The sequence below is a fragment of the Musca autumnalis genome, unplaced genomic scaffold (assembly GCF_047663935.1).
Source record: "Musca autumnalis isolate F117 unplaced genomic scaffold, ASM4766393v1 scaffold_1, whole genome shotgun sequence".
Lineage (NCBI taxonomy): Eukaryota > Metazoa > Arthropoda > Insecta > Diptera > Muscidae > Musca > Musca autumnalis.
The window spans coordinates 201,355,242-201,596,544 of NW_027411644.1; the positions used below are offsets into that span (position 1 = coordinate 201,355,242).

Sequence of the window (241,303 nt, forward strand, 5' to 3'; positions counted from 1 at the left end):
AATTCTCCAGCATGTTTTTGCGGTTTAGAAATATATTTGTACAAATATATAAAATAAGTAAGAACGGAATTGAGTTACGGTCGAAATTGTTATACCCTCCACCACGAATAGTTCTGATGTAAATAGGAATAATTAGTTTCCTTTCTTTTATGAAAGTACTAAGCTCTTTCTCTTCGTTAAGGCTTATTTCTTGGAGGAGCAGAATACCATAACTGATGATAATCAATTTATATCGATAAATTTCTGCGTTGAGGTTTTCTATTCCATTGAGATTCCAAAATATGAACCCAGTTACGTCCTCTTCAGAAAGAATATGTAGCAATACCCTTTAAAAGAGCTCACATGGTGCGTCATAGTTGTTCTTTCGAACTAAGGGACCAATATTTACAATTTCCGAATTGAGCTTTTGTATCATCTGACAACACAATTTCCAAATTAAAATCTCGGTTACAAGTTTTGACAAAAAAAGCCTGAAATCGGGAGGTACCGTTCTATGGGGCCATATGTGAAGACGTGGACCTTAGACAAAATTTCTATTCCCCCAAAGAAGACTAAATACCAAATTTTAGTCATTCGGTGCAATATTGAGGCCACAACCTTAAAAATACCGGAATTTGGGAGGTAGCATTGGGGCTATATAAAGATGTAGACATATTCCGACAAATTTAAAGTGGAAAGTTGTATACCTACAACGATGACTAAATACTAAATTTCAGCCATTTCGGTTGGATATTGAGGCCACAACCTTCAAAATATCGAAAAATCCGAGGTACCATTTTATGGGTGCTATATAAAGACGTGGACATATACAGACAAATTTAATGTGGAAAGTTGTGTACGCCCAACGAAGACTAAATAGTTAATTTCAACCATTTATAGTTTTTATTGAGGCAATAACATTCAAATTACCAAAAATCGGGAAGTGCCGTTTATGGGGGCCATATAATAACGTGGTCCTATACCGACAAATTTCAGGTGGTAAGTTTTATACCCTTAACGAAGACTAAATGCCAAATTTCCACCATTTCAGTGAGATATTGAGGCCACAACCTTCAAAATACCGAAAATCGGAAGGTACTCTTCTATGGGGGGCTATATGGAAACGTGGACCTATAACGACATATTTCTGGTGTAAAGTTGAAAACCCCCAACGAAATGTAAATACCAAATTTCAGCCATTTCGGTGAGATATTGAGGCCACTGCCTTAAAAATAACGAAAATCGAGAGGTACCGTTCTATTAGTGCTATATAACAAGTAAAAAAGTATCAGTCGGCTTTGTAGACAGCGATATACCCTCAGCCTGTGAGGATTGAAATACATTTTGTTCCCAAAAAAAAAATATGGATTTAGGGGGGTTTTCAAAAATAATTTGCTGGGATATCGATAGATAGAGCATTTTTTATCATACTAGCCTACGAAAAACATAATATCGCTGTAAACAGGGCCACTAGGAAAACCTTTGGTAAAAATGCCCTCGAACAGACCCTAACCACACAAAAATGTTGAACATTTGTGTGGGTGGCACCACAAGGATTGGACAGATAGGGCCCTAATTTGAACATAAATTAAGTTTCGACAATTTTTAAAGATCCAAAGTTTGGACCATATCGGTTGCTACGTCTATGAGAAATCGGGCGTACCATTTTAGCGAATATTTTCGAACTTTTGTGGGGGAGGTACCGGAAGGAGTGGACCTATAAGCACCATCTTCGAATTTCATCTAATATTCGAAGAAATGTTATGATATCCAAAGTGTGGACGAACGCAGTATTCGGTTCGAGCCTTCCAGCCACTACATATGGTGCCATAGGGGTTTTTTTTACAACTTTCAGGCTGTTTTCTCAAGAAGTATGGACTTGCCCCTGAAAAACGTCTACTGTCGTAATTGAGGCAGCGAAAGCAAGTTGCTTTAGCAAAAATCAAAGTGATTCGAGTGAATTTATCCGAAATTTTGTGTGGGAGGTACCCGAAGCAGTGGACAAATATGGTCCATATTCGAACCTGATCTATATCTGGTAGATATATTAGGATGTGTAAAGTATGGGCCAAATCGGTCACTCCCATCAAGAGTTATCGTGCGCACACTTTTTCCGAACATTTTTGAACTTTTGTGGGGGAGGTACCGGAAGGAGTGGGCCGATATGGCTTATCTTCGAACTTCAACTAAGCTTGCACAAAATATTACGTAGGCCATTTTTTGGACCGAATCTTGCGCTCCAACCACTACACACGGTGTCATAGGGTTTTTTTTTGTACATTTCAGGCTATTTTCTCAGGAAGTATGGGGCAGTGAATACAAGTTGCTACAACAAAAATCAAAGTGATTCGAGAGCAGGTCCTAAACTGAACTTTTCCGAAAATTTGTGTGGGAGGTACCCTAAGGATTGGACCGATTGAGTCCATATTGGAACCACATCTAGGTCTGGTAGAAATTTCACGATGTGCAAAGTATGAACCAAATCGGTTACTTCCTCCAAGAGTTATCGTGCGCACAAATGTTCCGAACATTTCCAAACTATTGTGGGGGAGGTACCGGAAGGAGTGGACCGACATAACCCATCTTCGAACTTAAACTAAGTTTGGACTAAATATTACGAAAGCCAAATTTTGGACCGAATCAGTTGATCCTTTCGAGAGTTATTACGAAGGCCATTTTTGGACCGAATCGGCAGATCCGTTCGAGAGTTATCTTGCGCTCCAACCACTACACACGGTGTCATAGGGGTTTTTTGTACCTTTTAGGATATTTTCTCAGGAAGTATGGACTTGCGCCTGATGAAAGTTATAACGTCGTATGGGGGCAGTGAATACAAGTTGCTACAACAAAAATCAAAGTGATTCGAGAGCAGGTCCTAAACTGAACTTTTCCGAAAATTTGTGTGGGAGGTACCCGAAGGATTGGACCGATTGAGTCCATATTGGAACCACATCTAGGTCTGGTAGAAATTTCACGATGTGCAATGTATGAGCCAAATCGGTTACTTCCTCCAAGAGTTATCGTGCGCACAAATTTTCCGAACATTTTCAAACTATTGTGGGGGAGGTACCGGAAGGAGTGGACCGACATAACCCATCTTCGAACTTAAACTAAGTTTGGACAAAATATTACGAAAGCCAAATTTTGGACCGAATCAGTTGATCCTTTCGAGAGTTATCGTGCGCTCCAGCCAGCCAGACAGACAGACGGGCGGACATGGCTAAATCAACTCCAAATTGTCTGAAACACATTTCGTCCAAACATACTTGGGGTCTAAAACCATTATTTCGATGAGGCACATTTTGCCCCTATGAAAGTGTATATACCCTCGTTAGCATAAATGCTGAGGGTATAAAAATGGACCAATATTTACAATTTCCGAATTGAGCTTTTATATCCTCTGACAACACACAATACCAAATTATAATCTCGGTAACAAATTTTGACAAAAAAGGCTAAAAATAACAAATTACCTAAAATCGGTATGTATCGTTCTATGAGGTCGCATATTAAGTAGGTCCACGTCTTCAGAAATTTCTGGTGATGATTTTTATTCCCCCAAAGAAGACTAAATATCACATTTTAGGCATTTCGGTGGAATATTTAGGCCACAGCCTTCAAAATACCGAAAATTGGGAGGTAACTTTTATGGGGGCCATATAATAACGTGGTCCTATACCGAAACATTGCAGGTAGAAAGTTTTATACCCTCAACGAAAACTAAATGCCAAATTTCAGCCATGTCGGTGAGATATTGAGGCCACTGCCCTAAAAATAACGAACATCGAGAGGTACCGTTCTATTAGTGCTATATAAGAACGTTGACATATACCGAAAAATTCCGGTGGACAGTTGTTTAATCCTGCGAAGACTAAATGGTTAATTTTAGCCATTTCCAGTTCATACTGAGGCCACAACCTTAAAAGCAATGACAATCTGGAAAGACACATTTCTATTGGGGGCTATATAAAGACCTACACAGACAAATTGATAAATTCCAAATTTCAACCATTTCGGTGGGATGTTGAGGCCACAAACTTCAAAACACCGAAAATCGGAAGGTACTCTTCTATGGTGGCTATATGGAAACGTGAACATATACCGTCAAATTTCTAATGGAACGTTTTATACCACTAACGAAGTTTTAAAGCCGAATTTCAGCCATTTTCCGTGGGATATTTCAAAATACTGAAAATCGGAAGGGGGCTACATGAAGAAGAAGAACCGACGAATTTCAGTTGAAAAGTTGTATTGGGGTATATGAAGACTAAATGCTAAATTTCGCCCAATCCATTTTAGATTGAGGCCACAACCTGGAATCTATGGGCGCTATATGAAGACGTGGACCTATAACGATACATTTTTGTTGATAAGTTGTATACCCCCAACAAAGACTAAATGGGCTATATCGGTCCACTTTTTAAATGGTTTTATTTAGCTCACCCCGTTTGTTTTATTTATTATTTATTATTTATTCTTGGGTCAAATTTAGTAATTCAAATTTCACCCTCTTCCTGTCAACCGATTAATCTGAAATTTTGTATACACTTTGGATTTTGGTGACAATACAATTATATTTATTCATTATCATTATAAATTCAAGATGGCGGCCGCTACAAAATGGCGGATAACGTAGGTTTTATCAATCCCATCAATATGGGTATCAAATGAAAGGGCTCAACAAGCAGAATACAATATACTATAAAAAATTGAAATCCAAGATGGCGGATATCGTAGGTTTTATCAATCCCATCAATATGGGTATCAAATGAAAGGGCTCAACAAGCAGAACACAATATACTATAAAACATTGAAATCCAAGATGGCGGATAACGTAGGTTTTATCAATCCCATCAATATGGGTATCAAATGAAAGGGCTCAACAAGCAGAATACAATATACTATAAAAAATTGAAATCCAAGATGGCGGATAACGTAGGTTTTATCAATCCCATCAATATGGGTATCAAATGAAAGGGCTCAACAAGCACAATACAATATACTATATAAAATTGAAATCCAAGATGGCGGATAACGTAGGTTTTATCAATCCCATCAATATGGGTATCAAATGAAAGGGCTCAACAAGCAGAATACAATATACTATAAAAAATTGAAATCCAAGATGGCGGATATCGTAGGTTTTATCAATCCCATCAATATGGGTATCAAATGAAAGGGCTCAACAAGCAGAACACAATATACTATAAAAAATTGAAATCCAAGATGGCGGATATCGTAGGTTTTATCAATCCCATCAATATGGGTATCAAATGAAAGGGCTCAACAAGCAGAACACAATATACTATAAAAAATTGAAATCCAAGATGGCGGATATCGTAGGTTTTATCAATCCCATCAATATGGGTATCAAATGAAAGGGCTCAACAAGCAGAACACAATATACTATAAAACATTGAAATCCAAGATGGCGGATAACGTAGGTTTTATCAATCCCATCAATATGGGTATCAAATGAAAGGGCTCAACAAGCAGAATACAATATACTATAAAAAATTGAAATCCAAGATGGCGGATAACGTAGGTTTTATCAATCCCATCAATATGGGTATCAAATGAAAGGGCTCAACAAGCAGAATACAATATACTATAAAAAATTGAAATCCAAGATGGCGGATAACGTATGTTTTATCAATCCCATCAATATGGGTATCAAATGAAAGGGCTCAACAAGCAGAATACAATATACTATAAAAAATTGAAATCCAAGATGGCGGATATCGTAGGTTTTATCAATCCCATCAATATGGGTATCAAATGAAAGGGCTCAACAAGCAGAACACAATATACTATAAAACATTGAAATCCAAGATGGCGGATAACGTAGGTTTTATCAATCCCATCAATATGGGTATCAAATGAAAGGGCTCAACAAGCAGAATACAATATACTATAAAAAATTGAAATCCAAGATGGCGGCCGCTACAAAATGGCGGATAACGTAGGTTTTATCAATCCCATCAATATGGGTATCAAATGAAAGGGCTCAACAAGCAGAATACAATATACTATAAAAAATTTAAATCCAAGATGGCGGCCGCTACAAAATGGCGGATAACGTAGGTCTTATCAATGCCATCAATATGGGTATCAAATGAAAGGGCTCAACAAGCAGAATACAATATACTATAAAAAATTTAAATCTAAGATGGCGGCCTCTACAAAATGGCGTATAACTTAGGTTTTATCAATCCCCTCAAAATGGGTACCAAATGAAAGGTCTCAACAAGTAGAATACAATTTACTATGCAAAATTGAAATCTAAGATGGCCGCCGCTACCAAATGGCTGATAAAAATTTTTTATCAATCCCACCAATATGGGTATCAAATAAAAGGGCTTGACAAGAAGAATACAGTGCAATATACAGTACATCTTATACACCTGAAAGCCATACAGTTTCCAGCTAAGTACAATTACGGGACGGCTGAAAGAAGAATGTTGCCTTTAATACTATCATGGGCTTCTACTATACATAAAATGCAGGGCAGCACTGTGGATCACGCAGTCGTATACTTAGGTGCGAAACTGTTTGAAGAAGGTCAAGCCTACGTGGCTCTTAGTAGAGTAAGATCTTTGCAGGGACTACGTATAGAGGAGTTGGACTGCAATAAACTAACGGGCAAGAAACCTTGCAATAATGAAGCACTAAACGAATTAAACAGAATGCGAAATAAAAACTAAAAACTAGAAAATAAAACAAGTAAGAACAGACTATAGTCGGACGGGGCCGACCATGTGATACCCTATACCACTAAACGCGTCTTCTTGGGATAAAGTTATAAGATGTGGAATATAAATTTTACCAATTTTCACACAAAAGTTTTGATCAATTTAACCCGCTAAATATTATCCGATCATACCGTTGACTTGCACGCTACTTCTTCATCTCAAACCAAAACTACGTTTAAAATTTCGCGCCGATCGGACTATTATTGCGACCTACAGAGCGGCTACAAAATCGAGCAAAAATTTTGTTTTTGGTCCATTTCATCCCTTTAACATTTCACGATCATCGCCAAAAACTAATCAGTTCTATTCTGGTCCAAACCCGACCTCCATACTAAATTTCGTGACAATCGGTCCATAATTGCGGCCTCTAGCTTGATTACAATTTTTAAAGGACGGACAGACGGACGGACGGACGGACGGACACACATCGCTAAATCGCTTTATCTCGTCGAGATATGAAGTTTGGTATACCACATGAGGGGTCTACGACGAATATTTCGCGGCGTTACATGAATTTTTGGGAAAACAAACTTATTATACCCTTTTCCACATTGTGGTATAGGGTATAAATAGGTAAAAAAAACTTTTTAAGTTAAACGGTTTTATGTTAAACATACATTGCAATGTTTAAGATAAATGTACTAAAAACCAAAAAATAATAAAATAGATACAGTCGTGAGAATTATAAACATATGCATAGACTAGACTAAAATAAAACCGTGGGGCACGTCAATTGTCTACAAATTATCGACTTAATGTGCGATAGAAGAATCGTTTAATTCGTCGTTAGGCAGTTGGCCCGCAGACGGTAAGGAAATTACTTACTATTTCTTGCTCATGGAAATTCCAATAGTTATACACTCCATGTAAATAAAAGAGATGTTTCAACTAGGTTATCGTTGGACATTCACACTGCTGTCTGGCGAGGAAGCGTTTCACTGCTCGTAGTTTGTCTTTAATCGACAAAGTACTACTCGCTCACCACTATGAAACCCTAAAACTCGCTTATAATCGAGCTTGCTAGCTTGTTTCCACATTCTAGCCCTACTTATCACACGTCCATCGTTGTCGGTTGAACAACTGCCTAATTATAGTGTAACATTACAAAACAAACATTTTAATCAACGATTGTAGACAATTGACGTGCCCCACGGTTTTATTTTAGTCTAGTCTATGCATATGTTTATAATTCCCACGACTGTATCTATTTTATTATTTTTTGGTTTTTAGTACATTTATCTTAAACATTGCAATGTATGTTTAACATAAAACCGTTTAACTTAAAAAGTTTTTTTACTATCATGTTAATATAGTCCCAATATAACGGTACATCGTGGTCACAAAACTTCTCCACCAAAAATTGTGAAGGTTAATGTTTTGGCATAGCGGTAGCTCCCGATTTTAGGTATGTTGAGGATTAGAGATAGATTTTTAAACCGAACCAGCTGCAATTTTATATTTGAGGTTCTTAGTGGTCACAACACTTCTCCACCAAAAATTGTTAACATCCTCCCGATTTTAGTTATTTTGAGGATTTTTGCTAAATTTGTTGATTGACCTATCTGTAATATGATATTTAAGGTTCGCAGTAGTCACAAAATCGCTCCATCAAATCAACATAGGTCCATGTGTTGGTTGCTACAGCCCTCATATAACGCTACCTTCCGATTTTCGTTATTTTGAGAATTTTAGCTACATTTTTTAGACAAACTACCTGTAATTTGGCATTTGAGGTTCCCTGAATTCACTTCTCCATCCAAAAATTGCCAACAAATTACCATGTTTTGGTATAGAACGGTACCTCCCGATTTTCGGTATTTTGAGAATTGTTGTTACTATACCTTACACCACTATGTGGGGAGGGTATTATAAGTTGGTTTTGGCCAAAAAGTTTGTAACGCATCGAAATAATGGTCGTAGACCCATACTTATATATACCAAAATGAATGTCTCGACGTGCTGAGTCGATCTGGCTATGTGTGTCCGTCCGTCAGTCCGTCCGTCTGTCCGTCTGTCCATCTAAACCTTGTAATCACGCTACAGGTCGCAATTTTGATCGGATCGTCACCAAATTTTGGGTGTTGATGAGGGTCCCGGAGGGGAAGAAGCCTATTGATTTTGGTGATGGTCGGATAATATTCAGGGGTCGGAATGGGCAAAAAACTTATTTGGGGAAAAAGTCAACGTTTTATTTCAAAGCGAATATCTCCCCATCTATAATAGATATATCAAAAGCAAAACCTAATTAAAGTGGAAAATATCACCTTTGCATGTATAGAAGGTTGTAGTAGGTGGTCAAACAAAGAAGAAATCGCAATAGTCGCTAATATAACCCATCTTTTTATTTTTGCGATTTGAGTTATAATGACGAATATCACAGCTTTGGTTGCGGATCTTCCAAAAGCAAAGCCTGACTATGAAAGAAGAATATCCCACCTTTACAATGATTCAAAGCGGGTTGGCGTTGGTGGCCAAATAACGGAGATATAGCAATAGTCGGTAATACATCCCATTTTTCAATTATTTTCAAAATCGCGTTACAGGTCGCAATTTCGATCGGATCGTCACGAAATGTTGGGAGTTAATGGAGGTCCCACAGAGGAAGATTCCTATTGATTTTGATGATGGTCGGATAATATTCAGGGGTCGCAATGGGCAATAACTTATTTGGAGAAAAGGTCAACATTTTATTTCAGAGCCAATTGCTCTGTTTCTTTAAGAGGTATATCAAAAGCAAAACCTGGCAAGGAAAGTAGAAAATATCACCTTTACAACGATGTAAGTAGGCTGTCTTAGGTGGTCAAACAACAGAGATATCGCAATGGTCGGTAATGGTTCCCATTTTCCGATTTTTTTGTAATCTCGCTACAGGTCGCAATTTTGATCGGATGGTCACGAATTTTTTGGGAGTTGATGCGAGTACCACAGAGGAAGAAGCCTATTAAGTTTGGTGATGGTCGGATAATATTCAGGAGTCGAAATAAGCAAAAAGCTTATGTGAAAAAAGTCAAAGTTTTTTTCTTATGCGAATATCTCCGCTTCTGGTAGGAGCACTTCAAAAAGAAAACCCACCAATGGTAAAAGAGAAGATCTCCTTTATATTGGTGCAAAGTGTGTTGGCGTAAATGAGCAAACAACTGATATATCGAAAAATCAGTAATATATCCATTTTTTTGTTCGTAATCACGCTACCGGTTTTCTAGATTTTGGGGGTAGATGCGGGCCCCACAGAGGAAGAATGGGGGGTCGGAATGGGGAAAAGCTCATGTGGAGACAAATTCAAAGTTTTATTCTTTGTGAATATATCGGCTTCTAGTAGGGGTATTCCAACGGCAAAGCCTGTCAATAGAAGAAGAAAATATTACCTTTAAATTGGTGTAAAGTAGGTTGGCGAAGGTGGCCAAACAAGGGAGATACCACAATGCATCCAATTCTTCCATTTTTTGCAATCACGCTGCAGGTCGCAATTTTGATCGGATGGTTGCTTATGGGTGTCCCGAGAGAAAGAGGCATATTATGTTTGATGGTATTCGGATTATATTCCCTAAAAGAAATGTTTACCAGTAAAAAGCTTATGCGCAGGGGTAGTGGTGTAGGGTAACACATGGTCGGCCCGTCCCGACAAAAGCCTTTGCTCACTTGTTTTTTTTTTACAGAAATATCGGTAACACTATGCAACACGAAAATTATTAACCATATTCTGACATGCAACGTGACACGTGGCTCGCAGTTTGTTCCTCTCTCATAAACTTTCGCGGTTATAGGCCTCCAAAAGTTTGAGGCTTTGATATCAAAAGGGGTCATTTTGTCAGGACTATATCTTCCAAACCATTTTTTGGGAGTTGATGCGAGTACCACAGAGGAAGAAGCCTATTAAGTTTGGTGATGGTCGGATAATATTCAGGAGTCGAAATAAGCAAAAAGCTTATGTGAAAAAAGTCAAAGTTTTTTTCTTATGCGAATATCTCCGCTTCTGGTAGGAGCATTTCAAAAAGAAAACCCGCCAATGGTAAAAGAGAAGATCTCCTTTATATTGGTGCAAAGTGTGTTGGCGTAAGTGAGCAAACAACTGATATATCGAAAAATCAGTAATATATCCATTTTTTTGTTCGTAATCACGCTACCGGTTTTCTAGATTTTGGGGGTAGATGCGGGCCCCACAGAGGAAGAATGGGGGGGTCGGAATGGGGAAAAGCTCATGTGGAGACAAATTCAAAGTTTTATTCTTTGTGAATATATCGGCTTCTAGTAGGGGTATTCCAACGGCAAAGCCTGTCAATAGAAGAAGAAAATATTACCTTTAAATTGGTGTAAAGTAGGTTGGCGAAGGTGGCCAAACAAGGGAGATACCACAATGCATCCAATTCTTCCATTTTTTGCAATCACGCTGCAGGTCGCAATTTTGATCGGATGGTTGCTTATGGGTGTCCCGAGAGAAAGAGGCATATTATGTTTGATGGTATTCGGATTATATTCCCTAAAAGAAATGTTTACCAGTAAAAAGCTTATGCGCAGGGGTAGTGGTGTAGGGTAACACATGGTCGGCCCGTCCCGACAAAAGCCTTTGCTCACTTGTTTTTTTTTTACAGAAATATCGGTAACACTATGCAACACGAAAATTATTAACCATATTCTGACATGCAACGTGACACGTGGCTCGCAGTTTGTTCCTCTCTCATAAACTTTCGCGGTTATAGGCCTCCAAAAGTTTGAGGCTTTGATATCAAAAGGGGTCATTTTGTCAGGACTATATCTTCCAAACCGTTAGGAAATTTGAATTCAGCTCAGAGGCAAAGTTGTAGCAGATCTCAAAAAAAAGAAAAAAAAACAAAAATTGTGGACACATAAACTCCATCAAAATTTATCTTCTAGGTCATAATGTAAGATGTAATATTTTTTTACATTTTTGTCGGGTTTTGGGCTACAGATGTCAAACCGATCAAATTTGAAGCAAACAACCAACGTCAAAAATATACTTAGAACTCAATAAATATATTTCTAGAACATACAAACTCTGTATAAACGGTTCTTAATGGTGAAAATAGCAAAGCAAATTGGATTTTATCTAGTTTTCTCTGGTTCTGGTCTGTTCAATATTCAAGACAACATTCAACTACAATAATGTAGCAAAGATATCTGTAAACAACTTTCTGGAACATACGAACTCTCTCCGAAAGGTTCTTAAAGGTCAAAATTGCAACACACTTTAGAAATTATTCGATTTTTATACTTTTTCTCCGATTCTGGTCCATAAATACCATATACTCCAAAATTTAAGAATACAGTCAACTACAAAAATGTACCTAAGATTTCAATAAACAACTTCCCATAATATATGAAAATTCTCGGGATGACGCTTTAAGCTGAAATTCACAAACAAATAATTATTGACATTTTCCCCTACTCAGGTCTGTGAAGAAGAAGCGGACTTTGAGCTTAAATAACCGTTCCTAGAAAGTTCCTATCGCTAATTTAATCAAAGAAATTTAACACTGATATCTGGCTAGCTGTTTACAAAATATGGTACATGTTGTTAGCTTAGTTTTTGTGTAATAATCTTTTTAAGTTGGGAAGTCAAATTTCAAACGCCAACCTTAAACGCGTTTTTCTCGAAACTAGATTTTTTTTGAGAAGTGTCACTCTTTGAGTAAATGAGCGATATGTTCTACAAAGTAGTTTACTGAGATCTTAGGTACATTTTGGAGTTGGCTCTCTATCGGAGAAAAGAGTATAAAAATCGAATATTTTCTTAAGTGTTTTGCTATTTTGACCTCTAAGAACCTTTCACTGATAGTTCGTATATTCCAGAAAGTTGTTTACTAATATCTTTGCAACAATATTGTAGTTGGATGTTTTCTTGAATATTGAACGGCAGAGCCAACTAGATAAAAGTCACATTTGTTTTGCTATTTTGACCTTTGAGAATAGTTTCTATTGAAATAGTTGAAATCTAAGCTACATTTTTGTAGTTGGTTGTTTGCTTCAATTTTGATCGATTTGATACCCGTAGATCACATCCCGAGAAAAAATTTCAAAAGAAATTTGACCTTAAGACAAGGGTTACAACTTTGCCTCTGAGAGTAAGTCAAATTTCTTAACGGTTTGGAAGATACCATCCTGACAAAATGATGTCTTTGACTTCAAAGCCTCAAACGATTGGAGGCCTATAGCCGCGTTATATCTTATTTGACTTATGCTTCTTTTCTCTGAGACGTCCGAAGACGAACTGCAAACTTTAATATTTCGATTTCACTCTGAATCAGAAGTTTTCCTACTAAAAAATGTTGGTATACGTCAATGATTTGGTATAGACCCACATTACCATATATACAGATTTCACGTATTTTGAAGCAAACTCGTGATACAAAATTAATATATAACAGTTTGCTAATTGCTTTCAGACCATGTGGAGTGTTTGACAGTATCAAAGGCTATTGATAAGTCGGGCGCCATGAACAGTGTCCTATAGCACGGCTTGTTCTGGTTGAGTCTTCGATTAATACAAACATATGTGTGGAGATGGCATGCAACGCTGTTGTCGTGCTTTGCTGCTTACAGAACCTATGCTAATGATCGGAAAATAGATACTGATGAGGACTAAAGCCTCAAGAGTCTTTGGAACTGGCGACAAAAGCGAAATCAGTCTGTACGATGGCTGGTACCCTTGCCCGGCTTCAGTAGCCCGGCCACCCTTTCCATTTTCCAGCACAATTTAGTGCACAATGGGGGGTGGCTAGCGACAGATTGAGAACTTTTATGAGATACTCAACTCCCTGATCAGTGGCCAAAGTTTTGGCTGATTAAGCGTTCCTGATGGCATTCGCATCATCATCCATTGTAAATTGTGCTGGTTGTTTCTCAACAGGAAGAAATCTCTTGGCCCTGTCACTCCCGAGGTGCTCGACAAACTGTCGATTAAAACAATTTGAGCAGCTCTTTGGATCAATCAGTGTAACGTCGCCAAATGTGATTGATGTCTTATCTTCCTTCTTTTCACGCATCGAGAGTGACTTAACCGTTGCCCACAATTCCCTTATTCGGGCTCCAATGTTGCAACTGTTCAGATGATTTAGACACATGTTCCGCTTATGCTCACCGACCAGCCTGATCAGTTTCAGTGTCAGCTCCATGACTCGGGTTTCATCACACTCATTTCATAATTCCGTCGCCTCAACTGGGTCTCATCTCTGGTATTCGACCAGCAGGTATAGAGAGAGCGGCTTCAGCAGCGATGATGTTTCGGATAGTCCTGTCAGATATCCGAATGGGTAGACCTCTCTGAAACTAGGCCAATTAGCTTTTCCATGATTGTTGAAAGTGCGGCGATCAGAGACAGATGATCTGACCCAAGAGAAACGACGGGTTACCAGCTAACGTCATTTCTCAGACCAGGGGACACGTGGTTTATGTCTGGCGATCTGTGACACTTTTCGTTAATTCTGGCAGGGGCATCCGCATTGACAGTGCAAAACATAGAGCTGTCAATCTGCTCAGTGAGCACTATACCCCTCTGGTCATTTCCTAGGATCGAATGCCACAACTCATGATGAGCATTGAAGAACCCAAAGACCAGACGGTTCTGACCATCCAAAAGTGGACTAATGTTGGGCCTATAACCTGGAGTACGGCTATTTATCGGCGGGATGTGTACCGTAAGCAACTCTACCTCGGCAGTTGCACAGGCAGTTGCCAGGCTAGCCAGGCTCAAGCGCGATAGGTCTACATTTAACAGACTGGTACAATAGGAAAGCTAACCCCCCACTTCTGTGGCGACCCTTCCTCAGTTCGTTGCAACAATGACAACGCTGTAAGCTGCAGTTTTTGCACCTTCCTTTCCTCGGAGTCCATAGTAATTTTTTTGCAAAAAGGTTGTATTTTCTGGGATTGGAACAGTAAATGCGTGTGCGGGGCTATGTTCACGCAGCATGTAACAACATAGTTCCACTCGTAGTCCCTCACATGGAGGCGTATAGAGCAGCCCTTGAGATGTACCCACTCCCGGCATTTTTAACATTTCACCGAACTGTTGCACCCACTCCCGGCACCAATTGCATCTCACTGAAGCTTGAGTGTGGTGGGTGCGGATGTGACAAACGGAGCACATCCATATTGGTTCTGCGGTTTCCTCAGTCCCGGCACGGACCAAAACAATTAGGAGCAGGTATTCCGGGTGACGTAGATGATGGAAGATACCAACAAGAAACGGTCCTGACCGGCTTTAACATGGCAAATCCCCGGATTTATCTTGGTCCCTTTTTCATCTCAAGTGGACACTGACCTCCCCGTGGTGTCACCTGGGGAACTGCCTTTAACACCCGTTAAAGGTAGTGAGCTAGCATGTGCCCCGCGTTCACCCATAAGAAAGTTAAAAACATGGGTTTGGGCGTCGGGTTAGTAACCCTCCCCTAGAAAAAAAAACAGCATACTATGAAAAAACGAAAGAAAAGAAAAACAAATCCCTCTAAAGTTGACGAACCCCGCAAACGTTTTAAGGACCATGATCTGCGAATCTGCACCTGGAATGTTCACAATCTTTATAGAGAAGGTGCAGTTTACGCATTGGCAAATGTACTGGAACGGGAAAGGCGTCACAACAACACCTAAAGGTGACGCACTGCATTTTAGCTGCCATGACACAAAGCATGAGTTTGTTTGCGGATTTATAGTTGGTCGGAGGTTAAAAGATCTGGTGCAATTCGATTATAAGCAAAATTCTTCAACATCAGCTTTATTTGCGCTCGGGCAGGGCCATGACAATAAAATTATACTAGGCGATTTTAATGTCAAAATTGGAAAGGAGAATATCTTTGGCCCAACAGTCGGGAAATTCAGTCTCCACAGTGAAACATCTGACAATGGTATGAGGCTGATAGAGTTTGCAGCTGCAAGAAACATGGTAGTTAGCAGTAGCAGATTTAAACGTAGCAAACAAACTGAGAAAAGACACAACAGGTAAGCTGCAATCACAACAGATAGCCACAGCATATTCCACTCAAATTGCCCAATTGCTTAATGAAAGCACTCCTCATCCCGATAACATATCATCACAATGGCAAAATATTGCCCACTCCATGCAAACAGCCGCAAAATCCATACTTGGATTCCAGAGACCTCCACCAAGTAATCCATGGTATGACCAGAAGTGTCGTGCTGCTACCGAAGAGAAAAATGCGGCATATAGGGCTACTTTACAATCAGTAGCAACGCGTAGCGCACGAGAGGTATCGGGAGAAAGGAGAGTGGAGAAACGTCTTTTCCGCAGAAAAAAGAGAGAGATGGAAAAGCGGGAGTGTGAACAAATCGAGATGTACAGGAGACAGAATGAAGTCCGAAAATTCTACCAAAGAGTGAAACATCAAACGGATGGCTTTGGAACTGCCACATCCTCCTGTAGAGACCAGCAAGGTAATCTGTTAACTGATACAGATAGTGTGCTAAGGATAGGGAAAGATCATTTTTCCAAACTGTTGGTATCCAATAGTAGTGAAGTCTTCGAAGATACCACAGATCCAATCCCAGAAGATGGTATTGAATGTATACCACCCGGCCAAGATGAGGTAAAGACAGCAATAAACCGGCTGAAGAATAATAAGGCAGCAGGAGCTGATGGCCTACCAGCCGAGCTGTTTAAAACCGGAGGCGACACGCTGATAAGGTGTATGCATCAGCTAGAGTTGTGTCGTTCATGAACGAACCGGTTCCAAGGAACGATTCCGTGAAAATAACGAACGGATCCGTATCCAGCACAATCCTTTATGTCGTTCATTTAGATCCCTGATGGCCAAGACATTGCTGCTTACAAAATTAGCAGCACATTATCACACAAAATCTACTTACACAAGCTGCGTTAGCGCAAGCATCACAAATTTGCACACACAAAACAATTAATGATTCAGTTAGCTCATACCGTTCAGTAAATCATATCGTTCATCTCGTTCTTTTAGCTTTTTTCGTTCATATTAAAAACCACCACCACGTTCAGAAAACCAACTGCATTTTTATGCACACAAACAAACTCACACACGCTGCGTTAGCGCAAGCATCACAAATTATCACACACAACACAATCAATGGTTCAGTTAGCTGATATCGTTCAATAGGTCATATCATTCAGTAGCTCATGTCGTTCAGTAGATCATATCGTTCATCTCGTTATTTTAGCTTCTCTGGTTCTTTTTGCTTCTTTCGTTCATATTCAAAATCACCACCACCTCGTTCAGAAAACCACCACAATTTTTTGCACACAAACAAACTCACACACTGACACACACAAAACAATCAATGTAGAAAAGAAGAACCATGGACGATTTTTAAAAGAGAATGATGAACTAAACTGTTTTATTGAATGAAAAAGAGCCAACGAACGAAGTGAAAGACTAGGATCTTTTTGGTGAACGGAATGAAAAAGATCGATCCGCTCAATGAACGAGATTGCCCAACATTAGCATCAGCTAGTTAGCTCCATCTGGCAGGAAGAACGCGTACCCGACGATTGGAACCTGAGCATCCTGTGTCCCGTCCATAAGAAAGGAGATAAGACTTTATGCTCCAACTATGCTCTTCTCCCTATCGCCTACAATATAGTGTCAGGGATATTGTGCGAACGACTAAAGCCAATGGTCAACGAAAAAATTGGACCATACCAATGCGGCTTTAGACCTGGCAAGTCCACCATTGACCAGATATTTACCCTGCGGCAAATCCTAGAAAGACCCTAGAGATGAGGTTGACATCTACCACATTTTTGTCGATTATAAGGCAGCCTTCGACAGACCGCTACGTTCAAAGGTTCAAGCCATGTCTGAATTTGGTATCCCCGCAAAGCTCATTCGGCTTTGTAAAATTACTCTTACTGGCGCAAGATCTTCAGTTAAAATAGGAAAGAACCTCTCCCAAGAGTTTTGTACAAAAAGAGGTTTCAGGCAAGGTGACAGTCTTTCGTGTGATCTTTTCAACATCCTGCTAGAAAAGGTTATACGAGAGGCAAACGTCAAAAGAAGTGGCACAATCTACACCAATAGCCACATGTTACTTGCGTATGCTGATGATATAGACATCATGGGACGATCAGTAAAAAAAAGTAACTGATACCTCTATGAAGGTCGAAGGAGAATCTGCTAAAGTGGGTCTGGCGGTAAACGGCGAGAAGACCAAGTTGATGGTGTCGACGAGCAATGCGTCCATAGAGATCGTACCAACTGTTGAAGTTGGTTCCTATAATTTTGAGGTAGTAAAAGACTTCGTATACCTCGGCACCACCGTAAACACAACAAACGATATCAGTTGTGAAATAAAAAGAAGAATTGTATTGGCCAACAGATGGAACTTTGGCTTAAGTAAGCACTTCAAAAACAAAGCCACAACTTGTCAAACAAAAATAACGCTTTACAAAACATTCATACTACCCGTGCTGATGTATGGTTCCGAAGCCTGGGTACTTGCGCAAGCAGATAAGGCGGTGCTTGGCGTGTTTGAGAGAAAAATTCTTCGAAAGATCTACGGACCAATCTGCTTTGACGGTGAATATCGACGTCATATGAACCACGAGCTGTATCTGCTATACAACGACATCAATATAGTTAAACGTATCGAGATGCAGCGATTGCGTTGGCTAGGCCATGATGAGCGATGATGAACCCGCTAAAAAGGCGTATAAATTCGAGCCACATGGCGGTGCACGCAGAATTGGCAGGCCAAAGAATAGATGGCGCAAACAAGTAGATGAAGAGATGACAAGGTGCGGTGTTTCAGAAAGCGAGGCACTAAACAGAGAGAGGGGTTAGTTCAGTCAATTTTATCAGAGCAGGAGTAGCTGCAATCATTAGAGTATTTAGAACCATGCTAAAACCATGGATATTAGGACTCGTATGTCAGATATACATATATTCACTGGACAATAGACTATCTGGACCGTAGACTATCCCCGCATTTTCACGTACAATATCAGGAATCTATGGCTTATCCTGATGACGTTATTTTATTTTATAGTACTAAAATACGTAATTTTTCAAAGTTCGATGTTGGTTATCAATATTTTCCCTATATATTCACCATAGATATTTAAAAAACATTTTGGATCGAGCACACTTAATCTTTTGAATGAATTTATTATCAAAAAACTTCAATAAAATATATTTTGTGACCGCAGATAAACAAAATGTGAATAAAAACGGTAGAATATGGTCCTAAATCATATGTAAAAAGCGAAAGCTTTTGGAGATGTTAAATAATATAGCTACAAATTTATTTTGTTCAGAGAAATTTGATTTGGAACATTTCTTCTTTTGACACAGTCCCCAAAAAGTGAAATATTTTAGGAGATTTTGAGTCAGTATAAAATAAATTTTAATTAAGAGTCTAAAAGTTTAACAAATAATTTCTATATATCTAGTTTGTTCTCGGACTTATAGTGAAATTTTGTATAGAACAATACAAATTTATTCAAAAAATATTAGGGTACTTTGTTGTCAAATTTGATGTATATATTTTCTTGATATATATTGCAAATACATATTTCATTTATTCGGCGCCTCATATAGAAATTTGATGGAGAATATTTTTGTCTTTGACGTCTTCTATCTAGAATGAAGTTTTGTGGGACAAAACTTAATAAACTCAGATAAAGTACAACATTAACCCTAAAACGTGATTTTACTTTTGGCAGATTCCTGGCGTTTAGGTACGATTTAGAATTTTGGTGTATTTGGGGACCTATAGTAAAATTTTATGACAAATAATTTTGTACAATATTTTGATCTGATACGATCACATTTTAAAGGAGTTTTTCATCGTTTTTGAAAAAAGGGACCAAAAAGACCCGTTTAGTGATTCGCATGAGGGTTAATTTTTTCATAAAAAGATACCCCGCATTGTTGTCAGTAATATTGCCAAAGAAACTTTATACCTAAAATGCAAGGATTCCATGGATGTCGAATATTTCACAACCTGTAGAAATGGGCGGAATTTGCCACGCCTATTTAGGCTATTTCCCGACGTAAACATCCAAAACGCCGATACACGTGTCTTCTTTTTTTCGGTCCTCTTTTATAATCTGGCCGATTTATCTTGTAATAATTTTTTGTTTTGTACAGTGTTATTTATGACGCTTGGGGAGAAGTAAAGCCTCAAGAGTCTTTGTTATGGGTGACAAAAGCGAAATAGGTTTATGCGATTCACCTTTGCTGGTATCCTTGTCTGTCTGGCCAGGTGGTCCCTGCTCATTTTCCAGACTTCGGGCACGATGTGGGTGACTAGCGACAGCTTGAGAACTTTGCTGAGATACTTCTAGCTGTTTCAGCATGTCAGCTCATCCAGCTGTTTTACATTCATGTTTCCATTCCCGAATACTAACATAAAATGAGAACTGATTTTTAGGTTTTTTGTACTTATGTATTTATAATTATTGTATACAAAAAATAAGTATATACATACATACATACATATCAGGAAAAATGTCTAAAATTGTCTTTTTCATTTCAAAAAAAACAAAAAAAAATTTTGATACTACATCAATGATTTTTGGCACATAGATTAAGAAAAAAATCAGCATTCCAAATCTGTTTTCGTTACTAACTTTGATCGTTGCGCGCAAAAGATATGACTGTTTTAATTATGATAATTAGAAAAAAATCTAAAAAAATCGCGGCTTAATATTGTTAGCTGTTATATCCTATTATCGTGAACTGAATTCGTAACCCTTGCGATGATGCAAAAAAATAATCGCAAAGTCTCAATGGATTCGCGAAAAATCAAATTTGTTAAATAATTTCACGTATTTACAAACATATTTTTGAAACAATAGCGCTCATACTTACGAAAAATATATAAAAAAATTATAACAGCATCCAGACATTTTGAGGGGTAAAATGAAACCTAAGTTGTGAAGGTTGGAGCTATAGTATTCAATTTATTTGCAAAAATACGAAGAAAATATTACGAAAAAAATTAAAATCATATTATTCTAATTTTATTTTTTTATGGTTTTCTAGGAAAAGTTGGAGAAAAAATGTTTGAGTTCTTCGGCATTTTCGTCAAAATTTCACGCAATAATGATGATATTTCGTTGTAACAAATTTTTCGCTTATAGTTTTCCTATTGGATAATATTATTAGAACCTTATATCAAATCACAAGGAATTCCAATGGTGGCATAACGTTAAAATAATGTTATATTGAATATTACAACATTTGAGATGCATATAAACCGCGCAATTGTAAAAATGACATGATGCGCATCCGATTTTCCAACACAGCGAATCAATCCCTCTTATTTGATGTACAGTTTGTCAAATTCTATTTGGCGACCACGATGTAGCATCTGCTGCATATTAGGGTGCAAAACACAGTAAAATTGTCATAATTTCCGCGAAGTTCATTTACATTTTATGCGCATCCGATTTCAATAATCACCATTAAAAAATACATCATTCTATGCCGTTTCAATGCGATCCATCAAGAACCGTGGATGTAGCATCGCACTCAATTTTTAGAAAAAATCTATTATATCTCTGGATTTACGAGAGTTTTTAAATATCTGTTTTCGCGCAGTTTAAACACGCGTATCCATCTATTTATTTGAGTAGAACTGACACATCCAAAACGCGTTTTAATATGCGATACTTTCAAAATAATTTTTTGCAAATTTTCAAAATTTGAGGGGTATCATATCCCCCGATCTAGTGGGTGGATTTTTACGCGTCGTGGCTTGTTAGATTCAGAACGCAAAAAAACTAAATTTACGCGGGTTTCCACGGAAATCGATTGACGTTTGTAAATTTTAAACCAAAAAAATAGGTTTTTGAGAAAAATTTACGCACAAAAATTTCGTGTTTGGGCGCAGATTACTGTGATCCTGTGAGGGCTACACCCTCATGTTATACATTAAAAATGCGAAATCGTGAGTACTATAATCAAATAATAAGCTTTTAGTGAAATCCAGCTGCGCGTCCCGATTAGAACAAAAATTCAAAAAACCCCATTTTTCTGGTTTCAAAATGTCAGCATCCGTTTGAGGTAGATACAGTGGATATATTAAAAAATCATACTTTAGAAACTTCAACTCTGAAGTGTACTCTTTAACTTCTCCTTTGAGCTTTAAGCTCTACATTGTGTTGTAAAACCACTAATTGGAAAATAACATAATGAAACTCGTTTTTTTCAACGATTTTTTCAGATTTTTTTACATTAGTACGACCACAGCTTCCGCTCAAAATATTATTTTAAGAAACCCCTCGGTGAATCGGGCTAAAACAGTTTATTTTACCGAAATGCGGTCAAAAGTTATGGTCTAGTAAAACTGATCGCGAGTTACAATACCCCATACCTCAGTTTCAACATAAGTTAATTTTCTACAAAAAGCTTGATATGTATACAAAGGCGGCATATATTCCCCACTCACATGACGATTCACAATCAAGTTTTTTAAAATGTAAACATTTTTTGTCTTAACTTTCAATACACAAAAAAAAACTTTTGAGAACAATTCATATCTTTCCAGGCATTGACAGTGGCTTAAAGCATTACCGGAGATAATTGCCGACTCTATTTGCAATTTTAATTCAGAATCAAATTTGGTTGTAATGTTTTTTTTTTTTCTTCTTGGTATTTGAATTAATTGTCAAAAAATGTTTGTTTGAATTGAATATTAGCTGCTAGTTGTTGTGTATTTTCCCTGCCTTAGTTTAGCTAAGTTGTGTGTGAATGACTTTCATACTTGCGAAATGGAAGAGAGTGTACTTATGGATTTCCCTTAGTTTGCAAACTTGTATCAGAACTTCTGATTCAGAGGTAATTATCGTCTCAGTTTCTCGGTTTTATACGACTATGAATCTCTCTTTCTCTCATGTTTGGCTTGGTAATTCAATGCAGCAGGGCCAGAGACATTCAAAACAGCTGGCTGACTACCTACCCGGTTAGCATCTTTTATATTCGATTTTATATTAAAGATCACATCATTGATGAGTCTCAGCTTAGTGTGATTTTAAAACCCGTCTGTTGAGGATCGTCGTCTTGTCTTGTCGCATGGTCAGTCTGTTGCAGAGCAAATAAGAAGTGATTTTTTTTTCTTCCAATATGAAATATTCTACCGCACTGCCTTTAATAGCTGGCATTCTAGCAGCGTTTTGTATACAGGGCTCAGTGGCCGCAGCAAGTGAGTGTCTTTGTTGTTTTTTTGTGTCTTTTCAAACAGAGTTTCGTGCGTTTATCTCTTCAAAATGGCCAGCAATGACCCATCGGGTTACGGGGCTACCGAAAATATTCTGATTAGAATAGAAACTGAAATAAGAACTGATAATGAATAATTTTGAATAACAAAAGAAGAAGAAAAAAAGCAAAACAAATGTTTCAAAGTGATTATTAATTCGAGATTTAAATGTGTGGTTTTAGACAGTGGATCAAAACAAAAAATTGAAAATATTTTGTGAAATATAATTTACCTAAACTATGACTAAAATTAATAACTTTTTAATTTAACTTGAAAATATACAGTATCTCATAAATACAATCATTCCAAATACATATGTGTTGTGTGAAGTTTTATTTTAATTTGAAATTGTTGTTTGTTTAATTTTTTTAATTATTATTTTTAATTTTGAAGAAATTGAAAATTATTGTCTGTCTATTAACATAATAAACAATCAGCTTTTATTATAATTTACATTACATGTTGTTACCACCTAAAAACGATTGTGAATAGAGTTCATGGTAACACATACATACATAAATATACACATAAATCCGCCTTATACACACATTAAAATAAGGAAGTAATAAGGCGAATAATGAAAAATAGATATGTAAGCAATGTCATAGTACTAAAATAGTAAATAATATTATTCATTAAAATCCTGATTGAAGAAACCTGATTAATATATGTTCGTTGAACTTTAGAACAGCTATTCACGCTCCTTTACGCTAGAGTTTTATACAATATACCTACACAAGCATACGGTAATATTCTTACTATGTGCATCTTTGCTTTAGAAACTTATGTACCAAGGATTAATACGTATGTATGTACAGTGTCGGCCAAAACTAAAGCACCCCTCAGTACATCTTTTTAAATGGAAATTTTTTTAAGAAAAGTTGTAAATTTGTTTTGTTTTGTATTTTTCTTTTTATTTATTTATATCTTTGTTATTGGAAAATACAATCATAAGGAATTAAGAATGTAATAAACAAAAGTTACAATTCAAAAAAGATTTTAGGTCGCAAATATAAGCGGACAAAACTAAAGCATCCCCCAAATATGAGGTACAACAAAAACTATTGAAATCAATATTTCGTTACGTATTCTTTATTCTGGATGACACAAGCACATATTTTAGGCTTAGAGTATATCAAATTCCACTGTGCGAAAAAAAAAAAAAAAAAAAAATAACAAGTAAGAACGGCATTAAGTTCGGCCGGGCCGAACTTGTATACCCTCCACCACGAAATGTATTGAAGTAAAATGGAAAAATTAGTTTCAATTCAATTTTAGACGCAAAGAAAATTCAATACCAAATTTAAGCCATTTTGGTGGAATATTGAAGCCACAATATTCAAAATACTGAAAATCGGGAGGTACCTTTCCATGGGGGCTATATGAAGGCGTGGCCTATACCGACAAATCTTGAGTATCCCCAACCAAGTCTAAATACCAAATTTCAGCCATGTCGGAGGAAAATTGAGGCCACAATCTTCAAAATACCGAAAATCGGGAGGTACCGTTCTATGGGGGCTATATGAAGGCGTGGACCGATATCGAGAGAAAGTTTTATACCCTTAAAGAAGACTAATTGCAAAATTTCAGCCATATCGGTGTGATAATGAAGCTAAAACTTTCAAAATACCGAAAATCGGGAGGTACCGTTCTATGGGGGCTATATGAAGGCTTGGACCGATACCGACAAAATTTTGGGAGAAAGTTATATACCCTCAACGAAGACTAAGTACCACATTTCAGCCATATCGGTGTGATAATGAAGCTAAAACCATCAAAATACCGAAAATCGGGAGGTACCGTTCTATGGGGGCTATATGAAGGCGTGGACCGATACTGACAAAATTCTGGGGGAAAGTTTTATACTCTAAAAGAAGACTAAGTGCCAAATTTCAGTCATTTCGGTGTGATAATAAAGCTAATACCTTCAAAATACCGAAAATCGGGTGGTACCGTTCTATGGGGGCTATATCAAAACGTGGACCGATATAGCCCATTTTCAATACCAACCATCCTACAAGTAATAAAAACTTCTGTACCAAATATTGACTCTCTATCTTTAAAATTGCGAGCTGTATCTTGATTTCAATAGACAGACGGACGGACAGACGGACTCGTTAAATCGACATAGAATTTTATGCTGATCAATAATATATGACAAATTTAATTATACCCTCCATATGGTGGAGGGTATAAAAATGACAAGCAAACTGAGTAGATTATGAAAGTAGAGATAAGTATATGAGACACGTGGGCACGGCGTTTTTAACGTTTACATCGAAAAGTAACCAAAGTAGGCTGGGCAAATTCCGTCCATTTCTATTTTTTTTTCGAACTATTCGAGTTAAGATATCTCGGAATCCTTGCATTTAAGGTATATAGTGTAACTCTTGTCTAATCGCCAGGAATCTCTAAAAATGAAAAACACGTTTTAGGGTTAAAGTCGTACTTCATCTGAGTTTATTCAAAATTGTCCCACAAAACATAGTTTTAGAGAGATGACGTCAAAGACAAAAATATTCTTCGTCAAATTTCACTATGGATCACCAAAGAAATGAAATGTCTATTTAAATTGTATATCATGAAAATAGCAGTATCAAATTTGCTGAAAAACAGGAAAATATTTCCCAATTTTTTTGATGAAATTTGTTTCCTTCTTTTTTCGACTTGATACATGAAAGTAATAGGAAACTTGGTTCTAGGTAAAAAGTAAGTCAAAAGAAGAAAAATTCTACACAAAATTTCACTATCAGTTTTAAAATAAACCATAAATGTAGGTATACTATACTTATAAGAAAACAAGTAAGAGCAGGCTATAGTCGGACAGGGCCGACCATGTGATACCCTATACCACTATAGATTTGCAATATCTTTCCTCCATGGATAAATATAACCTGTACATTACAAATTTTACCAATTTTCACACAAAAGTTTTGGTCCATTTAACCCGCTAAATATTATCCGATATTCATGTTGCTTTTCACACGCCTTCTCCATCATAAACTTAACTTTTGTGTAAAATTTCGCGGCGATCGAACTATTATTGCGACCTACAGAGCGGCTACAAAATCGACCAAAAATTTTGTTTTTGGTCCATTTCATCCCTTTAATATTTCACGATCATCGCCAAAAACTAATCAGTCCTATTCTGGTACAACCCCGACCTTCATACTAAATTTCGTGACAATCGGTCCATAATTGCGGCCTGTAGCTTGATTACAATTTTTAATGGACGGACAGACGGACGGACGGACGGACACACATAGCTAAATCGCTTTATCTCGTCGAGATATGAAGTTTGGTATACCACATGAGGGGTCTACGACGAATATTTCGCGGCGTTACATGAATTTTTGGGAAAACAAACTTATTATACCCTTTTCCACATTGTGGTATAGGGTATAATTAGATCACAAATTTATATATTTTGGGATGAAATTATTCGTTTTAATTTTGGACTGTTAATTTTACATAATTCCATACTGGATCAAAATCTAGCAAAAATTCTTCACTTTTTGGGGATATTGTTAAAGAAAGAAATGTTCCTAATGAAATTTCATTATGAGTCTCTGAAAAAAATCTATAACCATAACATATAACATTCTAAGGCGGCCATCAGACCATCTGCTTTTTCATATGTATGTTGTCACTTTGGGTATACTAATACACAGAACAGCTGATTCATACATGTGAAAAAGCAGATGGTCTGATGGCGGCCTTAGCAGCACTTGTTTTTGATATACATATGTTTTAGGGCCATATTTTACAATTTTTATCCAGATTGTCGTTGTGATTGGACACTATAAATATCATATTGATGGTTTTTCGTTATGGATTCATGCAGAAGATGTTGTGCGCTTCATTTAAACAGCTTTTGAAATATGTGTGGTGATTATATATTTGGAAAATATAGAAAACCCAGATCGGACCTGCCAAATTGCGTATTTTTTGTATTTTATGTAACTTAAATTAATAATTTAATAATTATTAATTATTGCAGACTATATTGCTTCACAGACCATTTTAATGGCTTCAAAAAAAGTTTCTTTGGTTTTGCAAATTTTTTTTCGGTTGATTTTTGAGTTAACGATCTCCCACAAGTCCCAATGGAGAGTTAAGATAAGGAGATTGGGCGGTACAATGAATAACTTCTGTTGAATTGTTTTGGAATCACTCCTTAACCTCTTTCGATACATGTTTGGGCTAATTACACTGTGCAACATTTTTAAGGTAGCCTCGTGCAAACAATTTGAACTTAGGATTTTTTGAAAGTACATACCCAAACGACAAACAGCTTAGTTGGGTTTTGTTTTGTCAGATCCAGCTTGGATTTTATGGTCCCATTTAAACATGGTTAAATATTGACTTTTTAAAGCAATTCTGGGCTATATCTCTGAAACCTATGTTAGTTTTCATCTGACTTTTGAAGCAAATTTGTAAATAAGGGCAAGAATAAAATATTTGTAGAAGTAATGAATTCGAAAAACTAAATTTATTACCTCAAATTTTATAAAATATGGAACATTTTCATAATTTGTATACACTTCGCAACATATATCCAAAACCGTAAATTTTTTCTTATTGTTTTCTTTCGGAAAAATATTCGCTGGAATGTAATATACAATTCTTCAGAATATCCCTCTATCACGTTGTTTTCAGTATATTTGTCAACGACATCAATAATGTGTTGAAATCCGAAATGCGAGAATAAATTGTTGGTGTGAACTGTGTTGTAAAAGATGTGATGCAAAATACCGCTGAAACAACATGAAGTAAGCATTTTAGAGTTTCAGAATGTTCTAAAGAATTGCTGATAACTTTATTTGGAAGATTTTTGCAAGAAGTTACTTGGTTCAACACCCAAAAGTTTAGCTAAAACTGACCAGACTTTCAGCAATTCTATAAAATGTTCTATATTTTATCGATTTTGATGACCTAGATGGAAGTGTTCTTACAGGGTTTGCTCGAAAAATAAGTTCTACTAGTTTAGGGCTACAATATTGCCAAAGACAGCAAGGCCAAATTCCTATTCGTTTCTGAGATATAGGCCCGATAAAGGCACAAAAACTGTAGTTTTAGCCCAGTTTAGATGAGGCCATAAAATACGAACTTGATCTGACAGAACAAAACCCTACTAGCCCTTTTGTACTCTCAATATGTATTTCAAAAAATGCATACTAGATGTTGTTTGCATTATGAGTGTTGCATAGTGTTATCCTGGAATGTCCATCTAAGTTGCATATCTTCTTCTGCATAAGGCAACATCACGTCTTTTAATAGATAACGATGCTTGAAAATAATCCTTTAAAATCATCTTAGATTCATCAGAAAACAGCACAGTCCTTCATTTTTGGATATCTCAGTTCAGATGGGTCTCGGCGAATTTAAGCCTGGCTTTCTCATTTTTTGACGATATGAAAGGTTTTTTTGTTTTCTTAAAAAATTACCATTTTAAATAAATGTACTGAGGGGGTGCTTTAGTTTTGTCCGACACTGTATGTGTTATTCAACTGCAACAACATCTCCCAAAGAAAACAGGAAGATTCCAGTTTCGGACAAAATACACACTGGCAAACAAACATACATACATACATACCCAGCAAAAAGTTTGCCTCCAAAGATTGGAATGACATTAAATTGTGCATTTTCACTGATGAGCGTGACTACTGAGAGATGCACTGCATTTTAACTAACCCTTTGGCATTGCTTTTTGGCTAATCCTTTAGAGTAGAATAGTATTTAGTCTAATTTGCATCCTAAGCACGTGTTTTGATGCAGTGCTTTGGATCAGTTCAAAGATGCAATAAAAATGCAAGGCATTGCAAAATGTGCCAGCATAAATATTATTTATTTTATTATATAAACAAAAATTAGGACAATTCTTCACTAAATTCAATCGCAACTGAGTTTGTTTCCTCCTCTCTCCATTTAATCCAAGCTGAAATGTTCTTGGTTCATCTGCTAGAGGGGTTCTTATATTATCACCAGTTGAGATTTCTACACGGACTCCAATAGCACTCCATTAGGAAATTTTCTTCTTGTTAGTTACCGTAAAAATGTTCCAAACTTTGGTTTGTATTTTTTTATTTTAAATCAAAATTTTGTCTTTGGAAGATCAATGTCGCTGCTTGTTGGTATCTAAAAACTGGCTTGCTTGTAGGGATATCTAAGCAACTGCTTGTAAAATGTATCGAACGGAGCGCCTTTTGTACGACTCCCTTGAACTGCATCCGGATGTAATTGAAATGTGACAAAAGGATGTCATATTCCTTGGATTGCATCACAATGCGTTTAAAATGTAGGGAATGGAGGGCTTTATTCACGACTCCGTTTGAACTGTCTACATTCCACTACTTCCAATTAAGTTTGCTGGGTATGAATATAAGTAATGCAATTCCCATACCCAGTCTATGGCATGCATATGCAGTATTAATTACTATTGACCAGTTTTTTTAAGACGATTCGAATTCAAATTCGTTCGAATTAGTACCAAACTCCTGTTATTATAGACAAATGTTGTTTGATTGAAAACAAAAATGAATCAAATATATTTTCAAAAAAAAAAAAAAAGAAAACAGTAGTTTGGTTCGAAAAAATTTGAATTGGAATGGTCTTAGTTAAAAAGGCCATATAAGTAGCAGTACATACACAGTTAAGGAAATTTTTATTACCCCAAGTAGCAAGTAAAAACGGCGTTCAGTTCGGCTTAACTGAAGTCTTATTCTTAGGAGACTTGGAATATGTTTACTGAAGAATATCGCTTTCTTGAGGACAAGGTTTTATACCAATGAGACATCGATGTTTCCTTTTCATTCAGAATCCGAAATATCATGTTACACTCATTCCCCTCGGACCTTCAAAATGCGTAAAATGTGGAGGTACCAAATATGTACCAAAATATGAACCTATACTGATCATTTCTACAGGATTTCTGTCCGTTGATAATTCGAAATAACAAGTAAGATTCTGTAAAGTAGAAAAATCCTTTGAAAGACTTTACGTCGAGCGGTATCTCTGTACTTTCCAAGCTGGCAGAAAATTTGGCCGGTAGAAACCGTTCTATGGGAGTTATACCAAAATGTGCATCTATGTATGTTTACAATTTGTGGATACGTTTTTTACCACTGGGGCTGTAACAAAATGTGGACTTATGTAAAACATTTATCGTGGAGTTTTCCGGCTGCTGCACAGTGGTCACTGCCATTGGCCAAAGTTAAAAAAAGTGAAAGTCTAATTTTTGATACCAAAAATATTCAAATGTGCTCCTAGTGGGTACTTCTCACGATATGTTATTTTACATATGTGATGTAAGAACAATGCAAAAGCCAAGTGAAAGTAAAATACACGCTGCTCTTAAATCAAATTTAAATGGAAGGTGTTTACACCTGGGAAGTTTTTGCGGATTCTGAAAGTACAATGTTCATAGATGAGAAAAATCAAAAAACTAAAAAAATCGCCGGAGCTCTTTTTAAATAAATCGCGATTCAAGTTGACATTTTTAGGGGTTGTTTAGGTTTTCACGATTTTGCTTAGCATAAATGCGGAGGGTATAAAAATAAAAGATAGGTTTCATGTCATTGAGCATAGAAAATTTAATACAGTCGGACCTCGATTATCCGTGATGGTCGGGACCGGAGGCATTACGGATAATCGATTTTCCCGGATAATGGAGGTAATGCTTTTACGCAGTTTTTGAACATATTTTTTAAGTAAAAATGACATCATATTGTACTATAATGTGCAAATCTGCAATTTTTATTAAATTCGTATCGGTAATCCACCAAATTTTAGAATCACTAATGTTTTAATATTTTTATTTCTGTATTCTAACTCATGAAGAGCGAACATAATAAAATTTTCTATCTCATTCTCTATTTATTTATATGTATGTACATAATTTAAAACACATATGTACCGTTTTCAAAATTAGAATTAGCAAAATCTTTTTTAACATTTTGTAATTTAGTCAGTTAAGTTTGAACAATAAGAGGAGTTGGTCAAGGAGACCCAACCTCCAATAAATAATAAAAACTTCAACTCAGGTCTTTTATTTGGGAAAAGACTTTAACCCCCCTTGGGCCTCCACTATAAGGCTTTGGAGTCCAACAAATATCATCATCATCAGATTCATCTGAATGGACTTTGTCCCATGGTTTTTGTGATACCATAAATACACAAATTGTGTAATACTGGAGAATTTCCAGCTTTCGTTTATTTACCTTTTGTTTGCTTAATCAATTTAATTTACTCCCGGGCAATGAAGTTTATAACGAAAAATAGAAGAAATGGAAAAAATCCAACGTTTCTTTTCTATCACGGATAATGGAGGTTCCCGGATAATCGATTCACGGATAATCGAGGTTCAACTGTAATTTGTTATCATTGGTATGAACGAAATTTCCACATATGGTTTCGAGATGTTCGCAAGCTATATGTTTTCAGTATTTCAACCTTATTGTAATTTGGAATTGTGGTCTCTAATTGCGTAGAAACATCCTTCCAAAAACGGTCAATATATGCATGTTTAATGTGTTAAAAAATTTTATTAAGAACATATTTTATTGATTGGAATCCCAAAAAATTAATTCGAAAATATATTACAGATGAGCAATGCATGACTCCTGATCGAGCATACGGGCAATGCCGTAGTCTCGTAGAATGTCCCTCATTGTTACAATTATTGAAAAATACCAATCGAACACCCCAAGAAACTCAATATTTGCAACAGAGCATGTGTGATCAAGTCGGTACACAAATCTATGTAAGTTTTAAATTAGACGGGACATATTCATTACCTTTCGCTACATTATTGTTTAGGCCAAAAATTCAAAATTCCCCGAAGGTTATGAAAATGAGTCGTAATCTTATGTAGTCCTCTGCCAAAATTGTAAATCATATTTGTTCACAGGTATGTTGTAAGTCTCAAACTGCTGTAAGAGCTGCGACATTTTCCTCCTCCTCCTCCGCAAATCTCTTACCCTCCACACGTGATTGTGGCAAATCTTTTGATGATCGCATCCATGGTGGGAATGTAACGCGTATCGATGAATATCCATGGTTGGCTTTGATTGAATATACAAAACGTATGTTGTCAGAATCAGAATAGAAAAAAAAGATGACCTACGTCTGGATGGAATGTTTGTCGTATTTACTTTACTCTGAATGTTGCATGAATGTTTTGTTTATTTAAATAATTGTATAACATACTTGTCTCTACATTTATACCTGTCCAATGTCATTGTCAATGTATGTCCTTTGTTTGTCCTTTAAATGACATATATCCATTAACTTGAATGTCACATATTTGTCACGGTAAACAGAACCGATCGCATAGAGTCGACGTTTTTCATGGAATGGATTTTTGTCGGGTACTGCTTAAATTTTTATGGTATTTAAATAATAATGCATGTGCTAATTTCTTCTGTAAAACGGTAAGATTTAATGACTGCAAATGAGCTGAGAGATCCGAAGTCATATGCTTACTCACGGAATTCGTATCTCATTTATTTTGTTATTTGTCACTATGACGCTGCATCTCAAAATACGAGGGGCACTACAAAACCATGTAGCCTAGGCAGCACGCAGTGTCGCCAGGCGTCATTTGACATTTTTTTTGGAACGTTTGACAGTTTTTACCCTAAACGTACTAAGGACAGATTGAATGATTTTACGGCATCTTCTGGCGACGAAGGTAGTTGACCACGCCTTTTTTCATGATGTGCTGGAATCAAATGAAGTCATTGGATCCCCAGTCAGGGCTGTACGGCGCAAGACCCATCAATTCCACGGTTTGTCCGGTCAAAAAGGCGATGGATTGAATCGATGTGTGAGAGCTCGCATGGTCGTGCAGAACGATTCGTCTTCTCATGTTCGTTTTTCAAATAAACCAGGAGACTTCAGGCAAAAAATGGTAGTGTAACGCGCAGAATTAATCACCCTACATTTCTCAATCCATATAGTCGCCACACAGTCAGTTTTGCCGAAAAAACAGGCGACAATTTGCTTCGAAGTGCTTCTTAGGTGAACAACTTTCGTTGGATTTGGCTCGATTTCGAAGACTTAAATGGTCGATTCCTGTTTTGTTTCGGGCTCCTCAGCATAGATCCATGATTTGTCGTGTGTGACGATGTTATACACGTCGTTTGAAGCGCAACGGTTTTTTTTATTCACAATTTTTTTGCACCAATCCACAAGAGCCTTTTTTGAGCGATTGAACAATTTTGCTGGATCTAGCGAAAAAAATCCATTTTTGCGGCCAGGTGTTCATGCAATATCAAATGCTAGTTTTTGGAACGAATGCCCAAGGATGCCTCTATCTCACGGTATATACCATGGCGATATTACATTATCCGTTCACGCAAGGCTTAATTTTTTTTCCGGCACAACGGCCGACTTTGGGCGATCCTCACGACCTTCGTTTTTTTGCGAGTGTCGGCCACGATTGAATTCATTAAACCAGTTTTTCGTAGTGATATAGGATGGCCCTTTATCGATATACAAAGATTTAATTTGATCGATCCACTCTTGCCGTGATTAAAAATAAAAATTTAATGATGCGTTTCTAGATCAAGTTCCATAGTAGAGACAAATCGTAAATTTGATGTAGTGTGGAATTCGATATAAGAACACCTAATTTCATGAAATTCACGCTAGTGTGGATAGGGACTAAACAACCCTACACATGGTCGGATGTCAAACTGTCCTGAGTAAGGTTAAGCGGGGTATACACGATCAATTTTGACTATCGATTTTTCGGAAATATCGATAAATGGCAAACTGTCCAGCAACCACAAAATATTTTGTGATTGCCTGATGACTGATAAAAATGAACGGCCACACTGGCAAGCAACCGATTCTTTGAGCAAAAATGACAGTCAAAACTGATCGTGTGTACCCCATTTTAGGCTAAAAACGGTCAAACTTTCCAAAAATTTTAATTTCGTTAATGAACGAAATTAGTCGGTGAGTTAGCAACCAAAATAAAGTTGTCGCTAAGTACTACCGATAGCAACAGTGTTGCCAATTTTTATTTTCACATTTCATTCATAATTTTGGATTTTAATTCTACCGATTTTTGTAGGTAACCAAAAATGCGTTAGAGAATCCCACTACAGAAGGTTTTGTAGTGCCCCTCGTATTAGAGCCCTATATGAGCCGTACGGTTATCACCAGCATCATAATTCACTTTCTAATTCTCAACTGCGACATACAACTGCTTTGCATGATATCTTCAATAAATTAAGGCATTCAAGTTCCCCTTCCTATTCCAGACAAAGGTCCATATTGAGCATGCTTTGCCCTTAAAATTATCCAAAAAATCCAAATCCATGTTGTTTTCATTTGAAAAAATTTCAGCGGGAAATATTAAAAACTTCTTTTGTGGTGGATCCCTGATCAATAAACGTTATGTTCTAACGGCTGCCCACTGTGTTACGGGTAGAGCTTTACAATCGAATGTTCCCACAGGTGTGCGTTTGGGAGAATGGGATCGTTCGACATCACCCGATTGTGAACGTTTAATAAATAATAAGCTCGATTGTGCTGATCCACATTTCGATGTTGGTATTGAAGAAATCATATCCCATCCAAGTTACAATGAAAATGCAGCGAATCGTCTTTATGACATAGCTTTGATACGTTTAGATCGTGAAGTGGCCTATACCCATTTTATTAGTCCCGTTTGCTTACCAATGCAAGAAGAGATGCGTTCGCGAAAATTTGATGCAATGAAATTGGATGTGTCGGGATTTGGTGCCACCGAAACTGGTACAAGCAGTAACATGAAATTAAAGGCAGCCATTGATGCTTGGTCGCACACTGCTTGTCGTCAGAAATATGCAACAAAGCGAATTTATTTACAAAATTCTCAAATGTGTGCTGGTGGTGAAGCTGGTATTGATTCGTGTACTGGCGATTCGGGTGGTCCTTTGGTGGTGAGACAAAAATTAGATAATCGTGATGTTTACATTTTGGCCGGTATTGTATCATTTGGACCTAAGCAGTGTGCCACAGCGGGTTGGCCTGGTGTTTATACACGTGTTGGTGCCTATGCTGATTGGATTTTGGAAAATATTAAACCTTAAATGTGTTTAAATGATATATAACAGATTGTTTGAAGATGAATAAAAGTTGAAGAATACTAAATAAATATTTCGTTTTTATATATGTATATAAAATGTAATGTGTATCCGCAATCTCTACAGAATTGATTTACTCGCCAGGGTTTTAATAGGGTCTCGTTGTGATTTAAAATTAAAATATTAATTTAAGCTAATCAGAAATCAAAAAAAAAAAAAAAATATTCAGGTCTTCTCATAAAAGAAGAACAGGTTTTCCCACACATTTTCATAGGAAACCAATAGATCTTCCCATAGAAGTCTAATAGAATTTCACATAAAGGTTCACACAATAAACCAATACTGTTTCCACCGAAGACCAAAAAGTTTTCTCGCAGAAGACCAATATGAATTCTCAAAGATTACTTACTTACTTACTTAGCTGGCTTCATCCACTTGTTTGCGCCATCTATTCCTTGGCCTGCCAATTCTACGCGCACCGCCAAGCGCCCCGTATTTATACGCCTTTTTAGCGGGTTCATCATCGCTCATTCTTATGATATGGCCTAGCCAACGCAATCGTTGCATCTCGATACGTTTAACTATATTGATGTCGTTGTATAGCAGATACAGCCCGTGATTCATGCGACATCGATATTCACCGTCAACGCAGATTGGTCCGTAGATCATTCGAAGAATTTTTCTACCAAACACACCAAGCACTGCCATGTCTGCTTGCGCAAGTACCCAGGCTTCGGAGCCATACATCAGCACGGGTAGTATCAGTGTTTTGTAGAGCGTTATTTTTGTTTGGCGAGATGTGGCTTTGTTTTTAAACTGCTTACTTAAACCAAAGTAGCATCTGTTGGCCAATACAGTTCTTCTTTTTATTTCACAACTGATATCGTTTTTATACCCTATACCACAATGTGGAAAAGGGTATAATAAGTTTGTTTTCCCAAAAATTCATGTAACGCCGCGAAATATTCGTCGTAGACCCCTCATGTGGTATACCAAACTTCATATCTCGACGAGATAAAGCGATTTAGCGATGTGTGTCCGTCCGTCCGTCCGTCTGTCCGTCCATTAAAAATTGTAATCAAGCTAGAGGCCGCAATTATGGACCGATTGTCACGAAATTTAGTATGGAGGTCGGGTTTGGACCAGAATAGAACTGATTAGTTTTTGGCGATGATCGTGAAATGTTAAAGGGATGAAATGGACCAAAAACAAAATTTTTGCTCGATTTTGTAGCCGCTCTGTAGGTCGCAATAATAGTCCGATCGGCGCGAAATTTTAAACGTAGTTTTGGTTTGAGATGAAGAAGTAGCGTGCAAGTCAACGGTATGATCGGATAATATTTAGCGGGTTAAATTGATCAAAACTTTTGTGTGAAAATTGGTAAAATTTCTAATGCACATCTTATAACAGCTAGCCCGGAAAGCTAGTGCACAGGGATAGTGGTATAGGGTATCACATGGTCGGCCCCGTCCGACTATAGTCTGTTCTTACTTGTTTTGTGTTTACGGAGGTGCCGAGGTACAACGAAAGTTGTAGGAACCAACTTCCACAGTTGGTGCGAGCTCAATGGAGGCATTGCGCGTCGACACCATCAACTTGGTCGTCTCACCGTTTACCGCCAGACCCACTTTAGCAGATTCTCCTTCGACCTTCATAAAGGTATCAGCTACTTATTTTACTGATCGTTCCATGATGTCTGTCTGTGATGTCTATCATCAGCATAAGCAAGTAACATGTGGCTATTGGCTATTGTATATTGTGTCACTTCTTTTGACGTTTGTCTGTCGTATAATCTTTTCCAGCAGGATGTTGAAGAGATCACACGAAAGGCTGTCTCCTTGTCTGAAACCTCTTTTGGTACAAAACTCTTCGCAGAGGTTCTTTCATATGTTAACTGAGGATCTCATGTCAGTTAAAGTCATTTTACAGAGCCGAATGAGCTTTGCAGCTCTTGGGTCTTCTCCAGGATTTGCCGCAGGGTAAATATCTGGTCAATGGTGGACTTGCCAGGTCGAAAGGCGCATTGGTATGGTCCAGTTATCTCATTGACCATAGGCTTTAGTCGTTTGGGAGTAGACTGATGCCCCTATAGTTAGAGCATACAGTCTTATCTTCCTTATCACTTTATCAGCGTGTCGCCTCCGGTTTTGAACAGCTCGGCTAGTAAGCCATCGGCTCCTGCTGCCTTATTATTCTTCAGCCGATTTATTGCTGTCTTTACCTCATCTTGGCTGGGCGGTAGACATTCAATTCCATCTTCTGGGATTGGGTCTGTGGTATCTTCGTAGTCTTCGCTGCTATTGGATACCAACAGTGTTGAAAAATGTTATTTCCATATCCTGAGCACACTTTCTGTATCAGTTACCAAATTACCTAGCTCGTCTTTACAGGAGAATGTGTCTGTACCAAAGCCATCAGTTTGATGCTTGACTCTTTGGTAGAATTTTTGGACTTCATTCTGTCTTCTGTACATCTCGATTTTTTCACACACCCGCTTTTCCATCTCTGTCTTTTTCCTGCGGAAAAGACGTTTCTCCTCTCTCCTTTTCTCCCGATACCTCTCTCGTGCGCTACACGTTGCTGCTGATTGTAAAGTAGTCCTATATGCCGTATTTTTTTTCTTCGGTAGCAGCACGACACTCCTGATCATACCATGGATTCCTTGGTGGAGGTCTCTGGTATCCAGGTATGGATTTTGCGACTGTTTGCATGGAGTGGACAATATTTTGCCATTGTGCTGATATGTTATCGGGACTAGGAGAGCTTTCATTGAGCAATTGGGCTAGTTGAGTGGAATATGCTGTGGCTATCTGTTGTGATTGCAGCTTTCCGATGTCTAACTCTCGTGTTGTGTCTGTTCGTATTTTCTTTGCTACGTTTAACCTCAAAGAATACCAATATGAATATTAACAGAAGAAGAACAAGTCTTCTATTGGAAGACTAATATGGTTTCTTGCAGAAGACGGTCACCTTGAGCTTTTGCTTCAAATTTCATGGAGATTGGTTCAGTAGTATTGGAGATATAACATATTTAAAAAAGCAGGCGTGGTCGGGTCTTTAGGTCCCAAAGAAGTAGCTGGATTTCGTAAATTTTTCAAACGATACATTCGTAATATTCTGGAATTCAATAAAATACATTCCATGACAATTTCAATAAAATCGGTTGTGCTGTTTTGTAGATGTAAAATATTTTAAGCAGTGGACGTGGTCAAGTTTTTGGGTCCCAACTAAGTAGGTAAGGTCGGACGTAGACACCACCGGTGGCCATCCCTGTACATTCCATGACAATTTCAGGAAAATTAGTTCAGTAGTTTTTGTAGAAAAGATTAAAATTGAAAACTGAAAAAAGTGGGCGTGGTCAAATTTTCTTTGCATTAAAACCTAAGATGAGTTATATCCAAATCGGTCCGGACGTGCTCAACGAACTACATTTTTATACCCTCCACCATAGTATGGAGGGTATATTAAGTTTGTCATTCTGTTTGTAACACATCGAACTAATCATTTGCGACCCTATAAAGTATATATATTCTTGATCAGGATAAAATTCTAAGACGATCTAGCCATGTCCGTCTGTCCGTCTGTCTGTCCGTCTGTTGTAATCACTCTAGCGTCCGCAATAATTGAGATAGAGTGCTGAAATTTTGCACCCGAGGGTCTTTTTTCCATAGGCAGGTCAAGTTCGAAGATGGGCTATATCGGTCCACTCTTTGGTATAGCCCCCATATAACGGTACCTCCGGATTTGAGGTATTTTGACGTTCTTCGCCACATTTGCAAACCGAATTAGCTATAATTTGGCACTTAGGGTTCCTAGTGATCAACAAACCTATATCCCAAAAGATATGGGCATAGGCCCATGTTTTGGTATAGCCCCCATACATCGGTACCTCCCGATTTTCGGTATTTTGAGAATTTTAGCTACAATTTTTAACCGAACTAGCTGTAATTTGCCATTTTAGGTTCTCAGTGGTCGCATAATATCTCCACCAAACATCGTCAACATAGGTCCATGTTTTGGTATAGCCCCCATATAACGGTACCTCCCGATTTTCGGTATTTTGAGAATTTTAGCCACAATTTGTGACCGAACTATCTGCAATTTGACATTTAAGGTTCTCAGTGGTCACGAAACATCTCCACCCAACATCGTCAACATAGGTCCATGTTTTGGTATGGCCCCCTTATAACCGTACCTCCCGATTTTTGGTATTTTGAGCATTTTAGTTACAATTTTTAACCGAATTAGCTGTAATTTGACATTTGAGGTTCTCAGTGGTCATGAAACATCTCCACGAAACATCGTCAACATAGGTCCATGTTTTGGTATAGCCCCCATATATCGGTACCTCCCGATTTTCGGTATTTTGAGAATTTTAGCTACAATTTTTAACCGAACTAGCTGCAATTTGCCATTTAAGGTTCTCAGTGGTCATGAAACATCTCCACCAAACATCGTCAACATAGGTCCATGTTTTGGTATGGCCCCCTTATAACCGTACCCCCCGATTTTTGGTATTTTGAGCATTTTAGTTAAAATTTTTAACCGAATTAGCTGTAATTTGACATTTGAGGTTCTCAGTGGTCATGAAACATCTCCACGAAACATCGTCAACATAGGTCCATGTTTTGGTATAGCCCCCATATATCTGTACCTCCCGATTTTCGGTATTTTGAGAATTTTAGCTACAATTTTTAACCGAACTAGCTGTAATTTGCCATTTAAGGTTCTCAGTGGTCATGAAACATCTCCACCAATCATCGTCAACATAGGTCCATGTTTTGGTATGGCCCCCTAATAACCGTACCTCCCGATTTTTGGTATTTTGAGCATTTTAGTTACAATTTTTAACCAAATTAGCTGTAATTTGACATTTGAGGTTCTCAGTGGTCATGAAACATCTCCACGAAACATCGTCAACATAGGTCCATGATTTGGTATAGCCCCCATATATCGGTACCTCCCGATTTTCGGTATTTTGAGAATTTTAGCTACAATTTTTTACCGAACTAGCTGTAATTTGCCATTTACGGTTCTCAGTGGTCATGAAACATCTCCACCAAACATCGTCAACATAGGTCCATGTTTTGGTATAGCCCCCATATATATGTACCTCCCGATTTTCGGTATTTTGAGAATTTTAGCTACAATTTTTAACTGAACTAGATGTAATGATCGGTATTTTGTAAATTTTAGCTACAATTTTGTCTATTCAAAAATAATTGTCAATATAGATCCATGTTTTGGAATATCCCCCATATAACAGTACCTCCCGATTTTCGGTATTTTGAGAATTTTAGCTGCAATTTTTAACCGAACTAGCAGTAATTAAAGTTCTCAGTGGTCATAAAACATCTCAAAAGGAACATCGTCCACATAGGTCCATGTTTTGGTATAGCCCCCATATAACGGTATCTCCCGATTTTCGGTATTTTGAGAATTTTAGCTGCAATTTTTAACCGAACTAGCAGTAATTAAAGTTCTCAGTGGTCATAAAACATCTCAAAAGGAACATCGTCCACATAGGTCCATGTTTTGGTATAGCCCCATATAACGGTATCTCCCGATTTTCGGTATTTTGAGAATTTTTGCTGCAATTTTTAACCGTACTAGCTGTAATGATCGGTATTTTGAGAATTTTAGCTTCAATTTTGTCTATTCAAAAATAATCGTCAATATAGAGCCATGTTTTGGTATATCCCCCATATAACAGTACCTCCCGATTTTCGGGAATTTTCAGTGGTCACGAAATTTCTTCACTAAAATTCGTCAACATGGGTCCATTTTTAAGGGTCTACATTGTTTTGATGAAACTACCCTCAATTTGACTCTTGAAGATCCCTGCAGCTATAAAACTTTTCCGCCAAAAATTTTAAAGATAGGTTGACTCTTTGGTGGTACCTTTCACCTACCTGAACACATTTCTTTAGATTTGATTAGATCAGATAACACTGTGCAACAAAATGGAGGTGAAAGTCTGGGTCACGGAAAATTCCTCTTGGGGAAAAAGACCTTGGTGAGTATATTATGTACCCCGAAGGACAGATCCGCCGTGAGTCGAACTTCCGCGTTATGGCGTGATAACATTTTTGTTAGAGACCCTGTGGGCCATCAGGAATTAGCGTTATATCTTTGTTCACTGTTGCTTAAGTGCTCTACAAAAACAACAAACAAAGATATAATGCTAATTCATGATGGCTTACAGGGTCTCTTGCAAAAACTTTATCACGCCATAACGCGGAAGTTCGACTCACGGCGCATCTGTCCTTCGGGGTTTTTCTGTCACCAAGGGCTTTCATCTCCAAAGGAATTATCTCTGCCCCAACATTTGTGTTCACAGTGTAATTTAAGCAACAGTGGGAGGCAGTAGGATTCTATCCATTGTCGAAATGTTGTTCCACCTTAAATTGTGGAAGGACCCTAATTATTCCATTTTATTTAAGACTATTTTATGGTGGAGGGTATAAAAAGTTCGGCCCGGCCGAACTTAACGACTTTTTACTTGTTATTTATATAGGCAAGTAAAAAAGTGTCGACAGAGTTATGTATATCCTCAGCCTGTGTGAATTGACAAAGATATGGTGGATAAGGTTAAAATCTCAAAAGTTTTGCAGGAGAGGTGCCTAAAGGAATGCAGTGTGTCTTATTTTGGGAGTCATTCCTCTCGATAGCACAATTATGTCAAGAAACATGGACTTCATAAAACATCATATCGCTGTAAGCAGGGATACTAGGAGAACCTTCGGTAAAAAATTTCAAAGGATTTTCGCACATACCTCTAACCACACTTAAACAAATACAGCCATACCTTAAATCTTAAACAAAATGTTGCTCATTTGTGTAGGTGGTACCCTAAGGAATGGACCGATAGGGCCCACTTTTGAACGTCATCTTAGTTGGTTGTTCCCTTTATGAGATACTGCGCTTACCATTTTACCAAATATTTTCGAACTTGTGTGGGGGGAGGTAGCGGAAGAAGTGGACCTATAAGCACCATCTTCGAATTTCATCTAATATTCGAAGAAATATTACCATATATAAAGAGTGGACCAATGATGTATTCGGTTCGGGAGTTGTCGTGTGCACCAGCTACTACACACGCTGGTCATTGGGTTATTGTTTTAGGGTCATTTTCTCAAGAAATATGGACTTGACACTGCAAAAAACTTGTACCATAGTAACAGGGCCTTGAGGGCAACCTGTTGCAAGAAAAATTAAAAACTAACCTGCACTTTTCCGAAATTTGAGGTGGGAGGTATACAAAAGAAGTTGATATATATAATCCATATTCTAACCTTATCTATGTCTCGTAGAAATATTACGATGCCCAAAAGATGGACCAAATCGGTTACTGGCTGCAAGAGTTATCGTGCGCACCATTTTAGCGAAAAGTTTTGAACTTTGGTGGGGGAGGTACCCAAAGGGGTGGACCGATTAGGTCCACTTAGAACTTTGGGAAAAACATTACGATTGTAATCGATCGAATCGGTTTATCCTTACGAGAGTTACCGCGCGCTCCATCCACAACACATTACGCCATAGCGGGTTTTTCCAGCTTTCAGAGCATTTTCTCAGGAAGTATGGACCCTGAAAAAACTTGCACCGTCGTAATGGGAGCAGCGAATATAAGTTCCTGCAACAAAAATCAAAAGAATTTGAGAGGAGGTCTTAAACTGTACTTTTCCGAAATTTTGTGGGGGTGGTACCCGAAGGAGTGTACCGATATAGTTCATATTCGAATTTTATCTATGTCTGGTAGAAATATTACGATGTGGAAAATATGGGCCAAATCGGATAGTCCCTTCGAGAGTTATCGTGCGCATAATTTTTGCGAAAAAAAATGTTAACTTTTGTGGGGGAGGTACTCGAGTGAGTGGGCCGATATGACCCATCTTCGAACTTAAATTAAGCTTGGACAAAATATTACGAAACTCAATTTTGAACCAAATCGGTTACTCCGTTCGAGAGTTATCGTTCGCACCAGTCAGCCAGGCAGTCAGACAGACGGACGAACATGGCTAAATCGACTCTAAATTGTCTGAAACGGATTTCGTCCAAACATACTTGGGGTCTAAAACCATTATTTCGATGAGGCACATTTTGCCCGTATGAAAGTGTATATACCCTCGTTAGCTTAAATGCGAGGGTATAATTAGATAAAATCTGACATGAAAGGGAATTCGTTAAAAATCTTACCCAGAAAATGATTTCAAAATTGTTATTTATATTTTTTGGGAACTTTTTTTGAAGTCACTGTAAGCAGATATACAATTGAAGATAAGCTTTCGGCTGTATAAATCTTGATTCATCTTTTTTCCAGTTGGTGTTCAATAATTTGAGAGCTTTTGTGAGGTCAAAGCTACAGTTAGTTTTAACATTCTGTTAAACGAAAACTGTTATTCATTGGAATATTGACAAGAAAAACATTAAAACTCAAGTTTGACGGCATTCACTTTTGATTTTTTTATTAAATAAACAATAAAAAAAAAGTAAAGAAATAAATTTCAGCCACAAAACACAACGTTAATGTTTTCTGCCGCGAGAAATGGGAATCAAAAACGATTGGCATTGCTGTTATCAATTCCAGTGAGTTGTGTAGCCATCCAAAGACATAAATACAACTAAGACTAGACAAAATGCATGCAACAAAAAAATGTTTACGAAACTTTGTATAGAAACATTACCCTTTAACAGGTTGCAGTTAATTCAAAATCGCAACCAAGGAGGAACATTTCATGTAATGGTATCAGAAACGAAATTTATGAATTCAAGGATCTATTCAAGAATAATTCTATGTCAATTGGATCGGTAAATTCGGTTAAATACGTAAAAATGTATAAAAGAAAAAAATGTTATATCACCATATCGTGATATAACATTATGTTAAATTCAAAAGCCATTCACTGAAGAATGATAGCAAACAAAATGTCTTATCTTGTTGTATTTATGTCTTTGGATGGCTACACAACTCACTGGAATTGATAACAGCAATGCCAATCGTTTTTGATTCCCATTTCTCGCGGCAGAAAACATTAACGTTGTGTTTTGTGGCTGAAATTTATTTCTTTACTTTTTTTTTTATTTTTTATTTAATAAAAAAATCAAAAGTGAATGCCGTCAAACTTGAGTTTTAATGTTTTTCTTGTCAATATTCCAATGAATAACAGTTTTCGTTTAACAGAATGTTGCTATGATATCGTAGCAACAGAGGTTAACTCCCTCTACAGTAAATTTTTCACAATTGACTTTTCCTATCTTATAATATTGACATCTTTGACCCGGCTTGCTTTAGGGATCTCTAAGAACAAAATGTAACGAACGGGGAGGAGAGACTTTTTCTGGAAAATACCATTTATGCTTAATTAATTTATTTTTAATTGTTTCTTTCCAAAAGTCGTTTCTTCTTTATTTTCAGATTTATGTTCCTTTTCGTTTCCGATTTTTTTTTTCAAATTTCAAGAAGCGAGATTTGATTGATTTCGTTCTATGTCAGATTTAGAACAGACAAGAGAACTTTTATTTTTAGCTCGATGATTGGGACTTCATTTTCATTGTAGACATTTCAAGCTTCATAAAATACCAATTGTTTAGAAGTTTTAGTTGTCTGATATGCAGGAAATGTAAGACAACATCACGACGACAGTTCTAACAACTTTGGCCTGTTCCAGAACCTGCAAGCATCTACTAATTTTGACTACGATAACAATTTTTCCTTTATGTTATTGGAAAAAATTTTAAAAATTAGTAGATTTTTATACCTTCATCCTTTAGGCTAAAGAGGGTATTTACACTTTGATACGACCAAAAATGTGCCTCATCGAAATAATGGTTTTAGACCCCAAGTATGTTTGTACGATATCCGTTTCAGACAATTTTGAGTTGATCTAGCAATGTCCGTCCGTCTGTCTGGCAGGCTGGTGCGCACGATAACTCTCGAACGGATCAATCGATTCGGTTCAAATTTTGGGTATCGAAATATTTTGTCTAGATTCGATTTAAGTTCGAAGATGGGCCATATAGGTCCACTCCTTCAGGTACCTCCCCCACAAATTTTCAAAAATTATCGCAAAACTTGTGCGCACGATAACTCTTGAAGGGAGTAACCGATTTGGTCCATACTTTGCACATTATGAAATTTCTATCAGACTTAGATCAGGTTCCAATATGGACTTAATGGGTCCACTCCTTCGGGTACCTCCCACACAAAATTTCGGAAAAGTTCAGTTTAGGACCTGGTCTCGAATCTCTTTGATTTTTGTTTACGCAAGTTGTATTCGCTGTCCTCTATACGACGCTGTAAGTTTCATTAGGGGCAAGTCCATACTTCCTGAGAAAATAGCCTGAAAGTTACAAAAAACCCTATGACAGCGTGTGTAGTGGTTGGAGCGCAAGATAACTCTCGAACGGATCTGCCGATTCGGTCCAAAATTTGGCTTTCGTAATATTTTGTCCAAACTTAGTTGAAGTCCAAAGATAGATTATATAGGTCCACTCTTTCCGGTACCTCCCCCACAAAAGTTCGAAAATGTTCGGAAAATTTGTGCGTACGATAACTCTTGAAGGGATTTGGTCCATACTTTGCACATTATGAAATTTCTATCAGACTTAGATCAGGTTCCAATATGGACTCAATCGGTAAACTTCTTCGAGTACCTCCCACACAAAATTTCGGAAAAGTTCAGTTTGGGACCTGCTCTCAAATCGCCTTGGTTTTTGTTGTAACATCTTGTATTCACTGTCCCCTATACGAAGGTACACGTTTCCTCAGGGGCAAGTCCATATTTCCTGAAAAAATAGCCTGAAAGTTGAAAAACAAACCCTATGACACCATGTTTTTGGGTGGAAGCGCCAGATAATACTCGAACGGAAATGCCGATTCCGGCCAAAATTTGGTCTTCGTAATATTGTTTCCAAACTTACTTTAAGTTTGTAGATAAGCCATATCGGTCCACTCCTTCAGGTACCTACCCCACAAAAGTTCGAAAATATTCGGAAAAATTGTGCGCACGATGACTCTTGATGGGAGTGACCGATTTGGTCCACATTCTCATAATATCTACCAGATATAGATCAGGTTCGAATATGGACTATATTTGTCCACTCCATCCCGTACCTCCCACACAAAATTTTGAATAAGTTCACTTTAAGACCTGCTATTGAATCACTTTGATTTTTGTTGAAGCAACTTACATTCGCTGCCTCAATTATGATGGTAAAAGTTGTTTCAGGGGCAAGTCCATACTTATTGAGAAAACAGCCCGATGGGTGTAAACACCCCCTATGGCACCCCCATGGTCTATGTCGGTCCATTCCTTAAAGTACCTTTTCCGCAAAATTTTTGAACTTTAATCTTAATCAATTTTTTTGTCGGTTCATACGACCAAAATTTTGAAACCCCCTAAATACATAAGTTTTTTGTGAAAAAAGTGTTTCAATTTGCACAGGCTGAGGGTATATCTCTGTCGGCAAAGCCGACTGATACTTTTTTACTTGTTGCTGTACTGGAACATACCAAAATGAAAATAAACAGGTGTGTAAATAAAAACACAAACATCATCTCTATTGGATCGATGGAATGGGTACAAATGCTGATGAAAAGATCGGATCTTTCACGACTTCCTTTGCATTGTTTCAAATCCTAATGAAAAGATCGGATCTTTCACGACTTCCTTTGAACCAACGCAAAAGATGACATGAAATCACGTCATCGCAAAGAACCCCTTCAAATTTTGCTGGGTCTTAACAATTGATCCCCACTCATCGCCTTCTGCGATTGGCTTAACAAGTACTCCTTCCTTGTTGATTGTCTTGTGGATTCCTGACTGATATGTGGTTGAGATTTCAATGCCCACAGCGGAACGTTGGTGTTGGTGTTCACCGACGTAGCCATGGGGGGACCCGAAATGGTTTGGTTTCCATAGGATATTAGCTTATGCTACACTTTCTTTCATTTCTTCGTAAAATTTTTAACTGATTTAAATTTCTCGAGAAATATGTAATATATTGGAGGACGTATTAGAGAGGATAATTTAACTAAATCTGTATACTTATTGACCAAAATATATGACTAATTTTCTGCATAGTTGATGTTAAGCGTAAAGTTGTTTTGAAGGGTCTAATCGTAATTTTGGACTGACTGTAGTGTTACTGAATTTAGAACAATGTAATATTTGTTGAACGTTTGTGGCATAAAACGTCCAACACTTTGGATTATGAGTACAACATCATGAAACAACATCTAGAAATAAAATTCTTGTGATTTTCTGTTTTTTAAATTTTCGATAGGATAAATAAATGAATTCGTGTTTTTAACACGTTTTTGTAATGAGCTATTTTGATTGTCATAACAAGTACAAACTCTTTGCAAAAAAACTATATCATCCATTTTTCATGATATAATTTCTGTTCTACTACAATGATTTATCTCGAATAAGTTTCAGAGACACAGCCGTTAGAAAATAAGCTGTATTTTGCACTATATCTGCTAAAATGTCTATTGAATAGAGCCAAAGAAGAAGAATTGATTTAAACAGACGTCATCTATATACCCATAGCCTGCATCGCTCTAAACAGGACCACAAGGAGTACCTTCTGTAAAAATGTCCAAGGATCCCCGAATAGACTGCACTTAAGCAAAGATGTTGAAATTTTGTGGGGTAGTTACCCTAAGGACCGCATCGATATGACTAAATCCAAAGCTTGGACCAAATCGATTGTTACATTCAAGAAATATCGTGTGTACTATTTTAGCGAAAAGGTTTGAACTTTTGTGGGAAGGTGTCGGATGGAGTGGACCATCTTCGAACATCAGAGCAGAAATATTACAAAGTTTGACTAACGCCTTACTCTGCTCGACATTTGTCGTGCGCAACAGCCACTCCATATGGTGGCAGAAGAGGTTTTTTATAGCTTTTAGGCATTTTACTCACGAAGTATGGACTAGTCCCTGAAAAAATTGTACTGTCGTAATAGAAGCCACGAGAGCAACCTGTTGTTAAAAAATTAAAATGTTTCAAGAGCAAGTATTAAACGGCACTTGAGGCCTAAAAGCATTATTTCGTTGAGGGACATTTTGGTCGTATGAAAGTGTGTATATAACCTCATTAGCCTAAAGACGGAGGGTATAAAAAATGTAGATTTGTCATAACTGTGTTCATGGATTTTTTGTTAAAGAAGGATTCTTTAAACGACCTAAGAGTTTTTTGTTTTTGCACATGTAGATCTTGGATAGTGCGCCAGAATTTAATTTTTAAAGAATTCAAGACTGGTTGCCAGAGTTTTGCTTGTTTCTGAACAATTCAGGAGAATATTCACAATAAGAAACCAGAATTTTCCTAAGTGAAGACCTACGATTAGACGCCAAAATTGGTCTACGGACAGATGCACTATTGGGAGACGGAATTTGTCATTCACAAACCCATTATTGTTTTATGATGAATAGACTCACAATTGCTCAGCATTAGTTCTCTATGAACAAACCACTATAAATTCTTTATGATAATATCCAGGATTGTGGTTTTAGGAAAAAACTACAATTGGTTTCTGTATGAAAAGTCCAATCTTTGTTCGCCAACATTTGTGCCAAAGTTTGTCAGTTGAAATAAACACGATTAGGTGGTATTATTTTTCTTTTAATAGATTCAGATTTGGTCGCCATAATATGTATATTTAAAAGACACGGTTTGGAAGCCAGAATATTAATACAAACAGAACCGTCATTGGCAGTCAGAAGTTGACCATTAACGGTGCCGTGACATAACTCCCACGGACATTAAGCCCAAAATCATTCTGGGAGTTATGTCCCGGCATCCCCATTAACATACCACGATTGAGCTCCTGAAATGGTCAATTAACAAACCCACGTTTTGGTAATAGGATTTGTATATTAACAGACCCTCGTGTGGAAACTATAATAACACTGTGCGCAATTTTTGGGTCATGGACAGTTTAGCGTATTCTGACACAACAGAGTGATAGAAGACCAAAAAAAACGACATGTGTTCCGGCGTTTTTTTCCCCATCACTTTCACAACTCCTGAATTCTACCTATCAATACAAAAAATACAAGTGGAGGACACCATGATGTCCCAACGTTCCCTCTGCGTGGAGCAATTCTCATCTAATCCCATCTTCTAATAAATTATTCAATAAAATTAAAGTTAACAAATTAAAGCCGTAATTTTGAACTTCTGTTTAACACAACTTTGGTCGTGGGGTTTAAGTAAACTATTTCAGGAAGTGAAATTTTATAGTTTTAATGTCCAACGCGCTTTGGCTATATTCTCTGTAAAGAAATAAATATATATATGAAAACAGAAAACATTGTTTTTAAAATTTTAAGATACTCGTATTTCTAAGGTTTTCCCATTGTATTCTCTTTTTTGGCCTTAAACTACTTTGGTCTTACCAGAGTGATATCACTGAATTGAATGATGCTTTTAGCCTACTTCTGAAGTATTTTGACGAGGGTCTCCAATTTGAAAATGATACCAATATATGTGATTATTAATAGACCCATTGTTTTGAACATATATAATCTCCTGTTTATTGTGCAAAAACTGGAAAAATGCCATTTCAATGAAAACAAGTAAAAAGTCGTTAAGTTCGGCCGGGCCGAAATTTTTATACCCTCCACCACAAAATAGTATTAATTAAAATGGAATAATTAGGGTCATTTCACAATTTTAGGTGGAACAACTTTTCGACAATGGATACAGTGAACTTCCGAACTTCCGGGTTATGGTGTGATTAAGTTTTTGCAAGAGACCCTGTAAGCCATCATGAATTAGCATTATATCTTTGTTTGTTGTTTTTGTAGAGCATTTAAGCAACAGTGAACAAAGATATAACGCTAATTCCTGATGGCCCACAGGGTCTCTAACAAAAATTTCATCACGCCATAACGCGGAAGTTCGACTCACGGCGGAGCTGTCCTTCGGGGTTCATAATATACTCACCAAGGCCTTTCTTCCCCAAGAGGAATTTTCCGTGCCCCAGACATTCACCTCCATTTTGATGCACAGTGTTATCTAATCTAATCTAAAAAAATGTGTTCAGCTAAAATTCTCAAAATACCGAAAATCGGGAGATACCGTTATATGGGGGCTATACCAAAACATGGACCTATGTTGACGGTGTTTCGTTGGAGATGTTTCATGACCACTGAGAACCTCAAATAGCAAATTACAGCTAGTTCGGTTAAAAATTGGAGATAAAATTCTCAAAATACCGAAAATCGGGAGGTACCGATATATGTTGACGATGTTTAGTGGAGATGTTTCATGACCACTGAGAACCTCAAATGACAAACTACAGCTAGTTCGGTTAAAAATTTTAACTAAAATGTTCAAAATACCGAAAATCGGGAGGTACGGTTATAAGGGGGCCATACCAAAATATGGACCTATGTTGATGATGTTTGGTGGAGATGTTTCATGATCACTGAGAACCTCAAATGTCAAATTGCAGATAGTTCCGTTACAAATTGTGGCTAAAATTCTCAAAATACCAAAAATCGGGAGGTACCGTTATATGGGAACTATACCAGAACATGGACCTATGTTAACGATGTTTTTGGAGATATTTCATGACCACTGAGCACCTCAAATGTCAAATTACAGCTATTTCGGTTAAAAACTGTAGCCAAAATTTTCAAAATACCGAAAATCTGGAGGTACCGTTATAGGGGGGCTATACCAAAACATGGACCTATGTTGACGATGTTTGGTGGAGATGTTTCGTGACCACTGAGAACCTCAAATAGCAAATTACAGCTAGTTCGGTTAAAAATTGTAGCTAAAATTCTCAAAATACCGAAAATCGGGAGGTACCGATATATGGGGGCTATACCAAAACATGGACCTATGTTGACGATGTTTCGTGGAGATGTTTCATAACCACTGAGAACCTCAAATGTCAAATTGCAGATAGTTCGGTAAGAAATTGTGGCTAAAATTCTCAAAATACCGAAAATCGGGAGGTACCGTTATATGGGGACTATACCAAAACATGGACCTATGCCCATATCCTTTGGGATATAAGTTTGTTGATCACTAGGAACCCTAAGTGCCAAATTTTAGCTAATTCGGTCTGCAAATTTGGCGAAGAACGTCAAAATACCTCAAATCCGGAGGTACCGTTATATGGGGGCTATACCAAATAGTGGACCGATATAGCCCATCTTCGAACTTGACCTGCCTATGGCAAAAAGACCCTCGGGTGCAAAATTTCAGCACTCTATCTCAATTATTGCGGACGCTAGAGTGATTACAACAGACGGACATGGCTAGATCGTCTTAGAATTTTATCCTGATCAAGAATATATATACTTTATAGGGTCGCAAATGATTAGTTCGATGTGTTACCAAAGGAATGACAAACTTAATATACCCTCCATACTATGGTGGAGGGTAAAAAATAGTAGTGCAAATTATTTCATCAGTAATAAGTCTGTCTGGTTACTTTCCCAGCAAGAATTGTCCAGCAAGAACTTTCTCAGAGAGTAAGGGGTTTTTATTCTCTTTTGCTAGAAAATTGTAAAAAGTAAACAGACACTTCCCAGCAAAAACCAGCAAGCAATCAGCTGGCTTGCCAAAATAGAACAATTTGTCCGCCAATAAAGAAGCAAACACGTTGTATTTTATTAAAAATAGAAAAGAAACTGAAACAAGTATTTTTCCACAAATTTGTCCCAATTTACATTGGGCGAGTTTACTTGCGGCAATTGTCAGTTTGTGGGTGAGAGAGGGTGTTGAGAGGCAAAGGGTTACCATATACCTCACCTCTCTTTCCATTAAACTGACAATTGCCGCAAGTAAACTCGCCTAATGTAAATTGGGACTACGTTCTCCATAAAACAATACAATTAGACTATGTTATTTCCACAAACAAATTGTTTTTAATTTTCACAAACATACATCAACCACAAATTAGAAACAGATGATTGATTGTTTTCAGGAAGAAGAAGTGCTTTGCCAGTTGCTGCTAGAAGAAATTTGTCCAGCAAGAATTTGCAAGCTCTCAGTGAAAGAACTGTCAAAATGTCTCTCTCGAATCGCTCTCTTTTGCTGGTTTTTTGTGTTAACAGACGACTTCCAGCAACAATTGGTACAAATTGTTGCAAATTTTAGGGTAACCAGACAGAGCTAATATAAGTCTCAAACAGGGTTTACATCATTGTTAAATAAGAATTGTTCGCTAGTATGAACTTTCAAAATTTTGGGCCAAAATTGAAAAATTACGATTTGACGATTTTATGGTCCAAAAGAACGATTTTTCACGTAATCCAGAATTGCATGAAATAAAAGAAGATAATTATATTTTGATTTTGATATATTTGCAATGTTCCAAACTCGATTTTATGAGATATTTTAATGTTTTATAGCAATTTCCAGACAGATTTGCAATATTTAGGCATATATCTGGAATACAGGTTTTTGCCTCATCTTCGATTTACATCAGCTGAAAATTTTCATTTAGGATTGTTAATGGATGAAAATCTTCCTTGAAAAGTTTTCGAGATAAAATACTTCTTACCGATGTCCTCTTTAATGACAGGTTTTGTCGATTTCCGAGTGCCCAACAAACAAAATGTACGTGTACCGACAAACATGAACGATCACCCTGTTAAGCAAGCAAATTTTTGATTTTTGAGATAATCTGTCATTCAAAACTGGCAATGTGTACCCAGCTTTACCTTGCTGCATTATTGCAAACTCGATAACCACAGGGAAAACTGTCATATTTTGAAAGCTGTTTTTATAGCGGTATTTAAATGAGATTATGTTAGATTTATTGCTGTGGGTTGTATGTTTTATGTTGTCAGTCTCATTGACAAAACTATCTGCGAAAAAATGGAACTAAACGGTAACCAAAGCTAGGTTTTGACCATGTTGAAGATTTTTCAAATTTTGTTGACGATTTGACGATTTCCGACCAAAAACTGTCCCACTTTCTTAAATGTATTACAAATGAATTGAAATACCAGATGTTATGAATAACGATGGAATAACGAATAATGGAAAGCAAGTGTTTAAATTGGAAGGCAGCATATCGATAACTATAGCTTCATCAGGTATAAAAGATACATTATAAGAAGGTGGAAGGACGACACAGTCGGCCCTTACTAGGCGTTTACACACAGACAGTATTGGCAAGACAATAGCAAAGTTACAAACCATTTTCACCAACACATTCATACTTTTCTCTACACATATTTAAAAATTTATAAATGTATTTGTAAATAATAATAGGTAAAAAAACGTTTTAAGTTAAACGGTTTTATGTTAAACATACATTGCAATGTTTAAGATAAATGTACTAAAAACCAAAAAATAATAAAATATATACGGTCGCGGGAATTATAAACATATGCATAGACTAGACTAAAATAAAACCGGGGGCAAGTCAATTGTCTACAATCGTTGATTTAAATGTTTGTTTTGTAATGTTACACTATAATTAGGCAGTTGTTCAACCGACAACGATGGACGTGTGATAAGTAGGGCTAGAATGTGGAAACAAGCTAGCAAGCTCGATTATAAGCGAGTTTTAGGGTTTCATAGTGGAGAGCGAGTAGTACTTTGTCGATTAAAGACAAACTACGAGCAGTGAAACGATTCCTCGCCAGCCAGCAGTGTGAATGTCCAACGATGAACTAGGTGAAACATCTCTTTTATTTACATAGAGTGTATAACGATTGGAATTTCCATGAGCAAGAAAATAGTAAGTAATTTCCTCACCGTCTGCGGGCCAACTGCCTAACGACGAATTAAACGATTCTTCTATCGCACATTAAGTCGATAATTTGTAGACAATTGACGTGCCCCACGGTTTTATTTTAGTCTAGTCTATGCATATGTTTATAATTCCCACGACTGTATCTATTTTATTATTTTTTGGTTTTTAGTACATTTATCTTAAACATTGCAATGTATGTTTAACATAAAACCGTTTAACTTAAAAAGTTTTTTTTACCTATTTTTATTTTCTAGTTTTTATTTTGCATTCTGTTTAATTCATTTAGTGCTTCATTATTGCAAGGTTTCTTGCCCGTTAGTTTATTGCAGTCCAACTCCTCTATACCTAGTCCCTGCAAAGATCTTACTCTACTAAGAGCCACGTAGGCTTGACCTTCTTCAAACAGTTGCGCACCTAAGTATACGACTGCGTGATCCACAGTGCTGCCCTGCATTTTATGTATTGTAGAAGCTAATGATAGTATTAAAGGCAACAAACATCTGTGTGTATCGCTCCCGTTGCTTTGTTAACCTGGCTTCATATTCTTCAGGCGTTTCTGACGCCGCCATTTGTGTATATCGCTGACGTTGCTTTTTTAACCTGGCCTCATATTATAAAAATTAGTTTGGGGTCTGGAGGTACTTAGTTATATAGCAATAAATTTTCAAAAAATTCAATTTTTTTTTGTGTTTTTATGGGTTGTACGCGCTTGTTCCATAGAGTGCATCTTGTAAACTTAGCCGAACTTAGGTTCGATTATTTTTTGGGGAAAGATATTGGACTCTCTGGATACGGAATAACCACATTTGGGCTGCAAATATTTGGAAAACTTTTGATGACTGCACTTTTAAAAAAACGGATTTTGCATGAAATTCATACAAATTTAGCTGTGCATTTGTATGGGAGCTAAATCAAAATATGGACCTATCTTGATAAATGTTTGCAAGGAGGATTTCTACCCCCGGAGACACTATAATACCATATTATAGCTAAATATGTGATTAAATATGGGATAACAAGTAAAAATTCAACGAATCGGGGGTACCATAAAAGGGGCTACATCGAAACATAAAACCGTGTTGAAAATGTTTTGTAAGAAGATTTTATACGCAGTGAGAACACGGAATGCAAAATTACAGCCAAGTTGGTTTAAAAATGTGGTCATGATATTCAAAATACCTTAAATTGGGAGGTATGGTTACATGGGGGATATATCAAAACGTGCACCTATGTGCATAATTTTTGGTGAAATTTTTTTTGACCACTAGGAACCCTAAGTACCAACCCTAACGCCACACAGTCCTCAACACGATAAAAAAATCTTGACTTGGGTGGTGGATTCAGGCTGGATTAATCAGATACCTAAATTACAGATTCAATTTCTAAATTTAAATCTTAATTATAAGCCATTTAGTGGCTGCGCCCATCTTAAATATTGAGTGCACTGTATTCTTCTTGTCAAGCCCTTTTATTTGATACCCATATTGGTGGGATTGATGAAAAATTGTTATCAGCCATTTGGTATCGGCGGCCATCTTAGATTTCAATTTTGCATAGTAAATTGTAGTCTACTTGTTGAGACCTTTCATTTGATACCCATGTTGATGGGATTGATAAAACCTAAGTTATCCGCCATTTTGTAGAGGCAGCCATCTTGAATTTTAATTTTATATAGTACATTGTATTCTACTGGTTGAGCACTTTCATTTGATACCCATATTGATGGGATTGATAAAACCTACGTTATCCGCCATTTTGTAGCGGCCGCCATCTTGGATTTCAATTTTTTATAGTATATTGTATTCTGCTTGTTGAGCCCTTTCATTTGATACCCATATTGATGGGATTGATAAAACCTACGTTATCCGCCATTTTGTAGCGGCCGCCATCTTGGATTTCAATTTTTTATAGTATATTGTATTCTGCTTGTTGAGCCCTTTCATTTGATACCCATATTGATGGGATTGATAAAACCTACGTTATCCTCCATTTTGTAGCGGCGGCCATCTTGAATTTATAATGATAATGAATAAACATAATTGTATTGTCACCAAAATCCAAAGTGTATACAAAATTCCAGATTAATCGGTTGACAGGAAGAGGGTGAAATTTGAATTACTAAATTTGACCCAAGAATAAATAAAACAAACGGGGTGAGCTAAATAAAACCATTTAAAAAAGGTTTGTATTTTTGCTATTGTCTTGCCAATAGTGGCATTTGTAAACGCAGGGTTAAATTGCCACTGGACATTCATTTGAATGAAGGGCAAATATGCAATATTAAATACATATTATGTTATCATCTGGAACGAATGTACGATAGCACATAAAAACTTCCTAGAAGCTTTAGATACGAGTATGGTGCCATATGGGGTTTTTACAACTTTCGGGCTGTTTTCTCAAGAAGTATGGACTTGCCTCTGAAAAAACTTTTACTGTCATAATTGAGGCAGCCAATGCAAGTTGCTTCAATAAAAATCAAAATGATTCGAGAGCAGGCCTTAAAGTGAATTTATCCAACATTTCACAAATTAAATTTTAAAAATATTTTTTCTTACAAATTTTCTAAATTTGCTCAACATATGTGTTTGTTTTTACTATAATATACAAACCGCTAATATACAAACCGCTACAAATCTTCGCGATGTTTAGAATAAGTGCATATTTTCAAAATATTTGTAAAATGCATATACAACTTGAATTTTATAAAACAAGTTTCAAACTACAGTAGAACTTCGGTAATTCGTAATGCAAGGGACCGGTCATTTTCTACGAATTACAGTAGAACTTCGATAAATCGTAATACAACGGACCGGTCATTTTCTAAGAATTATCGAGGATTTCGAATTAGCCGGGTTAAAATGCGAAGGAAATGGCTTCAAGGGACCGGCAGCTTGTTACGAATTATCGAAGATTACGAATTATCGAGGTACGAATTATCGCGGTTTGTTACGAATTATCGAAGATTACGAATTATCGAGGTACGAATTATCGCGGTTCTACTGTACTTAATTTATGAATTCTTTCTTAATTTTAGCGAAAATTTACAACTGAGGCTACAAGTATACTTCGTTCATGATAAGGGAGAATTTGAAGTGAAGCACAAAAATGAATGTTTCTTAATTATTTTCTATCACTGTTTAGCAGCAAATTTGTCTAAAATAGAATAACAAAATTTTGGTGAAAGATGTGATAAAAATGAATAAAATCAGTTTTAATTCATTATAAAAAGGTGACCAAATAGCCCAAAAATACAAATAAATTATAAACAAAAACTACCATTGGTCAAAAACAACAAACAAGAAAATAATTTCTAATTGGCCTTCAAGATGTAGTCCACGAATGACCCTTCATACATCCCAGAATACTGAGCTCGTTATTTTTGTTGTTACAAGATGAGTATAAAGCCTCGAGACCTCTATACAGTCCAAATGTGACTTAACAAGCATGAAGTATATTCATTACGGAATTCGTATTTGATAGTGGAATAATGTGAGATGAAGAACTAATTGAGATTTCATTGGAATTTTTTAAAAAAGTATCAGTCGGCTTTGCCGACAGAGATATACCCTCAGCCTGTGCAAATTAAAACACTTTTTTCACAAAGAACTTATGTATTTAGGCGGTTTCAAAATTTTGGTCGTATGAACCGACAAAAATGTTGATAAGGATTAAAGTTCAAAAATGTTGCGGAAAAGGTACTTAAAGGAATGGACCGACATAGACCATGGGTGTGCCATAGGCGGTTTTTACACTCTTCGGGCTGTTTTCTCAAGATGTATGGACTTGCCCCTGAAACAACTTTTACCATCGTAATTGAGGCAGCAAATGTAAGTTGCTTCAACAAAAATCAAAGTGATTCAATAGCAGGTCTTAAAGTGAACTTATCCGAAATTGTGTGTGTGATGTACGGGATGGAGTGGACAAATATAGTCCATATTCGAACCTGATCTATATCTGGTAGATATTATGAGAATGTGTAAAGTATGGACCAAATCGGTCACTCCCATCAAGAGTTATCGTGCGCACAATTTTTCCGAATATTTTTGAAATTTTGTGGGGTAGGTACCTGAAGGAGTGGACCGATATGGCTTATCTACGAACTTAAACTAAGTTTGGAAACAATATTAAGAAGGCCAAATTTTGGAATTTTGGAATCGGCATTTCCGTTCAAGAATTATCTTGCGCTTCCACCCATAAACATGGTGTCATAGGGTTTGTTTTTCAACTTTCAGGCTATTTTTTCAGGAAGTATGGACTTGCCCCTGAGGAAACTTGTACCTTCGTATAGGGGACAGTGAATGCAAGATGTTACAACAAAAACCAAGGCGATTCGAGAGCAGGTCCTAAACTGAACTTTTCCGAAATTTTGTGTGGGAGGTACTCGAAGGAGTTTACCGATTGAGTCCATATTGGAACCTCATTTAAGTCTGGTAGAAATTTCATAATTTGCAAAGTATGGACCAAGTCGGTTACTTCCTTCAAGAGTTATCGTACGCACAAATTTTCCGAACATTTTCGAATTTTTGTGGGGGAGGTACCGGAATGAGTGGACCGATATAATCCATCGTTGAACTTGAACTAAGTTTGGACAAAATATTACGAAAGCCAAATTTTGGACCGAATCGGTTGATCCGTTCGAGAGTTATCTTGCGCTCCAACCACTACACACGGTGTCAGAGGGTTTTTTGTAACTTTCACGCTATTTTCTCAGGAAGTATGGACTTGCCCCTAATGAAGCTTACAGCGTCGTATAGAGGACAGCGAATACAACTTGCGTAAATAAAAATCAAAGCGATTCAAGACCAGGTCCTAAACTGAACTTTTCCGAAATTTTGTGTGGGAGGTACCCGAAGGAGTGGACCGATTGAGTCCATATTGGAACCTCATCTAAGTTTGGTAGAAATTACACGATGTGCATAGTATGGACCAAATCGGTTATTCTCTAAAACAGTTATCGTGCGCACAAGTTTTGCGACAATTTTTGAACATTTGTGGGGAAGGTACCTGAAGGAGTGGACCTATATGGCCCATCTTCGAACTGAAATCGAATCTGGACAAAATACCCAGAATTCGAACCGAATCGATTGATCCGTTCGAGAGTTATCGTGCGCACCAGCCAGACAGACCGACAGACGGACAGACAGACAGACAGACGGACGGACATTGCTAGATCTACTCAAAATTGTCTGAAACGGATATCGTACAAACATACTTGGGGTCTAAAACCATTATTTCTATGAGCCACATTTTTGATCGTATCAAAGTGTAAATACCCTCTTTAGCCTAAAGGCTGAGGGTATAATGAGCATACAAACAAAAAAATTGAAAATATTTTCATACAAAACTTGTTAATGATGTACATTTTCTGTTCAGAAACTTTAGAAAATTATAAGTTTTCATTTAAAATCTTCAAATATACAAACATTTTTATGAGAAAAAAAAATGTAATAACATGTTACAGCAGCTTAACAATTTTTGTTCGACCAAACCACGTCCCTGGTCGTAGGTTATAATAGAAGTTATGAACATTTTCAGCGTAGTAGTTTTTGGGGTGGACATAATAAACTAAAAAAACTCCAGTGGGAGGGATGTATGAGGACGTTGCCCTAAATAATGATTCGATCGACTTGAAATTCGAAATAAAAAATGGTAGATTTTTCAAAAGTTGCAAGTGTGGGTTTGGCCACCTGAAAATTTTGAGTTTGCATATGTCGGCGTATGTTTTTTTCTACGAAAAACCACATAAATAGATAGAACTACATATCGTCAACATAAATGCTCGAAGTCGTATCTCCAAAAAAGTCGAAATTAGTTTTTTGATTGATTTTTATAAAAATAAGGAACTCCTTTCCTTTACCGACCCACCGCAGAAAATTATGAAAAAATTACTACAGATAGTGCTTTTTATCCCGATTTCAACCATGTATTGCTTTTGTTGCGGAAATGTATACTTCCCGAGATATGGGCCTCCAAAGTTCCACAATGGCCCTAGTCTAAAATTTTGGCAAACCACCGCAGAAAACTATGAAAAAATTACCAGAGATAGTGCTTTTTACAGCGAATCCAACGATGTATTGCTTTTGTTGAAATGTATACTTCCCGAGATATGGGCCTCAAAAGATCCACAAAGACACTAACCTATTTTTCTCTAAATAGCCGGCCTTCGGCCGTGATTTAAGACTTTCTATGGACAGGTGCAAATCTCGGGAATGGGAACAAAATTTTCTTTTTAATTAAATATTTTTCCTTAAATAGGCGGCCTTCGGCCGGGATTTAAGACTTTCTCCTATGGACAGGTGCAAATCTCGGGAATGGGAACAAAATTTTCTTTTAAATTAAATATTTTTCCTTAATTTCCGCGAAAAAAGCAATACATGGTTGGAATCGGGATAAAAAGCACTATCTGTGGTAATTTTTTCATAATTTTCTGCGGTGGTTTGCCAACATTTCATACTAGGGCCTTTTTGGAACTTTGGAGGCCCATATGTCGGGAAGTATACATTTCCGCAACAAAAGCAATACATGGTTGGAATCGGGATTAAAAGCGCTATCTGTAGCAATTTTTTGATAATTTTCTGAGTTGGGTCGGTAAAGGAAAGATAAGCCAAAAATAACGATCCTATTCAAGAAAAGGCATTTCGGAAAATGGGATAACATGTCGGATTTTGTAATGTCGGATCGCAAATCCAGTCGTTTCCGCGGTTTTGGTTTCACTCTTTACTCCCATACGTATATGATTGATAATATCCCATATACTCGCCTTCATAAGATTATTATTCCATAAAACAGTTTTTCATTTTTTTTACGTTTTTTGCTTCTCCTGTAAAATTATTATTTTGTTAGTTACCACTTTTGGCATTTATGGTGACGATGTAGTCTAGAACCAACTAAACTGTTGCTTTTACTACAATTTTTGCATTTTTTCTGGAAAAGGAAAACATTCTGTAATGAATAGGTAAACAAATGGGCTTTCTGTTTCAAAGTCTTTGTTAGTTTTTACTTAAACAATACCGGAACGGAATCCTTATAACATAGGTTTTATGAGGTTCGAGTACTCTTATAAATTAAGTGAAACTCTTATAAATTAAGTGAAAGTGTTACTGCCGATGAAAATGTGGAATCATCCTGAGGTGGTGTCATTCTCACAGTGCCAGTGAGAACCCATAGACACCATATATCATCACTTCATCATCATCATCATACCATACCAGCACATCTCATCAAACAGGACCATTAGGTCTTCTCATGGAAAACGGTGCCAACTGTATGTACAATGGAACCATCATACATTCATTCAAAAATTTCAATAATCACCTAATAATTTGAATTTTATATACTTTCCAGATCAGGCCTGTGTCAATCCACACAATGAAAATGGTGTTTGTATTAATCTTTTGAGCTGTCCACCGCTGTTGAATCTTTTAAAAAATGTTCAGAGAAGTAATGCCGAAACCATGTTCCTGCAACAGAGTCAATGTGATTTTGTGGGCTCCACTGTTTATGTCCGTCTATTTGAAACTCTTGTAAATTTCTTAGTCTAAAATTGTCTTTTTTTCCAAAAACAGGTGTGCTGTGTTCTGCAACAAAGTGTGCGCTTTCAAGTAGATTTATTGCCAACAACACGAGAATGCGGTAAATCATTTGATAATCGCATTTTGGGTGGAAATGTTACCAGAATTGATGAGTATCCCTGGGTGGCTTTAATCGAATATACCAAACGTAAGTTCCTTCAATTTCATATAATGAAATGTGTTGACATTTGTCTTTCTTTGCCTTTTATTAGCTTTCAATGAAAAAGGATTCCACTGTGGAGCGGCTCTAATTAGCAAACGTTATGTCTTGACTGCAGCCCATTGTGTAACAGGTTCTGGTATACCAGCCGATTGGAGACCAACTAGCGTACGTCTAGGTGAATGGGATCGTACAACTGATCGCGATTGTGAACGTCTCATAAATGGAAAACTTGATTGTGCCGATCCTCACATAGATGTGGCCATTGAAGAAATTACTGCCCATCCCATGTATAGGTCAAGTGATATAAATCATTTGTATGACATTGCCTTGATCCGTTTGAATCGTGAAATCCCATTTACGGACTTTGTGGGGCCAGTATGTTTACCTGTTCAAACGGAATTACGTTCACGTACCTTTGAATCCCTCAAATTGGATGTCACTGGATTTGGTATCACTGAGGATAGTCGTAGCAGTGGTTTGAAATTAAAGGCTGGCGTCGATGCCTGGAATTTGGATGAATGTCGTAAAAAATTCTCACCGAAAAAAATATTTCTCGATAGTTCACAAATGTGCGCTGGTGGGGAAGAAGGTGTAGATTCTTGTCGTGGTGATTCTGGTGGCCCTCTGGTCATAAAACAGAGAGTTGAAAATCGTGATGTTTATATTTTGGCAGGTGTTGTATCATTTGGACGAACACCGTGTGGTATACCAGGTTGGCCGGGCGTATATACACGTGTCGGTGCCTATATCGACTGGATAACGGATAATATGAAAGCTTAAATGTGTTGTAAAATAATTACTGTTTTTTAAATAAATGTGGATAAACGCTTTTGTATTGTTTAAATTTGTTGTTTGAATTGATTTTTGAATATTTTTCTTATTTTTTCAGGATAAATATTTAACTGTTTAACCTTTTGTGGTCTTCTATAGACAGAAGACCTCTTGAGGTTTCCTATAGACAGAACACCTCTTGAGGTTTCCTATAGACTATAGATAGAAGACGTCTTGAGGTCTTCTACAGACAGAAGAACTCTTGAGGTCTTCTATACACAGAAGACCTCTTGAGGTCTTCTATATACAGAATACTTCTTGAAGTCTACAATAGACTGATGATCTCTTGAGGTCTTCAATAGACTGAAGATCTCTTAAGGTCTTCAATAGACTGAAGATCTCTTGAGGTCTCCTATAGAGAAAATACCTCTTGAGGTCTTATATAAACAGAATACCTCTTGAGATTTTCTATAGACTGAAGACATCTTGAGGTCTTCAATAGACAGAAGACCTCTTGAGGTTTCCTATAGATAGAATACCTCTTAAGGTCTTCTATAGACTGAAGACTTCTTGAGGTCTTCTATAGACAGGAGACCTCTAGAGTTCTTCGGGATTAAAAGGGCTATCTGTGGCAATTTTTTCATACTTTTCTGAGTTGGGTCGGTAAAGGAAAGATAAGCCAAAAAATAACGATCCTATTCAAGAAAAGGCATTTCGGAAAATGGGATAACATTGCAGATTTTTTTGTAATGTCGGATCCCAAATCCAGTCGTTTCCGCGGTTTTGGTTTCACTCTTTACTCCCATACGTATATGATTGATAATATCCCATATACTCGCCTTCATAAGATTATTATTCCATAAAATTCATTTCATTTTTTTTACGTTTTTTGCTTCTCCTGTAAAATTATTATTTTGTTAGTTACGACTTTTGGCATTTATGGTGACGATGTAGTCTAGAACCAACTAAACTGTTGTTTTTACTACAATTTTTGCATTTTTTCTGGAAAAGGAAAACATTCTGTAATGAATAGGTAAACAAATGGGCTTTCTGTTTCAAAGTCTTTGTTAGTTTTTAATTAAACAATACCGGAACGGAATCCTTATAACATAGGTTTTATGAGGTTCGAGTACTGTCGAATGTACTCTTATAAATTAAGTGAAAGTGTTACTGCCGATGAAAATGTGGAATCATCCTGAGGTGGTGTCATTCTCACAAAGCCAGTGAGAACCCATAGACACCATATAACATCACTTCATCATCATCATCATCATACCATACCATCAAATCTCAAACCATTAGGTCTTCTCATGGAAAACGGTGCCCACTGTATGTACAATGGAACCATCATATATTCTTTCAAAAGTGTCACTAATTTATTACACCTAATAATTTGAATTTTATATACTTTTCAGATCAGGCCTGTGTCAATCCACACAATGAAAATGGTGTTTGTATTAATCTTTTGAGCTGTCCACCGCTGTTGAATCTTTTAAAAAATGTTCAGAGAAGTAATGCCGAAACCATGTTCCTGCAACAGAGTCAATGTGATTTTGTGGGCTCCACTGTTTATGTCCGTCTATTTGAAACTCTTGTAAATTTCTTAGTCTAAAATTGTCTTTTTCCAAAAACAGGTTTGCTGTGTTCTGCAACAAAGTGTGCGCTTTCAAGTAGATTTATTGCCAACAACACGAGAATGCGGTAAATCATTTGATAATCGCATTTTGGGTGGAAATGTTACCAGAATTGATGAGTATCCCTGGGTGGCTTTAATCGAATATACCAAACGTATGTTCCTTCAATTTCAAATAATGAAATGTGTTGACATTTGTCTTTCTTTGCCTTTTTTTAGCTTTCAATGAAAAAGGATTCCACTGTGGAGCGGCTCTAATTAGCAAACGTTATGTCTTGACTGCAGCCCATTGTGTAACAGGTTCTGGTATACCAGCCGATTGGAGACCAACTAGCGTACGTCTAGGTGAATGGGATCGTACAACTGATCGCGATTGTGAACGTCTCATAAATGGAAAATTTGATTGTGCCGATCCTCACATAGATGTGGCCATTGAAGAAATTACTGCCCATCCCATGTATAGGTCAAGTGATAAAAATCATTTGTATGACATTGCCTTGATCCGTTTGAATCGTGAAATCTCATTTACGGACTTTGTGGGGCCAGTATGTTTACCTGTTCAAACGGAATTACGTTCACGTACCTTTGAATCCCTCAAATTGGATGTCACTGGATTTGGTACCACTGAGGATAGTCGTAGCAGTGATTTGAAATTAAAGGCTGGTGTCGATGCTTGGAATTTGGATGAATGTCGTAAAAAATACTCACCGAAAAAAGTATTTCTCGATAGTTCACAAATGTGCGCTGGTGGGGTGGAAGGTGTAGATTCTTGTCGTGGTGATTCTGGTGGCCCTCTGGTCATAAAACAGAGAGTTGAAAATCGTGATGTTTATATTTTGGCAGGTGTTGTATCATTTGGACCAACACCGTGTGGTTTACCAGGTTGGCCGGGCGTATATACACGTGTCGGTGCCTATATCGACTGGATAACGGATAATATGAAAGCTTAAATGTGTTGTAAAATAATTACTGTTTTTTAAATAAATGTGGATAAACGCTTTTGTATTGTTTAAATTTGTTGTTTGAATTGATTTTTGAATATTTTTCTTATTTTTTCAGGATAAATATTTAACTGTTTAACCTTTTGTGGTCTTCTATAGACAGAAGACCTCTTGAGGTTTCCTTTAGACAGAAGACCTCTTGAGGTTTCCTATAGACAGAACACCTCTTGAGGTCTTCTATAGACTATAGATAGAAGACCTCTTGAGGTCTTCTATACACGCAGAGAAAAAAATATGTTTGATCTAACAATATTCCAAGAGCAAAATATGTAGTGTTAACATATTGTTGGATTCCTCATGTAGTATTGTAAATCCAAAAATAGTTTGTGTCAACTGAACAATATTTCTCTCTTTTCTTCGAAAATTTGTTTCTCTTCTCTCGCTATTCGATGCCGTGTTGAAAAAACAATTTTGGTGAGTTGTGGTGTGTTTGTATGACATGCTGCCTTTACCTTTGTTTTTGTGTGTATGTACTTGTGAGACTCTTGTTTTTATTTGTTTCTGTTTTGTTTCATTCTTCTTTCCTTTTCATGTTTGTTATGGTGTTTAATTATTCCTTATGTTGTGGTGGGTTCTTGTGGCTTTTTGTTTGTCTTTGTTGTCAGCCAATGCAGCAAACCATGTATTGTGTTCATCAATGATTGCAATATTATACGCGACATTTATATCCAAGTTATGCGAAAAGTGTATATGAGAAGTATATGCACTCAAATCAAAAATTTCTGGGCTGGTTTTCTGTATTGACAATACTTTTTGTAAACAAAATTAGATTATGATAGTTCCTACAATCGGTATTGTTAACGATTTTAACAATATTGCGGAAATTCGAAAGTTGTTTTTGTTTTCTATGTTTGGAACAAAAGATGGTATTTTTGGATTTGGATTACAATGTTTGAACAAAACAAATACATTTTTGGAACCAAAACATATATTTTTGTTCCAACAAAAGCGAAAAATATTTTTTCTCTGCGTGTAGACAGGAGACCTCTTGAGGTCTTCTACAGACAGAAGAACTCTTGAGGTCTTCTATACACAGAAGACCTCTTGAGGACTTCTATAGACAGAAGACCTCTTGAGGTCTTCAATAGACTGAAGATCTCTTGAGGTTTTCAATAGACTGAAGATCTCTTGAGGTCTTCAATAGACTGAAGATCTATTGAGGTCTCCTATAGAGAAAATACCTCTTGAGGTCTTCTATATACAGAAGACTTCTTGAAGTCTACAATAGTCTGATGATCTCTTGAAGACTTCAATAGACTAAAGATCTCTTAAGGTCTTCAATAGACTGAAGATCTCTTGAGGTCTCCTATAGAGAAAAGACCTCTTGAGGTCTTCTATAAACAGAATACCTCTTGAGATTTTCTATAGACTGAAGACATCTTGAGGTCTTCAATAGACAGAAGACCTCTTGAGGTTTCCTATAGATAGAAGACCTCTTTAGGTCTCCTAAAGACAGAAGACCTCTTGAGGTCTTTCATAGACAGGAGACCTCTAGAGTTCTTCTATAGAAAGAAAACCTCTAGAGTTCCTCTATAGAAGGAAGTCCTCTTTTGGTCTTCTATAGACAGAAGATTTCTTGATTCCTTCCATAGCAAAAGGCCAGAAGACCTCTTAAGGTCTATAGACAAAAGGCCTCTTTAGGTCTTTGGACAGAAGATCTCTTGAGGTCTATAGAAAAATACCTCTTTAGGTCTTCTGTAGACGGAAGACCTCTTCAGACCTCTTATAGGCAAAAGACCAGAAGATCTCTTGAGGTTTTCTATAGACAGAAGACTTTGTGAGATCTACTTCGGCTTTCGGCTTTTGTAGGTAGAATACCTCTTGAAGACTTCTATATGCAGAAGTCGTCCTAAGATCTTTTATATACAGAACACTTCTTAAGATGTTCTATATACAAGTAGTGCTATCAAGGTCGTGTTAAGACAAAAAAGGCTACTAAGACATTTTATAGGCAGATGAATCCTTGAGACTTCTAAAAGCAAAAGACGAATTTTGGGGCTCCTCTACGAACAGAAGGGCTTTTGAGAACCCTCTGAGATCTTTTCTGAAATACGAAATTCGGACTTCATTCTGGCCCCTGCATATCTAGATTTTTTCACATTTTCGTATTACAAATTCTCTCTGTTTCCTGTTCCTCTCCTCTCTCTCTTTTCTCCTCATATGTACCTCTCTCGTGCTCCACGCGTTGCTACAGATTACAGTATAGCCCTATATGCCACATTCTTCTCTTCGGTAGCAGCACGAAACTCGTAGTCACACCATGGGTTCCTTGGCATGTCTCCAAGTATGGATTGTGCGGCGTTTTGCATGGAGTGGTGAAAACCAGGAATTTTTTTTTTAATAATTTCTTGTCTCAATTCTTGATTTCCATAGCTTCAAACTATTATTTTTTTCACGATGCATCTCAGCTTTTTATGTATTTTTAAAACATTTGATATGATTTGACGACAGCGAGGAGTCATTTTTCACCGACTGTTTAGAGATTAATGTCGAAGGAAATGCTCGCGAAAACAAGCAGTAAGATGGCGCAATCGGTGCGAAACGCTCATAGAATATTCTACACATATGTGATAAAAGGCTCAAGCGTGTACAAAAAAAAAAAAAAAATTCTCCATTGTTCTATTCTGATGTGTTGTGGATATGGGAATGTGGCTGCTGAGGTTGTGATAAAGAGCTACTGTTTTTATCCTCCTGTGGGGAGAAGCAGAAGAAATTAATTAGATTTGTTTGCCAAGCCATGTAAGATTTTTGGCAAATTGGTATATGTAGATGGGATCTATGTCGGAAAAGAAAGTCAGAGTATTTATCTCATATCTACCGAAGAATCGATGTCTCCTCGTGAGTAGCGAGGGGCACCAACATAGTATATGTTCGACCGTCTCTGTTTTTTCTGGGTCTTGACATAGCCTACAGTACTCAACACTACTCTTGTCCCATCTAGAAGTTAGGGATCTGACCATGCTATGACCAGTAATGAGTCCTACAGTGGTCTTTATCCCTAACTTATTTAGTGAAAAGAGAGAATTGGTTCTGTATCGAGAGTAGATAGGCCAGATTGCCTTGGATACCTTGCAACCAGGTTCCGTTTGCCATCTTTGTCCTGCTTTCTCAAGAAAGAAGCCGCGAAGTTTTCGGATGTAGTAGCACATTGGTGGTCTGATAGATGACTCTACTGGTACGAGTAAGTCAGTCGACTGAGAGCCACCCCGTGTAGGGATACGAAGTGGAATGCAATAATCGGTTTTCGATTATACGGTTTTCGTGAAAAACTTAAAACTCGATTTTCGGTTAGTCGATTATTTGAGAGTGCACTAAAAGTCGACTTTCGATTATTCGTTAACCGCCTTTCGTTAACCGTTTATAATCGACCATTTTCGTTGATGCGATCGATGATGTATATACATACATATGTATAAAAAAGTACTGTTCACTACGCGGTTTTAGCACACCCAATAGTCAACTACGACTAATAGTCGTCCACGATTAATAGCCGACTACGAATAATAATAGACTATGACTAATGATCGACTACGAATAATAGTTGACTCCCTCTTTCGAAAGTCGATTAAGAAAAATCGATTATCCGGTTTTCGCATAGTCAATAGTCGACTACGACTTTTAGAAATTTTGCGGCTAATAATCGATTAATCGATTAACCGAAATCGATTTTACGTATCCCTAACCCCGTGCTAGTTTATCCGCCTCTTCGTTCCCCTCTATATCACTGTGTCCTGGAACCCAACAAAGACCAACGATATCACGTACTTCAAGTAGAGCATTTTTGCAGTCAAGGATAGCTTTTGAATTTATGGTCCACGACTTGAGGACCTTAAGGGTCGCTTGCCTATCGACAAATATAGTCACGGGTCCTTTAATACTGCTCCCAAGTTCTTTGACCATATCCACTGTTTTTCCGATGGCAAAAATCTCTGCCTGAAAGACGCTGCAATTATCATTGAGTTTGAAGGATTGTTTAATTGGTGGGTTCTCGCAGTAGACCCCTGCTCCTGTGCCATCCTCCATATTGGAGCCGTCTGTGTAGATGGCCAGACCGCCAAGAAAGAGGACTGCCACTAGAACAGGCATCCCTGCTGGGAATTGCCACGTTTATTGGGTTGAAGTTGAGTGAAGTGGGTGTATAATCACTAATGTGATTGAGTCCACTGAACTCAAGTAGTTTGGTAAAAGGAGAGAAGACCTTTGCATGTCCAAATCGTAAACACTGCCACACCCCTGTCTCTCGGAGCCTGAAAGCCGTCCTCACCGCTTGAAAATGAGTAGTGATATCCAGAGGTTGGAGATCAAGTATCACATTCAAAGCGGCTTGAGGTGTGCTTCTGATAGCACCAGAGATGAGCAGAGATGTGGCTCTTTGAACACTGGATAATTTGGACAGAAGTGCACTATTCCCGAGAGCATGCCACCAGACAAGCCCGCCATAGGTAAGTATGGGAAGAACCACTGTATCATACAACCAGTGTATGACCTTTGGTCTGGGGCCCCAACTTTTACCAATGGAGTTCTTGCAGGAATAGAGTGCCATAAAACCCCCCTTTGCCCTCTCCTCAGTGTTTATTTTCCAACTTAGGCATTGGTCCAGGATCAAACCGAGGTATTTGGCTTCTTGAGGCAACTCCGTCCAGGTTTGGCAGCAGGAATTCGGGAAGTTTGCACTTCTACGTGTATAGTACGAGTTCCGTCTTTGATGATTCTGCTCTTCAGCATCGCATCAACAAGGATAGAGGAAATTCCTGCGTTGATGAGCGAATTATGAATGGATTCAAGTTTCACATTGTTCAAAGCTCTCTCTATATCTAGAAAGGCTCCATATTACTCTCAATATATCCAACCACCTCGTCTAAGGCGGTATCTACTGACTTGCCTTTAATACCCAGCAAAATGTTCGATGCCAAAGATGCTATTCAAGAATGGGTGCAAGTGAAATGGAATGTCATTTTTTCAGCATCTTCACTCATTCTTTTTACAAGAGCGTGACAATTCAATTCATGCAATTCATTTTCAGATCCTAAGCATGTCATCTTTACTAACTCGATGGAATGGCATCTTCAACAATTCTTTGGCATGGCATCTATACCAATCCTTTGGCATGCCATCTTAACCAATTCCCAATAGCATTTTCACTAACCTTTGGCATGTCATTTTCACCAACGCTTTGGCATGTAATTTTCACGTCTTGTTCGGAATATGGAAAATGCTGTATTGAAAAATGATTTTCATTTTTTTTATTTTATTAATTCAAATGAATTAATGAATTAACTGTAATTTATTTATCGTCATAAAGTTTACATCTATAATTGCAGTTTGTTCTCGTTGTTGTAACTGTAGTTAATATGTTTGTATCCTCATTTTTCTGCTTAATCTGACTCTGTGTCTATCAGCCTAAGAATATTGCTATTTCGCTATTTATATGGTTTGTAACCACAAAGCTGCAAACTTAAGTTTCTTAGCAGGATTGGTAGGGCAATAGAAACGGAGCAGGGTGTCGTCGGGGCCTTTGCTGTATGCTGGGCAGATGTTTTCCACGGTGTCATCAGTACTTGCCCTATAGGAATTTTGACTGCAAGGACCGCATTCACACGATAACTGTTTACTGCATCTGTGACTGCATTCGTGTGAATGCTACTTAAACCTGGTTGAAAGGCTTGTTTATCTAGAGGTTCTCTCTTGTAACGTTAGACTTCTCTTTCTAGATTATGAATTCTGCTATCATCGACCATGACATTCAACTCAATTGTTCCCAACTCTGCCTCCCAGGTAGTGAACTGAGTGGCCGTAGATTTATTGGCTGGTATTTGCATATTCCTCGGGTGGAAAAATTGTTAGATCAGACAAAAAGGAGTTCAGTCTTTCACAAACTTGTCTTTCAAACTTGGACGGTGCGTAGTCTGCTCGATGATAATATCAAAGGGCTTTCCTAAATCAAGTGTCACTATCACTGTTCTTGCTCTAAGTGAGTCCTCGGCTAATATGGAGATGGAGATGGCCTTCAGCGCAGTTGTTGTGCTGCTTACGGATCCTATGGTATTGATCGGCAACTGGAAAGTTATTACTGATGCTGGAAGAACCAAAGCCACAAGGGTCATTGCTACGGGCGACAAAATCGAAATCGGTTTGTAAGATTCACCTTTGCTGGCATCCTTTTCGGGCTTCAGTAGCTGGCCTATTTTCCAGACTTCGGGAACGATGTGTTTGGCAAGCGACAGGTTGTAAATTTAAGTGAGGAACTTGACTTCCGGCCGTCCCAGCTGTTGCAGTCTAAACACCGCCGCTGCACGCAAGAAAGTTTACTTTATTTATTTCTTAAGCCTATGGGCAAATTCCCTTACAGACTGCGATATTTGTAATATTCATAATTAAATACAAATTCTAAAAAAATTCTAATTTTTTAATATAAATTTTCAAATTTTTTTAAAATTTTAATACAATTATGTACAAAATTATATATTTAAACATATAAAAAATAATATTTTAATCTAAAAATTGCTTTAAAAAAGATTTAAAAGACTCTCTTGAAGTATTAAAATCGATAACAGATATTCTGTTTAAATTATTAAAATTATGTAGAGCACCAACTAGCGGGCTATTTATAATATAGTTCTGGCGGTAACAATCAATCGAGAAAATATTGTGTGATCTAAGATTTCGACGAGGAATGTTAAATGATATTTTACACATAAGATATGGACAGTCAATGTTAACTTCCTCCGCAACAGGTTTTGATTCATCTTACAAAAGGATTTTACTTCCCATCAGTGCAGTGCAGATTTCGACATTGACTCCAACTGCAGATTACTATTTCGTGAATTTTATTTTACAGCGTTTTGGAAATTTTTGTTGTTTTGTAGGGATCTACAATCGACTTGTTGAGCAGGGTTCTCTAGAGCAGGCAAGGAAACTTTTATGATTGGTCTGTTCCTTTACTTTTAAAAATGGTAATTGTTGCAAAAATGGTAAAAGTGGTGATCTGCTCTCATATAAATTGTATACTTTTAAAAGTAAGGAAACACTTTGCGGGTAAAAACTGGTAACCTCAGGTACGTAAAGGAACACGACTAATACCAAAGAGTGCAGTCCGACTCTAATTTTAGCTCAATGATTGGGACTTCCTAGCATAATAAATCTTACATTGCTTTAAACGTACATATTTAGATAAATAAATGAATATATACATGTGTAAAAATAAAAACACAAAATTCATCTCCATTGGATCGATGGAATGGTTTCAAATGCTAAGGAAAAGATCGGATCTATAACGACTTCCTTTGAATTGGTTCAAATGCTGATGAAACGATCGGATCTTTCACGACTTCCTTCGAATGGGTTCAAATGCCGATGAAAAGATCGGATCTTCCACGACTTCATTTGAACCAATGCAAACGATCTCATGGAACCACTTCCATAATATAGGGTATAGGCATGCTGCGAGTTGCTTATAATAGTGGGGCCCAAATGAGACCGGATGTCGTAGTCAAGTAGTCTCTCTAGAGCTTTAAGGAGGAAGGAAGAAAACTAATAGGTCTATAGTCTTTAGGTTGTGTGTGACTTGGTTTCCCAGCTTTGGGAATGTAAGTCACCGTTACCTCCTTCTATGAGTTAGGTATGTACGATAAACGCAAGCAAGCCCTATATATCTCCTTTATGGTTATCAGTACCGAATCAGTAAGCTTTAATAAGAATTTTACAGATGAACACGTTTATAACAAGCGCCGGATATAACGAAACCATTTTCTTTTTCCTACCCCCTATTCTCATTTTACCCATTTTATTCGTTCCAACCCAATGACCGCGGTTAGAACAAAAGAAAAACGATTATAATGAACTAAAATATGATCCGCCAAAAGATTTTTTATAAATATTGATTGAAATATTTGGTCTGTTCCAGTACTGCAAGAATCTACTAATTTTTACTATTTTTTTCGATAACATAAAGGAAAAATTGTTATCGTAGTAAAAAGTAGTAGCTTCTTGCAGGTTCTGGAACACAGCAATTGATTCGCGAAGTCAAATGAACTGTTAAAATGAAATGTCAAATATCAAGCCGAATACGAATTCCAAAGTTAAATAATTTTTAACTTCGGCGCCTGAAATCTTGCTTCGTTGTGGGCTGTTCTATTGAAAACAGTAGACTTTAATTTCTCGCTTTCACGCCAAGCAAGCGCAGCAAGCAACAAAAATCCATTGTGTTTCTAACATTATTGGACAAAGCTCTTCTTAAGTCGTGTCAACCTGTTGTAGCTGTACTCTATTACATGGTAAAATATCACTAAAATGTTATATGGTAAAATTTAATCATATGTTTTTAATATATCTTTTTCTTTTATAATATGGTTACACGAAACATATTTATTCTTAGAGTGAAGAAGAAATTGTGTCGTATCATATCATAATGCAATGTGTGTGTTGTTTTTTTTATTTTTCTAGATGAAGAATGTGTTAATCCAATGGAGCAGAATGGAGAATGCATTAAAATTTTGAATTGCCCACCCCTCTTAAATCTTTTAAAAAGTACTGAAAGAAGTTTATCAGAAATCAGATTCCTGCAAGAAAGTCAATGCGATCTCGTAAATTCCGAAGTTTATGTGAGTTAAGAGAGCATGCGCAACTCTATGAAATTTCTTGTGTTGATCTTCTTCTTATTTTTCTCTAAAATCAGGTATGCTGTGTTTTTGACTCGGGCAACCGCGTGAATTCAGACTTATTGCCGACAACACAGGAATGTGGTAAATCATTTGATAATCGGATACTGGGTGGAAATGTTACCCAAATTGATGAATATCCCTGGGTGGCACTAATCGAGTATACCAAACGTAATTATTTATTCGAATTATCGATTCGATTAAATTCGACATTTGTTAATGTTTTCTACATTGCTGTCTTTGCAGCTTACAATATGAAAGGATTCCACTGTGGAGCATCTTTAATAAATAACCGTTATGTTTTGACTGCAGCACATTGTGTATCGCGTTCTAGCATTCCAGCCAATTGGAGACCCACCGGGGTACGTCTTGGTGAATGGGATCGTTCTACAGACCGAGATTGTGAAACTCTTATAAATGGACACTATGATTGTGCCGATCCACATTTAGATGTAGGCATTGAAAAAATCATTTCCCATCCCATGTATAGATCTGATGATAAAAATCATTTCTTCGATATTGCCTTGGTACGCTTAAATCGTTATATCCAATATAGCGATTTTGTTAGTCCTGTATGTTTGCCTGTTGAAATGAGATATCGTTCACTTACCTATGAATTGCTCAGATTGGATGTGACTGGATTTGGTATTACCGAGAAACGCGTTAATAGTAACTTAAAATTAAAGGCTGGAGTTGACGTTTGGCGATTTGAAGATTGTCATGAAAAATATGCAACGAAAAATGTAGATGTGGATACAACTCAAATGTGTGCTGGAGGTGAGAAGGGTGTAGATTCGTGTCATGGCGATTCCGGTGGTCCTCTGGTCATAAAGCAGAGAATTCGCAATCGTGAAGTTTATGTATTGGCAGGTGTTGTATCGTTTGGACCAACGCCATGTGGTTTGCCCGGTTGGCCTGGTGTATATACACGCGTGGGAGCCTACATGAATTGGATTCTGTATAACATTAGACCCTAAAAATATGATGTAATCATGCTAGAAATGGCATAAGTCGAAAACAGCAATTTTCCAGGAGAGGAAAAATATTCATATTTTGTAGCTTTTTAAAATCTTAAAAATATATATCAAAATTTACTTAAATCGACGAAAGATACTTTCTCTAAAAAAATCGCAGATCTATGAATAAAATGTTCCTTTTCCCATAATAGGTTTTTTATTATTCTCAAGAAAAAAGTTTCTTCGAGTACAGCAACCCGATGGTATGTATGTATGCTCTCATTGCAGTACTTGCTCGAGACCCTTCCCACGTCAGGAGTGATTTTATTATCTATCAAACAGGTTTGAATAGCATTCACACCGATGCAGTCCCAAATGCCATAAACAGAAATCGTGTGAGTGCGGTCCTCGGAGTACATCCACCATCTATCGCAGATGAGGAGCTTACAATGTATGTTCTCTTGCAGTACTTGCTTGAGACCCTTCCCACCCAGTCATGTCAGGAGTGATTTTATTATCTATCAAACAGGTTTGAATAGCATTCACACTGATGCAGTCCAAAATGCCATAAACAGAAATCGTGTAAGTGCGGTCCTAGGAGTACATCCACCATCTATCGCAGATGATGAGCTTACAATGTATGCTCTCTTGCAGTACTTGCTTGAGACCCTTCTCACCCAGTCATGTCAGGAGTGATTTTATTATCTATCAAACAGGTTTGAATAGCATTCACACTGATGCAGTCCAAAATGCCATAAACAGAAATCGTGTGAGTGCGGTCCTCGGAGTACATCCCCCATCTATCGCAGATGAGGAGCGTCAGCTGCTACGACAAACCGGAATAGTTTTGGCTCACCTATGCTCGGAATGATTTAGCCGTATGAATTCGTATAGGGCAAGGATTGACGACACGAAGCAGCATTCCTAGAACTGGTGATCGACCCAGATCCAGATTAACTTACAAGCATATCATGTGCTATTCCAACAACAAAAATTTAAAAAGCTATCCGTAAATACGTGGGCTATATGTGCTCCGCATGAAAAAGTCTGACGTCGAAGTATTTATTTCAAGTTTTACATAGACGAAGAACCACATGGAGAGCTTTGGCGGTGTCCACCTTATCATCAAAGTAAAAGAAAGTGGAAAATGGAACAAGCCTTTTACGCCGGTTTGTTTAAATTTGATACATCTACAAAAACTGATTCTCCTGAAATTTTCAGTGAATGTATAGGAATGGCCCCGGTGAAAATAGGCTTATTTGGGGCTTAAAGACCGACCATGCCCACCTTTTAAATACGTTATATCCACATGGAAGATACCAAGGAACGGTCCTGACCGGCTTTAACATGGCAAAGCCCAGGATTTATCTTGGTTCCTATTTCATCTCAAGTGGACACTGACCTCCCCATGGTGTCACCTGGGTAGCTGCCTTTAACACCCGTTAAAGGTAATGAGCTAACATGTGCCGCGCGTTCACCCATAAGAACGTTAAAAACTTGGGTTTGGGCGTCGGGTTAGTAACCCCCCCTAGAAAAAAGCAGCCTATTACGAAAAACTGAAAGAAAAGAAAAACAAACCCCTCTAAAGTTGACGAACCCCGCAAACGTTTTAAGGACCATGATCTGCGTATCTGTACCTGGAATGTTCGCACTCTTTATAGAGAAGGTGCAGGCCGATATTACTGCCATACAGGAAATAAGATGGATTGGGAAAGATGTCACAACAACACCAAAAGGTGACGCACTGTATTATAGCGGCCATGACACAAAGCATGAGTTTGGTTGCCAATTTGTAGTTGGTCGGAGATTAAAACATCTGGTCTCCAGATTCACCCCAGTGAATGAAAGACTCGCTGCAATTCGATTAAAAGCAAAATTCTTCAACATCAGTTTTATTTGCGCTCATGCTCCCACTAAAGAAAAGGACGAACAGACCAAAGATATATTTTACGAGCGCTTAGAAGAAACATATGACCGTTGCCCTGCCCATGACATTAAAATCATTCTAGGCGATTTTAATGCCAAAATTGGAAAGGAGAATATCTTTGGCCCAACAGTCGGGAAATTCAGCCTCCACAGTGAAACATCTGACAATGGTATGAGGCTGATAGACTTTGCAGCTGCAAAAAACATGGTAGTTAGCAGTACCAGATTTAATCATCTCGATATTCATAAGGGCACCTGGCTGTCTCCAGATCAAAGAACAAGTAATCAAATTGATCATGTTGTGATAGATGGAAGACATTCATCGAGCGTGTTGGATGTACAATCGTTCCGAGGCGCAAACATTGATTCGGACCACTACCTTGTTGCAGCAAAGGTACGCACCCGCTTAAACGGGGCAAACAAAGTACGAACAGACACAACACGAAAGTTAGACATCGGTAAGCTGCAATCACAACAGATAGCCACAGCATATTCCACTCAACTAGCCCAATTGCTTAATCACAGCACTCCTCATCCCGATAACATATCAGCGCAATGGCAAAGCATTGCCCACTCCATGCAAACAGCCGCAAAATCCATACTTGGATACCAGAGGCCTCCACCAAGGAATCCATGGTATGATCAGGAGTGTCTTGCTGCCACCGAAGAGAAAAATGCGGCATATAGGGCTACTTTACAATCCGAAGCAACGCGTAGCGCACGAGAGAAATACAGGGAGAAAAGAAGAGAGGAGAAACGTCTTTTCCGCAGGAAAAAGAGAGAGATGGAAAAGCGGGAGTGTGAAAAAATCGAGATGTACAGGAGCCAGAATGAAGTCCGAAAATTCTACCAAAGAGTCAAGCATCCTCCTGTAGAGACCAGCAAGGTAATTTGGTAACTGATACAGATAGTGTACTCAGGATATGGAAAGAACAGTTTTCAAAACTGTTGGTATCCAATAGCAGCGAAGACGACGAAGATACCACAGTCCCAATCCCAGAAGATGGTATTGAATGTATACCGCCCAGCCAAGATGAGGTAAAGACAGCAATAAATCGGCTGAAGAATAATAAGGCAGCAGGAGCCGATGGCTTACCAGCCGAGCTGTTCAAAACCGGAGGCGACACGCTGATAAGGTGTATTCATCAGCTAGTTAGCACCATCTGGCAGGAAGAACGAGTACCCGACGATTGGAACCTGAGTATCCTGTGCCCCGTCCACAAGAAGGGAGATAAGACTGTATGCTCTAACTACAGGGGCATAAGTCTACTCCCTATTGCCTACAAGATCGTGTCAGGGATATTGTGCGAACGACTAAAGCCTATGGTCAACGAGATAATTGGACCATACCAATGCGGCTTTAGACCTGGCAAGTCCACCATTGACCAGATATTTACCCTGCGACAAATCCTGGAGAAGACCCAAGAGATGCAGATCGACACCTACCACCTTTTTGTCGATTATAAAGCAGCCTTCGACAGCCCGCTGCGTTCAAAGGTATTCCAAGCCATGTCTGAATTTGGTATCCCCGCAAAGCTCATCCGGCTTTGCAAAATGACTTTAACTGACACGAGGTCATCAGTTAAAATAGGAAAGAACATCTCCGAAGAGTTTGGTACCAAAAGAGGTTTCAGACAAGGAGACAGCCTTTCGTGTGATCTCTTTAACATCCTGCTAGAAAAGGTTATACGAGAGGCAAACGTCAAAAGAAGTGGCACAATCTACACCAATAGTCACATGTTACTTTCTTATGCTGATGATATAGACATCGTGGGCCGATCAGTAAAAGAAGTAACTGATACCTTTATAAAGGTCGAAGGAGAATCTGCTAAAGTGGGTCTGGCGGTAAACGGTGAGAAGACTAAGTTGATGGTGTCGATGCGCAATGCGTCCATTGAGCTCGGACCGACTGTGGAAGTTGGTTCCTATAATATTGAGGTAGTAAAAGACTTCGTCTACCTCGGCACCTCCGTAAACACAACAAACGACATCAGTTGTGAAATAAAAAGAAGAATCGTATTGGCAAACAGATGCTACTCTACTTTGGTTTAAGTAAGCAGTTTAAAAGCAAAGCCACATCTCGTCAAACAAAAATAACGCTCTACAAAACACTGATACTACCCGTGCTGATGTATGGCTCCGAAGCCTGGGTACTTGCGCAAGCTGACATGGCAGTGCTTGGTGTGTTTGAGAGAAAAATTCTTCGAAAGATCTACGGACCAATCTGCGTTGACGGTGAATATCGACGTCGCATGAACCACTAGCTGTATCTGCTGTACAACGACATCAATATTGTTAAACGTATCGAGATGCAGCGATTGCGTTGGCTAGGCCATATCATAAGAATGAGCGATGATGACCCCGCTAAAAAGGTGTATAAACACGGACCGCTTGGCGGTACACGCAGAATTGACAGGCCAAAGAATAGATGGCGCAAACAAGTGGATGATGAGATGAAAAGGCGCGGTATTCCAGAAAGCGAAGCAACAAATAGAGAGAATTGGAGATCTTTTCTTAGTTCGGCCTATAGAACAAATGTTCTGTAATGGGCCAGCTAAGTAAGTAAGTAAGATGTGTTGTTTTGGTAATTTTTTCTACTTATTACCATATATTTCGTTTTCTTAATGTTAATCTTAAGACCGTATAATTCGCTTTTTTGAGTAAGTGAGTTAACCAGTTTCTGTACACCGTATAGGCTAGTGGCAATTAATGTTGTGTCGTCGGCGTATCGTATACATATTGTTTATTAATTCAGAGTAATTCACCCTAACGCCGATTTGCTCGTTTTCGACTGCTTCTTGAAATATTTTGTTGGAGAATAAATTAAATAATAGAGGTGATAGGATACACCCTTGTCTAACGCCTTTGGATATTGGGATATTGTCAGTGTGTTCTCTATCAACTTGAATGCTTGCAGTTTGTTGCCAATAAAGGTTTTTTATACATCTTATTTCCTTTTCTGTTATTCCGGTATCCATCAAGATGATGGACATTAGACTAATTAGTCTATAATCACCGCATTTTCGTGCATGTGTTTTTTTGGTATAGCTATAAATGTAGATTTTAACCAGTCGTCGGGTTATTGTCCTGTATCGTAAACGTGATTGAAGAGTTTCAACAGTAGTTGCATATTGTTTTCTTCTATTAATTTCAAAATCTCTGCGGGTATTTCATCAGGGCCGACGGTCTTCTTATCTTTCATTGACTGACTTGTCGATTTGACTTCATCTTCCGTGATCGGGTTTCCTGTTATGTCTGATTCAGTATTAGTGTTATTTGCTGGCCTTTCATCATCAGTGAATGTTGTTTTGATATATTTGTGCCAAACACTTTTTCTTTCTTTGGTTTCGACAAGTCGAGCCGGATAAGTTTTGCGGTATATTCCGGATGCTTCTTTTAATTTCTTGTGTAGGTTGAAATCGTCGTGTAGCCTTTCGATTTCTTCACATTGTTTGTTAAGTTGAGCGTTCTTTGCAGCTCGTGTGGCGTTTCTAATCTCTTGGTTTATTTTCCAATAAATTTCATAGTTGGCATTTTTGTGTATTTTTCGCTTTTCGCGAAGTTCGAGGATTTCTGTTGTTATCCAAGGCTCTTCTTTTCGGGTGGGTTTTGTCCCTAGTATAGTTGAGGTTGTTTTAAAGACAGTTTTCATTTCATTCCACAACTGCTCAGTGCATTGTCTGTTGACGTTATTAAGTTTAGTGTTTATAAATTCTTTTACCCTTTCTTTTGTGGACGGTTCCTCTAGTTTTTCTAGATTAAGTTTAGTTTCTGGAGCCTTTTTTCTTGGCACTCCAAGTCTTATTCGCATTTTGCATGATAAAGGATTATGGTCGGAAGCGACATCCGCTCCGGGATATGTGGAGCATGTTACAACACAAGAATAGTAGCGTCGATTTATTAGTATATAGTCAATTTGATTTCTAACAGGATTTTCTGTACTATCTTGTGGCGATCGCCATGTATACAGCATCTTGGGTCATGGCAAAATAGAGTATTTACTATTTTCATGTTGTGTTCTTGGCAAAATTGTATGAGCATGTCCCCTCTTTCATTTCTGGTGCCTAGTCTAAATTTTCCCGTGATATCCGTTGTTTCTATATTTCCCACCTTAGCGTTGAAATCTCCTGAACAATCGTGATTTCATGTGGTTTTGTCATTTTCATGAGTTGTTCAACATCGCTGTAAAATTTTTCTATTTCCTCGTTATTTGAGTCACACGTTAGTGCATAGACTTGGATAATATTCATATTAAGTGGTTTCGGACATATTTTTATCATCACTCTATTGGATGATGGGACATATCCATTTATGCAGTCTGCTATCTTATTTTCCACAATGATTGCAACACCTCTCCTGTGAACGTCATCGTAGTTTCCCGAGTGATATATTTTAGTATTCTGTGACCTAAATTCGCTACTTTCTGTCCACCATGTTTCACTGATTCCTTGTATATCTATATTCAGTCTTTTCATTTCATCTATGGTATTGTTTAGTTTTCCAGGTTCGTATAGACTTCTTACATTCCATGTTCCGATATTTATTTTTACCTCCGGGGATTCGTAGCACCCTCGTTTTGCCGGAGACTGGGAGCCGTATATTATCTATTGTATTTGTATTCATTGCATTTGTATGATTTTTCTGGGGATGTTACTTTCGTGGTCTCCCGTTGCCTTCTAAAGGGTTTATAGTTTTCCTTCTTTCGTTCAGCCGCTCCTATGGCAAACAGGCGCTGTTTGCAGCCGCCAAAACTTGGACAGACGCTGCCTTTTTCCTTTTCTTGGTTCACCCCGCATATTTTATTTCTGCGGTACCCGCCATATCTGATGAGCATTCCCCTATCCACCACCTGGGGGCTTCCGATGGGAGAAAAAAGTGGAAAAAAACAACTCCGCACGGAGTTATCTAATTAAAAAATACAAAAAAAATTATCTAAGTCCATATTTACATTAGGCAAATTACCTTGCTGCAATTGTCAGTTTGTCGATGAGCGAGGGTACTGGGAGGCAAAAGGTTATGCCTCACCTCTCTCTCTCCATCAAACTGACAATTGCCACAAGGAAAATTGCTTAATGTAAATATGGAGTAATAAACAAGTAAAAAAGTGTTAAGTTCGGCCGGGCTGAACTTTTTTATACCCTCCACCATAAAATATTCTGAAGTAAAACGGAATAATTATTTTCTTTCCTGTCCACAATTTTAGGAGGAGATATTCTGTGACCACTAATACCTAAATAAGGTAAAAAATCGTAAAAAACGTATTGAATCGGTCGGGAAGCTTATATGGAGCTAAATCGAATTGCAGATACTTGGATCAAAAATTGTAGCAAAAATCCAAAAAAACGAAAACCGGGAAATACCGTTATATGGGGGCTCTACAAAACATGTATCTATGTGTACAGTTTTTCGAATTACAGATAGTTGGTCAAAACACCGAAAATGGGGAGGCACCGTTATATGGTAGCTACGAGTATACCAAAACATGGACCTATGTTGACAATTTACATGGTGGGGGGAGTGGTTCTATACAAAAACCATATGCTGACAGTTTTTGGTGGAGTTGTTGTGTGACCACTGGGAACCTCAAATGTCGACTTACAAATGGTTCGGTCGAAATTTGTAGCTAAAATCCTCCAAATACCGAAAATCGGGAGGTACCGTTACATGGGGGCTATACCAAAACATGGATCTATATTGACAGTTTTTGGTTGCTTTGTTTTGTGACCACTGTGAACTTCAACGGTCGAATTACAGGTAGTTCGGTCGCAAAATGTAGATATAATCCCCAAAAATGGCAGGTAACGTTATATGGCTATTCCAAAACGTGGACCTCTGTTTACAGTTTTTGAAGGTGATATTTTCTGATCACTAGGAACCTCAAATGTCAAATGACAGGTTGTTCGGTCAAAAATTTTAGCTAAAATCCCCAAAATACCGAAAATCGGGAGATACCGTTATTTTGGGGCTATACCAAAACATGGACCTATGTTGACAGTTGTTTGTGGAGATGTTTTTTGATCACTAGGAACTTCAACTGTCAAATTGCAGGTAGTTCGGTCGAAATTTGTAGCTAAAATCTGACAGTTTTTGGTGGAGATGTTGTGTGATGACTGGGAACCTCAAATGTCGACTTACAAATAGTTCGGTCGAAATTTGCAGCTAAAATCCTCAAAATACCGAAAATCGGGAGGTAGCGTTACATGGGGGCTATACCAAAACATGGTTCTCTTTTGACAGTGTTTAGTGGAGATGTTTTGTGATCACTAGGAACTTCAACTGTCAAATTACAGGTAGTTCGGTGAAAATTTGTAGCTAAAATCCTCAAAATACCGAAAATCGGGAGGTACCGTTATATGGGGGCTATACCAAAACATAGTCCTCTGTTGACAGTGTTTAGTGGAGATATTGTGTGACCATTGCGAACCTCAAATGTCGACTTACAAATAGTTCGTTCGAAATTTGCAGCTAAAATCCTCAAAATACCGAAAATAGGGATGTACCGTTACTTGGGGGGCTATACCAAAACACGGTTCTCTGTTGACAGTGTTTAGTAGAGATGTTTGGTGATCACTAGGTTAGGTTTAAGTTTGGTTTAAGGTAGAGGTGATGAGATGATGTGAGTGTAGCAGATGTTGAGTTGATGGTGCAGCACAGATAGGAAGGAGATGTAGAGAGAGAGGTACAAGTGGTGTTCAATAGGAACTTCAACTGTCAAATTACAGGTAGTTCGGTGAAAATTTTTAGCTAAAATCCTCAAAATACCGCTATATGGGGCTATACCAAAACATGGCCCTCTGATGACGGTTTTTAGTGGAGATATTTTGTGACCACTGGGAACCCCAAACGTGAAATTACAGGTAGTTGGTCAAAAAAAATTAGCTAAATTCCCCAAAATACCGAAAATCGGGAGATACCGTTATATGGGGGCTATACCAAAACATGGACCTATGTTGACAGTTTTCGGTGGAGATATTTTGTGATTACTAGGAACCTCAGCTGTCAAATTACAGGTATACAGTTAGGGACAAAAGTTTACAACACCCCATAAATCTCGGGTTTTAGGGTAGGTTATGATTTTGAAGAAATTCCAAGTATACAGTTTTATTTCTTTTCACTAATAAACAATATTTAATACAACAAACGTTTATTCCATAATACAAATAACGGTAAATTTTACAAAAACCAAAAAATGAGGGGACAAAAGTTTACATACACCCCAAGGAAATATGTGTATTACCGTACAATTGATGAAATTACCAGCAAAATTTGAACATTTTATTGTTTTGTATACTTGGAATTTCAGAAAAATCATAACCTACCCCAAAACCCGAGATTTATGGGGTGTATGTAAACTTTTGTCCCTAACTGTATATCACATAAAAAGTTTATTTTAAATAAAACAAAATAAATAAATTTTAAAATAATTGTTATCGTTTTATTATTCGGAAAAAATTATGACATGAGCATTAACATGAATGAACCTCATAAATTAATTTTTTTATTTTATTTTTAAGAGATTATCTCTTTTTGTTCTTCTTGTTTGATTTCTGTTAAACATTAGTGGAGTTTTTTTTAAGTTTTTCTTAAAGAACTAATTCACTACAGAAGAGCATTAATGCAGTTTGTATATATTTTTATATCTGTAGGTGTGCAGTTTTTTTTATTTGTTATTTTGTATATATTTGCATTAATAAATTTGTTCGTTTAATTTTAAAAGAGTGGGGGCCGAAGGAAGGAAAATGTAATTTTCATATCTTTTTTCGCACAATATTTTTTGTTTGTAAAGCGTTACGAATAAAATATTAAAAAAAATTACAACACTTATAACTTAATTAAACCATTATTAGTTATATATATTCTATATAGGCAATATTTATGTTTGTATATTTTTTACTTATATATAAGTAAGAATGTATGTATGTATATATAGAGAATAAGATATATATCAATTTAAGGTACCTTTTTCTGTTGTTGTTGTTCTTTCTTCATTTTAAAGACATGTTGAAAGACATTGAGGATTCAATCGACACAAAAAAAACACAAAAACTTAGCCCGAGTAACAAGAAATTGTAAAATTGAAATAGAAAATATATTTGTTGTTGTTGTGGGGTTGTCTTGAGGAATGGATCTTAAAATGTAGATCTAGTAGTACGCGTATTGTTTTTATTTTGTTTATTTGATCGTTGTCATTTAGTTATAGCAGCCGTTTGAAATCAAAAGTTTGTATATTCGAGGGGATGAGAAGAAGCAACGCCATGTGTTCCAAGGTTTTACTTGATGTGACGACATAAATGTGAACGCATCCAATTCAATGCCTTGTCACCAATTGCCTCAACTTTCGGCTTATTCGATGGTAAGCTACGGCAACTACAATTATCTATATGCAGTGCTGCGGGTGTTGTTGATGATTTACGTCTTAGTTCCTGGTACTGTTGTACTGGTGTTTGTTCTTGTTGTTGCTTCGGTTCAGGTGATTCGGGTATCTTATCGCTTAATTGGAATGTCTTACATGGTGTATTGTGTCCATTAACAGGTCACATATCACCACCAGTGGTACTGGCCCATCGTAAATCATCAGCTTCATGTGTCAGATAACGAGTGCCGACTTGACGTTCTAAATTTCTTAAATCATGATAGGTTTGTTTATCCTGCAACCAGTAATGCTGAAGACTTTTGTCGACCGTATAGCGTTTTCGTTGTTTCACTTGCAGCAGATTGTTGATCAAGTCAATGGCTGGAAAAAGAACCATGGGAAAAAGAAGAAATTATATTTTTAGGATTTTGTTTATAAAAGTTCTTAGCTTACCATTCGACGAGATTTCCTTCCATGGATTTGGTGGATACATGAATGCAGCATTTTGAATTTGATCATTAATATCTTCTTCTTCGTTAAAGGGGAATGTACCGCTCAGACTGACATAAATTATCACGCCCACACTCCACATGTCCAGGGAACGATTGTAGCCTTTGTTGCGTAGGACTTCGGGGGCTAAAATACAAAGAAGAGGAAAAAATAATTTAAGAAAAGTGAAATAAAAATAAAATTTCCCAAAAACTTACCCAAATACGCTGGTGTTCCCACCACCGATCGACGAAATGATTTCTCGCCAATAATACGAGCATAACCGAAATCACACAATTTCACTTGGGGAAATTCAGCATCTGACGAAAGCAGGACATTTTCCGGTTTCAAATCACAGTGTACAACATTTTGACTATGCAAATGTTTGAGCGCTATCAGGATTTGTGTTATCAAAAATTTCGTCACTCGTTCACTTAACCGTCCTCGCTCGTGTGAGAGAATCATTTCCAACATATCACCTTTGAGCTTTTCCATTACCACAAAAATACGTTCGGGAGTTTCGAACATTCGTTCAAGATTCACAACGCCACAATGGGAAATATTCTGAAAGAAAAAAATATTTTGGATAAGGTTACTCTATCGCAACAGAATAAGTTTAGTATTTCTTTTATCTTCAGGAGACCTATAAATGCTCTTTCGTTTTAAAGAAACTTCTTATAAAAACTTTGAGGGTCTTCTACCTATAGAAGACTTTTATTATGTTATGTTTCCACCTCTTCTATATTTCAGAACTGCAAGAATATACTAATTTTTACTATTTTTACTATGATTGTTTTTTTTGTGTCCAGGTCTAGGAATGTGTTTGATTGGTTGGTAACCACAAAGCTGCTAGCGTTAATTTAGTAGGTTTGGCGGGGAAGTTGAAAAGGTGCAGTGTGTTGTGCGGAAGTAGTTCAGTCAACACTACTCTGGTTTGTCGCGGCAGCTGACGTTTTTCAGATGAACCACGGGATAGTCGTTTATGGCATATTTGACTGCATCTGTATGAATGCTATCTAAGCCTGCTTGATAGGCATGCTGATTTAGGGACATATCTCTTTCTAAATCATGAAGATCCCCCTTGACATGCCTGGGTGTGGGAGTTCGATTGGGGTGACTCTCACGGTAACACCAGATCAAGTACTGCCAGGTAGAGCTGTCCGACTATCATTTTGTTTGCTGTCGCAAAACAAAGTTTACGTCGACCACCAAAACAAATTATTACGGTTATCTGTCGCGACTTATTTAATTGGGGTACACACGATCAGTTTTGACTGACAGCTTTGCTCGAAAATCGGTTGCTTGATAGTGTGGCCGCTCATTTTTGTCAGTCATCAGGCAAAATATTTTGGTTGCTGTACAGTTTGACATTTATCGATATTTCCGAAAAATCGACAGCCGAAACTGATCGTGTGTACCCCGCTTTAAAGCATTAAACAACGCTTAGCAACAGTGATTAAAACGATAGTTCGACTATCGATAGTTTGCCAGCTCTACTGCAAGGAGAGCGTTCATTTTGCTGGCGTACTGCAAACATTTTCAACTCCTCATGCAGATGATACAGGAATGGCATGAAGAGGCACACAGTTGAAGTTCTTAAGACCTCGGAACATCAGAAATGAAGTAGAGCAAGAAAGCCAGCCGTACCGAGGCCTTCAGGGCGGCGTTCTGACAGGTTTGAATATTTATGTTCGTGGATCACACTGGCCCCGCATAGCTAACATTTCTTTGTAGAGTAGATGATTATTAAGGTCGTCTACTGCATAGTAGATGGCCTCTTAGTTCGCTTACTGTAGAGTACATGACCCCTAGGGTCATCCACTGTAGAGTAGATAGCCCCTGGGATCGTCTACCGTAGAGTAGATGGCCCATGGGGTCGTCTACTATAGAGTAGATGGCCCATAGGGTCGTCTACTGTAGAGTAGATGGCCCATAGGGTCGTCTACTGTAGAGTAGATTGCCCATAGTGTCGTCTACTGTAGAGTAGATGGCCCATAGGGTCGTCTACTGTAAAGTAGATGACCCATAGGGTCGTCTACTGTAGAGTAGATGGCCCATAGGGTCGTCTACTTTAGCGTAGATGGCCCATAGGGTCGTCTACTGTAGAGTAGATGACCCATAGGGTCGTCTACTGTAGAGTAGATGGCCCATAGGGTCGTCTACTGTAGAGTAGATGGCCCATAGGGTCGTCTAGTTTAGAGTAGATGGCCCATATGGTCGTCTACTTTAGAGTAGATGGCCCATAGGGTCGTCTACTTTAGAGTAGATGGCCCATAGGGTCGTCTACTTTAGAGTAGATGGCCCATAGGGTCGTCTACTTTAGAGTAGATGGCCCATAGGGTCGTCTACTTTAGAGTAGATGGCCCATAGGGTCGTCTAGTTTAGAGTAGATGGCCCATAGGGTCGTCTACTTTAGAGTAGATGGCCCATAGGGTCGTCTACTGTAGAGTAGATGGCCCATAGGGTCGTCTACTGTAGAGTACATTGCCCCTAGCTTAGTATACTGTAGTGTATATGGCCAATAGGGTTGTCTACTGCAGAGTAGATGGCCCCTGCTTGATAGGCATGCTGATTTAGGGACATATCTCTTTCTAAATCATGAAGATCCCCCTTGACATGCCTGGGTGTGGGAGTTCGATTGGGGTGACTCTCACGGTAACACCAGATCAAGTACTGCCAGGTAGAGCTGTCCGACTATCATTTTGTTTGCTGTCGCAAAACAAAGTTTACGTCGACCACCAAAACAAATTATTACGGTTATCTGTCGCGACTTATTTAATTGGGGTACACACGATCAGTTTTGACTGACAGCTTTGCTCGAAAATCGGTTGCTTGATAGTGTGGCCGCTCATTTTTGTCAGTCATCAGGCAAAATATTTTGGTTGCTGTACAGTTTGACATTTATCGATATTTCCGAAAAATCGACAGCCGAAACTGATCGTGTGTACCCCGCTTTAAAGCATTAAACAACGCTTAGCAACAGTGATTAAAACGATAGTTCGACTATCGATAGTTTGCCAGCTCTACTGCAAGGAGAGCGTTCATTTTGCTGGCGTACTGCAAACATTTTCAACTCCTCATGCAGATGATACAGGAATGGCATGAAGAGGCACACAGTTGAAGTTCTTAAGACCTCGGAACATCAGAAATGAAGTAGAGCAAGAAAGCCAGCCGTACCGAGGCCTTCAGGGCGGCGTTCTGACAGGTTTGAATATTTATGTTCGTGGATCACACTGGCCCCGCATAGCTAACATTTCTTTGTAGAGTAGATGATTATTAAGGTCGTCTACTGCATAGTAGATGGCCTCTTAGTTCGCTTACTGTAGAGTACATGACCCCTAGGGTCATCCACTGTAGAGTAGATAGCCCCTGGGATCGTCTACCGTAGAGTAGATGGCCCATGGGGTCGTCTACTATAGAGTAGATGGCCCATAGGGTCGTCTACTGTAGAGTAGATGGCCCATAGGGTCGTCTACTGTAGAGTAGATTGCCCATAGTGTCGTCTACTGTAGAGTAGATGGCCCATAGGGTCGTCTACTGTAAAGTAGATGACCCATAGGGTCGTCTACTGTAGAGTAGATGGCCCATAGGGTCGTCTACTTTAGCGTAGATGGCCCATAGGGTCGTCTACTGTAGAGTAGATGACCCATAGGGTCGTCTACTGTAGAGTAGATGGCCCATAGGGTCGTCTACTGTAGAGTAGATGGCCCATAGGGTCGTCTAGTTTAGAGTAGATGGCCCATATGGTCGTCTACTTTAGAGTAGATGGCCCATAGGGTCGTCTACTTTAGAGTAGATGGCCCATAGGGTCGTCTACTTTAGAGTAGATGGCCCATAGGGTCGTCTACTTTAGAGTAGATGGCCCATAGGGTCGTCTACTTTAGAGTAGATGGCCCATAGGGTCGTCTAGTTTAGAGTAGATGGCCCATAGGGTCGTCTACTTTAGAGTAGATGGCCCATAGGGTCGTCTACTGTAGAGTAGATGGCCCATAGGGTCGTCTACTGTAGAGTAGATGGCCCATAGGGTCGTCTACTGTAGAGTACATTGCCCCTAGCTTAGTATACTGTAGAGTATATGGCCAATAGGATTGTCTACTGCAGAGTAGATGGCCCCTAGGGTCGTCTACTGTAGAGTAGATGGGCCCTAGCGTCGTATACTGTAGAGTATATGGCAAATGTGTTCGATCGTGTATTATTTCAGTTAGAAGTTTCTGATTCCTCTGTATCCAGACTAAAAGGTTCCGCAACCTGGACTGCTTGCATCCATAAACAATCAGGAGACAGGTCAGTGGGGTTAGCTGTGCAGCTAAACAAATGCAGCGTGTCGTAGGTCGAACCCACATGCCGGGCATGTGTTGGGTATCGTGACAATAATTCGGGAACAATACAATTAAGGCGCCTGCATCAAACGGATTTTAACTGAACTAAAACCACTCGTGTTAGCCTTGACAGCTGGCGTTCTTCTACTGCGGTGGATGGTGGTGGTTTCCAAGTACCGCATTCACACTGTATCTCTGTACTACCTACGCGACTGCATCAGCGTAAATACTATCTAATCCTGCTTGATAGGTTCGTTGGTCTAGAGGTTCCCGTTTATACCTTTGCACCTCTCTCTATCTCTAGATCATGAAGATCTCTCCTGACATACCTGGGTGGGGGAAGCCTGTCCATTAAATCGGGATCCTCTTGCGTTGATGCACCGGTAAAACCTCCGTTTCCTTATGAAAATGATCCACTGGTGTCATGAAGGGCGGAGTTCTGGCAGGTTTGATTATTCTTGCACTGCATAGCTCTAACATTTGTATGCCACGCTGACGCCGCATAGCTTATCACCGACCGCCCTATTGCTATGTAAGAATTCAACGAGGTTTTTTTGGCAGCACACCAAGCGCTGCCGGCCGGCAACTTGAGGAACTTGTTTATAAATTATGGGATAGTCTTCTTTATTGGAAAGACTTTCGAAGGTCTTATTTGTATAGAAGACCTTAGGAAGTCAGTTAACTGTTCGAAGGTCGTCTATCTTTAGAAAACATTTAGGATATCTTCTGTCTACAAATAACCAAGACATTGTTTTGCACTGTGGCCTTGAACCAACTTTAAATAAAAGGAGCTTCTCATCTATGAACATTGTAGTTTCAGAATCCGCAAAAAGGTGTAAGCTCCTTTCATTTAAAGTTGGTTTAAGAGCACCGTGGGAAGTCAGTTAGTTGAATTTTCGTAGGTCATCTATCTTTAGAAAATATTTGGGAGATTTTCTGTCTACAAATTACCCTTTCTTTATCGTTTGTTTATATATCTTGAGCAGATATTCTATTTGCGATAGTTTTTCTGGAGGTCTTTCAATCGTTGAAGATTTTTATATGCAAGGAGCCATCAATAAGTCTTCCATCTATAGAATACCAATAACAGGTATTCACACTTTGCAATACCTTTCGGATGTGTTTTATCCGAAGAAACCCGTAAAAGGTCAGTGTGGTTGCAGATGATCTTTACAAAGTTTTCTAACTGTATGGAGGACTCAGTATGGGTTTTATTTACAGAAGATTTTTACGAGGTGTGCTCCATCTGTAGAAGACTTTCATATAGAGAACCTTTTGAGTTCTTTCTACATATGACCTTTACAAGGTTTTCTTTCTGTAGAAGATTTTCAGGAAACTTTCGTTAGATTGCAAATCTCTTGAATCTCCTTTATAGATTTCCTCTAATCAGATTATCATTTATCATCTCGTCCTTACCTGTAATATGGCAACTTCATTTTTAAGCTGAGCTTCTTGTTTGGTTGGAAAACGCAGTTTATCGATGACTTTAATGGCAACCTCTCGTTTCGTTTTCTTGTGGACACCGCCATAGACAACACCGAATTGGCCAGAACCCAATACTTCATCAGGGAATATTTGATACAATTGACCCATGTCCTGGACATTTTCTTCGGATTCACAGCATTCTAAAACAAGTACAAATTGCATTTATTAAACACACACACAGTGAAAATCCTCCCTGCAACTTACGTGTATTTGTGACATGCATGTAGGCCTGCTTAATTGTTGTCTCCCAACTCTTGCCAATATCAGTGCCAATACCACTCTCAGGTGGTGGTAAACGTACTGCTTGTTCTTCTCTAACTCCTGCCAAAGGATCTTGACCCACATAATAGTTCACATTGGGCGTTTTTAATTCAAAACAATAATTGTTATCTACCCGCACATCATTATTCGTTTCAATGGCTTGAATCTCAGCCAATGGTATCTCTTTGTGGTATTTACTACCCTGTTCGGAGATGAACAGCGTTATGGTTTTCGAGTCCAAACGCCAGAAATAACGTTTAACCGTCGAATCTAAACTGGTGTAGTGTACCAGCCAACCCTCTTTTAGAGCTTGGCCGCCACGTTTCTTGGTGTGTTTCACTGATTGTACAATACGCATTAGCGGTATATTGGCACTTGGCGATGATGATGAACTTGACTGTTCCGATTGTCCATCTATAGATTGTCCTTCACCGGCACTACGATTTTCATTGTGATACTTTGCATGGTCACTATCACTACTCTTGAGACCATTCACCAGTTCCGGAGGAGAATTATGAGCATTTGTTGTTGTCTTAACACCCATCGATCCAGGCCGACCACCAGTTTTGTGAGCCATACCACCACCACGAACGTATTCATTTGATGTTGTCTCATCAAAATCGCTATCATCAAATTCTTCACGAAAGAAGTTATCACGTTCCTTGTGGGCCATGCCGTGTGTGGGTGTAAAGGTCTCATTAAAATCATTCGGTTGCAGTTGTTTTTCACCGGTACAGTCTTGTGGCACTTTATCCATACATTTCTTATGGGTATTATATTGGCAATCGCGGCATTGAAGGCCCTGTTTAAACAGGCCCTTGAGAAGTTTTTTACAATATTGACAAACCGTGGGAATACCATAGGTGTGAACCATAAACGTATGTGGTATTCGTATGTTCTGATAGGCTAAACTGGTGGCGCATATTCCGATATTATTTATATGGCCAACAGATGATGGCAGGTTTTGTTGTTGTTGTTGGCCATTTCGACTTCCAGCCGAAGAAGATCGATGATGACTTCTGTTAAAGGTTGGCACACTCTGTAAAAAGAAAGAACGGACTCAGTTTGTAAGTTTTCAATAATCTAAAATAATTTTAGGATCTGATTGATACGATTATAATAGAGGGGTAAGTATGTAAAATATCATTTAGATTAATTATCAACTACATACATATTAGAGTGGTTTTAAAAAATCGATGTATGATTTTTTTATGCGGCACCCCCCTAAAGTGTTTAGTTTTGTTAGATTTTACGATTGCCAAAGTTTGAGCACAATCGGAATATGTTAACACGTGCCACTGGGGCCTCAAAATTTCCTTGGGCCCTATATATAGCAAATATTAAAATCCGACACGATTTTCAAAACTTTTTGTAGGATTACTTGTTTAGCCACAGAAATGAACTGGTAAAAATTTCTCATCGATTGCACAGTAAATGTGGCCTTAATGGATAATTTGAGGCCGCAGTGGCACGTGTTCACGTATTGCGATTATGCTCAGATTTTGCCAAACTTAAAATCTAACTATTAATTGAATACCTAAGTTAGAACAAATTTTACGTCAGATGCGGTGGGATTTATAAATGATTGTAAAGAGCTTCGTCGCAGTCACACTAATAAGAAGAGGATCGGGAAACTGACGATGGATGACCTGAGGTTGATACCCAGCAACATGGGTCGAAAAACCCACTACGAAGAAAAACCTATTACAAATATGAAAGATAGGGAGCAACTGCCCTGAACGGTTTTAATATAGCAAAACCACGGACTTATCTTGCTCCCTCTTTCATCTCAAGTTGACACTGACTTCCCCTTGGTGTCACCTGGAGAAGCTGTCTTTAAAACTCGTTATAAGTAGTGAGCTAACATGTGCCGCGCGTTCACCCATAAGAACGTTACCAAAAAGCAACATACTATAAAAAAACAAGTAAAGGCGTTAAGTTGGGCCAGATAGAACTTTCATTACACCTTTCACCATAAAAAATAATTGAAACCGGATTTCAACAATTTCGTTTGTATGAAAGAATGTGACTAAGTACCAAATTTCAGACATTTCGGTACGACATTGAGGCTAAAACCTTGAAAATACCGAAAATCGGGATGTACCGTTCTATTCCAACAATAGATCCTACGTGAAACTATTCCAACAAATTTCAGGAGGCAAGTTTTGTACCTCCAATGAGACTAAATACCAAATTTTAGCCATTTTGGTGGGATATTGAGGCCACAACTTTCGGAACTTTCATATTCCAACAATAGATCCTACGTGGATCTATTCCAACAAATTTCAGGTGGAAAGTTTCCAAATTTTAGCCATTTTGGTGGGATATTGAGGCCACAACTTTCGGAATACAGAAAACAATAGATCCTATGTGGATCTATTCCAACAAATTTCAAGTGGCAAGTTTTATACCTCCAATGGAGACTAAATACCAAATTGTAGCCATGTTGGTGGGATATTGAGGCCACAACTTTCGGAATAAGAAAATCGGGAGGTCCCGTTCTATTCCAACAATAGATCCTACGTGGATCTATTCCAACAAATTTCAGGTGGAAAGTTTCATACATCCAACGGAGACTAAATGCCAAATTTTAGCCATTTTGGTGGGATATTGAGGCAAGAACTTTCGAAATACAGAAAATCGAGAGGTACAGTTTTATGGAGGCTATATGAAGACGTAGGCCTATACTGACAAATTTCAGGTGGAAACTTTTATACCCTTAAAGGAGTCTAAGTACCAAATTTCAGCCATGTTGGTGGGATATTGAGGCCACAACATTCGAAATACAGAAAACCGGGAGGTACCGTTATATGGGGTCTATATGAAGACGTGGACCTATACCAACAAATTTCAGGTAGAAAGTTTTATACCCTCAACGAAGACAAAATACCAAATTTCAGCCCATTCGGTGGGATATTGAGGAGACAACCTTCAAAATGTTGAAAATCGGGAGGTACCACCCTATGTGAAGACGTGGATCTATAAATTTTAGGTGGAAAGTTTTATACCCTCAACGAGGACATATTACCAAATTTCAGGAAGTTCGGTGGGATATTGGATCGTTTTAAGGACCATGATCTGCGAATCTGCACCTGGAATGTTCTGAATATTTATATATAGAAGGTGCACTTTACGCACTGACAGATTTACTTGCAAATTACAAGGCCATATTCACCCCGGTGATTGAAAGACTTCCTACAATACGGATAAAACCAAAATTTTTTCAAAATCAGCTTTATTTACGCTCATGCCCCCACCCCCCACTGAAGAATTGGACGAATTGACAGTCCAACTATATATTTTACGGGCGCTTAGAAGAAACATATGACCTCTGCTGTCCTGCTCATGACATTAAAATTGTTTTAGACAATTTTTATGCCAAAAGGAGAATATCTTTGGTCCAACAGTCAGGAAATTCAGTCTTCACAGTGCACTATAGGTAATTTGCCCAGTTTTTGAGGCAAAAAGTCGATTTTGCAACTTTTAATAATAATAATTTTTTAGTTTGCATTGAAAAAAGAACATGTCAAAATTTATTAACATGAATGATATTTTTCAAAATAGCGTCATTATCGCGGTTTAAATTACAGTCAAAGCGAAAATTTCGAAGAAAAACTAAAAAAAATATATTATAAGTCATATTTCAATGTATTTAAAATCGAGGAAAAATAAACCAAATATAAATATATGTAAAATGGAATAGATTGCCAATTGCGAGGGGAATTTATTTAATATGTAATATAGCTTAAACATTTTGGGTAGCGACCAATAAACTCAAAAAGTCAGAAATAAATATTTTATTTTTCCTAAACTCACTTCATATAGACTTATACTAAATTGGCCGTGTTTGGCCGTGATTTTGCCGCATAGAACACATTACTGAAAGTCTTCTGCATTGGCATTACCAGGTTTCAAAACCCGATTATGCCCGTTTTTTGATATTTATGAGATTTTATTAGGTTACTTCTCAATAAAAAGTCCTAAAATTGTGGAAATTTGGTTTGAGGAAATAAACAATAAATGTAAAAATATTGTTGTTTACAATTTCATTGCAAGTAAAATAAGTAATGGCGAAAATTGTTCGGTATATCCGTGGTTTTCTATAAACGGTGCGGCAGTAGTAAGCTATATTTTATCTCTCTTTTACATGTTAATCATTGATACGGTTTAAAGGAGTACTAAACTCGTATTTATTAACATATATTCAAAAAATATACAAAACTGTAGTAACAATTCATTGGAAAATCTACTCGCGGGTACAAAATTTTTGTTACTTACTACCGTGATCGTTTTTAACAGTTTCTTGTGTATAAGAAAACTAATGAAAATAGCATTGGAAAAAATAGCTTTGTTCCTTATATACGTAGTTGCTTATAACCGTTGTTCGTTATATCCGAATTTTTCTGTGAAAATCTTTGTTTTATCTCACTTTTACACATAAATAATTTAAAAAGTTAAAAAATCCTTTAATTCCGCTGTTATTAATTTTTGTCTCAAAAACAGGGCAAATTACCTATAGTGCAGTGATACGTTTAACAATAGAACGAGGCAAAAAACATGGTAGATAGCAATACAAAATTTAAGTAACACGACATTGATAAGGGCTCATCATATCTATGAACATTGCTGTTTCAGAATCCTCAAAAACTTCCCAGGTATAAACACCTTTCATTTAAAGTTAGTTAAGGCGCAACGTGCATGACATTGTTTTATAAGGAGGCTATACGGTCCCAATTTTAACTTCTATATATCAAAAATGGTAAAACCTACGAATCTTGTAGAGAATATTCACAGCTACAACATTCGCTCTAATCCCATATCAATAAGACTTGCGGTTTCCAAGCAAAAACCCCAAAAAAAACGTAAACTTTGATCGCGATAAATTTAAAAAGCGCTCCGGCGATTTTTTTGTGTTATTGTTTTTTTAATTGTTCTCCTCTGTGGACACTGTATTTTCAGAATCCGCAAAAACTTCCCAGGTGTAAGCACCTCTCATTTAAAGTTGCTTCAGATGCACCGTGATGTTAGACAGTAGTTCCTTTATCTAAGTGCTACATTGATATAATTTGCGTCAAGTGAGAGGTCAAGTGTTGGTTTTTAAGTTTTCGTAAGTTGTGCGAATATACCCCTAGAATTTAAATTACTGATTAAAAAATTTTCCCACAAAAGTTGTATATCCCCATAGAAGTCTAAGTGCACAATTTAATTTCGGTGGAGGTCACAATCTTTAAAATACCTAAAATCGGGAGGTACCGTTCTATGGGACCTATATGAAGACGTTGATCTATTCCAACAAATTTCAGACGGAAAGTTTTATACGCCCAAAGGAGTCTAAGTACCAAATTTTAGCCATTTCGGTGCGATATTGGGGCGTTTTAAGGACCATGATCTGCAAATCTGCAAATCTGCAGCTGGAATGTTCGTAATCTTTATAAAGAAGGTGCACTTTGCGCACTGACAAATGTTGTTGCAAAGTACAACGCCGATAAGGAGTCACAACAACACCTAAAGGTAACGTACCAAACTCAAGCTGTCATGAGGATAAAACATCTGGTCTCCATCTTCACCCCGTTGCGTGAAAGGCTTGACTTTTATTCGCATAAAAGCTACATTTTCAGAAGAAACATATGACTGTTGTCCTGCACATGGCATTAAAATTATTTTAGGCGATTTAAATGCCGAAATTGGAAACGAAAATATGTTTGGCCCAACAGTCGGTAAATTCAGTTTCCACAGTGAAACGTCTGACATTGGAATGAAGATGATACATTTCACAGCGGTAAAAAATGGTTGCTACCACTATCAAACTGTCACCAGATCAAAACACACAAGTAAAATTAATCGCGTCGTGATAGATGGAAAACATTACGATTCTTCCAAGCAGAAACCAAAGACTGGGACTACCACCTTGTTGCAGCAAAGGTACGTACTCGAATAAACGTAGCACATTGGTTCAGAATCGCTTTTTCCTGGTCAAAACTCTTTTTGTTCGACAGATAACATAATCAGCTTTCCGATGCATTAACATTCGAATTAGGGAGAGGAATTCAAGGTCAAATTTAAAAAACCGAGTTTTTCATATTTTGCAGAGTTCTTCATATGTTCTAACTATTTCTATAGAAGTTGAAGTTGGGACAATGAACTGACTGTATCACCTCCTTATAAAACAATGTCATGTACGGTGCGCCCTAAATAACTTTAAATGAATTGATTTTTATACGGGCAAATTGTGCCTCATCGAAATAATGGTTTTAGACCCCAAGTATGCGTGGACGAAATCCGTTTCAGACAGTTTGGAGTCGATTAAGCAATGTCCGTCCGTCTGTCTGACTGGCTGGTGCGCACGATAACTCTCGAACGGATGAACCGATTTGGTCCAAAATTTGGCTTTCGCAATATTTTGTCCAAACTTAGTTTAAGTTCGAAGATAAGCCATATCGGTTCACTCCTTCAGGTACCTCCCCCACAAAAGTTCGAAAATGTTCGGAAAATTTGTGCGCACGATAACTCTTGAAGGGAGTAACCGATTTAGTCCATACTTCTACGGCGGTAGAAGCTTCATCAGGGGCAAAACCATACTTCCTGAGAAAATAGCCTGAAAGGTTCAAAAACCCCTATGACGCCGTGTGTAGTGGTTGGAGCGCAAGATAACTCTCGAACGGATCTGCCGATTCGTTTCAAAATTTGGCTTTCATAACATTTTGTCCAAACTTAGTTTAAGTTCGAAGATAAGCCATATCGGTTCACTCCTTCAGGTACCTCCTCCACAAAAGTTCGAAAATTTTCCAAAAATTGTGCGCACGATAACTCTTGAAGGGAAGGACCAATTTGGTCCATACTTTACGCATCCTAATATATATACCAGATATATATCAGGTTTGAATATGGACTATATTTGCCCATTCCTTCGGGTACCTCCTACACAAAATTTCGGATAAGTTCACTTTAAGACCTGCTCTTGACGAACTTTGATTTCTGTTGAAGCAACTTGGAATCGTTGTCTCAATTACAACGGTAAATTTTTTTCAGTGGCAATCCATACTTCTTGTGGAAACAGCCCGAAAACTGTAAAAACCTCTATGGCACCATATGTAGTACCTGGAGAGCACAATAACTCTCGAACTTATAAACCGATTTGGTCCAAAATTTGGCCTTCGTCATATTTTGTCTAAACTTAGTTTAACTTCTAAAATGGCCCATATCGGTCCTCTCATTTGGATACCTCCCCCACAAAAGTTCAACATTTGTGTCAAAGTGCGGAGATCCTTTGCAAATTTATACCGATGAGGTTTTATGTGGTCCTGTTTACAGTCATATATGTTTTCCGTAGACAAGTCCATGATTCCTGGCATACTGGTCCAATAGGTGTACTGAATGACTGAAATGACTAGTGGGCGCGATATCTATCCAAAAGATATGACTCTCAAAATAAGATCCACTTCCGTTATGCACTATGTCGGTCTATTCCCTCCTCCGCAAAACTTTTGAACTTTAATCCTTATCCACATTTTGTCGGCAAGTTCAAATGTCCAAAAAGTGACACAAAATTCTGAAAATACCCTAAATACATTCGATCTGTCCGTAGATGAAAGTTCCAATTCACATATGCTGAGGGTATATCTCTGTCGTCAAAGCTGACTGATACTTTTTTACTTGTTGAGTTTTCTTTTATACAAACATTGTAGATTCAGAATTTGAAAAAAAACTTCCCTGGTGTAAGCACCTTCCACTTTAAGTTAGTTAAGGCGCACCGTGCATGACATTGTTTTGTAAGTATGCGATACAGTCAGTTCATTGTCCCAATTTCAACTTCTATATCTCAAAAATGGTAAAACCTAGGAAAAAATCAGAAGGGTCGATCTAGCAAAGAATTTTGAACTTGGATCGTGATTAAAAAGCGTTTCGACGATTTTTTGCTTTTTTAATTTTTCTCATCTAAGAAACTTCCTAGGTGTAAGCGCCTTCCATGGTTCAGGCGCACCGTGACACATAAGTGTGTTTTTGGTTATAGTTTTGGTTTGTATATAAATAACTAAGTTTACCTTCCATGCTACAAAATTTCATGGTTACGAAAAGAAAGGTTTTAAAATCATGATAGAGGAATTCCAGGTTTTTTTTTTATCGATGCAATATGCGATGCTGTACGGTATTTTTAAGTTTTTATGCTACCTTTGATTATCAGTAATGAATAACTCGAAATATGTATTTTTTTTAATTGATGGCATTTTTTCTTTCTTAATACACATTTTTATTTTTTTTTAAGAAATATGTATGTATACATACATATGTTCCCACAACATCCCTGAAGGGACAAGGGAGACTTCTCGCATATCAATGAGTGCACGCCGATTCATATTGGCTCAATGATATGGGACCTACTTTTTATTGCCGAGTCCGAACGGCGTGTCTTACGACACCACTTGTAGAGAAGTTTTTCATGGCTGAAATACTCAGGAGATGTCGCCAGCATTACTGAGGGGGAATTTTGCCACCGTTGTAAATTTGATGTTGCTTGGCCTGGGATTCGAACCGCAGACCTTCAGAGTGCAAGGCGGTCGTGCTAACCATTACACCACGGTAGCCCCGGTGTATGTATATGTAGCCAAAATGGTCCATCTGTCCATTACGAAATAATGAAAATATTATATAATGTTTCGCAATCATACATATGTTTTCCCACAACATCCCCGAAGGAACAGGGGAGACTTCAAAATCATATAAATAAATTCCGCGGAAAACTAGTGCCCAGGCCGCGTCCGACTATAGCCCTCTTTTACTTATTTTTAAATTAAAATCGGTGACAACCGAAAATTGGGGCTTTGACCAGGGAAAACGATTTTTGAACGAAAAATTGTGCGGCCCCTGAAAACGTTTTAGAATCGAGATGTGCGAATCTGCTCCTGGGGTATGCGGACTGACTACAATAACTAGAAGCTGTACCAATTCAAGAACTTTTCGAAATCTTTATAAATGTACTTAAATGTGAGACTTAAATTTTAAAAACTTCTTCAATAAGCGTTATACTCTTTAATTCCTCCCATCAACAAAAGTCATAAAATTATATATGAATTGACCTTAACGGAATCCTAAACAAATGACAATTACACTGTACAACAAAATTGAACTTTTTTAAAATTACAAGAAACCCCGCACAGATTATGAAAGAGGACCAAAAAAGAAGACACTTGTATCGGCGTTTTGAAAGTTTACGTCGAAAAGTAACCTAAATAGGCGTAGCAAATTCCGCCCATTTCTACAGGTTTTGAAATATTCGACATCAGATTCCTTGGAATCCTTGCATTTTAAGTATAAAGTGTCTTTGGCAATATTACTGACAACAATGCGGGTTATCCTTTATGAAAAAAATTAACCCTCATGCGAGTCACTAAAGGGGTCTTTTTGGTCCCTTTTTTCAAAAACGTTTGAAAAACTCCTTTAAAATGAGATCGTATCAAATCAAAATATTCTACAAAATTATTTGTCATAAAATTTTACTATAAGTCCTCGAATACACCAAAACTCTAAATCGTACCTAAACGCCAGGAATCTGCCAAAAGTAAAATCACGTTTTAGGGTTAATGTTGTACTTTATCTGAGTTTATTATGTTTTGTCCTACAAAACTTCATTCTAGATAGAAGCCGTCAAAGACAAAAATAATCTCCATCAAATTTTAGTATAAGTCGCCAAATAAATGAAATATGTATTTACAATATATATCAAGAAAATATATACATCAAATTTGCCAACAACACACCCTAATGTTTTTTGAATAAATTTGTTTTGTTCTTTTTTCGGGTTGATGCGTGAAAGTAACATGAAATTTAGTTTTAGACGAAAGTTGTTAAAAGAAGAAATATTCTACACAAAATTTCACTATAAGTCTCAGAACAAACTATATATCTAAGTAAAATACTTTGTTAAGAAAATTACGTTACAAAATTAGATATTATAGGTAGAAATTATTTGTTAAACTTTTAGAATCTTAATTGAAATTTATTCCATACTTAGTCAAAATCTCCTAAAGTACTTCATTTTTTGAGGATTGTGTCAAAAGAAGAAATGTTCCAAATCAAATTTCATTATGAGTCTCTTAACAAAAGAAATTAGTAGCTATAATATTTTGCATCTCCAGAAGCTTTCGATTTTCATATACGATTAAGACCATATTCTACCGTTTTTATTCACACTTTCGTTACCTGCGGTCACAATATATATTTTATTGATGTTTTTTCATAAGAAATTCTTTCAGAAGATTACATGTGCTCGATCCAAACTGTTTTTGGAATATCTATGGTAAATATATTGACAACATGGATCGCACTTTGTAAAATTACGTATTTTTGCCATGGTCCTAAATACTATAATGATGGCAACTACTCCTGCTCTGACAAATTTGACTGAATTAACCCTAGAAACTGGCATACATGTGTATATCATGAATGATCATAACAAATTTAGTTAGGATATGGCTAGTTATTTCGATTTCATTCAATTTTGTCAGAGCAGGAGTAGCTCCCATCATTATAGTATTTAGGACCATGCCAAAATCGTGGATGTTAGGACCCGTTCATTCACTGGACAATATCCGTAGACTATCCCCGCATTTTCACATACAATATCAGGAAACGTTGACTAATCCCGATGACTTTATTTTAGTTTATAGTAATAAAATACGAAATTTTACAAAGTGCGATCTATGTTGTCAATATTTTCCTTATTTATATTCACCATAGATATTCCAAAAACAGTTGGGATCGAACACATGTAATCTTCTGAAAGAATTTTTTATGACAAAACATCAATAAAATATATATTGTGACCGCAGGTAACGAAAATGTGAATAAAAACGGTAGAATATAGGACCATATATATATATATAATCATATATGAAAATCGAAAGCTTCTGGAGATGTAAAATGTTATAGCTACTAATTTCTTTTGTTAGGAAACTCATAATGAAATTTGATTTGGAACATTTCTTCTTTTGACACAATCCCCAAAAAGTGAAGGACTTTAGGAGATTTTGAGTAAGTATGGAATAAAATTCTATTAAGATTCTAAAAGTTTAACAAATAATTTCTACCTATAATATCTAATTTTGTAACGTAATTTTCTTAACAAAGTATTTTACTTAGATATATAGTTTGTTCTGAGACTTATAGTGAAATTTTGTGTAGAATATTTCTTCTTTTAACAACTTTCGTCTAAAACTAAATTTCATGTTACTTTCAAGCATCAACCCGAAAAAAGAACAAAACAAATTTATTCAAAAACAAGTGAGCAAAGGCTATAGTCGGGACGGGGCCGACCATGTGATGCCCTACACCACTAACCCTGTGCATAAGCTTTTCACTGGTAAACATTTATTTTAGGGAATATAATCCGACTACCACCAAACGTAATATGCCTCTTTCTCTATGGGACCCCCATAAGCAACCAAAATTTCGTGACCATCCGATCAAAATTACGACCTGTAGCGTGATTGCAAAAAATTGAAGAATTGGATGCATTACCGACTATTGTGATACCTCCCTTGTTTGACCACCTTCGCCAACCTATTTTACACCAATGTAAAGGTTATATTTTTATCTTCCATTGACAGGTTTTGCGGTTGGCATACCCCTACTAGAAGCCGATATATTCACAAAGAATAAAACTTTGAATTTGTCTCCACATGAGATTTTTCCCATTCCGACCCCTAAATATTATCCGACTATCACCAAAATCAATAGGCTTCTTCGTCTGTGGGGCCTCCATCAACCAGAAGCGGAGATATTGGCATAAGAATAAAACGTGGACTTTTCTCCACATAAGCTTTTCGATTATTCCGACTCCTGAAGATTATCCGACCATCACCAAACTAAATAGGCTTCTTCCTCTGTGGGACCCGCATCAACTCCCAAAAAATTCGCGACGATCCGATCAAAATTGCGACCTGTAGCGTGATTACAAACAAATTGGAAAATGGGATGCATTACCGACTATTGCGATATCTCTGTTGTTTGAGCAGCTACGACAACCTACTTTACGTCGTTGTAAAGGTGATATTTTCTACTTTCTTTGCCAGGTTTTGCTTTAGATATACCTCTTAAAGAAACAGAGATATTGTCTTTGAAATAAAACGTTGACCTTTCTCCAAATAAGTGTTTGCCCATTCCGACCCCTGAATATTATCCGACCATCATTAAAATCAGTAAGCTTCTTCCTCTGTGGGCCCCCAATTAACCCTAAAATTTCGTGACGATCCGATCAAAATTGCGACCTGTAGCGTGATTACAAAAAAATCGGCAAATAGGGTGCATTACCGACTATTGCGATATCTCTGTTGTTTGACCACCTACGACAACCTACTTTACATCGTTGTAAAGACGATATTTTCTGCTTTCCTCGTCAGGTTTTGCTTTAGATATACCTCTTAAAGAAACAGAAATATTGTCTTTGAAATAAAACGTTGACCTTTCTCCAAATAAGTGTTTGCCCATTCCGACCCCTGAATATTATCCGACCATCATCAAAATCAATAGGCTTCTTTCTCTTTGGGACCCCCATTAACCCCCAAAATTTCGTGACGATCCGATCAAAATTGCGACCTGTAGCGTGATTACAAAAAAACGGAAACTGGGATGCATTATCGACTATTGTCATATCTCTGCTATTTGACCACCTACGACAACCTACTTTACATCGTTGTAAAGGTGATATTTTCTACTTTTCTGATAGGTTTTGCTTTTGATATACCTCTTAAAGAAACAGAGATATTGGCTTTGAAATAAAATGTTGACTTTTCTCCAATTAAGTGTTTGCCCATTCCGACCACTAAATATTATCCGACCGTCGCCAAAATCAATAGGCTTCTTCATCTGTGAGACCCCCATTAACCCTCAAATTTTCGTGACTATCCGATCAAAATTGCGACCTGTAGCGTGATTTCCAAAAAAAATAGAAAAATGGGATGTATTACCGACTATTGCGATATCTCCGTTATTTGGTTACCTACGCCGACCTAGTTTGCATCATTGTAAAGACGGGATCTTCTTCTTTTATAGTCAGGCTTTGCTTTTGGAAAATTTTCAACCAAAGCTGTGATATTCGTCAATATAATAAAAATCGCAAAAATGCAAATTGGGGTTTTATTTGCTACTATTGTGATATCTTCGTTGCTTGATCACCTACGAGCACCTACCTTACATCATCTGAAAGGTGATATTTTCTACTTTCATTGTCGGGTTTTGCTTTTGGCGTACCCCGTACAGAAGCTGAGATATTCGCTTTGGAAAAAAACCTTGTCATTTTATCCACCTAAGTTTTTTACCCTTTCCGACCCCTAAATATTATCCGACCATCACCAAAATCAATAGGCTTCTTCCCCTCCGGGACCCCCATCAACCTGCAAAATTTCGTGACGATCCAATCAAAATTGCGACCTGTAGCGTGATTACAAGGTTTAGATGGACAGACGGACAGACGGACGGACGGACACACATGCCAGATCGACTCAGCTCGTCGAGACATTCATTTTGGTATATATAAGTATGGGTCTACGACCATTATTTCGATGCGTTACAAACTTTTTGGCCAAAACCAACTTATAATACCCTCCCCACATAGTGGTGTAGGGTATAAACATTAGGGTGTGTTGTTGGCAAATTTGATGTATATATTTTCTTGCTATATATTGTAAATACATATGTCATTTATTTGGCGACTTATACTAAAATTTGACGGAGATTATTTTTGTCTTTGACGTCTTCTATCTAGAATGAAGTTTTGTAGGACAAAACATAATAAACTCAGATAAAGTACAACATTAACCCTATAACGTGATTTTACTTTTGGCAGATTCCTGGTGTTTAGGTACGATTTAGAGTTTTGGTGTATTCGAGGACCTATAGTAAAATTTTATGACAAATAATTTTGTAGAATATTTTGATTTGATACGATCTCATTTTAAAAGAGTTTTTAAACTTTTTTGAAAAAATTGACCAGTAATATTGCCAAAGACACTTTATACCTAAAATGCAAGGATTCCAAGGAATCTGATGTCGAATATTTCAAAACCTGTAGAAATGGGCGGAACTTGCCACGCCTATTTAGGTTACTTCTCGACGTAAACTTTCAAAACGCCGGTACACGTGTCTACTTTTTTTCGGTCCTTATTCGTAATCTGGCCGAATTATCTTGTAATTATTGTTTGTGTTGTACAGTGTTATTAAAACGTACTCAAAATCATAAGCGAAAGGAAATAAAAAAAGTTAAGAAACCACAAAACGGAATAAAACACAACAAAAATTAATGGTTTTACAAAATAAAAATATTTTATTAATGTTAAACAAAGAAGAAGAAAAAATTGAATTATAAAAAGAAAGACTTAAAAGGGAATAAAATTAAAATACATTGGGAAAATTAAGTACATATTGCAAAAAGAAATATTCAGGAGGTGATTAATTGGTTAATCAAGTGATTGTGAATTCGGAACAGAAAACGAATTTTTAACTTTTAATTTCATTTCGCTTGAATGAGTAACGTTTTAAAGACTAATTAAATAAAAAGATATTATTGGGTTCGACAATGTAAATTAATACTATACACACTTTAAAAGGGGATAATGTTATCACATGTCCGTAATTTGTAATCCTTTTCTTGTCCATATAACCCTCCCCTCATATTACACTTATTGATTAAACAATTAATCACAAATCCCAAAAAGAAATGATTATAGCTTAATAAAAGAAAATACCATCATTTAACTTAAGATTATAGTAAAAAATGAGATTCTTAGTTATATAATAATATGTCTTAATGAAATTAGCCCATCACCAATATTGCTTTATGTTGCTAAAGTATTAAAAAAAATATATAATATAACTCTAATATCAATTTATAATATTAAATACTTGTAAAATATCAAAAAATATCTTCTATCTACATTTGGATTATAGACGATTCTGATAAATGGCACTAGCACGAAACATATACGAGTGTCTTTTTTGCTTAAAGATAATACAGTCTGGGGTAGAAAAAAACAGACTTTAGGGAAAATAAACACAAATTTAATCTCTACGATCTGAGAAGAGTTCCTAAACTGCACTTGTGACAAAAATTTTGAAATTTGTGGGAGAGGTACCCGAAGGAGATTTATATCTGGAAGAAATATTACGATGTGCAAATCAAATCGAGTTCTTCCTTCGAGAGTTGTCGTGCACACCGTTTTAGCGAAAAATTTTGAACTTTTGTGGGTACCCGAAGGTGTAGACCGATATGGCCCATCTTCGAACTTGATCTAAGTAGATTCTTTCAGATTTTGGAACAAATCATTTTTTTTCTTAAATAGTAAATATTTATATACATAACTAATTGTAGCCTCCAACTATTCAGCATTTCCGTGCTAGTGCCATTGTGTTAAATTGTTTTCTTGTTTTTTTTTTTTTTAATAAAATAAGTTTTATGATTCTATTTAATAATATCATTCATAAGATCAGACATCCGTTTTACCAGAGAACTTCCTGATTCATGATTGACGGCATGTTGTTGGTGTTGTTGTTGTTCATCATTATTGGAGATAAGTGATTGTGTTGAGCCACCGGATGGACTTCTGGGCGGTTGTAGTAGGGAGGAACGTTTCGAACTGTTGCTACTATTATTACTGGAACGATTACAGTTATTTGGTATTTTAACCACACAACGTTTATGATAATTTTGACCACAACCTTATTTGAAGAGACAAAGAAAAAAATAATAACGGTTAAAGGTATCTATTAATTGTAATTGTGGTTTTATTTTCAACAAGAAAGGAAGTAAAAGGAAGCCTTTTGACGAGGCTATGTCATACATACCATCACATTTCAGTCCTTGGCGCACTAAACCAAATAACATTTCACCACAAAAATCACAGAATGTTGGCGCCTTATAGGAATGTACATTTAAATTGTGTGGTTTTAGGGTTGGCATTTCTGAGGCTGGATATAGAATTGCTGCAAAGTAGGAAGAAAAAATATTACAATGGTAGCTTTTTATGTTGTGGTTACTGCTGCTTAATTGGGCATATGATTAGGGTATATGTTAGGGTATATATTTTAATTCACACAAACCTGTGTTCCCTCTATCTACTAAACGTGTCACCTTTCTATAGAAGGCATAACTGAAAAAATTAATTAATAGAAAACTCAAAGATTGTGAAAAATTTACTGAAATTTTGGGAAATGCCCTTTAAAAAATCCACTGAGCCTGAGGTCAACGTGTTCTTTATTAAATCCACGGAGTCTGAGGGTATATTAAAAATATTCTTTAAAATCCACGGAGTCTGAGGGTATATTAAAAATATTCTTTAAAATCCACGGAGTCTGAGGACATTTTAGAAAAAATATTTAAAAAATCCACGGAGGCTGAGGTCATCTTAAAAAATATTCTTTAAAAATCCACGGAGTCTGAGGTCATCTTAAAAAATATTCTTTAAAAATCCACGGAGTCTGAGGTCATCTTAAAAAATTATCTTTAAAAAATCCACGGAGTCTGAGGTCATCTTAAAAAATATTCTTTAAAAAATCCACGGAGTCCGAGGTCATTTTAATAAATGTTCTTTAAAATACCCACGGAATCTAAGGTCATCTTAAAAAATATTCTTTAAAAAAAAACCACGGATTCTGAGTTCATCTTAAAAAGTATTCTTTTAAAATTCAACTGAGTCTGAGTTTATCGTAAAAAAATATTCTTTGAAAAAATTAACGCAGTCTGGGTTGATCTTAAAATTGTTTCTTTAAAAACCAACGTAGTCTGAGGTCATCTTAAAAAATATTCTTTAAAAAATCCACGGAGTCTGAAATCATCTTAAAAAATATTCTTTAAAAATCCACGGAGTCTGAGGTCACCTTAAAAAATATTCTTTAAAAACTTCACGAGGTCTGAGAGCATTTTGACAAAATTCTTTAAAAAATCCACGAGGTCTGAGAGCATTTTGACAAAATTCTTTAAAAAATCCACGGAGTCTGAGGTCATCTTAAAAATATTATTTAAAGAATTTACGGAGTCGGAGGTCATCTTAAAAAATATTCTTTAAAAATCCACGGAGTCTGTGGTCATTTTAAAAATATTCTTTAAAAATCCAAAGAGTCTGAGATCATCATAAAAAATATTCTTTAAAAAAATTCACGGAGCCTTAGGTCATCTTAAAAAATATTCTTTAATAAATTTAAGGAGCCTGAGCTCATTTTAAAAAATATTCTTTAAAAAATCCACTGACTCTGAGTTCATCTTAAAAATATTCCTTAAAAATTCCACGGAGTCTGAGGTCATCTCAAAAAATATTCTTTAAAAAATAAACGGACGCTGAGTTAATCTTAAAAATATTCTTTAAAAATTTCATGGAGTCTGACGTCATATTAAAAAATATTCTTTAAAAATCCACGGAGTCTGAGATCATCTTAAAAATATTCTCTAAAAAATACACGGGCTCTGAGGGCATCTTATAAAATATTCTTTAAAAATTTCACGAAGTCTGAGGTCATCTTATAAAATATTCTTTAAAAATTTCACGAAGTCTGAGGTCATCTTAGAAATATTCTTTAAAAATCCATGGAGTCCGAGGTCATCTTAAAAATATTCTTTAAAAAATTCACGGAGCCTATGGTCATCTTAAAAAAAATCACGGAGTCTGAGTTGATCTAAAGAAATATTCTTTAAAAAATCCACGGTGTTGAGTGAATCTTAAAAAATATTCTTTAAAAAATCCACGGAGTCTGAGTTCATCTTAAAAATATTGTTTCAAAATTTCACGGAGTCTGATGTCATCTTAAAAAATATTCTTTAAAAAAAATTACGGAGTCTGAGGTCATCTTAAAAATATTCTTTAAAAATCCATGGAGTCCGAGGTCATCTTAAAAATATTCTTTAAAAAATTCACGGAGCCTAAGGTCATCTTAAAAAATATTCTTTAAAAAAAATAAAAAATCCACGGAGTCTGAGTTGATCTAAAAAAATATTCTTTAAAAAATCCACGGTGTTGAGTGAATCTTAAAAAATATTCTTTAAAAAATCTACGGTATTGAGTGAATCTTAAAAAATATTCTTTAAAAAATCCACGGAGTCTGAGTACATCTTAAAAATATTCTTTCAAAATTTCACGGAGTCTGATGTCATCTTAAAAAATATTCTTTAATAAAAATCCGGTGAGGTCATCTTAAAAAATATTCTTTAAAAAATCCACGGAGTCTGAGTTGATCTAAAAAAATATTCTTAAAAAATTCACGGTGTTTAGTGAATCTTAAAAAATATTCTTTAAAATATCCACGGAGTCTGAGTTCATCTTAAAAATATTCTTTCAAAATTTCACGGAGTCTGAGGGCATTTAAAAAAAATCTTTAAAAAATCCACAGAGTCTGAGTTGATTTTAAAAAATATTCTTTAAAAAATTCACGGAGTCTGAGTAGATTGGCAGAATATATAGCGTATTGGGACCGTATATACCTAATATGGTGATAGTTTAAAACAGTCAAATTAATTCACCTTCCACTTTGTATGACAAACTGAATACCTTTATTCAATAAATATTCCATTAAATTACAAACAAACCAAACCAACTTCTACCTGTTTATGACATCTACACAGCCCTCGCCCCCAGAAATCTTAAACTTTTAGTTTCAACTTAAAATTCATTACACCCATAAACATTTCAATTGAAACAGATAATACAAAACTTTTACAACATGCATGCATATGAACGTATGTACATATGATGTATGTAAGATGTATGGATGTACTTACGACTTGCTATCAGAACTATTTCCACTAAAGTTTCATCGACAACATCCGTCGCTGAATTAATGATGTGCAGTACATTGGGACTGTTGTAATCATGACGAAATAGCAGTATACGTTCGGAAAGGTATGTTAGGCCACTATCGGGTATCTGTGATGATGTTAAGATGTTTAGGGGTATGATGTAATGGTGTATCATCCACATATCCAGGGTACATGAAATTGAAAAATATAAACGAAATATCATTAGTTTCAATAAAGTTTAACATGATAATTAAATGACAGCAGCAGTTTATGATTGCTGAACATAACATAAAATAAATCTGTGCAAGTTTGTTGTTTGCATTACATACATGTGTATGTATGTGTAGCAATTTAAATACAAAGTGTATGTTACGAGTATCTGTGTATAATATAAAAGAAGTATGTAAGATTTTTAGATTTATCTAAGGTCATATATCGGATTTTTTGTTCTGTTCCTTAATCTTCTTGGTTCAGTAAAAATTAAGCAAAAAAAAAAAAATGCTAAGACTATTGGATGCTTTTGTCTACATGGCGTGAAGACCTCTGTGCCTTCCATAATTAAAGTGTAGTAAATTATATTAATTTACCATTATCCAAATCTAGTTTCACAGGACAATCTTGTGACATATAATAAATGTTTCCTAAGTATATATGTTCCAAATATGTACATATGTATATAAATAAGAAAAAAAATATATATTTGTTTCTATGTTTTAAGGTTTTAGATTATATTCCATTAATTCACCTCCCATTAAAACATTTTATCAACACCCATCATTTTATTTCATATTTTATGTATTTTAACACGTCGTTGAAGTCCTTTGACTTCTCGTTTGTTCTGTGATAAATAAAAAAACCACAAATGTTTTTAACTAAATTGGTTTATTATCTCATGTGTAAACCGCATAAATTATGGGGCTATTATTTTAATTTTTGCTCTTTCACATTGTCATTTTGCTAAACGTAGGTCCTTTGACATTACACATGGAAACAAAAAAACGAACCACAAAGGTATTGTTGTCGACACATCTAGTTTGGCAGTGTCATGAACTTTCATGCATTTCCAGGGTTACCGTTTTAGGTGCATCTAAGAAAAATGGTCGAATTATTTGGTATTTAGATTGCGAATTCGCCATCATGAACAATTTGAAATGTATACAGCTGAGTGCTTCAGGACGCGTCCACAGGATGCAAATAGTGGAAATTCCCGTAAATGTTGTCTGTTTCCAATTAAATGAATAGCCGCGGTCAATTCAGCGGATGTAGGCGGAGAGTCCGAGATAATGTCGGAGTGCCTATGACCCCTCCCGGCAGTACTTTGGAAGCCACATGAGCCGAATAACCAATTATGTACATATTTTAAACAAGCTAACTTCTGCATTACCAGTAAGCAGAAAAATAATGGGTAGTTTCTTCATTACTAAGTAATGATAACCGAGAGTTGTGAGTTCAAGGTCGGTAAAAAATGTTTGTTAGCAAAAAATCTAACAACCCTTAAACTGCACTTATGCGGAAAAATGCAGAGTGGTAAGAGTAATATTGACAGCATGCCTTGAAATGAGGTCAACAATACATTTCCAGGCATGCTGCCAATATTACTCTTCCCAAACCCCGATCCTCTTCACTTGGTCTGACGGTATGTCCACCTAAATATACTCGTAAATTATATAAAATCAGCAGTTTTATATCTGGGAATAATCTTTCTGACATACTAACAAGTAAGAATGGCGTTAAGTTCGGCCGGGTCGAACTTGTTGTACCCTCCACCACAAGTTGTATTGAAGTAAAATGGAATAATTAGTCTCCTTTCGTGTATGAAGAAGACTTAATACTAAATTTCAGCAATTTCGGTAAAACAATGTGAGGCACCGTTCTATGGGGGATATTTCAAAACGTCGATCTATACCGACAAATTTCTGACGGAAAGTTTTTAGACTCAAAGACGGCTAAATACCAAATTTGCTATATTTCGGTAAGAGAATGTGACTAAATCTTAAAAAATACCGTAAATCAAGAAGTACGCTTCTATGGGGACATAGAACGACGTGGACCTATACTGATAATACTCTTCTGGAATATTTTATAACTTTTGGAAGACTAAAGAACGAATTTCAGCCATTTCGGTGAGATATTGACGTCACAATCTTCAGTATTACGAAAATCGGGAGGTACCGTTCTAAGGGGGCTATATCGAAATGTGGATCTATACCAACGAATTTTAGTCGGAAATGGGGAAATATGAAAGCGTGGACCTGTACAGACAAATTTTGGTGGAATATTGAAGCCACAACCTTCAAAATACGGATAACCGAGAGTTACCTTTCCATGGGGGCTATATGAAGGCGTAGACCTATACCGACAAGTTTAAAGGAGAAGTTTGAGTACCCCCAACGAAGTCTAAATACCAAATTTCAGCCATTTCAGCGGAATATTGAGGCCACAACGTTCAAAATACCGAAAATCGGGAGGTACCGTTCTATGGGGGCTATATGAAGGCATGGACCGATACCGACAAAGTTCTGGTGGAAAGTTTTTTACCACCAACGTAGACTAAGTACCAAATTTCAGTTATTTCGGTGTAATAATGAAGCTAAAACCTTCAAAATATCGAAAATCGGGAGGTACCGTTCTATGGGGGCTATATGAAGGCGTGGACCGATAGCGACAAAATTCTGGGGGAAAGTTTTATACCAACCATCCTGAAAGTAATAAAAACTTCTGTACTAAATATTGACTCTCTATCTTTAAAATTACGAGCTGTATGTTGATTTCAACAGACAGACAGACGGACGGACAGACGGACATGGTTAAATCGACATAGAATTTTATGCTGATCAATAATATATATATACTTTATAGGGTCTCCGATGAATATTTCGATGTGTTACAAACGGAATGGCAAATTTAATTATACCCTCCATATGTTGGAGGGTATAAAAAGCCTTCGGCAAGCAACGTTGGTTGTTAGTCTTCCTTCGGTCTACAACACTTTCCCCCCAGAAATTTGTCGTTGCGGGTCTACGATTTGATATAGGCTCCATATAGGGGCTCAATCGAAATGTGAAAGATTTGTCATTAAGCTTCTGTTGGGGTATACAATTTTCTTGTAGGGAATTGTCGGTATACCGAAAAGGAACTATAGAATATGTCAGGAAGTTAACAAAAAGAAAGATTACAAAGTAATATCGAATCAGAACGAGGTTGAAGTAAAATGTATAAACAAACGTTATATTCCACAAAACAATTTTAACGGAAAATCGATAAAATATGAGGAGCTAAGACGATAAAGTTGTATTTCTGCACGTCCACACTTGTAATCAGGCCATATTCGCCACCACATTTTTTGTGGTGAAACTAGGGTAATGTGTATGGGTGGAAATCGGGAATAAACGAAAAATTTGCAAATTTTATGTATTATTTTTTTTTTTTAAATAATTGCTAATTATATTAGATCATACCACATTTACTTTGATGTAAAGTAAGTTGGTGTCAGATGGCGAACATATAGTAAAAGTCGTTAAGTTGATTCGATATCTCGTTAAAATTCAACTCCGGAGATATAGAGGAATAGTACCAAAACCTTTTGAAAGTTTTGGGCGATTTTAAAAATATATTAATACGAATATCCTGTCAGTACACACATGTAAGATGTACCTACTATATGAGCGCCACAGTCGTCTGAGTGATTAAAATAAATGAAATTGTCTTGTTTCGAATATGAAAACATAATTGCATGTCAAAACTGTATTTTGTTTTTGTTTATTTTGTTGCCTGTCATGTATTTATTTTTTATTGCCAACCCCACCAGTGCTGCTGGCAGGGCAAAACTGCGTTGTTCTTCTTTCTATCAGCATTTTTCATTATTAGACATTTATAGTAAGTAGTTGACTTGTAAACACCAAGTGGGTGGGTACGTACTGGTATCTCAACAAGGTCCCCATGAGAATTAATGGTTGGCATGTGACAGCAAAAGTTCAAGAGAATAAAATTAACAACATAGCCGACTCGTGTCTGCAATGAATCGTAGGCAGACACTGTCCATTTGTACTTATTGGCTGATAGTTTGTTCCACTCGTTTGTCAGCCGTTATCATTAGTTGCATGTCATAATTGTCGGTTACTGCCGTCATAAGGATTTTTTGATAGAAATGACCTCTTGCACTTAGTGTTAGTGCTGTTAATATGGTTAATATGGAAGATGGTTGTTATCAAGTGTGGCCAACATAGACATTATTCATCAAACTTATTAAAGGGATTAATCAAAATTAATATACTGCGGAGAAATAGCATGAATCCCCAGTATCTGGAGATTTTGTCAATTATCCTTAACAACTTATTACACCAGACAATCATCGTTGCTCCAACATCGTCTACGTATTTTATAAATTTATAAATCGGAAGAAAACAATGAAGCGTCGAGGCGTGGATTTTACAAAATATTTTTAGAGACCTCCAAAAGCCTCGTAGATTTTTAACACTTTTTTAGAGGTCTGGATTTTTAAAACTATTTTACAGGCGCCCAAAGTCCTTGCGGATTTTTAAAAAGATTTCTACAGGCCTCCAAGGACCTCGTGGATTTTCTAAAATATTTTAACAGACCTCTAAAAACGCCTTGTGGATTTTTAAAGATATTTTAAGGGACCTCTAAACGCCATGTAGATTCCTAAAGAGGTTTTTAGAAGCCTTTAAAATCCACAAGGTTTTTCAGAAATATTTATGATACCTCCAAAGTCCTTGTGAATAATTAAAAAATATTTTCAGATGCCTCCAAATGCTTTGTGCATTTTTTAAAACATCTTGACGCCTTTAAAGGTCTTTTGGATTTGCAAAAATAGTTATAGATGCCTCCAAAGGCTTTGTGGATTTTTAAAAATATTTTTAGAGGTCTCCAACGGCCTTGTGGATTTTTAGAAATATTTTAAGGGACCTCTAAACGCCTTGTGGATTTTTATAAATATTTTTTGACGCTTCCAAAGACCATGTAAGGTTTCACAAATATTTTTGGTGAGCTCCATAGGACTGATGGATTTTCAAAAACATTACTAGAGGCCTCTAAATGTCTTATGGATTTTTAAAAATATTTTTAGAGGCCTCCAAAGGCCTCGTGGATTTTTAAAATTATTATTAGAGGCCTCCAAAGGCCTCGTGATTTTTTAAAAATATTATTAGATGCCCCTAAAGGCCTCGTGGAGTTTTAAAAATATGTTTAGAGGTCTGCAACTGGCTTGTGGATTTTTAAAAATATTTGCAATGATCTCCAAAGGCTTCGTGGGTTTCTAAAAATATTTTTGGAGACTTCCAAAGGCTTTGTGGAGTTTTAAAAATATTTTAGAGGCCTTCAAAAGCTTTGTGAATTTTTTAAAATAAGAGGTCTCCAGAGGTCTTGCGGATTTTAAAAATATGTTAGAAGCCTCCAAAGGCTTTGTGGATTAAAAACAATATTTTTAGAGGCCTCCAAAGGTATCGTGGATTTTCAAAGGTAGAGTTCAAAAATATTTTTAGAGGCCTCCAAAGTCTTCAAGGATTTTTAAATATATTTTTAGAGGCGTCAAAAGGTCTTATGGATTTTCAAAAATATTTTTAGAGGTCTCCAAAAACATTGTGGATTTTTAAAAAAAAAATTATGTAGTCCTCCAAAGGCCTCGTGATTTTTAAAAATATTATTAGAGGCATCGTGGATTTTTAAAAATATTATTAGAGACCTCGTGGATTTTTAAAAATATTATTAGAGGCCTCGTGGATTTTTAAAAATATTATTAGAGGACTCGTGGATTTTTAAAAATATTATTAGAGGCCTCGTGGATTTTTAAATATATTATTAAAGGCCTCGTGGATTTTTAAAAATATTATTAGAGGACTCGTGGATTTTTAAAAATATTATTAGAGGCCTCGTATATTTTTAAAAATATTATAAGAGGACTCGTGGATTTTTTAAAATATTATTAAAGGCCTCGTGGATTTTTAAAAATATTATTAAAGGCCTCGTGGATTTTTAAAAATATTATTTGAGGTCTCGTGGATTTTTTAAAATATTATTAAAGGCCTCGTGGATTTTTTAAAATATTATTAAAGGCCTCGTGGATTTTTAAAAATATTATTAGAGGCCCCCAAAGGCCTCGTGTATTTTTCCAAATAGTTTTAGATCCCTCCAAAGGCCTCGTGTATTTTTCCAAATAGTTTTAGATCCCTCCAAAGGCCTCGTGGATTTTTAAAAATATTATTAGAGGCCTCGTGGATTTTTAAAAATATTATTAGAGGCCTCGTGGATTTTTAAAAATATTATTAGACCTTGCGGAATTATAAAACTACTTTTAGAGGCCTCCAAAGACCTATTGAATTTTTAATAATATTTTTACCGACCTCCAAAGGCGTCGTGGATTTTTTAAAATATTATTAGAGGCCTCCAAAAGCCTCTTAGATTTTTATAAATATAAATAGAGGCCTCCAAATGACTCGTGGATTTTTATAAATATTATTAGAGGCCTCCAAAGACCTCATGGATTTTTGAAAAATATTTTAGAGGCTTCCAAAGGCCTCCAAAAAATAAACTCAACTCCTTTTTAGTTGTTTTCCTGACTTGTTATTTTGCCCACAATTGTCATTGCAGCCTCATTGGTATCCGGTGTGGTTTTGTATAAATTTGTAGTAATTAACTTTTCCTTTGGTCCCCTGACAGCATTTACCGACAAAAATAGAGGCGAAAACGATGTCAAATAAGCTAATATTTGCTTGAACTTTGTTTACTTTTAGACTTTTTCTGTTGGCAACATCAATGTCAGCAATCCTTTACACCATAACAAGGATATATGGACATACACACACACAGATATATGCAACCTACTTTCATTGAGATACATACAAACAAAAAATACAAATGCAAAAAAGGCTACACAAACATTGCTATTGTACATACATATGTACTCGTATATATATATATATACCTACATCCCGGGAACTTTTCTTACCTTCGTGTTGATGAATTCACATGCCAAATCCTTGAGCTTTTTCAATGTTAAAACATTGGCAGCTACCGAGACTGCATCGCGTACACTGCCAAATTGGAATAGAAATGTCACCTCTGGCCCCTCCATGATGACAACACCGGGACCTTGATTGGCAACAACGACAAGAACAACGGTAGCAACACCTTGACACTCAGTTGGTTCCTCTTCCTATACTGGTTGTTGTGATAGTGGCTTCAGTTTTTTTTTTTGTTGTTCTTGTTGATGAAACCTTAACGCCGTCACTGGTGGCGTTTCAGTTATTTTGCTGTGCTTTTTGTGTGTGGGTGTAAATCGTTTGCCAGATAACTCAGTTAGGATATCCACTAAACAGAAAAAAGTCCGAACGAAACAAGTGGAAAAGTGAAAAGGATTTGTTGTTCCTTAATGAACCATAAAGGAGGTTGTTAATCGTTTCCGAAAATCCTATATCGTGTTGAAGAAGTGCTAAAGTTTAGTGCCAGGCGGCGAGTGATTGTTGGACAATGTTATTGGTCTTGCAGGAGGTTTGTTTTATCGTTGTTGTATGTGTTATGGCTTCAGCAGATGCTAGCTAGGTGAATTTGTTTTTGTTTGATTTTGAGTTGTGTTCAGTTCAGTTATGCTTTGAAAGTCTTTTGTTGATTAATGGACGTCAATGTTGATTAATGTGTTCTGTTTTCCTACAATGAAAAAAAAAACGAAAAGAAATGAAAGAAGAGTTATTAGTTGAAATGTTCATAAGTTATAAAAGTGCAGATATTTTAAAGCAAGGTTTTTTAAGAAGTTTTTTCTAATGCATTAGTATTTGTTTGTCACTGAAAAATGTTCTGAGAAGTTGTCAGATGTTATTGCAGGGAATCTCTGAACGGATTATTTAAGTTATATCAGAAAATATTCAATAAAACACTTTTATACGACCAAAATGTGCCTTATCGAAATACTTAGGGTCTAGTATGTTCGGACAAAATCCGTTTCAGACAGTTTGGAGTCGATTAAGCCATGTCCGTCCGTCTGTCTGGCTGGCTGGAGCGCACGATAACTCTCCAATGTCGATCCTAATTTCTTCAATGTTTGACCTTCCTAAAATTTTGTCCAAAATTAGTTAAAGTTCGACGATGGGTCATATCGATCTAGTTCGTTTGGTACCACTCTCACAGAAATTATAAAATTTCCGCTAAAATTGTGACTTCGATAAATCTCGATGGAAGTAACCGATTTGGTGCGAATATGGACTTTATGAACTTCTTAGGATCCTTCCACACAAAATTTAGACAAAGAGCAGTTTAAGATCTGCTCGGGAATCGCACTGATTTTGTTTGCAACAACTTGTATTCGCTGCATTCGTGGATTTTTAAAAATATTATTAGAGGCCTCCAGAGTCCTCGTGGATTTTTAAACATATTTTAAGAGAATAATTTCTTTGTACATTTTTTAAAATATTTTAGGGGCTCCCAAAAGCCTTGCGGAGTTTTAAAAATACTTTTAGAGACTTCCTAAGGCCTTGTGGATTTTAAAAATTTCGCAAAAGTGCAGTTCAAGATCTGCTCTTGAATTGCTTTGATTTTTTTGTACCAACTTGTATTCGCCTCCCCCAATACAAAGGTACAATTTTTTTTCAGGGACAAGTCCTGAGGAGATTGTCCGAAAGCTGTAAAAACTACCATGTATAGTAGCTGGTGCCCATGAAAACTTTCGAAATGGATACTGCGTTGCATATCGTAATATTTCTGTAAATCTTAGATACAGTTCGAAGATGGACAACGGTTAACACCTTCGGGCAATGTTCCCTCTAAAATTCAAACATTTTCACCGCAATGCAGTTAATGTCTTGTATAGCCTCAACTTTTAGGCTAACGATAAAAATTTGACCCATCGAAATAATGGTGTTAGACCATAAGTATGATTGGACGAAATCCGCTTCAGACCAGTCTGTCTGGCTGGTTGGAGTGGAGTGGATAACTCTTAAACGGATGAACTGATTTGGTCCGAATTTTATACATCATAATATTTTCACCAAACCTAGTTTAGTCTCGAAGATGGGCCCCACAAAAGTTAAAACATGTTCGCTAAAGTGATGCACAAAATAACTCTGGAAGAGAGTCCATATTTGATTGGCCCACTACTTCAAGTACATCCCATACAAAATTACTTATTACAACGACACCATTTCTTTCGGGGGCAAGTTCATACTTCCTGAGATGGTGGACCAAAAGCTGTAAACCCCGATCAGTCCCAATTAAAATGACTGACGAACACAAAAACATACAAAATGAGTATTCTATTTGATCGAAACTTTGCGCAAATACCTCCCTTACAAAATTCAACATTTCGCTTAAGTCCAGTTTAAGGGCTGTCTAAAGATCGTTTTGACATTTTTTTCGACGGTTCTCCAGGCGATCCGGATTTTATGTTTTTCGCAACTCTAACTTTCTCTAAATCCTACAGTGACCGACTAAAATGGCTGGCGGGATCAATAAATAAAAAGCTAATGATTCTCAAAATAAGATTCAATTTTAAAATACACTATGTTGGCCCATCCCTCAGCTACTCCACAAAAATTTAAGCCTTTTGCGGTTTAATCCAAATCAAATGTATTAGAAAAAGGTAAGAAATTTATTCGGAATTAAGATCGTTTTTCCATTTGTAACGCATTGAAATAATCATTTGCGTACCTGTAAAGTATGTATATTTTTATCACGGTAAAATTGTGAGTCGTTCTAGCCCTGTCCGTTTGTTGTAATTGAGTTATAACGCTATATTTTTGGACCCGAGCGTCTTTTTCCACACAATTTTAAGCCGATCTAGATGTAATTTGGCATTTGAGGTTCCTAGCGGTTACAAAACTTTAACAGCAAAAATTGTAAACATAGGTCCATGTTTTGGAATAGCCTCCTCATAAGGGTACCTCCAGAGTTTAGGTGTTTTGAGGAGTTTAGCTAAAATTTTTGACCGAAGTTTCTTTAAATTGACATTTGAGGTTCCAAATTGTCAACATAGGTCCATGTGTTGGTATAGCCCCCATATAACTGTACCTCTCGATTTGTTGACCGAACTATCTGTAATTTGATATTTGAGGGTCCCAGCGGTCACAAAACTTCTCCACCAAAATTGTCGACATACATATGTTGATGTTTGGTATAGCCTCCATATAAAAGTACCTTCCGATTTTTGAGGAGTTTAGCTCCATTTGTCAACCAAACTATCTGCAATTTGACATAACTTCTCCACCACAAATTGTCAACAAAGATCCACATTTTGACATAGGTCCCATTTAAATGTGCCGTCCGATTGAATAAATATTTAGACCTTGGGAGCATGGCAGTGCAGCATCAACGGGCTAATAGAAGAATAGGTCAACAGACATTGCAAGAGCCTTTCTTATAAGATCAAAGCTGACATCGCACAAATCAGCAAACATCTTTCCGCTGAGGAAATTGAAATTCCAACCCCATGTCAGTCAGGAATCCACAAGGCCATCTACAAGGAAGCAGCTCGGGTGAAGGAGTACTTGGTAAACACGCCTTATCTGGAAAAGTGGATAACGTATGCATTGCATATAGCAACAAACGAAGCGAACCTTTAGCTCAAGTACAGTTTGTTGAGCACCCCGGGAGTCTGTGTGCGCTAGGAGAAGAGTACTACACCGTATTCCTGTCGAAGAGGATGATATTGCCATTAGGAACGCTATATCATCCACCCATCTAAATCAGCCTTGATGGAATCTCCATGATAAACCTGAAACAGCTAGATGAGCCGGGAGACGGGTATCTCACGAAAGTTATCAACATTATTACCGAAGTCTGTAAAATTGGCAACGTGTTTCCGCTACGTGTCGCTCGTAGCACCGACGATTGAGGCTTATCTCCAACCCATCGTCAGAAATATCTATCCAGTTGCCGATCATCAACATGAGTTCCGTAACAGTGCTGACGTCATCTCCACACATATTAGTCGAGGACTCAACCAAAGCAAGCCGTGCTATAGAACAGTGATGGTGGCGCTCGACTTTTCAAATAAATTTGATATTGTGAAGCACTCTACGCTTTTTAAGGACATTGAGTAGACTATCATCCGGTCAAGTTTGAAACATTGAAGCATGATATTAGGAATCACATTCGGCAACATATTTAACACGCCCACGTATGCCACAGCTATCTGCGACAATCTGAGATGTATGAAAAAGGTCCTCATGTCTCTCGCCGACAGCACTTTGGGTATAGATAAAAAACCTGGTTGGTCGCATATAACGGGAAGTTCGGTCTGCGATAAGATATGCGGCGCCAGTGTGGTCCACGAATCTAAGTGCAACGCGATAGATAAATATTCAATACTGTCAGAATGCCGCAATGAAAACTGCCTCCTCATGTTTTCAGTGAACCATGTACATGAGGAGACACATATTATTCCAGTACAGCAAGACAATAACATGCTCTCGTCACTGTACTCATTCGGCTGTTACCGTGAGAGTCGTCCCAATCATAATAGGGGGGACAGGTCTTCCCCACCCAGTCTTCATGATATACAAAGAGAGGTCCAGCGATACAAAACAGAACCCCTAGATAAACAAGTCTATCAAGCAGGTTTAAATATCATTCACACAGATGCAATCGTAGATGCCATGTCTCGTTTGAATACGGTTCTCGGAGAACATCCCCCATCTATCGTAGCTGAGAAGTGTCAGCTGCCACGACAAACCAGAGTAGTTTTTGTAGTTAAGCAAGCTCGACACGACATACTGCACCTTTTAAAGTTTAAAATTTAAACTGCCTTGCCAAACCTACTCAACTAACTCTAGTAGCTTTGTGATTACACTCGATCGAAGCAGCCCCATTCCTAGAACTGGAGATAGATACAGAGCCAGAAAACGAACTTTTAAACAAATTAACAACAACAGCAATTTTCTGTGTTTTTGTCAATGAACAAATTAGGTTCAATATTTATGACACCCACCCCACAAAAACTTATTTTGTCACCTCGGAAAGGATCTGTTCTTACCACAATTTGATTAACCACTTCTGTTATTGCTTTTGTGTACAGTTACATGCTGAGTGTATACGAGGGCTGAACGATAATTATCTGGCCTAACAATGAAAACGCGAATATTTACCGTCAAAAATAGTTTTATTGTTTTCTTAAGTAGTCTCCACCATGATTTATAAGCTTTTTCAAGGGCTCAAATCAATTGTTAAATCTCTTTTCCCACTCCGATTTAGACACCTCCAAAACATGGTTTTGGAACGCATTTTATATCATCTTCTGGCTACGCAAATCGTTGACCACTCATTTTTTTCTTGATATGCTGGAATCAAATAAAGTCATTGGACCACCAGTTAGGGCTGTACGGCGTATGACCCCACAATTCCACGTTTTGTCCGGTTTAAACAGGCTCTGGTTTGAATTGACGTGTGAGAGTTCTCTTATTCGTTTTTCGAATTTCTCAGGAGACTTCTGACACACAAATTGTAATGTACCACTCAGAATTAACCGTACTACATTTCTGAAGCCGTATAGTCGCCACATGGTCAGTTTTGCCGAAGAAACAGGCGGCCATTTGGTTCGAAGTGCTTCTTACATGAACAACTTTTGCTGGATTTGGCTCGCTTTTGAAGGCCTAAACGGTCGATTCCTTTTTTGTTTCTTGCTCCTAAACATAGATCCGCGGTTCACGCACGGCTTATTTTTTTTTTCTGGCACACCGAGCGATTTTGATTCTTTCAATTCACGGTAAACAACACAGCACAAGGTCGTATGACAAACTGTACTGAGTTCGTATAGGCTAAAAACTGTCAAACTGTCAAAAACATTCAAATGGCGCCTGGCAACACGCGGTGTTGCCTAGATCAGATAGTTTTCGTGCAACCCCCGTATTACTCTCGGCAAAGCTGACTGATACTTTTTTAATTGTTCTAACTTACTTGAAACAAAAATTCTTCGAAAAATCTATAAGCAAATTATTCCAGGAGAATGAGAAAGTCACACATTAATATAGAATTAATTTGATTTTACTGCACAATACCCCGCTTTCTCGTCCTTACCGATTTCTTAATATAGAATGTGGAATTTGATAGTAAACATATTAAAACTAATGTAATCTTTATATCAAAATATTTAAACGCGTAGGCGTAAAGATGAATAAATTATATTGTTAAAAAAAAACATAATTTGTGTTATTTTTTGGAAACTTAAATTCGTATCTGATGGAAAGCTGAACCAGGAATCATGTGACAGGTTTAGTACCTTAGAAAACGGAGTTCGATAGCGAGAAGGAACGTTCTTTTCTCATGGTGCAAATTAAGGCAAACTTCTAGCAATGGTAGTAAAACAGATTATCATGCAATCGAATTAATAATACGACAGTTTAATTTCTTTTTTCAATTGGAAACTAAATATCCTATTGCTAATAAAATCAAACGGATATTTATGGAACGGGTTTTTTGCTTCATTTAACTTATGACAAAATCCGCAAAATCAATGACGCATATAAGTACCAGCAGCTCGTTCCAATATCTTCAGCATCTAACAATTACGATATTTATTTAGACTTATTTCTTAAGTTTACTTTTTAAAGAGAAAAAAGAGCAAACAAAATTGCTCAAATCAAATAAATGATCGGCACGATCTCACTCAGCAATTATTCAATTGTGGTCAAGTACGGAAGATTGATACCTAAAATCGTAGCTTAAATCGCTCGTTCAAAAAACCCCAAACAATAAAATCAATGGTTGAAATATATTTAACAAAAAACAACAAAAGCGACTATTATCCACACACGATCTCAATTTCGTGTGACAATGGGGTAAAACCCCAAAACAAATTGTTGTTGTAGATTAGTCATAGTAACCAAAGAAGCAAACAAAATAAGAAAAAAAGCTTGGATATTCAACAAAAGAAGCGCAGCTGCAGCGTGATAAGATCGATGAATATGCAAGAAATACGTCACTCACAGGTAAACAGACAAATAGTCAGACAAACAACCAGCGGATAGACGTCAGACAGACACTCGTCAGTTCACCCAATCAAATTCTTAGAAAAGGTAAAATATGTACATACATATCTGGTTATGACTTTTTTGTTAGTATCTTTGGGCCCCCTTTGGAGCCGGTCTTTTACATTTCTGCGTATTATGAATGGAATGCAAGTTCCACGAAAGAAAACAACAAATGTCAGAAACTTTGAAATAGAAAACTTCACACACTCTTGTACATAATGAGCTTAAAGAATGACAACAACAATTGTAATAACGAGCAACACCAGTTACTTTTTTTGATACCTAATATGGTTAGGAAGAAAATAAATTCTTTTGACTCGGAGTATAAGTTAAAGATACCAGAAAAAGAGAGAAAAAAGAGGTTTGGGTTGCCAGATGTGTCTGAATCTGCAAGTTCACACAGAGAAACAATATTTTTTATATTATGGTGGGAAAAATTGGGTAACGTAGGGGATGAAACATTCATCTCAAATTGACACAAACCTAGAGAGCTTCCTTTAACACTCGTTAAAGGTAGTGCGCTAACATGTGAGGTTGGGAGTTGGGCTAGTAACCCATCCCTACAAAAAACATCCTACTATGAAAAAACAAAGAAAAAGAAAAAAATACCCCTCTAAAATTGGACTGTGATCTGCACCAGGAATGTCCGTACTTTTTATAGAGGAGGTAACGTTCAGTTAAGTCACTGGCAGATTGCAAAATACAAGTACACAATACCCAAAGGTGGCACAATGTCTTGCGGATTTGTAGTTAGTCGGAGGTTAAAACATCTGGTCTTCAGCTTTACCCCGATGAATGATAGACTGGTGGCAAATATATATTTTACGAGCGCTTAGAAAGAAAACATATGGCCGTTGTCCTGCCCATGACTTAAAAATTATTCTAGGCGATTTTATTGCCAAAATTGGAAAGGAGAATATCGTTGATCCAACAGTCGGAAAATTCAGACTCCATAGTGCAACATCTGACAATGGAATGAGGCTCATAGATTTCGCAGCCGCAAAAAACGTGGACGAGAAAGGTATAGGCAGAAAAGGAGAGAAAAAGGAAAAGAGAGAAATGGAAAAGCGGAATTGCGAAAAAAATCTAGTTGCACAGGTCAATCTTGTAGAGAATTTTCACTGCTACAACATTTTCTCTAATCCCATTTTGATAGGGCTTGCGGTTTCCAAGCAAAATCGTAAAAACCGAAAAAGCCCTAAAAATGTGAACTTTGACCGCGATTTATTTAAAAATCCCTCCGGCGATTTTTTTTTGGTTTTTCGATTTTTCTCATCTATAAACATTGTAGTTTCAGAATCCGCAAAAACCTCCCAGGTGTAAGCACCTTTCATTTAAAATTAGATAAGGCGCACCGTGTTCTCGATACTTAAAAATTTCCACTTATTCCGTTGTTAAGTAGTTACAAAATCGCACTTCAAAAGTATCGTGCTGCTGCCGAAAAGGAATATGCGCACGAGAGACGCATGGACAGAAAAGGAGAGAGGAACATGAAAAAACTTGTTAAACCCTCCACCATAAAATATTCTGAACTAAAATGGAATAATTAGTTTCCTGTTAGGTGCAAACATTTTTCGACCACGGATACCACACCAAGTGCCCAAATTTAGTCAAAAATATATCTAAAAATTTCTTTCATCTGTTGGTACCTAAAAATGTGGTGGAGAAGTTTCGTGATCGCTGAAAACCTCACGTGTCAAATAACAGCTAGTTCGGTGAAAATTGTAGCTAAAATCCTCAAAATACCGAAAATTGGGGGAACCGTTATATGTGGGCTTTACTAAAACATGGGCCTATGTTAATGATTTTTGGTGAAGAATTTTCGTGACCACTGAAAACCTCAAGTGTCAAATTACAGCTAGTTCGGTTAAACATTTTAGCCAAAATCGACAAAATACCGAAAATCGGAGGATGCCGTTATATGGAGGCTATTCGAAATCATTGACCTATATTAACGATTTTAGGTGGAGAAGTTACTGGACCACTGGGAACCACAAATGCCAAATTACAGCTAGTTCGGTCAAACAATTTAGCTAAAATGCCCAAAATACCTTAAATCTGGAGTTACCGTTATATGGGGGCTATACCAAAACGTGGACCTATCTTGATATTTTTTGTAGAGAAGTTTTATGGCTATTGGGAACATCAAATGTCAAATTTCAGCTAATTCGGTCAGAAAATGTAGCTAAAAACCTTAAATCGGCAGATACCTTTATATAGGGGCTATACTCAAGCGTCGACCTATATTGGCAATAAATAGTGGAGAAGTTTCTTGGTCACTGACAGCCTTAAATATAAAATTTCTGCTAATTTGGTCAGAAAATGTAGCTAAAAGACTCAAAATACTTAAAATCGGGAGGTACCGTTATATGGGGGCTATACCAAAACGTGGTCCTATCTTTTAGTGGAGAAATTTTTTGGTCATTAAGAACCTCAAATGTCAAATATCAGCTAATTCGGTAAAAACATGTTGCTAAAATACTTTAAATCGGGAGATATGGGGTCTATACGAAAACGTGGACCTATCACCACCATATCCAAAAGTTTTTTGACCTCTTGAAACAAGTGTCAAATTGAAACCAATTTGTGAGGAAAATTCAGCTAAAATCCCCAAAATAACTTAAGAGGTACCGTTATATGGGGGTTATACCAAAACGTGGACCTATCTTGAAAATTTTTAGTGGAAGAATTTCTTGGCCATTGGGAACCTCAAATGTCAAATTTCAACAGGCAAAGGCTTCGACGGAGTAAATAATAGAGTTGTGCCAAAGGAACTATATGGAACTATCTCGTTCACTTCGCAGTTCCAATGGCCCACCTTTTTTCTTTGAACAAACTGCGTATACTTACTATCACACGTTATATTTAATGATGTTACTCATACGCTTTGGAACTAGTACCAGGAACTAGGAACTAGATGACCCAACTCTAGTAAATAAGTGGAAGATGAGATCGAAAATCGCGGCATTCCAAATAATAAAGCAACAAATGGAGAGGAATGGGAATATTTTCTTAGTTCGGCTTGTAGAACAAATGTTCTGCAGAGGGCCAAAAATTTTTATAGACCGGCTGTAGATAGAGTAGCCAGCATTAAAATTTCCGGTTCCTATAAAATTGTGAAGGGTATTCCAAAAGAAAACTGTATTCCATTAAATATAGATATTTATACCCTCAGCATTTATGCTAACGAGTGTATATCACTTTCATACGGGCAAAATGTGCCTCATCGAAATAATGGTTTTAGATCCCAAGTATGTTTGGACGAAATCAGTATCAGACAATTTGGAGTCGATTTCTGTCTGTCTATCTGGTTGGAGCGCACGATAACTCTCGAACGCACATAGGTTTCAATCAGGAAATGTTTGGCCAAAACCCTATTTTTGAAGTTTCGAAATTTTAACTTTTTTTTGCACAGAATAATAAAAAACACCTCAATTCATCTGAAAATAATTAGTTTTTGTAAATAACGTTAGTATTCGTTGATTGGCGCAGTACCAACGTTGACACTTTTTTATGTAAAAATAAAACGGACTTTGTGCTGTAAAATATACAATTTTTGTTGTATTGCGTCGCTGCATAAATATACAGAAGTGAGACCAAAGTTATTATGAATCGGGAAACTGTTAATGAGTACTTTCATAATATTTAAAAAAAGGGCGATGAAGTTTGTAAAATTAGCGTAATAAAATCAATTTTTATATATATATTAAAAATTATTTTTTACAAATATTTTTAAAATATATTTAAACTTTTAAAAAAATGTCCAAGTTTGTCCAACTCCAAATTGATTTTGGAAGATAGCTGGGGGTGTGAACTTATAAATTGAGAAATAAATTCTTGCTCAAATTTGCCACAGTTAAAATAAAGTGGATTCTTCTATTTTAAGATGGGAGAATTTTTTGTAAATACCTGTTGTGACTGTATGTAGTATCCAATTGAAATAGAACGGTAATACCTGCATCTATCAACCGATTTTTCTTAAAATTCATATTTAAGGGTTTCAGAGTGTAGAAAACAAGTATGTGTAAGTTTTTTGAAAATAGGTCCATTTTTTGTCATAGCCCCACATAAAAGTACCGTCCGATTTTAGATATTTTGTGAATTTTAGCGACACTTTATTACCGATTCGGCTAAAATTTGATATTTCGACCTCTTGGAAGATTTGAATCCTTCGTACCAAAAATTGTTAACATAGGTCAATGTTTTGGTTTAGACCCCACACAACGGGACCACCCTGTTCAACAAATTTTGGCAGTTTTTGGTCATTTTGGTCGACAAAAAGTAAGAATTGCTGTTTGTACACATTTATTAAAATTAATAATTAATTTCAATACAAAATGGACGTTGGAATAGTTTTGGCCAGAAAATTTGTATTTGGGACCATTGTGGAACGGAATAACCGATTTTGTCCAAAATTTGGCTTTTGTAATATTTTGTCCAAACTTAGTTTATGTTCGAAGATGGACCATATCGGTAAACTCCTTCGGGTAGCTCCCCCACAAAAGTTTAAAATTTTTCGCAAAAATTATGCGCACGATAACTGTTGAAGGGACTTACCGATTTGATCCATACTTTGCACATCGTAATATTTCTACCTAACATAGATCAAGTTCGAATACGGACTATATCGGTCAACACCTTCGGGTACCCGCCACAAAAATGTTCATAGAAGTGCAGTTTTAGACCTCCTCTCGAATCGAAATATTTTTTTTGTAATTCGCCGCCCCCTTTACGGCGGTACAAATTTTTTTCAGGGGCAAGTCCATACTTCCTCAGAATATGACCCGAAGGCTGTAAAAAACCCATACGGCCAGCATGTAGTGACTGGTACGCACGATAACTCTCGAACGGATAAATCGATTCTGTCCAAAATTTGGCAGTCGTACTATTTTGCGCAAAATTAAAAAAGGTTCTTATTTGGGTCATATCTGTCTACTTCTTCGGGTACCTCGCCCATAAAAGTCCAAAATTTTTCGCTAAAATGGTGCGCACGATAAACATATTCTGTCCAAAATTTGGCAGTCGTAATATTTTGCGTAAAATTAAGATGGGCGATATCGGTCCATTCCTTCGGGTACCTCCTCCACAAAAGTTTACAACGTTTTTCTTAGGGTACCTCCCACACCTCCTTTAGAATCGTTTTGATTTTTCTTGCAACATGTTGCGCTCAAAGCCACTATTACGACGGTACAATTTTTTTTAAGTGGCAAGTCCGTACTTTTTGAAAAAATAACCCAAGCGCTGTAAAAAGCTGGCCCCTACTGCCAGCATGTGTAGTGGCTGGTGCGCACGACAACTTCCGAACCGAATACTATGTTGATCCACACTTTGCATATCGTAATATTTTTTCGAATATTAAATGAAATTAGAAGGTGATGGAAGGTGCTTATAGGTTCACACCTTCCGATACCTCCCCCACAAAAGTTCGAAAATCTTCGCTACAATGGTATGCGCGATATCTCATAAACGGAGCAACCGATTTGGTCCAAACTTGGGATCTCGATATGTTTTGTCCAAACTTAGTTTATGTTCAAAGGTGGACACTATCGGTACACTCCTTGGGGTACCACCTACACAAATGTTCAACATTTTTGTGCGGTTAATAGTCTGTTCGAGGATCCTTTAGAAATTTTTACCGAAGGTACTCCTAGTGGTCCTGTTTACAGCGATATTATGTTTTTTGTAAGCAAGTCAATGTTTCCTGATATAATGATCCAAAAGCTCTAAATTATATGGTGACCAACTGAAATGACAAGTGGGCGCGATATCTACCGAGGAGAAAGGCTACCAAAATAAGACAAACTTCCAAAATCGATTATGTCGGCCCATTACTTTAGGTACCCCCCGCAAAAATTTTGAGCTTTAATCCATATCCATATTTTTGTCAATTCATACGCCCACAATTTTTACACAAATTTTTTGGGAAAAAATAGTTTAAATTCACACAGGCTAAGGGTATATCCACAGTTTATACAGTTGGACACTAAGCACACCTGATTGTTATGTTTGTTGTCAAAAACATTATTGTGATTTAAAATACAAAGAAACTCAAATCACAATAATATAAAATCTATTATGTTTGTTGTCAAAAGTTGTTAACAGAACTCTGAATGGCCGATACTTTTTTACTCGTTTTCGTACGTTTTGCAGACTTCAAATAAACGAGTCAACGAGTTGTAAACAATTTTGCAATATACATATTTACATTATATTTAAATAAAAATTACCCACGCAAAATTTGAATATTCTGGGAACTCGTATTACCATTTACTTGGAATATGTTAGCAAATGTTTAAGTATGTTAATTTAATATCACAGAATAGAGCGAAGGATTCCTCTTATGTACATACATACATATGTACGAGTATATCCTTGCTGTTTTCTAAACATGTACATAAATATTTTCGTTTCCTTGAAGTTGACGTCTTTGTTAATGATGTGTATCCGCCCTCATTGATAAAATCTCATAGTGGCGAGGGGTGAAAAGTTCAAATATGGTTCATGGTCACAGAAATAACATCTACACAACTTCAGTTTTTTTTTTGTTTGTCTCAAGTTTGATTTTCTGTAGAATAAGTAGCTATATGACACGAAGTGCTTGCAAATTTGACCCCCTCTAGCATTGTGTACAAATTTTCGGGAATCAATTTAAGAAGAAATAAGTTTGTGTGTCCGTTGTTGTTGTTATTCTTCCTCTCCGTTTCGTCCTTTCACTTAGAGCGTTAATGAAGTTCCGTGAGAAGAGGAAGTTTTTCAAAGATGATCAAAATTTCTTCATTAGCATCAGCATTACAAAGGAAATCACGCCCACATAAATGTAACAAAATGTAAGCGAAACCGGAGAAGGAATTTCGTATTCAAAGTCTTCTGGTTTCTTACATACAACCTATCGCTCGCTGCTACTGTCAACCTTTAAATAGTGCGACAGATAATTAAGCTCTTTAATTGGGATTTCATTATAATGTTTATTAACAAATGTCATGTAGCAAAAGCAACAGAATTATTGACATGTAAGGAAAAAACAAAAACAACAATATTTGTATTAAACAAACGTTGTCTAGCCGAAGATTTATATTCCTATAAAGGATATTGAGGTGTTGATGAATATTAATTCGTGCTATCCTTGAATTGATATTCACAATGCAGAATGTTTGCAAACTGGAAATTAAATTGTGAAAGGTAAATGAAATGTCACAAAGGTTAAAATTAAGATAACTTACGAATCGAAAGCGTGTAAATGTGTTGGTGTAACATTTATATATTTTTGTCACCTTGAGCCAAATTTCGGTATTTATTTATTGAAAAAACCTACACAACATAAACTTCTTAAAACGACCACGATTATACCGAACAAAAATGGTTACCCCGCGAGTAGAGTTTTTTACAATTTGTTAGGATTTACAGGCCCGCTTTAAAGCATAAGCGGATAGCGACGAATCTAAGCACTGTTTCAAATATTTTAACATATGACATTTAAAAATAAGTTTTAATAAGAATTTTACAGATGAACACGTTTATAACGAACGCCGGATATAACGATTTATTTCTTTTTCCTACCCCCTATTCTCATTTTAACTGTTTTATTCGTTCCAGCCCAATGAACGCGGTTAAAACAAAAAAAAAAAAAACGATTATAATGAACTAAAATATGATCCGTCAAAAGATTTTTATAAACATTGGTATGTTTAAAATATTTATTCGCGAAGAGATCTTTATAAATATTATTTTTTTTTTTAAAGGACCAAATAAATCGCCCAATCAAAAGCGTATTACGGCTATAATTAACAAAAATGTTGATCACAGAACGTCTGTACATGTTTACAACACATGGTGAATATTTCTTAAAAGAAAATTTATTTTTAGTTCAAAATGGATGCTTTTTTGTGTTTAATATTTCGTTCACCAAAAAAAAAAATTAAAAAAAAATATTTTTTCTGCAACTTCAAAAAAGTGATATAACTCAAAAAACGCAACAAATCGCACCTTGGTAATTATGTAGTTGATTCAGAACCCTTTGCTGAAGATATTCCCGGTGGCAGAATGTCAGACAAAGTTGGACAATTTTGTAAAAGTCCATAATATAAAAATATAATTTCCCAGCTAAAATACTCATTACAAATTGGCCTACTTTCTCATTATTTTAACACGGACATGTCATAGGGAGTAAGTACTTATATTTTGGCCACTAAAAAGTAGATAAATAAGTAGCTACTCCCTGGTTACTTCAAGTCGTAACTACTTATTTACTTACTTTTAAGTGCCAAAAAATAAGTACTTACTCCCTATGACATGCCCGTGTTAAAATAATGAGAAAGTAGGCCAATTTGTAATGAGTATTTTTGCTGGGTTTTAACAAGTAAGAACGGCTTTAAGTTATACCCCCCACCAGGATTGGTTTTAAAGTAAATTGGAACAATAAGTTTCCTTTCGTTTATGAAAAAGACTTAATACCAAATTTCAGCAATTTCGGTAAAACAATATCGCTAACCTTCAAAATACGGAAATTCGGGAGGTACCGCTCTATGGGGGCTATATCAAAACGTCGATCTATACCGTAAACTTTTTGGCGTATGGGGGTTATAGGAAGACGTGGACCTATACTGATAATTCTTTTCTGGAACATTTTATAACCATGAAAGACTAAATAACAAATTTCAGTCATTTCGGTGTGATATTAACGTCACATACTTCACAATTATGAAAATCGGGAGGTACCGTTCTATGGGGGCTATATCGAAACGTGGACCTATAACGACGAAATTCAGTCGGAAAGGGTTTTACTTCCAACGTAGAGTAAATAACAAATCTCAGCCATTTCTGTTTGTTGTTGTGTCCACAACCCTCAAAAAAAGGAAAATCGGGAGGTACCGTTCTATGGGGGCTATATGAAGGCGGGACCTATACCGACAAATTTCATATGGATAGAATATTACATGGTGGAGGGCCAAACTTAACGTTTTTTATTTGTTACGTGTTGAGCTCTGGTGGTAATCGCTTAAAACGACCGTTAGGGTAGGACTAAATGAGGACTAAATACCAAATTTCAGCAATATTGGAGAAATATTGAGGCCACAACCTTCAAAATACCGGAAATCGGGAGGTACGGTTCTTTGGGGCTATATTAAGGCGTGGACCCATACCAAAAAAATTCTGGGGAGAAATTTTATATTCCCAACGAAGGCTAAGTACCAAATTTCAGCCATTTCGATGTGATAAAGAAGCTAACAAATCTCAGCCATTTCTGTTTGTTGTTGTGTCCACAACCCTCAAAAAAAAGGAAAATCGGGAGGTACCGTTCTATGGGGGCTATATGAAGGCGGGACCTATACCGACAAATTTCATATGGATAGAATATTACATGGTGGAGGGCCAAACTTAACGTTTTTTATTTGTTACGTGTTGAGCTCTGGTGGTAATCGCTTAAAACGACCGTTAGGGTAGGACTAAATGAGGACTAAATACCAAATTTCAGCAATATCGGAGAAATATTGAGGCCACAACCTTCAAAATACCGGAAATCGGGAGATACCGTTCTTTGGGGCTATATTAAGGCGTGGACCCATACCAACAAAATTCTGGGGGGAAATTTTATATTCCCAACGAAGGCTAAGTACCAAATTTCAGCCATGTCGATGTGATAACGAAGCTAAAACCTTCAAAATACCGAAAATCGGGCAGTACTCGCTCTATGGGGGCTGTATTAGGACGTGGGCCTGTACCAACAAATTTCTGTGGGAAAGTTTTATTACCCGAACGAAGACTAAATACCAAATTTCAGCCACTTTGGATTAATATTGAGGTCACAACCTTCAAAATACCGAAAATCGGGAGGTATCGTTCTAAGGGGGCTATATGGAGGCGTGGACCTAAACCGACAAATTTAGAGTGGAAAGTTGAATATCCATAACGAAGACTAAATACCAAATTTCAGCCATTTCAATGGATTATTGTGGCCATAAGCTTCAAAATACCGAAAATCGGGAGGTACCTTTCTATGGGGGCTATATGAAGGCGTGAACCTGTACCGAAAATTTTCTGGGGGAAAGTTTCGTACCCCCAACGAAGAATAAATACCAAATTTCATCAATTTCGGAGTAATATTGAGACCACAACCTTCAAAATACCGAAAATCGGGAGGTACCGTTCTCTGGGGGCTATATGAAGGTGTGGAACCATACCAGCGAAATTCTGGGGGAAAGTTTTATACCACAAACGAATACTTAATACCAAATTTCAGCCATTCCGGTGTGATAATGATGCTAAATCTTAAAAATATGGCAAATCGGGTGGTACCGTTCTATGGGGGCTATATCAAAACATGGACCGATGTAGCCCATTTGCAATACCAAACATCCTAGGAATAATAGAAACTGCTATACAAAATTTCAAAACTCTATCTTATCTGCACTCGCCATGTATCCCTACGCTCCATAAATTTCGCCTAGGGGGGGGCCCTTAATAGGCCCATTCTCATAAATAAAGACTTTTCATCATCGGTCCATATTTCAAAATTTATACAATCAACCTCTAAGGCGATTATTATATTTTTATAGTGGACCCAATGGCCAAGTTAGCTGCACCCGCCATGTAGCCCTACGCTTTATAAATGTGTCTTGGCTAAATGTGGTGGTGGTTTTTCAAAATCGTTTTTTTTTCACGCACATACAAATTGCGAGCTGTATGTTGATTTCAACAGACGGACGGACCGACGGACATGGTTATATCGGCTTAGAATTTTACCCTGATCAAGAATATATATACTTTATAGGGTCTCCGATGAATATTTCGATGTGTTACAAACGAAATGACAAATTTAATTATACTGTCCATATTATGGTGGAGGGTATAAAAAAATTCTTAGGTTGTATCCTATATGACGATTTTTTATGCTGTAACAAACATTTTTAAGAACATTATTTCTTAAAACAGAAAGTACACACCGCCACCATTCCACTGAATATCATATCTATGTATATGATTATTACCAAACTTTTACAAATTGCGTTTAAATTCTGCTCTGAGTTTTAATCTCATTAAACACTTTTTCTTTTGTCTTCGAAATTTTGATTTTAACTTCGAATTATACCGCGAGTTTTGAATATTTGTGAAAACAAATTGCACATCTATTAAATTTGACATGTTCTTTCTTCGAATCAAATTACAAAACTCGCGTTATCAAAAGTGCAAAAATCTAATTTTTGCCTAAAAACCTGTCCAAATTACCTATAATGCAGTGGTCACAAAATTTCTTCACTAAAAATAGTCAATATAGGTCAAGTTTAGTATAGCCAGCGGAATATCGCTGGATTTATCTAGTTTTTATCTACATTTTCGGGCAAGATTCCCAGTGGTCAAAAAATCCGCCAGTTTGTGGTATAGCCCCTATATAGTGATATCGCCCGTATTTTCACTAAACATTTTTATTTGTTACGTGTTGAGCTCTGGTGGTAATCACTTAAAACGACCGTTAGGGTAGGTCGGTCATAAATTGTTATTCCATATCTCAAAGAGAAAAAAGCCGTTAAGTTTTCAAAACGTTTCAAATTTATGGAGCTATAAAAACGAGGACCTATGATGAGTATCTAATAGGAACCTGAAATGTAAAATTGCAACAAATTTGATTGAAAACATCGACGAAAACATTCAAATGATGTACAGAAAAAAAAATAATAAATTGTCTGAAACGGACTCCGTTCCCTAGCAAACCAAGGTAGACCTGGCAAAATATAGATAGTAGTCGCAAAACAATTAGATTGTAAATAAAACCCGTCAGAAACCCCCAAAAAACATACTTTGGGTGGCCCAAGTATAGCCATTGTTTTACAACATTACAAGTCCTCTAATTACCCTCAGCATAGACAGACTGGAAATAGAGCAAACTGGTGATACCCAAAGATGAAGCAAGAAGTGAATGCCATTTGCAGAAATATCTTAAAGCGAATGATGTGACTGATGTTGCCACTATTTGCTGCTGCCGCTAAATCATTTGGTGCCAGCAATGAGGAAAACAAAGGAAAAATAAATTTTCTTTAAGAAAAACTTGTTGTGTGTTTGTTGGTTGTTGAGGGGTGGGGAGCAACAAAAAAAAAAAAAAAATTCTTTCACTTCGTTTACTTCTTTAGGAAAGTGGATTCAGCCAAGTGGATGGATGGATGGCTAGATGGATGGATGGTTGGTCGGTTGGATGAATGTTAATGATTGTGATGGCGATGATGATGTTATACATTTCGATCAACTTTACGTTGACGATGGTAAAGTTATTTTCCCCACCATCTATTCCAATACAAATGCACTGCACACTTAGCACTTCCATTTATATTTTCGTTTTTCTGGTGTTGGTGGGCATTTGTTGTTGTTGTTTCCTACATTTTCTACTGCTGCTGTCGTTGTTGTTGTTGTTTATGGTTAACACAAAAGACAATAAGCAACCAAATTGAGAACTTACCAAGTATTGGAACAGCATACCAAACAGTCTTTGCCGTTATGATGTTGTTGTTGTTGCTTTTTTGTTTGACTGGTCTTAATCAGCCACACACCACAATTCATTTAATTTTGGGAAAACTGCTTTTTGTTAAAGGAATTTAGTATTTTTATTTGTGTTGTTGTTGTTGCTGCTATTGTTGTTACTTTCAAACTTGTTTAAAATTCTTGTACTGATTTTATAATTTTTCTTTTGTTTGACACTTTTAATTCCATTCGACAAATTTTCCTTCTTTGAATCAACAAAAAAAAAACTTCTTTGTTTCACTGCAAAATATTTTTCTTATTAAAACTTTTTCTTCTTTTTTTCTTCTTCGATTTCTCACATCTTATTTTTTTCTTCTTGTTGTTTATTTTATTAAATTCCAATTTGTGGTTAATTAATTTTTTATTTAATTTTCTTTCGTTTTTAATTTTTGTTTTCTCTTTTTGTCATTCAAATTTATCATGTGTCTCGATGAAACGAAGGCAGAAACCTTTCTTTAACGAAATCTAAAGTTTAACTGAAATGACGTCTTGTTGGTAATATTTGAAAGCCGCTTATTTCAACTACTGCCACTCTACTACCACACAGCCATCCAAACAACGAGCCAACCACTCTACTACCATTTTATTCATACCTACACTTGCTTATGGCCATATGCACCACTCAGGGGTGTATGTGTACACCACTCACACCACTAACCACTTAGCCATTAGCATTTTATGCACATAACCCAGTAAATCATTTCAGGTGTGGAATATGCCGGAAAGATATTCAGTAGGGTTAACAAATGGATTTGTATAATTTTCTATACGAATTTCGGAATATTTCGACCTAATATAATAGAAATTCGACCGAAGAAATTCATTCAGAATCTACTAAAGAAATATAGAAAGCAGGATTCAAATGTTTCGAGGTATCAACTCGATCCTGACTTCCCCAAGAGTGAATGTTATTCCTATATTAATGCCAGTGTTTCAATAATAGGACTAAAGGAGACTATAAAGCAATATTTAAGATAGAGCTCTACAATTTGGTGCAAATGTTTCAATTACTACTAGGATGTTTGGTATTGAAAATAGACTAGATTGCACAATATCTCCTGAATTTCGATATTTTAAAGGTTTTAGCAGCATTATCCAACCGAAATAGCTGAAGATTGTTATTATCCCGCAACAGTGGCTATATAGTCTTCATTGTGGGTATAAAAAATTCCTGCCGAGAACTGTCGGTACAGGCCCATGTTTTGATTTAGTTTCCATAGAACGGTACCTCCCGATTTTGTGAGATTTAAAGGCCTTTATCACACTATCCAACCGAAATAGCAGACATTTTGAATTTAGTTTTCGTTTCGGGTATAAAACTGACCGTCAGAGAATTGTCGGTACAGGTCCACGTTTTCATATAACCCCCATAGAACTGTACCGCCCGATTTTCTACATTTCTAAAGTGTTGGCCACATTGTCATGGCTGAAATTTGGCTCCAATATAATTTATGGTGAGGGTATATGAGCATTATTGGTTTAAACCCTATTTAAAGCATAAACCAAAAAATTGAACTTGCCGCATATACGTATCTGATCAACCAGTTTGTGCAAAACTAAATCAAGTAAAAATTGGCCGAACAGGCCGAACTTTTTTTATACCATCCGTCATAAAATATTCTGAATTAAAATTGAATAATTAGTTTTGTGTCCTGGCCTTTTTATATGTGTGGACCTACGATGCCAATTTTTGGTGGAGAAGATTTAGGGCTACTACGAACCTAGGAATGACAAATATCAGCTAGTTCGGACAAAAAATGCAACAAACATCCGCAAAATAGCTAAAATCTCGAAAAGGATGTGCAAAGAGGAAAATAACCTCTACAGAGGTATACAAGGTACTGCACATTAATACATAATACACAGTTGATTTCAGATCGGATTTTTTATGTAGAGAGGGGAGATTGAATACCTTACAGCTAGATTCGGTGTTACAAATCTGGCTAGCATTATCTCCGATCCGCAACGCGCCAATTTATACGCTTTTTTAATTTCCTTCGATGTTGCAATGATCCAGGAACCAATACAAGGTAACGATTGATTTTAGCGCATCCAAGATGTTCCTACAGTCTAAAACCGCCGCAGATCTGATAGCGTGGGATCTAAGTGAGTTGAGGGCCGCTTTCCAATCAACATAGATAGTCACCGGTCCAGCTATATCCCTTCCCATGTTACATATCAGCTCTGCTGCTTTTTTGACCTCAAAGATCTCAGCTTGGAAGACACAACAATTTTCGTTCAAGCTGTATGAGAGCTGTAGACTCCTGCTCCTGTAGCCATTTCCATCGTGGAGCTATCGGTATATACCTCTATATCGGGTATAGGTGGGGAGTTGTGGGCCCAGGCCTCTCTGTGGGGTATTTGTACATTAAGTTCGTCGAAGTATAGTTGTGGTGATATTTAATCACTGATTACCAATGATCCCATTGGGCCTATTCAGCGACAATCCTGCTGGTACCAATAACATCCAACCAAGCTAAGCGACTGTGTCCACGCTTACCAAATATGCGATAGAGGTTTGTTTCGAAAGTAGCATGGACTCCTCATTGGGAGGATAACAATGCAGTAACAACGAGCAAATGGAAGCATAAAACAACAGGTATTGCAAGATACCAGCAACAGTAGGTATCCAGCATTTCGATGAGGGCATTGAAATCCCAAAACCACGTCAGTCAGAAGTCACAAGGCTAGCTAGCTAGTGGAGCATACACTATGATGACAAACACTTTGAGAACTTTGAATATCAGACCGTGATCCTCAAGAATGAATCTAAAGAAACTAATGTCATGTTCACCCGTTTCCACGGCACCATTCGTAATTAAGAGAAACATAATTTATTTTTCCTTACTTTTTGTTTCCTCGTTTTCATGAGAATTTGAACACATAACACGTGTAACATACGTATATTAAATGAGCAGGAAAAACACTAACCTTTCCTGCGAATGTATATTTTACATTTAATTGCTCACTTTTCATTCCATTCATTCCATTTTCCATTAATTCTGAAAATTTTGGTATTTTCTGTAAATTTTTATATGCTTCTAATTGGTGTGTATTTTTACTTACTAATGTTACTGAAATATTTTTTTCAGCAACTTTTTCTTTATACAACTGTCAGTTTTAGAAACATTTGTAATAATTATTACAAATTATCGAGTACGCAGACAGGCATAATTTCAAAATTAATGAGAGAGACATGTCAACACAATATTTGTGTATACAGACTTTCAGGTAGGTATTTGACTTTTGTTTCTAGATTTGTACGAGAACTTGAAACCATGGGCAAAAAATGTAACTGCAATGAAAGAGAATAGAAAATTTGCTATGCTTTAAATGTATACTAATCGTTGAACCGTTTACTTTTCATTCATGTTTTGCAGTTTTTCTAAAAAAGCCCTACATTTTTGAATTTTGTATTTTGTCTGTCATAATTAATTTATTTCGATAAATGCTCTCATTTGTTATGCCATGTTCATACCAGCATTTGAATAACGTCGTTCGTTCTCATAATTACGTACACGAATTAACCCGTTCATACGACATGGTACACAATTCATAGCAACGTGATTCATATTTTCATAGTTTTTGTTTACTGATTTTAAAGAAAGTTTCAGCCAAAAGACGAGTAAGTTAATTGATATGAACTGAAAAAATATTTGTCCATATCCATATCTTTCATTGACCGACGCAATTTTGTGCGATCAAAATTATGCACGACCTATATACATAAGTCCTGATGGAAGAAAAACAATCTCCTAGGAATACCATCCTCCTCTACAATGGCAATGTGTGTTTGATGATCATATGTAATGTTACATTTTTTCCGTTTACACCTTACGGGAGCATAGATAGGGCTTCCACAAAGCATCGCTTCCTGGGACTGGATTCTTGTTCTATGAAAATTTTAAATGAAAAATACATACATACATATTTATTTTATGATTTTTATACCCTCCACCATAGGATGGGGGGTATATTAAGTGTGTCACTCCGTTTGTAACTACTCGAAATAATCATTGTAGACCCCACAAACTATATATATTCTTGATCAGCGTGCAATTCTACATCGATATAGCCATGTCCGTCCGTCTGTGGAAATCACTCTAGCTTCCGAACGGATTGAGGTAGGTGGATGAAATTTCGGTAAAATCTATAATATGTATGTAGGACTTTTGGTATTGAAAGCGGGCTATGTAGGTCCACGTTTTCGTATAGCCCCCATACAAAGTGACGCGTAGTCGTTTTAAGGAAATTTTAGGATATTTGTCCCATTTGATCACCGAATTGGTTGCAATTTGGCATTTTGTGTCTCCAGAGGCTAGAAAATATTTCTACCACATTTTGTTTATATAGGTCCACGTTTTGGTATAGCCCCCATATAAGGCCCCATATATAGTACGCGTCATTTTAAGATATTTTGAATGTATTAGTCCTATTTGACCACAGAATCGGTTGTAACTTTACATTTTGCGTTTCAAGAGGCTAAGAAACATATCTACCATAAAATGTTTACATAGGTCTACGTTTTGGTATAACCCCCATAGGACGATATCTCCCGATTTTCGGTATTTTGAAGGTTTTGGTCTCATTATCACACCGAGATGGCTGAAATTTGGTATTTAGTCTTCGTTGGGGGTATAAAAACAGAAATTTTTAGGTATAGGTCCAGGCCATCATATAGCCCCCATAGAACGATACCTTCCGAGTTTCGGTATTTTGAAGGTTGTGGCCACATTTATCCACCGAAATGGCTGAAATTTGTGGTGGAGGGTATGAAAAGTTCGGCCCAACCGGACTTAACGCTTTTCCTACTTGTTTCTCATTTGACAGTTTTCTCCTTTATAAAAGTTATCATTTCACATTTTCATAGAAACAGAATTGAGCCCCTGTTCTATGAAAATTTGATATAAAAAGTTTTATAATGGAAATAAATGTCAAATGAAAAATTTTATAAGACAAATATTTTTCATTTCAAATTTTCATAGAACAAGAATCCAGCCCCTGGATAGCAGAAGATGTCTACATATTCAATTGATTGGCCTGTGTATCATGACGTTTTCTGTACTGTTGTTGTTAATTTACATGGCCTAGGTCTTCTTGGTCTTAATCTCAAGTCCACCATTGCGAGTTCTTCCAATTTTCAGTGCATGTTGGTTATCTTGTGAGAGAGAAGGCAGATGTCATCAGCATAGTCTAATTTTTCGGGTTATCGTGATACACTTCATGTTATGCCTCGCCCCTGAGAGTAGACTTCATTCAATATTTCACCCAGTACAATTGTAAACAGTAGGTGTGACAGAGGTCATCTTAGTATTATTCCCTTTTTCTCTTTACTCTTTTTTGAATTATGGTTGCTAGTATTTCATACATATATGGAGTTGGGGTATTCCTCTCCTTACTTACTTAGCTGGTCCATTACAGAATATTTTGTCCAAAAGCCGAACTAAGAAGAGATCTCCATTTCCCTTTGTTTGTTGCTTCGCTTTTTGCAATACCGCGCCTTTTGATCTCGGATTCCACTTGTTTGCTCCATCGAAGCCTTGGCCTGCCAGTTCTACGTGTACCGCCATGTTGCCAGTATTTATACGTCTTTTTAGCGCGTTCATCATCGTTCATTCTTATGATATGGCATAGCCAACGCAATCGTTGCATATCGATACGTTTTTATACCGTCACCTGGAATGCCCAAAGACGTAACCTTCAACGTAATCCTTTGAGGGTTACGTCATTGGGCATTTCAGGTGACGATATACTGATGATGTTGTATAACGAATACAGCTCGTGGTTCATACCACGTCGACATTCACCGTCAACGCAGATTATTCCGTAAATCTTGCGCAAGTACCCAGGCTTGGGAACCATACATCAGCAAGGGTAGTATCAGTGTTTTAGAAAGGGTTATTTTTGTTTGACCAGATGTGAATTTGTTTTGAAACTGCTTACTTAAGCCAAAGTAGCATCTGTTGGCCAATTCAATCCTTCTTCTTATTTCACAACTGATGTTGGTTGTTGTGTTTACGGCAGTGCCGAAGTAGACGAGTCTTTCACTACCTTAAAATTATAGAAACCAACTTCAACAGTTGGTCCGAGCTCTATGGACGCATTGCGCGTCGACACCATCAACTTGGTCTTCTCACCATTTACCGTCAGACCCACTTTAGCAGATTCTTCTTCGACCATCATAAAGGTATCAGTTAATTCTTTTACTGATTGTCCCATGGTGTCTATATCGTCAGCATAAGCCAGTAACATGTATCTATTGGTGTAGATTGTGCCAGTTATTTTAACGTTTGACTCTCTTATAACCTTTTCCAGCGGGATGTTGAAGATATCACACGAAAGGATGTCTTCCTGTCTGAATCGTCTTTTGGTACAAAACTATTTGGAGAGGTTCTTTCCTATTTTAACTGAGGACTGAGTATGAGTTAAAGTCATTTTACAGTCGAAGTCGAATGAGCTTTGCGGGGATACCAAATTCAGACATGGCTTGGAATACTTTTGAAAGTGGGGGCTGTCGAAGGCTGATTTATAATCGACAAAAAGGTGGTAGGTGTCGAACTGCATCTCTTGGGTTTTCTTCAGGGTTTGCCGCAGGCTATATACATTAGGGTTATGACTTTTTTACAACCTCATATCCCTGTATCATAGCGTGATGAGTTTTGCCATTAGATTACATAAAATCATAATTATAAGGTGATTCGGTGAAAAAACCTCACGCACAAAATGATTTTAAAATTTGAATTTATCAAAATTATGGACAATTTTTTGAAGTCACTAAGCAGATATACAATTGAAAATAAACTTTAGAGTCACATTAGATAATTAAACTGACATAACATTTATTTCTCAATAATTTTCTTCAATTCTGAGAATCGTAAAAATGTCGTAAACGCTTTTATTTAAAGATATAATTTTTTAACAAAAAACAAAAAATTTAAAATTTTTTCAAAGTGGTTTGTGCATGACCTTTTTCAATATTTGAATGAAATAAACATTATTATAGTTATTAGTAGGCTTATATTTATTCATTCGTGCAACAAAAAATAATGTTTGAAAAAAATTTTTTTTTTCATTTCATACATTTTTTCAAAAAATAATTTTTTTTTAAATCGATTTGTGCGTGAACTTTTTTATATTTCAATGGAATAAACGATAGCGTAGTGATTACTATGCAAAAGTTCATTCATCTTTGCTACAGGAAATCATTTTTCAGAAAAAATTTCAAAAAGTCATAACCCTAATATACATGGTCAATGATTGACATACCAGGTCAAAAGCCGCATTGGTATGGCCCAATTATTTCGTTTACCATAGGCTTTAATCGTTCGCACAACATCCCCGACACTATATTCTGGGCAATAAGGAGGAGACGAATGCCCCTATAGTTAGATCATACAATATTATCTCATTTTTTGTGGACGGGGCACAGGTTTCAATCGTCGGGTATATAATCTTCCTCCAAGATGGTGCTAAATAGCTGATGCATACGCCTTATCAGCGAGTCGCCTCCCGGTTTGAACAGCTCGGCTGGTAGGCCATCGGCTCCTGTTGCCTTATTATTCTTCAGCCGGTTTATTGCTGTCTTTACATTATCTTGGCCGAGTGTAGACATTCAATACTATCGTCTGGGATTGGATCTGTGGTATCTTCGTCGTCTTCGCTACTATTGGATACCAACAGTTCGGAACAGTGCTCTTTCCATATCCTAAGCCTGGTACCTTAGCAGGTATTCCTCTCCAGTTGTTACAATCTTTCAAGTCGCAATTTTTAGGTAAATTCACAACAATGCCCTTCTTCTACATGTTTTTCCTCCCAAGTTGATATGATGTGAGGTCGACGTAACTAAGTTGCGGTTCTGCCGTCGACCTGTAGAGCTACTGTCGGGACACCATCTTACTCTGTTTCTTTGTTATTTTTTAATAGTCCTGGTACATATACAGGTTTCAATCATCGGGTATATGTTCTTCCTCCCAGATATTGCTAACTAGCTGATGCATACATACGCCTTATCAGCGAGTCGCCTCCGGTTTTGAACAGATCGGCTGGTAGGTTATCGGCTCCTGCTGCCTTATTATTCTTCACCCTGTTTATTGCTGTCTTTACCTTATCTTAGCCGAGTGGTAAACATTCAATACTATCGAATGGATGAGATTGGATTTGTGGTATCTTCGTCGTCTTCGCTACTATTGGATACCAACAGTTTGGAAAAGTGGTCTTTCCATATCCTTAGCCTGGTACCTTAGCAGGTATTCCTCTCCAGCTGTTACAATCTTGCAAGTCACAATTTTTAGGTAAATTCACAACGATGCCCTTTTTCTACATGTTTTTCCTCCCAAGTTGATATGATGTGAGGTCGACGTAACTAAGTTGCGGTTCTGCCGTCGACCTGTTTCTTTGTTACTTTTTAGTAGTTATGGTACATATACCGTGCGAGAAACAATCCCCAAAGGTTTTCTGTAATCTTTAAATCGTGGAAGTATGGTGGCCAATTCAAAATTACATTTTGCTCTGATATTCACAGTTTTGCAACATTACCGTGTTGGAATATCCACGGGATGGGCATTGACTTTATAAAAGCTCGTTACAGGCATTTCTAATGACTGATCTTCTATCACCGGCTGTTGTTGCCTTATATAAACCACATTTCATGATTTTCCTGTAGTTTAGTTCACCTGGTACATAAATCCTCAATAAAAAGCTAACCTTGCAAAAAGCTGTGGGATTCGATAAAACCGACCCAACACTTTTGGGCATAATGCATACTGAATTCCTCCCTTATATTACATACAGTATCTTTCGAACTCTATTTTGTGACCTCTACCATTTACTCCACATTTTGGAAATATACCAAAATCATTCCGATGTCAAAGTCCAACGGAGAATTTTGTTAAAATTGTTTAGTCCTTTTTCGTAAGCTATGGAATTTGTGCTTTCCATTTGCAAATACATACATTAGGGTTATGACTTTTTTACAACCTCGTATCCCTGTATCATAGCGTGATGAGTTTTGCCATAAGATTACATAAAATCTTAATTATAAGGTGATTCGGTGAAAAAACCTCACGCACAAAATGATTTTAAAATTTGAATTTATCAAAATTATGGACAATTTTTTGAAGTCACTGAAAACAGATATATAATTGAAAATAAACTTTAGAGCCACATGAGATAATTAAAATATCATAAAATTTATTTCTCACTATTTTTCTTCAATTCTGAGAATCGTAAAAATGTCGTAAACGGTTTTATTCAAAAATATAAATTTTTAACAAAAAACAAAAAATTTAAAATTTTTTCAAAGTGACTTTTTTCGCGACTTTTTTAATATTTGAATGAAATAAACGTTATTATAGTTATTAGTAGGTTTATATTCATTCATTCGTGCAACAAAAAATAATTTTTTGAAAAATTTTTTTTTTCATTTCATATATTTTTTCAAAAAATTATTTTTTTAAAATCGATTTGTGCGTGAACTTTTTTTATATTTCAATGGAATAAACGATAGCATAGTGATTAATAGGCAAAAGTTCATTCATCCCTGCTACAGGAAATCATTTTTGAGGAAAAATGTCAAAAAGTCATAACCCTAACATACATATGTACATATTTGCTTTACCCACCCAGTTTGTTTACAACCAAACGTTAACATTAGAAGATTCGCTAATCTGATTTTTATTTTGGTGAAAGGCGGCGAATGATTCATTATTAACAGCTTATCACAGACACAGTTCGCTGGGTTATCATCATCACACATAGTTTGTATAGTAAAATGTAAGAGACAGACAAAAATAAAATACGGAAAAAAAGCATAACAAACAACCGAATGAACGAAATGAAACGAAACACTTGCACAAAACAAAATCTTAACTTAAAAACTCGTTTTACCATTATCCGGGACAGACACAGACCAGCAGACTCAACAACTAGGTATAGCCTCCAACGTTTCGCTTTACGGTTGCCTCTCTCTCTCAGTACCATTAACACGTACATATGTATGTTCTAGCCCGGCTCTATGATAGTTCCCCCCTCTCATACAAAACATGCATACAAACAAATATACATATGAATGTAGGTATGTGTGGAGCTCCCCAAGCAATTGGTATGTGAACGTAGCGTTTGTTGTATGTGACCAGAAAATGGGAGAAGATGAGAATGGAGTATAACAACAAATAAAGTATATTGTTGGTAGATACAACAAACGACAACAACAACATTAAACCAAACATTATTATTTGGTGCTAGTAATACTACCGGGGAATAGCGTAGCGCATACAGAACACTTCAGAAGCTATGGAAGAGGGAAAAGCATTGTAAACAACAATTGTTAAGTAGTTGCCGGATTGCTTGCCTTTGAAAGACTAAGGAAATTGGAGAATCTGAAACTAGAATGACAAAGGGCTGTGGATGTCTCAAATATTTGTTGGAAATGGTTCACAATTATTGGGTGATCTGGAAGATGGTCCTTACTGGTTACAACATTGTGAAATTTCTAGACGTTCGAGCGGCGTAGACTCCATTCTGTGTACAAATTGACAACTATACGTTGTCGATTTTTAGAATCTGAAAACGAGCGGCGTCAACTTGAACACAGCACAAACAAATACGATAAATAGCTTTATCAAAGTTTGTATTTTGTAACTAACTAAAATATAACTAACTTTGAAATAAAATTTATTACATTTTCAATAGATAACTACGTGAAAAAAAAGGCACGCCAAAAACTGAAAATGTTTGAAAAATACGTATTTACAAACATGACAATTCGTTTATCGGCGAAAAATCAACCAAAATTTAATTGAATATTTGAATTTGTTTATCAAAACGTTTTTTTTTTTTTTTGTGAGGCGTGTACAAGTTTTAATATTCGACGACGATAGGTTGTAATTTTTTAGTATAAGGACCATAATATATGAAACTGCAACTGGAATGTTCGCACTCTTTGTGGAGAAGGTGGACTTTACGCTCCGACAGATGCTCTTGCAAAGTACAAGCTCGACATTACTGCCATATTGGAAATACGATGGATTGAAAAAGGCGTCACAACAACACCTAAGGGTGTCGCACTATATTATAGCTGCGATGACACAAAGCATGAGTTTGGTTGCGGATTTGTAGTTGGTCGGCAGTTAAAACATCTGGTCTTCAACTTCTACCCAGTGAATGAATAACTTGCTACAATACGGACAAAACGAAAATTCTTTAACATTAGCTTTATTTGCGCTCATGCTTCAACCGAAGACAAGGACGAACAGACCATAGATATTTTCTTCGAGTGCTTAGAAGAAACATGTGACCGTTGTCCTGCCCATGACATTAAAATTATTCGCGGCGGTTTTATGTCAAAATTTAAAGGAGAATATCTTTGGCCCAACAGTCGGGAATCAAGCTGATAGACTTCGTAGCGGCAAAAAACATGGTAGTTAGCAGTACAGATTTAAGCATCTCGATATTCATAAGGTCACCTGGCTGTCTCCAGACCAAAAACAAGAAATCAAATTGATCACTTTGTGATAGATGGAAGACATTCATCGAGCGTGTTGGATGTACGATCATTCCGAGGAGCAAACATAGATTCGGACCACTACCTTGTTGCAGCAAAAGTACGTTGCCGATTAAACACAGCAAATAAAGCACGAACAGACACAACACGAAAGTTGGACATCGGTAAGCTTCAATCACAACAGATAGCCAGAGCATTTTCCACTCAACTAGCCCAATTACTTAATCAAATCACTCCTCGTCCCGATAACATATCAGCACAGTGGAAAAGTATTGCCCACTCCATGCAAACAGGAGTGTCTTGCTGCTACCGAAGAGAAAAATGCGGCACATAGGGCTACTTTACAATTAGTATCGGGAGAAAAGGAGAGAGGAGAAACGTCTTTTCCACAGGAAAAAGAGAGAAATGGAAAAGTGAAAGTGTGACAAAATCGAGATGTCCAGGACCCAGAATGAAGTCGGAAAATTCGACCAAAGAGTGAAACATCAAACCGATTGCTTTGGTACAGGCACATTCTCCTATAGAGACCAGCAAGGGAATTTGGTAACTGAAACAGAAAGTGTGCTCGCGATGTGCAAAGAATATTCTTCCAAACTCTTGGTACCCAATACTAACGAAGACGACGAAGATACCACAGATCCAATCCCTCAAGATGATTGGATCTGTGCAATGAATTAGAGAGTTATTAATTACTGTCTTGGCTACAATCTTTGTCCTTGTGTTCGATCGAAAATCTCAATGGTTTGGCTGTTATATGACAAAATGTCTAAAAAACGTGGATAAAAAACTTAAAGTCAAAATCGGGAGGCTCGATTTTCACCGTAGACCTATGCTCTAGTGGACTTTTTTGCTCAGTTCAATCCCAGGAATCAGAAAGGCGAAGGGCCCATTAAGGTTTTCAAATTTACTAAAAAGCACAATTTCTTTAAGAAAAGACAAAACACTGATTTATTCACTCACTTAACCGTCTTTACTCAACGAAGTTCTCTAGAACAGTGATGAAAAAAGACAAACATTATATATAATACCATTTTTTTCTTGTCCTCTTCGCTTGCTACGTTGGTTAACAACAACAAAGCACGAAACACACGTGTTTTACGCATTACACCATGCACACAGCTCTTTATTATAAACCAGCATTCCGCAGCTGCGAGAGCCCTCTTGTTATTCTTTTTGACAAAAATCCTCTCCACCCATAAAAATATGTTCTAACATAAAAAAGATATTGGTACCCAAACATATAAAATTAAGATATGTTACAATATGTTGCAAACATATATTTGGTTGGGCACAAACAAATTATGTTTGGATCCAAGCATATATTTGTTTGCAATCAGTCCCAAACAAATATTTGTTTGGATCCAAACATATTTCTAACATATATTATTCTGTGTGTATAAATAAAAATCAAATGTTCGTTGTTAATAGAATCAGTTGAGAACTGCTAGACCGATTTCGATAATTCTTTTTGTGAAATGTTCGCCATAACCCGACTTATGCAAAGAACAATTGACCAAGTCCACTTTTATGCCCACTCTTCTTAAAATACGTTACATCTACAAAACTACTGAACAGATTTTCCTGAAATTTTCAGGGAATGTACAGGGTTGGCCCCGGTGAAAAAAAGGATGCAAATGCCGCCAAAGTCCAACTTAGGTTTTTATGAAAAGGCAATTTTACCACGCCCACTTTTTTTAAATTAAATTTTTTCTACAAAAACTATTGAACCGATTTTCCTAAGATTGTCAGGGAATGTCAGGGATGGCCCCCAAAAGAAGCTACATATTTTATTGAATTTCAGATGGGAGTACGTACCTCTATATTTGCAAAAATTACGCATGTATCGGTTTAATAATTTACGGATTAATCTACAATCTAGGTACTTCTTTCGGGCCTAAAGACCCGAACACTGGGCGATAATAAATCCTAACCAGACAAAATCTGTTGATGAATTTAATATCCTCAATGAATAACTTGGTTTGACAATGGACCCGAAGAAATTAGGTTGCAAATACCTATTTTTGAATTGTAAAGCATAAAGTCCATAAAAAGTTGGCATTACAACTCAATACGACGGGTCTGCTAGTTTAGAATATTTTGCACTAATAACTACCAAATATTAAGTATAAAATATCAATCGGAAAAACTTGATTTATAAATGGAATACCTTAAATTTGGCAACTTTATTAGATATAACTGAACACCAAGCTACATAAATATGCATGATAGTGGGCGAAGGGAGTGAATATTGTGGACATACATATTAATATGGCCAAGAGACAGTGTCCAAGTTATTATGAAATATTTCACAAAATATTGTTTGTAATGGAAAAGTCGACATAGGACTCACTGAACACTCACATTGTTACCCATGTATTTAGGTATGTATTTATGTCCGTACACTGACTGTTGCTGCCCCCAACCATGGTTGGGTTGCACGTGTGTATGGCAATAGTGCTGCTTCTATGTTATGTTAATATGTTCGAAGTTCTTATACGCCGTGTACTCGTATAGACTGACTGCATACTTTCATTAACTTGGCTTTATTATTTACGTTTATGCTTTGCTCTGTCTGTTTATTATATTTTCACACATTCAACAATAACAACAACAAACTATTAAGCAAAATCTATGACGTAGTTAGTTACAACAATAAACAAACTAAATTATTTGTTAAAGCCTTTAACTTAAAGGCCAACAATGGTGAATGAATGGAACAGGGCGGGAGATATCGCGAAGATATACAGAGAGCATGTCAGCAGAGCAAAGAATTTTATTTTATTTCTCTTTAATAAAATGCGTTTCTCTTTTTGTTGGACGAATTTAACCTTAAATAACAAGTTGTTGCCATTTTGTAACTTTACGACCAAAAAAGATATTAAATTTTGAAAAGCTTCAGGTTTACTGAAATATGCATGGTAATGTTTCGCTATGAACAGATTATGAACTTTTCTGCCCCCTGGAGATAGCCTTCAGGCTCAGGAAGGGGAGTACAGAAATAAGGCCCTATGAAATAACACCCCAAACGGAAATGAAAATGGACACAAATTGTTGCGTTTTTTTTTTTTTAATTGAAAAATGGCCCTAATACAAAAAGGCCACAAACTAGGAAATTTGGGCCCAAAAAATATTAAATGAAAATATTTTTGTAAAAAAATAGCGCGTTTTTTTACAAAAATATTTTCACAATTTTAGAAAATACAAAGTTTTTCTAAAAAATTTAAAATTATTTAATAAAACCGAAAACGCCGCTGTTGAAAATATTTTTGGAAAAAAAATTGCGCAATTTTTTACAAGAATATTTTTACTATTTATGAAAATACAGATTTTTTGTAAAAAATGCAAACACGTAAAAATTTCCCGATTTAATTTTTTTTAATTTAAATAATTAATATACTAGTATATACGATATGTCTTCATCGAATACCGTAGTCTGGTAAAATTTCTCCGAAGTGCTATTGACAAATTCAGATATAATTTAATTATACCCTCAGCCTTTAGGCTAGAAAGGGTATATACACTTTCATACGTGCAAAATGTGCCTCATCGAAATAATGGTTTTAGACCCCAACTATGTTTGGACGAAATGTGTTTCAGACAATTTGGAGTTGATTTAGCAATGTCCGTCTGTCTGTCTGTCCGTCTGGCTGGCTGGTGCGCACGATAACTCTCGCACGGATGAACCCATTCGGATCAAATGTTGGTTTTCGTAATATTTTGTCCAAACTTAATTTAAGTTCGAAGATGAGCTATATCGGTGCACTCCTTCCGGTACCTCCCCCACAAAAGTTCCAAAATGTTCGGAAAATTTGTGGGCACGATAACTTTTGAAGAGAGTAACCGATTTGGTCCATACTTTGCACATCGTGAAATTTCTACCAGACTAAGATGAGGTTCCAATATGGATTTAATCAGCCCACTCCTTCGGGTACCTCCCACACAAAATTTCGGATAAGTTCAGTTTAGGGCCTGCTCCGGAATCGCTTTGATTTTTGTTGCAGCAACTTGTATTCACTTCCCCCCATACGACGATATAAGTTTTATCAGGGGCAAGTCCATACTTCCTGAGAAAATGGCCGGAATGTTGCAAAAAGCCCCTATGACACCTTGTGTAGTGGTTGGAGCGCAAGATAACTCTTTCAGGTACCTCCCCCACAAAACTTAAATATTCGGAAAAATTTTGCGCACGATAACTCTTGAAGGGAGTGACCGTTGTAATACATACTTTGCACATCCTAATATATCGACCAGATATAGATCTGGCACCTCTCACACAAAATTTCGGATAAGTTCACTTTAAGACCTGCTCTCGAATCACTTTGATTTTTGTTGAAGCTATTTGCATTCGCTACCTCCATTACAACGGTAAAAGTGTTTTCAGGGGCAAGTCCATATTTGTTGGGAAAACACCCCGAAAGGTGTAAAAAAACCCCTATGTCACCATATATGGCGGTCGGAGAGCACGATAACTCTCGAAATGTTCAACCTATTTGGTCCAAAATTTGGTCTTTGTCATATTATATCCAAACTTTGTTTTCATGGGCAATACCGGTCCACAACCTTCGGTACTTCTTCCCAATATTTAAAAATTGTCACTAAAATGCTAGGACGATGCTTGAATGAGGCAACCAATTTGGTCCAAACTTTGGATTTCCTAATATTTTATCAAAATTTAGTTTAACTTCTAAAATGGCCCATATCGGTCCTACCTAAGGGTACCTGCCCTACAATAGTTAAACATTTGTGTCTTAGTGCGGTTAATACCTAATCCACATTTTTGTCGGCAAGTTCAAATGTCCAAAAAGGACCACAAAATTCTGAAGGGACCTTAAATACATTCGATCTGCCCGTAGGTGAAAGTTTCACTTTACATTGGCTAAGGGTATATATCTGTCGGCAAAGCTGACTGACACTTTTTTTACTTGTTTTTAAATAATTTTATGAAATCTGGAAGATTTTGTGGAGACTTCGGTAATGTTTGGAACTTAAGCCTTCCCAAATGCACAGTTCCGCTTATACAAAATTTATATCAGTTCTTTGATCAATAGAAAATAATGGAAAATTTCGAAAAGCAAAAAAAACTTTGAAATTTAGAAATAGTCGATGGGAGTTATGTCTACGTTTTTTTAGTTATGTCCGCTTTGCTTCATGTCCGTAACTCAAAACAAATTTTGGGGGTTATATCCGTTGGTGTTCTGTCCGGGCAGCGTTTTTTTTTTTTTTTTTTTTTTTGTTTTAATAAAATTTATGAAATAACACCCTAATATTTGTTCGTTTTCTTCATAATAACTTTGAAAATTCACCCCAATTTGTTTTTCTGTTAAACACTGGATTGTATTTGGACCCTAAAAATGTGCAAAAGGGCCTGAATGAAAAATGCAATTAGACGCCAATATTATTTAGACCCCAAATTGATTTTTAAATTTTCGATATACTTGTTGTGAAGACAAATTGGCCACAACAGCTGAATGAAAAAAGGTACCAAAAACACGAAAATAGGCCCCAACAGTTTTGTTGTTGTTTTCCATAAACAGTTTTGGCCCTATTTTCATTTTCAATTTGGGGTATTATTTCATGGGTCCTTATTTCTGTACGCCTCAGGAAGGTGAAGATGTGGAACGAAGTATGGAACACTTTGTTATTTCTAAATAACAACTAATAGTGATTGGACACATGGGAGACCCAAAATGAAAAAAGGGCAACGGGGCACCGAGGATCTCGCTGTCAAGCATTCATATAAGCTGGTCAAGTTCAAATATATGCCATATAGGTCCAAGTTTGGAATAGATCCCATATAACGTTACCCCCGGATTTTAGGTATTCTGAAGATATTAGTTACAAGTTTTGACCGAATTAGCTGTTATTTGACATTTGAAGTTCCCTGAAGTCACAAAACTTCTCCATCAAAAATTCTCAACAAGATTTGATGATCTTTGGCAAACCATAAGTTCCCGGTGGATAGAAATTTCTCCATCAAAAATTTTGGACATAAGCCCACGGTACCGCCCGATTTGACGTATTTTCAAGTTTTGAGCTGACCGAATTAGCTAAATTTAGGTATTTGAGATTCCCAGTGGTCGTAAAACTTCTCCACCTAAATTTGTGGTGTTTAAACATAAGTTTGGAAGCAGACCCACACAGAAGCGCTCAGATTCTTCACCCCCTATTTGCAAACAGAAAAATTTCCGAGGCAGTGGATGCAGGGAACACTTATAAAAGTACAAAAAAAGTGCAACCTCGGATTGCAATAACCGGAAGGAAATCATGCTGTTATCCACCACTCAAAGTTTTCTGCCATATTCGATCGATCGCAACCAACAAGCCGGATTCAGACCACAATATTCATTTGCATATTGCTTCGCTCCGAGTGATTATTGAACAAATAAAAGAATTAAAACAGTCTCTACCAAAAAATAGGGGAACCTTTTCTCCAAAAGGATGTACCCAATAAAATTGTGAACATACTGAATATCAATGTCGAATTCTTCATGGTTGTTGATCGTCGATTGTGATGCATGAGCTGCTCCAATCGAGCGTAGATGTCACAGCAAACAGAGGTATTCGTTGGCACCCCGTAAACATGGAGTACCTAAAGGATTTAACATATGCGCCGACATTGAATTGATCTCCTCTTCCCAACGCCATATACAAATCAAACTAAATGACTTGCTAACCAAGGCAGAGAAATACCAACTACGGATCACTGTTAAATCGATGAAGTTAAATGATGTAAACCCTGACAACTTCCGCCTTGAAGACAGGACAATCGACGATGTAACCAGCTTTACATACCTTGGAAGCCAAATAATACCCGATGGTGGCACCCAGGCCTGCATCGACGCTAGACTTCCTAAGCTAAAGGTGCCTTAGATAAAATGCTGGAGATATGACGTTCCCGCCAGTTATCAAATTCTACAAAATGCGTATTTTCAACTTGCACGTAAAATACATTCGGCTGTGAAAAGTGGCTAATATCCACCAGAGGGTCAAATAACTTACAAATGCTTTATTAACAATTTCTTAAGACATATCTTACACACAGGGTGGCCTGACAACTGGACATCATAGTCTGAATTACATAGAAGATGCAATAAAATCCCAATCGAAAATGAAATGGCTAGCATAAAATTGGAGATGGGCTGCGGAAATCACCCGACAACATAGCAAGGCAATCCTTAGACTGGAACCCACAAGGAGCTCGATGTAAAGGCGTAAAAGATTAAATAATGAAATAAAGTCAGTTAACGAGAACCTTAGATGGATCAAGATACAGCTCGCAATATTTAAGGTAGCGCTATATACTGTTTCGTATTGAAAATTATATCGGTCCATGTTTTGATATAGCCCCATAGAACGGTACCTCCCGTTTTTCGGTATTTTGAATATTATGACTTCAATATCCCACCAAAATGGCTGAAATTTGCTATTCAGGCTTAGTTAGGGATATAAAACTTTCCACCTTAAATTTGTCGGTATAGCTCCACACCTTAATATAGCCCCAATTGAACGGTACCTCCCGTTTTTCGGTATTTTGAAGGTTGTGGCCATAATATTACACCGAAATAGCTGAAATTTGGTATTTAGTATTCGTTGGGGGTGTAAAACTTTCGACATGAAATTTGTCGGTATAGATGCACGTCTTCATATGGCCCCTATAAAACGACACCTCCCGATTTTCGGTATTTTGAAGATTTTAGCCTCATTAACACACCGAAATAGCTGAAATTTGGTATTTAGTCTTCGTTGGGGGTGTAAAACTTTCTACATGAAATTTGTCGGTGTAGATCCACTTCTTCATATAGCCCCATAGAACGGTACCTCCCGATTTTCGATTTTTTTAAGATTTTTAAATTTGGCCTTTAGTCTTCGTTGGGAATATACAACTTTTCACCTGTAATTTGTCAGTATAAGTCCACATCTTTATATAGCCCCCATATAAGGGCACATACCGATTTTCGGAATTTTCAAGGTTGTTCCCTCAGTATCCCACCGAAATGTCAGAAATTCGGCATTGAGTCTTTATTGTAGGTATAAAACATTCCACCAGGAATTTCTCGGTATAGGTCCACGTTTTCATATAGTCCCCATAGTAGGGTACCTCCCGATTTTTTTTGTATTTTGAAGGTTCTGGCCCCAATATTCAAACGGAATGGCTGAAATTTGGCATTTAGTCTTCCTTGCGCGTATAAAACTTTCCACCAGAAAATTTTTAGTATAGGTCCAGGTTGTCATTTAGCCCCCATAAAAGTGGTCCTCCCGATTTTCGATATTTAGAAGGTTGTGGGCTCATTATACCACCGATATAGATCTATGTCTTTACATAGCACCCATGAAACGGTTCCTTCCGATTTTGGGTATTTTGAAACCGAAATAACAAAATGTTGGTATCTAGTATTTTTTTGGGTGTATAATTTTATTTTACCAGAAATTTGTTTTATATACGGAAGGACACTAATTGTTCCTTTTTATTTCAATACAAATTCGTGGTGGAGGGTATAAAAATTTCGGTCCGGCCCACCTTAATGTCGTTCTTACGTGTATGGTAACTTCTCCGTTTGTTGATTTTTCAATGACTTTTTTTGGTAGAAAATTATAAAGTAAAAGTTTTTAGCGATAACCATAACATCGAAATAATACTCTCTATACATTGTTGAGATTTTAAAAAATGGCAAAAAAGCTCTTCGATATTCTCTTACGAAGCATACCAGGAAAATAGGTACTAACAACATTGCCCACCACCTGTTTAACGAGCATTTTTCCATAACGGAAATTCATTGGCGGAAATGGTTTTTCATGGGAAACAATTTTATGTTGAAGAGTCCTTCAAAAAAGGTTTGTTAATGAAATAATCATGTTTTAAATGAAATTTGAAGTGGGGTAAATAAAGTGAGGGAATGCTGATTGGTTTTAAATAACTTATACCTCTATTAAAAGTGGATTTATATTTTAATTGAAAATTCATGGGAAAACTTAAACAGCATTGTGAAAACTAGTGGCTACTTTTTATACCCTACACCACACTGTGGTAAGGGGCATTATGTCTTGGTGCATTTGTATGTAACATGCAAAAGGAAATGAGATAGATAGATTTTTTTTGGCCATAGGAAGAACGCTATTACATTTGGTGAAATTCGGTTCAGATTTGGATATAGCCCCCATATATATATTTAGGCCGATTTCACGTATTAGCTGCACCAAACACGATATTTATGTCCGATTTCGATGAAATTTGGAATGTGTGACTGAATTTGGTCTAGAAATAAGCGTGCCAAATTATATCGAAATCGGCGAAGATTTGGATATAGCTCCCATATATATGTCCGCCCGATTTCACGTATTTGCTGCACCAAACACGATATATATGTCAGATTTCGATGAAATTTGCAATATGTGACTAAATTCGGTCTAGAAATAAATATGGCAAATTATATCGAAATCGGTCTAGAATTGGATATAGCTCCCACATATATTTTCGCTTGATTTCACGTGTTTGCTGCGCTATATATGTCGGATTTCGATGAAATTTGGAATGTGTGACTAAATTCGAACAGGAAATAAATGTGCCAAATAATATCAAAATCGGCCTAGATTTGGATATAGCTCCCATATAAAATTTCTCCCGATTTCACGTATTTGTTGCAACAAACACACTATATATGCCGATTTCGATGAAATTGGGAATGTGTGACTGAATTTGGTCTAGAAATAGGCGTACCAAATTATATCGAAATCGGCCTAGATTTGGATATAGCTCCCATATCTATTATCGCCCGATTTCACGTATTTTTTGCACCAAACACACTATATATTTCGATTTTGATGAAATTTGGAATTTGTAACTAACTTCGGTCTAGAAACAAATATGCCAAATTATATCGAAATCGGCTTAGATTCGCCCGATTCAACCGATTCAACGTATTTGTTGCACAAAACACACTATATAAGTCCGATTTCGATGAAATTTGGAATGAGTGACTAAATTCGGTCTAGAAAGAAATATGCCAAATTATATCGAAATCGATCAAGATCTGGATATAGCTCCCATATAAATTTTCGACCGATTCCACGCATTTGCTGCACCAAACACGCTATATATGTCCGATTTCGATGAAATTTGGAATGTGTGACTAAATTCGGTCTAGAAATAAATATGTCAAATTATATCGAAATCGGCCTAGATTTGGATATAGCTCCCATATCTATTTTCGGCCGATTCCACGTATTTGTTGCACCAAACACACTATATATGTCCGATTTCTATGAAATTTGGAATTTGTAACTAATTTCGGTCTAGAAATAAATATGGCAAATTATATCGAAATCGGCCAAGATTGGGATATAGCTCCCATATAAATGTTCGCCCGATTTCACGCATTTGTTGCACCAAACACGCTATATATGTCCAATTTCAAGCATTGTGGCGTTTTTTTTTTTTATTGGGATAGCGTTTGCAATTTTGTTTTTTCAAAATAGTCTGGCTTAATCCCATTGTTGTTGTTTTAAAATTTTAAAACAACTATTTTATTAGTGGAAAAGATTTGGCATTGTTCGCCAAGGGGTAAGGCAGGGAATACTATAGTTTCGATCCACGCCACTGGATCTCATCAGTTCCCTTGTTTCTTGTTTGTGGATATTCTCCACCGAAGTTATTTTTCAATAACTTCTTCAACAAGAAACTTTTTATACCCAAACATCAATCGTCAGCTCGAAGTATAAAGGTAAGCAAAGAAAAAAGTTCAATGAGAAGTTTTTCCTTGGCAACCTCATACAACTCCGACGAAAGTGTCTGCGAAAACAATTCAAACCTCTTTCGATGAAATTTGAAATTTGTTACTAAATTCGGTCAAGAAATAAACGTGCCAAATTATATCGAATTCGGCCTACATTCGGATATAGCTCCTATATAATTTTTCGTCCGATTTCACGTATTTGTTGCACCAAACACGCTATATATGTCCGATTTCCATGAAATTTAGAATGTGTGCCTAAATTCGGTCAAGAAATAAACGTGCCAAATTATACATCTTTGTGTTTATTTCAGCTTTAGTCCATATTTTGTTGTATTCAAGTATTTGAATAACAACAAAATGTTTTACAGTGGATATGAAATTGATTAGTTGCGGGCGGAGGGTAGGGAATACTATAGTTTCAGTTGTCACCAAACAACTTCATCAGTTCCCTTTTCCGCCGACTCTGTATCGATAAACAGGTCAATAAGCCCATCCAGCAAATTAAACAAAATGAGAAATTTGCTATATGGCCCTAAAACTGATTACCCTACAATTTGAGTCGAACTAAAGAATTTTATATCCACCACTGTTTTTATGTCGTCTTTGCTTTGCAAAGAATACGAACATAGGAGTGTTGCTTCAATAAGCGGGGGTATTATATCGAAATCGGCCTAGATTTGGATATAGCTCCCATATATATGTATGTTCGCCCGATTTCACGTTTTTGCTGCACCAAACACGCTGTATATGTCCAATTTCGATGAAATTTTAAATTTGTTACTAAATTCGGTCAAGAAATAAACGTGCCAAATTATATCGAATTCGGCCTAGATTCGGATATAGCTCCTATATAATTTTTCGTCCGATTTCACGTGATTGATGCACCAAACCTGCTATATATGTCCGATTTCGATGAAATCAGGAATATGTGACAAAATTCGGTCAAGAAATAAATATGTCAAATTATATCGAAATCGGCCTAGATTTGGATATAGCTCCCTTATATAGTTTCGCCTGATTTCACGTATTTGCTGCACCAAACAACCTATATACACTGCATCCCGATTATCTACCTCTCATAAAATTCCAAAAAAATGAGAGAGTTATGCGTGAAAGGCAGTTACGAAAATACAGTGTAGATACTTCATATGGGTAATTTTAAAAACGTCGTCTCAACCTTACAAAAAATGACAACAATTAAAACATAATCGTCAAAAACAAAACGTTGTATAGTAGAGTAGTTAATTTCAAGTCTAACAACGGCGTTAAGTTCGACCAGGCCGAACTTGTTATACCCTTCACCACGAGTTGTATTGAAGTGAAACTGAACAATTAGTTTCCTTTCGTTTATGAAGAGGACTACATACTAAATTCCAGGAATTTCGGTAAAACAATGTGGCTAACATTCAAAATACCGAAAATTGGGAGTTAACGTTATATGGGCGCTATATGAAGACACCTGTACGGACAATATCAACATCAAATTTCAGCCATATCGGTGGAATATTGAAGCCACAACCTTCAAAATACCGAAAATCGGGAGGTACCGTTCTGTGGGGCTATATGAAGGCGTGGGCTTTTACCGACAAAATTCTGGGGTAGAGTTTTATACCCCCAACGAAGACTAAGTACCAAATTTCAGCTATTTCGGTGTGTACCGAAAATCGGATGGTACTGTTCTGTGGGGGCTACATCAAAACGTGAACCGATATTGCCCATTTGCAATACCAAACAATATTTCGATGAATATTTCGATGCGTTACGGAACGGAATTTAATTATACCCTCCATATTCTGGTGGAGGGTATAAAAATATATAAGTTATTTTATTTAACAAATAAGAAATTTAGTCATCAGTGAGCATACCATAGCACTGGACATCTTCATCACAATTCAGGTAGTCATCGAAATTAATTATCTTAGAAAAAGAGCAGAGCGTCTAATAAAGTGATAAAAGTGTTATTAAATGCTCTTTTGGGGAAAATATTTTACGGCAAATATCCGAATTGGGTACTTATAGAAAAGTAGTTAACCGAGACAGTTCGAACTCAATTATATGAAAAAACTTTGGGATTTAAGTTGTGAGGCAATTGTTTTATTTATTTTTTATTTATTTATTCATCGTATTCTGTAATACAAAAAACCTTATAGGCCATAAGCATATTACAATGAACTTATTTAATTTCCATAAATATATGTATAAAACTCTAATCTCATTTCTCCAATTGAAAATAATATTCACATTATGAAAGAAATGATGATGAAAGTTATATAGGCTATTACCGTATTTAACTCTACATTGTAAAACAGATTTGTGGTCGATGTTAGAAATTCTGAAAACGATAAGATTAATTGTATACTAAGCTGAAATCGTCATCCATCTAGATTTGGTAGTAGTCACTTGCTCAACTGGACCAGTGAAAATCTTTAGTTGTTTGATAACTATTATTTATCCTATTTTCACATTAGCATCTCATAGCTTAGTTTAAAATGTTTAGGTATTTGCGTATAATTCCAATTCATGATTATTTGAACATTATGTCCATGTTAATTAGTTTTGGACGAAATTAATATTTCATCCATAAAAAACTATTATTGAGTGATGACCTGAGTCATTATTCATGGAGATTTTATAGTAGTCACTTGCACATCTGGACCAGTGAAAACATTTACTCTCCCAAATGCCGTTCTTTATGATTCATAGTCACTAGGTTAAATGAGTATTGTCTTATGAGATGAAGAAATCGTTCGTTGCGATTTGGTTCTATTCACTTGGAGAACTAGACCAGTGAAAAATCATTACCACCTATTTATCTATCAATATCATCTCCCCATCTCGGCATAGGAATAACTTTCCTTTTCAGATCTCTGAAATCTATGCGATTCTGTATTCGCCATTCTTCTTTTTTATCAAAAGACTATGACCAGAATACAAGAATGATGAGTCCTTATAAGTTAAGCACTTTATTCTTTTTTTACCACTTCATGTATTCACTAGCACAACTGCACCAGTGAAAAATCATTGCCACCTTTTTACCTATCAATACCATCCCCCACCTCGGCATTGGAATAACTTTCCTATTCAGATCTCTGAAATCTATGCCATTCTGTATTCGCCATTCTTCTTTTTTTTCAGAAGACTATGGTTCGAATACGAGGATGATGAGTCTTGAATTAGGCCAGCAGTCTTATCCTCCCGATAAGAAATTCCACATAATGTGTACCATACTGGTACCCGTGTTTCCAATCAACCCAAAAAAATCGTCCTTCAATCATAATCAGGGATACTATCCTTGACCGTTATCATCACATGATAATCATAAGTAAAAACAGTATATTGCAGCAGCAACTACATTTACATACTGATAATCATATCAATTCACAACAAAATAATAACTGGCAGATCCGCTATATACGGTCTTTCCAACTATGATTGACTCCTCCTTAAAACAGTCAATACAATATTATCTCAAAATAATATAACTGCACTTCCAATATAAATAAATATATCACAATTCAAACAAATATCTTTTCATTCCAGATACAAACATTTCACGTTTTCACTACAATTGATTTAGATGACTTACCTGTCATCTCTTAACACACTTGAATCAGATGTCGCCAAAGTCGCACATCTTAAGCATTTCTTTGCTCTAATACCACAATTACCATCTTCTTGGAATTGCTATGTAAATAATTTTAAATTTCCATTGACTCAACAAACAATAGGTTTAATCGCTCACACTCACTTGACTGAACAATTCGTTGATATTCCTTTCAGCATATTTTTCAGATCTCGGAGTTCGATTCATGTAAATTCTGGCAATTATTCGGCCACAAATGCCACACACAACAATTTCTGATGGGTTTCACTCAAAATTCTATCTTTTAAGCTTCGCTTAACCATAAAAACATTATACGTCCTCGACATTCCTCAGACGCATATATAGTTTTTGGTGTATCCCACCGCTGCTTTGTAAGCTCAATCAAACAAGACCCCAGCGAAAAGTTTGCCTCCAAAGAGGCAGTTAAATGATATGTACAAGTGATTTGGAAGTGCATCAAATTATGCATTTTCACTCATGATTTTTACAAGGGAGTGACCCCGGAAAGAGGCACTCCATTGCACCGCATTTTAACTGACCCTTTGGCATTGCATTTTAACTGAATCTTTGGCACTGCATTTTAACTGACCCTTTGGCATTGCATTTTAACTGACCCTTTGGTGTAGAATAGGAGGCAGTCCAGAGCACGTGTTTTGAATAACAAATAAAATGCATTTTTTATTTGTGTAAAACAAAAATATTAATAAATTTATTAAATTATACACCAGTTCTGAAAATACTTTCCTCCCCTCTTCATTTAATCCAAGCTTAAGTGCTTTTGCTTCATCTGCTAAATTGATTTGATATTGTCTTCCCATCACTAGTTAAGATTTCGACATGTACTCCAACAGCACTCCATTGGGAAATTTTCTTCTCGTGAGTTACCGGAAAAATGTTCACAAATTAAATATTATTTAGTTTGTATTTATAAATGTTTGGAAATGTTAACACGATTATCTCTTTTTTGAAATGTATTCCGCTGCCTGTAGAGATGTACAAACTGATTTATGTACATGTAGGGATCTCTAACAACTGCCTTTTTCACTACTCCGTTTGCACTGCATCCGGATGCTGTTAAATTGTGAGGAATTGGAGTGCCTTTTTCACGACTCCGTTGAACTGCCTCCGGATGTTGTTAAAATGTGACAAATGGATGTGATTCTTTGGATTGCATCCAAATGCGGTTAAAATGTGAGGAATGGAGTGCCTTTTTCACGACTCCGTTAGAACTGCATAAAAACATGCCGTGAAAGAACTAGTCTACATTGCACTACTTCCAATTTATTTTGCTGGGACTTTATGTTTTAACAACCCTGAATAGAATGAATATATTATTTTCCAAATTTTCAGTATTATTTCGAAGGTTACTATTCAGAACACATTTTTATATTTTCCACATAAATATAGTGCTTACAATAGTTTCCTTGTCAATGAAAAAACTGACACATCACTCGCGTTTTTGCGAAAACAGCGGTTTAAAAAATTTAGTGGCATGGGAGCTGCATCCGATTTATCCCAAAAATAATGTGTGATGGGAATTTTTTTTCAATCCATGTACCAAAAATCTTTCAATTAGCCTCAAAAAATGTTTTTAATTTTTTTCAAATGGAATATTAAACAATTTTGACTTTTCCTCATACATATTTTACATATTCACAGTGGTGTATGGCATCATATAGCCCCGACCGACTTTGATCCTTTCCTTACTGGTTTGTTATTGATTTCGTGGTCACCACTGTATGTACATATGTTTTGCATATATCTATAGGTATGTTATTCTGTTTAATTAACCTTATTGCTTCAGGCATTTGCTTTCTCAGCTTTATTTAATTAATGTTAATGAAGAAATTGTGACTTTGTGTGTGTGTGTGCCTGTTTGTATAAAATTAATCGTATTTGAGAGGTTTATCGACCAAAACATACAAACCACACCACTTCTTAGCCATCCATGGGCACTTTATACACATTACTGATATTTTTTATTGGATTTGTTCCATTATTGTCATTTTTTGTGAAACCCTTGTCAGAAGATTACGCTGACACAAGATTACACATAAGAAGGACGTGACAAATTAGAAAGATCAATGTTGTGATGATGATAAATGTATGGAAGATAGAAAATTGCATTAGTTTTGTAATGGAACAAATGGCATCTTTTCAATACAAAGTTATTTATTCTTGATTTGAATTTTATTTTTGGCAAAGATATTTGGAAATTGCATTACATGCACACATTACATCAACTGAAAATAAATGGAATTGGGAAGGTTATACTTCCTATTCCTTCCGAAACACCACTAGGACAGAATTAGATTAGCTCTGTGCAGAGCAATCTCCATCATTGTAAAGCGGCTGCTGTTGAACTACTAAAAACCCTCTCGACCTTAGATATTGACATCGCCATCTGTATAAAAATGAGTTTACCGGGCTAAGCGACTAGGTGAGAAAGTGTATATTTACTAAAAAGCACCATCTAAATTCAGTAGATGTGACATCACCACGATGCGGATGGATGAAAACGGAAGGTATCTGAAAAATGCTCTTACTCAGATCACAGAATGATACTTTTCCAAATCTTTATACTTAGTGCCAAACCGAGCCCCATAGAATTCCCAGGAGAACAGAGGAGATTGGGATAAATTTAGAGGGCTGGCGACTTCAAAATTGTGCGGAAACAATGGTCTACATACAGTGGAAGAAGTCCAGAGAACTACAGATTTCTTTACCGAAACTCTACTGAATTATTATAAGAACTCCAGTCCAAACGGTACAAGTTAATTTCGTAAGGTACATGAGTGAAATGAAGGAAGCTAAGTGAAAGTCTTGGATCAGTTTAAGTGAGTTTATAGACGATCCCAAGTTCATAGGTAGTATTAAGCGGGCGACGATGCATGGACTAACTCTGAACTGGAGTCTCTGGATCTCAGTTCGCCGGTTGCATGGATTTTGATAGTGAACAGCCTTAAGTTCGGCCGGGTCGGACTTTTTACACCCTCCACCACGAACTATATTGAAGTAAATAGGTACATTTAGTTTCCTTTCGTTTATTAGAGTACACAGAAAAAAATATTTTAAGAATTTCTACATATTTTTGTTCGTGTCGTGTCATACTGTACAGGTACCACACATAAGATACATGTGCAGACAGTAGTTAAGAATTCTTTAATACATCGCTAAAGCTTTGGAATGCTCCTTCAGGCAATTTTGGCCTTGAGAAGGTGCAAACTTTTCGAAAAATATCGATAATTGGCAATGTGCTACAAAAGTTGACCAAAAAAATATTCAAGCGTTCTGATGCAAAATTATATCGTGTTGGGATCCGTAGACAGCGACAATGCCTTTAGTTCGTTTGTGTCACTTCGTTTTATTTTTTATAACGGTAAAAGTAGTGAAATTCTGGGTTTCTTACATTTTCAAATTTAAACGAACCTATCTTCTTTGTTCACAACGGATTTATATCTTTCGAACAAGTTATTATTTTTTAAATCGGTTAACAAATGGCTAAGATTTAGTGGTTTATGTCTGAAACCCCCCACAAAAAACAAAAAACTCGCCAAAATTGCTTTTTTTCAATCTCTCAGGAGAAACCAGTATTTTTTTTCTTTATGAAAGGCGTTCATGAAATGAAGAAATTTAAACGTTGACAAGACTTTCTGAACACTATTCTTAAAATGCTGTAATTTTTTTCTGTGTACTAAGCTCTTCCTCTACGTTAAGGCTTATCACTTTATATTGATTATTTTCTGCGTGTAGGTTTTCCACACATATCAAGGCTAAATAAGAATTTTCATGCGGAAAATCTGGAGGTACCCTTCTATGGGAGCTATATAAAGACGTGGACTTATTAATTGATTTCTTCCTGCACAACAAGAAAAATAACTTACAAATTACAGTTCAGGATTCCAACTATAAATGGACATATCCAGCTTAATCTAATACAAAATATGATTTTAAACTTTTGGAAATAAAAATTTTTTAATTAAATATTGACAGATTGACAACAAGATTGAAAAATAAGGTGTATTATGTGACTGTATCCATGTTTTGAAAATAACAATGAATCTTTTACTTGAAAGTATACACGCTGCTGATACGCTTTATGTCATGGGGTAGAGTATTAAAGAGACGTATTGTTCCGATAAAGAAATGCCATTCAGGAAGTCTACTCCTCCGTCTAAGAGGAATGATGTTATTTCCTCGATTTGATCTGTTAAACAGATATGATGGTTCTCCCTTATAAATAATCATATGCAGATATAGTAAAGATTTCATATTAGGAAGGGAGTTGAGGCTGATTTCATAAAGAGAGCAGGTGTATAGGGATAAATGCTGAGCTCTTCTCATGCCAAAGACATACCTTGTTACGCTACCACACACGCCGCATTTAGTTTACGTCTACACACAGAATCGCAGTTTTCATAAAGTTCAGAGCCAGGTTCCAGAAACGTTTTAGCCAAGAATCGAGGGGGTATAGGCGCGTAATTTTGGATATGTTTGACCAATTGCCTAATAAATGTGTTTGTTCCTACTAAGTGTAGAGTTAGTTAGACTTGCACACAAATAGTAAGTAAAACACACATCTCAACAAAACTGCCAAATTGAATCTAAAACTTTTATTTTACTTTATTTTATTTCGCTGTCTGCCCGAGTTGAACCCACGAAGCCTCTGATTTCTAGCCAAAGCCACGCACACGAGTATTAAGGGTTGCTTAAGAACTTAAATGTGCAGTGCACATGTGCATCACGAACTGTTATTTTTTAATTAACAAAAACTCGCGTGCCGATGGTGAGCGTTGAACACACAACCCTAGGATTTATAGTCGGATACACACACACTGTACCACCGTCCTCATTACTTAGTGAGGAGTAAAGTAAGTAGGTTTGCCTTGTAAATTTTTTAAAAAGTAACCCATTACTTTTCAGATTACTTGTAATGCGAAAAGAAGCTTGTTTACATTACTTTGTAATGGGTTACGTAATGACTAACGGATCCGAATTTTCGCTGGGTAATTACACTGGTCAACACGACTTTGGTTTCATCCGCATTTTTTTCTGTTTCTTGGACACCCTAACCGTGATCCTGCCCATTTTAACCCATGGTAGACTTGTCTGGTGGCAAACAAGGGTTGCGTCAATTTTAGTTACCGGACCAAATAAAAGAAATCCTCAGTCTGGTTTGAACGTGATCGTGAATCTCTAACCTCTGTATATCATATGTATATCCGAGGACGACTTTTAGACTCGGAAACGTTGCCAATGCCACAGGCTGAAAATGTGAAAGTCTTAAACATAGTTAATCGCACTATCGATTATTTGCCTACCCTATTCAGGTTCAAGTCACCCTTAGTAAATATTCCAGGCGAATCCAAAATTTAGGAAGGAATTGGCGTCCGTTAATCAAATAATCATATGAACTAAACAATAGCTGTAGCGTCTTTCAAGCAAAGATTCTTGCCATCAAGAAAGCAGCACGGCCCTTAAGGCTCTCAAGTCATGGGTCAAAAAATCGCGAGGTATCCTTGACTGCAGAAAGTCTCTGCACCAGGACATAGTAATATAATGGAAAACGAATTAGCAGATAAACAAGCTCTGGGTGGCAGCAATCAGGGGGGCTATCTCCTACCAAAACTCCTATCTTAGTCCCGGTCCACACTAGCGTGAATTTCATTAAAAAATTTCATGAAATTAGGTGTTCTTAAATCGAATTCCCCACTACAGCAATTTTATGATTTTACTCTACTATGGACGTCGATCTAGAGACGCATAATTTCATATCAAAATTTCAGTGAAATTACTGTAGTGTGGCCCGGGACTTAAGGGCGCAAACACATGGGTATTTCTTAATGCCCTTAAGGTATTGTTTTTGAAAGGTCGGATCGTCAATCGATCAATAATATGTTCGGCGGTCATCCCTTTAAATTCCCTGACAATTTCAGGAAAACCGGTTCAGTAAATTTTGCAGAAAAAATTTAAATTGAAAATTGAAAAAAGTGGGTGTGCTTTTTATTCATACAGTTATGGCGTTTTTATACCCTACACCACTATGTGGTATTATGTGTTAGTGCATTTGTATGTAACATACAAAAGGAAGCGAGATAGACCCATAGTTCCTTCTAGGGATATACATAGAATCACTTTCTGAGTCGATTTATGCATGTCCGTCCGTCCGTCCGTCCGTCCGTCCGTTCGCAACATACAGGTCGCATTTGTTGACCGATTTCGCTGAAAATTGGGGAATACCATTTTTTTAGCCGTCGGAAGATCAAGTTCGAAGATGGGGTATATCGGTCCACGTTCTGGTATAGCCCCCATATAACGGTACCCCCCGATTTACGGTCTTTTGACGTTTTCAGCTACATTTTCAGACCGATTTGGCTATAATTTGACATTTTGGGTTCTTAAGTGTCAATAAACATATATAACAAAACTTGTGGACATAGGTCCACGTTTTGGTATAGCCCCAATATAACGGTACCCCCCGATTTGCGGTATTTTGACGTTTTTAGCTACATTTTCAGACCGATTTAGCTATAACTTGACATTTAGGGTTCTTAAGTATCAATAAACTTATATAACAAAAGTTGTGGACATAGGTCCACGTTTTGGTATAGCCCCCATATAACGGTACCCCCCAATTTACGGTATTTTGATGTTTTTAGCTAAATTTTCAGACCGATATAGCTATAATTTGACATTTAGGGTTCTTAAGTGTCAACAAACTTATATAACAAAACTTGTGGACATAGGTCCACGTTTTGGTATAGCCCCCATATAACGGTACCCACCGATTTGCGGTATATTGACGTTTTTAGCTACATTTTCAGACCGATGTAGCTATAATTTAACATTTAGGGTTCTTAAGTGTCAATAAACTTATATAACAAAAGTTGTGGACATAGGTCCCCGTTTTGGTATAGCCCCCATATAACGGTGCCCCCCGATTTACGGTGTTTTGATGTGTTTACCTACATTTTCAGACCGATATAGCTATAATTTGACATTTAGGGTTCTTAAGTGTCAATAAACTTATATAACAAAAGTTGTGGACATAGGTCCACGTTTTGGTATAGCCCCCATATAACGGTACCCTCCGATTTGCGGTATTCTGACGTTTTTAGCTACATTTTCAGACCGATGTAGCTATAATTTAACATTTAGGGTTCTTAAGTGTCAATAAACTTATATAACAAAAGTTGTGGACATAGGTCGCCGTTTTGGTATAGCCCCATATAACGGTGCCCCCCGATTTACGGTGTTTTGATGTTTTTAGCTACATTTTCAGACCGATATAGCTATAATTTCACATTTAGGGTTCTTAAGTGTCAATAAACTTATATAACAAAAGTTGTGGACATAGGTCCACGTTTTGGTATAGCCCCCATATAACGGTACCCTCCGATTTGCGGTATTTTGACGTTTTTAGCTACATTTTCAGACCGATGTAGCTATATTTTGACACTTAGGGTTCTTAAGTGTCAATAAACCTATATAACAAAACTTGTGGACATAGGTCCACGTTTTGGTATAGCCCCCATATAACGGTTCATTTAAGTTCATATTTTCGTATAGCCCAGATACCTCCGAAGTAGCTGTTAATGACATTTGAATTTCCCACGTTATGTACCGATTTTCGATATTTTGAAGATTCTAGCTAAATTTTTTAACCGAATTAGGAGTTATTTGACATTAAAGGCTCCCATCAAAAACTGTCAACATAGGCCCATGATATATTATTATATAACCCCTATATAACCTCCCAATTTCTAGCCCACCAAAAATTGTCAACATACATAGTTAGATGTAGGCACCATAAAAAAGGGCCTCCCGAATGAAGCATAAATGTACATAAACATTATCTGACATTTTAACGTACCCACTTAAAGTTGGGGACAGGAATGAAAAGTAATTATTCCATTTTAGTTCAGAATATTTTATGGTGGAGGGTATGAAAAGTTCGGCCCGGCCGAACTTAATGCTTTTTTACTTGTTTATATATGGCAAAGAGAAGTACCCCGCCCCCTTCGAAGTTCTAGAAAATGTGAATCTTATTTTCACCGTTGGGCATCCATGCACATTCCCAGAAAGTGTTAGGAAAATCTGTTCATTAGTTTTGTAGATGTAAGATATTTTAAAAAGTGGGCGTGGTCAAGCCTTTGGGTCCTAAAAAAGTGGGTAAGGTAGGAGACACAACCACAATTGTCTTTGCCAATTAATTTCCAAACCGAAACATTCGTAATTATTATAAATAGGGTATAGGGGAAGTAGCCCGCCCCTTCCGAAATTCAACAAAATATGTAGCCTATTTTCACCGGGGGTCATCTCCGTACATTCCCTGACAATTTCAGGGAAATCAGTTCAGTAGTTTTTGTAGAAAAGATTAAAATTGAAAATTTAAAAAAATGGGGCGTAAAAGTGGGCGCAGTTAAATTTTCTTTGCATAAAAACCTAAGTTGTGTTATGGCGAACATTTCCAAAAATGAATTATCCAAATAGGTCCAGCAGTTCTTAACTGATGCCATTACTAACGAACGACATTTGATTTTTATTTATATACGGGTATGTTCTGAGACACACTTCACCTCTCACTTCACGCCAAAATCATTTTATTCACCCCATTTACTCCTACTTTTTGCGAATTTCTTGGGGCTAAGATTCTTTAGGGAATTTAAAAACAAGAGTACACCCTAGTCCGTCGATAAAATACTCGAAAAATAAGCGTAAATGGGGTGAACAAAATGCTTGAGGCTTAAAGTGAGAGGTGAAGTGTGTCTCAGAACATACCCGATAGATTCCTATTTCAACAAAAACCAAAAGAAAATTGAAGGTGAAATAATACACCGTTCTGAGCAGGGCTAACCAAAGGTCTCCGAGTGAAGTGATTTAGGATACCAACGTATACAGAAATTAATTTCGGAAAGGCTCACTTGACCAAATATGACTTTTTGTTTGAAAAATATTTCTTTGTGGGGTAGGGGGTTTGCCCCCTTGCATACGTCCCTGGTATATGGTATACACAAATGTATCATTTAAATGTTGGCACAGTTTTAATATTTCCATTTCATAGCTGTGGTATAACGCATTTTATAGTCACTTATCTATTTAGACGTAAAATTGTAACGTTATTTCCGTACAATCTAAAAAGGATCACCTGCGGTGAAACTGTTTGAAATACATAGAACTCTTTTAGGAAAGGACACTTTTGACCTACTGTTTTGCACTGTTGGACGGCAAGAAATGATGTTATTAAAGCCTACCCCCATTGGGATGAGACAAAACCAATGAAATGGATTCATTTATTTCTCTTGTATATCCAAAAGAAGGACCCAGTTTTTGTTTTCTATGCTTCCCATTTCATTTGTCATCATGTTAAATATTTTATTTACATGGTATTTATTTCTCTTATACTGCCCTTGTTTGCCTTTAAGGATGTTTAACTGGCACAAAGGAGGGCAGGATGATTTTCCTTTCTTTCTTCCCCTATTAAATGACATTCAATTTATGATTATTTTTCCATATTTATTGCGAAAGTTCTTCTTAATGTTATTTGGTGGTGTTTATGGTACGTCGGCTGGCTGGATGGCTTTTGTTTTCGAACAAAGAAAAGAAAGAAAAAAAAACAGCAGAAAATAAGCGTAAGTAATTGTATGTATGTCATTTAAAGGTTTCCTAATGATAAAATCCAAACATTTTTCCTACATACCACCACAAAGTGCATATCGAAGAGTGGAAACAGGCAGGTCCGTTTGGGCGCGGAACTAGATAATATATTTAAAGAGGATTTAAATTGAAAAATTCAAACAAGTAAAAGAGCCTATGCATTTAAAAAGAAAACAAACAAGTAAAAAACAAGTAAGAAAAGTCTATAGTCGGACGGAGCCGACCATGGGATACCCTATACCACTATCCCTGGACAATCGCTTTCCACGGAACTTCTTTTCAATGATTGTGAAAATTTAATTACACTGTGCAACATTTTTAAGGTGATCTTGTGCAAACAATTCGAACTGAGTATTTTTTGAAAGTACAGACCCAAACGACAAGAAACCCTAGTTGGATTTTGTTGTGTCAGATCCAGCTCGGATTTTATGGCCCCCATCTAAGCATGGTTAAATATTGAGTTTTTAAAGAAATCCGGGGCTATATCTCTGAAACCAATGCGAATCTTCTTCTGACCTCTGAAGCAAATTTGTAGATAAGGACAAGAATAAAATATTTGGAGAAATAATGAACTCGAAAAACTACATTTATTGCCTCAAATTTCAAAATATATGCAAAAATTCCTCAATTGTTATACATTTCGCACCGTATCTCCAAAACCGTTTTTCTGAATACTTTCTTTTGGTAAAATATACCCTGGAATGTAATACACAACTCTTCAGAACATGCCATTGTTGTAAAATGCCTCTATGCCATTTTTTCTGTAAATTTTTCAACGACGATTTAATAAAAATGTAAATAATGTAGTGAAATCCGAAATGCGAGAATAAACTGTTGGTGTAAACAGTGTTTGAAATAAGTGTTGTAAAAGATATGATGCAAAATACCGCTGAACAACATGAAGTAAGCAGAGTTTCAGAATGTTCTAAAGAATTGTTGAGAACTTTATTTGGAAGATTTTTGCAAAAGGTTACTTGGTTCAACTCCCAATAGTTTAGCCGATACTGACCAGAATTTCAGCAATTATGTAACATTTTCTATATTTTATAGATTTTGATGCCCTGGATGTAGTTTTTCTTATGTGGTTTCTTCAAAAGATAAGTTCTACTAGTTTAGGGATACAATATTGCTAAAGACAGCAAGGCCAAATTTCTATTCGTTTCTGAGATAAAGGCCTGATAAGTGCAAAAAAGTGTAGATTTAGCCCGATTTAGATGAGGCCATAAAATCCGAACTGGATCTGACAGGACAAAACCCTACTAGGGTTTTTGTAGTCTAAATATGTTCTTTCAAAAAATAGATAGCAAAAGTTGTTTGCATTTTCAGTGTTGCATAGTGTTATCAAATATCAGAGATGTAATGTATAATACTTATGGCCAAAACCAAAAAGTTATGCTAGAGCGTGACAAAGGCATTTTTGTAGCAGGAAAGGGAATTTTAGTTCACACAAACTAAAATATAATGAAACCCACTTATGTAGTACTACTACTTCCGTTGTTTAACCGCTACGTTATTGAAATTTTTACCAATTTCACCAAAAGTTTCAGCCCATTTAACCCGCTAAGTAATATCTCGTCGGTTTTTACGCTTCTTCTTCATCATAAACTCAAACTTTGTTTAAAATTTTGCGGGTTATTATTTTGACCTACAGAGCCGCTACAAAATTGGTTAAAATTTTGTTTTTGGTCCATTTCATCCCCTGAACATTTCACGATCATCACCAAAAACTAATCGTTTCTATTCTGGCCCGAACCCAACCTCCTTAAAAAATTCGTTACAATCCATAATTGCGGCCTTAAGCTTGTTTACAATTTTTAATGGACGGACACACATCGCTAAATCGCTTTATCTCGTCGAGATATGAATTTTGGCATACCAAATAAGGGCTCTAGGACGAATATTTCGTGGTGTTACATAAACTTTTGGAGAGACAATATGTAGCATGGGATAAAATTGTGGTTCTCTACACAGAACCCATTATATATTAGGCAGTAGGCCCGTTATCTAGCAAACACTTTATTGCAATTTACATCAGAGGAAAGGTCAGTAATTTTTTCCATATGTAGGCTGCTTTACGAAATATATATGTCCTCAAGGAATTAAACTATCGACCAAAAATAAAATTTGTATATTTTTCATACAAAAGTAATGGTCCATTTCACCCGCTAAAGAATATCAGATCATCATTCAAAACTGTAGGAATCTTTTCCGACCTATACTCTTACCCGGTGCAAAATTTCGTGACTATTGATGTATAATTGCGACTTCTAGCGAGTTTATTATTACACTACAAACAAATAACGGAATATATTAGGCTGTAACTCTGTTATTTGATCATGCACACCAACACAATTGGCATCAATTGAAAGCTCAAGCGTTCCACTTTCAAGTATATCTCACTTGTCTGGAATGTCACTTCCATGAATTAAGATATAAGCTGTATATTAAAAATTTTCGCAATTTTCACACAAAAGTTTTGGTCTATTTAAACCTCTTAATATTATCCGATCGCCATCTCAAATTGCAAGCTTCTCCTTTGTGATATACTCTTACCTTATTTGAAATTACGCGTTGATCGGACTATTATTGAGACCTACAGAGCCGCTAGAAAATTGGACAAATATTATATTTTTGGTCCATTTCACCCGCTAAATATTTCACGATCATCACCAATAACAATAGGGATCTATTCTGATCTGAACCCGACCTCCATACAAAATTTCATGACGATCGGTCCATAATTGCGGCCTGGAGCGTGTTTACAATTTATAATGGACAGACGGACGGACGGACACACATCTCAAAATCGCTTTATCTCGTCGAGATATTAAGATTGGTATACCACATTGGGGGTCTCCGACGAATATTTCGCGGTGTTACATGAATTTTTACCAAAACAAACTTATAATACCCTTTTCCACATGTGGTATAGGGTATAAATATCAGTCAGCTTTGCTGACAGAGTTACACCCTCAGCCTGTGTAAATTGAAACATTTTTTTCCCAAAAAACGCATGTATTTATGGGGTTTTAAAAATTTTGGATATATGAACAGACAAAAATGTTGATTAGGATAAAAGATCAAAAGTTTTGCGGAGGAGATACTTAAAGGAATGGATCGATATTGGCCATTATGGAAGTGGATCTCCAGCCACTACATATGGTGCCGTAGGGGGTTTTTACACCCTTCGGGCTGTTTGCTCAAGAAGTATGGACTTGCCCCTGAAAAAAATTTACCATCGTAAGTGAGGCAGCGAATGCAAGTTGCTTCAACAAAAATCAACGTGATTCGATTGCAGGTCTTAAAGTGAACTTATCCGAAATGTTGTGTCCGGTACCGGATGGAGTGGACAAATATAGTACATATTTGAACATGATCTATATCTGGTAGATATATTAGGATGAATAAAGTATGGACTAAATCGGTCACTCCCTTCAAGAGTTACCGCACGAACAATTTTCCGAACATTTTTGAACTTTTGTGGGGGAGGTACCCGAAGGAATGGGCCGATATGGCTTATCTTCGAATTTAAACTATGTTTGGACAAAATATTACTAAGGCCAAATTTTGGATCCAATCGGCAGATCCGTTCGAGAGTTATCTCGCGCTCCAATCACCTGACACGGTGTCATAGGGGTTTTTTTGCAACTTTGGGGCTGTTTTATCAGGAAGTGTGGACTTGCCCCTGATGAAACTTGTACCGTCGTATGGGGGGCAGCGAATACAAGTTGCTAAAACAAAAATCAAAGCGATTCGAGAGCAGGTCCTAAACTGAACTTATCCCAAATTTTGTGTGGGAGGTACCCGAAGGAGTGGACCGATTGAGTCCATATTGGAATCCAAATCAGTTACTCCCTTCAAGAGTTATCGTACGTACACATTTTCTGAACATTTTCGAACTTTTGTGGGGGAGGTACCGGAAGGATGGACCTACATATATGGCTTATCTTCGAATTTAAACTAAGTTTGGACAAAATATTACGAAAGCCAAATTTTGGATCGAATCGATTGATCCGTTCGAGAGTTATCGTGCGCTCCAGCCAGCCAGACAGACAGACAGACGGACGGTCATTGCCCAATCGACTCCAAATTGTCTGAAACACATTTCGTCCAAACATACTTGGGGTCTAAAACAATTATTTCGATGAGGCACATTTTGCCCGTATGAAAGTGTATATGGTAATATTCAAAAAAAGTTTTACAATCGTTGAAGTTGAGGTTCACCATTTAATAAGTCGCGAACTGTTAATATATTTTATAAAATATGAATATATTTATATTAATTAAAGTGTTTTAGCCGCGATCTCATAATATGGACCATAACAAATCATTTTCGTGGAAGCTGCGTTGGTGTTAATATAAAACAATGGGAAAAATGTGTTGAAGTAAACAAGCTTTTTTGTGTTCTTTCTTGATATCTGGCCAAACCACACAAAATTCAAACCCCTGCTCAAAGAAAGACCTAAAAAATACCCCTTGGGCAACATGGTTCTAGTGTATGACTTTTCGATATTTCCCCCCTAAAATCGATGCTAACATTTTGAAGTTTTGATTTCAGTGTTTTTCGAATTTTTCTTATAATTAGAGGGTGCAACTAGATAATAATCCAAACTAGATATAGGATTGTAGAACTCGCGATTCCACGTCGTTCGATGTATATATCATGAGTGTGCTCAGTACAGCTTCATAGTAATAGGAGTTCAAAGGCGAAAAATTTGTTGCGTAAATTTCCGAAAAAAACCTCTTTTTTGGCTTTAAAATTTACAACTGTCGTACAGGTACCCCTGAACTCCGCGTGATTTTAGTTTTTTTACGTGCCGGATCTAATAAGCCGTTCCACGTTCGAATCCATCCACTGAAACGCCGGATATAGATACCTTGAAAGTAGGAAAATCTGCAAAATATATTTTGACAATTCCGCGAATTGAACCGCAATTTTCTGTGTATATATTTACGTAAATGTAATCCTTTATACGCGATTATAACATTTGCCAAAAAGGTGTGTCATAAATTACAAAGATTCGGGAGTAATGTCCCTATTTATCCCAAAATAGATAGATATATTGACGTATTTTTAATAGGCGGCCATTGAAATAGGATGCACCTTATAATCATATGCACATCTCGTAATTTTTGCCCACTTGATGGTTTTTTGAATAGTAAGATGCAACTGATGGCACACTTTGGCCGCTGAATGAAACATGGGAAAATCCATGCATATTAATAGACATGGACTCCCTGTATCCGAAAAGCACATGCACCTCAACTGATTTAAACGGATTCGCGAATTATACGGCTTTTAACTTCTATGTTTTTTATTGTAATTTGAACATTGCTCTCTATTTTTTAAGTATATTGCTTATCAAAGTAAGCAAATATACTTTCACGATGACAGTCTATTTTCCTTGAGGAAGTATTAGAAAAGTACTTCAGTTTTTGTGTCGAAATTTAGCGAAATAGTAGAATAACTCCGAAAATTTTTTCTCAAACTTTTTGTATTAAACCAAAAAATATATAATTTGAAATAATATTCCAACCATGAGTTTCCTTTTTTGTTGTTGCTGCAATATGCAAGTTATAAACCCACTCGTTATAATTTTAGTCTCACATTTTGCTACGCTTTGTCTAGATTCTGTACCTATTTTTTATTTATTTTTTAGAGATTTGTATAGACTCTGAGTTAGAGTAAATTAAATTAACTCCATGATTTAAATTAACCCCATGATTTAAATTTGAAAAATAACAAGTTAAAAAGTGTTAAGTTCAGCCGGACCGAACTTTGTATACCCTACAGCATAAAATATTCTGAACTAATATAGAATAATAATTTCCTTTCATGCCCACTATTATAGGTGGAGATATTTTGTAACCACGAATACCCCAAATGCCTAAATAAGATAAAAATGTTTTCAATAAGGCGGTACCTTTATATAGGGCTATATCAAAGTGTGGACTTACGTTGACAATTTTTGGTAAATAAGTTTTGTGACCACTGGGAACCTCAAACCTCAAATTTCAGATAGTTCGGTGAAAAAAATGTAGTAAAAATTCTCAAAATACATAAAATTGGGAGGTACCGTTATATAGGGGCTATACAAAAAGGTGGACATCTGATACAAATTATTGGTAGAGAAATTTTGTGACCTCAGAGATCCTCAAATGAACTACCTGTAGGTTCGCTCAAAAAGTGTGGCTAAAATCCTCAAAGCGTCTAAAATCGTTAGTTACCGTAATGTGGCGCCTATACCAAAACCATGGAATTATATTGACAATTTTCAGTGGGGAGGTGTTGTGAATATCGGGAGGTGACGTAATGGTGACGAGGGGCTATATCGCAACATGGACCTATATTGACAATTTTTAGTGGAGGGGTATTGTGACCGATAGGAACTTCAAACGGCAAATACAAAATACCGGAAATCTGAAGGTATCGTTATATAGGGGCTGTACCAAAACGTGGACCTGTGCTAACGATTTTTGGTGGAGATGTTTTGTGACCACTGGGAACCCCAAATGTTAAATTAGCTAAAATTCTCAAAATACCTAAAATCGGGATGTTCCGTTACATGGGGGCTATACTAAAATCGTCAAAATACCGAACATCATAAGGTACTGTTATCAAAATACCGAAAATCGGCAGGTACCGTTTTATGGGGGCTATCCAAAACGTGGACCAATGCTGACGATTTTTGGTGGAGCTATTTTGTGTCCACTGGGAACCCCAAATCGTAAATTACTGGTAGTTCAGCCAAAAATGTAGCTAAAACTCCCAAAATACCTAAAATGGAGATGTTCCGTTATATGGGGGCTATACCAATAATTGTCAACATAGGACTAGTTGAAAATTTTTGGTAGATATGTTTTTGACCACTAGGAACATCAACTGTCAAATTGCACGTAGTTCGGTTAAGAATTGTAGCTAAAATCGTCAAAATATCGAACATCATGATGTACCGTTATATGGGGGCCAGGGACGTAGCCAGGATTTCATTTCTGGGGGGCCCACCTGACCAAAATTTTGAAAGTTCATGTTTGCGAAAATTTCTTATTTAGCAATGATGTAAACGTTATTGTAGACTAATTTTACTGATAAAATAAATTTCATGACTATTTTTTAATTAAAATGACGTATTGGCCCATTTGCTTTTATTTTTAGAACTTTTTTGACAATATATCAGTGAATATATTAATAATCGCATATATTTTTGGGCGTATCATTTCTTAAATAATTCACAACTACAGTGAATGTTATGCAATTCAGTAATATCACTTCGGTAAGACCAAAAGAAAGAGAATACAATCGGAAAACCTCAGAAATATCTTAATATTTAATTTTTTTATTTACATGGAATGTTGAGGTCCTTTCCTTTGTTTCCTACTTCACAAAAGTTTAAGGTCACGGCTTCAATTCCACTCCAATTTTATGAGTAATTTATGGAAAGAAAATGGGATTAGCAGATAATTGAGAATTGAATATATGCCGAGGGAACGTTTGGATATCATGGCGTTATCCATTAGTATTTATACCCTACACCACTATGTGGTAAGGGGTATTATGTGTTAGTGCATTTGTATGTAACATACAAAAGGAAGCGAGATAGACCCATAGTTCCTTCTAGGGATATACATAGAATCACTTTCTGAGTCGATTTATGCATGTCCGTCCGTCCGTCCGTCCGTCCGTCCGTCCGTCCGTCCGTTCGCAACATACAGGTCGCATTTGTTGACCGATTTCGCTGAAAATTGGGGAATACCATTTTTTTAGCCGTCGGAAGATCAAGTTCGAAGATGGGCTATATCGGTCCAAGTTTTGGTAGAGCCCCCATATATATTTTCGGCCGATTTCACGTATTTTCTGTAACACACACGCTATATATGTCCGATTTCGATGAAATTTGGAATGTGTGACTGAATTTGGTCTAAAAATAAATGTGCCAAATTATATCGAAATCGGTTCAGATTTGGATATAGCTCCCATATATATGTTCGCCCGATTTCACGTATGCGATGTACCAATCGCGCTATATACGTCCGATTTTAATGAAATTTGGAATGTTTGACTGAATTTGGTATAGAAATAAGTGTGCCAAATTATATAGAAATCGGTTCAGATTTGGATATAGCTCCCATATATATTTTCGGCCGATTTCACGTATTTTCTGTACCAAACACGCTATATTTTTCCGATTTCGATGAAATTTGGAATGTGTGACTGAATTCAGTCTAGAAATAAATGTGCCAAATTATATCGAAATCGGTTCAGATGTGGATATAGCACCCATATATATTTTCGGCCGATTTCGCGTATTTGCTGCTCCAAACACGCTATATAAGTCGGATTTCAATGATATTTGGAATGTGTGACTGAATTCGGTCTGGAAATAAATGTGCCAAATTATATCAAAATCGGTTTAGATCTGGATATAGCTCCGATTTATATTTACATACATATTCACAGTGGTGTAGGGTATCATATAGTCGGCCCCGCCCGACTTTGATCCTTTCCTTACTGGTTTTTATATTTACAGATTGAATTTAGGAGACGCATATCTTCTTTTTTTGTGTTTTTTTTTCACGCTGGGGTGTCAATTTTTCAATTTCGGAAATTTAGGTATTCAATCGTTGTTATTGTCATAAAGACACCAATTGTGGTTATTTACCGAAAGATATTTTGGTGCCCACCCGTGGACATCATCGCTAGTCATAAGATTTTTACATATTTATACCCTATACCATAATGTGGAAAAGGGTATTATAAGTTTGTTTTGGTAAAAATTCATGTAACACCGCGAAATATTCGTCCATTGTATGTCCGTCCATTAAAAATTGTAAACAAGCTTAAGGCCGCAATTATGGACCGATTGTAAAGAATTTTTTAAGGAGGTTGGGTTCGGGCCGGAATAGAAATGATTAGTTTTTGCTGATGATCGTGAAATGTTCAGGGAATGAAATGGACCAAAAATAAAATTCTAACCAATTTTGTAGAGGCTCTGTAAGTCAAAATAATAACCCGCAAAATTTTAAACATAGTTTGAGTTTATGATGAAGAAGAAGCGTACAAACCAATGTGAAGATCAGATAATACTTAGCGGGTTAAATGGACTGAAATTTTTGTGTGAACAACGGAAGTAGTAGTACTACATAAGTGGGCTTCATTACATTTTACTTTGTGTGAACTAAATTTTCCTTTCCTGCTATAAAAATGTCTTTGTCATGCTAGATTACTTTTTCGTTTTGGTCATAAGTATTATACATTACATCTCTGATATTTGATAATTAAATTTTCACAATTGGAAAGAAGTTCCGTGAAGAGCGATTGTCCAGGGATAGTGGTATACGGTATCCCATGGTCGGCTCCGTCCGAGTATAGGCTTTTCTTACTTGTTTTAAAATTACAACCAATGACAGAAATTCGATGTCATAATCAATAATACGAACATAGCTCCAGCTTCTTTTGTTTAATAAACGAATTATCTGCATTGTAATTTTCAAAAATATGCAAAAATCCGATGTCTACTTATCACAAAGAATTTTTGAAGGCCGATAGTGGTTTTCTTGATAGAGAACTAATGCTGAGCAATAGTGAGCCTCTCCATCATGAAATTCTAGCACCTAATCGCGGATATGTAAATGACAAATTCCGTCGCCTAATCGTGCATCTGTCAATGGATTTCTATTATAGAAATTCTGGGTATTCACATAAATTGTAGTTCTGGCGCCCAATCCAAGGTTTCTATATATGTATACATTCTTTTAGCAAAAATCCATAAACACACTTTGCAAATCTACATTTTTTATACTCTCAGCCTTTAGCCAACAAGTGCCTCATCAAAATAATGGTTTTAGGGCCAAAGTGTGTTTGGTAGCAATCTGTTTCAGAAAACTTGGCGTCGGCTGAACTATGTCTGTTCGTCTGGGTTGCTGCCTCGAGAGCTCGATAATTCTCGAACAGATCAACCGATTCGGTCCAAAATTTCGCCTTCGTGTCCAAATTTTGATCAACTTCGAAGATGGGCCATATCGATCCACTCTTTTGGTAACCTTCCGCAGAGTATTTCAAAAATTTTCAGAGATGTGCAGTTTAAGACCTCTCAGGATAAGCTGTGTAAGCTTAAGACCTCAGTAGTCATGGCTTCACTTCCTTTATGCTAATAATTTAGCGATAAGTAAAAATATGAAAAAAAAATAAATAAATTAATAAATAAAAATACCTCTCTGCTTTTTTGCAACTAGTGTTTTCGGGACCCCTATTACTACAGTACAAGTTTTTCAGGGCAGGTCCATACTTTCAGAGAACATGACCCGAAAGCTGTAAAGAACACCTACTGCCACCATGTTTAGTGGTTGGTGCGCACGACAACTTTCGAACCGGATACTGCGTAGGTCCAAACTATGTTTCTGCGAGCCTTAAATTAAGTTCGAAGATGGTGCTTTTCAGTCTACTCCTTCTGGCATTTTCCCCCCAAATTTCAAGAATTTTAGCTAAAGTGCTATGCCCGATTTTTCTTGAATGGAGCAACAAATTTGGTCCAAACTTTGGATTTAGTAATATTTTGTCCAAACTTAGTTTTAGCTCGAAAACGGGCCATACTGGGGTAACTCCCTCACAAACCTTCAAAATAGCTGTTTAACTGCAGTTTAAGATCTGTTCGAGGAACTTTAGAAATTTTTACTGAAGGTATTCCTTGTGTTTAAAGCGGTATTCTGTTTTTCTTGGGCAATTCCATATTTCCTGACATAATTCCAAAAGGTGAAATTTATGCTTTGAATAAGACCTACTTCCAAAATGAACTATGTCGGTCCATTTCTTCAGGTACCTCCTCCGCAACACTTGTGATCAATGATACAAATCCACAGTTTGTTTGCCAGTTCATACGTCCGAAAATGGCTATAAAATTCTGAAAACTATGTATTATGAGATATACATAGTTTTTGGGTTAAACGATTTTGGTTGTGTAGCCGCTATGCGATCTGTCCATAGATGAATGTTTCAATTCACACAGGCTTAGGGTATATTCCTGTCCGTAAAGCCGACTGATAGTTGTTGAGATTTTGACGAAGAATAGCCTGTTTCCAATCAGTTTTTGATTTCGTTTGCTGTCACAAAGTCCTTTACCGAAGAAGGAAAAATTAACATTTCTAGAAAAGTGCATCCATTGAAAGTACTTCCCAAAATTCAATTGCTGTGGGTTTCTATAACGCTTTCTTCTGTTTTATTCAAAGAGTAATGAACAGAAAAATCCCTGAAGATGAAATACAATGTAATTTCGAAGTATTGGAAATAACATGCAATAAATAAAATATAAACATTGATCTTAAGCTCAATAATCTTGATTTTATTAACTTTCGAAAGTTTAAACAAAACATAAAAATTTCAAACTTAATAAAGAATTTGTAATTGTTATGATGTTCAAAATAGTTCATTACAAAAACGTGTTAGAGAAAATGTACAAAAACAAAAAACCACAAAGATTATTGTTGAACTGCTCTTATAAAAATTTTCAAAAACAAAAGATAGGAAGAATTTTTTTCTAGATGTTGTTTATAAGCCAAAGTATTGGACATAATATGCTACAAACGTTCAAATAATACAAAAAACGTATTGATCTGAACTCAGTAACACCTACAGTCAGCCTAAAATTCCGATTAAACGTTAAAACAACAGCTTAAAACTTAACAACAACTATGCAAAAAATAGCTCAAAAATCCTATCATGTTAATTATTTTTATATTTTCAAATATGTTGGACAATAAGTATACCAATGCAGTTAAATAATTCTCTGTAATACTTCCTCCAACTACTTTACATATTTCTTGAACAGTTTAAAACACTATAAAATTATACTCAAAAATTAAAAAAGTTGTGTACATAAGCTAATATCCTATGGGAACAAAAACAATTTCGGTGACTACGTCGGTAATGGGGGCTATACCAAAAGGTAGTCCTATGTTGACAATTTTTGTAGAGATATTTTTTTGACCACTAGGAACCTTAACTGTCAAATTGCAGGTAGTTCGGTTAAGAATTGTAGCTAAAATACTCAAAATACCAAAGATCGGCAGGTTCCGTTATATGGGGGATATACCAAAAAGTGGATCTATGTTGTCAATTTTTTGGAGAGATGTTTTTTTGACAACTGGGAACCCCAAGACAATTTGGTCTTCTATATGAAGACCATTTGGTCTTCTATATGAAGACCATTTGGTCTTCTATATGAAGACCTGTTTGTCTTCTGTATGAAGACCATTTGGTCTTCTATATGAAGACCTGTTTGTCTTCTGTATGAAGACCATTTGGTCTTCTATATGGATACCATTTGCTCTTCTATATGAAGACCATTTGGTCTTCTATATGAAGACCATTTGGTCTTGTATATGAAGACCTTTTGGTCTTCTGTATGAAGACCTTTTGGTCTTCTATATGAAGACCTTTTGGTCTTCTATATGAAGACCATTTGGTCTTCTACATAAAGACAATTTTGTCATCTATACGAAAACGATTTGGTCTTCTGTATGAAGATAAATTGGTCTTCTATATGAAGACGGTTAGGCATTCTATGTAAAGACCTGTTGGTCTTCTATATGAAGACAATTTGGCATCTATATAAAGACCTGTTTGTCTTCTATATGAAGACCATTTGGTCTTCTATATGAAGACCATTTGGTCTTCTATATGAAGACGATTTGGTCTTCTATATGGAGACCATTTGGTCTTCTATATGAAGACCATTTGGTCTTCTATATGAAGACCATTTGGTCTTCTATATGAAGACCATTTGGTTTTCTATATGAAGACCATTTGGTTTTCTATATGAAGAGCATTTAGTCTTTTATATTAAGACCATTTGGTCTTCTATATCAATACCTTTTGGTCTTCTATATAAAGACAATTTTGTCATCTATACGAAAACGAGTTGGTCTTCTGTATGAAGACAATTTGGTCTTCTATGAGAAGACGATATGGTCTTCGGCTCATGGGGCATCCAAATTTTTGCTGGTTAGTGGCCGGCAAAATATTACAAATTAAAATTCCGACAAATAGTAACAAACCCAACTAGTAACATGACTCCATTCACCACTTTTCCCCATTCCCCCAGTACACATTAACTGAGTGGTTTGGTTTGTTTGCGTGTTACGAAAGTGTAGGAATTTACGCAAATTATCGTCAGAATTCAACAGATGTGTGGTTGTTGGTCTGAGCTGGATGGCTGCAAGGGAGGGAGGTAAACAAAAAAGCCTTTAAGTCGTTTATGGTTCTTTTTTTCTGTTTACTTCAGCTATTTGTTAACTGTATACCATTAACTATATACTTATCCACCCTCTATCATCTCTTTCTGTTGGCTTGTCCTTTGAAAAACAAAGTGTTAACGGTAAGAAGGCTTATGTCACATACGCATGTAACACAGGCATATCAGCCGAGAAGAACATTGTGTGAACAACGTCGGAAAATAAAATTCAAAAAGAATATCCATATAATCAAATCACTGATAATGTATCATCAACATAAAACGCAAATACAGAATTTTATTATACCATTTGAAAAAAAAGAAACGGATAACAAGCACAAACAATTGCAGGCGAGAAATATTGTCACCATTATTTAGCCAGTTAAAGTGTGGTTTTCACACACACTCTGTTCTTTAGCCACAACGTCATTTAGATTTAAATACGAATTTCATTTCACATGAACGCTTTGTCCCGGTCCACACTAGCGTGAATTTCATGAAAAAATTTCATGAAATTAGGTGTTCTTAAATCGAATTCCCCACTACAGCAATTTTATGATTTTACTCTACTATGGACGTCGATCTAGAGACGCATAATTTCATATCAAAATTTCAGTGAAATTACTGTAGTGTGGCCCGGGACTTTTACAGTAGTAGTCTTTCGATGGGCATTTGATAAAGTTAAATTATTATGTATTGAGAAAATGTGAAAGTAATGGTTATAACGAATACGAATGGGTCGTTAAAGATAAAATGTATGACTAATAAAGTATACGACACATTGAATACCAAACACTGGGACCGCATTTGCCACATCAAACGAGTCCTTAAACATGGTCTATTAAAGATTCTTCGAGAATGGCCATATTAGGTGCAATGCAATGCAATGGTATTTAATAAAACAAATAAAAACGACATTATGTTTGGCTCTTCCGAACTTGTTATTTCCTCCTTCATGAGGAAAACTGAAATTCCCAAAAAGTTTTACAGTTCTCTTTGGTCCGATATCAATAATTTTCGGTAACGAGTTTTTCTATCCCTAGAGAATACTATACGCCAGTGTAGGTATTCAGCAACTTTCAACAACTTTTTAATCGGTAAAATTTCTTTTGTTTTTGTAACAACTACAAAACAAACAAATGAAATTGTTTTAAAATAAACAATGAGTAAAATTGTTAAAAAGTTATAGAATAGGCCCCCTGATCAACAATATATGTATACTTTATAGGGTCTCAGTCGAAAATTTCGCTGCCTTCTTAAGGAAATGACAAATTTAATATATCTTCCATCTCATAGTGGAGGATGGCAATATCTCACACTTTATAGTGAAGAAAATGTCTTAGAAGATATAATCGAAATAGTGGTATGAACCACCCATCCCCGCCACATCAGCTACAATTTTCCACTGTAGCAATTACAATTGGCAACTGCAACATTCATTAAATCAATACAAATTTCGAAAATATGTAATACATTCTCGGTATTCAATATCAAAGTATTTATTCTTGTAAAATAGTAGTTTTCATTAACTTCATTTCAATGTCCATTGACAAACAACAAATATAACATTCCAACATCACCACAGTTATTGGTTGAACATCAGTCATACGCCTGTAGGTTGTATTTTTTTCCACTTTATGCAATATGTAAATAACGTTTTTAGTTAGCGAGGGCGTGTGTGCGGCTATGTAAGTGTCCATTATTATGATTATAAATGAAAAGCGTACAAATTCATGGGCCCTAAGTTTGTAATAACCGATGATGGTGTGAGTGTTTTTATTTTTCATCAAATATTTACCTTCTTTAATCCAACTACGAAAACTGTGCAGGACAACAAAGTTGGTCTAATAATTGTCAACTATTTTATAGTAGGGGATCCAGGAGCCTGCGTGGCTCATAGAATCTATGGTAATGCTAGTTTGGAAGAATATTTACATTATATTATCAAAACCTAATGACACATAATTTATAGTCTAAAAAACAGAGCTACCACATTTAGTAAATGAATCGCATACTTTTTAGTTTTTGTTGTTGTTGCTGTTGTAGCAACCAGGGTTTCGGAGTCGGAGTCTACGAGTCGGAGTCGAGCAATTTTGCTGGAGTCGGAGTCGAAAAAAATAACTCGACTCCGACTCCGGGCAATTTTTTCTACAACTAGAAATATAACATTAAATTCTGGACACCATTTTTTTCTAAAATCATTATTTATTTTAAAAAGGAGCTAGAAGAAAACATTTTAGCAAACCGTATACTATACAAATTTAGAGGACGAATCCCAGGATATTTACTGTCCTTTGAAGTCTATTGTTTTCATCTCTGATTTGATTATAAAATGTATGTCCAGAATATTTTTTGGTCCAATTGATCCATTAATTTCGTTTTGAGATGAAAGCCCTTGATGAGTATACTAAGAAGCCAAAAGGAAATTTTCGCCATAGGTCAAGTTTCTGAGATATCGCGCGATGAAGTTTTTGATTTTTTCCCTATAATACTTGGGAAAATGGCTCCATATCTCTGTTTGGCGTTGTTGTAGCTTCGTTTTGAGGTGATTTGACTGAAGACATGTCAAATCGATTGGCGAATCTTTTTGTAAAACATTTCATTCTTCTAACTCAATGCCTTTCATGTCCTTTTCGTCCTTTATTTCTTCAACCGTAGTGAAAGTACCACAAGAAGAGATTTTTAAGCATCCAAATATTCACAAAAAATGTTGCTCAGAAGATTTTAGGTACGGTTATCTTTGGCAACGTACTGATATTTTTATTAAAACGGTTTAAGAAAGCGGTTTCTTTGTTCTACAACTGCAACTAGCAAAATTTTCATAAGCGAATTAATTTAATTTGATTGACAACTCTATAAGCTTTTTAATGCTATACATATAAGTTTAATCGGTTAATTAAACCCGGTTTAAAAATCGGTTTTAATTTCGGAATATCCGGTTCAAAAGTTGAGATAACCGGATCTATCCTCCGAGCAAATTTGTTATTAAAGTGTTTATCATTACAAGAGCTATTTGTGGTAAATATTTTAGAAGCACCCCTAATGTCTACATAACCAATAACCAATTGTTATGTCTACATACCAATAAATAACCAATGACGAATATACAGAAAAACAAACCATAGTTTTTTAACCAAAACCGATTAAATGTCGCAAAGGACAATGAAAACGGGACGAAATCGATTAGTTGTCAAAGAGAACCGTACCTAAAATCTTCTGAGCAACATTTTGTAGAATATTTGGATGCTGAAAAATCTCATCTTGTGGTACTTTCACTACGGTTCAAGAAATAAAGGACGAAAAGGACATGAAAGGCATTGAGTTAGAAGAATGAAATCCTCTACAAAAATATTCGCCAATCGATTTGACTGAAGACATGTCACCTCAAAACGAAGCTACAACAACGCCAACAGAGATATGGAGCCATTTTCCCAAGTATTATAGGGAAAAAATCAAAAACTTCATCGCGCGATATTCCAGAAACTGGACCTATGGCGAACATTTCCTTTTGGCTTCTTAGTATACTCATCAAGGGTTTTCATCTCCAAAAGAAATTTTCCACCCCCCAAAAATGCTGCTGCAGAGTGTAATTGGACATTTTACGTCCTAGTGGCCTTCTCACAAAAAAAAATCATCCTTGTCTTCTATTAAAGGACCTGATGGACTCCTATGAAGGTGTTAGCTATGGGAAATTTTAGTGATTACACTGTGACATAAAATGGAAGTCAAGGTCTGGAGATGAAAAAATTCACGTTGGGAATGAAAGTCCCTATTGAATATATTAAGAACTCTAAAGGACCCATAACAAAAGTTTCTGAGTTATGACGTAATGATTTTTTTATTGGCCTCCAATAATACTTGAGTATGTAGCTTTATATCTTTGTTTGGCGATATTGATTCATCATTTTTTTGTAGAGTATTTTGTAGTGTTGGGCAATCTCGTTCATTGAGCGGATCGATCTTTTTCATTCCGTTCACCAAAAAGATCCGGGTCATTTACTTCGTTCGTTGGCTCTTTTTCGTTCAACAATACATTTGACTGTATTATTTTCTTTTGAAGTCGTTCGTTCTCTGCTGCATATGACTCCGTCGTTCTTTTCACCGAATCGTTCTTTTGAAAATGTTCGTTCACGAATGACACAACTGTTGTGTTACTTGCTTGGTTGTGTGCTAATGGGGGTGGTTTTGTTTCTGATGGTGGTGGTTTTGATATGAAAGAACCAGATGAACGAATGATGCAAAAGAAAGATATGACTGAGATGTGCTACTGAATGAGGTGAGTTACTGAGCGAGAGTAGCTCTCTGAATCATTGTTTGTTTTGTGTGGAAATTTGTGCTGCTTCCTCTAACGCAGCGTTTGTTTAGAGCAAAACCAATGCTGCTAATTTTGTAAGCAGCAATGACTCGTCCATCGGGGATCTAAATGAACGATATAAAACAATGAGCTGGATACGGATCCGTTCTTTCTTTTCACGGAATCGTTCCTTTGAGCCGGTTCGTTCATGAACGACCCAACTCTAGTATTTTGTCCTTTTAGCTTAGTTACTTCCATGTCCTTTTTGTCCTTGAACTGAAAAAGAAACACAATATCAGACGTTCTACATTAAATTTTTTACAGAAATGTTCCTCTCGTAATTCATCGATTGATTTTATTTTTCAAATCTTTTTTGCCCGATTTATGACCATAAACGTCATTTTGTAAAGCCAAAAATTGAAATATTGTTTTTTTCGGTCCGCCATTTCCTAAAAATCTAATATTTTTTACAAAATCGATCGATGAAGGATTAGATTTTGATGTCTTTGATAAGTCCACGAAAATATATGACAATCGGATTATTAGTTTTTGAGCTGCAGTTGGCACCGCAAAACGCTTTAATGGAAACAGTGTAGACGGTCATTTGCCACAAAACTTCTTGCAGCCTGTTTATGTATTTCTAAACAAAAATGTGTGCGCATGAAACACAAACAAACTTTAGTTTTCGAAATTTCATTTCCTTTGCTTTTGCTTCAAAACAGAAAACTATTTTGAAAAACACACTCAAAGTTGGTAGTGCTTCTTACTAATTCATTTTCTTATCGACATACATAACATTTTTCAACAAAAAATTCAGAAAGCCGATTAAGTTAGTAAGTCTTTCAGACGAAGGAAAAAAGTTACTTTTCGTGTGTTTCTTCGAAAAAGTCATGCAAATTGGTTTTTTTTTTTGCCTGGGTGTCACTTCTTAAGGCTATCGAAGAACTCAAAACTGTTGGCATATATCCATTTTAAACTCTTGTCATGAATTGCTTATTGCCCCTTCCAAAAATACCTCGACTCCGAAACCCTGGTAGCAACATAGAAACTTAGGTAGAAGTATAACCGCTGGTCAAAAAACTATGGTGTTGAGTCTATCCGGTACGAAAGAACCCGATGCCGTGGGATTGGCTTTCTACCAGATGACCATTGTGTCATCTACTTCATTATAGAACCCCTTAAGGGTTTCCACCTTATGTGGCTCGTCTACTGTATAGTAGAAAACCATACCGGTCATCTAGGTGCCCGGACATAACTCCCACGGACATAACTCCCAAAATGATTTTGGGCGTTATGTCCGCTGCCCTTTGCGGACATAACTCCCAAAATTCGTTGGGAGTTATGTCCGTGAAGCAAAGCGGACATAACACCCAAAAGGCCTAAGTGCCAAACGAAATTATGCCCGAAATTATGTAAGTAGCAGTTAGGAGAAGTTTTAAATTGTAAAAACATTTGCTAAGAAAATCGCGCTATTTTTTCAAAAATATTTTCTTTTTTCAGAAAGTATTTGAATATTTGTAAAACATCTCGAGATTTTTGTTTTCAAAAATATTTTCGACTTTTTATCTCCTTTAATTGTGAACATATTTTTGAACACTTTTAGAAAAACTTTTTATTTTCTTAAATTGTGAAAATATTTTTGTAAAAAATCGCGAATATTTGTTAAAAAACTTTTTATCTTCTTAAATTGTGAAAATATTATTGTAAAAAAATCGCGCGATTTTTTCAAAAATATTTTCGCCTGGGGCGCTTTTCGTTTTTAGAAAGTATTTGAATATTTTTACAAAAACTTTTTATTTTCTTAAATTTGAAAATATTTTTGTAAAAAATCGCGCGATTTTTTCAAAAATATTTTCGTCTGCGGCGCTTTTCGTTTTTCACAAAGTATTTAAATATTTTTTACAAAAACTTTTTATATTCTTAAATTGTAAAAAGATTTTTGTAAAAAATCGCGCGATTTTTTTCAAAAATATTTTCGCCTGCGGCTCTTTTCGTTTTTCAGAAAGTATTTGAATATTTTTACAAAAACTTTTTATCTTCTTAAATTGTGAAAATATCTTTGTAAAAAATCGCGCGATTTTTTTGAAAATATTTTCACCTGCGGCGCTTTTCGTTTTTCAGAAAGTATTTGAATATTTTTACAAAAACTTTTTATTTTCTTAAATTCTAAAAGATTCGCCTGCGGCTCTTTTCGTTTTTCAGAAAGTATTTGAATATTTTTACAAAAACTTTTTATCTTCTTAAATTGTGAAAATATTTTTTGTAAAAAATCGCGCGATTTTTTTGAAAATATTTTCACCTGCGGCGCTTTTCGTTTTTCAGAAAGTATTTGAATATTTTTACAAAAACTTTTTATTTTCTTAAATTGTAAAAGATTCGCCTGCGGCTCTTTTCGTTTTTCAGAAAGTATTTGAATATTTTTACAAAAACTTTTTATCTTCTTAAATTGTGAAAATATTTTTTGTAAAAAATCGCGCGATTTTTTTGAAAATATTTTCACCTGCGGCGCTTTTCATTTTTCAGAAAGTATTTGAATATTTTTACAAAAACTTTTTATTTTCTTAAATTGTAAAAGATTCGCCTGCGGCTCTTTTCGTTTTTCAGAAAGTATTTGAATATTTTTACAAAAACTTTTTATCTTCTTAAATTGTGAAAATATTTTTGTAAAAAATCGCGCGATTTTTTCAAAAATATTTTCGCCAGCGGCGCTTTTCGTTTTTCAGAAAGAATTTGAATATTTTTACAAAAACTTTGTATTTTCTTAAATTGTGAAAATATTTTTGTAAAAAATCGCGCGATTTTTTCAAAAATATTTTCGCCTGCGGTGCTTTTCGTTTTTCAGAAAGAATTTGAATACTTTTACAAAAACTTTTTATTTTCTTAAATTGTAAAAAGATTTTTGTAAAAAATCGCGCGATTTTTTTCAAAAATATTTTCGCCTGCGGCTCTTTTCGTTTTTCAGAAAGTATTTGAATATTTTTACAAAAACTTTTTATCTTCTTAAATTGTGAAAATATTTTTTGTAAAACATCGTGCGATTTTTTCCAGAAAGTATTTGTGAATTTTAACAAAAACTTTTTATTTTCCTGTAGGCAGCATTTTTCGTTTAAAATAGGTTTAAAGGCACATTTTGAATATAGTTCGATTTGAGATGGCTACTACTTATTTTGTACTTAATTTTCTTAAAAATTTTAAATCAATTATACATTTTTTATGAAATGAAAAATGCATATGAACATAGAGTTAATTTTTAATTTTTTCTTATACATTTGAAATAAAAATTGTATTTAAATAAAAATCACTTAAATTTTAAAAACGGACATAACTCCCATTGGGACTTATGTCCGCTAAGGGTGGTCGGACATAGCTCCCAAAATCGTTTTGGGAGTTATGTCCGTTGGGAGTTATGTCACGGCACCGGTCATCTACCTTATCATATAAGACCAGGCACCAGGTAAAATAACCTGGTGGTCGTCTACTATGTAGTAGAAGACCCAGATAATAGAATGCTATGATGGTCGACTACATTTTTAAATGATAGAAAACACTAATGGTCTGTTTCTCTAAGACGATTCGTATTCAAATACGTCAGAAGTCCTCAAGATACATTCTGTTGTTTATAGAAGGCCTAAATAGGTCTAAGGTTGTCTATATAAGGCAACAAGAGGTATTCTATTGTCTACAGTAGGCCACAAGAGGTCTTCTGTTATCTATAAAAGGTCACAAGAGGTCTTCTGTTGTCTCTAGAAGGCGTCAAGAGACTTTCTGCTATAGGAGGCCTCAAGCTGTCTATAGAAGGCCTCAAGCTGTCTATAGAAGGCCTCAAGAAATTGTCTGATGTCTGTAGAAGGTCGCAAGAGGTTTTCTATGGTCTACAGTATGCCGAAATAGGTCTTCTATTGCCTGCAGTAGGCCGAAAGAGGTCTTCTGTTGTCTATAGAAGGCAGCAAGAGGTCTTCCGTTGTCCATAATAGGCCAACAGAGATCTTCAATTGTCTGTAGCAGGCCGCAAGATGTCTTCTTTTATCTACAGTTAGCCGCAAGAGGTCTTCTCTTGTTTATAGAGGGCCTCAAGATGTCTTCTGTTCTCTATAGAAGACCCAAAAAAGTCTATATCGGATAACAAATGCAGGTACCTCCCTCCAAAATTTAAAAACAAATCTTAAGCCCAGTTTACCGACTGTTCGGTGATTGATTTGAGCATTTGAAGAGGTATTCTATTGTCTGCAGTCTTCGGTTTTCTCAAAAGGTTTTGTATTTTCTACAGTAGACCTCAAGAGGTCTTATGTTGACTCAAGAGGTATTCTGTTGTCCATAAAGGTCCACAAAAGGTCTTCTGTCATAGACTAATAAAAGTATAGACAAAGAAATCCTCTCACCTAAATTCTCTCACTAAGTATGAATTGAGTCAGTTAGATATGCACTCAATTTTTAAAATGGCAATAACTATACATTTCTAAACTATTTATGCTGGTAAAAGACAACATTTAGTTAGTCTTTGACCAGATGTACATCCTCATATAAACAAATTCAACAAAATCTTGCAATTTACCCCAAACAAAATGCAATTGAGGGAGATGGCTGCGTAGTTTCCGTTAGGGCGACACCTACAAAAAACAAGCACACTACAATTTCTCTGTCTATTCTTTTATTAGTCTATGCTTCTGTCGTTTGTAAAAGGCCGCAAGAAGTTTTATATTGTCTACAATAGGTCGCAAAGAGATCTTCTGTTGTATATAGAAATCCTCAAGAGATTTTCTGTTGCTTAAAGAAGACCTCAAGACGTCTTTTGTTGTCTATAAAAGACCTCTAGAGGGATTCTGTTGTCTATAGAAGGCCGCAAGAGTTCTTCTATTGTCTACAGTAGGCCGCAAGAGCTCTTCTGTTTTTTATAGAATATCGGCAAGAGGTCTTCAGTTGTATATAATAGGCCGCAAGAGGTCTTCTACTGTTTGTAGAAGGCCGCAAGAGGGGTTCTATTGTCTACAGTAGGCCACAAGAGTTGTTTCTATAAAGTATCAGTAGATCTTTTGTTGTCTATAAAATACCTCATGGGGTCTTTTGTTGCCTATAGGACACCTCAAGTGGTCTTCTGTTATCTGCAGAAGGCAGTAAGATGTCTTTTTTGTCTACATTATGCCGCCAGAACACTTCTGTTGTTTATAAAAGGCCGCAAGAGGTCTTCTGTTGTATATGGAAGATCTCAAGATGGCCGCGAGATGTCTTTGTCTATGGAAAGCCTCATGCGATCTTCTGTTGTCTCTAGAAACATCAAGAGTTCTCTTGTAGACAGGTCTTTTGTTGTCTATAGAATATCTCAAGAGGTCTCCTGTTGACTGTAGAAGGCTGCAAGAGGTCTTCTGTTATCTATAGAAGGGCTCAAGTGGTCTACTTTTGTCTATGGAAGACCTCAAGAGGCCTTCTGTTGTCTATAAAAGGCTTCGCGAGATCTTCGTTTGTCCATAGAAGGCCTCAAAAGGTCTTTTGTTGAGTATAGTAGACCTCAAAAGGTCTTTTGTTGCCTATAGAAGACCTCAAGAAATCTTCTGCTGTGTATAAAAGGCCGCGAGAGGTCTTCTGTTGTCTATGGAAGACCTCAAAAGGTCTTCTTTTATCCATAAAAGGCCACAAGTGGTCTTCTGTCTATAGAAGGCCGCAGAAGATCTTCTATTGTCTACAGTAGGTCGAAAGCGGTCTTTTGTTGTCTATAAAAGGCTGCAAGAGGTCTTCTGTTGTCTATACGAGTCCTCAAGATGTCTTCAGTTGTCTATAGAAGGCCACAAAAGGTCTTATGTTGTCCACAAAAGGGCAAAAGAGATCTTCCGTTGTGTGTAGAAGCCCGTAAAAAGAATTTTATTATCTACAATTGGCCGCAGGAGGTCTTCTGTAATGCGATTCTCTAACTCATTTTATGAGTTATCGACAAAAGTCGGTAAAATTAAAATGCTTGTAAATTCGGCAATTAACGATATTTTTCGGTAAGTCAGCGACCAATAAAAAGTAGTAGTAAAGTTCTACCGATAGCAAGAGTGTTGCCAACTTTTATTTCAACTTTTCATTCATTCATAATTTTGCATTATAATTTTACCGATTTTTTGTTGGAAAGACCTCAAAAAGGTCTTCTGTTGTTTACAGAGGACCTCAAGAGGTTTTCTTTTATCTACGGAAGACCCAAGAAGGTCTATATCGGATAGATAGATAGATAGATAGATAGATAGATAGATAGATAGATAGATAGATAGATAGATAGATAGATAGATAGATAGATAGATAGATAGATAGATAGATAGATAGATAGATAGATAGATAGATAGATAGATAGATAGATAGATAGATAGATAGATAGATAGTTAGATAGATAGATAGATAGATAGATAGATAGATAGATAGATAGATAGATAGATAGATAGATAGATAGATAGATAGATAGATAGATAGATAGATAGATAGATAGATAGATAGATAGATAGATAGATAGATAGATAGATAGATAGATAGATAGATAGATAGATAGATAGATAGATAGATAGATAGATAGATAGATAGATAGATAGATAGATAGATAGATAGATAGATAGATAGATAGATAGATAGATAGATAGATAGATAGATAGATAGATAGATAGATAGATAGATAGATAGATAGATAGATAGATAGATAGATAGATAGATAGATAGATAGATAGATAGATAGATAGATAGATAGATAGATAGATAGATAGATAGATAGATAGATAGATAGATAGATAGATAGATAGATAGATAGATATTGTATATTATAGTAAGTCCCAATATACATTAGGCAAGTTTACTTGCGGCAATTGTCAGTTTATGGGTAAGAGAGGGTGTTGAGAGGCAAAGGGTTACCATATACCTCACCTCTCTCTCCTTCAAACTGACAATTGCCGCAAGTAAACTCGCCTAATGTAAATTGGGACTTAGTTTACATTTACGAAATCCACTCGATTCCAACTGTCAATTCCATTGCTTAAACGTCAAATGAAATCCAATGGATTTCAAATGAGTTTTCATTTGACGTATACGCAAAGGAATTGACAGTTGAAATCGAGTGGATTTTGTAAATGTAAACCAAGCATTATATTGGATATTTCGCCAGAGGATACTGAGAATAATTCACTCTATATTTTATAACTACAGTAGAATAGCGATAATTCGTAACTCGATAAATCGAAAATCTCTATAATTCGTATAAGATGTCGGTCCCTTGAAGCCATTTCCTTCGTATTTTTACCTCTCTAAATCGAAAATTTCGATACTTCGTATAAAATGGCCGGTCCCTTGGATTACGAATTATCGAGATTCTACTGTATGATATATTGGTTATTGTCTAACCATCTGCTTCAGTGAATAATGCCCTGAGGATATCTAAATTATGAAAAACTACTTAGAGGGTCAATTTCTCTTTAACAAAGACGTTCAGGATCATTTTACAAAGTTTAGGATCCCGATGGAAAACTTTTACTAGATAGCTCTTAGTGTCATTTACTGTAAATGTAACTGCATTCGTAGTACGGTACGGTAATGAAGACTCCCGACTTTAATGAGCTTAACTGTTGAGAAACCGTGGCAGCGTCATGTACTCTAACCTGCTTCGTATATTATTTCATCTACATTAAAGAGGGAAAAAACAATTCGACCAGATGTGACACTTCTTTATATCCTAACCTATGTACATGGTTGCTATTCGTCATTCCCCTCAACCATCAACCCATAATTCACGGTCTTGTCCTATCTGTCTGCTGGTCTGCCCTCTCATACCATTTTTGTCGATTAAATATCTGTGCATTCGATTCGATTAAATTGTTTCGTTTTGTTGTTGTTGGTTTTGTTTACATTGGCATTTTTGCTTTCGTAATAGATATTCCGTGTTGTTGTTGTTTTTGGTGTGTAATTGAGGGAGGCAAGAACCAACCGACCGACAAAACCAGAAAAACGACTAAAAGCCTAATAGTTTATTAGTAGGTGTGGAAAATGGATGGATGACAGTGTCAGGGTAGTTGGAGGCAACGTAGCTAGCTGCTGGATGTTAATCACTTTGACGGTTACCGCGACTATGTGGTCGCTTTGGAGCATTTGTTTAATTAGCACTCTTAGCACACTTAAGTTTGTGAAGATTAATAATAAAAAAAATATAATAATGAAACCATTTATTGCTCTTCGATCTGTGAGCTCATCAAATTTCAGCAGATAATGGAAATTCCACAACAACAGCAACAATGATTGCTTCTATCTGTCCCTAGCCGCCTGGCAGGCACTTGGCAAAAGAAAGACTAAACAACCCATGAGATGCGCTCACCCCTCTACCCTGAGAAACTGAAACAGTGACCTGGAAGTTGGGTTGCTTTGAGGTGGTGGTTGGTTGGTTGGTGTTATATCTTAACTGAACTTAGACGTCATCTATGGGTAGCTTTGCTATATTGAATGATGTTATCGGCATCATCCACTTCGTTTTGTACTCAGCTCCCCAACAGTTCACGTGATTTTTCATTCAATGAGTTATTGTTGCTGCTTTGTGAATTTTTTAAAATTTCACATAATGTTTCCACCAACACTGAAGCTGAGATTATTATCAACAACAACAAAACATCGGGTCAAATAAATGTGGTCGATATGTCGTGGTTGTGTTCAAATGTTTTCTCTGAATTTTGCTTTACTTTATCAGCATTCAATAGAAGTGAAATTTTTTTTTCTAATTTCTATTTATTTTTTTTTATTTATTTATTATTTGGTGAACTTTAGAATTCATACATTCTTTCTTATGCAAACACAATCTCCACAAACTCACTTCATTTATGTTTTGTATTTATTTTTCCTTTAACCACATATTTTTGTAACACTTTAACGTTTTCTTTTTTTATATCCTATATCCCGTATCGCACACAAAGGACCACTATTATGCCCTGGAATTAAATGGCAGCGTGCATGTGTAAGTGTTTCCGTATATTTCCCTTGTTTTTCTTTCGATTATTCGTTACGCGCGCTTACTCAATTCCTTCTCGTTTACCGCAATACTGAATACTGACAATCAGCTTAGAAAACATTTTTGCTCCATCCGCCGCAGAGCAGTGCCATTGACAATCAGCAAACAATCTCAACAGAAACTGTGCTCCCCCAATTGAAGGTGGCATTGAAAAAAAAAGAAGAACACACAAACGAAACAATTGTCATACTCATCTCAAAAATTCGGCAAAGAGTAGTGGCAATTCAGTACTCCAATGTTTTGTTGGAGAAAACAAATTCAAATTGCGGATTGTGGTTTCTCTTTTTGGCACAGGGGATGAAAATGAATTGGGAAATTTGTACGAAATTTGGTACCAATTACTATGAATGAGAAAATTTACAATGAATATTTCATCACAAACACAAGTAAGAAAGTATCAGTCAGCGGTTCCGACGGAGATATACCCTTGGACCTAAAGAAAATAAGTAAACACAATACATTCTAATGTCTCTAGGGTGTATTTTTAATTTTTTGGGGCCAATTTCTCAAAAAGAATGGACTTTGATCCTTGAAAAAATTGTACTGTCGTAATAAGATCCATAAAGATAACATGTTACAAAAAACACGACCCGAGACGAGTCCTTCAACGGCATTCTTTCCAAAATGTGTGTGGGAGGCACTCGAAGGAGTGGTCCGATGTAGTCCATATTCGGACGTAATCCAAGTCTCTAACAAATAATACGATGTACAATGTTTGGACCAAATCGGTTTCTTACTTCGAGAAACTTTAGTTAGGGTCTGCAGGGCTTTCTGGAGCTTGTTTGTGCCATTGTCTCAGGAACTATGAACTTGACCGCGAAAAAATTGCACCGTCGTAAAAGAGGCCGCAAGAGCAACATGGTACAAAAAATCAAAACGATTCGAGAAGAGCTGTTAAACTAACATTTTCCCAAATGTTGTGTGGGAGATTTGGGTACCTGATCTATATTTCCACAAAATGGTGAACTTTTGTGGGGCAGGTACCGGAAGGAGTGGACCGATTTGGTCCATTTTTATACTCTCCACCATAATATGTAGGGTATAATTTAATCTGTCATTCCATTTGTAATACATCGAAATATCCATCGGAGATGGTCCGTCCGTCCGTCTATCTGTCTGTTGAAATCAAGATACAGCTCGCAATTTTAAAGACAGAGAGTCAAAATTTGGTACAGAAGTTTTTATTATTTGCAGGATGGTTGGAATTGAAAATGGGATATATCGGTCTACGTTTCGATATAGCCCCCATAGAACGGTACCTCCGATTTTCGGTATTTTTAAGGTTTTAGCTTCATTATCCTACCAAAATGGCTGAAATTTGGTACGTAGTCTTCTTTGGGGGTGTAAAACTTTCCTCTAGAATTTTGTGGGTATCGGTCCACACCTTCATATAGCCCCTATAGAACGGTACCTCCCGATTTTCGGTATTTTTAAGGTTTTAGCTTCATTATTCTACCAAAATGGCTGAAATTTGGTACGTAGTCTTCTTTAGGGGTATAAAACTTCCCCCCAGAATTTTGTCGGTATCGGTCCACACCTTCATATAGCCCCCATAGAACGGTAACTCCAGATTTTCGGTATTTTGAAGGTTTTTATCTTCATTATCCTACCAAAATGCCTGAAATTTGGTACGTAGTCTTCTTTAGGGGTATAAAATTTTACCCCAGAATTTTGATGGTATCGGTCCGCACCTTCATATAGCCCCCATAGAACAATACCTCCCGATTTTCGGTATTTTTAAGGTTTTAGCTTCATTATCACACCGAAATGGCTGAAATCTGGTACTTAGTCTACGTTGGTGGTATAAAACTTTCCCCCAGAACTTTTTCGGTATCGGTCCATGCCTTCATATAGCCTCCATAGAACGGTACCTCCCGATTTTCGGTATTTTGAACGTTGTGGCCTCAATATTCCACCGAAATGGCTGAAATTTCGTATTTAGACTTCGTTGGGGTACTCAAACTTCCCCTTTAAATTTGTCGGTATAGGTCCACGCCTTCATATAGCCCCCATGGAAAAGTACCTCCCGATATTTCGTATTTTGAAGGTTGTGTCTTCAATATTTCACCAAAATGGCTGAAATTTGGTATTTAGTCTTCAATGTGATATAAAACTGTTCGCCACAAATATGTCTGTACAGGTCCACGCTTTCATATTGCCCCATTTCTGACTAAAATTCGTCGGTATAGGTCCACGTTTCGATATAGCCCCCATAGAGAGGTACCTTTCGATTTTCGTCAATATCCAACCGAAATGGCTGAAATTCGTTATTTCGTCTCCCAAGAGTTATAAAATATTCCAGAAGAGAATTATCAGTATAGGTTCATGTCTTCCTATATCCCCATAGAAGCGTACTTCTTGATTTTCGGTATTTTTAAGTTTTAGCCACATTCTCTTACCGAAATATAGAAAATTTGGTATTTAGTCTTCTTTGAGCCTAAAAACTTTCCGTCAGAAATTTTTCGGTATATATCGACGTTTCGATATAGCCCCCATAGAACGGTACCTCCGATTTTCGGTATTTTTAAGGTTTTAGCTTCATTATCCTACCAAAATGGCTGAAATTTGGTACGTAGTCTTCTTTGGGGGTGTAAAACTTTCCTCTAGAATTTTGTGGGTATCGGTCCACACCTTCATATAGCCCCTATAGAACGGTACCTCCCGATTTTCGGTATTTTTAAGGTTTAAAATAACTTTCTCCCAGAAATTTCTCGGTATATATCCATGCCACAGCAACCCACCGAAATGGCTGAAATTTGGTATTTAGTCTTTGTTGGAAGTAAAAGCTTTTCTGACTGAAATTCGTCGGTATATGTCTACATTTCGATATAGCCCCCATAGAACAGTTTTTTTTTTAATCTTTATTTATTATAGTACAAATTCATTTCATTCAATACAAATAGAGTCCCGCGCCAGGAGGCATAAGTGGAACGAGTTCGGTATTTTAAAGGTTTTAGCCTCATTTTTAATGTTTTAACATCATTATCCCACCGAAATGGCTGAAATTTAGTACTTAGACTTCGTTGGGGTAAACAACTTTCCACCCTAAAATTGTCGATATAGGTCCACGTCTTCATATTGCACCCGTAGAACGGTACCTCCCGATTTTCTATAATTTAAAGGTTTTAGCCTCAATATTCCACCGAAATTGCTGAAATTTGGTATTTATTCATCGTTACGGATATTAAACTTTCCACCTGAAATTTTTAGCATAGATCTACATCTTCAAATAGCCCCCATAGAACGGTACCTCCCGATTTTCTGAATTTTAAAGGTTTTAGCCTCAATATCCCATTAAAATGGCTGAAATTTGGTATTTAGGCGTCGTTGGGGATATAAAACTTTAGTATAGGTCCACATCTTCATATAGGCCCCATAGAACGGTACCTCCCAATTTTCGGTATTTTTAAGGTTGTGGCCTCAATATCTTACTTTAATGGCTGAAATTTGGAATTTAGTATTCGTTGGTGGTATAAAACTTTCCATCTAAAATTTGTCGGTATAGGTCAACGTCTTCATACAGCCCCCGATTTTCGGTTGAAGGTTGTGGCCACAATATCCTCCGGGAATGCCTGAATTATGAAATTTGTCAATATTTTGAAGGTTGTGCCCTCAATATCCCACCGAAATGGCTGATATTTGGAATTTAGTCTTCGTTGGGGGCATAAAACGTGGTATTCCAGAAAACGAAGCGAAAAACAGAGAGAATTAAAGATATTTTCTTAGTTCGGTCTATGGAACAAATGTTCTGTAATGGGCCAGCTAAGTAAGTAAGTAAGTAATAAAAAAGAAAAACTAATTAGTCAGCTTTGCTGACAGATATAAATCTCAAAAAAGAAAACCAAAAACAAAAAAAGAAAAAAGAGATATTACAACAAGATTTCAGCCATGTCGGTTGGATTATTTACCTAAAACTTAAAAATATCGAAAATCAGGCGGTACCATTCTACAGGGGCTATATTAAAAACCTGGATCTATACCGACAATTCTGAAACATGTTATAGCACCAACGGAGACTAGATAACATGTGTGAGAATAATTTGGCTAAAACCTTCAAAATACCAAAGCGAGGACTATACCAAAACTGGACCTATGTTGACAATTTTTGTTTTAGAAATTTTGAGACCACTATGAATCTCAAATGTTAAATTACAGGTAATTCGGTCAAAAAAGAAAAAAAAAAAGAAAAAGTTCTCAAAATAACTAAAATCTGGAGGTACAACTTTACGAAAAAACATCACTCGGGTACAAAAATATTGTGATTACGGACACGGCTGGATCGACTCAGAATTTTGCCCCGAACACGGTGTCACCGTGGTGCAATGGTATGCATATCCACCTTGAACTCTTAGTGGCCGAATTCGATTGCCCAGTCCAGGCAATATACAATTTTCAAGGGTGACAAAATACAAAATATCTGAATGTGCTTATAACAGATCCCTAGCTTTTAAAATTTTCATAGGTGGTAAAAGAAGTATTCGAAGCATCTGGAGTACATTTTAGATGTTGCTTATGATGCATACTTCACTAAGTTCGGTTTAAAATTTTAGCAAAAATCGTCAAAATACCGAAAATCGGGAGGTACCATTTTATGGTGGCTATACCAAAACATAAACATATGTTGACGATTTTTGGTGGATAACTTTCGTGACCACTGAAAACGTTAAATGTCAAATTGTAGCTAAAATCCTCAAAATACCGAAAATCGGGAGGTACCATTATATGGGGGCTACACCAAAACATGGACCGATATAGCCCATCATCGAACTTGACCTGCCTGTAAACAAAAGACGCATCTTCCCGGCGTCCTATCTTCATTTTTGTGGATGCTAGAGCGATTACCGCAGACGGACGGGCGGACATGCCCAGATTGACTCAGAATTCTACCCTGATCAAGAATACATATACTATCAGCCCAATCATGAATATCAACTCCCCGTGAGTTGTTTCACTTTCTCCTTTAAGTTGTAACGCCAGAAAGACGAAACTCACGGGGAGTTTACATTCATGATCGGGCTGTATATATATACTTTATAGGGTCAATGCGCTACAAACGGAAAACCAAACTTAATATACCCTCCATGCTATGGTGGAGAGTATAAAAACTTCAATGCGGAGAAGTGGCTCTAAATATTGGGTAACTTCGGGACCATATCTCAGGAAGTATTACCTTTGCAAAAATTATAAAAATAAATATAATTTTGCAGACATGATTGCAATGACAACATGCTATCAAACTTTCCACACGTCATAGTTCATCTTGGAACTGAATCTAATTTTGCGAGTCAATCCGTTCGATAGTTATCGTGCCAAAAAGCCATTTTAGTTGTCACCGTGGGATTTTTCAGCTTTCGGGTCATTATGTCGGGATATATCGTTGTAATAAGAATCAAATGCACTACCTTCGATAAAAATTTCAAAACAATCCTCGAACAGTCCTCAAACTGGACTCGAAGGTTTTGTACGATATAGACCTTCACGATACGATATAGACATTCGGTACGTATGAGAGAAATATTACGATGTGCAAAGGTTGGACCAATGTCAGTCACTCCTTTTGATTATCGTTACCATCAGCCATTTGAGTTGGTCACGGTAGGATTGTTGAGAGGTTTTGGATCATTATGTATCTTTGGTAAACGAATTTCTAAACGACCCTCAAAGAAACCTTAAATTAAACATAAGCAAACATTTCGAACTTTTGTGAGGGACGTACACGACAGTGCTGTCCAAAGTTATCGTGCTCATCGGACGAAATGGATTACTCCTTTCAAGAATTAACGTAGCCACCATTTTATCAAATATTTTTAACTTTTGTCATTGAACATCTGTCAAATAAATGACGTATGTCTTTGAACCAACTACTTAGATGTCAGTGCAAATTAAGTTATATAGACAGAGGTTTAAAATACTTTAATCAAAAGATTCAATTTAATCTAGAAAAAGTAATTAATTTACCTATAAAAAGATTAATTTCTAGCTGATGGCCTTAGTAGCCAATGCTACCTTCTTTTATTAACTTTGTATTTACTACTAGTTAATGTAATAAATAAATAAATAAGATTAATTTTCAAAAAGTCGGCGCCATTTTTTATGAGAAATGCAAGTTTTGCTTTTTTATTAGGAGAACCTTTTTTATGGAAAAGACTGACAAAATGGGTAGATTCTTACAGGTTCCGCAACAGTGCTTATGTATTTCTTTATAAACGATCTGAATTATCATTACAAATAGATATTTTTCAGGTCAAATGGCATAAAGTACACTTTTTTGTACGCAGTAAATAAGTTTTTATTTTCCATCTCTATTCAACACCTGGTGATATGTTCTAGATACGAAAAATATATATTTATACTCTCTTATCATACTATCGTATCTCTTATTACACGTAAACATTCATAAGCAGGGATGCCAGATAAGTTTGGTCGAAAATCGGCACTTTTCAGGTGCCAAAATCGGCAAAATCGGCAAAAAATTTTCAAAATCGGCAAAAAATCGGCAAATTAAAAAACATTTATTTGAGTTCAAATTATCGCTTTATTTAATAAGCATAAGTTAAAAATATAACATTTTAAGTACAACAAAACAATTAACAATTCATAAACCAAGGCAATAATTCAAAATATGTATGAAAATAAATAAATGGTTTTACCATATGCATATGTAGTATATATTTATAAGTACGTGTATATATGAGATCAATATATTTTCAATTCAGTCAAGCTAAACAAAACGTATACAAATATGTATTGTCTTAAGAGGATAATTAATAAGGTGATTGTTTTTATACCCTCAGCATTTATGCTAACGAGGGTATATAAACTTTCATACGGGCAAAATGTGCCTCATTGAAATAATGGTTTTAGACCCCAAGTATGTTTGGACGAAATGTGTTTCAGACCATTTGGAGTCGCCCGTCTGTCTGTCTGGCTGACTGGTGCGCACGATAACTCTCCAACGGATGAGCCGATTTTTTTTCCAAAATTTGGCTTTCATAATATTTTGTCCAAACTTAGTTTAAGTTCGAAGATGGGCATTATCGGTCAACTCCTTCAGATACCTCTGATACGATAACCCTTGAAGGGAGTAACCTATTTGGTCCATACTTTGCACATCGTGAAATGTCTACCAGACTTAGATGAGGTTCCAATACGCACTCAATCGGTCCACTCCTTCGGGAACCTTCCACACAAAATTTCGGATAAGTTCAGTTTAGGGCCTGCTCTCGAATCGCTTTGGTTTTTGTTGCAATAATTTGTATACGCAGCCTCCATTATGACGGTAAAAGCTTTTTCAGGGGCACGTCCATACTTTATGAGAATATAGCCCGAGAGGTGTAAAAACCCCTATGGCACCAAATGTAGTGGCTGTAGAGCACGATAATTCTCGAACTGATCAACCGATTCCAAAAGTTATACGATGACCCACTGAAATGACTAGTGGGCGCGATATCTATCGAAAAGATATAACCCTCATGTCGGTCCATTCCTTTAAGTACCACCTCCACAACACTTTTGAATTTAAATTTTAATCCACATTTTTCGGCAAGTTCAAATGTCTAAAAATGGCGACAAAATTCTTAAAAGACCTTAAAAACATTCGATCTGTCCGAAGAAGAAAGTTTCAATTCACATAGGCTAAGGGTATACCTCTGGCAGCAATGCCGACTGACTCTTAATAGTTGTATTGGAATTTTGAAATTTTGGTTTACAATTAAATTCAATTTCTGTAATAAATATTTGTAACAAATCATTTTTAATGACTACATTATAATAGTTAGACTTATTTAATTTTAAGTAGTCTTTAGTAAAGATAATTCCTTCCATCGAGTCCCTAACTAATCGATTTCGGCACTTGTTTTTATTTAAATTTACTTGGCTAGAAACTCTTTCCACATTTGCTGAAGAATGTGGCAAGACTAAAATATGTTTAATAAATTTGGACAAAATAGGAAATAATGGTTCAGAATTTGCAACTCTACGTTTTTATCTTTAAACAAATTTCTGAAATTTAAACGTGAAAGTTCGCGTGATACTTGCTTTTCGTTTATGTTTATAAAGCATTCGTATTCCTTTATAATGTCGAAAAATGAATCTTTGATTTACTGAAGCTAGGCACTTAAGTTTATTTTCTAAATTAAATCTTTAAAATCTGACAACAAAGTTCAATGTAAAAGTTTGTGCAGTTTTTAATTATTTCTACTAACCCACTTTTCGACAATTTCTTTTTTTGAACAATTTCCTTGGCGTATATACTGAAGTACACGTAATCAAGAAAATTCAAACTGTTTTTATAATATGTTAAAAAATTTTATTATTATTAATCAAACTACTCTTGACGATATAGTTGTCTTTGTTATTGTACCAAATTAGTTCTAGCAACCACAATTTTCATACAAAACGGAAATTTTATGTGAACAAGTTGCCTTAACTAAAAATCGGCATTTTAGGGGTAAAAATCGGCAAATCGGCATTTCTATTTTTTGGACTAAAAATCGGCAAAATGCCGATAAATCGGCAAATCTGGCATCACTGTTCATAAGCATTAATCAAATAAAAAGCTTTTATTCAAAAGCTAAATCATTCACAATAAAATAACAGTTGTATGATAAGTTTAAATTTTGAACATAACTGTTGTTGGCCATAGGCTAATAAATGTATAGACAGAGAAATTGTAATGTGTTTGTTTTCTCTAGGTGTCGCCCTTACGGAAAGTGCTCAGCGTTGTCACACAATTGCACAATGTTTTGGGGTAAATTGCAATATTTTTTTTTTTAATAGTTTTATATGAGGATGTAGATGCGGCCAAGATTACCCAAACATTGTCTTTTACCTGAATAAATAGTTTAAAAATTGATAGTTATTGCCATTTTAAAAATTGAGTGCATAGCCAACTGACCAATTCACAAAATCTTGCAATTTACCCCAAAACAAAATGCAATAAATGGTCTGTTCCTTTACTTTTAAAAATGGTAACAGTGGCAAAAAATGGTAAAAGTGGTGAACTGGTCTCATATAAATTGTATGCTTTTTAAAGTAAAGGAACACTTTGCAGGTTAAAAATGGTAAGAAATGGTAACCTCAGGCACGTAAAGTAACAGAGCTAAAGGGAACACACTGCACACACTGCTTGCATGGTGGAATGAGAAGGTGTAGCGCCGAAAACAGCTGATCATCATACTAGTTGCCAAAATGCATTATTGTGAATAAAATTTCATACAAAATGTTAACAAGCAATTCACAGCAATGCATTATTGTGACCAAATTTGACGTTTGGTACGATTTGATAGCTCTGTTCCTTTACGTTCAAGAATCTTCAAGTTTTACCACTTTTTACTCGAAAAGCGTTCCTTTACTTTAGAAACCATACAGTTCATATGGCAGCAGTTTTCAACTTTTACTACTTTTGCCGGTTTTGCCATTTTCAGAAGTAAAGGAACAGACCAGATGTAACACCTTCTTATTCCACCATGCTGCGTAGTGAGTGTAAGGGCGACCCCTACAAAAAACAAACACATTACAAATTGTCCGTCTATACATTCATTAGTCAGTCGTTGCTATAAGTTATAATTTAAAATTTCAGCAAGCTGATTCTAGATGGCGATGTAGTACATGTGAAATCTAATCAAAAAATACATAATAATACTTTCTTATAAACAGACGAAGCAATTTATTAGTTGTTTTTGATTTTTTGAGTTGGTTTTGGCGGCAGAAAGAAGTGAATAAGAATCTGTCAAATGAGTCCAAAATTATAATGATCGGGATAATATTTTGGATGTTATAGCCCGAAATAACAAATGTAAACGTTGATAACTTGGAAACGAGTTGAACTTGTTTAAAGGGGAGTACACACTGTCATTCAAAACTGACAGTCAACGTACTTTTAGGACAATTTTCCGGAAAATAACATCTTTTATTTAGCTAAAAACTGTTGAAATACAGTATATACGGTATTATTTAGAGATTTCAAAAGAAATTTATAAGTTAGGCTTTGATATTCACGAAATAGTCCTCGATGACTGTCAGTTTTGCTTGTCAATGTGTACTATACTTAAGAATTCACAAAACAATTTTGTAGAAAGAAAAGTTGTTTTTAAAATAGCATACAGAAATATTCCGTTTACAGTCCCCTTATACGAGTACTAAAATTTTACCGGAAAACAAAAAATTGACATTTTTAAATTGAAAATAATGCACCACAATAATCGATTAATAATTTCCAAATATTAGGGCTTGAATGACAACAAAGGGTGTTGAAATTTTGGTTTTTATAAAAGCAAACATGGTCAAGACATTGATGGCAACATTTCTAAAAACTATTTTCAAAGAAAAGTGCAAAAAATGTTGTTCTATGCCCTGATTTTTACATCTATCAGGGCAACGGCGTTACAGACTAGTCTAATATGGGGCAAGCCTGGTTGATACAGGACTTTCCATATATAATTAGATTGTGTGTACGTACTCTGGACATTACCCTTAATGATTTTTCATAGTCATTTGTTGGAAAATAACTTCAAAACAAGTAGGAAAAGCGTTAAGGGGTAGTTTATACTATATGTAAATGTCATATGACATGAAATTTTCCATCGCTATATATTAGCTAATATGTGTAATATTGGAGATTTTCCTTACTCCATTTACTCTCTGCGTCCACACCAGCAAACATGTAAAAAACTACGTCTCCACATTGCCTCCGTGGGTAAATATGGAATGTTTTTATTTCGTGTCATATGACATTGATAGATAGTGTAAACTTCCCCTAAGTTCGGTCGGGCCGAACTTTTTATACCCTCCACCACAAATTTCAGCCATTTCGGTGGATTAATGTGGTCACAACCTTCAAAATACCGAAAATCGGAAGTTATCGTTCTATGGGGGCTACATGATGGCGTGGACCTATACCAGACATGACCAAAAAGAGAACGGAGAAAATTCAAAATATTGGCAACTTATAACAGTGTGTTAGTAAGTTTGTATTCACGCAAGCTATAAAACAATAACAAATCAAAACATTTGTTCTCTTTTGTACGCTCTTTCTGTGCATTCGGGTCGTGTGTGTGTAAATTGCCGAAAATCATCGGCACCGCCGTGTCAAAGAAGAACACATTTGACCTATACCTACAAATTTCTGGGGGAAAGTTCGGAGACGAAGACTAAATACCAAATTTCAGCCATTTCGGTGTGATAATGATGCCAAAACCTTCAAAATACCGAAAATCGGGAGATGTCGTCCTATGGGGGTTATATCAAAACGAGGAGCTATATAAACATTTTATGGTAGAAATGTTTCTTAGCCTCTCTAAACACAAAATACAAAGTTACAACCGATTCTGTTGTCAAATGGGACTAATACATTCAAAATATTAAACAAGTAAAAAAGTGTCAGTCGGCTTTGCCGACAGATATATACCCTCAGCCAATGTAAAGTGAAAATTTAACCTACTGACAGATCGAATGTATTTAAGGTCTCTTCAGAATTTTGTGGCCCTTTTTGGACATTTGAACTTGCCGACAAAAATCTGGATTAGGAATGAACTGCAAAGACACAAATGTTGAACTTTTGTGGGTGAGGTACCCTTAGAGAGGTCCGGTATTGTCCATTTTAGAAGTTAAACTAAATTTTGACAAAATATAAGTAGATCCAAAGTTTGGAAAAAATTGGTTGCCCCATTCAAGTGATATGGTCATAGCAATTTGGTCATAGCGCCATGACACTAAGTTTGGATATAATATGACGAAGACCCAATGTTGGACCAAATCGGTTGAACAGCTCGAGAGTTATCGTGCTCTCCGACCGCCACATATAGTGACATAGGGGTTTTTTACACCTACGGGCTGTTTTCCCAAGAAATAAGGACTTGCCGCTGAAAACAACTTTTACCGTCGTAATGGAGGTAGCGAATGCAAATCGCTTCAAAAAATCAAAGTGATTCGAGAGCAGGTCTTAAAGTGAACTTATCCGAAATTTTGTGTGAGAGGTACCAGAAGGAGTAGACAACTATAGTCCATATTCGAACCTGATCTATATCTGGTAGATTTATTAGGATGTGCAAAGTATGGATTACATCGGTCACTCCCTTCAAGAGTTATCGTGCGCACACCTTTTCCGAACATTTTTGAACTTTTGTGGGGGCGGTACCTGAAGGAGTGGACCGATATGGCTTATCTTCGAACTTAAACTAAGTTTGCACAAAATATTACGAAGGCAAAATTTTGGACCGAATCGGCAGATCCCTTCGAGAGTTATCTTGCGCTCCAACCACTACACACGGTGCCATAGGTGCTTTTTGCATCTTTCAGGCTATTTTCTCAAGAAGTATGGACTTGCCCCTGATGAAATTTGTACCGTCGTATGGAGGGCAGTGAATACAAGTTGTTGCAACAAAATTCGAAGCGATTCGAGAGCAGGTCCTAATCTGAACTTATCCGAAATTTTGTGTGGGAGGTACCCGAAGGAGTGGACCGATTCAGTCCATATTCGAACCTCATTTAAGTGTGGTAAAAATTTCATGATGTGGAAAGTATGGATCAAATCGGTTACTTCCTTCAAGAGTTATCGTGCGCACAAATGTTCCGAACATTTTCGAACTTTTGTGGGGGAGGTACCGGAAGGAGTGGACCGATATAGCCCATCTTCGAACTTAAACTAAGTTTGGGCAAAATATTACCAAAGCCAAATTTTTGACCGAATCGGTTGATCCATTCGAGAGTTATCGTGCGCACCAGCCAACCAGACGGACAGACAGACGGACGGACATTGCTAAATCGACTCAAAATTGTCTGAAACACATTTCGTCCAAACATACTTGTGGTCTAAAACCATTATTTCGATGAGGCACATTTTGCCCGTATGAAAGTGTATATACCCTTTCTAGCCTAAAGGCTGAGGATATAAAAATGACGCGTTCTTTATATGGGGCGTTATATGGGGGCTATACCACAACGTGGACCTATATAAACCAACTTTGGTAGGAATGTTTTTTGGCCTCTGGAGACACAAAATACCAAATTACAACCAATTCGGTGGTAAAATGGGACAAATATTTTGTATGGGGGCTATACGAAAGCGTGGACCTACATAGCCCGCTTTCAATACCAAAAGTCCTTCGTACATATAATAGATTTTCCCAAAATTTCATCCACCTACGTCAATCCGTTCGGAAGCTAGAGTGATTTCCACAGACGGACAGACGGACGGACATGGCTATATCAATGTAGAATTGCACGCTGATCAAGAATATATATAGTTTGTGGGGTCTACAATGATTATTTCGAGTAGTTACAAACGGAATGACAAACTTAATATACCCCCATCCTATGGTGGAGGGTATAAAAAAAAAGAATTTTCTAGCCATATTGCCTACAAAGGGACATTAATTACAATCATGCCAAAATTATGTCGGGAACATCGTTTTTATACCCTCAGCATTTATGCTAAACGAGGGTATATACACTTTCATACGGACAAAATGTACCTCATCGAAATAATGGTTTTAGACCCCAAGTATGTTTGGACGAAATCCGTTTCAGACAATTTGGAGTCGATTTGGCAATGTCCGTCCGTCCGTCTGTCTGGCTGGTGCGCACGATAACTCTCGAACGGATGAACCGATTTGGTCCAAAATTTGGCTTTGGTAATATTTTGTCCAAACTTAGTTTAAGTTCGAAGATGGGTTATGTCGGTCCACTCCTTCCGGTACCTCTCCCACAAAAGTTCGAAAAATTTGTGAGCACAATAATTCTTGAAGGGAGCAACCGATTTGGACCATACTTTGCACATCGTGAAGTTTCTACCCGGCTTATATGAGGTTCCAATATGGACTCAATCTGCCTACTCCTTCGGGTACCTCCCACACAAAATTTCGGAAAAATTCAGTTTAGGACGTGCTCGCGAACCGCTTTGATTTTTATTGCAACAACTTGTATTCACGGCCCCATACGACGGTACAAGTTTTATCAGGGGCAAGTTCATACTTCCTGAGAAAATAGCCTGAAAGGAGCAAAACGCACTATGACACCGTGTGTAGTGCTTAGGGTCCAAGATAATTCTCGAACGGATCATCCGATTTGATCCAAAATATGGCCTTCGTTATAGTTTGTCCAAATATAGTTTAAGTTCGAAGATAAGACACTCCTTCAGGTACCTCCCCCACAAAAGTTCAAAAATGTTCGGAAAAATTGTTCGTACGATAACTCTTGAAGGGAGTGGCCGAATTGGTCTACACTTTACACATCCTAATATATCTACCAAATATAGATCAGGTTTGAATATGGACTACATTTGTCCACTCCTTCGAATACCTCCCACACAAAATTTCGGATAAGTTCACTTTAAGACCTGCTCTCGAATCACTTTGATTTTTGTTGAAGCAACTTGCGTTCGCTGCCTCAATTACGACGGTAAAAGTTTTTTCAGGGGCAAATCCATACTTCTTGAGAAAACAGCCCGAAAGGTGAAAAAACCCCTAAGGCACCCTATGTAGTGGCTGGAGAGCACGTTAACTCTCGAATTTATCAACCGATGTGGTCAACATTTTTTCTTCTTCATATTTTGTCCAGTTCGAAGATGGGCAATACCGGTCCACAACTTCCGGTATTTCCTCCCAATATTGAAAAATTTCACTAAAATAGAATGCACGATATCTCTTGAACGGGGCAACCAATTTAGTCCAAACTTTCCATCTTTGCATCATATTATGTCCAAATTTAGATTAATTTCTAAAATGGCCCACATGGGTCCTCTCCTTAGGGTACCTTCCCCACAAAATTCAACATTTGACCCACTGAAATAACTAGTGGCCCTATATCTATCTAAAAGATATAACTCCCAAAATAATATCCACTTCCATAATTGGCCGACATACCATTCCTTCAAGTACCTCCTCCGCAAGTACCTAATCCTAATCCACATTTTTGTCGGCAAGTTCAAATGTCCAAAAAGGACCACAAAATTCTGAAAAGACTCTAAATGCATTCGATCTGCATTCGAAAGTTTCAAATCACATAGGCTGAGGGTATATCTCTGTCGGCAAAGCCGACTGATCCGATTTGATTTGTTTTACTATCGGACTCAATGTCAAAACTACTGAAAATGATAGGGAACCTATTATTCCACCATTCTGATTAATGGTATAAAAGTCGAATTTTTGAAAATTATTAAAAAATTAAAAAAATTTATTAAAAAAATCTCAATTCGTTTCCAATTTATCAACGTTAACATTTTTTATTTCAGGTTGCATCATATTGAGTGACAGTCACTGTACATACCGACAATTGTGAGGTACCGTTCGATGGGGGCTATATGAAGATGAGGTCCTATACCTATACCGAAAATCGGTAGGTACTATTCTGTGGGGTCTATATGAAGAGCTTCATAAAGTGCTCCTTCCAAATCCTCAGTACGCTATTTGCATCAGTTACCAGATTCCCTTCATCCTTCAGGAGAATGTGCCTGCACCATATCCTTCAGTCTGGTGTTTTACACTCTGGTAAAATTTTCGGACTTCATTCTGACTCCTGAACATCTCGCGTTTCCCACGCTCACGTTTTTCTTGCCCCTTCTTTTAGAGTAGTATTATATTGAAACTAAATGTCATGCTACAAGTATCCGCTTAGTTTTGGGAGTTCCTTCCTGTACATATGTATATAGTAGTTAATACTCGAACGGAATGTCAGAGGTTAGTTAAAATGTGTATTCTTTTTATTGGTAGGTATTTCTTCATACATTCTCTTCATTTGTCCCATTTCCAGTTTGCTGTCTAACTTATTTTACCTGTTATTTTAGTCATTTATGTTATAGTACGGTTACATTTATGATTTAGGATTTATGTTATAGTACGGTTACACTAGAGTTTTTTGCCGGGTTAACCCACTTCGAGAGGATTTATTTGACGTTTGCGCTATGTAATTGACATTTGAAATCCAAACCCACTGGGTTAATCCGGTTATGTGTAACCGGGGTATTAAACCAGGATTTTTACATCAAGTTTTTGTCTTTAGTGAGTAATATCTTCATTCTGCGACATTCTTGTGAACAGTTTTTTATGAACGTGTACAAAAGTTGGGTATAACTTGTAGATATATGTATGTATATTTACTAGGCAGGGGCGATTTGAAAACCTTAATGGGCCCTTCGCGTTTCTGATTCCTGGGGTTGAACTGAGCAAAAATTCTACTGGACCATATGTCTAAGATGAAAATCGAGCCTCCCGATTTTGACTTTAAGTTTTTTATTGACGTTTTTTGGATATTTCGGCATATAACAGCCAAACCATTGAGATTTTCGATCCAACACAAAGACAAACATTGTAGCCAAGACAGTAATTGAAAACTCTCTAATACATCGCAAAAGCATTGGAACACTCCTTCAGGCAGTTTTGGTCTTAAGGATGTGCAAACTTTTCGGAAAATGTCGATAAATGACATTGTGCTACAAAATTTGACCCGAAAAATATTCAAGTGTTCTGATGCAAAATTATATCGTGTTGGGATCCATGGACAACGACAATGCCTTTATTTCGTTTGGGTCACTTCGTTTTATTTTTTTATAATGGTAAAAGTAGTGAAAATCTGGGTTTCTTACATTTTCAAATTTAAACGGACATATCTTATTTTTTCCACAACGGATTTCTTTTGATCCTTCTTCCTTTTAAAGGGGTGAATAATGTCTTTTGAATAAGCTATTATTGTTTTAAATCGGTTAACAAATGGCTAAGTTATAGTGGTTTATGTCTGAAAACCCCCACAAAAAACCTATAAAGGAATTTCTCATAATTTTCAAAATAAATATTGAACAAAACAAAAAAACATTATATTTTTGAAAATTATGAGAAATTCCTTTATAGGTTTTTTGTGGGGGGTTTTCAGACATAAACCACTATAACTTAGCCATTTGTTAACCGATTTAAAACAATAATAGCTTATTCAAAAGACATTATTCACCCCTTTAAAAGGAAGAAGGATCAAAAGAAATCCGTTGTGGAAAAAATAAGATATGCCCGTTTAAATTTGAAAATGTAAGAAACCCAGATTTTCACTACTTTTACCATTATAAAAAAAATAAAACGAAGTGACCCAAACGAAATAAAGGCATTGTCGTTGTCCATGGATCCCAACACGATATAATTTTGCATCAGAAAACTTGAATATTTTTCGGGTCAAATTTTGTAGCACAATGTCATTTATCGACATTTTCCGAAAAGTTTGCACATCCTTAAGACCAAAACTGCCTGAAGGAGTGTTCCAATGCTTTTGCGATGTATTAGAGAGTTTTCAATTACTGTCTTGGCTACAATGTTTGTCTTTGTGTTGGTTCGAAAATCCCAATGGTTTGGCTGTTATATGCCAAAATATCCAAAAAACGTCAATAAAAAACTTAAAGTCAAAATCGGGAGGCTCGATTTTCACGGTAGATATATGGTCCAGTGGACTTTTTTGCTCAGTTCAATCCCAGGAATCAGAAACGCGAAGGGCTCATTAAGGTTTTTTTGCTTCCACACAAATCGCCCCACCCTAATATTTACTACTAGATGTGAAAGAAATGTTTCAATTTAATAGAAAAAACAAAAAACAATAAAAAAAATTTTCCCGTACCGGGAATCGAACCCGGGCCTTCCGGGTGAGAGCCGGATATCCTAACCACTAGACAATACGGGATGAATACTACTCTCTGGTAAATCGTATTTGAACCTATAGTCAATGGAAAACATTCGTGTAAAATTATAAATTATTCGTTAAACCAAATTTTTAGTTAAAATGTAAATACATCAGCTGAACAAACATTTGTATGGTTTTCTTTGTTGATTCATTCACTTAATATGAAATTATGTGATATTTATAGCACACAATAATTTTACGGTTTACGATAACCCACCCCATGCCACTAGAATTATTCAATGTTGTTGTTGCTTTCACACGCGTACATATGCTGGCAACTGAGAAAATTAAGAGCTCGTAGCTGTTAATTAACGCATTTATGTACACACAACTAAATTTATTTATGAGTCATAGCAACAACAATTTCATGTCCCCTCTTTTCATATGCTTACATACATACGCATGCTTTTGTGCCACTATTGGCAAACGGACGGCACAAGTCAGGATGGCCGAGTGGTCTAAGGCGCTGCGTTCAGGTCGCAGTCTACTCTGTAGGCGTGGGTTCAAATCCCACTTCTGACAAACCTTTTTATTATTAATATTTATTTTTTTTAATTTTTGTTTTTATACCCTCCACCATAGTATGGAGGGTATATTAAGTTTGTTTTTCCGTTTGTAACGCATTGAAATACTCATTTGCGACCCTATAAAGTATATATATTCTTGATCAGGGTAAAATTCTAAGTCGATCTGAGCACGTCCGTCCGTCCGTCCGTCCGTCTGTGGTAATCACTCTAGCATCCACAAAAATGGAGTTAGGACGCTGAAATTTTGGGAAAATGCGTCTTTTGTCTGCAGGCAGGTCAAGTTCGATGATGGGCTATATCGGTCCACGTTTTGGTATAGCCCCCATATAACGGTACCCCCCGATTTACGGTATTTTGACGTTTTTAGCTACATTTTCAGACCGATTTGGCTATAATTTGACATTTAGGGTTCTTAAGTGTCAGTAAACATATATAACAAAACTTGTGGACATAGGTCCACGTTTTGGTATAGCCCCCATATAACGGTACCCCCCGATTTGCGGTATTTTGACGTTTTTAGCTACATTTTTAGACCGATTTAGCTATAATTTGACATTTAGGGTTCTTAAGTATCAATAAACTTACATAACAAAAGTTGTGGACATAGGTCCACGTTTTGGTATAGCCCCCATATAACGGTACCTCCCGCTATACGGTATTTTGACGTTTTTAGCTACATTATCAGACCGATGTAGCTATAATTTGACATTTAGGGTTCTTAAGTGTTAATAAACATATATAACAAAACTTGTGGACATAGGTCCACGTTTTGGTATAGCCCCCATATAACGGTACCCCCCGATTTGCGGTATTTTGACGTTTTTAGCTACATTTTCAGACCGATTTGGCTATAATTTGACATTTAGGGTTCTTAAGTGTCAGTAAACATATATAACAAAACTTGTGGACATAGGTCCACGTTTTGGTATAGCCCCCATATAACGGTACCCCCCGATTTGCGGTATTTTGACGTTTTTAGCTACATTTTCAGACCGATTTGGCTATAATTTGACATTTAGGGTTCTTAAGTGTCAGTAAACATATATAACAAAACTTGTGGACATAGGTCCACGTTTTGGTATAGCCCCCATATAACGGTACCCCCCGATTTGCGGTATTTTTACGTTTTTAGCTACATTTTCAGACCGATGTAGCTATAATTTGACATTTAGGGTTCTTAAGTGTTAATACACATATATAACAAAACTTGTGGACATAGGTCCACGTTTTGGTATAGCCCCCATATAACGGTACCCCCCCGATTTGCAGTATTTTGACGTTTTTAGCTACACTTTTAGACCGATTTAGCTATAATTTGACATTTAGGGTTCTTAAGTATCAATAAACATTTATAACAAAAGTTGTGGACATAGGTCCACGTTTTGGTATAGCCCCCATATAACGGTACCCCCCGATTTGCTGTAATTTGACGTTTTTAGCTACATTTTCAGACCGATGTAGCTATAATTTGACATTTAGGGTTCTTAAATGTCAATAAACTTATATAAGGAAAGTTGTGGACATAGGTCTACGTTTTGGTATAGCCCCCATATAACGGTACCCCCCGATTTACGGTATTTTGACGGTTTTAGCTACATTTTCAGACCGATTTAGCTATAATTTGACATTTAGGTTTCTTAAGTATCAATAAACTTATATAACAAAAGTTGTGGACATAGGTCCACGTTTTGGTATAGCCCCCATATAATGGTACCCCCGATTTACGGTATTTTGACGTTTTTAGCTACATTTTCAGACCGATGAAGCTATAATTTGACATTTGAAGTTCTTAAATGTCAATAAACTTATGTGACAAAAGTTGGGGACCTAGGTCCACGTTTTGGAATAGCCCCCATATAACAGTACCCCCGATTTACGGCATTTTGACGTTTTTATCTACATATTCAGACCGATTTAGTTATCAATTGACATTTAGGGTTCTTTAATGTCAATAAACTTATATAACTAGTGGACATAGGTCCATGTTTTGGAATAGCCCCCATATAACGTTACCGCCCGATTTCAGGTATTTGAGAATTTTACCAACAAGTTTTAACCGAATTATCTGTAATTTGAACATTTGAATTTCTTAGTGGTCACCACACCTCTCCACCAAAAATTGTCAAGAAAGCCCCCATATAACGGTACCTCCCGATTTTCAGTAATTTGATGATTTTAGCTACAAACCGAACTAGCAGTAATTTGACATTTGAAGTTCTTAGTGGTCACAACACCTCTCCATCAAAAATTGTCAATATAGGTCCATGTTCGGATATAGCTCCCATGTAACGGTACCTCCCAATTTTCAGTAATTTGGCAATTTTAGCTACAATTTTTAACAGAACTAACTGTAATTTGACATTTGAAGGTTGTAGTGGTCACCACACATCTGCATCAACAATTTTCAACATAGCCCCAATATAACGATACTTCCCGATTTTCGGTACTTTGAGGATTTTACTTAAAATGTTTAACCGAACATAGGTCCATGTTTTTGTATAGCCCCAAAACAAACCTCCCGATTTTCCGTACTTTTCTGTAATTTGAAATTTAAAAGTCAACAAAAATTCTGCAACAAAAATTGTTCATTTAAGTTCACATTTTCGTATAGCCCAGATACCTCCGAACTAGCTGTTAATGACATTTGAAGTTCCCACGTTATGTACCGATTTTTGATATTTTGAGGATTCTAGCTAAATTTTTTAACCGAATTAGGAGTTATTTGACATTAAAGGCTCCCATCAAAAACTGTCAACATAGGCCCATGTTTTATTATAACCCCTATATAACAGTACCTCCCAATTTCTAGCCCACCAAAAATTGTCAACAGTTAGATATAGGCACCATAAAAAAGGGCCTCCCGAATGAAGCATTTTATGTACATTTTCTGACATTTTAACGTACTCACTTAAAGTTGGGGACAGGAATGAATATTTTATGGTGGAGGGTATGAAAAGTTCGGCCTGGCCGAACTTAATGCCTTTTTACTTGTTATATTTAAGGGATTATGGCTACCTATTGAGCACCAAGGCAGATTTAACAGGTAACCTATTCGTCAAATGGCAACAACAAAAAACTCTTGTTGTACCTACACTTTAAACGTCAAAAATTGTTATGATTTTGTATGAAGAATTGTTGTTGTATGTTGGTTACAATAATTTTTTTGGCATTTTATAGATCTCTTCCTTTACGTGCAAGAATCTTCAAGTTTTACAACTTTTTACTCGAAAAGCGTTCCTTTACTTCAGACACCATACAATTCATATGGAAGCAGAATACAACTTTTGCTACTTTTGCCGGTTTTACCACTTTCAAAAGTAAAGGAACAGACCATATGTTCAATAAGCTGGCGTGAGTCGGCTACCTTATTCAATATACATACCTTGTTGAGCACGAAAAATAAAATTTGTCATGCATTTTTTACAAGAATTCTACCAATTTTTTTCAGTAGATTTTGTTTTTATCTGATAGTTCACACCTTGAGCTACTTTCGGATTTTTTTTTTTTTTTTTTTTTTTGAAGAATATTGCACTGTGTTCTGAGAAATGGCCGCCTACGAAACACTATTTTTACTAAAGCAGTCTGCGGTGCCCACCCTAGCTTGAAAACGAATGAACCGATCAGCATATGCTTTTGTGGGGGCATTAAGAACCTAATAATCTTGTACTTAAGCGGAAAGGAATTCAAAAATATCAGTTTTTAAAAAAAATGTGAACTGTCAAAGTCAAAATTCCGATTTTAACTAAAAAATTTATAGTTTTTTTTTCGCCATAAATCCGTCAAAAAGGCTCTCGCTTAAGTACAAGTTTTTTTATATGTACCTATAACAATCCCACAAAAACATACGAAGATAGGATCATCAGTTTTCGAGCTACAGTGGGCACCGCATTCCAATATGCCATTTTGAGAAAACAGCGTTTCAAACTTCGATGTTACATACAAATCACAATGAATTTTGTCTTTCTAACGCACATATCTCAGCTAATTTTTGTCCGATCGACCCAAAATTTTGCAACATATTCTATTCTACCAGTACTTTAAAATGAGCAAATAAAAATTTTTTCGATTTTGTAATATTTGTGGCCCTTAATTGGAAAAAATAGGAAATAAAACAAGTAAGAACGGCGTTAAGTTCGGCCGGGCCGAACTTGTTATACCCTCCACCACAAGTTGTATTTAAGTAAAATGGAATAATTAGTTTCCTTTCGTGTATGAAAATTTCAGCAATTTCGGTAAAACAATGTGAGGCACCATTCTATGGGGGCTATTTCAAAACGTCGATATATACCGACAAATTTCTGACGGACAGTTTTTAGGCTCAAAGAAGACTAAATACCAAATTTCCTATATTTGGGTAAGAGAATGTGGCTAATCGAAACGTGGACCTATACCGACGAATTTTAGTCAGAAATGGGGCAATATTAAAGCGTGGACCTGTACAGACATATTTCTGGCGCACAGTTTTATATCATATTGAAGACTAAATACCAAATTTCAGCCATTTTGGTAGGATAATGAGGCTAAAACCTTAAAAATACCGAAAATCGGGAGGTACCGTTCTATGGGGGATATATGAAGGTGTGGACCGATACCGACAAAATTCTGGAGGAAAGTTTTATACCCCTAAAGAAGACTACGTACCAAATTTCAGCCATTTTGGTATGATAATGAGGCTAAAACCTTAAAAATACCGAAAATCGGGAGGTACCGTTCTATGGGGGATATATGAAGGTGTGGACCGATACCGACAAAATTCTGGAGGAAAGTTTTATACCCCTAAAGAAGACTACGTACCAAATTTCAGCCATTTTGGTATGATAATGAGGCTAAAACCTTAAAAATACCGAAAATCGGGAGGTACCGTTCTATGGGGGATATATGAAGGTGTGGACCGATACCGACAAAATTCTGGAGGAAAGTTTTATACCCCTAAAGAAGACTACGTACCAAATTTCAGCCATTTTGGTATGATAATGAGGCTAAAACCTTAAAAATACCGAAAATCGGGAGGTACCGTTCTATGGGGGCTATATATGAAGGCATGGACCGATACCGACAAAGTTCTGGGGGAAAGTTTTATACCACCAACGTAGACAAAGTACCAAATTTCAGCCATTTAGGTGTGATAATGACTCTAAAACCTTCAAAATACCGAAAATCGGGAGGTACCGTTCTATGGGGGCAATATGAAGGTGTGGACCGATACCGACAAAATTCTGGGGCAAAGTTTTATACCCCTAAAGAAGACTACGTACGAAATTTCAGCCATTTTGATAGGATAAAGAAGCTAAAACCTTCAAAATACCGAAAATCGGGAGGTACCGTTCTATGGGGGCTATATGAAGGTGTGGACCGATACCGACAAAATTCTGGAGGAAAGTTTTATACCCCTAGAGCCATTTTGGTATGATAATGAAGCTAAAACCTTAAAAATACCGAAAATTGGGAGGTACCGTTCTATGGGGGCTATATCAAAACGTGGACCGATATATCCCATTTTCAATACCAACCAACCTGCAAGTAATAAAAACTTCTGTACCAAATTTTGACTCTCTATCTTTAAAATTGCGAGCTGTATCTTGATTTCAACAGACAGACGGACGGACGGACGGACAGACGGACATGGTCCGACATAGAATTTTATGCTGATCAATAATATATATACTTTATAGGGTCTCCGACGAATATTTCGATGTGTTACAAACGGAATGACAAATTTAATTATACCCTCCATATGGTGGAGGGTATAAAAATTATGGCTCTGTTGGAGCTAGAGAAAATTATTTTTAAAGAATCCACGACCTTATCGCATCAAACAAGAAACATCGAGTATTCATGAAGAATAAAAATTAACTTTCTTTTCGCACAAAAAAAAACTTTCTTTAAAAATAATATTTTCACAACTCCCAATCCTACAGTGCTTTCTAATCATGTGTTTTTGGTGTTTTGATTCCTCTAATGTTGTCATGTTTATACTAAATAATAAGATTTTCGAAATTCACCAAATTGGTGTTGGCGATTTAAAACTCGCTTAGCTGGGAGGGGGGCCAACAACTTAAAGAGGAAAAAAAATTCACCAAATCGATCGAAATCTGAAGAAGCTTAAACAAAAACGATCGAAATTAAATTACGAAATTGAAACCATTCCGATCGGGATCTGTTACATGCCTGGTAATTTCGTTTGATTTACCTATTAGACCGACTTATTGCCACTGGCTATTTAAACCTCACCATGGTGCAATCATGTATCACAAAGCTGGGTACACATTGTCAGTTTTGAATGACAGCTTTGCGGTTGCTTGCTAGTGTGGCCGTTCATTTTTGTCATTCATCATGCAAAATATTTTGTGGTTGCTGGACGGTTGGCCAGTTATCGATAATTGCAAAAAATCGTCATTCAAAACTGACAATTGCTCTGTTCCAGAACCTGCAACAAGCTACTATTTTTACTACGATAACATTTTTTCCTTTATGTTATCGAAAAATATAGCAAAAATTAGTAGATTCTTGCAGTACTGGAACATACCAAATGTGTACTGTACGATTTTTGGCCAAAAAGTTTGTAACGCATCGAAATATTGGTCGTAGACCCATACATATATGTATATACCACAAGTGAGCCAAGGCCATAGTCGGGCCTGGGGCCGACTATGTAATACCCTACACCACTACCCCTGTGCATCAGCTTTTGACTGGTAAAATTCAAAATATTAAAATTGGGACAGCTTAGCACCTTTGCTCTGAATGTCTTCATTAAACTTCGTTAATGCAGGTCAATTTTGTTGAAACGCATTTAAGTGCATTGTCAGTACCACTCAAATAAAAAATGGAAAATTGGGATGTACGCCAACCATCAATAGGCTACTTTCTCTGCGAGACCCCCATCAAATCCCAACATTTCGTGAGGATCCGATCAAAATTCCGACCTGTAGTGTGATTGCACAAAAAATGGAAAAGGGGATACATTACCGACTATTGCGATATTTCTGTTGTTTGACCACCTATGACAACCTACTTCACATCATTGTAAAGGTGATACATATTTCCTACTTTCCTTGCCATGTTTTGCTTTCGATTTACCTCTTACAGAAGAGAGATATTCGCTTTGAAATAAATCGTTGGCCTTTCCTCAAAATAAGTTTTTTTCACATTACGACCCCTGAATAATATCCGACCATCATCAAAATCAATAGGCTTCTTCCTCTGTAGGACCCCCATTAACCCCCAAAAATTTCATGACGATCCGATCAAAATGGCGTCCTGTAGCGTGATTACAAAAGAAAAAAATAGAAAAATGGGATATATAACCGACTATTGCGATATCTCCGTTATTTCGCAACCTACTTTGCATCATTGTAAAGATGGGATTTCCTACTTTCCTAAGGTCTGTACGATAACTTCGCACACGCAGAGAAAAAAATATGATTGATCCAACAATATTCGAAGAGCAAAATATGTATTGTAAAGATATTGTTAAATTCCAAATGTAGTATTGTGATTCCAACAATTGGGTTTTGTTAAATCCAAAAATAGTTTTTGTCAACTGGACAATAGTTCTCTCTTTTCTTCGACAATTATTTCTCTTCTCTCGCTATTCGATGCCGTGTTGAAAAAAACAATTATGGTGAGTTTTGTTTGTATGACATGATGCCTTTATCTTTGTTTTTGTGTGTATGTATTTGTTTCTGTTTTGTTTCATTCTTCTATCTTCATTGTGCTTTGGGTGGGTGCTTGTGGCTTTTTGTTTGTTTTGTTGTCAGCCAATGCAGCAAACCATGTATTGTGTTCATCAATGATTGCAATATTATACGCGACATTTATATCCAAGTTATGTGAAAAGTGTATATGAGAAGTATATACACTCAAATCAAAAATTTCTGGGCTGGTTTTCTGGGTTGACAATACTTTTTGTAACCAAAATTAGATTATGATAGTTCCTACAATCGGTATTGTTAACAATTTTTACAATATTGCGGAAATTCGAAAGTTGTTTTTGTTTTCTTTGTTTGGAACAAAAGATGGTATTTTTGGGTTTGGATTACAATGTTTGAACAAAACAAATACATTTTTGGAACCAAAACAGATATTTTTGTTCCAACAAAAGAGAAAAATATTTTTTCTCTGCGTGCAAGTAAAAAGTACTTGCAAGTATTCAGCAAGTTCTCAGTAACTTCTCTCCACTAATTTTACTCTCTCGAAGCTTAAAATTTGCAGAATGTTGCCGAACAACAATTTGCAAAAACTTGCAAGAAGTCGGCTGATTTGACAAACAAGAAGTTTGTCGGATATGATTTATGTAATTGCACAATCGAAGGTTGTTTACGAAAATTATTTGATTATCCATTGCTACAAAAATAATTCTCTTTCCATATCATAAATTAACGGATGGCCGTACACATATGGCCTGTTCCCGTACTTTATAAAGTGGTAAAAGTCGTAAAAGTTGTAAAAGTCGTAAACGATTTTCATATAATTTTTGTGTACGGGAACGCAAAATGTGTAAAAGTGGTAAAAATTGTAAAAACTTTTTAGTTCTGGAACAGAGCTATAGTGTTCCTCCTATCTCTTCTCTTTTTTATTTTGCAATTATTTTAATAACCAAATGTTGTTTATGTTTTTGCCAAGAATTGCAAAGTCCGCCACAAAACATTCGAATTTAAATCAGCTGATCAAACTTGCAAATTCTTACAAGGAAAATTTTGCTTGCAAAAACTTGTAAGTTCTCAGCAACAAAAGTCTCCAAAATTCTCTTACAATTCTCCCAAATTCGCTCTCTTTTACTTTACAAGTTTGTTATCAAATAGCATTTTATAAAAGTTTGTACAAACTTTTGGGTTATCGTACAGACCTATAGTCAGAGTTTGTTTTTGGAGGGTCCCCAACCAAAGCTGTGATATTCGTCATTATTATTAAAATCGCAAAAATGAAAAGTTGAGTTCCATTAGCGGCTATTGCGATATCTTCGTTGTTTGACCACCTACGACAACCTACTTTACATCGTTGCAAAGGTGATATTTTCTACTTTTATTAGCTTTAAATAAAATGTTGACTTTTTCTCCAAATAAGTTTTTTGCCCATTCCGACCCCTGGATACTATCCGACCATCATCAAAATTAAAAGCAGGGGTGCCAAGTTAGTGGTTTTCCCGCTACTTGTGGTGATTTTTGACGTACAAAAACCACTGTTTGGGCAGAAATGTCAACTGTATTAAGGTAAAAATCGCTACATACCTATGGTGCGTATGTGGCTGTAGCGATTTTTACCTCGGAATAGTTGGCATCCCTGATTAAAAGACTTCTTCCCCTCCGGGACCTTCATCAACACCCAACATTTGGTGACGATCGGATTAAAATTGCGACCTGTAGCGTGATTGCAAAGTTTACTTGGACAGACGGACGGACACACATAGCCAGATCGACTCAGCTCGTCGAGACATTCATTTTGGTATATATGTATACTAGCAAATGCCCGCTACTTCGTATGCGGAAAGGAAACGAAATATATATAAACAATATTTAATAGTCCGGTCAAAATAGACATTGAAATAGCAAAAATTCCCTAAAAGTCCCCATCGATCCCATGTGTGCAAAAAAAATTATTCGGGGTCAAAGGTCAAAATTTAAGGATTTTTAGGTTTTCGGATTTATTTTTTGAAAACGGTTGATCTAATCAAAAAGTGACTAAAGTAAATATTGTAGACAGAAAAATTATCTACAAGTTTGACCCTTACAATTTTTTTCTTAGAAGGAACGATTCTTGAGATATAGCTGTTCTAAAAAACACATGATTTTTATGCACTTATACACGCAGAGAAAAAAATATGATTGATCCAACAATATTCGAAGAGCAAAATATGTATTGTAAAGATATTGTTAAATTCCAAATGTAGTATTGTGATTCCAACAATTGGGTTTTGTTAAATCCAAAAATAGTTTTTGTCATCTGGACAATAGTTCTCTCTTTTCTTCGACAATTATTTCTCTTCTCTCGCTATTCGATGCCGTGTTGAAAAAAACAATTATGGTGAGTTTTGTTTGTATGACATGATGCCTTTATCTTTGTTTTTGTGTGTATGTATTTGTTTCTGTTTTGTTTCATTCTTCTATCTTCATTGTGCTTTGGGTGGGTGCTTGTGGCTTTTTGTTTGTTTTGTTGTCAGCCAATGCAGCAAACCATGTATTGTGTTCATCAATGATTGCAATATTATACGCGACATTTATATCCAAGTTATGTAAAAAGTGTATATGAGAAGTATATACACTCAAATCAAAAATTTCTGGGCTGGTTTTCTGGGTTGACAATACTTTTTGTAACCAAAATTAGATTATGATAGTTCCTACAATCGGTATTGTTAACAATTTTTACAATATTGCGGAAATTCGAAAGTTGTTTTTGTTTTCTTTGTTTGGAACAAAAGATGGTATTTTTGGGTTTGGATTACAATGTTTGAACAAAACAAATACATTTTTGGAACCAAAACAGATATTTTTGTTCCAACAAAAGAGAAAAATATTTTTTCTCTGCGTGTAAGGGAAATATGCACATATTCAGATGGACCGGCTAAAATAAGCGAAGTAATCGGGTCTGTCCCCCAAAAATATATATATTTTCTTGAAGAGCGAAATTATAGATATCATCTAAAAAAAATTCCAACAAAATCGGAGTCTGTTTAGTAAAGTTATTCAATGTTAGAGTCATTTTATGCAAAAATAGCCCATTTAACCCACATGTATAATCGAAAGCCCAACGGGAACGACCCCAACGAAAACTCTCCGATTTTTTTCAAGTTTTGTCCGAAGGTAGGATTTGTTGCGCTGATTACGGAAATGTATAATTTTCAACGGTTGCGGATCCGGTTCGCCGAATACTGCAAAGTGGATATCGTTTGAAAGCTTACGGAAGTATCTAACACATAGTGTCGTTACTTTAACCGGTTCGCCTCATAATGTACTTACGCGGCTAATTTTTTATTTGACCTTTAGATCGCGATATCTCGAAAATGGTAAGTCTTTTTTAAGAATCATAAGGACCAATCTTGTAGACAATTATTGAATCTACAACTTTTACTTTAGCGGGTTTTTGCTAAGTATTACCGTTTTTGAGAAAAATTAAAAAAACTGAATAATGCCTCCAAAAATGACCTTTGACCCCGAATAACTTGTTTTGCACACATGGGATCGATGGGGACTTTCAGGACGTTGCTTCTAATGGCCAACCCTAGCTCTCCACCAAAATTCAGCTTTGTGGGAATTTTTGCTATTTCCCCCTTATACGCATGTCTATTTTGACCGGACTATAATACGGCAATGGTGAATACTGGAGATTCTGTTGTACTAAGACCTATTTTTATTACCAATATTTTTTCGATTGTAGTCAGAATTTAAAAAAAAAATTTGCCGTATCGCATCCCTACACAGCTACCATATTTTTTATTTCGAATTTCCAAAACTACGTATCATATTGCAAATTTCAGATTTGACTCCTGGTTTTACCCCTTCACTAACACAGCATTCTCTTCCAGTACGAATTTCCAAACACTAAACTTTATCTCACCCCTTCACAACAAAAATCACGCACATTCACAATTCAAGGTTCTAGCTTTAGCGGTTTCGCCCAGAACCCGAATAGGTCCGTTACATTTTCGGCCACGTTTTCGTATATCCCCATATAACGGTACCTCTCGACTTAGTGTATTTTTAAAGAAGAACAAATGTATATTGTCCAATTTTCTTTAAATTTGGACCTTGAATACTCAGAGGATATAGAAGTTTAATTTAAAAAATCTCCACTTCAATCCACGTTTATTAGAAGAGATATTTTAAAGATTTAGAGTATTTTGAAGATCCTCTGCATATTTTCCAACCGAAATTCGGAATTTGTGGCATGAAAGGTTAGAAAACTTCTTTACAAAAAATTTTACTTAATGTGCATCGGTATGTCAACAGTATATAACGGAAAATTTTTTGAAGGCATTTCAATTTAGGATTTTTTAATATCAGGGGTAAATACCTTCTAGTTAACAAAATTGTCGCATTAGACCACGTTTTCAAATTTACATACCAAAGCGGTCAGAACAAAAAACTCAGAACTTTGTCTCAAACTTTAGAGCGATCTTCATAACAAATATTTTTCAATTTCGTATTTTTTGTACAAATAGCGTATTTTTAAATTATATAGTCCCAGCTTTGTTCCTACACCCAACACCAAATTTAGTACCTTAACTATTTAAAATGGTTTTGGTATCAACACGTTACCCAACTTTTCCTACACATAGGTAAACGTTTCAAAAATTACTTTCTTATATTCAACATATATCCTAATCCCAATTCAGTTTTCCAGTTCCCCTGAAACCCATTTGAGGACTATTTAGTACACGCAGAGAAAAAAATATGTTTGATCCAACAATATTCCAAGAGCAAAATATGTATTGTTAACATATTGTTGGATTCCTCATGTAGTATTGTAAATCCAAAAATAGTTTGTGTCAACTGAACAATATTTCTCTCTTTTGTTCGAAAATTTGTTTCTCTTCTCTCGCTATTCGATGCCGTGTTGAAAAAACAATTTTGGTGAGTTGTGGTGTGTTTGTATGACATGCTGCCTTTACCTTTGTTTTTGTTTGTATGTACTTGTGAGACTCTTGTTTTTATTTGTTTCTGTTTTGTTTCATTCTTCTTTCCTTTTCATGTTTGTTATGGTGTTTAATTATTCCTTATGTTGTGGTGGGTTCTTGTGGCTTTTTGTTTGTCTTTGTTGTCAGCCAATGCAGCAAACCATGTATTGTGTTCATCAATGATTGCAATATTATACGCGACATTTATATCCAAGTTATGCGAAAAGTGTATATGAGAAGTATATGCACTCAAATCAAAAATTTCTGGGCTGGTTTTCTGTATTGACAATACTTTTTGTTAACAAAATTAGATTATGATAGTTCCTAAAATCGGTATTGTTAACGACTTTAACAATATTGCGGAAATTCGAAAGTTGTTTTTGTTTTCTATGTTTGGAACAAAAGATGGTATTTTTGGATTTGGATTACAATGTTTGAACAAAACAAATACATTTTTGGAACCAAAACATATATTTTTGTTCCAACAAAAGCGAAAAATATTTTTTCTCTGCGTGTAGTTTTGTGTATAAATAAGTACGAACTTTCAAAACCTCCTCCCTACCTCCACTCTAAACACAAATTGCTAATCTAATACCGAATTTCAAAATTCCAGTTATACCCTTTACAAAATCACAAATTGTACAAAATTCTATACCATATAGCAAATACCAAAAGGTACCAAATTTTGTACCATTTAGCACTTTTCGTACACGATTTTCCAAAATGTACTTTCATATCTCAGCTCTATCCGTTCGCCTAAAGCCAAATTATAGCCAATGGTGTTCCATTTAGCACTTTTCCATAAGTACGAATTTCCAAAACTACCTCAATCCTACACTCCAACAATAATCTGTTCACGCAAATACCAATTATAGCGAATTTCGTACCATTTAGTACTACTTCGTGCACATTAGTACGATTTTCCAAAGCTACCTCCATATCTCAATTCTATATTCCAACAGTAATCTTAATTCCAAATTTCAGGATTCCAGCTCTTCAAATCCAAATCATACTAAACTCACTACCATTTAGGACTTTTCCACCTTTGGTACATCTTTCTTACTCTTCATCAGTGACCACCATTCCAAATTTCAGGATTCCGGCCCTATTCGTTAACCCATACCCAAATCGTACTATATTTAGTACCATTTAGTATTTTTCGTATAATTTTAATTCGAATTTCCAAAAACCTTTCCAGCTCTATCCGTTCACCCAAATTGTACTAAATTTAATACCATTTATTACTTTTCGTACACGCAGAGAAAAAAATATGTTTGATCCAACAATATTCCAAGAGCAAAATATGTATTGTTAACATATTGTTGGATTCCTCATGTAGTATTGTAAATCCAAAAATAGTTTGTGTCAACTGAACAATATTTCTCTCTTTTCTTCGAAAATTTGTTTCTCTTCTCTCGCTATTCTATGCCGTGTTGAAAAAACAATTTTGGTGAGTTGTGGTGTGTTTGTATGACATGCTGCCTTTACCTTTGTTTTTGTGTGTATGTACTTTGTGAGGCTCTTGTTTTTATTTGTTTCTGTTTTGTTTCATTCTTCTTTCCTTTTCATGTTTGTTATGGTGTTTAATTATTCCTTATGTTGTGGTGGGTTCTTGTGGCTTTTTGTTTGTCTTTGTTGTCAGCCAATGCAGCAAACCATGTATTGTGTTCATCAATGATTGCAATATTATACGCGACATTTATATCCAAGTTATGCGAAAAGTGTATATGAGAAGTATATGCACTCAAATCAAAAATTTCTGGGCTGGTTTTCTGTATTGACAATACTTTTTGTAAACAAAATTAGATTATGATAGTTCCTACAATCGGTATTGTTAACGATTTTAACAATATTGCGGAAATTCGAAAGTTGTTTTTGTTTTCTATGTTTGGAACAAAAGATGGTATTTTTGGATTTGGATTACAATGTTTGAACAAAACAAATTCATTTTTGGAACCAAAACATATATTTTTGTTCCAACAAAAGCGAAAAATATTTTTTCTGTGCGTGTACACTTATAGTTCGAATTCCAAAAACCTTTCATTTTTACTCTTCATCAGTCAGTGATCCTCATTCCAAATTTCAGGATTCCAGCTCTATCCGTTCACCCAAATCCAAATTGTACTAAATTTAGTACCATTTAGTTCTTTTCGTGCACTTTTAGTTCTAATTTCTAAAAACCTTTCTTTGTTACTCTCCATCAGTGACCCTAATTACAAATTTCAGGATTCCAGCTCAATCCGTTCACCCAAATCTAAATTGTACTAAATTTAGTACCATTTAGAACTTTTCGTGCACTTATAATTCGAATTTCCAAAAACCTTTCTTTCTTACTCTCCACCAGTGACCCTAATTTAAAATTACAGTATTCTAGCTCCATCCGTACACCCAAATCCAAATTGTACTAAATTTAGTACCATTTAGTACTTTTCGTACCCTTATAGTTCGAATTTCCAAAAACCTTTCATTGTTACTCTTCATCAGTGACCCTCATTCCAAATGTCTGTATTCCAGTTCAATCCGTTCACCCAAATCAAAATTGTACTAAATTTAGTACCAATTAGTACTTTTCGTACCCTTGTAATTCGAATTTTCAATAACCTTTCTTTTTACTCTTCATCAGTGACCTTCATTCCAAATTTCAGGATTCCAGCTCTATTCGTCCACCCAAACCCAAATTGTACTAAATTTAGTACCATTTATCACTTTTCGTATACTTATAGTTTGAATTCCAAAAACCTTTCATTTTTACTCTTCATCAGTGATCCTCATTCCAAATTTCAGGATTCCAGCTCTATCCGTTCACCCAAATCCGAATTGTACTAAATTTAGTACCATTTAATACTTTCCGTGCACTTATGGTTCGAATTTCCAAAAACCTTCCTTTTTTACTCTCCATCAGTGACCTTCATTCCAAATTTCAGGATTCCAGCTCTATTCGTTCACCCAAACCCAAATTGTACTAAATTTAGTACCATTTAGTACTTTTCGTACCCTTACAGTTCGAATTTCCAAAAACCTTTCATTATTAGTCTTCTTCAGTGACCCTCATTCCAAATGCCTGTATTCCAGCTCTATCCGTTCACCCAAATCCAAATTGTACTAAATTTAGTACTATTCGTGCACTTATAGTTCGAATTTTCAAAAACCCGTTGGTACATCTTTTTAGCTCTCCATCAGTTACCCTCATTCCAAATTTCAGAATTCTAGCTCTTACCGTTTGCCTAATACAAAGGGTACCATATTTAGTACCTTTTAGTACTTTTCGTACACTTCTAGGCCGAATTTCCAAAAACGCAGCCTTATCTCACCCCTACACACCAACAGCAACCTACACCCAAAATTTCAACTTTCTAGCTTCAGCGGTTTCGTCTGGGCGTTGATGAATCAGTCAGTCAGTCAGTCACTCACCTCACTACTCTTTTATATATATAGATGTATTGCTTGGTTTACATTTACGAAATCCACTCGATTTCATCTGTCAATTCCTTTGTGTATACGTCAAATGAAAACTCATCTGAAATCGATTGGATTTCATTTGACGTTTGAGCAATGGAATTGACAGTTGAAATCGAGTGGATTTCGTAAATGTAAACATAGTATATGGGTCTACGACCATTATTTCGATGCGTTACAAACTCTTTGGTTTTGGACAAAAACTTGAAATACCCTCCCCACATAGTGGTGTAGGGTATTAAAAGAAAACTACGCGCTTTGTCAAAGCAAAACAAAAAGAAATAAAATAAAATAATTAAATTTTAAACCAGTGAAATAAAAAATAAAAAAACAGTGAAATTTATTTTGTTTGTTATTTTTTTAAGCAGCCATGTTTTTTTTTACCTTGCTGCCAGATCAAGCATTGTTATGGTTGCAAGAGGATGAGAATAAGTGTGTATTTAGTAGTTGTGAAAAGCAGATATGCAACAAGCTTTAATGTCCTTTGTGTGTGTTTTCCTGCATGGACGTACATAAATCTTCGAATGTCACTTATGTTGAATGTCGCCAACACTTACTTGTCAAGTGCCTCGTCATGTATAATGCTAATGATGATGCACACGATATTTTCCTATGGGGACAAACAATTTTTTATACCTGAATGAATGTATGTACTTGTATAAACATGTGCAGATTGTATATCGTTTATATGGTACATACACCAAGGGTTTGCCGAAACCTAGAATGGAGCAAGGGATATACGGTTTTTTGAATAATCTGATCAATGTTAATGTATCCGATGACTAAGCTGTTTTGCAAATATTAATTAATAATAATTAAGAATGATCCCAAAATAGTTTTCAGGAATGCAAATACATTACTTAGAAGGCCAGGGTAAATACGCTGCCCTGCCTCATCTGCTTATACCTACTGCGTTTAGATCTGACAGGACATTTTATTTTCCGTTTACATATTTTGTTTTTGTTCATATTCTTTTGTTTTCAACACTTTATTTATCATCTCACATATTTAAAAAAAAAAAAATATCAAAAATTTGTTAACCCTACTGCATGTGAAAAAATTATGAACAGCTGGAAGACAAACTACAAATGTATGTACATATGTATGTCAAGATGATTCGGTTTTTTTATTTTACCAATAATAACACCTCAGTATTTTAGAAGCCCATATCCAATATCCAAAAAACCAAATACTTAAAAAAATGTTGGTCCTATAGCAATTAAAAAATGTACGTAGCATGGATCAATGGCAAAGGCTTTATCTTTGCGATTTTGTGGAATGTAAGTGCATATTTTCTATCTTCTGAATGTCATTTAGGACTCGGTGACCAATTTCAAGAAAATTAATGGAGGTTTAGCCGTAATTTTTCAGGAGATACCTCTTTCTTCCCTCCCAGTCCTTTCTTTTGGCTGGCTTATTTTCACGAAATGTATTTTTTCTATATTTTCGTGACTTTTGCACATTATTTCAACTATATTCGATTTAAGTCGATACACCCTAACAAGTTTTAGCTTAATTTACCTGACCTTTATTACTTTCTTTTTGAGTACCACACACACACCTATCAATAATTATTCCGTTAAGATACGATAATCCCCATCACAGCAGGTAAATAAAGTTCAATAAGAAGCATACATACATATTTGAGTAGTGTGTTGAATAACTCCCTAAAAGCTTTAAGCTTTTGCAAAAAAGGTTGAGAGAGAAGTGTGTATGTTTGAATTAAAGTGAAGACAGGGATGGATGTGTTTATCCATCACGAAAGAATTATTACAGATAGACAAGTAGAAAAAGTATATAATATTTTGCCCTTTCTTTCTTTCCTTCTTTCTTTCTTAAGGCCTGGGTACATAAGCTGCCTTGCTTCCTTGCTTAATTTTTGACATAATAAAAATAAAAGAATAAAGAATGCAGAGCAAATTTCGAACTGGGTTGCCCTTTTCTTTTTTATTCTTTTATCAGAAGCAAGCAAGGCAAGTAGGCGAGGCAACTTATGTGCCCAGGCCTTTATTCTTTCATTTTTTATATGTCAGAAATGAAGCAGTATCCAGACCTTTAAGCCCTGGGTACATAAGCTGCCTCGCCCGCTTACCTTGCTTGCTTCTGATAAAAGAATAAAAAAGAAAAGGGCAACCCAGTTCGAAATTTGCTCGGCATTCGTTATTCTTTTATTTTTATTATGTCAAAAATGAAGCAGGGAAGCAAGGCAAGTAGGCAAGGCAGCTTATGTACCCAGGCCTTAAGAAAGAAATTGTTTGGCATATATTATTCAAACAGCACAGACACATACACAGATTGTTTTGACGTTTTACTAGGCGTTTACACAAGGCAGACTGTCTACAAATACAACTCTGATTTACTAACACATACATACATTTGTCGGCTGTCTCCCAGCTGTCCATCATTTTTTCACAGACAGTGGGGTTAACAAATTTTTGACATTTTTGTTAAAAAGAAGTGAGATGATAATTGAAATGCGTTGACAACAAAAGAACATAAACAAAAATAAAATATGTGAACTGAAAACAAAAAGAAATTTGCGATTTTCATTCATAATTTTACAACTGTTTTTGCTGTTGTCTGGACGCCTACGTCACACAGGCAAGTTTTGGGGTTTTGACAATCAATACATGAACTCAACTGTCCTGTCATGTGTAAACGCAGGGTTAGGAACAGTCGAAAGAAAAAATGTAAATTGACTGAAAGCTTTAGCTAACCTTTCTCATTAAACCATGCAAAATAGTTTTCAGGAATGCAAATACATTACTTAGAAGTAAATGCCTGGGTACATAAGCTGCCTCATCTGCTTATCCTGCGTTTAGACCTGACACGACATTTTATTTTCCGTTCACATATTTTGTTTTTGTTCATATTTTTTGTTTTCAACACTTTATTTATCATCTCACATATTTTTACAAAAAATATCAAAAATTTGTTAACTCTACTGTCTGTGAAAAAATGATGGAAAGCTGGAAGACAAACTACAAATGTTTGTATGTGTTTTTTACCCAGTCCTTTAAGGCCTGCCTCGCCTGATTGTCTTGCTTTCCTACTTCATTTCTTACATAACAAATATAAAAGAATAAAGAAGAAAAGGGCAACCTAGTTCGAAATTCGCGCGGCCTTCTTTACTCTTTTATTTTTGTTATGTCAGAAATGAAGCAGGAAAGCAGGCGAGGCAGCTTATGTACCCAGGCCTTTTATGCCTAGGTACATAAGCTGCCTTGCCTGCTTGCTTCTGATAAAAGAATAAAAAAGGAAAGGTCAACCCAGTTCGAAATTGGATCGGCCTTCCTTATTCTTTTATTTTTATTATGTCAGAATTGAAGCAGGAAAGCATGGTCCCAATTTACATTAGGCGAGTTTACTTGCGGCAATTGTCAGTTTGTAGGTGAGAGAGGGTGTTGAGAGGCAAAGGGTTACCATATGCCTCACCTCTCTCTCCTACAAAATGACAATTGCCGCAAGTAAACTCGCCCAATGTAAATTGGGACATGGCAACCAGGGGCTCAATTCTGTTTCTATGAAAATGTGAAATGAAAACTTTTATAAAGGAGAAAACTGTCAAATGAAACAAATTATAAAGGAAATATTTATCATTTCAAATTTTCATAGAACAAGAATCCAGCCCCAGCGAAGCAGCTTATGTACCCAGGCCTTCATACATACATATATAAAACTTTCAACATTCATATGGCTGCGGAGCCGTAATGTGTTTTTTTTTTCTTTTTTAATTACCTGATAATTGTACTATTTTGCCTCCTGGGCCTGGATTCTTGTTCTATGAAAATTAGAAATGAAAAATATTTCCCTTATAATTTTTTTCATTTGACAGTTTTTTCCTTTATAAAAGTTTTCATTTCACATTTTCATAGAAACAGAATTGAGCCCCTGTTAAAAACCTGCAAGAATCTACAAATTTAAAAATTTTTGTCTACGATTGCAATTTTTCGTCTATGTTATTGATAAAAATAGTAAAAATTAGTAGTTTCTTGCAGTACTGGAACAGACCATGTAATTGGCTAGAAAACTTTCTATGTACTGACCCACGGGAGTTGCCAATCTCCTACTGGGCGCGTCTTCCCGGGTGGCGGATGTGAAGTGTGTTTTTGAGTTCACATATCTCAAAAACTCTGGGGGTTTTTCTCTTTAAACCCCCGTGGACCAAAATGGATCGGGGTAGTTCCCCTAAATCAATCAACTAAGATGGGCAACAAACAAAAGAGGAAAAAAGTTACGGCGCACAGTGTTGCCGCGTGGACAAAAATCAAAAATTGTGATGTTAACTTTTACATATGTTTATGATTTTTTCTTACAGTAAACACATCCCATAAAACGAATCTGAAAGAATTTTGCCGATATGTGCATCCATAATGAAGTTATAGCTCTTTAAATATGAAAAATATTTCCCAGGTAATCTAAGGCGGTAATCATATGAAAATTAGACAATCTTTAAAATAACATTTTCTGAAAAGTTTGTTGATAATATTAAAAGTTTTGGATGGGGATTTGATAGGTGGGCTATAAATATAAAATTTTAGAACAAAAAGTTGACATCAACTGCACATGGGCAATGTACCGTTATCAAGAAATCAAAATTTAAATTTAATAAAAAAAATTCAAATTCTTATTATTTAGGGGTAGTTTACACTATATGTAAATGTCATATGACACAAAATAAAATCATTCCATATCTACCCACGGAGGCAATGTGGAGACGTAGTTTTATTACATTATTGCTGGTGTGGACGCTCAGAGTAAATTGCGTAAAGAAAATCTCCAATATTGCACATATTAGCGAATATATAACGATGGAAAAGTTCATGTCATATGACATTTACATATAGTGTAAACTACCCCTTAGTAGAGCAGATCTTTTGATTGCCACCTATTGCCACCTCAGCTCTTGTTTTCCGTTAATTGGACATCTCTTCAAAATAAAAATGTGCAAAAACTTTCTGCCCATCCCTGCAACCTTCTGAGATATATCAATATTTTAAGGAATGGTGACCTTAACCCACTTACAGTCGAATTTTTTTTTGCGAGAAAACATAAAATTTTGTATGGAAATTTCATGCTTGAGACCTTCTAAGCATTTTTTGTAAAATAAGTTTTTTCTCTAAAACGTATAGTTTTCCTGAAATCGGACCTTCTTTAAAATTTTTGTATCCAAAATCGAAAATTAAAAAAAAAAAAACAAGTAAAAAAGTATCAGTCGGCTTTGCCGACAGAGATATACCCTCAGCCTGTATATATTGAAATAATTTTTCCCAAAAAAACGTATGTATTTAGGGGTTGTTAAAAGTATTGGGAATTTGAACCGACAAAAATGTTCATTAGCATTAGAGATCAAAAGTTTTGCGGAGGAGATACTAAAAGGATGGATCTACATTGACCATTATGGAAGTGGATTTCCAGCCACTACATATGGTGCCATAGGGGGCTTTTACACCCTTCGGGATGTTTGCTCAAGATGTTTGGACTTGCCTGAAAAAACGTAATTGAGGCAGCGAATGCAAGTTGCTTTAACAAAAATCAAAGTGATTCGATAGCAGGTCTGAAAGTGAACTTATCCGAAATTTTGTGTGGGAGGTACCGGATGGAGTGGACAAATATAGTTCATATTTGAACTTGATCTATATCTAGTAGATATATTAGGATGTGTAAAGTATGGACCAATTCGGCCACTCCCTTCAAGAGTTACCGTATGAACAAATTTTCCAAACATTTTTGAACTTTTGTGGGGGAGGTACGTGAAGGAGTGGACAGATATGGCTTATCTTCAAACGTAAACTATGTTTGGACAAAATGTTACTAACGCCAAATTTTGGACCGAATCGGCAGATCCGTTCTAGAGTTATCTTGCGCTCCAACCACCTCACACGGTGTCATACGGGTTTTTTGCACCTTTCAGGCTATATTCTCAGGAAGTATGGACATGCCCCTAATGAAACTTGTACCGTCGTATGGAGGGCGGTGAATACAAGTTGCTAAAACAAAAATCAGAGCGATTCGAGAGATGGCCCTAAACTGAACTTTTCCCAAATTTTGTGTGGGAGGTACCCGGAGGAGTGGACCGATTGAGTCTATATTGAAACATAATCTAAGTCTGGTGCACACTTTACGATGGGCAAAGAATGGACCAAATCGGTTACTCCCTTCAAGAGTTATCGTGCGCACAAATTTTCCGAACATTTTCGAACTTTTGTGGGGGAGGTACCGGAAGGAGTGGACCGATATAGCCCATGTTCGAACTTAAACTAAGTTTGGGAAAAATATTACGAAAGACAAAATTTGAACCGAATCGGTGCATTCGTTCAAGAGTTATCGTGCGCTCCAGCCAGCCAGACAGGCAGACAGACGGACGGACAGTGCTCAATCGACTCCAAATTGTCTGAAACATATTTGGTCCAAATACTTGGGGTCTAAAACCATTATTTCGATGAGGCACATTTTGCCCGTATGAAATTGTATATACCCTCGTTAGCATAAAGGCCTGCGTACATAAGCTGCCTCGCCTGGTTGCCTTGCTTGCTTCTGATAAAAGAATAAAAAAGAAAAGGGCAACCCAGTTCGAAATTGGCTCGGCCTCCTTTATTCTTTTATTTTATTATGTCAAAAATGAAGCAGGAAAGCAAGGCAATCAGGCAGAACAGCTTGTGTACGCAGGCCTTAAATGCTGAGGGTATAAAAAAACATTTTTTAGAACTGCTTACGTCTTAGGCCAAATGTGAGGAAATATATAGGCCAAATGAAACACTATAAACATGGAACGACAGATGACAGACAATACTATAAGAAAATAAAAAAAAAACACAAAATATGCGCAAATATCGAGTGTTACGTCAATTTTTTGAACAATTTTTGCAACATGCTTCTTTCACGAGTGCACACAACCGCATGGCTCTAGCCCACTCAATGGTACATTATTGTTTATTACTATACCTGAATCTATAAAATCAATGAATGAACGTCTATATAACATACCTGTTTCATTCATAGGGTCCTTTTATAATAATGTGTAAAAAAGGAACAATATTAATAAAAATAGCCTGTGTCTGTACGCACAAAAGACGAATAAAACTGTATTGCTTCTACATATAGACTTTTTTATGTGATATTTTGAAATACATATATTTATTTTATTTTTAAGTTAATATATTTTAAGTGACAATAATGCGATGAATTAAATATTTATAAAAATGAAAAAAATATTTTTATTCGTAATTGGTAGAACAAAATTTTGTGAGTTGTATAAAACTTTCGTGAATACACACAGACTACCTAAGTAGGAAAGCATCACATATTAAATTTGAGGACTATTCGAGCAAAATTGAGGGAAAGATATATATGGTGGCTATATCCAAATCTGAACCGATTTTTGTGGAAATCGGTAGAGCTACTCAGGGGCCTAGGAAAGTATCAAATATTAAATTTTAGGGCTATTCGATCAAAATTGACCGAGTTATGGCAAAATCGGGGAAAGATATATATGGGGGCTATATCCAAATCTGAACAGATTTTTGTGAAAATCGGTAGAGCTACTCAGGGGCCTAGGAAAGTATCACATATTAAATTTGAGGGTCATTCGATCAAAATTGACCGAGTTATGGCAAAATTGGGGAAAGATATATATGGGGGCTATATCCAAATCTGAACCGATATGGACCAAAGTTGAAATTTTTCATTCCTATGCCTTTATAAGTACTTGTGCAAAATTTCATCAACCTAGGTCAACTCCTTCTATTTTTGTCCACCTTTGTATGGAAGCGGCAACACTGTGCGGTGCAGGGAGTTAATAACCCAGTGCCGGCGTTAAGCGTTGGTGAGATCACAAGCCACGTGCCGTCGAGATCAAGCGATTGTGATCCGGCTGTCTTATGCTAAGTTTACATTTACGAAATCCACTCGATTTCATCTTTTAATTCCATAGCTCAAACGTCAAATGAAATCTCATCTGAAATCCATTGGATTTCATTTGACGTTTAACCTATAGATTTGACAGATGAAATCGAGTGGATTTCGTAAATGTAAACGTAGCATTAGGTGTGGATGCCTTGGCACCTAGAGCTGTAACTGCTACAAGTGCAGAAAATTCGATCAGGAATATAGTTGATGAACTTGCAATTCCAAAGGACAGCGCTCTAGCCAGGACTGGTGGAAATCAGTCCACGGCTGACAGGACCGTAGTATCGGGCGCGGACGACCTACAAGGAAATCTCTCAAAATCTTCTGTGTACTGATATATAAAATACAAGCTATAGTACGATCACATGTACGAAACCCAGTGTATCAAAACTCAAATCCATTGGGAATACGTCGAATAAATCGTCATCACAAATCCAACGATTTTTTTCACGTATACACAATGGATTTGACATTTGAAATCCACTGGATTTCGTACATGTAAACTTTTGTGTACGGCAAACCTTAAAATAATTTTCTTTTTCCAAT

The 241,303-nt window shown here is 36.4% G+C and overlaps 4 protein-coding genes, 1 long non-coding RNA gene and 2 other non-coding genes across 18 annotated transcripts; 5 read left to right on the forward strand and 2 right to left on the reverse strand.

The window, feature by feature from the left end:
• The first annotated feature begins 22,638 nt into the window (after positions 1-22,638).
• LOC141388978 (serine protease ea-like) lies at positions 22,639-62,330 on the forward strand. The gene is made up of 4 exons (XM_073959906.1): positions 22,639-22,880; positions 61,097-61,254; positions 61,318-61,471; positions 61,536-62,330. Exons 1-4 carry the CDS (start codon positions 22,802-22,804, stop codon positions 62,264-62,266), a joined length of 1,122 nt encoding a protein of 373 aa, XP_073816007.1. The 5' UTR covers positions 22,639-22,801; the 3' UTR covers positions 62,267-62,330.
• On the forward strand, positions 31,464-35,082 carry LOC141388979 (serine protease ea-like). The gene is made up of 3 exons (XM_073959907.1): positions 31,464-31,695; positions 31,843-32,017; positions 34,290-35,082. Exons 1-3 carry the CDS (start codon positions 31,549-31,551, stop codon positions 35,015-35,017), a joined length of 1,050 nt encoding a protein of 349 aa, XP_073816008.1. The 5' UTR covers positions 31,464-31,548; the 3' UTR covers positions 35,018-35,082.
• On the forward strand, positions 50,380-57,056 carry LOC141388980 (uncharacterized). Its single transcript, XR_012408963.1, has 3 exons — positions 50,380-51,451; positions 52,156-53,262; positions 55,931-57,056. It is a non-coding gene; the product is annotated as an uncharacterized lncRNA (long non-coding RNA).
• Positions 62,331-63,637: 1,307 nt separating the features above from the next.
• LOC141390188 (serine protease ea-like) lies at positions 63,638-74,650 on the forward strand. Its single transcript, XM_073962911.1, has 7 exons — positions 63,638-63,830; positions 63,892-64,045; positions 64,110-64,834; positions 69,480-69,534; positions 73,334-73,491; positions 73,566-73,719; positions 73,795-74,650. The coding sequence occupies exons 1-7, from the start codon at positions 63,783-63,785 to the stop codon at positions 74,523-74,525; spliced, it is 2,025 nt and encodes a 674-aa protein (XP_073819012.1). The 5' UTR covers positions 63,638-63,782; the 3' UTR covers positions 74,526-74,650.
• A 9,189-nt stretch (positions 74,651-83,839) lies between these two features.
• Positions 83,840-198,726, reverse strand: PKD (serine/threonine-protein kinase D3). Of its 12 annotated transcripts, none has more exons than XM_073959916.1 (12): positions 198,607-198,726; positions 198,407-198,521; positions 136,528-136,829; positions 117,077-117,774; positions 110,095-110,239; positions 107,172-107,309; positions 106,831-107,045; positions 91,281-92,376; positions 91,008-91,216; positions 85,491-85,836; positions 85,237-85,419; positions 83,840-85,164 (listed from the first exon to the last, which is right to left on the reverse strand). In XM_073959916.1, exons 4-12 carry the CDS (start codon positions 117,200-117,202, stop codon positions 84,965-84,967), a joined length of 2,658 nt encoding a protein of 885 aa, XP_073816017.1. In that variant the 5' UTR covers positions 117,203-117,774; positions 136,528-136,829; positions 198,407-198,521; positions 198,607-198,726; the 3' UTR covers positions 83,840-84,964. The 12 variants fall into 12 exon arrangements, with proteins under 12 accessions (XP_073816017.1, XP_073816012.1, XP_073816018.1 ...); XM_073959911.1 differs by having other exon boundaries at positions 136,528-137,065; XM_073959917.1 differs by lacking the exon at positions 198,407-198,521.
• Positions 198,727-216,181: 17,455 nt separating this feature from the next.
• TRNAE-CUC (transfer RNA glutamic acid (anticodon CUC)) lies at positions 216,182-216,253 on the reverse strand. Its single transcript has one exon. It is a non-coding gene; the product is annotated as a tRNA-Glu (tRNA).
• A 439-nt stretch (positions 216,254-216,692) lies between these two features.
• Positions 216,693-216,775, forward strand: TRNAL-CAG (transfer RNA leucine (anticodon CAG)). Its single transcript has one exon. It is a non-coding gene; the product is annotated as a tRNA-Leu (tRNA).
• Positions 216,776-241,303: the final 24,528 nt, after the last annotated feature.

Excerpts from the sequence above, each read along its gene's own strand:
- LOC141388978 (XM_073959906.1), top strand. The coding sequence starts at position 22,802 with ATGAAATATTCTACCGCACTGCCTTTAATAGCTGGCATTCTAGCAGCG. Across the intron at positions 22,881-61,096 it reads GGGCTCAGTGGCCGCAGCAA|ATCAGGCCTGTGTCAATCCA; the intron begins GTGAGTGTCTTT and ends TATACTTTCCAG. Across the intron at positions 61,472-61,535 it reads TTTAATCGAATATACCAAAC|CTTTCAATGAAAAAGGATTC; the intron begins GTAAGTTCCTTC and ends GCCTTTTATTAG.
- LOC141388979 (XM_073959907.1), top strand. The coding sequence starts at position 31,549 with ATGACTCCTGATCGAGCATACGGGCAATGCCGTAGTCTCGTAGAATGT. Across the intron at positions 31,696-31,842 it reads AAGTCGGTACACAAATCTAT|GTATGTTGTAAGTCTCAAAC; the intron begins GTAAGTTTTAAA and ends ATTTGTTCACAG. Across the intron at positions 32,018-34,289 it reads TTTGATTGAATATACAAAAC|CGGGAAATATTAAAAACTTC; the intron begins GTATGTTGTCAG and ends AAAAAATTTCAG.
- LOC141390188 (XM_073962911.1), top strand. The coding sequence starts at position 63,783 with ATGTTCCTGCAACAGAGTCAATGTGATTTTGTGGGCTCCACTGTTTAT. Across the intron at positions 69,535-73,333 it reads CTTGAGGCAACTCCGTCCAG|ATGAAGAATGTGTTAATCCA; the intron begins GTTTGGCAGCAG and ends TTATTTTTCTAG. Across the intron at positions 73,720-73,794 it reads ACTAATCGAGTATACCAAAC|CTTACAATATGAAAGGATTC; the intron begins GTAATTATTTAT and ends CTGTCTTTGCAG.
- PKD (XM_073959917.1), bottom strand. The coding sequence starts at position 117,202 with ATGGAGGGGCCAGAGGTGACATTTCTATTCCAATTTGGCAGTGTACGC. Across the intron at positions 107,046-107,171 it reads CCAAGGACTGAAATGTGATG|GTTGTGGTCAAAATTATCAT; the intron begins GTATGTATGACA and ends TCTTCAAATAAG. Across the intron at positions 85,420-85,490 it reads GGGAACACCAGCGTATTTGG|CCCCCGAAGTCCTACGCAAC; the intron begins GTAAGTTTTTGG and ends TTTGTATTTTAG.